Source organism: Lygodium microphyllum, chromosome 20 (assembly GCF_053477565.2).
Source record: "Lygodium microphyllum isolate KBCC chromosome 20, Lygodium_microphyllum_v1.1.10, whole genome shotgun sequence".
Lineage (NCBI taxonomy): Eukaryota > Viridiplantae > Streptophyta > Polypodiopsida > Schizaeales > Lygodiaceae > Lygodium > Lygodium microphyllum.
Window position 1 is genome coordinate 94530480 of NC_141154.1, and position 288358 is coordinate 94818837.

The 288358-nt window shown below is 39.5% G+C and overlaps 1 protein-coding gene across 1 annotated transcript; it reads right to left on the reverse strand.

The window, feature by feature from the left end:
- Positions 1–48012: 48012 nt before the first annotated feature.
- Positions 48013–48982, reverse strand: LOC148019132 (pterocarpan synthase 1-like). Its single transcript, XM_087701163.1, has one exon. The coding sequence runs from the start codon at positions 48869–48871 to the stop codon at positions 48134–48136; it is 738 nt and encodes a 245-aa protein (XP_087557289.1). The 5' UTR covers positions 48872–48982; the 3' UTR covers positions 48013–48133.
- Between the last annotated feature and the right edge of the window lie 239376 nt (positions 48983–288358).

The following is a 288358-nucleotide window of genomic DNA, read 5'->3' on the forward strand; positions in this document are numbered from 1 at the left end:
CGCTTTTGCCTCCTCCATATGTCGCCCTATCCAGTCCATTTAGCTCTCTGCATCCCTACCTTCCGTCATGCCACAACGCCCTTCCACCCACCAGATCTACCACACAATTCCATTCCCTCCTCCATCGACACCTTTGCTTTGCTACTTCCTTCGTCAGCACCATCAACGTCCCCTCAATACTCTCGGATCCTCCATGCAATCTCGAAGCCATGATGACACCTTTTTTCTCACGACGAGATCCAGAGATAGGGACGACCCAAAATGGCACCTTATCTACTCACGTGGAGGGGCGTCAATTCTTCCTGAGATGATTTATAAAAAAACCCTTTTAACCTTTCATCTTAATAGCAAAGATAAAAACTTTTTTTTTATGGTGTGCATTATCCCTTTTCAATGCTTGTTCATATGCTTATCTTCTATCCTTCTTCAACCAAGAATACCCTCCAACACACCAAGATATACTTTTCTTTTTCGTTTGTTATTTTCTTTGATAATAAAACCCATGTCTTTTTTCCTTTCAAAACAATTGGGTGGGTGAACTCCAATGCAATATCCTCTGCTAGGGTGTGCTTTCTTGATTTCTCTTTTTCGGGTTTTCTTATGGGCTTCATGGTGGGTTATTATTTCTTTCCTATCTTGAGTGTGATGTTGACCTTGCATTCAATTTGTTGAAAAACTCTATCCTTTGTGTTTTTCTTGTGATTTTTTGTTTTGGGTGTTTCTAAACCTAGGCAAATACGACCTAGTGGTGTGTTTTTCTTTTGGTGTGTTATTATTTTTTCCCAATCCAATGACAATCCAAAAAATCAAAGAAAGATGATGAAGATGAAGATTTTTGTTCAAGTGCTGATCGTGGTTCTTCTTCAAGTTTGTTCGCGGGGACGCTTCACACTTAAGCGTGGGAGGAATGATAACCAGTAAATCAGTGCAAACATAGGCACAAAAATGTGCTCAACATGGAAACATCCTTTGCAAATTGACACTTTGCTTTTGTACTCTCTTGTAAAAAATCAAATATGAAGCAATGTTAAATGTGTAGTCCAAAAGAGACACACTATAAAATATTGCTAAGGAAAAGGAAAGGTCAAACCCTTTTGTCTCATTCCAAAAATTGAAGGGTCTTTAGACCTTAGCCAATGTATGCAACTTGATTTTATAATGCAAGAAAAGGAAAAGGGTGGTTGCAGCCGTGGGATTTGAGGAGGTGGGAGGTTGAAGTGGTTACACTCTCTCTCTTCCTTTATCTTCTCCTCTCACGGTTCATTTCTCCCTCTCTCATTTTGGCACAACACTTGCCTTCTTGTTCTTGCTTTTCCTCTCTTGTGCTCCTTTGCCAAATCTAATGGAGAGTGAGGAAGAAGAAGAGGGTGAGGATGGTTCAGGTTTTTCAATTTCTTGTGTGCCTTCCTCTTGTGTATTTAGAGAGCACGGTTCTTGGTGAGAAGAAGGAGAGTTTTCTTGCAGGTTTTCATGGCCAGCAATGTATTTGCAGGCTCTACCTAGCCGGTTTGTGGTTCTATTTATGCCATGGCAGGGTGCTCTTCATTCCTCACTCATTGTTCTGTCATTGGATTGTTCTTGCTGGCAAAAAGGTGACCTATGAGGTGTCTCCCCAACTTATTCTTCGCTTCACACATGTCCTATTGCCTCCTAGATTATGGCCATCAATACCCCACCAAATCCTATGGTTGATGCCTTGAAGGATGACTTCTTTCTTGCCTTGGAGGCCAAAGACTCTCCTCCTATTGGTCTTTCACCTATGGCCAGTGCTTTTGTTGAGGTTTTGATCATCCACTTCATCCAGGGATTTGGTTGCTATGATTTCCAGCATAAGTACGTTGATCTGGCTCATTAGTGCATTGTACCTATGATTGGAGAACAATGCATGGACCATCTTCATTTACAATTGCACTTTCGGATCTGGGATGTCAGTGAGGTTGATGCCATCATTAGTGTGGACTAGAATCTTGTCCATTCCCAACATATTATACACATCCTTTTTGGGCCATCTCTAGACCTTGTTGGTCAGGTCCAATGCTCTCTCCACCAACTCAAGGCTTAGCTCAACCTCCACCTAGTGGGTTTCCTCTTGTTGCACCGTTATAGTGCCATGGTTCCCATTGAAGGTTCAAAGGAATTCTATGCACTTTTCATAATCCACAACTTGCCCGACTTTCTCCAAGTATGTTTGTAGATTGCATTGCTTCACTATGTCTTTTACGACCTATTCTTCCATGACTACATCCTCCAAGTTCAAGACATGCATGAACCTGAACTAGTTGAAGGCCCTTGTCTCTACTAATAGGCCATACTTAGCTTGTTCCTCTTCTGAGAACAGAAGTTTGCTGCTTTTCTCTTGACCTAACATTGTGTGTCCCTGTCATAACACCACAACTCACCATTAGTTTTCTTAAGATAATTCCTTACAGAAAGATGAGTAGAGAATGATAGTGTGCTTTAGAAACATGAAATGCTTAAGTACAAGAAGAGAATTTTTCTTCAAGAAATCTACACAATCCATTAAAAATCCATGAAAATTTTCCTAAAGTATGTTTTTCCACCTTACCTGCCCCCCCTTAGAGATGAGAAGAATCCTTTCAAGGGTTGGAGGGTGAAAGGTTAAGGGTAGTCCACATGCATTCATGGTTTATTACTTTTGCATAAGCCAAGTGTAAAATTTTGGGTTGTATTCCAAGTAGACGCGGCAGTCCATGTTGAAAGGTCGAATGTGGACATGTGTTATGTAGGTCACAAAATCCGTTAGAAATTCACCAGAGGCGATTCGGCTAGCAATATGTAATTCCTCCTCAGTTGGGACGCAATCTAGGTAGGGATGGGCGAGTTCATGGTCATCTAAAGTTCGACATCGAGTGATGGCTAAGACTTTGAATGAGGTAGGAGCCTCATAAGTTAGATCATACTTTGATGTTTTAATTACATGTCTTTGCTTTGTGTTGGTCATGATGCGGCAGCCTTGCTATTCCCATTGGAGTTAGAGAGCATACCATTTATGCAACTGATCACGTGTAAAACTAATTCTCGTAAGCTAGCCACATATCACTGTGATGCCCCAAAAAAAAAAACTAATGCATTAGAGAAAGGAAAAGTTAAAATTGATCGTGCATGTAAAGTTCCATTACTACTACATATCAAGTAGTAGCAAATCATGACTTATCTTTTTGCACTTTCAAACATAGTTTAAAATTACTTAAGGTCCTTGATTGTGAATGTGTTCCTACTAAGATGTAAAGAAATAATAAGGCATGTGCCATGTTCATACATTATATTAGTGAATCTATATTTAAGGCTCAAATTGCTAAGATTAAATTATCTTTTTTTTAAGTTTGATATTAGATGAGTCTATATATATAACAAATAGGAAAAATATGATTGTCTATGTTTCTTTTTTGGATAATTATGAACTTATCACCATGTTTTTAGGATTAATAGAGCTAGATAATGGCACTGCATCTTGTTTGTATGATAAATGCATTAATTTCATATTGAAATGTGGGCTAGATATTTCAAAAATGGTTTGTTTTGGCTCTGATGGTGCCTCTGCAATGATAGGTTGTCATCCGGAATTATATACCAGGTTGAAAAGGGATAATCCATTCATGATAAATATTCATTCAATTGCCCATATGACAAGATTATGTTTAGCTAATACATTCAAAATTCTTGAAATTGTACAAAGCATTGATTCATGCATGAATTAAATTGCTTCTATTTTCTCAAAAAGTTCTTGTAGAACTAAATCATTAGAGAATTTACAAGAAGAGTTCAATTGTGCAATTTTACATTCAAGTTTTATTCACAAAGTAAGATGGCTTAGTAGACAAATTGTTGTAAAAAAGGTGTGTGATTTTTATGAGGCAATATTAGCACATAATCAATTAGAAAATATGACTCTTTTTTATAAATTAGAAAACTTAGAGTTCATGTATAATTTACATTTTTTATCCGATGTCTTTGATAGACTAAGCATATTGAGTAGAGTTTTTCAAAGTGATTTTGTGGATGTTACAGCCATAGCTAGTTTTATAAACGCTAAAATAAAAGCATTAGAAATGTTTTTTGTTGATGATCCCATTGTTGATGTAAATACATCAACACATGACAAATGTGACTTTCATGTCATACTTGGTTATGGACCACCAAATGATCAATTGCATGCTCTCAGAGATTCCATTCGATGTAATTATTATAGGAGTATTGAAATTTCAAGAAAATTTGATGGATTTAATTTTAAATGCATACATCACATTTCAAAAGTTATTCGTAAAATCTATTATAGAAAACTTAAAACAACACTTTTGTGATAATGAGATAATAGGATATTTTAAAGCACTTGCACCATACTCTTTTCCATCAAAGAAGGAAGCTTTTAAGGACTTTGGAAATCTTGAAATAGAGAAATTAGTTGAATTTTATGAAGAATAAAATATTAGTTCTACTCTTGAGACATATGACCCATTAGTTAGGAATACAAAACAAAAAGAGAATATCAATACTTTAAGCTTCAAGGCCCATTTGAATGGCATGAATGGAGCTTAAAAGATACATTGGTTGCCATAGCTAGAAATCCCACAACGAGAGAGAAATATCCTATGTTATGGAGATTGGCTAACATTACATTATTATAGTGTTATAGTACAATCTCTTGTGAGAGAGTTTTTAGCAAACAAAATTTGATCAAATCAAAGCTACAAAACCACTTAGATGTAAGGACTATTGAGTCTTTGATGAGAGTATCTATAGAAGGTCATTTGTTACGAGATTTTGATTTCTCAGAGATGCAATAGAGATGTGGAGATGTTGTGCAAAGATAACTAGACATCTATTTGAAGGTACTATAAGATAAATTATATTTTTAACTTGTTTCTTTGATATATGTATTTGTAATATAAATACGTTTTTTTAAAATATTTTCAGAAATATGAATGTAGGTTGAATTATATGGGTAAAGCATTAAGCTATTGACAAGCATAGGTGCTACTTTTTTCTTTTCAAAAAGTTTTTATATACTCAACTTATATCCAAATATGCATTTTCTTTCCAAGAGAAGTTTAAATTTTTAAATCATTTATCACTTTACAAAACATTATTTGATATGGACAATGATGATATTATCTTGATCTTTGCTATATGCTAAAGCGAAGAAGAGAATTGGTAGACTCTAGATAATATCTATATTCTATTAGTTATTCTATCTCTACACTTACTTACACATATAGAGATATCTTTACTATAATTCACTACAAGGGAATGGGATATAGCGATGGTGGTTTCCAACAAAAAATAGCGACACCGCTTTGAGAAAACAAAAGCGTCGAAAACTCGAGTCCGGCATTTTGCCACAGATAATTCGAGAGAGAAAAAAAGAGATCATGGCTTTGGGGGGAGAGAGAAGAGAGAAAGAGAGAGAAGTAGAGCTTCTCACTGCTGTCACACGGCCACCACTGCAGCGTACATGAAGAAGAGGGAGAAGTGCATGAGGGAGAAAGAGGGGAGGTCATGACGAAGAGGAGACAAAGAATCCATCCTCGGGTCTTTGCGGTAGGTACATTACCTCTTCTTGGTTTGTTCTTGTGTTTCTTCTTTTCTTTTTTTGTTTTTCTCGAGAATGATATGCATTGAGAGAGAAAGAGAGAAAAGGAGAGAGGGAGAAGAAGGAAGGAAAAGAAAGAGAGAATGAGAGAGAGAGAGAGAAAATATGAAAGAGAACAAAGAAAGAGAGAAAGAGAGAGAAAGGGAGGGAGAGAGGAGAATGAGTGAGAAAATAGTGAGGGGGCGGAGGAAAACAAAGAGAGAGGCAACAAAGAAAGACAAAGAGAGAAAGAAAGAGAGGGGGAAGAGAACACAAAACAAAGAGTGAAGGGAGAGGTGGATAAAAGGGTGAAGTAAAGAGAAGAAGGATAGTGAAAAAAAAAAGAGAGAGCTAGAAAGAGAAGGGGAGAAAAAGAGACAAAAAGAGGGAGAAAAAAAAAGATAGAGAAAACAACAAATAGAGAGAAAGAGAAAGAGAGAGAAAAACGGAAACAACGAGAGAATTAGAGAGAACGAAATGATAGAAAGAGAATGGTAGAGGGGGAAGAGAGGCATGAAGAGGGGTAGAAAGAGAGAGTCTTTCAATATCTTGTTTTATGAGTTTTTTATTTTTTATCTTTGATTTTGATTTTAATGAGATGCGTTGAGTGCGAGTGAAAAGGAAACGAGAGAAAGACATAGAGAAAAGAAGGGAGGGAAAGGAAAAGAGAGAAGAAGTGACAGTGGGGAGGGAAGATGGGGGGATAAAGAAACATTTATAGAAAGAGAGGGGGAGAGAGAGGCAAAGAAGGATGAAGCGAGGCAAATAAAAAAAGAAAAAGAGAAAAATAACAAAAACATGTTGTTTGTTGTAACATAGATAAAATGGAAAATGATGATGGTCGTGATGTCCAAGATTGCGAGGCATATCTTAATCAGTGTGTCTCATGTCCTTGTTCTCAATGCAAGCTGGCAATCAGACGAAAGTTTCACTTGTCTATAGAACACGTATGATGCTTCTACGAGTTCCAATCACAGATCATTGATTAGACGATCTCAGACTTTGAGCGAACAATAAGAAAAGTGTGTATCAATCATGCCTTACATTCATAAACTAATTGAATATCACATACAAAAACATTAGACGTGCCCCTAAAATTTATACAAGGAGGTAACACCTCATGTCAAGGAGAAATGCACCTATTGCAAACAATTAGAAGAGTTTATGGGCATGCGATGAATGGAGTGCCTGAGCCAATCTGCCACTTGGAAGGCACGACTTAGTCTACTACACCCTTGATACCAGAGGAGACAGTTAGCCTTTCAGACCTTCCTCCAATCTTGGAGCCTAAGATGGAGGGAAGGATCGATACATTGATGCCCATGGATGCCTACTCATCTGATCCGCTAAGAGAGAGAGCCTCCATACCATCATATGATGGGTGTCGAGTATCTCGCCTGAAGACGTTGCTTGCACTCTTAAGTGTGCAGACAAAATACGGGTGGAGCGATGCAAGTGTGACCGAGTTGTTCAGGTATATTCTACATATGCTCTGTTGATCTTTTTGACTTCATTATAAGAAAAACTTGTGTTTTCTCAAGGTATTTAATGATTTTCTTTAAAGATTTCTAAAGTATCATATACCACCACTTGGAAATGCAATTCCTCTATCTCGTGATGATATGTGACATGTTTTATGAAAGCTTGGCATGGAATACAATAAAATCCATGCATGTGTCAACGATTGCATGTTCTTTTGAGGGGACTATGGGACTATGGAGATATGTCCAAAGTGTAGTGCTTACATTTATCGATAGGACTTGCAAGGGTAAACCATCCCTCAGAAAGTTCGTAGATACTTTTCACTTATATCACATATACCTCACATGTTTTATCGACAAGACTTGCAAGGGTAAACCATCCCTCAGAAAGTTCGTAGACACTTTTCACTTATATCACATATACCTCACATGTTTTGTACATCAGGCATGGTGAGCTTGACAACATGGCATGTGCAGAATAGATCCACAGATGGAGTCCAATGAATATTAGTGGATTCAGGCACATGGAGTCACATTAACTCTATCTTTCCAGGCTTTACACAAGAGCCAAGAAATCTTTGGCTCGGTCATGCTATGGATGGCATGAACCCATTTGGTCTCCACTCAACTTCTTACAATGTGTGGCTTGTAGTTCATGTTAACTACAACATCCCGCCATGGTTTTCCATGAAGAAAGGACACCTAATCCTTCGCTTGCTCGTTCCTAGGCGCTACAAAGTCAAGAATATGGACATCTATCTCCGTCTATTAGTTGATGAGCTTAAGATTTTGTGGGGGGAGGGAGTCAACATGGAAGATACGAGCAAGCGCAATGGTCAACAATTTGCCAATATATGAGCCATTCTCATGTGGACCATACATGACTTTTCGCGATTTGAGGAGTGTTCAGGTAAGTAGGCTTCTGTTCTTGTTGTTGACTAAATAGGGGTATTAGAACAGGTCTAGTTACGTTAGGCTATCATGCATATGCATTGTGTGGGCCACAATTAGACTCTTGAAGGTCATGAACCATGAACAAGATGGTATATCAAGGGCACACTGCTTTCTTATCTGAGGGTCATGAACTGAGGGAAGGTTTTCTTGCATGACCTTCAATACAAATGAATGCCCAAAGTTGGTATGAGTTGAAAATGGTCCACAAGGAGTCACATCCAAATGGAATGTGGTGGTTCTTAGTTTTCTATAGGTTGTCGTATTGGACCCACTTATAGATCAACCACTCATTGGATCCCATCCATATTTTTACAAATGTGGGCAGCTCATTATGTGATCACATCATAGAAAAGGGAGACACGAATGGATTTCAAGGAGGTAGGCAAGATGGAGGTTCTTTGGCCATAGTGTCTAGCACTGATGGTCACTTGCGCTCCTTGGGTTCTGTCCACTAAAGAAGAGTGCATTGTGAAGTAAATTATTAGATCTATCTGCACTCTGATAGGTATGATGCGTTCCCTCAGATCCACTTTTCTAAAGATGATCAAATATCAGGGCTGAAATCCCATGATTGGTATAAGATATGTTAGGTTTGTACTGGCCTCAATTGTAAATGACCTGCGTATTTTGCTATTTAGTGTCTAGTCGATGTTCATAATGCTTCTTCATTTGTGGCAATTTGTACTACCGATCACATGATTGTCGGATGCTTCACTCCAAAAATACGTGGGTGATTTAGAGGTTGTTGAATTTGGTGCAATGGATCTCATAGAAGGAGATCAAGATATCCTCTATTGAATTAGTAAGACGGGGAGTGGCAAAGATGGTCTATCTCTTTGAGAAGTACTTGCCTACCAGCATGCTCATGATACAAACCCACTTCCTAGTGCATCTTGTAGATAAAGTATAGATTGTAGGACCCGTCCATACACAATGGATGTTCTTCTTGGAGCGCTTCATGAAAACCTTGAAAGGCTTTGTGCAACAATGAGCTCAGCCAAAATGTAGCATGGCTGAAGATTGGCTGGTGTCACAGGCATTAGTGCATATTTCACACTGGCTTTCAACTGTGGATTTAGACAATAGTATGCTATGGTCACCTGAAGGATGATGATAGACTAACCAGAGATGTGGTGGTTGGAAATGGGGTAGAAAAAAGGATGGCACAAGGAGATTTTGAACAATTCCTACATAGGAAAACTCATAAAATATAGAAAATTCTCTAATTTTTCCTAGGTATACATATATGGATTCCCTATATATAACTAGGGAATTACATTTTTACTACAAGATATAGGTCTTATACCGATGTTAAAAGTGATAAAAATGCAAATAATAAAATTTACCCCCGTCGTCGCAAAAAGTGTCGTTATTGGTGACGCCATAGAACAGTCGGTATCAGCATCTGTATTAGCATCGGTATTAGCGTCAGTATTTGCGACGCTGATACCGACGCCAATACCGACGTTGATAGCGATGGTTTGTGATAAAAATAATGATGCCAATAACGATGCGAGCAGTAAAATTTGCGATGCTAATAGCGACGGTAACAGGGGAAAAAAAAATTGTGGCCCACATGTAGTACTGTGTGCTTTATTAGAGCCATACAAAATAGTTTCTACACTGTTTACAATGCGCTTGCAAACAAAAACAAAGTATAGTGAAATCATAACACTGATACATGAAATAAATACATGATTGCATAATAAGCGATTGGTACAATCATGACAAGATATCACTAATACATAGAAAATGTCTACATAGATCAGGTGACCAAAAAATAAAGGTGTGTGAGCTCCAGGGATCCAAGGCGCTACATATCCTCGCCCTCTGAAAGCTCATCTCGCCATAAAGGAGCATCGAACGGACTCTGCAAAAACAGAAACAACAACACATCAGTCCACCATACAATAATAAATTCTAATTAAACATGGTAACTACGGACAAGAAAAATGAGTGACTTACAGGGCCACCGCGTCTATACAATCGGTCGATCAATGAAGTGAGACCGTGCCTCTCTGCATATCGAGTCTCAAAGGCTGGTCGGATTGCGATTTGTAATGGAGTGCTGCAAAGAAAACAAAATGCTAACTGTTAGAAACATGATTGTCAGTATAAAGGATATTGCAAAAAAATAAACAAGCAAAACAAAAGAAAAACTTACAAAGTTCTCCAAATATGTCCTGTGGTGGCCGGCACTCCCAAGATGATGGACCACTCCGGCCTCGAGTTGTGCCCTCGCCGTCTCGCATTGCTGACTCCAATGTCCTAGAGAATCTGTAGCCTCCTCCCTCAACTCGGTGTCAGTCGTCCGTATCTAACCACTCAGGCTTTGTAGCCCCACTCTTGATTGCCTTGCCTGTGTCGGATCATCTGTGTGACATATATGCACTTATACAATCCATCATCTAGCTCCTAGAAAATCTATCTACTGAGGCTGAAATCGGAAACTCCTCATGCAAGGATGCTACTATGTAGTCCTTGCTCCCCTTTGGTATGTTCTTTCAATGATCTAAGAGTTGTGCCAAAAAACTTGTTGACACAACTCTCTCATACGAGCATCACCCTCCTTCCCTCATCATTCATGATGATGGCTCCTAACCTGTCATGGACTAGATATCCATATACCCTTGGGGTCTGCCTAAGATGGGTCCTCTCCCATCTACGTCCATGCTCCTGGACATATCCAAGAGACCCCTGTGCATCCGGTGTACCGATCGGGGTAATATCTCTTGGAGTGGCATCCATAGGGGTGCCACCTGTGCTGACAACTGAGAAAAAGTTGGAGTAACTGGAGTAGACATCCCCATAGGTGTGACAAATCCTGGAGGTAACGCAACTCCAACTGAACAAAGAGACGGAGACATCACGTCCGTGCCTCCACAGCATCCACCTGAGCCTGAACCACACTCCATGGAAATGCCACGAGAGCAAGGAGTCGCACATGTATCCCATGTCGACCACGGGCTCACTGCAACCATATCTCTGTAGCATCCGCGTGACCCCGAAACACTCCCTCCCTCTGGCCCAAGTCTAGAGTATCGAGCTCATTTGTTCGAAGTTGAAGCATCCAATCGCACTGAAGTAGATCTAACAAAGCGCCCTGACGAAGACCGAGACAGCTCCTGGTTTGCCATATCTCTGAATCTCGTGATCTGGTCTAGAGACATGCGTGTGAAGATATCCTGTAACTCCTCATCGCCCATCCCTCGACTCATCCTGAAAATGTCACCTGCACAGACAAAAAATGTTGTTAGAATAATCAATTTAAATCATACAAACCACACTAATATAAATCCTAAAAAAAAGATCTCACTTAAAATGCATAACTTATGTACCCTTATAAGCGATTGGTCAACGAATTGAGTAAGTGGATGCTCCAAGTATCAAGTATCCTATGGTCCCATGTCAATCTCCTGACACAACTCCGCATACACTGGAAGGTCCATAAACATGTCACCAAAAAAGGATAAGTCCACCTCATTCTCAAAGAATTCTTGGACTCTTGTATTTCCATCATTGTTAATAACCGATGCTAGCTCCAAGCTTTCGATTGCCTCCACCCCTTGCAATATCGGCCCCTCTATTTGCATATTATCTTCATCTATGCTCGAAACATCTCTTTGATCATATACTCTCGCACTTCGGGGAGTTGAAGGTATAACATACCACCATCGAGGTTGTCGGGGGTTTGGATAGAAGATTACATGTTCACAAACACGTACAAGAGAGTTTAAACCATTGTGACATAAACCATGCCGTAATACAATTAATAAACAAATGAATCCATGCTCTTGTTCACAATGGGCCAGCAACACAAAGGTGTCGCATAAGTTTGTCCATTGTTTTTTGGAATCTATTTCGAGAAATCCAGATGGACCTTGTCGAACTGTTGCTCCAACTCTCCAAGTACCACTTTGAACCACTGCACATCGAATAGTATTATGGAGAAGCTACGGTAATCCACCATAACAATAGTTTGCAAGTTTTCAAAATACTCCATCTCATCCACAACCGTGTTTGGATCTGTTGCTCATCACCGGCTCTCTTGCTCAAACCTTGCCATGATACCACAGTCCATTGTGGAGTACATTTTGTCAATACGCTCCACGCGAAAATGCCGTCCGCGCGATCACACTGCACTATATATTTTGTACTTTACATTGAAACACTCAAATTAGATGTCGCATATAAAATTTAGATATGACAAATCCTAAACACCTCATCGCCTTTGGACTACATTCCCTCGAGAAGTCCCACTCCTCCATTGAGACCTCTGTCCCTTTGCGAGACGTTGTGGTCAAAGCTCCATGCAACCATCGCGTTGACATGAACCACGGCATCTCCTCCATGCCCTCAGGATATCGAATCGTTCGATGATGCGTACTACGTCAGAATTCACCTCACGCTTCCTCTCGATCTTGCCTAGCGATCTGGTACTTGGCGAGCCACATCTCCATAGAGACATGGTGCAACATACAAAAGTGATTCACCTTCTCCTCCATTGAGGCATCCATTCTTTTTTCTACCCCATTTCCAACCTCCACATCTCCAGTCAGTCTATCATCGTCCTTCAACGACCATAGCATTTTGTTGTCTGGATCCACCGTTGGTAGCCATTGTGAAATATACACTAGCGCCTTAGACACCAACCAACCTTCAGCCATGCTACCTTCTGGCCGAGCTCATTGTCACACAAAGCCTTTCAGGGCTTTCATGAAGCGCTCCAAGAAGAACATCCATCGCGTATGGACAAGTCCAGCAATCTCCACTTCATCTACAAGACGCACAAAAAGGTGGATTTGTATCGTGAGCATGCTGGTGGGCAGGTATTTCTTAAAGAGACAGACCATCTCCACTGGTCCCCGCCTTGCGGATTCAATAGAGGACATCTCAATCTCCTTCTATGAGATCCATTGCACCAAAGTTGACAACCTGTAAATGGCCCCGTGTATTTTTGGAGTAAGACATCCTGCGATTGCAATCGGTAGTACAAACTGCCACAAATGAGACAGCATTATGAACAATGGCTACACTCCAAAGAGAAAAATGCACACGCCAATTACAATCCATTCGTAGGACAAACCTGACATATCTTATGCCAGTCATGGGATTTTAGCCCTGATAATTGGTCATCTTTTGAAAATGCAGACCTGAGAGAACGCAATATACCCATCGGAGTGCAGATAGACTTGACTACTTGCTTCACAATGCGCTCTTCTTTAGTGGACAAAACCCAAGGAGCGCGAGGTAGCGGCACACGACCATCAGCACCCACTCGACTATGGCCAAAGCACCTTCATCTTACCTACCTGCTTCAAATCCATTCATGCCCCTATAGTGTCTCTCTTTCCTGTGATGTGGTCCCATAGCAAGCTGCCCACATTCTTGAAAATATGCATGGGATCCAACAAGTGGTTGACCTGTAAGTGGGTCTAATATGGCAACTCGTAGAAAACTGAAAACCGCCGCATTCCGTTTGGATGTGATTCTGCATGGACCATTTTCAGCTTGTACCAGCTTGCGGCGTTCATACCTGTTGGAGGTCGTCCAAGAAAACCTTCCCTGAGTTCTTGATCCTCCGGCAAGAAAGCAACGTATCCTTGATATACCATCTTCTTCATGGTTCATGACCTTCGGGAGTCTAACTGTGGCCCGCACAATGGACATGCATGATAATCTGAGGTAACCGGACCTGTTTCAACACCACGACCTAATGAATACAAGCTTGAACAAGATAAAATATAGATATTACCAATGAGAATGAAGGCTAGTTCACCTGAGCACTCTCCGAATCCCGGAAAGTCATGCATCGTCCACATGAGAATGGCTCGAATATTGGCTGACCGCCAACCATTGCGCATGCTCATATCTTGCACGGTGACCCCCTCCTCCCACAAAATCTTAAGCTCATCGACTAATGGATGAAGATGCACGTCCATATTTTTGACTTTATAGCGGCTGGGGACAAGTAAGCTAAGAATGAGATGTCCTTTCTTCATAGAAAGCCATGGAGGGATATTGTAGTTGACAAGGACTATAGACCACACACTGTAAGAAGTTGAGCGCAGACCAAATGGGTTTACGCCATCCATTGCAAGACTGAGCTGAAGATTCCTTGGCTCTCGGGCAAAGCCTGGGAAGATAGAGTCAATGTGGCTCCATGCACGTGAATCTGCTGATATTCATTGAAATACATTCGTGGACCTATTCTGCGCATGCCACCTTGTCAAGCTCACCATGCCGGACGTACGAAACATGTGGTTTATGTAGGAGATAAGCAAAAAATATCTGAGAACTTTTTGAGGGACGGTTTTCCCTTGCAAGTCCTGTCGATACCTGTGAGCATCACACTTTGGACATGTCTCCATAGTCTCGTATTCTCCTCAAAACAGTATGCAATCGTTGATACATGAATGGAGGTTGTTGTAGTCCATGCGAAGCTTTCGTAAAACATGTCGTGCATCATCATGAGACTCAGGCATGGTATTTGGAGGTGGTAATATATGATATTTCAATAACCTTAAAAAAATCATAAACACCTTGAAAAAGCACAAATATTTTTAATAATAGTGCTGAAAAAAATCAACGAAGCGTATGTACAAGGTACCTGAACAACTCGATCACACTCGTATCGTTGCACCCGTATTTTGCTTGCACACTTAAGAGTGCAATCAGTGTCTTCAGGCGAGATACTCGGCACCCATCATATAATGGTATGGATGCTTCCTCTCTAAGCAGATCAGAAGTCTCGACATCCATGGTAATCAATGCATTGATCATTGCCTCCATCTCAGGCTCCACAATTGTAGGTAGGTCTAGAAGGTTGCGTGTCTGCTCTGGCATTGACGGTATATATTCGCCTTGCAAGTGGTGGATTGGCTCATGCATTCCATCCATCGCACGCCCATGAACTCTTCTAATTGGCCACAAAGGGTGAAATCCTTCTTGGGACGAGACATCATCTCCTTGGATAGTTTCCAGTGAGACCCAATCTTATTGTATATGGTATTCAATTAGCTTGGAGTACAATGCATGATTGATATTAACTTTTCTTATCATTTGCTAAAAATCCGCAATCGCCTAATCAATGATCTCAAATTGAAACTCACCAAATCGTCAGACGTGTTCTATAGACAATCGACATTTTTGTCTAATTGCCAGCTTGCATTGCGAGGAAGAACATGGGACACGCCGATTAAGATATGCCTCGCGATGTTGAACAACATGACCTTCATCGTTTTCCATTTTTTCTACGTTACAATAAACAATTTGTTTTTGTTATCATTCTTTTTTTTTCTTAAATTGTTATCCTCTCCTTCCATCTCTCTCTTTTTTTTTTCCTAAATTGTTATCCTCTCCTTCCATCTCTCTCTCTTTTTCTACGTTACGACTATGACTACGACCACGACCACGACCACGACCACGACCATGACCATGACCATGACCATAATGACTATGACCATGACCACGACCACGGCTACAACTACGACGATGACCACCACCACCACCACCATGACCACGACCATGACTACGACTACGGCGACGACTACGACTATGACTATGACAATGACCACGGCCATGACCACAACCACGACTACGACTAGGACAACCACAACCACGACCCACGACCATGACTATGATGACCATGACCACGACCACAACTACGACCATGACCATGACCATGATCATGACCACAACCACAACCACGACTATGAATACGACTATGACTATGACCATGACCACGACCAAGACCACGACTACGACTACGACTATGACTACGACTACGACTACCACGACCATGACCACGACTACAATTACGACCACGACCATGACTACGACCACGACCACGACCACGACCACGACCACGACCACGACCACGACCACGATGACCATGACTATGGGTAGGTTGCACTCACTAAGAATAGGATTGGCGATTCACCTCATCTTCTCTCCATCATCAATAGAATTCTCCTTTACCACTTCTCTCCACACTATTGCACACTACAATCTCTATGAGGGTATGAGATTGGGATCTCCACACACTGACTAACAATGCCAACAGCATAGCTCAAGTCTTGCCTTGTGATAGTCATGTAAATCAAACTCCCTACTATCCTCCTAAACATAGTAGGGTCTTCTATCTCATCCCCAACATCGGCACTCAACTTCACATTTTGCTCCAATGGTACTGAAAGAGGCTTACATGTTGTCATACCATACTTAGATAATATATCCAAGCCATACTGCCTTTGGGATAGCCATATACCATCATCACATCTCATCACCTCAATACCAAGAAAGTATCTTAGCTCACCCAAATCTTTCATCTCAAAATTCTTCTTCAAGAAGTCCTTAACTTCAGTAATCCCATTGTCAGTGTCACATGTAATAATCAAGTCATCCACATAGATGACTATGATGACCAAACTTGCATCTCCCTTTCTCACATAAAGTGAGTGATCAACATCAGAAATACAAAATCCAATATTGACAAGATACTCTCCAATCTTGTCAGACCATGCTCTAGGTGCTTGCTTCAACCCATAGAGCACCTTCTTTAACCTGCACACATATGTGGGATGCTCTCAATCCTCATAACCTGCTAGCTGCTCCATATACAATTCTTCTTGCAATTCACCATGCAAGAAGGCATTCTTAACATCCATTTGCTGTAAACTCCAACCTTTGGCTGTTGCCAAGGCAATCACACACCTAACAGTTGCCATCCTAGCAATTGGACTGAATGTCTCTTCATAATCTATGCCATATGTTTGAGCATAGCCTTTTGTAACCAGCCTAGCCTTATACTTGCTAACTGAGCCGTCTACATTATGCTTGACTTTGTAAACCCACCTACAGTCAATAGCTTTCTTACCCTTAGGTAAGGGTACCAAATCCCAAGTATCATTGGCTTCTAATGCAGCCATCTCCTCATCCATTGCTACATCCCCATGAGCATGATGAACAACATCCTCAAAACAAATGGGCTCAACATCCTCAACTATTTTCACCATATAAGCATAAAGGTGAGCTGCATAACCTTCAAAACCAAATCTTTTAACAGGGTATTTGACCCTCCTAGATTTGTGTACCACCGGATCACTCAATGGAGCCTTTACATTACTATGGGCTCTCTGTACACTTGGTGTCCTGACTGAAGGAATGCCAAGCTCATCATCCAAACTCTCCAAACCACTAGAATCTCCATCAAATCCCAAATGACTAGTAGATGCATCATTACCATCCAGCACTTTCTTCTTTTCTTTGTCCTTCCCTGCAACACTTATAGATTCACCTGAAGATGTGGGGCTACTCCTTAGTCTCCCAAACCAAGGGCTCACTGCAGGTGTAGTACCAGATGATGTTTTTGGTCCACTAAGACTCTGTGATTCTTGTTTATCTTTCTGTACATAACTATCCTGATCATTATCATCATCCAAAACATCACCAGCAAGTGTATACCAACTTCCCATCTCATCAAAGATAACATCCTTGCTCACTCTGAACTCACCTATGACAAGGTTATAATAGCGATATCCTTTCTTCTCTAAAGATTATCCAATAAAAACACATTTTTCTACCTTTGGATCAAGCTTCTTCCGTAGCTCATTTGGCACATGAACGTATGCAGCAAAGCCAAATACCTTCAAGTGTGATACATCAGCCTTCTTGCCAGTAAAGCATTCTTCAAGAGTCATCCCATGAATCCATTCATCCCGGAAAAAATGGTTCATAATGTAGACATCAGTATGGATGGCATTAGACCAAAAATGTTTGGGCATATTCTTTATGCCCGTGCAACTTCTGCAATATGCTCGTTTTTTCTTTTTGCAACACCATTTTGTTGTGGGGTATACCTACAGTAAATTGCCTCTTTATCTCATGAGTCCTCAAGAAGCCACTGAACTCATTAGAGAGGTACTCTCCCCCTCCATCTGATCTCAAGCACTTCACTTTTAAGCGTGTTTCTGTTTCAACAGCTGCCTTAAAAGATTTGAAGTGCTCAAACACATCACTTTTTTCCTTCATGAAGTATATCCATAACTTCCTTGAACAGTCATCAATAAATGTGACAAAGTATTTGCTTCCACCAAGAGATATATTCTGTGTAGGCCCCCAAACATCTGTATGCACTACATCAAGTATTTTTCTACTCACTTCTCTGTCATGTGAGAAGGGTTGTCTTGCCTGCTTACCAAACTGGCATGCTTCACAAACTTTATGCAATTCTACAACTCTAAAAGAAGGCAACCCTATACCTAATCCTCTGGACTGCATTAATTTTAGCCTTTGCACATTTGCATGTCCAATACGTTTATGCCATATTTCAATATCTGCAACTACTCATTTTCCTTTAGCATACACAGCAGCATCCATTGCAAGAATTCCAGCATCTAAAGTGAACATTCGGCCAACTCTACTTCCTTTTGCGACCAACCTGCACTTATCATTAAAGTCTTATACAAAACAACCTTTTGCATTGAATCAGACCTGCAATGCCTACTCTACCATTTTGGCCAACAGACACTAGATTCTTTGTAATTGATGGCACATGTAATACATCTATCAGAATCTTTGTCTGGCCATCATATAAGGACAAGGGAACCTTTCCAATGTGTGAAATTGGGTGGAATAAATCATCATCCATTTGCACATAACTTGGGTTTTGTAAGTCATGCATCTCTCCAAACCATTCAACATGACTGGTCATATGATTAGATGCACCTGAATTGACATACCATACATCATCATGTATCCCATTTTCTGTAACTACATTCATCATATGTTGCATAACAAACAAACGTTCATTTTTATCTTCATTTTGTCATGAAGATGATGCATAGTTTCCTTATTGCAATTTACCAATGCGAATATCATCCTTCTTTGCATAGAAATGGGCTGCAATATGGTCTGTTTTGCCACAATAATGGAAAAAAATAGCAAAATTTCCAGAATCTCTATTCTTCCATCCACCCCTTCCTCTAGAGCTCCCCTGCCTCTAAAGTTTCCTCTGCCTCCAAAAACCTGCATTTCACCAAACTATTGATTGAACCTGTTTTTCTGGTTATTGCTAGCACGTCCCATACCACGGCCTCTCAAAGAGGATCTACCATGTCCCCTTTCTGAACGCGAGTAAAATTCTTAGACATGTTCACCATTTCTTTCAGAAGAATCACCCTGCATATTGATCTCTTCAGTAATCATGAGAGAGATCAGATCATCAAAATTTGGAAATGGCTTCTGTACATATACTGCAGTAATAAATGATTTCCATGCCTTCTCATTGTTAAGGCCACTCAGAGTGGATGAAACCAAATCATCATTATCGGGCATTGCATCAATCGTTGCTAAAGCATCTGCAATGCTCCTTACCTTCAACACATACTCATTAACAAACATTTTTCCTTTCTTCAAGGCATTCAACTCTTGCTTGAGTTGAATCTTTCGTGCCTTTGTATTTACTGAAAACATGTTCTCAAAATTGTCCAAGCTGCATGTGAAGTTTCTGCATTCCTGATATGTCCCAACATTGTGTTATTAATGAATGCAGATAACCAGTACATCACCTTTTTGTCTTTCATATTCCATTATTTCCATGCTTTTAATTCATCTGCAGTCGAAGGAATACCCAGCTCTGGCTCCTTTTCTTCACCTGAAACAAACTCATAAAGGCCCTTTTCAATTAGGAAGTTCGTCACACAGAGCTTCCATGAAGGGTAGTTGTTCTTATCGAGCTTCTCAATAATGGGATCTCCACTATTCTCTACCATTATCACATACAAGGATACAACACAACAAGATAGTCTTCTGCAATCTTTCACAACATGTGCACAACAATACCCAAAGCAACCTTTTCATTGATTGCTCAATAATACATGTAATCTGCAAACTGTTTGTAGATAAACCTTATGTTTGCTTTCTACAAACATCTCAAAAATTATAGATTCGCAATCTGTAATATGTGCACCCACTTTTGGTCAACACAGCTGAAATCATAGTGTACCCTGAAATTGTCGTTCCAACCTTGAGGCTCTAAAACGAGGCCTGAAACGGCCTTAAATGCCCAAAATAACTGTGGGAAAGCCTAATGGGCTAATTTGCAGTAAATACAGTGATCTACTTGCACACCAAATCTCACAGCAATATGAGATTTTTGCTTGACCTTGCTTTCGGTGCCTCCACATGCACTTTTACCCATTTCTTGCTTGCTCGAACCTTGGTTCTTCTCCTTCAATTCAACCTTCAAAATCAACCTCTCTTAGTGGTGCGGCTCTAATACCATGTCAAGAATCGCGTGGTGGGGGACTTGCTTGAGCTGTTACACCAAATACACACTGTATACACAAGAAGAAACTCACTCAAGAACACAAGAAGAGAGATGGAGGCCAGAACGTTTTCTTGCTGGTTTCTTCTTCTTCTTCCACACACTATACAATGTACACAAAGTATAGATAAGATACAACATAAAGGAAAGTGACCTTCTAAGTCAAACAATGCATAACTGACTACACTAATTGACTGGCATTACATATTTGCCAGCCGGTAGGTGTAACAAACCAAATATAATAAGTGATAAGTCAGTGGCCATGTGAGTATCATAATGACCACCAACGTGCTAAGTGTAGACATGCGGACTCATCTAGCAAAGCGGTACATTATCAATGTCCACACATGTTGAGCTTGCCACCTCAACACACATAATGTCAAAGAAGATTCAAGCCTCAAGCTTTTGATTATAGCAACAAATAGACTCACAAATCATCCCTAAGTTGTAACGTTTCCATCTATTATCTTCAGGACACGTCTTAGCAGTCCATCGGAAAGAATGTCTAGAAAGCTTTGCCTGGCACTCCTATGGAATGTTACAGGGTCTGCGACCTAGGACTTTCCGTGTCTGCAACGTAGCGGAAGTATTCTAGCTGTTCCCACTTAGGAACGACCTGAATTAGGGTTTTTCCTATTGGTCATTTCCTAATGGCAACTAGCGTCAAACCCGAGCGAACTACTTTACGCAGAAATGCTAGGTCATAAGCGGATTCACGCTACACTTGATTCAAGGAGAATGGGAAACGAGAGGGATGTGAAGCTCAACCTCTCTGCCATAAAGCATAGTCCCATTCCGTTCCCCTAAAACAACGTAAATTGGGATCAGTTATAACTCTAGGTCAACGCTCTTGTTGTTCGAATTCTTTGAACGACCTTCCTGCTGTCCATCGTGATTGAGAAAAGTTCCCGACCAACCGGGACCACCCATCCGTAGGACAGACCTATGGCCACATCCACCGCACTTTCCTCAAGTTGTTTTAGTTATTTAATTACCTAACACATTTAGTTGGACATGTATCAATCAGCTTCCTTAATTAGCTCGTTAGGCACTGGTTCCTTCACGTAATCATATCACTTGACATAGAAAAGCAATGAAAAACAAGTTTCTTTTTAACAGGTTATCATATTTATCTTTGAAATACATAAGATCCAGCCTATAGGCTTATCCACAATCCGTGCGAAGGCTATCCAGAAATCCATAGGGATCACTAATCCAAGATTTTGTCCATAGGCTAGTATGCAGGCCTCGAGATCCAATCTCGAGTCACGTTAGCCTCTTGTGCAGGGCCCAGAAGGCGAGGGATTTACGGCCAGAGCTCCCCCTGGCACCCAAGCATACTCCTCCTCCATGTAGCGCTTAACGGAGAGACCTCTCGTGGCGAGTTCGGTCCGCTTTTTCGACACGGTTAACAATCCCCTCGGTTAGGGTCAGGCAGGCAGTCGGGGGTAACTGAAGCTACCTCCCCCTTTAGGCCTTCAACCTGAAGCATTAGATATCCATTTATCCTTTAATTCATTGATCAAACAAAGCAAAACAATGCTCTTAAATCTGTAACAAGTACAATCATTTCCATTGGTCGTTATTGTTGGCCAACTGCTAAAGAGTGAATCCTTCCTTTCGAATGCATCTAGCACTCGATTCGGGAGTACTTGTGACTTGGCAAGATCCCTTATATCCTAGGTTAGGGCGGTATCCTATTAACCCGACTTGGTCAATACCTTAAGTTCATATGTTATCCCAATTTATTGATTGGTGGTCTTTTGCTTTCAAGCAATTATCTTTACCCAAGAAAGATACTATGTTAGAATGATTATTCATCCTCTTGCAAGATAACTTGCGTAAGAATCTGCCAACCTCATTCCGAGGAATTTGGCCATTTCCTTGCGATCAATTCATAAGTTGGTGCAACTCTACTACTTGTTGCACAAGTATCGCATCAAGCTATGGGACTATTTACCCTTCGAATGGAGTCACGAAACAATCTGTTCCTGATTACTTTAGGTTGACATTGTCAGTCCTAGGGCTCCAAGTTCCATCTTTTTAGCAAAAGATTCTTAGAGATAAACCCTAGATCACTTCTTAAGTATGTTCCAATGTCCCTACACTTCATGAATGTGGGCAAGTCTTTAGGGCATAGGAGTTCCAGCCTTGGCAATACGAGCAACTAGGTCATGTGTTAACTCCTAGTTAGTTCTTTGGAATTGAATTAATTCTTCCTAAGCGAGTCCCTTCGCGGCTTTTCGGTATTTAGGTTTAAGCCAACTTGTTTAATTCTTGAAGATGATTACACTATCATTTCCATAAACACATGACTCATTGTCTACACGTAAGTTGATTTTCAACCCTAAATTGTCGGTTTAAGATCAAGCATAGGTTAGGTTATAGCCCAATTCCAATTAATCACCCTATAACTTGCGAACAAGATTCATGCTAAAACATGCAGCCTTTTACTAATAAATATGCGGTTTGAAAAATTATATTTATATCAATTTACTACAGTTATGCAACCTAGGAATCATTTCATGCCTTGCAACTTCCTATGGATTATTAGCACTTTCCATAATGACTCATTCCGAAGAAGATATGTCCTAATAATGAGACATGCAATTTATACTTCCATGCCTAAACAGAGTGCACTATCTTAATTCCATTTTGTAAATGTGGACATTAATCTAAGTTCAGTTCATTGCAATGCATAAAACTACTTGCTAGAAATGCATATCAATTTTCTTCTCACTTTATTTTGTTCATTTTATTGAAAATACTAATGACCGAACTTTACTGTCTCGTGAGCTAATTCTTTCAGAGTTAGCCTAAGTATTTAAGGCGAAAAATGCATCCTATCTCCAACAATTATCCTCGCACGATTGAATTATAACAATACCAAATAAAAATTAGAAAGGAAAACCTGGACTTGTGGTGAGATGTCCACGTGGATGCTAGGAGACGATCCTCCTGCAGTTGCGCCTTGGGCTTTCTTAGGAGCCATTTCGAATTCAGCCTTTTCACCTTAGGCGCAAAGCTACGATCTTGTCCGTCTCCTTCTTACATGAACATCCTTAGTGAATTGGGGGAAGGGATTTAGGTGGAGTTCACGTGAAATTGGGTGGAAGAATCCGGAGGGCACGGGATATAAGAACGGTGATAGGGCTTTGGGAAAGGGCCACAAGAAAGGATTTTAAGGGTTTTGGATTGCGGGGGTGGGGAAAACCCATGAGAAGGGTTTTAAAACCCAGGGAGGAGGAAAATTATCAAACCTCTTTGGAAGGCCTTTTGAAGGCCCACAGGAAAAGAGGGGAAAAGGGTATATAAGACCCTTTATGATATAGGGAATCCTTTTGTGGGAAAAAGGGCCTAAAGAGCCCTTAGGAGGATTTAAGGTATGGGGAGAAAAAGGGGCTATAAGCCCTTGGGAGGATCTAAGGTATGGGGAGAAAAAGTGCTATAAGCCCTTGTGAGGATTTAAGGTATGGGGAGAAAAAGGGGCTTATAGAGCCCTTAGGGGGACTTTGGGGTGGGGGGGAAAAAAAGCTTTAATAGTCCATATGGGGGGGGGGGGGGGGGAGGGGCTTCTTAGGAGCTATCGAAGCTTCCTAAGAAGCTTCTGAGCTTCCTGGTGGAGTCGTGAGACCTCCACGTGGCAGAAGAGAAGGTGACGATGATGGCTTCACCAACACTTCCCTTCTCAGCTCTGCTGATGGCGATGTGGGCAGGGGGATCAGACTGCAGCGGCAGTTGAAATTGGTGATTGGCGGCATCTTGTCTGGCTTTACGGCAGCCCTCCCTTGCTCTATGGCAGCAGCGAGTGTCTCGGCTCTTCCTCTCCCTTCAACTACCCATCAGCATCAATCTACTCCTCCTCCTCGAGCTTTCTGGCAGCCACACAGTGTCCTGTCTCTCTCACGGCGGTGCCCACCTATCTCACTCCACAGTAGCCCTCTTTTCTATGGTAGCAGCCGCCCTTCCTCATCGTCCCACCATCCCCAATTTAAATAGGGGAGGGGAGGGGATCCTCCCTCCCCTGCGTGGCTTTACGCATGCACCCGTAGCCTTAGCAAGCTCCAGCAATGAGCTTGCTTATACATGCTATTCCACTCCCCTCCAGCACGACTGTCGGCTAGGGGGTAAGGGGAATTTTAAAAAAAATTGCCATTATCCAAATCAAAAAAATTATCCTTACTACTTAAAAGGGGGTTCACGCATGCTATTATAAGTTCGGTATGTTACATTCTCTCCCCCTTGGAGGAATCGAGATGTCCTCATCTCGAGAGTGCTTTCATCTATCCCCCTTGGAGAAATTGAGATATCCTCATCTCGAGACAAACTGGGGATATTGATGGTTGAGAGTGCTTTCATCTATCCAAGTGGCGTCCTCTTCGGGATAATCTTTTCACTAGATGAGGCATTCTCTCAAGGTTCTGGATCTCAGTTGTCTCTCCCTAACATGTAAGATCCTGTCAGGCCTTAGTTCAAGGACTCCTTGACTAGGCATTACAACTTTTTGGTCATCAAGAACATGGATAGGATTAGGTACATACTTTTTCAATAGGCTGATATGGAATACATTATGAGCCTTTAGGTTCTCCGGGAGTTGTAGTCTATAAGCATTAGGTCCTAGGCACTTGAGAATCTTGTATGGTCCACAATACCTTGGACTTAGCTTCTTGCAATCTCCTAAGAATAGGGAACTCTTCTTTGGGCGTACCTGAATGAAGACCATGTCTCCTTCCTCGAAGATTCTATCTTGATGCTTCAAATCCGCATATGCCTTCTGTCTATCCTTGGCGGCTTGGATGTCCTGTCTTATTGACTTTACTTTGTCATCCATCTCTTCCAACATTTTCCTTGAAGCTTCAACCCTCAAGGTTGGATCTGAGAAGTTTAGGGGACTTCGACATTCATGACCATACAATGCTTGGAAAGGGGTCATCTGAATGCTTTGTTGGTAAGAAGCATTGTAGGCAAATTCAACCAAAGGCAAGTATTGAATCCACCTTTTTGGCTCATGACAGCAGTATGCCCTAAGAATGTCCTCGATGACTTGATTGACTCGCTCTATCTGGCCATCTGTTTGGGGATGGTAAGCTGTGCTAAAGCAGAGTTGAGTTCCAATGGCTTCAAAGATAGCTCTCCAGAAGTGTGATCTGAAGAGAGAATCACGATCACTAACGATTTTTCTAGGTAGCCCATGTATCTTGAATATCTCCTTGATAAATAATCTTGCAATGTTTAATGCTCTATAGTTTGTCTTTACTGGAATAAGGTGTGCAACCTTAGTCATCATGTCAACCACAACCATGATGGAGTTGTATCCTCCCTGAACTTGGGGTAGGCCAACAACAAAGTCCATACTAATGAATTCCCACTTCATTTGGAGAATGTCAAGCGGTTGCAACTTGCATGGCATCTTGACATGTTTGGCTTTGATACGTTGACAAGACAAACACTCGGTGATATATTTGAGAATGTCACTTTTAAGCCTCCCCCAATGGTAACTCTTCCTAACTGCATTGAGAGTCTTGGCATAGCCAGGATGTCCTGAGAAAGGGGAATCATGAGCTTCCCACAATATCTTCAGCTTAAGTGACTGGCTTGCCCGTATGCATAGCCTCGTTCTATAGTAGACAAGTCCACTATTGACAGAGAATTCACGATACTTTACCTGTAGCTTTTGGTCCTGATCCTTGAAAGAGATTTCCTTTAGCATAGTTTGGTAGGTTGGATCATGGCATGCTTCCTCTCTAGCTAACTCAAGTATTGGATTGTTTGGCATAGATACTTTTGTAGCTATAGATCTAGCTGTTGATGGATCTTGCAATATTAGAGAATAAAGGAATGCCTTGCGATCAGGTGCATCGGCAACTACATTCTCTTTTCCTGGTCGGTACTTGATTTCAAAGTCATACTCCTCGAGCACTTCAATCCACCGACATTGCCTCATGTTGAGTTCGTTCTGGATAAAGATCCACTTGAGACTATTATGATCAGTCACTAGAGTAAACTTGTTACCCAACAGGTAGTGTCTCCAAAGTTTTAGAGCATGGATGATAGCTAATAATTTCAGATCATGGGTAGCATAATTCTTCTCATCACTCTTCAGTCTCCTTGAAGAGTAAGCTACTGGGTGACCTTCCTGCATGAGCACACATCCCAAGGCAAGTGTGCTAGCATCGGTTACTACCTCAAATTCCTTATTGAGGTCTAGAAATTTCAAGATAGGTGCTGATACCAAACTCTGCTTCAACTTATCGAAGCTAGTTTTTTCGGGAGTTGACCATGCAATGGAAGTTTGCTTCTTTAGTAAGTTCGTCAGAGGTGCTGCAATCAAAGCATAGTTTTTGATGAAGACCCTATAGCATCTTGTCAATCCCAGAAAGCTTCATATTTCTTTGACAGTTGTTGGTATTGGCCATTTGAGCACATCTCTGACCTTGGATGGGTCCACTGAGATTCCTTCTGCTGATATGATGAATCCCAGATATTCAAATCTGACGTTTGAAGAATGCACACTTCTTCATCTTAGCATATAGCTTATGTGCCCTCATTGTCTCAAGGACAATCCAAAGTTGGGGTTCATGATCTTCTTCCTGTTTAGAGTAGACCAAAGTGTCGTCGAAGAAGACAAGCACAAAATCATCAAGATATGGCCTAAAAATATCCTGCATTAACTTGTTGAAGGTGGTAGGTGCATTCGTAAGCCCGAATGACATAACTAGGAACTCAAAGTATCCATATCTTGTATTGAAGGCCATCTTTGGGATATCTTCTTCCTTGATCCTTATTTGATAGTAACCAGACCCGAGATCAATCTTGGAGAAGATATTCGCACCCTGAAGACGATCAAGAAGCTCATCTATTCTAGGAATAGGGTACTTGTTCTTGATAGTCGATTGATTCAACCCTCTGTAATCAATACATAGTCGAAGTGTTCCATCTTTCCTTTTTCTGGAACAGTACTGGAGCTCCCCATGGTGAACTACTAGGATGGATGTAGCCCTTATCTAGCAGTTCCTTGAATTGTTCCTTCAGCTCAATTGCTTCCAGTATAGACATCTTATAAGGTTTCTTTGCAATTGGTGCAGCTCCTGGTACTAGCTTAATCTCATGATCCACTTCTCTTTGAGGTGGGAGTTCTGTCTCAGGAAATACATCCACGTATTCCTTTAGCCAAGAAGATCCTTCACTAGACTCTTGCTTCTGATCTAACTTGTTGAGCTTAATCAAGTAGATAGGTAATTTTTTTCTGACTCCTTTTATGATCGGAGATGCTTTGGCCAATTGGATTTTTGGCCCTCCAGCCTCACCTTGAGTTGTGACCAAATCCCCTTCAGAGTTTCGAAAGGAAATTTGGCCCTTTCCACAGTGAATGTGGGCGTCATTAGGCTTAAGCCAATCCATTCTGAGTAGACACTCATAAATACCTAAATTCATGATTTTGAATTTGACCGAAGTCATCTTTCCTCCCAGAAAGAATTCCACCTTAGCAGTTTGCTTGGTACAAGTAACCTCACCACCATTTGCCAATTCCACAAGCAAGATAGGTGCTTCTACTGTGGCTATTCCTAGTCTTTTTGCACAAGCTGGTGAGATAAAGAAATGTGTACTGCCACAATCAATCAAAGTCTTGAAGCCTTTACCTTGATAATCCCACTCTATCTGAATCACCGATAACTGGTGATTCGGGCCTTTCTTGTGAAGAGCGGCATGGACTGTCGCCCTTTCAAACTCTAGTTCCATGGTCGGATCTTCTTCTTCTTCGCACATTTGCCTATTGGCAACACAGGCGGTTCTTCCTCTGCCTCACGTAGCGGCTCCCTGACCACGGCCCGTTCCTTGGAAAGGTGCTTGGCGATGTCCTCCTCCATGTTTGGGACATTTCCTCTTGAAGTGGCCGGGCTCCTTGCAGTGGAAACAACAGAGGTTTTGGCCATTGCTTTGAGTGGGAACAAATTTGTTGACGTTATTAGTTCTTGCTTTCTTTCTTTGTCCTCGATTCTGACCTTGAACTCTCTTCATTTGAGGCCTGAATGCTCCTATGTTCGGGTCATTATAAGTCCAAGTTTTGTTATCCCTTGGTTTAGCATGCACCTCCTGAATTGTAGGCGCAGCTTGAATGAGAGCATCCTGAAGATTTGATGGACGCATAGATTCGAGATGGGTATTCACTGGTGGGTTTAAACCAGCACAAAATTTTGACACTTGCTGTGTCATGTCCATCTATGGCGCATACTTAAAAAGTGAGACAAATTTGGAGTAGTAAGTATCAAGAGTGAGTCCTATCTGTTTTAGCTCATAGAACTCATTCATTTTCTGTGTGCGATATGTAGGTGGTAAGTATCTTCCCTGCACGGCTTTTTTCAGCTTCTCCTAGGTAACGAATCCTTTCGTGATCCCTTGATCCCTGCACCATTGCTTCTATCAAAGCCTGGCTTCGCCAGTGAGCTTTAGCTTGGCAAGCATAGCTTGATTGCCGGGTGGAGTACTGGCTGCTTCAAAGTAATCCTCCATGGATTTAATCCAAATTTCAGCATCTGCTTGGATGCATCTGCCTCTCTCATCAAATTCGGGTGGCTTAATCTGCTTGAGAATAAACTTCTTCTCCTAGATTACAACAATACTTGATGTAGGAGGCGAACCGAGATTCTGTACCTGGGGTTGTGCCTGGATATTAATCGATAATCATTACAATTTATATTTCATTTCGATTTCCGCTATCAATCAAGCAATCTAACTACTTAACTTTTATCAATTCTCATGCACAAACAAACATTGATAAAAGGAAGTCTTATTGTATTTATATGGGCATAGCCCTTTCGGAATACAACATGTCTTCGGATGATAAGCCAACTGTTTACATTTAGTTTGGGGAGAATAATGTTGTATTACATTTATCTACAGGAACTATATAATAGTATGGTTTCGGGTCATGGATCTTCAGGAATCAGTAAGTCATTGGAAGTTCAAGGTATCCTTTCCTTTAAAACCCATTCTTCTCATGGCGTCCCAACACTTTAATCCTGTCGGCAGGGATTACACGAGTCACTTCCTCATATACATATGAGTTCAGTTCAACCCTTCGACCTCGAATATGTAAAGTTGAATTTACGCGAGCTTCCACAAAAATGAACAGCTTCACAACTTTTAGGTCTTCCAACCACTTGATCCTCTTTAGGTTGGTCTGTAGGTATGCAAACCAGTGGGCAGCTATATAGTAGATTCCTGAGGCACCTATCCATCTTCGTTCCATGTACAAAGGTGATGGATTATAGATTCGCTCTAGGATGTTCATCATCTCGACCCTTTGTCGATAATCCGGGGAATACACTGCAGTCATAAACATGACTCGGAACACTAAGAACTTGTTCCATGCTTCGTAATTCTGCAAGACAGCATTGAAAGTAAGGAAATGTTTGGAACAACGACATTTGCTTTACTTCATCTTATTAGTATTTCATAAAAATAATTCCATTATTGACGTCGCTCTGATACCAACTGTAACGTGTCCATCTGTTATCTTCTGGACACGTCTTAGCAGTCCATCGGAAAGGATGTCTAGAAAGCTCACGGGGTTTGCGATCTAGGACTTTCCGTGTCTGCTACGTAGCGGAAGTATTCCGGTCGTTCCCACTTAGGACCGACCTGAATTAGGGTTTTCCCTATTGGTCATTTCCTAATGGCAACTAGCGTCGAACCCGAGCAAACTACCTTACGCAGAAACGCCATGTCAGAAGTGGATTCATGCTGCACTTGGTTCAAGGAGAATGGAAAACGAGAGGGATGCGAAGCTCAACCTCTCTGCCATAAAGCATAGTCCCATTCTGTTTTCCTAAAATAGTGTAAATCGGGATCAGTTATAACTCTAGGTCAACGCTCTTGTTGTTCAAATTCTTTGAACGACCTTCTTGCTGTCCATCGTGATTGAGAAAAGTTCCCAGCCAACCCGGACCACCCATCCATAGGACGGACCTATGGCCACATCCACCTCACTTTCCTCAAGTTGTTTTAGTTATTTAATTACCTAACACATTTAGTTGGACATGTATCAATCAGCTTCCTGAATTAGCTCGTTAGGCACTGGTTCCTTCACGTAATCATATCACTTGACATAGAAAAGCAATGTCAAACAAGTTCCTTTTTAATATGTTATCATATTTATCTTTGAAATACATAAATTCCAGCCGATAGGCTTATCCACAATTCGCCCGAAGGCTATCCAGCAATCCACAGGGATCACTAATCCAAGATTCCGCCCGTAGACCAGTATGCGGGCCTTGAGATCCAATCCCGAGTCACGTTAGCCTCTTGTGCAGGGCCCGAAAGGCGAGGGATTTACGGCCAGAGCCCCCTGGCACCCAAGCGTCCTGCTCCAAGTAGCGCTTAATGGAGAGACCTCTTGTAGCGGGTTCGGTCCACTTTCCCAGCGTGGTTAACAACCACCTCGATTAGGGTCAGGCAGGCAGTCGGGGGTAATTGAAGCTGCCTCTTCATGTGTGACATTATGTTTTTGCGAGCTTCTTTGATAGCACTGCATGTCTGTAAGTTACCTATGATGGAGCCAAGATGGCAAAGGGAAAGGAAGAAGTTGCCATAGTTGTAAGCGAAGCTTTGCGGGAGGCAATTGCGTTGGTTGTTCAAGCTCTTCAACTGAACGTAGAGAGGCTCATTGTGGCATTTCATCAATAAGTTAAATATAACATTAAAATAAGTAAGTGGCCTATGAAAGAGTGCTAAGGAATAACTTTACGAAGGGACTATGCTAGAGTAAAACCATGTGTAGCTTTTTCCAATCGCTAGAGAGAGAGAGAGAGAGAGAGAGAGAGAGAGAGAGAGAGAGAGAGATTAAATGCCAAGATAACTAGGTACAAAGTTGACTAAGAACTTGAGAGCCCTAGGAATGTATACTTGGCCTTACAGGTTCGGTTAAGAATATAGCAAACATTCAAAGGGCATTAGGAATGTTCATACACAATGACAAAGAACATCTGATCCATGAAATTCTAGCTTCTAAAATATCCAAGAAAGCCTTCCTTAGATTAAAATTCTCATTTTTACCACCATCGTCTTCATTTCTCAGCGTGATATGCCTTTATCCTATTTCCTTACTCTCGAACCTCCGTCCGAAGGCAGTCTGGTAGAGGACATTGTAAACCATGAGGTTCAGGTTCTCTCATAGCACAACGCCATAAATGAAGGCCTTGGGCTTGCGTGCCAGTCGGCCTATTAGGAGCTTTGTCTCATCGTCCATGGCTGGCAGCCATTGTTGCTCCATGGCTTGGCTCGTGAAAAAAGGCAAGGCGACGATCTGTCTGGCTTGCTACCAGTGGGGGCCACAATCCACAAATGCAAGGCCCTGGTCAGTCCTCCATGAAGATGCAATACTTAGAAGCTCCCCTACTCAGATGTCTAGGTAAATTTCGAGACTTGCATGTAAGTTTATGAAGGCTTGTTGTGCTGCTGATTTTGATTGTGAAAAGGGATGATTTTGATTGTGTTTAAGAAGATGCATAATTTGAAGAGATATCTTTCCTGAAACAAAGTACATAAGAATTAACAGAAGAAAATGCTTCAACCTTTCTTTAAACTCGGATTCTAGGTTTGAATTCAACCTACTTTCGACAAAACTGAGGGATACAGGAGACAATATAGAAACTAGTTGATTAGATAACAACTCAATTAGGACCAATTGAAGTATTGGCAATGCATAAATCTGTGCTTGAAGATGTCTTACATTAGCTAATTCTAAGCTATAATCTGACTTGAGTGCTGATGCCACATCAAATAAGAGCTAATCATAACATGTATATTAGCACAAGATGGAATCTAGTTTGGTACAACAATGGTTAGAATAGCACTTCTATCAACATATAAATACAAACTCATCAAGTTTTAAGACAAAATGATAAGTCCATTGCAGTTAGGAAGGCTAGTTTTAGTACATATAGTTATAATGCCAGGAAATCTAAGAATTTACTTGAAATGGCAAGTGTCAACACACCATCTCCCATGAGTGTGGGTGTACCCAGGAGTAGTGTTTTAGCACATTTACTTCTTTCGATATATTCTTTGATGCTTGCTCCTCTCTTGGAATCATGGTTTAGGATTCTTAGTTTGTATCATGACAATCCTTCATCTTCCACTTGTGCATTCTGTAGATTGCTAATCTTTGCATGACAACACATGAAGACATACTTGATCAAAGGTACGAGAGTGAGTGCATAGATAACCAATGACAGTGCCCCTAGCACATCCTCTCTATCTAGAGTGGAATCTAGAAATGTGCTGCTGTAGATATACAAAGGGAAGATACCCACATCCCCATAAATAACATTGATGCTTTGAAAGGCCAACTTGAGTATGTCTACTATTGAAAGGCCCTGCATTTATTAATAAATGATGATAAAGAACATAATTATGAGTCGCACAATATCTGTAAGTGGTGTAACAACAAGCTAATATTATGTTTTGATATATGTCACAGCCCCCTAATCTAGCAAGGTTAGTATACTTTGCATTCTGTGCTATGTAAGTTCCTTTCACTTCTAACTAGTTTGAAGTTGACTTAATGCTTAGTTTGCTTCTGCTACAAGGGTTGAAGGTGATTGAATCATCAATGGAGAACTTGGCAACAGAAGCATGGCAGGCCTTTGGAACTACTTTGAAAGGTGGGGTGAATTTCATTCAAAAGTGAGCACTTAAAGAGCTTATTTTTTGTTTTGGGTTGGGGTGGGGGTTTGGGTTTTAGTAGTGGCAAGCTATTTTTATAGACTTTTGATGCGAGAGACAGAATTCTGAGAATAAAAAAGAATGATTTTGTGGCTTGTATAATTTAATATTTGTGCAAAATAGAGCAGTCAGTTGAGAACTTTGTTGAGACATTTCAAAAGCAAGAAAGCTTCTCTTACAATGCTGGAACTCTTGCCCCAGGACTACTTGAGGTGCCTTTTTGACACATATTTTACAGCTCTAAGAAGTGCCAGGATAAATTAAAAGTACTCTTAAGGGTTTACTTGTGAGTTGCATGTAAAATGTAATAAATGAGATTGCGTCTTAACACTAGTTTATCCTTATGGGATGTATTGAAGGGTGGGTCTTAGAAAAATAGGGCAAGCTAACAAGTTGCAAGGTCTACTACTCCACATCTCAATATTTTTCCTGCATAATTATTGGTTTCAATCATGTTTAAGTTTGGCTTTACTGATATGATATTGATGCCAGGAGGCATATTTCACGGTGGATTCCATGCCACGGTGGATTCCGTGAGGTTTTACAGTGGATTTCGTAAACTTTGTTGACCGGGGCTCATACACAAAGTGGATTCTTTGTGCGAGAAGTTGATGGGGACGCCTATCCTTTTCAGGCGTTTCATTAATTTAGTGTGTACATGGGTGATTCCATAGCGGGTGATTCTGCAAAATGCATATTAAATTAATAAACGTTAATTAATTTAGAGTGCGCACTCGTAATAAATTAAGGTTAGGATTTATTTCTAACCAGTTGATTTATTTATGTAGCTGAAGACTGCTAGGTATTCACTTTTTTCAGTTTAATTGTATTATTTTACTAACGATTGTGAATGCTTTAGTTGATGTGTAGAGATAGCAGCAGTGGCAGAGGAAAGCATTGGAGGATAGCGAGTATTCGATTTATCATTTATATTTTGATGGGCGCATACCTTAGGCATGGCACCTATATTTTGTCACGCCTATTTATTGAGGCATTGGATATTTGTTTATTATTTTGTATGTGCATGGGCGCATGATTATGTTATTTGTACTTGGACATTGTATTGGGTATGCCTGACTCTTTGGGCACCACCCATTAGCTTTATTTCTATTTTGTGCTAAAGCAAACTCAAAAGCTAAAAGCTTGCTATTTTGTAATTTAGGCTATTATTTGAGCTTGAAGATGATTAATATATAAAATACATGCTTTGTGGAGCGATCACACAAGGCATGGGGGGAGATTGCACCCAATTGGTCTCTTGTTCATGTCGTGTATGTTTTTTACCTTGAGTTTTGTGCAAAAAGTAGAGTTATTTTGTTTTTGAGAACCTTCCCGCATTCACTACCCGAGCGTACAATATCCGATCTATGCACCAGTGGTATCAAAGTGAAGCTGAGATCAAGAGCTTCCAATCGCTACCCATCTTGTGCAAAGGCGGAGCTCCTAGAATGATCGAGCTCTACGATCAATCTCGTCGCGAACGGTTGATACGGGCAGATTCCTGGCGATCAAGAACCTCTGTTTCCATCATCAGATCGCAAAGGACCGGCCCGCAGCAGCGGAGGACCACTCCTACATCCTCACATACAAGTCGTGGAGTTACAAAGATAAGTCTCAATTTCCATAGACTTAAAAGCTTAAAAACTAAAGCTTACAAAGCTTAAAGAAGATTTAAGCTTCGAAAAAATTTCAATTCGGCGTGTCAGAATATGGTCGCGAAAATTCTGCCGGCTGAAAAAACGCCCCCCCTTAAAATTGATGACGTCTGCTGCTCTTTACTCAAGGCTATTACACTAAGTCACAAGTCACACAAAAGCTCCCAAGTTCTGTAAGTCTTCCAAGTCTAAATCCTGCAAGTCTGCTAAATCAACCAAGTTCTGCAAGTTCTGGTACTCTGTAAGTCACATACGTCTGCAACTCTGCAAGTCAGACAAGTCACCTTAAGTCAAAACTGACTTCTGTTCAAAACTCATAGAAAGGCTGTTCCTGCGCAGAAACTCCGAACTGCAAAGTTGTTCATTGGAAGGTACTGTTCACATACGCAAGTTTGCTGAACCAATTTCAGCACATGTAGAAGGTCAAAACACAGATTTTTCAAAGATTACAAATCTCGCAATAGCCAAAGACGAAGATTGTGAAAGCCACAAAAAAAAAAATATAAGCCTTGTACACCCAATCTTGAGCTACGCTCATCCCGCTAATTTGATTTTGAGAGAGTGAGGTTTTTTTTGAGTTTTGCAGGATGACAGAATCACATATGGATGATTTAATGGCAGAAGGCGATCTTCCTGAACCTACGATGGAGCAAAAGCTGGACTTAATCATGATGCAGTTGGATGAAGAACAACGAGCTAGGCAAGCATTACAAGTTCAATTGGCTAATTTACAAAGATCGACTACCGACAAAGAGGAACCACAATCTGAAGACCTTATTCGACGTACTATCGACGCGACTCTCGAAGCTCAATCCATCCACAAGGAAACAAAGATAAGTAAAAGAAATTTCAAATTCCGTACTTTCAATGTCACTCGAGAGGGAAAAGCTGTTCTTGCATTCATTAGTCAGTTTGATGATTACTTTCATGAGGAAACATATGCAGAAAAAGATAAAATCAAGTGTGTCACTAATCATTTAGTGGATAGAGTATCTCTTTGGTGGACCGTGGTTCGTAAAAGTATAGATTGTCCCACTACCTGGGAGAATTTCAAGAAGAAGTTTATGCAGAATTTCCTTCCTCCACAATTTCATGAAAAAGCCATAAAGCAATGGGACCTTCTTCAGCAAAGAGATCGTGAGCCTATTCCTCAGTACACCGAGCACTTTTGGAATGCATTACTCTAGTTACGCATGCTTGAAGACGTACCTGAAACGACACACAAGTGCAAGTATATGTCTGGACTACTTGGGCATTACTACACTGAAGTTAATATGTTCAAGCTTGCAACCCTTGAAGACACAATTTCATTAGCTCACGACACTGAAGACAAGCTTCGAGGAAGAGACAAGCATCCACAGCAATTCCAAGCCAATGGTAACTATGGATCTAAGCAATTCTACTCAAATTTTAGAAGATTTAATCAAGGTCGTTTTCCTTCATCATCTTTTCGTAAAACTTGGGCAAAACCACCTACTTTACCATCCAATACCAACCAAAACCCCAAGCCCATTCCACAGCCAAATCCTAATATCCCTAGACTTCCTGCCATTGCAAACAATGTGACCAAAGCCAAACCTATAGTGTGTTATAAATGCCACCAACCTGGACATCTAGCAGCAAATTGCCATTCGAAGAAGCCACCTGTCCATATCAACCACCTTGGAGCAATGGAAGATGACGAACATGAAGAAATGCCTGATTTCACGGAAGATGAAGATGACATTACCACTCCTTTGGATACTTTACCAGGTATGCCAACTCCACATTCTTTATTGACAATGAAATGTTTAGTACATGGAAAAGAAAAGATTATTTTGCATGATGATGGTAGTACTCATTATTTTATTTCTCCAAAGCCAGTAAAAGAATTGAAATTACAGACTGTACCTACGCATTATCGCATTAAAGCAATATTCTTAGGCACTAGGTATAATGGCACACAGGAAGTGCATGATTTAGAAATTCAAATTGGTGAATATACTGAAAGAAGAAATTTTCTAGTTGTACCATTATAGTCTAGTGATATTATTTTAGGTATGCCTTGGCGTCATCAACATAACCCTGATATAGATTATTCCACACATTCGATTAATATTCAATTTCAAGGAAAACATATTACATTGTATGGTATGCATGCATCTAATGCTTTTCCACTGCTTTCGCATACTCAAGCTAAACGTGCATTACGCAAAAGTAGTAAATCTTATCTTATTTGGGTGAATGAACTGCAAGTTAAAGAAAACCATATGCATCCTAAGCATAAAGAATTTCTTGCACATTTTAAAGACTGTTTTGCAAAAGATCTACCACCTGGTTTACCTCCTTCACGTCCAGAAGACCATAAAATAGATTTGATTCCTGGTACACAACCACCTTGCAAAGCACCATATAGGCATAACCAGATAGAGCAAAAAGAAATTCAAAATCAAGTTGAGGAATTACTAAATAGAGAATTGATTAGACCTAGTAGTTCTCCATTTGGTGCACCTATTTTGTTAGTAAAGAAGAAAAATAATACCTATCGTATGTGCACTAACTATCGTGCTTTAAATAAGATCATAGTAAAGAATAGGTATCAAATTCCTAGAGCCGATGACCTTATGGATAAACTGCAAGGTTCTGCCATATTTAGTAAAATAGACCTTAAATCTGGTTATCATCAGGTGAGACTAGATAAGTCTGACATATTCAAGATTGCATTTAGGACACAATTTGGTCATTATGAATTTTTAGTGATACCTTTCAGATTGACTAATGCACCTGCTACATTTAGTAGAATGATGAACCATATATTTTTGAAATATCAGCATTGTGTTATTGTATTCTTTGATGATATTTTGGTGTTTAGTCAAAATGAGAAAGAACATTATGAACATTTGTCCTTGGTTTTCACATTATTAAAAGATAATCAACTGTATGCCAATCCGGAAAAGAGTGAGTTCTTTAAAACAGAAATTGAGTATTTAGGTCATATTGTATCATCTGATGGTATTAAGGTTGACCCTAAGAAAATAGAAACAATATTGAATTGGCCTATACCTAAAAATGTGCATGAGTTATGATCATTCCTAGGTCTTGCTAGTTTCTACAGAAAGTTTGTGCGTAATTTTTCATTACTTGCTTTGCCTCTAACTAAACTTTTAAAGAAAGGTATTGTTTATCATTGGTTAGATAATCAATAGAAATCATTTGACTTATTGAAACATGCATTAACCCATGCTCCTGTATTACAACTGCCTGATTTTAATAGACCATTCTTTTTAGTAGTGACTGATGCTAGCGGATCTGGAATAGGAGCCGTACTTATGTAGGACAATCATCCTATAGCCTATTCTGGTTGTAAACTGAAACCCTCCAAACTTAAATATTCCACATATGACAAAGAATTATTAGCTGTAGTACAAGCTTTAAGACAATGGAAACACTACTTAATGGGTTCTGAATTTATGATTAAGGCAGATCAACAAAGTATTAGACATTTACTTAGCCAACCTCAAATATCTGACCGACATATCAAATGGGCAGCCTTTATTCAGAGTTTTCATTCTATCATTCAATATCAGCCCGGTAACGAAAATATAGTGGCCGATGCATTAAGTAGAAGACCTACCATTCATAATATTTCTGTTATATCATTTGATTCTTTAACTCCTATGAAAGATATTTATCATCAAGACATTACTTTTCATGCTGATTGGAATAAATTAGTTAGAAATAACTAGATTCCTATTGATTCACTATCTTATAATGATGGATTCATGTTTTATGAAAAGAGATTATGTGTTACAGTTCCATTCAGATCTTTTGTTTTGAATGAGATTCATTGTCCTCCATATCAAGGTCATAGAGGTATCATATCTACTTTACGTACATTAACTGAAGATTTTTATTGGCTGCATATGAACACTGATGTATCTAACTTTGTTCCTGAATGTTTGATTTGTCAAAGAGTTAAGAGACATCATGGTAAACAGTATGGATTACTTATGCCTTTATCTATTCCGTCAAGACCATGGGAACAAGTTTCTATGGATTTTATTACTGGTTTACCTAATACCAAAGCTAACCATGATATGATTTGGACTGTAGTAGATAGGTTTAGTAAATAAGCATATTTCATTCCATGTAAGAAAACTTTAACAGCATCACAGGCAGCACAATTGTTTTTGAAAACTGTTTTCACTAACCATGGATTACCAAAAGTTATTATTTCTGATCGTGATTCTAGTTTTTGTAACAACTTTTGGATCACTTTGTTTGCTAACCTAGGCACAAAAAATTATTTCTCATCTGTATTTCATCCTGAAACTAATGGACAAACAGAAGCCACTAACAGTACTATACTAGATCGTTTACGTGCTTACACTATTTCTAAACCACAGACATGGGACACACACTTACATTTATTACAGTTTGCATATAACAATACACCACACACATCTACAAAGAAAGCACCGTTTGAAGTGATTTACGGTTATAGATTGTCTACACCTGTTGCATCTTTATCAAATAGAATTCAGAGTGCTGATGATATTGCTAGTATGCACGCTACTATTTTTTATGAGGTTAAAGACATGATTGCCAAAGCCCAGCAATCATATACCAAACAAGCCAATAAGAAAAGACAAGCAATGAATTTCAAAGTTGATGATTATGTTTGGTTGAGAATAGAAAAACATAGATTACAAAGTGTAGATAGACACCCAGTTGTGAAATTAGCCCCTAGATTCTATGGACCATTTAAGATCATTTACAAAATTAATAACAATGCATTCAAGTTAGAATTACCACCTCACTGGAAAATTCACAACACATTTCACATTAGTTTATTACAACCCTTTAGAGGCCAATTACATGTACACCCTGTTTATGAAAACCCACCTTTGTTAGAGAAAGAGACTGAAATACTTGAACCTAAAGCTATCATAGATACTGACTTTATAACCACTAGAACTAGCCGAAGATATTCTAGATATCTAGTTAAGTTTAAGAACCATCCTGTAGAAGAAGCCCAATGGATGCACGCTAGAGACTTAAATGCTTTTCCCACTCTGCTAGCTCCACATTGAGCTAATAGAAATTGAGGTCAATTGCTATTCCACCCCGGGAATATGATGCCAGGAGGCATATTTCACAGTGGATTTTGTGCCACGGTGGATTCCTAAGGTTTTACAATGGACTCCGTAAACTTTGTTGATTGGGGCTCATACACAAAGTGGATTCTTTGTGCGAGAAGTTGATGGGGATGCCTATCCTTTTCGGGTGTTTCATTAATTTAGTGTGTACAAGGGTGATTCCATAGCGGGTGATTCCATAAAATGCATATTAAATTAATAAACGTTTATGAGTTTAGAGTGCGCACTCATAATAAATTAAGGTTAGGATTGATTTCTAACCAGTTGATTTATTTATGTAGCTGAAGACTGCTAGGTATTCACTTTTGTCGGTTTAATTGTATTATTTTCCTAACGATTGTGAATGCTTCAATTGATGTGTAGAGATAGCAGCAGTGGCGGAGGAAAGCATTGGAGGATAGTGAGTATTCGATTTATCATTTATATTTTGATGGGCGCATACCTTAGGCATGGCGCCTATATTTTGTCACACCTATTTATTGAGGCATTGGATATTTTTTTATTATTTTGTATGCGCATGGGCGCACGATTATGTTATTTGTACTTGGACATTGTATTGGGTATGCCTGACTCTTTGGGCACCACCCATTAGCTTTATTTCTATTTTGTGCTAAAGCAAACTCAAAAGCTAAAAGCTTGCTATTTTGTAATTTGGGCTATTATTTGAGCTTGAAGATGATTAATACATAAAACACATGCTTTGTGGAGCGCTCACACAAGGCATGGGGGGAGATTGCACCCAATTGGTCTCTTGTTCATGTTGTGCATGTTTTTTACCTTGAGTTTTGTGCAAAAAGTAGAGTTCTTTTGTTCTTGGGGACCTTCCGGTATTCACTACATGAGCGTACAGCATCCGATCTGTGCACCAGATATGGTGTTTTTTGAGTCTCTATTTGTGGATGAAAAACTATAGGTTTACTATAACTCTGGGTGGCTTGGCGACGAGTGAGGTGGTGCAAAAGACAATAGATCATCTTAAGGCTATAAGGGTTGAAGGAGTCCATGTAAGTTACTCTCTCATTAACAAATTTAGCTCTTAAAGGGTGTAGTTAGCCTCATCCTTACGTGTATGGGTACTAGCCAAATATTTATCACTTGTATGGATAAGATTGAAAACCATCTCCTATACAATAGCTATTTATTAAATAAATTGAGGGTTCATGGAACACATAGTTTATAGGCGGTTGCTAGAATGGGATATTGAATGGACAAGGCCTCATGAATGAATAATGCCCAATCAATTATGTCAATTGTTGGTGGGGCTGGGAAGTGAGGACTATATGGCAATTGTGGAGTAGTGTGTTCCTTCTACCTCTAGCCTTGTCATATCTCCCTACCCCTGGTTGTTCCAGAATGCAGTAGTTCACCTTACTGTAGAAAGTCATTTGAATTTGATGACAGTATTCTATCATGTTGTAGAGCCTTGATGTGAGTGATTTGTTATTAGATCATTACCTTATCCCAACTTGAAAAAGATTAGAGATGGCAGCCACTTAAGAGTAAGCCACAAAAAACTCCAAAACTCTAAATTTTGTCATTTCTGAGACTTGGTGGAACTATGGCATACACAAATCATGAGACTTGAATGGCTATAAGCCAATGCTATCCCATGTAAGAGTTTATGGTCATATGGTATATGCTTTAATGCAATAGCCACTTTAACAAAAGCTACAAGATATACATGTTAAATGCACTTTCATTGGATATAACGGAGAAAATAAAGGGCAATGTTTCTTCCAACCCTTCATGAAAAGATCTTTGTGAGTAGAGGTGTGGTCTTTGCTAAAAATGCAGGTTAGCCCTTTATGAACTACAAAAATCATCCAATTGTGACCGCCATGGACATGTTTGATAGTTTGTTACCTTTGTGTCAACAAGGAGTACCTAATTTAGCAGTATTTACATGTTGACTAGGAGCCTAGTTTTCAACCCATTGATCAAGGCACTATCGAGGATGTAGTAGCTAATAAGAAGGCTACTATGTGGGAGGAAAAAAAAGTCCCTAGATGGTTGCTGAATACATTATGGGACAACAAATAGTTGATTGCTCCACTTCTCAATAGAACTAGGGAAGTTACTTGCTACACATACTTTGTTGCGTAGACAATTGTAGCTACTACTTGTAATGAAGAACCTCTCATTGGAGGATGACTCATAGAGTGAGCATTAGGTGGCATCTATGTAGTTGGAGTTGGACTTCACTTATTAGAATGGTAGATGTTAGTCATGTGACTCTCCTCCTCTTAGCAAGTATGCTATAGGCACAATGTAAAACATAGATTTGATGGGCAGATCTTGGTAATTATTATACTTAGTGGGGGCTAGCTATTACAAATACTAGTTCTAATTGCCTATTGTAATACAAGAGGAACACTTACACCATGACATCATCATTGTCATCAGCTTCTTTGCCTATTGCAATCATCGAGGACATAAGTGGAAATATGATACATGCAGTTGTTTGTTATGCTTGAGTACTCCAACATGCAATGGCTAAGCTAGGCTAGGCTAGGCCTTGTTAATCAATGTTAATCATGGTTTTATAATATCCTTATCACATTCTTCTACTTATATATCTCTATGTATTGCAAAGGGATATGCATGCCATAACTGTTGATAGCTATATGAAAGTTTTTGACAACGATTAGCAAGCCCTCTTTTGAGCAATTGCCAAGCAACTTATTACTAACACTAGCATCGATGCAAGTGATAGAAAACCTCCAATTCTACATTGGGGTAATATACACTTCGACGCTTCTATTCACCATTTCATTTTCCATTAGGGATCAACTTGAGTAAGAATATAGTATTAACATATTATGGCATCATATAGATTAATTAAATAATATTTTTAAATAAAACTACATATATACAAGCTTTTTTGCGACATAGAAAAATATGATCTATTTAGAAACTGTTTCTTGACATAGGAAAAAAAAGCTTATCTAGTGAAATTCTTAAACCTAATCTATTAAATATATATTATGTCCTATTTGAAATTAACTAAATAATCTCTATATAAAATTTTAGTTGAAAATTTGCTATATAATTTCCTACTTAGAAATTCATATAAGTAGGAATATGTAAACTAAGAAAAATGTAATATTTTGAAGTTAGTTAAAAATTAGAATCATATATGAAATTTCATATATAGGAAAATCACCATATGTAGGGAAATTTCCCTACGTAGGAAAACATAGGTAAAATATTCTTACATTGGAAAGAAAAAAAAAAGGGAATTCCCTATCAATTCCCTACTTAAAATTATATATTAGAAAAGTAAATAATAGGGAAAATGGAGCATTTCCTAGTTAGAGAAACTAGGGAATCATATAGGAAATTCCCACATTGGAAAAATCCCCTATGTAGGGAATTTTATATAGGAAATTCCCACATAAATTTCTTATGTAGGGAATTTTTCCTATGGAAATTCCATATGCAATTCGCTAGTTTCTCTAACTAGGAAATATTCCGTTTTCTCTATTATTTACTTTCCCTACTTATGTGTATTTTTAACTAGGAAATTGATAGGGAATTTTCTTTTTTTTTCCTATGATGTAGGAAACGATTAAAAGTTCCTTGTGTGGATGCTGCAATGGAGGAGAAAGTAAATTGTCTTTCTATGTTGCATCATACATCCATGGAGATGTCGCTTGCTAGGTGTACGAGCAGACCAGAAAAGATCGGGAAGAAGCATGATTAGAATTTCGACGCAGTACGCGCCACTGACCAATTTGATATCCTAAGGGCATGGAGGAGATGCCGCAGTTTATGTCTATGCAATGGTTACATGAATCTTTGATCTTAGCTTCTTCTGAAGAGGTGGAGGTCTCTACTAAGGACTAATAATTCTCGAGGGAATATAGTCTGAAGGTGACTGCATATTTTATGAGCTATCGTATCTAGATTTTGTATGTGACAACTAATCTAATCGTTTGAATGTACAGTACAAAATATACAATGTGGTGTGGTTGCACATGTGATATTTTCACATCGAGCATATTGACAAAATGCACTCCACAAAAAGATTGTGGTGTCATGGCAAAGTTCGAGCAAAAGAGCCAATGGCGAGCCACAGATCCAAACACTGTTATAGATGAGATGGAGTATTTTGGGAACTTGCAAAGTGTTATCTCAATGGATTACCGTAGCGTCTCCATGATCATATTCGATGCATAATAGTTTAAAGTGGTATTGGAAGGAGCTAGGGCAACCGTTCGGCGAGGTCCACTTGGATTTCTAGAAATAGATTTCAAGAAAAGATAGACGGATTTGCGCGACACATTTATCTTGCTGGTCCATTGTGAACAAGTGCATGGACTTTTTTAAAAAAAAAATTACGATAGAGAATAGTCACAAATATTGAATCACTCTTATTTGTGATTTTGAACATGTAATTTTCTATCCAAGCCCCCGATAACCTCGATGGTGGTATGTTTTGTATTCAGCTCCTCAGAGTGCAAGAGTGTATGATGAAAGCAATATTCCCAGCATAGATGCGGAGAATATATAGGTGGAGGGGTCCATATTGCAAGGGGTGGAGATCGAAAAGGGCTTGGAGCATGTAGAGAAGGAAGATTCGGGTAACAATGACAGAAAGATAAGAGGCTGGGTATTCTTTGAGAATGAAGTGGACTCCTCCTTTTGTGGTGACCTATCTATAAACCTCCCAGTGTATGCGGAGTTGTGCGAGGAGATTGACATGGTTCTATAGGCTAGGTCATACTTCCTACATCATCCGCCTACTCAATTCGTTGATGAATCGCTTTTAAGGATACTTTACAATATGCATTTTAAGAATGAATCACTTTTAAGGACACTTTACAATATGCATTTTAAGTAGCATTTTTTTTCAGAGTTATATTACCATGCTTTACTTGAATCTTTATATTGATTATCCTAACGTCATTTTCTATATGTGCAGGTTACCTTTTACGATATTTGGAGAGCAAGATGAGTTGAGGGATGAGCGAGGAGGATTTGCATGAGATATTCACACATATGTCTCCAGATTAGATGGCCCGATTCAAACATATGATGGCAGACCAGAAGCTATCTCGCACACCATTGGGCCATTCCATGAGATCTTCTTTGGCACACTCTGATGCTTTGGTTTCTAATAGACAAGATCAATGCTCTAGACTAGGCATGAACGGAGGGAGTGGTTCTGGGAGGTGCTGCTGAGATGTGGATGTTGTGAGCCCGCGGTCGACTCCAGATAGGGGTGCTACTCCTCGCTCTCGTAAAGGTTTCAAAGAGGGTGGCTCAGGTGGGTGTTGTGGAGGCATTGATGCAATGTCTCCGTCTCATCGTTTTGGTGAAGATGTGCCACCTATACGATTTGTCACACCTATGGGGACATCTACTCCAGCAACTCTAAGTGAGCCGTCAGCAGGGTGGCACCCCTATGGGTGCTACTCCGAGAGATACTACCCCCGTGAGTACACTAGATGTACAAGGGTCTTTGACTTATGCCCAGGAGCGTGGTGGTAGGTAGGAGAAGACACACCTTAGATGTACCCCAGAGGGAAATGGATACCTTGTAGATGACAGGACATGTGCTGTAATCATGAATGATGAGGGGAAAAGGGTGATGTCTTGCATGAGAGAGTTATGCCAACAAGTTTTTCAGCATAATGTCTTGGACCATTGGAAGAATATACTTGAGGGGAGCAATAACTATATAGTGATATCCTTGTAGGAGGAGTTTCCAGTACCTACCACAACAGAGAGGTTTTCCACTGGGTGGACGATGGAGTGTATGCATGTATATATGTCACATAGAGGATCGGACACACACAAGACACTCAAGAGTAGTGCTTCAAAGCTCAAGTGGCTAGATGCAGATAATTGACAGAGACTCAAGGAGTAGACTATAAATTCTCCACCAAGACATGAACAACACCAGCGGGAGGCAATGAGGGTAGGATTGGAGGTAGGGATTGTGAATCATCTAGGGAGTGGCGGCCACAGGAATTATTTAGAGGACTTTGTAAGTTTTTCTTTTGTTCTTCTCACTTTCTTATTTGCAATATCACTTCTACTAACAATCGTGTTTCTAACAATTATATTGTGTTTTCTTTGTAGCACTCCATTACAAACCTTGATCCCACTGGCTTGGAGACTCAATATGGAGAGAGACGGTCTCATTGTACTAATCGATAGACTGTACATACACGACATCCTAGTAAGTAAATCATTTTTCTTGTCTGTAACTATTTTTAAAAAAATACATTATGTATGGTGGACTGATGTGTGGTTGTTCTTTTTGCAAAGTCTGTTCAATGCTCCTTTGCATCAGGACAATGTTTTTGATGGTGAAGATCTATAGCTTGCACTTGGATTCGGGGAGCGTACACCCTCTTCTTTTTTTATCTTGTGATATGTGCATGCATCTTCCATGTACTATTCCTTAGATGTACTTATCATCCTTTGTATCTTACGATAATTCCATGAGTTTTCATCAATGATCTTGTACTTATTCTATACATCAGTTTTGTGGATTCAAGTACATTTTGCGCTTATCTTGACGACCATTGCGTACCTAATATGTAATTCATTTGTAGAATATTACATAACACATGGTGCTCTATGTGGTAGAGTAGCTTGCTGCCTTGCCACAAAAAAAAAACTCTGTAACCGTCGCTATTAGCATCACAAATTTACTGTGTGCATTGTTATTTGTATCGTAATATACATGGCAAACCATCTCTATATGTGTCACTATTTGCATCACAAAAGTGACAAAAATACCCACCCATATAGCAACTGTTTTATAGAGATGTTGATATCAACACATTTAGTGACAACGTGGGTAATCTTTTTTATGAACATTTGCGTCACTTTGAACGTCGATATGAGGCCTGTATCTTGTAGTGTTTTTTTTCCTTTTGTATAAGCTCGGGGGGTTCACTATATATATATTCTCTATATAATGTGCGTTCATGGCTTATTTATAAATATCCTAATCTGTGAATTTTTCTTGAATAAAACACAACCCTTTTCTATTCAATCTGTAAGTAACCCCTTTATATGACACCCTTTTATATGTAAAAAATATATAAAAATGGTGTTTTAAAAACCCCTTATTTTGAACTAGCATTATATATACTTATATTTATGAGTGACGCCTCCCTCCCCCCCCCCCCCCCCCCCCCCCCCCGAGTGTATAAGGCCTTTTATATATCAATGTATAATTCTATGTTTATATTGCATGTCTTTTTATCTATGGCTTTGCTACGTACTTGAACACTTATATGATTTTATTATATGCTATTCTATATATGGTAATAATAAGCATCATGCACATGTGTTACATCTTATTTTATTTATGTATATGTAACTATAAGTAAACAAATCTATAGATATACACACACACACACACACACACACACACAGTTTTATATATGTGTCATATTAACACTTATCTTTTTTCTTTTTTCTAAATCTTGTGTTATGTAATATAAGGATCATATTATCTATTGCATGTAATCATATATAGAGAACTTTATATTCTTTAACGTTTTCTTTATCCTATTTATAAACAATAGAGTCCCCAATCCATTCTAAAGCCAAAATACTACATATCATGTGAAGTATATATATCTTTGAATTAATTATGTGATGTTTCTATATGATGTTTTTGAAGGTTAAAGTTATGAGTTTCTTGAAAAAGAGGGTTACCATTGGATATTGCCTTGTGAAAAAGGAATGACAAAAGCATTAGTCTTTTAAAACCTGCTCGCTTCAAAAAATTCGGGACAATCTAAAGGTTAGGGGGTTTTTCCATTGGTTCCTATAAATGTTTTTCATGAACACTGGTTCTTACCATCAAAAGAACTAAAAGGAGTTTACACGTCGGGAACTACATTTCTTGTTAAAGATGAGACCTGTGACTTTGCATTGGCATTGTGTATGACGTCCCTGGATATATAGATAGTCTTCTTAGGCTTAATCCAGATAAATGAAAGATATTTCGAAGAAATTTATCGTCACGATAGAACATTTCCAATAAAATTCCAAGCGAACGGTGATGTTCCAGTCAAAGCAGGGGATAGTCCGCCTCCTGATGCGTGATAGCAAAAGCTTATTGGAATGACGAAAGAGCAGTGAGATTAACGTTTGGTCATACAAGGCGATGTGGGATCAGATAGAGGGGATTGGTATCATTAATTAACAGAGCATTTCAGGGGTTTACAGACCGCCGCCGGATGAGTTACCAACTCATTACGGGGGCTAAGAAAGAGATTTAGTGGCGCTAATTACAAACTACTGATCTGATCAAAGCTGGAGGCAGATATGGTGGGGAGATAGAGGTCCAGGTCAATCTGGAAGAGCTGGGAGAACGTGGAGATGTCTATAGGGATGATGGAGGCAGTACCCTGCGCCATGAAGAAGCTGCCGCTGCCGCCCACAACGGCGGCTGGGATGGGAGCCACGGCGGGATCGCCTTGCAGGATCCCGTCCACGGAAAGGGTGCCCGCGAAGGGGAACAGGTCGGACTCGTCGAAGGCGAGGGTGAAGGTGCCGTGGTACGACAGGCCGTCGAACGTGATACAAGTGAAGGTGCCCATGAGGGAGCCCACCACGTCCTTGGTGGATGAGGAAGAGGAGAGGGTGACCGGGTCGTTCACGCAGAAGACGAGGCCGAAGGGCGCCGTGGTGGTGCTGAAGTTGGCGGTGCCGGGCACCCCCGGCACGATTGCGAAGCTCGTCGAGTTGAACGTGTCGTGGAAGTACAGCGTGGTCTGGTAGCGCAGCCCCTTGCCGGCGGGCACTAACGGCGCGTATCGGTCATGCCTGGACGGATCGACACGAACCTTGCCGCTCGGCGCCGATCCCGTATAAGCACTGTGCTTATAGTCCCGGCTGCTGCCTCCGGCCGCCTCCGCAGTGCTGCCTGCCAGCGCATACGCCGCAACTAGCAGCTGCAGCCCTAGTACCATCATCCTCGACATCGTAGACGTGTGAGAAGCCGGCTGCTTTCTGCAATATCTCATCTTGGAAGTCCTGCCACTGTCCTGGTATGATTACTGCCTCTCTAAAATTAAGCTTCACAGAGGAGGAGGGCCAAGGCCCGAGAGCGAAGTAGAGAGGCGTGCTGGATGAGAGCCGCCTCACCCTCTTTATCATGATCTCCGCCTGTGCTGATCTCATGAGTAATGATGTCCAGGTCTTACGACCCTCGGGCCGCGAATTACATGAAAGTCGTCGCCGTACCACATATTTCCTTAAAAGTGCTTTGAATCCTCGCGCGGTTCCGTTTTTGAAAAGACCCTGCCCTGGCCGTCCAAATGAGAGCACGTTTCTAATTTCTCATAGACTTACATAGAACAAGATTCTATGGTAAAAGTCGAGGGCTGGATGGATTGCCCAATGAACTTTAAAAGGAATTCAATGAAATCCTCATTTCTCCCCTCAAAGAATGGAAAGAAGCTGCCAGATTCGGGGCTCTCCCCATTGACATTAATGAAGGGGCTATAAAACTAATACACAAGACGGATGACAAGGGCAATCTTTCCAATTGGAGACCGATCACATGTCTATCTTCAGCCTATATGATCTTTGCCGAAATTGTGTGGAGGAGATTGAGCCCCCATTTGGATGGGTGGTTGAGGAAAGAACAAAAGGGCGTTGTCAAGGGAAGATTCATATTGGACTCCATTAATAGTCTCTAAGAGGGTTTTGAGTTTGCTAGGAAGAAGAATCATGATTACCTATTCTTCAAGCTTGACTCTGACAAAGCTTATGATGGGCTTGATTAGTGCTTTATTCTTCAATCTCTCCAAGATATGGGAATAGAGAAGAGATTTATTAAGTTTGTTAGCACTCTCTTTGGGAATGCTAGTGCCAAGGTGGCCATAAATGGGGAAGTCTCAACCCCCTTCCCTCTATTTAGATCCATAGGATGGGGATGTCCCCCTGCCCCCTTACTATTTTCTATTGCCTTTAATGCCTTGAAATGGCTTGATTGGTGCTTTATTCTTCAGACTCCCCAAGATATGGGAATAGGGAAGAGATTTATTAAGTTTGTTAGCACTCTCTTTGGGAATGCTAGTGCCAAGGTGGCCATAAATGGGAAAGTCTCGCTCCCTTCCCTCTATTCATATCCATAAGATGGGGTCCCCTGGCCCCCTTATTGTTTGCTATTGCCTTTGATGCCTTGGGATGGCTAGTAGAGAAGGAGATAAGAGAGGGAAGATTGAAAGGTATTGTGTTACCTAACAATAAGGACATGGTCCTCAACTTGTTTGCTAATGATACAAATGGCACAGTAAATTGAGCTCAATCAGAGCATTTTGGGAATCTATCCAAACTTTCTGTCTAGCCTCAAGCTCAATGATCAACATTACCAAAACATGGATTAAATTACTAATTAAGCGCCCCCCCCGGAGTGGCTAATAGATGAAGGATGCAAAGAAATAGAATAAGAAAAAGTCTTCAAACTTATAAGGAATTCCCATGGGATTTGGAGTTATGCTAAAACAGACATGGGACTGGGTACTCAATAAAGTAAAAAAGAAGCTGCAATTCCTTAAAAATTATAGTGCTCCTTTATAGGAAGGATAGTAGTCTTGGAACATGTCCTCATTCCTTCAACCATATACTTCTTATCCTATTAGAAACCATCCAACTCAGGTGTTAAAAGGTTAGAAGGGCTTGCTAGCACTACAAGAGAAACGCCCTATAGACACGCACTGTACACGTGATAAAGCGGGTGCGTTTATAAGCGTGTGCATCAGCGCGTCTATTCACGCTAGTATTAAAAACGCATCTATATATCCACGTTGATAAACACGCTTATAGATGCGAAAATAAACACACATATTTTTCATTTCTCATAAAGTCCCTGAATCATGCCAGGAGGCATATTCCACGGTGGATTCCGTGCCACGGTGGATTCCGTGAGGTTTCACGGTGGATTCCGTAAACTTAGATGACCGGGGCTCATACACAAAGAGGATTCTTTGTGCGAGAAGTTGATGGGGACGCCTGTCCTTTTCGGGCGTTTCATTAATTTAGTGTGTACATGAGTGATTCCGTAGCGGGTGATTCCGCAAAATGCATATTAAATTAATAAACGTTTATGAGTTTAGAGTGCGCACTCGTAATAAATTAAGGTTAGGATTTATTTCTAACCAGTTGATTTATTTATGTAGCTGAAGACTGCTAGGTATTCACTTTTGTCGATTTAATTGTATTATTTTACTAACGATTGTGAATGCTTCAGTTGATGTGTAGAGATAGCAGCAGTGGCGGAGGAAAGCATTGGAGTCTAGCGGGTATTCGACATTTGGACTATATTTTGATAGGCGCCACGCCTATATTTTGTTATGTCTATTGAGACATTGATTATCGATTATTATTTTGTATGCGCTTATGCGCCCGGATATGTTATTTCTATTTGGACATTGAGATTGGGCGTGCCAGACTCTATGGGCACCGTCCATTAGCTTTATTTTCCTATTTTTGTAGAAAGCAAACTCAAAAGCTAAAAGCTTGTCATATTTTTGTAAATTGGGCTATTATTGAGCATGAAGATTGGAAATATACATTAAATACATGCTTTGTGAAGCGCTCACACAAGGCATGGGGGAGATTGAACCCAATTTGTCTCTTGTCTCTTGTCGTGCATGCTTTTACATTGTTTTTTGTGCAAAAAGGTAGAGTTCATTGTTCTTGGGGACCTTCAGGGATTCACTACGTGAGCTATCTGCGACCGATCTGCGCACCAGTGGTATCAAAGCAGAGCAGAGATCAAGAGCTTCCAATCGCTACCAATCTCGGGCGAAGGCGGAGCTCCAGGAACAAACGGGCTCTACAGTCAATCTCGTCGCGAACCGTCGATACAGGCAGACTTCTGGCAATCAAGAACCCCTGTTTCCACTGTCAGATTGCGAAGGACCAGGCTGTGTAGGCGGAGGACCACGCATCCATCTCCTTCATCAAGTCGTCAAAAACCAGAGCTAAGTTTCAATTACAAGCTTAAAAGCTTTAAAAAAATCAAAAGTTTTAAAGCTTAGTTAAGCTTTAATAAAGCTTAACCCACGAAAAATCGTTTCGGCGTCGTCAGTATAAACTCGCCACGATTGAATCCGTTGCCAACATACTCGGATACACGAAAATCAAATTTGGCTTGGTAAGCCATAAGTCCCATAAGCTTAAGACTCTAAGCTTCTGCAAGTCACACAGGATAATCAAGTTCAGCAACTCCAGGTCTCGCACTTCTGAAGTCAAGTTCAGCAAGTCAATTGAAATCAAGTTCTGCAAGTTCTGCAAGTCGGCCTAAGTTCAGCAAGTCAACAACTCTGCAAGTCTGCTAAGTCTGCAACTTTGCAAGTCAGACTAAATCAGAACTGACTAGTGCTTAAAACTCATAGAAGACTTGTTCGTATGCAAAAACTCTGAACTGGAAAGTTGTTCGCAGCAAGCTGTTCTACCTATCTACAAGTTCGTTGAAGTACTTTCAGCAAACGGAGACAGAAATATTACAGATTTTCAGAAAATATACAAAGAAATACCCAAAAATACATAGCCTTGTAACCCCAAATTTGAGCTACGCTCATCCCGCTAACCTGATCTTGAGAGAGAAAGGTTTGTTGAGTTTTACAGGATGACTACCCCACATATGGATGATCCTATGACTGAAGACGACCTACCTGAACCTACCATGGAACAAAAGCTGGATCTAATCATGCTACAATTGGAAGAAGAGTGAAGGGCTAGGCAAGCATTGCAAGCGCAATTGACAAAACTTCAAAGAGTGTCCACCGACAAAGAAGAACCTCAAGCTGAAGATTTGATTCGACGTACCATCGACGCCACTCTTGAAGCACAAACCATTCGCAAGGAATCCAAGATAAGTAAACGAAGTTTCAAGTTTCGCACTTTCAATGGCATAACAGAAGGAAAGACTGTTTTATCATTCATTAGCCAGTTTGATGACTATTTCCATGAGGAAACTTATCCCGAAAAAGATAAAATCAAGTGTGTTACTAATCATCTGATAGACAGAGCATCACTTTGGTGGACTGTAGTCCGCAAGAGCATAGAATGTCCTGCTACTTGGGAATATTTCAAGAAGAAGTTCATGCAGAATTTCCTTCCACCGCAATTTCATGAGAAGGCTATCAAACAATGGGATTTACTTCAATAGCGAGATCGTGAGCCTATTCCACAGTATACAGAGCATTTTTGGAATGCACTCCTACAGCTACGCATGCTTGAAGACGTACCAGAGACGACACATAAGCGGAAGTATATGTCTGGACTTCTTGGACATTACTACGCTGAAGTGAACATGTTCAAGCCTGCTACCCTTGAAGATGCCATCTCCTTAGCTCACGACACTGAAGATAAGTTACGCGGAAGAGATAGATGACCACAGCAATTCCAAGCCAACGGTAATTATGGATCTAAACAATTCAATTCCAATTTTAGAAGGTTTAATCCAGGTCGTTTCTCATCACCATCTTTCCGCAAGAATTGGCCTAAACCACCTGCATTACCATCCACTGTCAATCCAAATCCTAAGCCTATTCCACAAGCAAATCCAAATGTACCCAGACTTCCAGCCATTGCAAATAATGTAACCAAAGCTAAACCAATAGTATGCTACAAGTGTCACCAGCCAGGGCATCTCGCAGCAAATTATCATTCAAAGAAGCCACCAGCACATATCAACTACCTTGGAGCCATGGACGAAGACGAGCATGAGGATATGCCAGATTTCACTGAAGATGAGGATGATCCTACTACTACTTCCGACACTTTACCAGGTATGCCTACTCCACATTCATTGTTGACTATGAAATGTATGGTGCATGGAAAAGAAAGAACTATATTGCATGATGACGGTAGTACCCATGACTTTATTTCAGCAAAATTGGTAAAGGAATTAAAATTGCATACTGTACCTACGCATTATCGCATAAAAGCTGCATTTTTAGGCACTAGGTACAATGGTACACAAGAAGTACAAGATTTAGAAATTCAAATTGGTTCATATATTGAAAGAAGAAATTTCTTAGTTGTCCCATTACAGTCAAGCGACATTATTTTAGGAATGCCATGGAGACACCAGCATAATCCAAATATAGATTATTCCACACACACAATGAATATTAATTTTCAAGGAAAATCTATTACATTATATGGTATGCATGCATCTCATATTTTTCCACTGCTTTCGCATACTCAAGCAAAACGTGCATTACGCAAGAATACTAAATCATATCTCGTTTGGGTGAATGAATTGCATGCAAAGGAAAATCATATGCACCCTAGGCATAAGGAATTTCTTGCATATTTTAAGGACTGTTTTGCAGAAGACCTACCACCAGGTTTACCACCATCACGTCCAGAAGACCATAAGATTGATCTAATACCTGGCACACAACCACCTTGCAAGGCACCATATAGGCACAATCAAATAGAGCAAAAAGAAATCCAGAGTCAAGTTGAAGAATTACTAAATAGAGGCTTAATTCGACCTAGCAGTTCCCCATTCGGTGCACCTGTACTCCTAGTCAAGAAAAAGAATAATACCTATCGTATGTGTATTGACTACCGAGCATTAAATAAGATCACTGTAAAGAATAGGTATCCTATACCTAGAGTCGATGACCTTATGGACAAACTGCAAGGATCTTCTATATTTAGTAAAATTGACCTTAAGTCTGGATATCATCAGGTGAGGCTAGATAGATCTGACATATTTAAGACTGCATTCAGGACACAGTTTGGCCATTATGAATTCTTAGTCATGCCATTCGGATTAACTAATGCACCTGCTACTTTCAGTAGAATGATGAACTGTATTTTTCTGAAATATCAATATTGTGTGATTGTTTTCTTTGATGATATTTTGGTGTTTAGTCAAAGTGAAAAAGAGCATTATGAGCATTTATCATTAGTTTTTCAATTACTGAAAGAAAATCAATTGTTTGCAAATCCTGAAAAGAGTGAATTCTTTAAGACGGAAATTGAATATTTAGGACATATTGTATCAAAAGAAGGAATTAAAGTTGATCCTAAGAAAATTGATGCAATATTGCATTGGCCTATTCCTAAAAATGTACATGAACTACGCTCATTCCTTGGTCTTGCTAGTTTCTATAGGAAGTTTGTACGTAATTTCTCATTACTTGCTTTACCATTAACCAAACTTCTTAAGAAAGGAATTGTTTATCAATGGACTGAAACTCAGCAGAAATCCTTTGACTTACTTAAACGTGCATTAACTAATGCCCCTGTTCTACAATTGCCTGACTTTAACCGACCATTCTTTCTAGTTGTGACCGATGCTAGCGGATCAGGAATAGGAGCCGTATTAATGCAAGACAACCATCCAATAGCATATTCTAGTTCTAAGCTGAAACCTTCTGAGCTCAAATATTCCACTTATGACAAGGAACTATTAGCAGTGGTACAAGCATTAAAGCAATGGAAGCATTATTTGATGGGTTCAGAATTCATGATAAAGACTGACCAGCAAAGCATTAGACATCTACTTAGCCAACCCCAAATTTCTGACCGTCATATCAAATGGGCTTCCTTCATTCAAAGTTTTCATCCTATCATTCAATACCAACCTGGAAAAGAAAATGTAGTTGCTGATGCATTGAGTAGAAGACCTGCAATTCATAATATTTCTATCATATCTTTTGATTCTTTGATTGCTATGAAAGACACATATCACCAGGATATTACTTTTCATTCTGATTGGCAAAAATTAGTTCAAAATAATTTCATTCCTGTTGATTCATTGTCATATAATGATGGATTTATGTTCTTTGAAAAGAGACTGTGTGTTACTATTCCATTCCGATCTTTTGTTTTGAATGAAATTCATTGTCCCCCATATCAAGGTCATAGAGGTATCATATCTACATTACGTATGTTAACTGAAGATTTTTATTGGCCGCATATGGATGCAGATGTATCTAATTTCGTTTTTGAATGTTTGATTTGTCAAAGAATAAAGAGACATCATGGTAAACAGTATGGATTATTAATGCCTTTATCTATTCCATCTAAACCTTGGGAACATATTTCTATGGATTTCATTACTGGTTTACCAAATACTAAATCTAACCATGACATGATTTGGACAATTGTAGATAGATTTAGTAAGCAAGCATATTTCATTGCATGTAAGAAAACTTTAACAGCATCACAAGCAGCACAATTATTTTTAAAAACTGTTTTTACTAACCATGGATTGCCAAAAGTGATTATTTCAGATCGAGATTCTAGATTTTGTAACAATTTTTGGATTACACTGTTTGCAAATCTAGGCACAAAGATTGATTTCTCATCTGCATTTCATACAGAAACAAATGGACAAACAGAAGCCACAAATAGCACCATTTTAGATCTTTTACGTGCATACACTATCTCTAAACCTTAGACATGGGATACTCATTTGCATTTATTACAATTTGCATATAACAATACACCGCACACATCTACAAAGAAAGCACCTTTTGAAGTCATTTATGGATATAAATTATCTACACCTTTTGCATCTTTGTCTAATAGAATTCAGAGTGCTGATGATATTGCTACTATGCATAACAGTATTTTTGATGAAGTTAAGGATATGATTGCTAAAGCCCAACAATCATATACCAAACAAGCCAACAAGAAAAGACAAGCCATGAATTTCAAAGTTGATGATTATGTTTGGCTTAGAATAGAAAAGCGTAGACTGCAAAGTGTAGATAGACATCCAGTTTTCAAATTAGCTCCTAGATTCTATGGACCATTTAGAATTATTCATAAGATTAATGATAATGCCTTCAAGTTAGAATTGCCATCTCATTGGAAAATTCATAATACATTTCATATTAGTTTATTGAGACCATTTAGAGGCCAATTACCTATCCACCCTGTTTATGAAAACCCACCTTTATTAGAAGAAGAAACTGAAATACTTGAACCAGAAGCCATCATAGACACTGACTACATGACCACTAGAACTGGCCGAAGGTATTCTAGATATCTAGTAAAATTTAAGAACCATCCTGTAGAGGAAGCACAATGGATGCACGCTAGAGACTTAAATGCTTTCCCCACTCTGTTAGCTCCACATTGAGCTAATAGCAATTGAGGTCAATTGCTATCCCACCCCGAGGGTATGATGCCAGGAGGCATATTCCACGGTGGATTCCGTGCCACGGTGGATTCCGTGAGGTTTTACGGTGGATTCCGTAAACTTAGATGACCGGGGCTCATACACAAAGAGGATTCTTTGTGCGAGAAGTTGATGGGGACGCCTGTCCTTTTCGGGCGTTTCATTAATTTAGTGTGTACATGGGTGATTCCATAGCGGGTGATTCCGCAAAATGCATATTAAATTAATAAACGTTTATGAGTTTAGAGTGCGCACTCGTAATAAATTAAGGTTAGGATTTATTTCTAACCAGTTGATTTATTTATGTAGCTGAAGACTGCTAGGTATTCACTTTTGTCGGTTTAATTGTATTATTTTACTAACGATTGTGAATGCTTCAGTTGATGTGTAGAGATAGCAGCAGTGGCGGAGGAAAGCATTGGAGTCTAGCGGGTATTCGACATTTGGACTATATTTTGATAGGCGCCACGCCTATATTTTGTTATGTCTATTGAGACATTGATTATCGATTATTATTTTGTATGCGCTTATGCGCCCGGATATGTTATTTCTATTTGGACATTGAGATTGGGCGTGCCAGACTCTATGGGCACCGTCCATTAGCTTTATTTTCCTATTTTTGTAGAAAGCAAACTCAAAAGCTAAAAGCTTGTCATATTTTTGTAAATTGGGCTATTATTGAGCATGAAGATTGGAAATATACATTAAATACATGCTTTGTGAAACGCTCACACAAGGCATGGGGGAGATTGAACCCAATTTGTCTCTTGTCTCTTGTCGTGCATGCTTTTACATTGTTTTTTGTGCAAAAAGGTAGAGTTCATTGTTCTTGGGGACCTTCAGGGATTTACTACGTGAGCTATCTGCGACCGATCTGCGCACCACTGAATATGACCAAACCTCTTAACAACTAGTATTTGTTTGAATAGGGCATGATTGGATGTATATACGACATAATTACACCTGGATCATAAGCTAGGACATGATATACATGTATAGGATCATACGGACATGATATACATGTATATATGACATGATATACATGTATAGGGCATATACATGCATAGGACATGATATACATTACCAACTTTACTTCTTTCTGAGTATTACAAATATACATCCAATCATTCAAAGCTAATAATATATATGTGATTTCATGCCCTATATACATCCAATCATGTCTTATACAAATGTGATTGGATAGGGCATGATGATTGGATGTATATATAGATCAAAGGTTGACTTGTGCATTTGCAATATATATATATATATATATATATATATATATATATATAGAGAGAGAGAGAGAGAGAGAGAGAGAACTGATCAATACACTCACATGTCTCATTTGTTGTGCACTTAACCTAGCCATGCATGCCAATTCATAGCATGAGTAGATTGATGTAAATCAGTTGGCTTGTGCATGTGCAAGCTATTCCAATCATGTCAAGGTGCACTTATAGCTCACATATAATTTTAGATAAGGTGGACCACATGTAGCCAATGTGCACATGTCCTCTTTTCATCATCTTTAGCCAGTGTGTCCACTTGTTGGTGACTAAAATAGATCACTGTAAGGATACTTTGCAATACCAACAAGTCAACTACAAATCTCTTATCTATGAAATGTATAAATAAATTAACTTGGTTAATTTGATGAGGCCAAGTTTTCCTTCCATGGACAGTGTGGTTGGTTATATTCTACTTCAAGGTTATAGGAACTTACAGAAGTTAATGGAGCATCCTAAAAATGACGATATTCTAATTACTATATCAAGTCACTTCATGTACATATCTTTGATTGATTGATGGATAATATGCCTTTCTCTATCTCTTTCGTATACACCTTCATTGCATTATCTCTCTCTAGCTAAAAACCATTCGTGCTTTATCCACCTATTGATACTTGCATGCAATTGTAAGTGGGATGGTCTAGTAAGTCACTACATATGTGCCAATTGACTTGCCAATGTGTTATCTCTTATCCTCAAGCTTTGTTATATATGTCACCACATAGGTCAATTGATTCCCTAAATGCATGCATTGATTCCCTAAATTGTTCCTGTGCGTCTGTTAGCGCATATAATAGGCATTATCTGCGCATATACACGCGCTTACAGACGCGCCACGCAGGTATAGAAAATTTTTAAAAAAGTTATGGCTTTCTTTTCAAACCTATGCTTTCCTGCATTTTTTGCGTGTTTTCTGTAGTTCGAGCTCGACATCACTACTCGTGTCTATCTATCACTTCATGAAGATAATGAGGCAAGGAAATAAGAGTAAAAAGAGGACAGGAGGAAAGAAGAGCCAAAGAGTAAAGAACAAGAGCCAAACAGCAAGGAAGAGAAGAAGATTCAAGCAACATACCAAGGGAAGGGAGAAAGAGGCCAAGGAGCTTGCAACCTAGCCGCCACCCATTGGAACAAGCAAAGAAGGTGAGTTCTTCTTCTCTCTCTCAATCTTGTTTGCTTTCTCTGTCTGTTTGTCTCTCTCTTCTCTCTCTTCACATGCTAGATCTTGTCATCTATGGAGGTTTTTTTGCACGTTTTTTAAGCAATTTTGAAAAGAAATGGTAAGACTGTGCGCATCTATCAGCGCGTCCAGATGACAGTGTAGACGCAGGTATAGACGCGGAAATAGACGCGCTAACAGATGCCCACAGAGACGCAGATATAGACGCGCACAGAGACGCAGATATAGACGCAGCATATAATATGTTCTATCTGCACAGGGTAATATGATTTTTCTTGTGTGGATGTGGAATCCTGGATCCTCCAGCACCCCATTCAACAAGGAGCAATTCATGGGGGAGATGACCAATTATCTTAGTCGCCCTCCCACTACAGAGGAGGTTTTCAGTGTGATGTCTGGGACACCTATCACATCTTTGCCTACACAGGGATCAGCTGAGGTACATGGATTCGATCGAAGCATGTGCATCTACAAAAGCACGTGTATCGAGTGAGATAGAGGGCAGTGCACGTCGAGGGAGGAGGGAGAGTCGTGCGGGAGGACAAAGAGGTCTAGGGCTTTGTGGGGGTTGCCTAGGTGGTGGCTCTCGATCACCCTCACCGAAAAATGAGAGAAGTGAGCCTCCACAAATGTACTACTCTGTCAACTAATGTTGGTGGTATCTTGCATGACTTTGAGGGGAGGGAAGTGATAGCCTACTTGAGGAGTGTCATGCATGCCACATACAAAGATTGCATGATTCCCTTCAAGCACCAAAAAAATAGTTTGTAGCAAGAGGTGTTGCGGACAGTACATAGAAGGTACCCTAATCCCAAGAATTCACGATTCTCAGATGATTGGGGACGGTCAAAGGTGAGAGACGCGCTTCATAACAAGAGGTCTCACCTTATGACGCGCGCCAAGGAGTCATTGCAAAGACAAGAGCACGGGCGCTCTGGATATGGCCAACCACCCAATTGCCACCGCAAGGAGTGGAAAGAGGCAAAGAAGAGAGTAGTGGAGAAAATGACAAGTTGCCAGCATGCAGAGGCACGACGTATCTAGATGGCAACCATGGGATCGTCGCATTATGGATCGGATGGCAGGGAGTCATGGGAGGCTGAGTTTGTAAGTATTATTTGATTTTTTTTAAAAAAATAAATTTTGTACTTTGTTTCACTTCATTATGTAGTGTGTTTTAATATGTTGTATGTTCAAATTGTTTTGTAGTATCATATCGTTGGTAGGATGCCTACTCCTAGAGAGGTAGGCTACCATCGAGGTCATAACTGGGCGTCCACTTGGCAGCATTTCTACGAGGAGGGACTCATCACGAAGGAGCAATATAATCGCACCATGAGGATTCCACTACCAGAAGAGGTATGTTTTATTTTTTACATAAAAAGTATAGATAACTCTAATTTATTATTTATAATGGTATTTATATACCTTAATCCTTTATGTAGGCGAACCCTCATGCAATTGAGGATAGCGAAGGGGGGACTAGTAGTAGCGGTGGCGGCAACGGCAGCGACACAGGCAGCGGTGGTGGTAGCGATGATGATGCCTCTTCTAAGGAGATATAGAGGAGCCCCATGCATGCATGCCTCCCCTTGGCTTGTAATTTTCATTTTTGATATGTATTACTTTCAACTAGTGCTTGCGACCATGACGTCACAAGCACTAGAACTCATAATGTAAAAATGTTTCATCTATATATATGAAATTGCGTGTTCTACATACATTGTTTTGTTTTCAATATCCAATCTTTGAAATAATCTTTCTCTGTTTTTCCTAAGCATACAATTTGATGTTGATGGGGGAAAAAAAACCAGAGAGCATGTGGCTTGCAAAGCCACATGCTCTCTGGGTAATTTTTTCATACCTCTGTTTTGCACGTCTATCAGCGCATCTAAATTGCAAGATCAATGCGTGTCTATTCTCGTCGAAAACTTGCAGAGTAAACGCATTTTTAGATGCGTAGATACACGCGTGTATAGACGCACAATATGAATATATCCACTTTTTTATAAATATGATTATATATTTATGTAGCATGTCAATACGCGGGTCTATATGCGTGTCTACATGGGCATGTAATTCTGACTATAAGCGCGCTTTTAGACGCGATACTGTAGATGCAGAAATTGACATAGTAATAAACGCGCCCGACAGTTTTTTTCACAGTTCAAATATTGCATCTACAAGCGCGTCTATGGAGCCTTTTTGTTGTAGTGTAGGAACTTTCTATGGTTTGGAAATAATGAAAAATTTAGACTCCCAAAGGTTGTATGGGGGTTTAGGGCTTCCCAATCTATTGGACCTAGCAAACAAACAAGCACCTAAATGGATAATCCATGCATTTCAAGATGAAATTTATGATTGGGCTACACATTCACAATTGTCATTCTTTCATAGTAGCTAACCTTCCAAGATGGAAAATCCTCCCAACTCATTCAATGGCATTTAGTTCAGCTTATTCTCAATAAAAGGTTGCTCTAATTTGCTAAGAGGGTTATGGGGCACATGGATGCCTCATAGAGCATTTGTTTGCATCTAACCCAATCATAATTTCACCTTGCCCTGAAGCTCATCAAATTCCATATAGCACAATATATTCCATGGACCAACATGCTCAAGGGGGTCACTATGTAGATATATATATATATATATATATATATCATGAGTTTCAAAAAAGTGAATTTAAAAAAATACAAGCTTATAGAAATACATTTACAAAAGGAATTATTTTAAAATGTATAAATTTATTCACGCAAAGGGTTTTTATATTTCATAGCAATTTTTAAAATAAAAGGGTATAGTTAAATCATAAAACGAGCCCAAATTTTTATGACAAAGAGGATATAATGAACCTTAATGAAGATATGATACCATAAGTAGTAAGGTAAATGCATGCTTCAACTTTACTTTGGTAATATATTGGATTTGCATGAGATATGCCATTTAGAGAGCCAGGTTGCAGTTAATGCTAAAAGGAAACCCCACTCCCCCTATTAGGGCCTGCTCACACCCAAGGCTAGTAGTGTCAATAGGGTTTGCCCCCTCCTCCCTCCCCCCCACCAATACCCCTCTAAATCTTTGAAAATAATTGTGCCAATGTCAGGCTTATAGTACTAATAAATTGTGTTTCTCCCTTTTTGGACTACGTAGAGAAACAAGTTGGCCTCCACTAATTAACATTTCTTCTCTCTCCATAATTTTATTCTTGCAACTATAGGTTTCTTTTCTATCACCCTTAGAGTATGATTGGGATATTAGTGGAGGAAGTGAATCCCTTGTTGTTAGTGTTGCATTGCTAAGGATAGTTCTATGCATGGATCCCCCAATATATACTACTTTTCCCTGGAACAGACAAGATGCATGCTTACCAAAATGCACCCCTCGTTAGAGAAAGGCTGCATCCCATAAGTGGGAGGGCTGGCCATATGCTCCCCATGTGTAACCAATGAAAAATCTCTATTTTGGAAACCTAGCATCTTGTTAATGTCAACCAATGAGATCATGTATGCTTTATTTGATTAATTGCTCTTAAGAATGCTTGTGGGACCCTTATTAAGTGAGCTATTTCTACTAAAGTCAACTCCAATGAGCTACATTTTATATTACCACTAGCATATATTGAATTAAAATTTCAACTTAAGCCTTATGTGTTATCTAAGTTTTTTATTTTGGAGTTTCAATAGATGTTTATTAAGAGTAGAGAGCATACTTACAATTAAAAATATCACTACATTGAATTAGACTTTCAATTTAAGCTTTATGTGTTATCTAAAAATAATAATTTAGACATTATGATAACACCCCTTTTAACACTACGATGTCGTATTAATAGAACTCAAAAGTTTTTTGAGATTATTATTTAGAGATAATTACTAAGACATAGGGGTTCCCAATGTGCATTGAGTCTCTCCTTATGCAAAACAAAAAATTGGACCTTTGAAGCATCATATCTAACCTCAAGATCTTTTCCATTTCATTTTAAATTGCAAAAACTATTTCTTAAGAATCAAGCACGCAAAAGTTGTTAAGTGTAGGGGAAAAAACATTAGATGTACAAAATTGATAATTATAATATTGTAAAGATCGAATAACATAAAACACTAAGCCACATAATTATAACATAATTTTGAACGTTGTATCAACAACATTGATAATTATATAATGATAATTTACATTTTGAACACAAGAGTAGAAGTGTTGATAACTATAACACTATCTACTTTCCTATACAACCATTAGAAGCTTCACAATCACATTCTTAAAAGAAAATATTCGAACATATTACATCACCCCTCCCATTTGTGGTTTTTTCCGACAAAGGGGGTGCATGGTCCCCCTTCATTTTGACGAAAAGCAATATACATGGGGTGACCCATACATATGAAATGATTGTGGATGCATGGCTTTAAATAGCGAAAAAATCTTGAATCAAGCTAAATCATCTAAGATATTCAAGGTTTTTTAATTATAATATGCCTCTTCTAATAGTTTAAATTATAGTCGAGATCCATACCAATGCCATGATACTTTGGCCAATCATATACCTCACTCTTTTAACAAGCAATGGTTGCTATCGCATTCATGGTTACATAAGCACAAAAAAGTTACATGATTGATATGATGGTAGTAGTACCTTGTCCCTACAAGTTATAGTATTTGCCATAATGAAAAGAAAATAGTTTCAAGCTACCCATGTGAAGATGATATGTAAAATATAGGTTAAGCAAAGCCTCAAGTTAATAGAACAAAATATTTTCCATTCCTCCTCCTTTTTTTCCTCATTCCCACACAATCATCCTGTATGGACTCATGCAAAACTCAATCCTTATTGGGATTATTAGGTCAGAAGCTCAAGTTACAAGAGTATAGGTTGACTCTCAAGGAACAAAGGGTTGTGCATGCCTCAAAAGGGCCTCAAATCAATGTAAGGGAGCAACAAAGATTCTAATGCATCATGTGCTTTGCATCTTTGAGTTTGCTAGTGTTTGAATCCATTAACTTCATTTGGCATCTATCAAATTACTCAACTTTTCTTAATGCACAACCAAGATGTGGTGTGCTCAACCATTCTCTAAGTTAAGTTGGGTGGGTAGGGAGCATGTCACATGAGCGCAATAGTTGATTATTGTTACATCCTTAGACATTCGGATGGGTGCTAATTACATTGGTCATGGCCAAATCCTTGCATCATGAAGTCATCATGGGTGAATGTACTAAGGATATTTTAGGGTTTGGGTAATCGATTCATGTTTATAGGATTGAAGACCCATTCGTGCACATCATTGTGTAATCACCACTCTTGGAATTTTGGCCCAATCCCTAACACATTCATACATTGGAATGATGTGGGTTGGTGGTGTGGTATGTCAACTCTTGGGATGAAATCCTAGCTAGGTATGTTGCTGGCCCTAGGCTCGAGGATGAGCCCACTTGGCTAAATGGTAGGAATGTGATTTTGATGTTCATTCCCCTTATGGTTATGCCATGGGTAAGACTTATGTTGTCTTGTGTATGCAAGTTGGGTCCTAAGGTAGCCAATTACGACACTTTAGGGCCACAGTAGTAGCGTCCTATTTATAAGATTCACAACCAATTTGTGCAATATTGTGTGATGGTTATGTGCCTCAACCTGTGCATGCCCTCTACAATTTTTCATGTTTGAAGTCCACTATAGACATAAGCTTTTCGGAGCATATATCTTCCACATACTCACTCAGTTTGATACCAAATTAGGTACAACTACTCTTTAGGTGTCTAAGTACATCAAATATTTTGCTTCAAGTGAGGTAAGGAGAAGTACATCAAATGTTAGCTATCTGAGCAAGGTAAGGAAAACTGCATCAAATGTTCTTCTTTGATTAGTGATGGGAAACAACCCACTAGAAACTAGCTGGGGAGATGGATGTTTTGCAAGAAAAATACATCACATGTTGTGCTTTGATTTAGTCATAAGAAAAAAATCAATGTTGCCCACCACTTCAACGATGAAGATGTTATTCCTTGAAAGCTTATTCTTTAATTTATCTACTATCACCTCATTTATGCTAACTATTTTTTAGCTTGTTTCTCTTTATTTTTTATTAGTTCCACCCCTTCTCAGATGGGGCTCTTATGCTTGAGGGCTAACTTTTACTAACATCATTGAGAAAGCTTTCTCTATGACTTTTGAGGGCTATAGAATTCACGATGTGGAAAATGTAAAGGAGTATTATTTTTTAGGGCTATAGAACTCATAATGCAGGAATGGTGAAGGGATATGATGGTTGCATGCATCATGTGGGTGAATAGGGGCTAAGATTTTATAGATGGATCAGTGTTTTTTTTGAAAAATATAGGCTTAGAAAGATCAATTTCTAACTCCACAGTTGGAAGGCTACCTCTTTCTCTCTCTCTCCATGTCTCTCCCTCTCTCTCTCTCTCTCATGAGATCCCACATGCTCACTCTAGCTCTATAAAATGATCACAATCAACCTCCATAGGTGCACAACGAAATTGGACTTGAAACCAGACCCGAAGTTATTTAGCCTTGACGATCTTTTTTACTTTTGTCAGCATTTTCATGCATGAGGATAATGCTTTAGCAATACATTGGCTCCCTCCATTGTTTCATATCCTCCATCAATGCATGAGTGAAAGTGGACTTCTAGGCCCCCCTTCTTTTGACCATTTTTTAGTTTTTTTTGGTTTTTTATGTATGACAATCATCCATAAACAATCCATTAGCTTCATTGTTCAATGTCCTTCTTACATGCATCAAATAGCCTCATATGTGCAATCATTCAACAAATTTTCTAAGTCAAAGTGACATGCTTTTGTTCGCTCTAGTATATGCAAAAAACATGCTCCATATGAGGATTCAAAGTACTTGGAAGTATCGTATAGCAGCAATACCTTACCCTATGGGATTAGGTCAACCACATTACACTTATTACTTGCAAAATGCCACTTGTGGCTTTGGTGCAAACTTCAAGGTCAACCATCCTTCTCCCCTTTAGTAGGTAAGGAGTACACTCCAACATGCACTCTTACAAGAAAAGGCTAGAACATAAGGTGGCTATAGTGGTTATTTTAAGTGTATCAAATAGGAAATGTTGGCATCTACCCCTCAAAAGGAACTGAGGGAACTAAAGGAACTAGGAAGCCAAAAAAGGATCTTCTTGAGAGGCTTGGTGATTCTGAATGCCAAGTATGTGATACTTGATGTTACTGGTCATGAAAGTAGTTGTCTCTTAATTAGAATGGTCATAGTTCTACTAGTTTTTATTTGTAAAGTCTTTTAAATTGGATTCAAATACCTCATTCGAGCGATTAAGATTAGTAGGAGTCTCTTAATTAGAATGGTCATAGTTGTACTAGTTTATCTTTGTATGGTCTTTTAAATTAGATTCAAATACCTCATTCAAGTCAATGAGTTCACAATGTGAGTTGAGCCAACTAGCTCTGGCATATTTATACCTAGTGAGAAGCTCCTCCTAGAGGAAATTGAAGCTATCCATCTCAAGAGTAGATTTTGAATCTTATGTCATAGGCCAAACATGGTTTTCCCCTTCTCTAGTGGAGCTAACCTTGGCAACCAAATTCAGCATGATTTAGATGTAGGTTGTACTCTCTAAGTTAGGGATGGCTTCCTTGGTCATGATTTAGACTACAAGAAGGTCCACCTTAATTGAGCCATGATTCCTAATCATAGGTTGGAAAAAATGAGTATCTAAGAAAAATTAAGAGAGGGTTATGGGATCATAGAGGTGCATTATAATTAGAAAGGGCAATGTGGCAATTAGTTTTGCCAAGTTAGTAGGGCATAAGGAGGTTTCCATCATCATGCATTTAAAGGAACTTTGCAAGGAGTAAGAACTCATTAGCTTGAAGATCTTAAGCGAGTAGGAAGGCTTTGAGATATTCTTACCAATAGCGAAAATGAATTTGGAATGAAGTGCATGTTTGTTCATTTGTTTTGGGAGTCCAATAGTAGAGGAATCCTCTTGGGTATCCATGTTTGACTTTTGCTAGAAGTTGGTCTTTGGAGATGAACTGCACCATTCACAAAATTGTGAGAAATTACAAGAGTAGACACTATGAGTAGAAAATTGCAACAATGCAAGTACATGTATGCTATAGGCAAGGCATTGTAGAAGAGGGAGACCATTGTAAAGTAAGAGGCCTACATTCAAAAGTGAAAAACAAGATACTTGAAATGCAATATTGTTAGTGGGTTGCAATGTGTGGATTGTATTAGTAATCCTCATATGCAAAATACTTTGGTATGAGTAGAAGGCAACTTGTGCTAGAATAAGAGAGCTTGTTTTCTTAGGTGAAAGACAATCTTGTTCAAAAAGTACAAGAGAGGACAATGGATGGAATTGCAAGTCATTAGTAGAAGTTGATCTGGATACATCACCTACTTGTAGGTTTGAGTTTGTAGCCTAAATTTTTTGCTTTACCATTAGTAGACTAGTGCATGGAGTTGTGTTATCAAGAGGACGTAGGAATTTTAATAGATATAGTCTAGTATGAGACTAAAATCCCAATCCATCACAAAGGCATATTGATCATCAACGCCATCATTTGTGCGAGTAGACTCGCATGTTGAAGGAAATAGGCCAAGATAATTGCATGTACAATTGTCTGATGATCAGGATGTTAGACGTGAGTTGTAGCTATATGGTATCTCTGGACCAACAAGAATGATGTCATAATCTAGGTTACATGGTATACCATTGATCTGTGAGAATCTTGGAGATGGTATGATGGGATTTACCAATGTAACAATTAAATAGTTTTATATCCTATTGCAACACTCATAATAGGTTATGCATGTTATGGCACTTACCTACAATAGTTTTGTGATATCAAGAGTTGACGCTACAAAGGGCTAAAATAATATAGAAATACTTGTTGAAAATGATCTAGAATTACAAAAATCTGGATGATATTCTATTGCTATTCTCTTGAATACTTTGAACTATTGTGGAATGCATATACACTCTTTTCCTTTGAATCTTTATGTAGCTAAAAATTAATGGTTGCATCTTTGTCCTGAACAATATAATCTAGAGAATATGGTAGCAGTGTTTCTATTATTTTCAATCAGGATTTAAACTAGTCTCATCAATGTAACAAAGAAAGAGACATAGAAAGTAAGAGAGGCATTTTGTAGCAAAGGAAGAGGTATAGGAAGAACTAAGACCTTATATAGGCTAGCACAAATGAATAGAAAAACTAAGCACTAAGCTACTAGACAAATTAGTATACATTGATGAAAAAACTACTAGAGAGTAATTTGTAGTAAATTCTACTATTATATGAGACTATTTAGTAAATAAGTATGCTAAATGTAGTGCTTTTGCAATTTTTTGTGGGTTTCAACATTGTATCCCTTGTATTCTTAGTAAGTGTTTGCAAAATACATTATCTATAAACTTTTCACTAATGAATATTCATCATTTTATTTAAAAATATATAACTTTTCCAAAATTTTATTTGAAAGCTCCTTTGGTAACTCCATTTTCTAAATTTTAGAAAGTAAATCATCCTCTTATTGATGCCACATTATACATTTATGTAATTTTCTAAGTGTAGAAGTAGAATGAGAAGATCCCTTCTTTATTTGCTATTACTTGATTAACACTAATCATAGGATATCCCAAGCAAGGCCAACCTGAGAAAGTAGTGACTTCATTTAGGAAATAATTTCTCATCCAAAATTCATTGCAGCTCGTAGAGAGATATTTGATATGAAATGTAATCTCCTAGGACATTCTAATCACAAGATTCTACTAATGCAAGTAACCAAATTAGATAGGAGCATGCACATCAATAAATCATTGTTACATATTCATATCAATGAACATTAAGTGAGGACAAATGCACAATTAGGCATTGTATAAGAAAAGAAATACACAATCTAACTTTTTAAGATAACTTGCTATAGGATGATAATCTACTAAATGATACATTGGTAGTTGTATATGTGTGTCAAATCCAATGAGAATGAGTTTCAACTATAGACATAGGTTCTTGTTCTGTCTTCATATGCACAACATGATATCTTCAAGAGACTATGAACATAGTCGCTTGATATGGATACTCATATCTTAATATCTTCAAGAGACTATGGATATAGTCTTTTGGACCACACTCATATCTTAATGTTGGAGGTAAAGGCGTCTGTGCCTAACCACCCATGTATTCATTACATTGACAATACCCACATACTTGTACATTGCAAGTGGTAGACACCCATCACTATCACTTCATTCTTTATTCTTTTAGTAACATTTGAATAAGGAAATGTCGGTCACATAGTATGATTGTTGGAGTTCCCACATATAGCCTCTCTCTCTCTTGCTCTCTTGCTCCATCCGCCATAGCTCTTGCTTGTGGTTATGTGCCTCCAATCAAGCTCTACCCTTTGAATTGTTATCAAAGCCAACCATTCGAGGAGCTTCTTCATCCTTTTCTTTAGCTTGGATTCAAAGCCTCAACTCAAGGATTCATGGCAATCATTGTTTCTTCCTCTCGATGTATATGTTGAGTCTTTTGTTCTTTCGGCTTGTTCTAGTTTGCTTCACACTTGTTGATGAGCTTTCCAAGGCTTAGTTGGTTGACTTATTATTAAGCTAAGGAGCAACCATTTTATCCATTTTGAGTGGATACAAAGCATTCTATAGAAGTCATGGACAATTATTGTATCTTGATGACACTATTCTATTTTGGCCTTAACTTTTGCATACAATCACTACAACGTATCGACCCAATAGCGACGTTTAAAGCGACGGAATTATTCATGGAAAAAATTATCCCCGTCATCGCTATTCGCGTCGCTATTAGCGATGCGATCGATTCATCGCTATATGCGTCGCTATATATGTCGCTATTTGCGTCGCTAACCCAATTAGCGATGCAAATAGCGACGCATATAGCGATGCAAATAGCGATGCATATAGCGACGCAAATAGCGATGCTAATAGCGACGGTTGGAGAGTAACTTTGCGACGCAAATAGCGATAGTTACAGAGGGGGAGAAAAATAGGTGGCAGGGCATACAGCCCTACCACCCTTCTAGCTATATGCACTAAATATTCTTGCATAATTCATTTGCCAATGTCAGCTACGTCTAATGTCTAAAAATTGTGTATCAGATTATTTAAAAAAAACTGAATCCTTTGATTGCAAAAGCAAGATATAATTAATTCGAAAAGGTATTTCGCAAGGAGCTTTTTCATCACTTGCTTAGGCCCGAGAAGAAAAAGAGATTGTGATTACAAAAGTTAGATATAATCAATTCAAAAAAGTATTAATCAAGGAGCTTTTTTATCACTTGTTAGGCCCAAGAAGAAGAGCTTCACTTCAAGCTTTCATTATAGTCAGAACCCTAAGGTATGAATAAGTCCCATTGATCTTCTGCTTACTCCAACTTATTCTCCCCCTTCTCAAACTCCATTTCTTGAGCTCAGATTAGTTACTGTACTCCAAGTAGATCCATGAAACAAACAAATTTCTCTTTACCAAGTGATTTGGTAAAGATATCAGCTACCTGGTCTTGTGTCTTCACATGAAGTAGATCAATCTGTCCTACAAGTATCATTTCTCTGATGAAATCGTAATGAATCTCTATGTGTTTGGATCTAGCATGATAGACAGGGTTGCTAGTTAGTATCCATATACACCTCAGGTTGTATACATAACCCTCATGCTACTCCATATATACCTCTTCAAGCAAGTCACCATTCATGAATGCATTTTTGACATCCACTTTTCATCATTTTCGGCCCTTAGAAGCCACTAATGCAATGACTATTCTCACCATTTCCATCTTAGCAACCGAGCTGAAAGTCTCCTCATAATCTAGGCTGTATTGATGTGCATATCCGTTTGTAACGAGCCGGACTTTATACATTTCCAACGAACCATCTGACTTGCATTTCTCTTTATAAACCCATTTGCTTAAAGACATCGAGTACCTCATCCTTGTACTTTCGAATGTACAGCCATGTATCAGTTGAAATCATCTATCCAACCGACACTAGATTCTTTCAAATTTCGTTCTGCCATCTGTCCAATCGACAATAGATTCTTGGTAATAGAAGGTACACGTAGTACATCATGTAGGCTCTTCTTTCTATCGTCATAGCTGTAGCAGTCTACCTTGCTACTGGTGGGCTGTCTCACACTTGTGCCTGTTTTCCATCTCCTCTTCTTCTCTAGTGGTCATTGTGCTCTATGGGGAGTATCTGTTGCTGCACTAGAGGAGGCTCCACCTTGTACTCCAGGTGGCATGCTTTGGCATGAGGCCTCTCCATGGCCAAGAAACGGGGACATGCTTGCTTGGTGCCTGCCATGCAAGCTCGAGGAGGGCAAGATGGAGAAGAGACAGAGGTTGGCTTCTCCTTTGTAGTTGTCCCCTCTCTTTTAGTGGATGTGGTGGCAATGGTAGTGGCAATGGTAGCTTCTCTCTCTCTCTCTCTCCCTCTCTCTCAATCTCCCTTGTGTTGATTTGTCTCCCTTCTTCTCTCTATACATCTCTTCATCAACAAAAATAAAAAGAGAAGTAAATAAAAGAGAAAAACAATGAGAGAATATATAATACATTTACCTCAAAGCTTGAAGAAGAATCCTTTCGTGCTTCTCTCCTTCTTCTTCTTCTCCTTCATGGGTTCCCTCATTCTTCTTTGCAATTGTCCCCTCTATTTTTGTGGTGGATTGGCGGTGGCAGTGACCTCTCTCTCTCTCTCTCTCTCTTTCTTTCTCTCTCAATCTCCCTTGCGCACGTTGATCTCTCTCACTTTTTCTCTCTATATACTCTTCATCAACAAAAAGAAAGAGAGAAGTAAAGAAAAGAGAAAAACAAAGAGAGAATAGATAATGCACTTACCTCAAGCTTGAAGAAGAATCCCTTCGCGCTACTCTCCTTCATCTTCTTCTCCTTCACGGGTTCCCTCCTTCTTCTTTGCAGTTGTTCCCTCTCTTTTTGTGGTGGATTGGTGGTAGCAGTGACCTCTCTCTCTCTCTCAATCTCCCTTGCGCATGTTGATCTCTCTCACTTCTTCTCTCTATACACTCTTCATCAACAAAAAGAAAGAGAGAAGTAAAGAAAAGAGAAAAACTAAGAGAGAAGAGATAATGCACTTACCTCAAAGCTTGAAGAACAAAGAGAAAAACAAAGAGAGAATAGATAATGTACTTATCTCAAAGAGAAAAACAAAGAGAGAATAGATAATGCACTTACCTCAAAGCTTGAAGAAGAATCCCTTCGCGCTACTCTCCTTCTTCTTCTCCTTCACGGGCTCCCTCCTTCTTCTTTGTAGTTGTCCCCTCTCTTTTTGTGGTGGATTGGCGGTGGCAGCGACCTCTCTCTCTCTCTCTCTCTCTCTCAATCAACTCCCTTGTACATGTTGATCTCTCTCACTTCTTCTCTCAATACACTCATCAACAAAAAGAAAGAGAGAAGTAAAGAAAAGAGAAAAACAAAGAGAGAATAGATAATGCACTTACCTCAAAGCTTGAAGAAGAATCCCTTCATACTTCTCTCTTTTTTTTCTTATTCGGGAGTTCCTTCCTTCTCCTTTACACTTGTCTCCTCCCTCTTCATGGATGGTGGCAGTGGGAACGGCCTCTCTCTCCCTCTCTCTCTTGCTTGTTTACAAACCTGTAAAATGCCATGCTCGGGTTTTGACAAATTTTTATGAAGCCCCTCTCTCTCCTGTTTTTTATTTCTCTCCATCTCTCTCTTCCTTCCCCTCCCTTCTTCTCTCTATTTCTCTCCCTTCTTCCCTCCCCACTCTCACTCAACTCATCTCATTGCAAAGACAATCAAATATAGAAAATAAAAAGCTTAAGAAACAAAGATATTGAAAGAAATGTCACCCCACCTCTCTTTATCTCTCTCTCCCCCCTCTCCCTTTACTTTTCTTTATTAACCTTCTCTCTCATTCTCTCATTGTTTTTCTATTTCTCTCTCCCTCTCTCTCGCTCTCTATTTTTTCTCTCTATCTCTCTTTCTCCCTCTCTCTCTCTCTTCTTTTCACTCTCCTTCCTCTCTTTACCTCACCCTTCTTTTCTACGTCCTCCTCCTCTCTTCCTTCCCTCTCCCTCTCTCTATTTCTCTCCCCCTCCCCTCTCCCTCTCTCTATTTCTCTCCCCCTCTCTCTATTTCCCTTTCTTTGTTTCCTCTCTCTTTGTTTTTTCCCCCTCTCTCTCTCGTTGTTTCTCTCACTCATCCTCTATCCCTCCCTTCATCTCTCATTTCTCTCTTTCTCTCCCTTCTTTCTTCTCCCTTCTTTCCTCCCTCCCTCTCTTTCCATGTATCTCTTTGCAAAGAAAAACAAAATAAGAAAACAAAATAACACAAAAATAAAGCAAGAAGAGGCAATGTACCTACCTCAAAGGCTTGAAGATAAAACCCTTTGTACCTTCTCGTTGCACCTTCCCTCCCTTCTCCATTGCACACTTCTCTTTCTTCTTCATATATAGCGGCGGCGGCATGGTGATGAGCTCCCTCTCTCTCTTTCTCTCTCTCTCTCTCTCTCTCTCTCTCTCTCTCTCTCTCCCTCGCAAAGCTTTAAGCTCTCTCGCTCTCTCTTTCATTCTTTCTCGCAAATGTTCTCTCGACGAATGTTACGCTCGGGTTTTCGAAATTTTTTCCCCAGACCGACGTCGCTATTTGCGTCTCTATTTGCGTCGCTATTTGCGTCTCTATTAGCGTCGTTATTTGCGTCGCTATATGCGTCTCTATTGGCGTCGCTATTTGCGTCGCTAGTATTAGCGACGCAAATAGAGACGCATATAGCGACGCTAATAGAGACGCAAATAGCGACGCTAATAGAGATGTAAATAGCGACGCTTTTAGCGACACCGCCTTTTTGCGTCGCAAATGGCCGTCACTACTGTCCCATTCCCTTGTAATGAATATCAAATTTAGGTATTCTATATCTAGAAATGAAGAGTGCAATGAGAGATAGAGATCTAGATAGTCATAGAGTTGATCATGTGCAATTTTTTGTTCCCTGTTATACATAGAATAGAACTATTCTAGTCTGATCTAGTGGATAGCAAACATGTTGATTTTGCTGAAATGACTTGATTTTTTGGCTATTTTTTATTATTTTTAAGGGTTGAATGGTTGATTTTTTATTGATTTTGTATGAAGTTTTAGTTGGTTTGAAAGTGTTTGAGAGTGTTTTGGATAAGTTTGAATAGTTTTACGAAGCTCATTATATTTTTTTAGTGAAAATATGATGTTCAGACATATTCTATTGATGTCTTGATAGTGTTTGATTGGTTCTGGTCTAGTCTATTGAGCTTTTGTTTTGTTTGATTTTTCTTTTGTATGGGAGGTTGAAAAAATGATTGATGGATTTTGAGAGTATTTGGAAGCTTATTGAATGATTTTTTACGGTTTTAATTTAGCTAAAGACTTTTTTATGACATTCTATATGGAACTGTAGACCCTCTGTTAAAAGCTTCTGTAGAGCCTCTGTCCACGTTTTGTTTATGTTTTGTATGCCTCTGCAAGTGTTATGGGGGATGAATGTGTAGCTTAGGGAAGTTTTCCAACATTGGGGAGAGATGAATACAAGTTAAAAATATCTCAAAGAAGTGGGAGAAGTAGCTGCTAAAGACTCAATTAAAGAAGACTAAAGTGACAGTGATACTGTTGAGCTATGAAAGGAAGCTATAGTGGCTCTGGTGACCTTTCATATCAAATATATCTCTTGGGAGGGGTATCCAAGACCAAAGAGATGTTATGCATAATTATTCTTGATTATTCCAAAGTACTATTAAGAGAGAGCATGTATGAAAAAGAGAGAGTGTGAGAGATAGCCAAATCTATGCAAAACCAATGTGTTGAAGTTTTGTTGTGATAAATATGTGGGAGAATTGTTATATGAATTGTTATGATAAATCTTTAGTGGTATATTGAATTATATAAAATGAATGCTTGCAAAGTTCCTTATACCACTAAAGAATTGAAAATTCTCATTACCAATGCCACTTTCTATAAGAAATTTATCCCACAATGGCAAAAACATATTACCATTGTCAATGTAGGCTCTATGTGGTGGACTATTTCTCCTCCTTGTTGAAGCAACAGAGACGTGCATCTTGATGACATGTTGTTTGGGAGAAAATTGAAGAGTAAAAACAAAGAGAATGACCATCATGGAAGATTTGTCTTTCATTGAAGAGTTTTCAGACATCATCAAGTGGGAAATTGTGAAGAAGCTTCAGGAGTGGTCAATTGAAGTTTACAAGAATAAGAAGGAAAAGAGTTGAAATTTGTTGGTGGATGCTCAACAAGAAGATACATGGGATGCTTGGTATAATGACAACCTTTTGTTTATCCAATTAAAAACCCATGGGAAGCTAGTAGACATAGTGTTCTTCACAACATACATTCTTGAAACCTTCAAAAGCTGGCATTACGATGATGATCGCACCATAATGAGGCTCAAAAGAATGAGTTTTGATACCTTCAGAACTAGATATCTTCCCCTTTATAGTGGAATGAAAGTTAAATTCAAAGATGGTGAAAAGAAGGAAGTAGAAGAAATGTTGGCAAGAGAGTCCTCCAGAGACTGAAGCCCTTCTAATTCTATTCTTTTGAGTACATACAAATTGGGTAGAGCTAACTCCCTGATGAATGACGTGATCAAGGGGCAAGCACTAGAACAAGTCTAGAGGTATGTGAGAAGAAAAAGAAAAAATCAAAGCTGAAAGTAAGCTAGCAGTAGAAGTCTCTTTTGATGCCCTAGCAACACTCTTTACAAAAGTCCCCATGGCGACTCAAGGTCTCCTTCCTAGTTAGATCTATCCTAGAAATATTAATGATAGGCTAGTGAATGTAGTCCCATTTCCCATCTTTAAGGGAGAGTACAATGAAGACCCTGATCTTGATATACCCGAGTTCATGGTAGCATGTGTAGTTAACAATGCAAAAACCCCTGAGCATTGGTTGGTGATATTCCCTTTGACTTTCAAAGGTAGGGTGTTTTAGTGGTATGAGAGACAAGTAGCATGAACTTTTGGTACATGGAACAATGTGAAGTTGGCCTTTCTCACTAAATTCAAGTGTAAATGTTTTGAAGAGCAGATGCAAAAGTTCATGAACTTAAGTCTCCTCTAGTAAACGGATGGAAGCATATGTCTCTAGAATGGAACCCACACTGAAGAGATGGACCAACCATCACTTGGATGAAGGCATCCAAAATGGAGTTTTTCTTAAAGATTTACAACCATAAGTTCATAAGTTTGTGGAATTGAGAAGACCAGTATGTTACAACTATATATATATCATCTCTCACTTAACTTGGGTCTCACCTATATATACTAACTCTATATCAATATGAATCATTATTTGGGAGCATGTCTTGTGTATCTCTCTCGTACTCTCTCTCTCTCTCTCTCAACATGGTATCAGAGCTATGGATGCGTGGTCAAGTCGTGTTTTAAGTGTGGGGACATTAGAGTCTTGTTTGTGGTCAAGTCCTAGGTTCTTGTTGCCTAATACCCCCTCCTCAGTAAGGTCTTAAGTGTGGGGATACGTCCCTACACATCAATTTTACATACCCTTATAGAAATGCCCCTTTGATCATTCATGTATATCATGTCCTGATTTTTCCCTAATGAGGTCCCTTCCCCACTCAATTATCCTCTTCTCACCTAGCCCTTAGGGCCGTTCCTTGTCCATTTGTCTTTATCTCTTGTTTTGTCACTTTTCCATGTGAACGCATCCTACCTTCCCCAAAATTAAAATATGATCCTACAAACATGTTCATCCCTTTGAATTAGCCACTTTTTCTTTCTACATCCCTCACTTCCAAGCCATGGTTTATCTGCTATTAATTTTTTAAGACTTTTCTATAAATTAGATATGTTTCCATGCAAACGTGTCTTTTTTTCTTCCGAATAGTGATCTCATGTGACAACCACAACTTACACATTTCCCTTTACATTTCTCCTTTTTATTGTTTGTCATTCTGGCATATGATTTGTCTATTATTAATTATTGCGTATTTTCGAGTATTCTCGTGTGTGATTTGTGCTATTTTTCCATGTGAACTTACCCTATTCTTCTTATAATTCGACTATGATTAGATAGCCTTATTTGACCTACTCCCTTGTACAATTTTTCTTTTTTCTCCATCATATTCGGTCCACCAATTTTGTGTTATTAGTTTTTCTGTGTTTTTTCATGCTCCTTTTTTTGTATTTTTTTCCATGAGAATATGTATTTCTTACACACTGAAATCGCATTTTGACTTGAGAGCCCTATCATCCACTATTTATTGGACTTTATTTTTGTTGTCCCTTGTTTTGACTTATAGATTGTAAGGAATTTCTTTTTTTTGAATTTTTGAGTGTTTTTACCATTCTTTCCATCTGAATCCCCCATTTGCCATCGGAACCCCATTCAATTGGATACCCCTCTCCCATTTGTTCCTCCACACATTTTTCCTTCTTGTTGCATTCCATTCTGACTTTTTGATCGTTTGTTATTAATTTTCAATTCTATTTTTATTTTTTTTTAAATTTTGTTTTCCATATGAACGGATCCTATTCTCCTCACAACTATGTTCTAACATGATAGGCCTATCAACACCTCCTTAAGGACAACTTTTCTTCTCTCCATATTTCATTTCGATTGACAAATTCTACAATATTAATTTTTGTGTGATATTTTGTAGTCAAATTTTCGTATTTTTCAATGTGAACCCCTCTTTGTTGCCAAATGTGCCAGATACATTGTCCTTGCCATTCCCCCAATGCCCTTCTACTTCTTACGATATCTTCATCCAATGCTTGGATCTCTCTGAATTAATTTTTTTGAACAATTTTTACCATTTCACTCTCATCCGTATATCATGTCCACGATTGGTTTTTGCCTCAATACGGGTGTCCGAGCTTCGCCATGTGGCATTCCATTGCCCGAATTTTTACACGCCCTTAGTCGTGCCCCTAATCGTTCTCATTGGCACAAATTGTTTTATTCTTGGTCAGCATTCGTTGCAGGACGGGGAGACACACTTTATATTTGTTTTTAAATCATAATATTAATAATAATCATATTAATTGAAAATAAAAAACTTCTTCCCCCAACTGATACCCCGACTCTCCTCTCTCTCTCTCTCTCTCCTGCATTCTCCCTCCCTTTTACTACCTCCTCCTCTCGTCCATTCCTCCTGCTCTCCTCTCCTTCCCTCCTCCCTCCCTCCCCTGCCCTCCCACCCCTTTTTATCCTCCCCCACCTTCTCCTTGTCCTCCTCTTCTCCTCCTCTCCCTCCTCCCACTGTTTTTTCCAGCCACCTCGCAACACTGCTACAGGCCACCGCCCCCTCATCTCCAATCACCTGCCCCGCCATCTCCAGTCGGCCACGTCGCCACCGCAGAGCCCTGTCCGCCGTAGCGTACATTGCAAAAGCCACTGCAAAGGTTGATGCTGCCTACTGTTTGGCCCTTGTTGCCACGACGTTGTGGGCCTGATAGCCACCCCACATTGCTAGTCTTCCTCCCCTCCCCTTCCTACCCATCGCTACCCTCCCTACCCTCCACCTCTGCCCACAAAACCTCCCCTACCCCATGATCAGGATAAATTTCTTAGGCTCACGTTTGTCGCTTTCGGAAGGTGACCGATGAATATCACCGGTACCCCTTCTAAAATTTTGGGATTAGCAAATATGAATTGCGGAAAAAAAAAATACTAAAACCAAAAATAGAATGTGTGAACCCCTTCTTGATCCCTGGATTTGAACTTTTAAATTGTTGTATATATGTCAGATAGCATACCAATATGACACGACAAGATGAACAAAGAATTGCTTATTTCTAAAAATACAATGTGTGAACCCCTTCGTGATCCCTGGTTTTGAACCCTCGACTTGTTGCATTTACGTCAGATAGCATACCAATATGACACGACAAGACGAACAAAAAATAATTTATTAAAATCTTACTACTATATTATTTTAGCTATAGGTTCAGAAATCCTCGAACTTCCAGAGGGCTTCCCGAACTTACTCGCTTTTCCAAACCTCCTTTCTTTAATCAAAATCCCCTCCCCTCCTCTTTTTCTCACGTGTAATATCTCATTTTCTCTTCTCCTTCCCTTTTTTCATTAAAGCCTTTCCTCCTCACCTCCTTCTTTTAAATTAAAACTCCATTCTCTTTTTAATTAAATTCCCTCCCCTCTCTCTCATGTGTAGGGCCAAGGTTCTCTCTCTCTCTCTCTCTCTCTCTCTCTCTCTCTCTCTCTCTCTCCTTTAATTGAATCAAAAGTTTTTCTCTCTCTCTCTCTTAGATTAAAATTTTTAATTTAAAATTTTTAATTAAATAATTTAAAAGTTTTTTTTTAATTTAAAAATTTTCGAACATAGTTTTTCACACACTGTGAAAGATAGAATAAAAGAGTGAGAGAAGAAGAAAAAGGATAAAAAGAAGAAGACGGAGAGAGAAGAGGGAGAAAGAGGAAAGATAATAATCTTTTTTAATTAAACATTTTTCTTCTCCCCCTCCCCCCTCTCTCTCATGCGTAGGGCCTAGGTTCTCTCTCTCTCTCTCTCTCTCTCTCTAAACTTTTTAATGCCCCCTCCTCTCTTTCTCACGTGTAATATCTCATTTTCTCTTCTCCTTCCCTTTTTTCATTAAAACCTCTCCTCCTCACCTCTTTTTTTAAATTAAAACTCCATTCCCTTTTTAATTAAATTCCCTCCCTTCTCTCTCATGTGTAGTGCCTAGGTTCTCTTTCTCTCTCTCTTTCTCTCTCTCTCTCTCTCTCCTTTAATTAAATAAAACTTTTTAAATCAAAAGTCTCTCTCTCTCTCTCTCTCTCTCTCTCTCTCTCTTAGATTAAAATTTTTAATTTAAACTTTTTTAATTAAATAATTTAAAACCTTTTTTTAATTTAAAAATTTTCGAACATAGTTTTTCACACACTGTGAGAAAGAGATAGAATAAAAGAGAGAGAGAGAAGAAGAAGAAGAAGGATAAAAAGAAGAAGACGGAGAGAGAAGGGGGAGAAAGAGGAAATATAATAGTCCTTTTTTAATTAAACATTTTTCTTCTCCCCCTCCCCCTCTCTCTCATGCGTAGGGCCTAGGTTCTCTCTCTCTCTCTCTCTCTCTCTCTCTAAATTTTAATGTAGACTTTTAGTTTAATTAAAATAAGGAGAGAGAGAGAGAGAGAGAGAGAGAGAGAGAGAGAGAGATACAAAGAGCAAAAAAGAAAGAAGAGGAGAGGGAGGGAGAGAGAGAGAGGGGTTAAGAGAGAGAAAGAACAAGACAAAAAAAGAAAAAAGGAAAGAGAGGAGAGAGGGGGGAGAGAGACAGAGAGAAGAAAATGAGAGAGAGAAAATAAGAAGAAGAAGAAAAAGAATTGTAGAGAAAGGAAAGATAAAATTTAAAAGAAAAAAAGAAAAAAAACTTTCTTTTTAATTAAAATAAGGAGAGAGAGAGAGAGAGAGAGAAATATACAAAGAGCAAAAAAGAAAGAAGAGGAGAGGGAGAGAATAGAGATAAAGAGAATTATAGAGAGAGGAAATATAAAAGTTAAGAGAGAGAGAGAGAGAGAGGAAAAGAAAAAAGGAAAAAAGAGGAGAGAGGGAGAATAGAGATAGAGAGAGAAAATAAGAAGAAGAAGAGAGAGAATTTGAACACAGAGAGAATTATAGAGAAAGGAAAGATAAAATTTAAAAGAAAGAAAAGAAAAAAATTTAAAGAGAGAAGAAAAAAAAAGAAAAAATCGGAGAGAAAAGGAAATGAGAGGAGAGAGAGAGAGAGAGAGAGAAGAAGAAGAATAAGAATAAGAAGAGAGAGGAAAAGAGGAAGAGAGATGGAGAAAAAGAGAAAAGAGAAAAGTCTTTTAAAATTTTAAATATTTTTTGAGAGAGAGAGGGAGGGAGAGAGAAGGAGAGAAGAGAAAAAGGAAAATTAAGAGAAAGGGCAGAAGAAGAAAATGGGACAGAAAGAGAGAGAGAGAGAGAGAGAGAGGAGAAGAGAGAGAATATAGACATAAAGAGAGAATTATATGTAAGGAAAAGATAAAATTTACATACTTTAAGAGAGACTGAGGGGGAGAGGGGAAGAAAGTGAAAGAAGAAGAAGAAGAGAGAGAGAACATGTAGAGAGAATTATAGAGAGAGAAAAGATAAAATTTAAAAAATAGAGAAGGAAAAGAGAATAGAGAGAGAGAGAGAGAAGAAGAAGAAAAAAAGGAAAAAAGAGGAGAGAGAGAGAGAGAGAAGGAAAAGAGAGGAGAGGGGGGAGAATAAAAGGAGAGAGAGAAAGAGAAGAAAAGCGGGGAGAGAAAAAAAGGAGAGAGAGAGAACTAGGAGAGGAAAAAAACTAAAATAGAAGGCAAAGAGAGAGAGAGAGAGAGAGAGAGAGAGAGAGAATTAGACAGGGAATTTTTGGGGAGGAGAGAGAGAGAGAGAGGAAAAAGAGGAGAGAGAAAGATGAGAAATGGATTGTTGAGTGAAGTTGCCCACTTGCCGCTTCGAGGCAGAGAAGTGGCCTAGCGTTCTGTGCACGCGAAGCGCGCGTAGAACGCTAGTAAATAAATTAACGTAGATGTCCCTCCATCGGCTCCCCCCAGTTCCAAATCACCACCGTGTCAATAAGACAAATTGGAGTGCAAGGTTTTTATCCTCAGCCCCTACCCCCCACCCTTACCACACCACTCGTCCACTTAGCCCTCTTTCCCATTATCCTACCCCTCCCACATTAATCCCATGACCCTTTTCTTCCCCCTTCATCCAATTACCCTTTCCCCACATTAATCCTATCCCCTCCCCCAAAAAACCCACATTAATCCCATAGTAACCCCTCCCAAGAAACACATTAATTTTCTATTAACCCTCCCCACAAACAATTAATCCCCCCCCCAAAACTTTAATCCCCATAAACCTCCTACTTAACCACCCCCAAACCTTACCCCCAACTTATCCCCAAATATTCTTTTTTACCCCCTACCCTCGTATTTGAATTTTTTATCATCTCCTGGTTTATTTTCCATTTATATCCTGTGCACACACTACACTGTATGACGTTTTCTAAAAGATTGGATAATTCTCTATCAATTAAAAAATTACAAATAAAAATTAAAAATTTTGAAATAATTTTAAAAAGTTTCAAATTTCATAAAAATTCAATAAAATCCTTGCAAAATCATAAAAATTAAAAGAAAAGTAAAATTTTTCAAAAACTTCCTCCCATAATTATGGCACATTGAGATGAGCGGAAATCTTTCAAAAAAATTTGAAAAATATTTATTTGAATATAAATTAACTTCTTAAATGAGTGAGTCAATATTTTTCTTATTTAAATAAATGGAAAAAATACCAAAACAACATAAAAAGGAAAAACAATATAAATCAAAACCTTGAAGGAAATTAATTTATTTAAAAAACCTTTAAAAATACCTAAATACATTGAAAATTTTAGACATGGTGTTTTTTTTTCTTATGATATTTATTTCTAGCTAGTTGGATTGCTTTTTAGATTGTGTTGTGGTTGCGGTTTTTCTTGTCACGTCAGTTCTTGAGTGCACATTCAAATTTATTTGCATTCACACCCTCCTCCAAGTATCCTGTTCCTCTCTTTTTTTTTTGCATCAAACATCACAATTAGTTATTTTAACAAACTAGTTAATCACATTTTTCACACGCATTTACGCTAAATACACATTTTAATTAATTAAAATAAACCAATCATTCACGTAGCATATGCTTCGTATGCCAAATACATATTTTTAATTTATAATAAAATGAACACACCATCACCATAAGTGCATACACCAAAACAAAAAAGTGTTATACACACATTAATTTGTAAAAAACGAACTTGCATTTAAAGACCCTGAGTTGGGACCGAGGATGTTAATAAGCACCATAAAACTTAATAAGTTTTTTAAATGGATAAAATGAACCATCATTTTCTTATCAAGGTCTATCACCTAATAAAAAGTTTACTCCTTGTTAATTAATTTGTAAAATGAACATTCAATTTCCCTCACATTACACCATTCCATTTTTCAATGAGGCCCTACGTGAGGTGGGTAACGTGGTTGTCAATCTTAGTCCCTATATTGACTATCTTAGTTAGTTGAGCTTTGATTATCAATTAGTTTTGGTTTGATTTATTCCTATATTTTCATTGGTCATTTGATTACAGTCAGGGAGACAATGTGATTTGATTACATTTTATTTGGATTGCCTGATATGGGGATATTGGATGCCTGTTTGTATGCATAACATGAAGCGTTTCTAAAATGTGGATTTCTTGGGGTGGTTAGTCACTCGATCAGGTGTGTGTGAGTTTTTGTTGATATCTTATCTCTTGTTTTTTTTTTTTTTGCAAGCATTCCTTGTGATTGTGTATTTGTTGAGTGGTGTGTGTGTGAACAATCTGAATGGCGCATCATACTCTTCCCTTGGTCTAGTATGTTCTCATGGTGTCACATGATTATTCATGTTGCTAGATTCCGACCTTATTGTTAAGGTTGGGTTATCTAAATTTGTGACACTTTCATCACCACTTATCCCAAATGATTCATACATATGTGATAAGTTAAATTTTAGAACTTAGGAATGTTGGCCCTAAAATCCCCAAATTTCTTGGCACGAAATGTAAGAAATTGTCATGTTCTCACACTCTACACTATCTACCCCACTCCCAATTGAGCTTAGATCTTTTCTTGCTCTTACATTTGGTATCAGAGTTGGCCCTCAGCTCGGCCTGTGGTGGCCAACTGATCCCCTTGGCATTTAGCCTCACTTCACCTCACAACTTGAGTCACCTGCACTAGAAGTCCGCCAAAGGCCAGCAACTCTACCCACTAGCCTTCAGTATAGCCTACAACACGCCAGTTGCACCACAAGCACTCACCACCAGAGGACCTGACTGTTGGACATAGGCCTACACTGCCTGGCCTACCCACCTCCTGCATCAGGATACTAAAACCACCAATTGCGTCCACTCCTTGCACCTAGATGCCCAAGCCCCTGCCTCGACCTGCTATAGCAGCAACAACTGCAACAACAGTTGTTGCCACTGCAGATGCCAGCTCTGCCTCTACTACAACTCCCACACATCGGCATCCCCTGCCTTGGATCACACATGGTTCCAACTGTGCAGTGGTGCCACTTGTTTTTGTGTGCATCACCTCTGATCTGTTCAGCACAACTCCCTCACCAATGCCTTTTCTGTTGAGATATCGAGCTCCACTCGTGATACGCCAGGGTGACCGTTGTGTATTTATGTCACCGACTTGTCAGTTGCAGATGCGGTTGGTACACCGCCCCTGAATAATAGCTACATGATAGCTATCCTTATCTACTCTAGTTCATGGCTCAGTTAGTATGCCACCTTAGTTAGTTGAGTTTGGTTTGAGACCCATATCTAGGGTTCTTCTATTTCTTTGTACTTGAGTTCTTTTTGGCTTACACAACTAAGAAGAGGAAAATTGTTTTCAGCCTCCACCCTTGTGTGTCTTCCCCCATTGTGCAAGCAAGAAAGCTTCAAGTGAGACTCCTTCCTTCTCTCCCACAATCTTGACATGGTATGAGAGCCTTGTTCGTGGTAAGGAGCTCAAGAAAGCAAGCCAAGCTCGCGGTGTTCTGGTAAGAGGAGCAGTGTTGCTTTCATTTTCTGTTTCGGGAGCAGATCTCTGCAGGTAGCACAGCCGGAAAGTGCAGGAGTGCATTGTCTCAGGTTGAGACGCCCTTCGCGGTGAAGCAAGAGGGCAGTATATGCTCCGGGAGAGGGCTTTACCCCATGGCGACCTTCTTTTTTTGATTTGAGGCCATTTCGGGGCCTGTTTTGGAGGCGGAAGTTTTCTGCACGCACTCAGGAAAAGGCCCAGTTTTATGCTGTGCAGCCACTGTTCTACAGGTCGGTGAATAGTTACTATAAAAATTACATTGTATGCTTGTGCGCAGAGACATTGGGAGTTACAGAATCATCCCTGTTGCCTGTTGATGCAAAATCGTCACTAGGAAGTGACTGTGTGGTCAAATACCACTTTCGCTAGTTTTGCAGATTTTTCCTTGTGAGGGTGAAGCTGTGGTTTTTGCAGTGACAGAATTTTTTGCAGTCTTCTGTAATGGCATCTGATTCTCTTTCACAGATTGTCACTGAAAAGCTTGACAAGAACAACTTCCAAGCATGGAAGTTTAGAATGATGAATTTCCTTATGGGAAAAGGATATTGGGAATTTGTTGCAGGAAATGAAGAAGAACCAGTTCTTCCTGATGTTTCCAATCAACAACAAATGCAGGCATTTAAAGCATGGCATGAGAGAGCCAGGAAAGTTATGTATTGGCTGTCTATCAGCATTTCAGACTCTATGATTGTGCATATTCAGGATGCAAGTACGCCAAAGGAGGCATGGGATACTTTGTCAAAAATGTATAGCACAAATACGCAAGCCAGGAAAATGCAGCTCAAGCAAGAGTTGCACAATGTGCAAAGAGAAAATATGAGCATCAACGACTACCACATGAAGGTGAAGAAGATTGCAGATGCACTTGCTTCCATTGGGTCAGCAGTGGAAGATGATGATTTAGTTTCTGTGACCTTGAATGGTCTAGGAAAGGATTATGCACAGTTTCGGATATCCATTTTAGTTCGTGAAAGATTTCCTGATTTTGAGGAGCTGATTGCTCTTCTAATTTCTGAGGAGCAAAGAAATGGTGGTGCATCTTCTTCAGGAGGAACTTCAAAAGAAGCTGCCTTCTACTCAAATGCTGGAAGAGGTAGAGGTAGAGGAGGCCGATATGGAGGCCGTGGTAGAAATCAGAATATGCAGCAAACTCAAGAAAACCAGTCCTATGGAGGAGGACATGGTAACTCTAGAGGTAGGGGGAGCCAAAGAGGTCGTGGTGGATGGCAAAGAGGCCAAAATGCAAACAGTAATGTTGAATGCTACTATTGTGGTAAAATGGGTCATATGGCTAAAGACTGCTATAAAAAGCAAAATGACATCATGAATGGAAAACTGCAACAAGGAAATTATGCATCCTCTAGTAGACAGGGTGATGACAGAAATGAGCATCTGTTTATGGTGCAGCACATGAACAATTCTGTGACAAGTGCAGAAGAAAGCAACGATGTATGGTATGTTGACTCAGGTGCATCAAACCACATGACAGGTCATGCAGAATGGATGGAGGATGCAAGGAAAATGGAAAAACCAGGATTTGTGGAGACTGGTGATGATACTGCACATCCTATTGTGCAGATTGGAAAAATTCCCTTGTCTATGCAGGATGGGAAAAAGAAATACCTGTCCGATGTATTTCATGTCCCGAATATCACCAAGAATCTGGTTTCTGTTGGTCAAATGGTTGAACAGGGCTTGCAGGTCAGATTTAATCCTCATGGATGCTTTGTTGAGGATATGAAAAATAAAGGTCGCTTGATAGCAAAAGGAAAGAAGAAGGGCAGAATGTTTACATTGGATGCAGACATGTCTGAATTGAGTGCAGCAATGTTTGCACATGGGACCGGTGTAGTTGCAAATATTGATATCTGGCATAAACGCATTGGTCATGTCAATGTACAGCGACTTAAATCAATGCAGGCCCAAAATATTGTTGCAGGATTGCCAAAATTCAAGGTTGCAGAAATGCATAAGGTATGTGAAGCCTGTCAGTTTGGAAAACAGGCAAGGAAACCATTTCCTAGACATGTTCAAGAGAGTGAGAAGCCATTGGAATTAATCCACTCTGATGTGTCGACTACTAAAGCTGCATCTCTTGGAGGCTCTCATTATTTTGTCACTTTTATTGATGACTATAGCAGAAAAGTTTGGGTGTATTTTATGAAAAAGAAAAGTGAAGTTTTTGGGCATTTCAAAACCCTTAAAGCTATGGCTGAAAAAGAAACAGGTCTACAAATAAAATGCCTAAGGTCAGATGGAGGGGGAGAGTACCTCTCAAATGAGTTTGCAAAGTTCTTGCAGGAGCATGGCATAAAGCAGCAATATTCATGCAGTTATACCCCACAACAAAATGGAATTGCAGAAAGGAAAAACAAGCATATTGGAGAGGTATCTCGTGCCATGCTCAATGAAAAAGACTTGCCAGATTTTTATTGGGCTGAAGCAGTTGCTACAGCAGTCTACATATTGAACAGGACTCCCACTGCAGCAATACATGGAATGACTCCAGAGGAGAGGTATACTGGTAGGAAACCAAATATTTCTCATTTGAAAATTTTTTGTTGCATTGCCTATGTACATGTGCCAGATGAGCTGAGATCCAAGTTGGATCCAAAAGCTAAGAAGTGCATCTTTATTGGTTACTCTCTGCAGCAAAAAGGGTATAGATGCTATAACCCTTCTACTCGTAAGTTTACAGTGAGCAGAGATGTTGTTTTTGATGAGATGAGTAGCTAGTATAAACCAGTAAATGTTATTGATGATGTAGATGCACAAAATGGTAATGCTGCACAGAATTCACAGCAGCAGTCACAAAATATTAGTGGACCTGGAGCGTCCTCTAGCAGTGGTTCACATTCTTCGCCATGGACAGGCAGATTGAGATTAGGAGAATCTTCTCAAAGCAATGCAGATAGTGGTATGCAGGTATCACGAAAAGGAAAAGAGAAGGTTGATCAGCCCATGTTTGATGTGAATGCAGGTCACTCTTATGTGGATGGTGAATCCAGTGGCTCAGAACAGAGCATTGATGATGAGTTGGGTATTCCTTCTATTGTTACACCTGGAGTAAGGAAGACCAGGGATGTTTTGAGAGCACCTGGGAGTGAACCTACTTTGCGCAGGTCTACGAGAGCTAGGTATCCTGTGGATAGGTTGAAATATGATGGATTTACAGCCATCCACTATGCATATATGGTCAAAGTGATACAGGAACCAGAACCCACATCTTTTGAGCAAGTCATGGGAAAAGAAAAATGGAAGAAAGCCATGGATGAAGAAATGGATGCCTTGGAAGAAAATGCTACATGGGAGTTAGTACCTTTGCCTAAAGGTAAGAATGCAATTGGCTGTAAGTGGGTTTATAAGGTGAAGCACAATGCAGATGGTTCTGTGAACAGATACAAGGCAAGATTAGTAGTCAAGGGGCATGCACAAACATATGGCATTGACTATGAAGAAACATTCAGTCCAGTTGCAAGGATGGCAACTGTAAGAGCAGTCATTGCTATGGCTGCATCAAAGGGATGGTCTTTACATCAGATGGATGTAAAGAATGCATTCTTGCATGGTGATTTGCAAGAAGAGGTCTATATGGAGCAGCCACGAGGTTATGTGCATGCTGTTCATCCTGAGTTTGTTTGCAGGTTGAAGAAAGCCTTGTATGGCTTGAAGCAAGCACCTAGAGCATGGTCTGACAAGATAGGACAGTATCTTGTCATTATTGGCTTTCAGATTTCCAAGGCAGATTTCTCACTTTATGTGAGAAAAACAAAGAAAGGTATTATGCTACTTGTCATTTATGTTGATGATTTGATTATGACAGGTGACAGTGATGAAGATATCCTTCATGTGAAAATGCTATTGAAGCAGAAGTTTGAGATGAAGGATTTGGGAGAGCTGCGTTATTTCTTGGGCATTGAGGTGATTAGATCACCAACTGGGATACAGCTCTTGCAGAGGCAGTATGGATTGGACATGCTGTCCAAATATGGGATGACAGGCTGTAAGCCTATTTCAGTTCCTTTGGAGCAGAATGTGAAGCTGAGCACAGATGCAGGTGAGCTTCTAGAAGACCCTACTATGTACAGACGCATAGTAGGAAGTTTGATTTATATGACTATTACCAGGCCAGATTTGAGCTATGCTGTTGGATTGGTAAGTCAGTTTATGCAGGCTCCAAGGAAACCACATTTGGATGCGGCTAGACGCATACTCAGGTATGTGAAGTCCACATTGCAGTATGGACTATTTTATAAGACTGGGGTTCATATACAGTTGCATGGATACACTGATGCTGATTGGGCTGGTAGTATTTCTGATAGATGATCTACCAGTGGATATGTGTTCTCTTTTGGGAGTGCTGCAGTCACTTGGAGCAGCAAGAAACAGCCTACAGTTGCCTTGTCGAGCGCAGAGGCTGAGTACAGGGGTGCAGCAATGGATGAGGTAGCTTGGTTGCATAAGCTACTTTATGATATGCATCAGTCTACAGATGGGCCAATTGTCATTTATTGTGACAACATGAGTAGTATACACTTGGCAAATAACCCAGTCTATCATGCCAGAACAAAGCACATTGAGGTGCATTATCACTATGTGTGAGAGAGGGTTTTACTAGGTCTTATTGATCTAGTTTATGTCAGCACAGAGAATCAGGTAGCTGACATATTCACGAAGGCATTGGGCGCAGAGAAGCTGCGCAAGTTCAGAGACCTGCTTGGTGTGCAGGAATTGGGATTGAGCTCGAGGGGGAGTATTGAGATATCGAGCTCCACTCGTGATATGCCAGGGTGACCATTGTGTATTTATGTCACCGACTTGTCAGTTGCAGATGCGGTTGGTACACCGCCCCTGAATAATAGCTACATGATAGCTATCCTTATCTACTCTAGTTTGTGGCTCAGTTAGTATGCCACCTTAGTTAGTTGAGTTTGGTTTGAGACCCATATCTAGGGTTCTTCTATTTCTTTGTACTTGAGTTCTTTTTGGCTTACACAACTAAGAAGAGGAAAACTGTTTTCAGCCTCCACCCTTGTGTGTCTTCCCCCATTGTGCAAGCAAGAAAGCTTCAAGTGAGACTCCTTCCTTCTCTCCCACAATCTTGACATTTTCCAAATCCTCCAAGTGTATCAGAGCTTGTTTTCATGTGCGTCACCTGTGATCTGTCCAGCACAACTCCCTTACCAATGCCTTTTCCAACTCCTCCAAGTGTATCAGAGCTCCACCAAGCCTAAGGTAGTCAACATTTGAGGTAAAGGAGGCATTTGGGATTTTGATAGGCATAAACCTATCTTGAAGGAACTGACACAATTGCTTCTAGAAAGGATTGGAAATCATACACACTAGCTCATGAAGTAGTGATAACCCTCTTAGGATCTAAGACATCCTAGGTCTGCTTCTGTAATAGCTTCAAAATATCCACATTGGAGAACAATTGACTAATAGTAGGAAAAAGTTCCTTAGTAGCCTTTCTATTTCCTTGTTTTGCATTGTTCTCTGCTTTCTTTGCTTTCTCTAGCTCCCTCTTTAACTACTCTTGTAGTTATGCCAATGTGTTTAGTTTCCCTATCATTAATGGAATTTGTGTATCTTCTTTCTAGACACACTTTGTTTTCTCGTCACTTCACATTGCTCTTGTAGCTCTTTATATCATTTTCATGTGTTACCTTTTGAAGGAGTTATTTACAGCTTCCTGCATGGTGCTAAAAGGAACTACCATTTATTGGAGTTCATATCTCTTGGCTAAAATGGATCAACATGTTATCAGAGCCACAAGGGGTAATGTGACTAATCTCACATTTGGTTCCTACCTTTATGTTTTTCTGACTTATGCTACCCCTACAAAGAAAATTCCCACACTACAAGTTGATCCTCCAGAGGTTCTTCCTCCTACGAAAGATGATGATGTTATCATTGAGGATGTTGATCCTTCTTCCTCTCTCCTGTGGTCACTTAGAGAAAGAATCTTAAGTCAGTGGCTGACTTAGTATCAGGTCCCACTCCTCCAATTTCAATTCCTATTCAATCTTGTAGTCAGTTGTTTTCTTTCCTTACAATGGCAAATCTTTTCAAAGCATATAGAGATGGTGCTTTGGATATTTACATTTCCTTTGTGCAACATCTAGTGAGAAGAGATGCAATTCCTTTTTTGTGCAAAGACATTTAGAGCTCTATAAAACTCTTCGTTAGTACTTGTATCCAGCAGCTTTATTCTTCTTGTTATGAAGAGATTCAACAATCCAAGGATGAGTTGAATAAAGCTAACAATGAGCTAGTTGCTGCTGAAGAATTTTTTTTTTACCTCTATACAAAGATGGAGCAACATACTAAGGTCATTGATGCCTAGAAAGAGGAGATCTCTACTTTGCAAGTTTGGTTTGGCAGAGACTAAATCCCAAATTGTTATTGTGATAAAGGAGAGAAACAGGTTGTGGCACGAGGCTCAAGAGCTAAAAACTTTGATAGCTTCCCATATAAAAGAGCTCAAGATAGTTAATACTCTCCCAGATCATAGCAATACTCAGATTCAACAACTTAAGAAACAATTGGCTCAATCTTGTTCTACTTCACAAAGTCCTATGCAACCGGTTACTTCCTTATCCCTTGCAAATTTATTTGTGCTTCAAAGAAATGTCCCATTATGCCCTTTATTCCAAGCCAAGGTGGAAAGGCTAGACTTGTTGTGGTGTTTATTTGAGCATTTATAAGAGTTTGTTCCTCTAGACCACTCCTTTGTGCATTATCAACAACATCAGTTGGCCTTTTATATTAAACTTTCCATGATGGATTTGCCTCTTCCAAAAGATGGTTGGAGTGGAGCTTGGTCTTTTGATTTGTTGATTGAAGTGGTTAGAATGGTTTTTGAGGATTCTATGACTAAATATACCATGCTTATGTATTACATGTACTTGTGAGGTGACTTGATCCCAGATGATGAAGACATGGCTTTGTATATGAGGAATGTAATATTACAAGTTGTTTTGTATGTTAGACATTTGGAGTTGCAGATAGATCAGTTATTCCAGGCATATTTCTTCAAAGTGGCTGATTGTCCTAAGATTTCTTGCCATATAATCATTGATTCTATGATTTTGAATTAGCGTCAAAACAAAGCTTTTTCTCATGCATGAAACACCAACCAACTAAGGGTGGATCTCTTCTCCCACCTTTCCAAACAACCTCCTTTTGATTTATCTTTCTTTGATGCCTATCATTGCAAATCTATCTTACGTCCATCAGTGCCTTGTTTATCTTATTATCAAAAGATGGCCTATAGATATGAAACCTATCTTTCACTATATCAATCTAATCCACAGGTTATTTTATCCCATCTATTTTAATCCCAAGGTGCTCCTCAGATCCCTATTTTTACTCATTGTTCTTTTATTGAGGATCATGTTTTTTCCCCTCCTCATTCTTGTCCTTCCCCATCCACAACTATTCTTTCCACTTTTCTAGCATACTTGTTAATATCTTTTCTAACTGATTTTCCTAAATTCTTAGGTAATCCCTCTTTAGCTCATTCTTAATTTTATGATTTTGCTTACCCATCCCTTCATTCTCTCTTACTATTCCTCTTCCCTCTCCAACCATTTTTATCCCTCATCCCCCTCAGTTGTTGATTAGTGGCTATAGAGGCTTTGATCAGAAGATTCCTAGACCATGAGGATGAAGTTCAACAAATTCTCTTATATAGGACCTCAAATAAATTGGCCCCTGATTCCAGGGGAATGGATGACTACTAGCCAAGCTTTTCAGAACTATCTATATTTTGCTCAACAATATTGTTAGTCTTCAAATCCTTTAGTGAGATTGACTGCTCACTTTGCTTGGTATCTTGCATACATGCATCGGCATTCACATAATGATTAGAAGTCAATCCCGAAGTTGTGCATAAATGCGAATGTGAATATTGATCCTCAACAATTGGATATATTGTACTTTCATACTCTTTGTTTGCCTAGTTAATATCTTGTATTGGTGGAGAGGATGTGTTGCTTGCATTTTTTTTCAAAATCCTCCCAAGACTTTTATAGATGAATCTCTCTCCAAGGATCATTTCCTAATCACAAGCTTTTAAAAAAGGATCATCTTCATTGATATCCATAGCTGTATTTTTTGTGATTCATAATGATATTTTTTATTTGAAGGTGCCATTCAAATGGTTATTTTGTGTTAAGTGTGTGTGTGTGTGTGTGTGTGTGTGTGTGTTGGTTATTTTATTCTCTGATGGGGTTGTGGTTGGTGAATGGATATTCAACTTATTAAAGAATATATATTTTTAAAGATTTGTGGTGGTGATGATGATGGATAGATAGCTCAAGATGCAAAACTCTTATATCCTTTCAAATTTTATCATGCTCTTATGTTTGTAAACTATGTTAATGGATAAAGGTGTTTTTCTTTCGTTGCATTCTTTATTAGATGCAAGTTATGAGACGAGATCGTATTTGGATGGTGTTTCTTGAAGATGCTGTGAAAGATCAAGCTAAGCTATATTTTGAGCTTCTATTATCTTTTTCTAAGGTCACGAGGACACTCCCTAATTAAGTGTGGGGATATGTTGACTACTACAATGACTTGATTTTTTGGTTGATTTTTGTTGTTTTTGAGGGGCTGAATGGTTGATTTTTGATTGCTTTTGTATGAAGTTTTAATTTTTTTGAAAGTTTATGAGAGTATTTTAGATAAGGTTGAATAGGTTTGAGAAGCTCGTGATAGTTTTTTAGTGGAAATATGATGCTTTGACATGTTTTGTTAATGTCTTGATAGTATCTAATTTGTTCTGATCGAATCTGTTAAGCTTCTGTTTTTCTTCAGTATGGGAGTTTAAAATAATGATTGGATATGGTATTGTAGACCCTCTATTAAGCTTCTATAGAGCCTTTATCCATGTTTTATTTCTGCTCTGTGTATGCCTCTGTAAGTGTTATGTGGGATGAATGTGTAGCTTGGGAAAGTTTTCTAACCTTGGGGTGAGAGATGAATAAAAGTTCAAAATATCTCAAAGAAGTGGAAGAAGTAGTTGCTGAAGACTCCAGTAAAGACTAAAGTGACAGTGACACTATTAAGCTATGAAAGGACATTATAGTGGCTCTAATGACCTTTCATATTAGAAAATCCTCTTGGGAGGGGTATCCACAACCAAAGAGGGGTTACGAACAATTATTCTTAATTATTCCAATGTACTATTGAGAGAGAGAATGTATGGAAAAGAGAGAGAGTGAGAGAGTCAAATCTATGCAAAACAATGTATCTATGAGTGAGAGATTATGAGAGAGACTATGAAGGCTATGAAACTATTGAAGATTATGAGAGAGACTATGAAGGCTATGAGAGATTATGCAAAACAATGTATCTATGAGTGAGAGATTATGTGAGAGATTATGTGAGAGATTATGAGAGAGACTATGAAACTATTGAAGATGAATACTATGTGATAATTTCCATTCAAAGTGGAGAATTCTTTTGTGTTCTCTTGTTCTTTTGATGAATAATATGAAGAATGTGTTGAGGCTTTGTTATGATAAATCCGTGGGAAAATTATAATATGAAGTTACATGAAGATTTGAGAAGATTGGTGTTATTTTTCATTTTGTGATTGATTAAATTATGAAGAACATGCTTTTTAATGATATAAGATAGATTTTCTTGCAATAGATTTCTCATTTTCTTGGGGCTCCAAAATAGTAAATGCCATAATACATATTTGATTGATGATTCAAGGATGCTATTTTGGTGTTTGAATGGTATGGTTATAATTTTAGGACCGAATTGAGCTTGAAATAGCTCAAATTTCACTATCATTTCAGTACTGTAATAACAAGGCAAGAAGCATTTATCAGTGAATAGCTTATGCCTAATGCTCATTGATGCTTTATGGGATACTTAGTGGATGTATAACTACTTCAATTGTTATATATACTTTCTGATATGCTATGGCATGCTTTTGAGCTAAGATTTGGGCTCCGTTACATTGACCTTGGATGTGGTTATATGCCTTGGTTACTTTAGTGTTTTACACAGTTATGCGCTTGAGAAATCTATTGGGTTTTATGCTCTTGGATTATGCTTCATGTATCTTGGATACTCAGATGTCATGTACTTGATGTTTTGAGCATGCATTACTCATTTGGCATTCAATTTTGCTCTAGTGGGAGTTGCATACGCTACTTTGGATGCTACATAAAGCTTTGGATTTATGCAGTTGAGCTTGAGATTACTTTCACTGAGACTACGAGACACTTACTTCATGTATATACTCTCTTGATATGTATTGGATACAATTACCCTACAGTGGGCTGATTTGATCACTTACTTTGGACCTATGTTTGTTAGTGAATTGTCAATGATATTTATATGCTTTTGGGTTATATATTGAGCTTTGCTCACAGTAGATTATGCATTTGGCAGCTCTTCTCTCTTTACCCAACGATCTTCTATATACATAATGTCCATTTCTACCACATGTATGGTTACTAACACACTCTAGTTGTGACAACTTTCAATGCCGGTTCTTCCTTGTCTGTCTTTCTTGGTTACTCATAGTTGGTTGCTGACATATTGTTGCATTTTATTACAATAGTATGTCATTTTAGTTTTATGCGTTCTATCATCAGGGGGAGGGGAGGGTGGTCACATTGTAGAAGCCCTCTATATCACGTGCATTCAAAGGATACCTTAAAAACCCATTTTAACACCTTTTGCATCAATTTATGTACCCCTTCTACGAATTTTGGAGGGAATAATTATATCCCTTCTATAAATTTAAAATTCAAATGAAAAAACAGTCAAACAAATTTTAGAGTGGCTTCATCTTGTATTTTGTCTCCACTTGCGCTTCAGCCATGTTGAGTAAGCCAATGTCTTCCTGCTCAACAAATTCTTGAATTGTTTGATAAAAATCCAATGTACATACTTCTATGGACTGATTTTCAGCCTAATTTTTTGTATGAGCAGCTGCATATATTTCAACCAATATGTCAGTAGTAATCAGTCCAAAAAAAAAAGCCCAAAATATCTTCATTTTCAACCATCATGTCATAAGTTTTCAGCTCCCTTTTTACATGACATAAGTATTTTCTTTCAACTTTAGTCATGGCTAGAAGTGACTTATAACAACCCATACTATTGGCTGTCCATACATACAGATTTGCTAGAGACACAGTTTCTGTAGCATAAGGAGGTTCAATCTTTTTACATGACGCACTGCCATAGCCTCCTTTTATAGCAGTGTAGCCCAAAAACCCTTAAATTCTTGAGCATTAGGAGGCACAGGATAATCACACAATCCATCTCTGTTTCGATGATGGTTAACACACACAATAAGAAATTGGACAGCTCGTTCATTATCCTTGCTTCGGATTTGAGCATTGGAAGAAACATCATCAAGAGCTTTTGTTTCCAAGCGGGCTTCAGAAATGTAAGGTTGCCGAAGAGTGATAGGGTAACTACAAGAATCTTGAACAAAAAAGTAAAAATTGGCTTTTAAGTCTATAATATTTACCTGCACATTAGGACATGCAACATATAACTCTCTAGAAGAGTTGTTTGCAGCTCTCATTCACCAATCCGAATCAACATCTATGGGCCATTTGCCACTTTCATAGAGAGTCCTTGCCATGACATTTATCTCTGATCCATGGTCTAAGAGTGCAATACATTGTGTTTCTTTTTCTCCATTTTTGACGACTGTCTCTGTTGTTTTGCCCAATGCGTACAGGAGTAGTGATTGCTTGGAATGAACTGAGCCTCTTCCTCCTCATACATGTGCTGTAGACGACCTTCTTTTTTAGAGGTGAGCTGCCCAACTGGTTTGGACCATCCGACCATTACATTTTCAACTTTCACTTCTTTAAGTTTTGCATTCATGCTTTCTTTATCTTCAGCTTCAATTGCTGCAATTAATTCTTTAACTGCTTCAAGATGAATTCCTTGTGAAGTCAGCTTATCTTCATCCTGCACAAAAGCTCAAAGAACTTGCAAAAAAAAGCACACACTGTTTCTTCAACTTCATCACCAACATATTGTCTTTTCCTTTTGATTACATTAATAATTACATCATGGAATTCGCATTTGGAAATTCCAAGAATTTTGCCTAAGGTAAATTCAATTTTGCTTTCCAGAATTCATTCTTCTAGGACTCGTTTGAGATCGGGCAGATTCTATGTCAAATTGCAATTTGTATCCTGGCTGCTTGTCTTTCTACTTTCCTTCGGTCTTCTTTGTTTGTAGCACATCTTCCATCTCTTGATTTGGGGTTATATTTTCAACAACCTTTGGTTGTTGAGGCATTCTTCTAGTTACTCATTTTGTTTGTAGCGCATCTTCCATCTCTTGATTTGGGGTTATATTTTCAACAACTTTTGGTTATTCAGGCGTTCTTCTAGTTACTCATTTTGTTTGTAGCGCATCTTCCATCTCTTGATATGGGGTTATATTTTCAACAACCTTTGGTTGTTCAGGCATTCTTCTAGTTACTTGTTTCAGAGGGCCAGAAGAGAAAGGCCCTGGTTCATCTTCTCTTATTCTCTTTTCTTCAATCAAGACTTCTTTATGATTAATGTCAGCCAAATGTGCAAAGGCAGAAAAAGAATCTACCGGTTCTTTCCAACAAGTTATTCCTCGAATGCACTGACTGGCATTAGCCAAATCTTCTTTGGCTGCTTTACCATGTTCCATTTGATTTAGTGCATGCATCTATACTTTAGATTGTACATTAGCTTTATATGCTTTTAAACTTGATTTAATTGGCTCAATTTGCAGCCCATATGTAGATGCATCAATTGCTGGATAGGCATTCTTTACAGCTAAATTTTCTAATCTTTTCTTCATTCCACCATTGCCAAAATTTGGCTCCATTTTCAGCTATATTAATTTTTCCATCTTTCCAAAAGAGGAGCTTCTGTGCTCCAACTTCATGAAAGGCAAAACACTCCCTCTTGTCATGTTGTTGGCTATCACACCAAATACAATGCCTCTTAAAGCCTTCTCTCATGGGTCTTTGAGTTGATGAATGTCCTCATTCTTCAACTTTGACATCCAACTTCTCCACCTTGGAACTAATTTCTGTAAGATTCAGATGAAGGTCACACATGCTTTTAATGAGTTCATCCATGACATCATTTTTAGAAGGAATGGAAGAAGAAATATTTGGTTGATTAGTCAAAGGAATAGGGGATTTTGAAGGTGGAAAAAGCTCCACCAATGGAGTTGTTGAAGTTGAAGTAGAGCCCAATCTTAGTCGCACCCGCTCTTTTCGAGCAATCATGTTAACTGCATCAGTAACATCTGTCCAATCAGTCTTGAATCCTGATTCGAAGGTAGCATCTTCTAGGCGATCAACAAGCTTCTCTTGGAGAATGGAATCTATAGCCTTAAGGAATAATTCAATCTTTTGGCCTTCCATACTTTGTTGGTCTTCTACATCAAGTTGTCCAAATTTACTTTCAAATTCATGGTATAAAGCTATTGCAACTAAATCTTTGTTGGGTTTCTCAACCCAATCGGTGAAACTTTTCTTCATCATAAGGCCAAAGTCTTCTAAGAAGAATTCTTTGCATAGGGCTTTTTTGAATGCATCCCAATTTGCATCTTTTTGAAAAAGACCATGGATTCTTCCTTGAAGACCATGCTTGGCTAGTCTGGCAAAATAGTGACTCCATGCATGTTGTGGTACACCAAAGAAGAGAAATTTTCAACAAACAAGTGAATAAAAACAGAGACATTTTGACCATTAAATTGTTTTAATTCCCGCCCAACTTCCTCTAGGGCCTTGGTAGCTGTGGAATCAATATTCTCTTCGTCTTGCCATTGTTGTTGTTGTTGTAACATTTGGATTTGTTGTTGCTGAGTCTACTGCAGTATGCACACCAATTGTTGTAGAGTATCTCCTGAATAATCCCCCATCTTGGAGTTCTCGTACACCGACCTTCACATTGGGTTCACCAATGTCATAGCATGTAGGGTTGAAGGTCACCACAGGGGTTTGGCAAGAGAAGAATGTATGGGGGTTCAAGAGCTTAGACTCCAGAGATGGAAGAGATAAGAGAAGGGTTGAAGGTTTCAAGCCAAGTTCTTGAAGATAAGGGACAACAACGTGAAGGTGGATTTAGGGAGAGAAGTAAACAGAAGAGAAGGGTTCAAAGAAATTGAAGACACAGAAGAATACTTTAAAAAAAAAAGAATTAGGAAATGTAGAAGAATACTAACAAAGATGAAGCATGTCAGTTTCTTTCAGCATTATGAGAAGATATAACTATGATAGACAAGAACGTGTATAAAATAATACCTTCCTCTATGTTGCTCAGATTGTCAATCTAATGCTTCCATTGACTCCAAAAGGGGGGTAAAATACTAGCACACCTGGCCAGAATTCTACCAGATCACTCCTTCTTCATCTTCCCCTTCGGAGTGTTGTTCACTGCCTGAAAACAGCGATCGTACATCGCGCTTTTGTTAATATCTCTTTTTACATAAAATCCTCTCAAATTGACTAAAAGCTACATGCTTTCTTTTACATGTCATCCTAATCTAGAAGTTGTCTATAATTTTATGAATATTTACAATAGATAATATCTAGAATATCAAAAATTTGCTAAAAACTTGTCCAAAGAAATCTAATATTTTGAACCATGGACACTAACACTAATGCCTAAAATGGCATTGGCTCTCTAAATCTAAAAGGAAGCCACACTCTAGATTTTTTTACATGGTGTGCGTGTAGCAGCATGACAGTGGGTAGTTTGAGAATTGGGACTATGACTAAACTTAGCTTGAGCCTATCAAAGCTAGGCTATTCAACTTGGGTCCATTTAATGGTAGCTTACTTCTTGAGTTGTTCTGTGAAACACCATATTGGGGAATATGGGAATTTCCCATAAGTTTGGGACACGTGGTCAAATCTTTGGATTTCTCATAACTTGAACATTGTAACTCCAAATCGAGCGCTCTATAGCTCAATAGATTCCATTTTTCAAGCGCTTTCCAATGATAGGCCACATCATATGGTTTTGAGAAACTTATGGGCATGTTATGCGGGTGCCACCTTTTTCGTATTCAAAAATGGGAATTGGGAGATTCCCAAACTCACTAATATTGTGTTGTGAGGGGTGCATCAATCAAAGCATAATTCTTGATAAAGATTCGATAACATCTTGTTAAACCCAAAAATCTACGAACTTCACTTACGGTAGTTGGAGGTGGCCAGTCTTGTATATCCTTGACCTTGGTCGGATCTATTGAAATTCACTTTGCTGAAACTAAAAACCCTAAATACTTGATTTGCTTCTTGAAGAACACACACATCTTCTTCTTAGCATACAGCTTGTGAGTCGGCATTGTCTCAAGAACTGTCTGTAGTTGTGACTTGTGACTTCCTTCATCCTTGGAATATGTTAAGATGTCGTCAAAGAATACAAGGAAGAAATCATCAAGATAAGGTCTAAATATATCTTGCCTTAATCTATTGAAGGTAGCAGGGGTGTTTTTAAATCCAAATGACATTACGATAAACTCGTATTGATCATACTTTGTGCTAAAAGTGGTTTTTGGGATATCTTCTTGCTTGATTCAGATCTGGTAATACCTTGATCTATATCTTCGCTCCTTGTAGTTGATCCTTGGAATCAAATACTTATTCTTGATTGTTACTTGATTTAGCCCTCGATAATCAATCTAGAGATGGAGAGTCCCATCCTTCTTTTTCTGAAATAACACCAGAGCTCCCCAGGGTGAGTTATTGGATTCAATGTATCCTTGATCTAAGAGTTGTTTGAGTTGTTCCTTTAGTTCTAAGGCTTCTAGAAATTGAAATTTGATATGGTTGCTTTGCAACTGGTGCAACTCCTAATACTAGCTTGATTTTGTGGTGGACTTCTCTCTATAGTGGAAGTTTAGTTAATTCTTCAAGAAATATGTCAACATATTATCTAAGCCACAACTGTTCATCTTTGGCTTCTTTATCCTGTTCAGTCTTATTTAATTTGAATAGGTATACAGGTGACCCTTTTCTTAAACCTTTAGTGATTCGAGAAGCTTTTGCTAGTTGAATCTTTGGTTTCCCTGCTTCTCCCTGTGTGGTCTCTTGTTGTTCTACAAGATTCAAGAATGTGACTTGGCCCTTTCCAAAATGAATATGAGCATCATTGAGAATTAACCACTCCATTCCTAATAGGCACTCATAGGTTCCCAGGATCATCACTCTGAATTGCATGTTGGTCTAATGGCCACCTAGATTAAACTCCACCTTACGTGTCTATTGTGTTGAGGAAACTTCTTTTCCATCAGCTAACTCAACTATCAGCCCAAGTGCATGCATTGTGTCTCTCTTGTGTCTATGCCTAGTTTTCTAGCACACTTTGGTGATATGAATGAATGTGTGCTTCCACAATTAATAAAAATTTTAAAGGGTTTACCATTATAGGTTGATGGTGTTTGAATCACTTGTTGATTTGGTTCCTTCTTGTTGAGAGAGGTGTGAATTCTTTCTCTCTCCATGTCAGTTTCCAAAGTGGGACCTTCATCATCTTCTACTTCCTTAAGGGTTATGTCAGCAACTCTTCCTCTAGCTATGGCTGTCAGCCGACTCTAGTTGTTATGGAACTTGCTTTGCCGCTCATTCTGTCCGAGTTTTTGGCATCACCATTGGATGCGGCTAGGTTCGTTACAATAGTAACACCTGAAAGTATCCTTGTTACCACCAGTAAAGTTTTCCACTGACGACGTCTTAGCCTTCTTGCTATTAATAGATTGGAGTTGACCTTGGGCTATTTTTGCATAGCCCCTAGTAATATTTTTATTTTGCAACTTATTATTCCAAGGCTTATTGTTTCTTGGTTTGGACTGGAGTTCCTATACAATCTGTCTTGCTCTTATCAATGCATCTTGGAGGTCGGATGGACGCATTGCTTCAAGCCGTGTGTTCCAGGGATCATCCAATCCATGGCAAAAATTGGATACCTGCTACTCAATATCCATAGACGGTGCATTTGAGAAGTCTTACAAACTTTGAGTAATAGGCTTTGAGTGTCATTCCAAGTTGCTTTAGACCAAAGAATTCATTCATCTTTTTGTGTGTGGTATGTTGGTAGAAGAATGGAAATGTTATCACATCTATTCTTGCATTGTTTGGAAAAATACAATTGGTTTTGTTGGTTGATCAAACACCATCCTAAATGCTTTTACATTCAACTGATTGTTGGATTGTTGTTTGGATGATTATTCCAAGTAAACATTGCTCGAAAGACTAGGAATTGCTCCCAATCTTTGTCTCTCTTGGTAAGATTAAGAAAAACACATATTAGCAAAAGAAAGGGAAAAGCATCTCACATCTCAAGCTACAATTACCAATTTTTTTAATTTCTTTTTGGCTCTGATACCATTTGTAACGTACTCATATTTATTACGTGACGAGTAATATTTTAGTATTTTCCCAGAGTTTACCTTCTAGCCGTTGCCATCCATACTCTAACCAAAATGATTTGATTTTGTCAAGCTCTATAACACTAGGTCTATCCTGTAGGGGAAGGGTCCTATCATTACCCATAGAGGACTAACCTAAAGGTTCCTAATTGACCTAATAGTCGCCTATCAATAACTAGCTCACATTTGAAGGCATCCTTCGAGAGGCTTCTTGTCCGGAAGGAGCGACTGCCATTACCCTTGATTCATGGAGTACAATGCTTTTCTCCAATAGTAGACTAATGATTTATGAAGTCCCTCGCAGTGCTCTAACACAACCGTCATACCTTTTCCCTAAGATAATTTACAATTCAGGTTCTGAGACCAAACCCTAGGTAAGTGAGTGAATCCGCCCTTCCTAGAGTTTATTCCTAATGTTTGGTTTTGGGGAAACCTCTCAGCTAACCAAGACCACCCTACCACAGGACTGGATTCGTCGGGAATCTATCCACCTGCTTCCCTCTATGAAAGTTCTTAGTTATCTAATTGCCTACCACATTATGTGAAACATATTAAAAAAACTTTATTAATTATGCACAGTTGTTCGTTTGCATAATTTACTCATGAACAGACAATCAAAATAAAACAAATTCATTGATTATGTTCCATAATGTGTCTTCTTCCACCCATAGAGGAGAAACATGACAATTGCACGTGTTGCCTCATCCGACGCATCTGGACGTCACCAAGATCAAATCCACCTATAGATAGCATTTTTAGGTGTCCCAAGTAGAACTTAGGCCATAGAGGGGATCAAGTAGTTCCTACATGTGTAAAGGATTTACTAGCTAGAGCCCCATGGCACCTTAACCACCTCCTACTTAATACGATTCCTATTAGGAGACCTCTCGCCATCGGAGTTGGTCCATGCTTCTGCAGTAGTAAAAACATCCCTTCTTGGTATGGGGATTCAACACCTATCCTTGGGGGAGGTATAGGGATTCTCAATTTTTATCTATTCCAATACTTAATTCAATAAGGATCTAATCTAGAAAATCACAAACAAGATTGAAGTCTTCAAGTAGTTATGACTTCAATCAATCATGGAACTTTCAAGTGATGATTAATCTAGTAGCAATCGATACTTGAATTTCACATAATGAACTCTTACCCTTGGAAATTCCTCATGATTTCTCTTGAGTTCTAGAATTTTGTAGTTTTCCTAATAGTTTCTAGCCTATAAGATGTTCTAATAATTTACAAAGTGAATACTCTAAGATCGCAGTATTTCTTAAGAGACTTATCTTATTTCTATTGCATTCGGATATATTTTTTTAGAAAAACCCGTGGTATCACGATTGATAAAGGGTTGTTATCTGCGCCCATGACTCCATTAGTGACTCCCATGCTCGCAACTCCAATTTTTTCTTCCACGTTAATAGGGTCATTTGCAATTTTTGCTTTCAAATTCTTTTTCTTCGGGGCCATGACGGAAATATGATTCATACAAGAAGAAGAACACAACAATAATGCCGGTTGGCAAGGGAGTAAGACTCTCGATGATGATGATGGTTATTGCGAGATTCAATGATATAGGCCTTGCAAATGGTTCTTCTTGCCTCTTGGAGAGCAATACTACTCTCTCTTCAGTAGATGGAATAGGGACGGGAGTAGAGGTAGGAATTCTTACCAGATTGATAGAATAGCATAAAGTTCTTTAGTGTCTTCTCTTCTCGAATTAGAGTAGAAGAGGATGAGAGACCTTCTATGTATCCCCTTCCTTGGGTTGAATGGAATGATGTCTCTTCATCTCGTGGAATAGAGTCTCCTCCTTCTCGATCAATGTCTCGTCCTTGTGAAGATTTCTCTTGTCCCCTTTCGTCGTCATCCCCAAGCCCTCAATTTATAATTTGTAAGGGGGATAAAAGAGAGGTCCCTTGCTTTTTTAGCATATTTCAATGACATCCTCGATTACAAAGAGAGAACACTTTCTTTTAGCGCTTCTAATGATATCATTGATGACATTAGAGAGGGAGCTCCAGTTTTGTAGCGTGAATATAAAAATTTATGAATCTATGGGCGAGCACCATGTGACACGTTGTCAAGTAGCCATCACTCCAATGCTTACAACTAAGACACCGACCAAGGCATAGAACTTGGCATCTTGGCCTTGCCATACTTGGCAACGGGCTACGAAGGCTTCATTGGCATCATTGAGTACGCATGAAAAGGTCCCATTAGCTTGTAGGAAAATTTCCCGAGAGGTCACCCATCCCAGCACTGTCATTACCCAAGTACGCTTAACTACCAAGTGACTATTCAGTAGGCTAGTTCTTTTTTTTGTTGTTCTATACTACAAAAATAATTTTAATAAGCTAGTCTTGGGAGGGTCTCCCAAGTCTTTCTTCCATGAACTGGCATATAATACCTCATTAATAATAATTATTATCTTTATAATGAGAGTGAGTTTCATAATTAGAGCTATTTTTTTAATAAAATAAATGTGTAACATAAATCAATTTTCTTTGGAATGTATATGCACATTAAAATAAACTAAGTAATGGAAAAATTACATTTGAAGAGTGATACAACCAGTTGAATGCACTAGAGCAAAGAGCTTTGAACTCAGAGAAAGTGGAGTTATTTTTACAAGTGACTGATCTTGCACTTCAAGATGAGTTGGGAGAGCTGTTAGAGAACCATACATAGCCAATGGGTTTAGCAGGATGTTGTCGATGCGATTTCTACACTCACAAAGAGGCAAAGATGGAAGGCTCGCTTGCACAATGGGATGCGGTCACCACTAGCAATGTCTTCTCCTACCACAACTTCTCCTACTTCTCATGTTGCACCATATCCACTACTTCTCCTATTTCTCAGCCTGTGTCTATGCCTATGCCTATTCCTACTATGGTTGTTAAACTAACTGCAAAATCGACTATCGAAGATATGATGGAGAAGATATCAAAGAACTTAAAAAACCTACAAATCAAGATGTCTGGAAGGGAGTAGCAGCCGCTTAGTCCCTCTAGTTTCAACCCCAACTTCTATCTATGCCTATATGGTGAAATCCCAGGGATTCAAAGAACTTATTGATGAGGAGAAGCAAAAAAGAGATGATGATTAGCCTGGAGGTTGGAAGAGGGTGACTAGGAGGAGTGATCAAGTCTCTCAATGTTCTTCTTCAGGACCAGAGTAGAGTATGGCTGATGTTCAGAAGCCAAAAGTACAGGAAAATCAAAAAGCCTCGAAGACAAAAGATCCGAAGACGAAAACGAAACCTAGATTCAAGTTGCTTTTCGACATTGAGATGACTACCAACTTGAAGAAGATTGAGGATAATAATTCTGATGAGTTGATTATTGATGGTCTCTATGACGGAGAATCATGCTCGAATACTATGGAGGATCTTTCAGCATTGCTGAGAATTGAGAATCAAGAGCTGTCATATATCTTATAGGTCCATTCTCTAGCAATGAATTGCGAAATTGCTGATTTTATGCTCCAAGAAAACTTGGGTGCTGAGAATTATCAGCAAAAAGTATTCTTTGCTGAAATCTTTTAGTAAAAATATTTATAGGTTGATGTTTATACACATCAAAATTTGTGTTTACCAGGGTATTTACAACAAAGACTAAATTTTACAAGTTGTAGCAAAGAAGCCAGAGTACAAACAAAATATAAGACTATTGACAACATAAAAGGTCGTACCAGTTTTTCAGAACTGTCATCTTTGGATAGTGATGAGGATTTGCCAATGTTTATGCCATTTATGGAGATGGATATGGATATAATCATCAATATGGTTAAGGCACAAACAAGACTTATTCCATTGAGGGGGGAAAGAGAGTTTGGAGTCATGGGATAACCAACCAAAGAAGATATGGATTCTATTGAGAAGATTTTTAAAGGGGAGAAGTTCAAGCCATTGGATGTTGTGATGATCTAAAAGAACATACCTACTTTGATTCATCCATATGATCCAGAAGGATTCTATGATAACCTATGTCAACTTACCTACTTGTCATATTACCCAAATGATTACCCATATGATCCTTGTGGAAACAATGCTGCAAGTGGTAAACTAGTTGGCACATGCCGGAAGATGTGCAAGTTTGGAGGGGGCGGATGTCATGATACTACACATCCACCACTGCAAACCTGAGGGTGGAGTTTTTTGCCAAGAATTTGAACTCATTAGTTAGCGTCATTATGAATTTTGTTTGCATATTGCATGATGCATGAGCACATGTAGATAGGCTAGGCACAATTTCTTCAGTGCATACATTATTTTTGTGTGGAGCATCATTTGATTGGTTGCATAGCATGGATTTGTTATTACATATTTCTCAAATCTTATGGATGATTGGGCACAAAGTTCTATTTCAAAGCTAGGATACATTGTATAGCATCAAAGCATGTATGTCCAAAGAAAACAAAATGTTTTTGAAAGTACAAATACGATGCAATGTTCTAGCACTAGTGAAACCTCATATTCAAGTAAAGGGGAAAACCCTATATCAATAGTTTTAGATAGTATGGATACATATTCTTTTGGGGTTATTGAAGAGAAGATATATTTGATCTATGCTACAATTGATTTGGCAAAAGAGGCTCAAGATGGAGGCAATGCAGCTAAAAGAAAAGAGCTCTTAGTGAAGGATAAGAGACAAAGAATCCTATATTGGAACTGTTTCTGTAAGTTTGGTATTAGTAAATGAAAATGGAAATCCTATTCCTTGTAGAGGCTTCTTGAATCATAATAAGAGGATCTTGCCATACTCTTCTTCTTAAAAAGTTTATTATATCTTGAGAGGAGAGGAGGAGGGCTTCCATCTCGCAAAACATCCATGGGACCGAGTGACTTTCGCGAACTTCTATATGTATTCCATGTGATATCATGGAATATGAAAAGGAGGGGCTACTTATAGAGGAAGAGTGTTCACAAATTCAACAAAGACTTAGTATTGATGATATGGGGTACTTTAAAACGAAAAAAGCTTACTATGGAGAATTATTCATAGAGGAAAAGGCTTTGAATAATAATTGAAAAGATACTAAAACCTTCACCATTATAGATGTAGCCTTTGTAATTACAAATCCTTTTGTACAAAAATATATTATTACATTTTCTTCTTTTGTAGTAGTCTAAAGCTTTTGTTATACATGCACCGTTTATGAAGTTCCAAATCTTGAAATAAATTTTGATATTATATTTTAAAATAATAAATATAAAATATATCATAATTAATTTAATAATAGATTAGAAAAAATGAGATGTATGAAAAGAGAAATATATAGGAGTGATAAAAAAGGAAATCAAATACATACACCACATGGAAAACTTATGAGAAGGACCATTTGAGTATTTCTTTAAAATACTCAAAATAAGAGTGATGATACCTCTAAATTCGTCTAAGCCTAATGCTAGAATTATTATAAATAAATATTTCTAAAGAGGATTACTTCTAGAAAGAAATTTCTTAAGATAAAAGTAAATCACTCTTATTTGGTAGAAATGTCTAAGCCTTTACAAACATTGGTTCCTATATAAGGCTTAAACTATACATCCCAAAGCTATGTACACCTTATTGGATTCTATGAGGAGGTTTGCATGGAAAAAATAAAAGGTTATGAAATGCACCCATCATATTTAGCCCTTCTCTCAAGCTAGAGATATTCATGCCTCTAACTTTACCTTCATGTTTTTGTCAATGTTGATAGGTTCAAAGATCTTCTTCCCATGAAAACACACCATGGTGGAAGACTACAACAAAATAGTTTTTGTCAATGTTTTTGTCAATGTTCATAGGTTCAAGGATCTTCTTCCCATGAAAACACACCATGGTGGAAGACTACAACAAAATAGTTTTTGTCAATGTTTTTATCAATGTTCATAGGTTCAAGGATCTTCTTCCCATGAAAACACACCATGGTGGATGACTACAACAAAATAATTTCAATATCTAGCCCCTCACTTAGATTTTATGAGGTGCCTCCTCCAACAGACCCAAAGAAGTCCTCTTAGCAGTCCACAGGAATTCATATCCATCCACATCACCATCCCGTCTCCCCATGGGAAACCTTGGACTTAGTTGAACATGAGAATCTCACTTCTACTTCATAGGGGAAGCGTGAACAAGTCACCCCTAACAACAATCTAATTCCCATCGAAGAAAGACCACTTTGTAATCAATAAAAGGCAAGAGTGAGGTTAACACCGCACTTGGTTCAAAGAGAGGGAGAGATTGTGTCGCAGCGTGTAGGGTTGAAGGTCACCACAGGGGTTTCGCAAGAAAACTGGACAAGATAGATAGAGATGTGTCTTCAAGAGATAAGTAGATTAAAGTGAATGTTAAAGGTTCAAGAGGTACTTCACGGTCAATCACAGGGGTTTGAGAGAGAAGAATGTATGGGGGTTCAAGAGCTTAGACTCTGGAGATGGTAGAGATAAGAGAAGGGTTGAAGGTTTCAAGCCAAGTTCTTGAAGATGTTGATAGAGCTTCCAATTGCATATTCTTAGCAAAGATCACAAGAGTATTACCTCATAAGTTCTAACTTAAATCAAGCTTGTTTTCTTGACTGTAAGAGCAATTTAAAAAAAACAAGCACAATATGCTATCATGTATCATAAAGAACTTTGCATCCCATCATTCATATATGATGCCATAGCATGATTCAACTTTGCATGATTACATTCAATGTAGACTGTTAGGGACAAAAGATTATGAGTCAATTACAAGGCTTGTAGGGCAAAGAAACTTGCTTCAAGAGAGCTTCAAATTGAGTTCCTAATAAGGATAAGTTACCACAACCAAGAAATAAGAGAAAAATCTCATGTTAATTCAACTCAAAGCATCTATGAATGATCTTTAAACATTGTCCTGCCATAGGGGCACATAATACTTGCATATTTTGACAAGATGTCTCCTATAGAGTAAGAAATGAATTAAAAGAACAATGTTGTAACTAATTCTTTGAATATGGCTGAAGATATCAGCCCCAAATCAGCCCAAATATCTTTCAAAATTCACCCCTGATGATAGCATAAACTTTCCTTAACACGGTGTTGGTGCATTTCGTATCGAGATTCTGCCACACGAGGATAGGAGACAGCAAGGTGAAGGTAGATTCAGGGAGAGGAGTAGACGGAAGAGAAGGGGTTCGAATAAATTGAAGATGTAGAAGAATACTCCCAAAAAGAATTAGAAAATGTAGAAGAATACTAACAAAGATGAAGCCTTTCAATTTCTTTCAGCATTATAAGAAGATATAACTCTAATAGAAAAAAACGTGTATAAAATAATAACTTTCTCTATGCTTCTCAGATTGCCGATTTGATGGTTCCATTGGCTCCGAAAGGGGGTAAAATATTAGCACACTTGTCTAGGATTTTGCCACATCACTCCTTCTTCTCCCATTTTGGAGTGACGTTCATTGCCTAAAAATAGTTATCGCAAAATTTCATCAATCTCTCTTTTTACATAGAATCCTCTCAAATTGGCTAAAAGATACATGCTTTCTTTTACATGTCATCCTAATCTAGAAGTTGTCTATAGTTTTATGGATTTTTATAAGAGATAATATCTAGAATATCAAAAATTATCTAAAACTTGTCCAAAAATTTAATATTTTTCAACCATGGACACTAACACTAATGTCTAAAATGGTGTTGGCTCTCTAAATCAATAAGAAAGCCACATTCTAGATTTTTTTTACATAGTGTGTGCGTAGTGGCATGACATCCACCCCCTCCCAACCTGCACATCCTCTAGCATATTGTGCCAAAGTCTTATGGATTTGTAGTGTTAGAAGAAGTATCTTCTGCCATGTCAATGTCTTCATCTTCTGCCTCTTCTTCTTCATCTATGTCTTTATGCTCTTGAATTACATCCAAGTCTTCTAACTCATATGTTGGAATTTGTCTTTGTTTGAAGAGCTTGATTCTTTTTCCAGCTACTACAGATATTTTCATGTTTGTCCCATCCAATTCAATCAATGAATATGCGGCATTGTTATGAATGACCTTTACCACATACAGAAACCAACACTTTACCATCTTCCTAGAAGCACTGTATTGATTGTCTAGGTTGTTGTCATAGACAAGCACACAATCATTTTCTTGAATTGCTATTGGCCGAGGTCGATGTCGCTTATCAAATCTTCTTTTGTTCTTTAGTCTTGTTGTCTTTAGCTTCTCAATAGTTGCTTGAACATCCTCAGGTCATCTTTCTAGCTGCCATATGCACAAAGTCAACAACTCGTCTCTACTGATGTCTTCCTCCCAAGGTAGAAGACTCCATGTGAGAATATATTCTTCAATTGGCATAATTGGTTGTTGTCCCTCTATAAGTTTAGCTGGCATTTAGTCAGTCACTGTACTATGAGTAGTCCGGTTAGCCCATAATGCAAAAGGTAGCATTTTAGGCCATTCTTTGATCTTTCCTCTACAAAACTTTGCTAGAGCTTTGAGAATAGGCTAGTGCCCTCTCTCACTTTTCCGATTGCCTTCAGGGCCGTAGACTAATATTAAAGCCAACTTAATACTCAATTGAGTAAAGAAGTTGTGTATAATGTGTCCACATGTTCTCTTCAGGACACATCTTAGCAGTCCATCGGAAAGGACGTCTAGCAAGCTCCGCCCGGCACTCCCATGGAATGTCACGGGGTTTGTGATCTAGGACTTTCCACCTCTGCCATGTAGCAGAAGTATTTTGGCCGTTCCCACTTAGGACCGACCTGAATCATGGTTTTTCACAATGGTCATTTCCTAAATGGCAACTAGCATCGAACCTCGAGCGAACTACTTTACGCAGAAACGCCAGGGTCAAAGCGAAATCATGCTGCACTTGGTTCAAGGAGAATGGGAAACGAGAGGGATGCAAAGCTCAACCTCTCTGCCATAAGGCATAGTCCCATTCCGTTCCCCTAAAATAGCATAAATCAGGATTGTTGTGATTTAGACTTTAGGTCAACGCCCTTGTTGTTCGTGTCCTTTGAAACAATCTTCTTGTTGTCCATCATGATTGAGAAAAGTTCCCGCCCAACCGGGACCACCCATCTGTAGGACGGCGAACCCATGGCCACATCCACTGCACTTTCCTCAAGTTGTTTTAGTTATCTAATTACCTACCACATTTAGTTGGACATGCATCAAACAACTTCCTTAATTAGTCCCTTAGGCACTGGTTCCTTCACGTAATCATAGCACTCGACATAGAAAAGCAATGTCAAACAAGTTCCTTTTCAACAACTTATCATATTTATCTTTGAAATACATTTATAAAATCCAGCCTGTAGGCTTATCCATAATCCGCCCGAAGGCTATCCAGCAATCAACAGGGATTACTAATCCAAGATTCCTCCCGTAGACTATTATGCAGGCCTCGAGATCCAATCCCGAGTCATGTTGGCCTCTTATGCAGGGCTCGAAAGGCGAGGGATTTACGGCGAGAGCCCCCCTGGCACCCAAGCGTCCTCCTACTCCAAGTAGCGCTCAACAGAGAGACCTCTCGTGGCAGGTTTGGTCACGCAGGCAGTCACGGGTAACTGAGGCTGCCTCTTCCTTCAGGCCTTCACCCTGAAGCATTAGATATCTTTTCATCCTTTAATTTCTTGAACAAACAAAGGAAACAGTGCTCTCTAAACTGTTACAAGCACAATCATTTCTAGTGGTTGTTATTTTGGCCAACTGCTAAGGAGTGAATCCTTCTTTCTGAATGCATTCAGCATTCAATCCAGGATCAATTGCGACTTGGCAAGATTCCCTAGGGTTTGTTTGCTAACCCTTATACCCTTGGGTTAGGGCCGTACCCTATTAACCCAACTTAACCAATACCTTAAGTTCTATTAGCAGTAAATATGTTATTCCAATTTACTGATTGGTCTTTTGCTTCCAAGCAATTATCTAATTCCCTTATCTTGGTCACTTTTCCCAAGAAAGGTGCTATGTAAGGATGACTACTCATCCTCTTGCAAGAAAAACTTGCGCAAGAATCTACCAATCTCATTCCAAGGAATTGGCCATTCCCTTGTGATCAAATCACAAGATCATGCAACTCTGCAACTTGTTGCACAAGTGTCACATCAAAAACCATCGGACTATTTTACCCATCAAATGGCGTCTTCTAATCACAAAATCATGATTAGATAGGAAACACAGTTAGGGTGTCTTCATAACAATCCGTTCCTAATTGCATTAGGCCGATATTGTCGGTCCTAGGGTTCCAAATTCAAACCGAGTTTCATCTTTTTAGCGAGCAATCCTTAGAGTAGAAACCCTAGATCATTTCTCGCAAGTATGTCCTATTGTCCCTGCATTCCATGAATGTGGACAAATTTTTAGGGTATGAGAGTTTCAACTTGGCAATAAGTGCGACTAGGTCACTTCCTCAACGTGCTACCCTAGTTAGTAGTTTGGGATGTATTGCATCGATTTAACTATTCCTAAGCGATTCCCTCGCATTTTGGGTGTTTAGGTTAAACCAATTTACTTGTCTATTCTTGAAGATAATTATGATACCATTTTCGTAATCACATAATCAAAGTGTATGTTAAGTTATGGCATAATTCCTAATGATCCTTCTATAACATGCAATCAAGATTCATGCTACTAAGCTTTAGGGCTTTAGGTTTAAAATGAACCATGCATCCCTAGAATCATTTCCATGCCTTGCAAATTCTTACGGTTATTAGCAACTTTCTTAAACGAATCATTGCGAAGAAAAGATGTCTAATAATGCGACATGCGATTTATACTTTCCATGCATAATCGAAGTGTACAACAATAAATTCAACTTTGTAAAGATTATCATTAGTTGATCTAATTCCGTTACTTTGCAATGCCTATAAACAATTTGCTAAGAATGCATAGATGTCTTATGTCCTTCTTTCATTCGTTCCTTTGAAAAATACAAATGACCGATTCTTCGATTTTGAGTTATTTTCCCTAAGATAGCCAATGTTTTTCATTCGTAAAAGTGCATTTTACTTTCGTGAATTAACCATGCATAATTACGATATTCTGACGTAAATCAAAAAAAGGAAGAAAATCTAGACTTGTCGATTCAGTGAAATGTCCATATGGATGTTAGGAGATAATCCTCCTACGGATGCGCATTGTGCCTTTTTAGGAGCCATCGCGTATTCGACCTTCTTTCCTTGGCCGCAGACTTAAGATCTTGGCCTGTCTCCCTCGCACACGAAACTCCCTTTGAGATTTGGCTTTCTTGACCGATATCACTGTCTTTTGAAATCAGGCTTTAGAAGGCCTTATAGGCTACCTCCTGGAAGTAGGGAATAGATTTAAAAGACTTGTAATGGAAGGCTTTAAAAGGAAACGAGGGGTTCTAAATGAACTTGTGTGGGAATGCCATAGGAGCCTTTAAAGAACTTGTGTGGGGAAAATCCATGGAAGGGTTTAAAAATGGCTTTTGTGGAATGCAAGGGGAGGAAAAGGCTTACTTCACGAGGATGCAAGGGGGGGAAAAAAGTTCTTAAAAACCCAGGGGTAATAAAACCCGCTTGATAAAGCCTATGAAAGCCCAAGGAAGGGAGCTTTAAATGGGCTTTGTGGAATGAAAAAGGGGTTTTAATCTTTGGCTATTGCGGATCCACAAGAAGGGTTTAAAATAATGACTTGGATGGAACTCCACGAGAAGGGTTGCTTTAAACCTCAGGGAAAGGTGAGCTTATAGGGCTTTAGTGGAACCCTACGGGAAGGGTTCCTTTAAGTGGACCATGAGAAGGGTCTTTAAAACCCGGCCTAAGGTGGGTTTTTGGGGGCAAGGTGAAAAGGGCTTAAATTCCAAGGGGAAAGGGGTGTAAAGCAAGCTTGGAAAGGGCTTAAATTCCAAGGGGAAAGGGGTGTAAAGCAAGCTTGGAAATGGCTTAAATCTCAGGGGAGGTGGGTATAAAAACCACTAGAGAAGGGATTGAGATAGCTCACAGGAAGGGGGGCTTCCTAAGGGCCCTTAGAAGCTTCCCAAGAAGCTTGTGAGAGCTTCTAGGAATCATGGAGAACCAGGTGGACAAAGAGGGAGGTGGTGGATATGGCAGATGGCGGCGTACTGTTTCAGAGGCGGCAACTGGCGCAGACTTCTAATCAGCAGCAGATGGCAGATTATTAGCGGTGGCAGATCTTAGCTGGCGGTGTCACGACCCTCCTCACGACTCCTCCTCAGACTAGTGGTGTCATGGCTCAGCTTCTTCTCTCCCTCCCTTACCCACCCCATAGAGTGGGTATTTATAGGGTAGGGAGAGGTACCTCCTCTCTCGCACGCGGCCAACTACATGGCCCTTCTCCCCCATGACCTCTAGCAAGGCTTACGTACCCGCACCTTACTCCCCCTCCTCCAGCATAGCCTTGGGCTGGGCGGGAAAAGAAGGATTTTTTTAAAAAAATCCATAAATCTTCTCAATTTCCTCTTGACCTCCTCCCAAGAGGAGGTTCACACAAAAATATGCGGGTTTCATTGACTTTGGTCTTGTTTATGCCAATGGAGATTTTACAATTGCATCGTCCGTATATTCAATGCGAGCATCGTCATTGCATGAGACTCACGCGTGTACGTAATATTTTTCAGCAGGAATATTACATTGTCTCCCCCTTGGAGGAATCGAGATATCCTCATCTCGAGATAAACTGGGGATATTGATGGTGGTTGAGAGTGCCTTCATCTATCCAAGTGGCATCCTCCTCAGGATAATCTTTCCATTGGACGAGGCATTCTCTCAAGGTTCTGGATCTCAGTTGTCTCTCCCTAACATCTAAGATCCTGTTAGGGGTTAGTTCAAGGACTCCTTGACTAGGCATTACAACTTGTTGGTCATCGAGTACATGGTTAGGATCAGGTGCATACTTCTTCAATAGGCTAATATGGAATACATTATGAACCTTTAGGTTCTCGGGGAGTTGCAATCTATAAGCATTAGATCCTAGGCACTTAAGGATCTTGTATGGTCGACAATACCTTGGACTTAGCTTCTTGCAATCTCCTAAGGATAGGAAACTCTTCTTTGGGCATATGCAAATGAAGACAATGTCTCCTTCCTCGAAGATTCTATCTTGACGCTTCAAATCCGCGTATGCTTCTGTCTATCCTTGGCGGCTTGGATGTCCTGTCTTATTGACTTTACTTGGTCATCCATTTCTTCCAACATCCGCCTTGAAGCTTCAATTCTCAAGGTTGGATCTGAGAAGTTTAGGGGACTTCGACAATCATGACCATACAATGCTTGAAAAGGGGTCATCTGAATGCTTTGTTGGTAAGAAGCATTGTAGGTAAATTCAGCCAAAGGCAAGTATTGAATACACCTTTTTGGTTTACGACAGTAGTGTGCCCTTAGCATATGCTCAATGACTTGATTGACTCCCTTCGTTTGGCCATCAGTTTGGGGATGGTAAGCTGTACTAAAATAGAGTTGAGTCCCAATGGCTTCAAAGATAGCTCTCTAGAAGTGTGATGTGAAGAGAGAATCAGGATCACTAATGATTCTTCTGGTGGCTAGCCCATGTAGCTTGAATATCTCCTTGATAAACAACCTTGCAATGTCTGAGGCTTTATAGTTTGTCTTTACTAGAATAAGGTGTGCAACCTTAGTAAGCATGTCAACCACAACCATGATGGAGTTGTATCCTCCCTGAACTTGGGGTAGGCCAACAACAAAGTCCATACTGATGAATTCCTATTTCATTTGGGGAATATCGAGTGGTTTGTAAATTTCCTGGCATTTTGACATGTTCGGCTTTGATACGTTGACAAGACAAACACTCAGTGACGTATTTGAGAATGTCACCTTTAAGCCTCTCCCAATAGTAGCTCTTCATAACTGCATTGAGAGTCTTGGCATAGCCAGGATGTCCTGAGAAAGGGGAATCATGAGCTTCCCACAATGTCTTCTACTTAAGTGACTGGCTTGCAGGTATACATAATCTCATTCTATAGTAGACAAAACAAGTCCACTAATGATAGAGAATTCATGATACTTAGCCTATAGCTTTTAGTCCTAGTCCTTGATAGGGATCTCCCTTAGCATCTTTTGATAGGCTAGATCATGGCATGCTTCCTCTCTAGCTAGCTCAAGTATTGGGTGGTTTGGCATGGACACCTTTATAGCTAGAGATCTAGCTGTTGATGGATTTTGCAAGATTAATGAGTTAAGGAATGCCTTGCGATTGAGTGCATCGGCAACTACATTCTCCTTATCCGGTCGATACTTGATTTCAAAGTCATACTCCTCCAGCACTTCAATCCACTGACGTTGCCTCATGTTGAGCTCGTTCTGGGTAAAGATCCACTTGAGACTTTTATGATCAGTCACTAGAGTAAACTTGTTACCCAACAGGTAGTGTCTTCAAAGCTTTAGAGCATGGATGACAGCTAACAGTTCTAGATCATGGGTAGCATAATTCTTCTCATGGCTCTTTAGTTTCCTTGAAGACTAAGCTACAGGGTGACCTTCCTGCATGAGCACACATCCTGAGGCAAGCGTGCTAGCATTAGGTACAACCTCAAACTCCTTACTGAGGGATGCAAGTTTTAGGATAGGTGCTGATACCAAACTTTGCTTCAATCTATCAAAACTAGATTGTTCGGTAGTTGACCATGCAATGGATGTTTGCTTCTTCAGTAGATCCGTCAGAGGTGCTGCAATCAAAGCATAGTTTTTTATGAAGACCCTATACCATCCTGTCAATCAAAGAAAACTGTGTATTTCCCTGACAGTTGTTGGTGTTAGCCATTCTAGCACATCTCTGACTTTAGCTGGATCCATTGAGATTCCTTCTGCTAATACGATGAATCCCAGATATTCAATCTGCAGCTTGAAGAATGCACATTTCTTCATCTTAGCATACAGCTTGTGTGTCCTCATTGTCTTAAGGACAATACGAAGTTGGGGTTCATGATCTTCTTCCTGTTTGGAATAGATTAAAGTGTCGTCAAAGAAGACAAGCACAAAGTCATCAAGATATAGTCTAAAGATATCCTACATTAACCTGTTGAAGGTGGCAGGCGCATTCGTAAGCCCAAATGACATAACTAGGAACTCAAAGTGTCCATATCTTGTGTTGAAGGCCATCTTTGGAATATCTTCTTTCTTGATCCTTATCTGATAGTAACCAGACCTGAGATCAATCTTGGAAAAGATCTTCACACCTTGAAGATGATCAAGAAGCTCATCTATTCTAGGAATAGGGTACTTGTTCTTGACAGTTGATTGATTCAACCCTCTGTAATCAATACAGAATCAAAGAGTTCCATCTTTCTTTTTTTGGAATAGTGCTAGAGCTCCCCATGGTGAATTGCTAGGACGGATGTAGCCATGATCTAGTAGTTTCTTGAGTTGTTCCTTCAGCTCAATTGCTTCCGCGATGGACATTCTACAAGGTCTCTTTGCAATCGGCGCAGCTCCTGGCACTAGCTTGATCTCATGATCCACTTCTCTTTGAGACGAGAGTTTTGTCAACTCTTCAGGAAATATGTCCGCGTATTCCTTTAGCCATGAAGGCCCTTCACTAGACTCCTGCTTCTGATCTGACTTGTTGAGCTTAATCAAGTAGACAGGTAGTCCCTTTCTAACTCCCTTTATAATCCGAGATGCTTTGGCCAATTGAATTTTTGGCTTTCCAGTCTCTCCTTGAGTTGTGACCAATTTCCCTTCAGAGTTTCGAAAGGAAATTTGACCCTTTCCACAATGAATATGGACGTCATTAGGTTTAAGCTAATCCATTCCGAGTAGACACTCATGGATGCCTAGGTTCATGACTCTGAATTTTACCAAAGTCATCTTTCCTCCCAGAAAGAATTCCACCTTAGCAGTTTGCCTGGTACAAGTGGCCTCAGGACCATTTGTAATTCCACAAGCAAGGTAGGTGCTTCTACTGTGGCTATTCTTGATCTTCTTGCACAAGATGGTGAGATAAAGGAATGTATACTACCACAATCAATCAAGGTCTTGAAACCTTTACCTTGATAGTCTGACGGTATCTGAATCACCGAGAACTAGCAATTGGGCCTTTCTTGTGTAGAGCGGCATGGACTATCGCCCTTTCAAACTCTGCTTCCATGGTCGGATCTTCTTCTTTGCACATTTCCCTGTTGGCAATGCAGGCGGTTCTTCCTCTGCCTCAGGTAGCGACTCCCTAGCCACGACTAGTTCCTTTGAAAGGTGCTTGGTGATGTCCTCCTCCAAGCTTGGGACATTGCCTCTTGAAATGACCGGGCTTGTTGCAGTGGAAACATCGGAAGCTTCAGCCATTGCTTTGAGTAGGGAAAAAGTTGTTGACATTATTAGTCCTTGCTTTCTTTTTTTGTCCCCAATTCTGACCTTAAACTCTCTTAATTTGAGGCCTATATACTCCTCTGTTCGGGTCATTATAAGACCAAGTTTTGTTACTTCTTGGCCTAGCCTGCACCTCTTGAATTATAGGCGCAGCTCGAATGAGTGCATCTTGAAGATCTGATGGGCACATAGATTCGAGACGGGTATTCACTGGTGGGTTTAAACTAGCACAAAATTTTGACACCTGCTATGTCATGTCCATCTGTGGTGCATACTTAAGAAGTGAGATGAATTTAGAGTAGTATGCGTCAAGAGTGAGTCCCAGCTGTTTCAGCTCGTAGAACTCATTCATTTTCTGCGTGCGATATGCAGGTGGTAAGTATCTTCCTTGCACGGCTTTCTTCAGCTTCTCCCAGGTAATAGATCCTTCCGCGATCCCTTGATCTCTGCACCATTGTTTCCACCAAAGTCTAGCTTCGCCAGTGAGCTTCAGCTTGGTGAGCATAGCCTGGTTGGCAGGTGCACTACCGGCTGCTTGAAAGTAATCCTCCATAGACTCTTTCCAAATTTCAACATCCGCTTGGACAGTCCTACCTTTCCCGTCAAATTTAGGCAACTTAATCTGCTTGAGAAGAAACTTTTTCTCCTGGATTATAGCAGTACTTGATGTAGGAGGTGAACTGGGAATCTTTACCTGGGGTTGTGCCTGGATAAAGGTTTCTTAACGTTATAGCTCGCTAATTGTTATGATTTATATTTCATACCCAATTCAGCTATCAACCAAGAATCCTAGCCACGCCACTTAACTTTTTATCAATTCTCATCGACAAAATAGACATTGATAAAAAGAAGTCTTATTGCATTCATATGGGCATAGCCCTTTTGGAGTACAACATTTTCAGAGATGATAGAGCAACTATTTAGATTTAGTTTGGGGAGAATAATGTTGTATTACATTTATCTACGGGAATTGGATAATAGTATGGTTTTGGGTCATGGATCTTCAGGAATCAATAAGTCATCAGAAGATTAGGGTATCCTTTCCTTTGGAACCCATTCTTCTCATAGCCCCCCAACACCTTGATCCTGTCAGCAGGGATTACACGGGTCACTTCCTCATATACATATGAGTTCAGCTCAACCCTCCGACCTCGAATATGTATAGTTGAGTTTACGTCAGCCTCCACAAAAACGAACAGCTTCATGATCTTCAAGTCTTCCAACCACTTGATCCTCTTTAGGTTGGTTTGAAGGTATTCAAATCGGTGGGCAGCTATATAGTAGATTCCTGAGTCACCCGTCCATCTTCGTTCCACGTATAAAGGCGATGGATTATAGATACAATCTAGGATGTTCATCATCTCAACCCTTTGTCCATAATCCAGGGAATGCATTGCGGTCATAAACATGACTTGGAACACTAAGAACCTGTTCCATGCTTCATAATTCTGCAAGACAGCATCGAAAGTAAGGAAATGTTCGGAACAGCAACATTTGTTTTACTTCATCTTATTAAGATTTCTTAAAAACAAATCCTCTGTTGGTTTGCTCTGATATCAATTGTAACGTGTCCACGTGTTCTCTTTAGGACATGTCTTAGTAGTCCATCAGAAAGGACGTCTAGCAAGCTTCGCCCGCCACTCCCATGGAATGTCACGGGTTTTGCGATCTAGGACTTTCCGCATCTGCCATGTAGCGGAAGTATTCTAGCCGTTCCCACTTAGGATCAACCTGAATCAGGGTTTTTTCCTATGGTCATTTCCTAAACGGCAACTAGCATTGAACCTCGAGCGAACTACTTTACACAGAAACGCCAGGGTCGAAGCGAATTCACGCTGCACTTGGTTCAAGGAGAATGGAAAACGAGAGGGATGCAAAGCTCAATCTCTCTGCCATAAGGCATAGTCCCATTCCGTTCCCCTAAAACAGCATAAATCCAGATTGTTATAACTTAGACTCTAGGTCAGCGCCCTTGTTGTTTGTGTTCTTTGAAACGATCTTTTTGTTGTCCATCATGATTGAGAAAAGTTCCCGCCCAACCGGGACCACCCATCCGTAGGATGGACCCATGGCCACATCCATCACACTTTTCTCAAGTTGTTTTAGTTATCTAATTACCTACCACATTTAGTTGGACATGCATCAAACAGCTTCCTTAATTAGTCCGTTAGGCACTTGTTCCTTCATGTAATCATAGTAGTTGACACAGAAAAGCAATGTCAAACAAGTTCCTTTTCAACAGCTTATCATATTTATCTTTGGAATACCTTTATAAAATCCAGCCTGTAGGCCTATCCATAATCCGCCCGAAGGCTATCCAGCAATCCACAGGGATTACTAATCCAAGATTCCGCCCGTAGACTAGTATGCGGGCCTCGAGATCCAATCCCAAGTCACGTTGGCCTCTTGTGTAGGGCCCGAAAGGTGAGGGATGTACGGTCAGAGCCCCCCCTTGCACCCAAGCGTCCTCCTGCTCCAGTAGCACTCAATGGACAGACCTCTTGTGGCAGGTTAGGTCCACCTTCCTGGAGCAGTTAACAACCCCCTTAGTTAGGATCAAGTAGGCAGTCGAGGGTAACTGAGGCTGCCTCTTCCTTCAAGCCTTCAACCTAAAGCATTAGATATCTTTTCATCCTTTAATTCCTTGAACAAACAAAGCAAACAGTGCTCTCTAAACTGTTACAAGCATAATGATTTCCAGTGTCGTTACTTTGGCCAATTGCTAAGAAGTGAATCCTTCTTTTCGAATGCATTCAGCATTCAATCCGGGATCAATTGCAACTTGGCAAGATTCCCAAGGGTTTGTTTGTTAACCCTTATATCCTTGGGTTAGGGCCGTACCCTATTAACCCAACTTAACCAATACCTTAAGTTCTATTAGCAGTAAATATGTTATTCCAATTTATTGATTGGTCTTTTTCTTCCAAGCAATTATCTAATTTCCTTAGCTTGGTCACTTTTTCCAAGAAAGGTGCTATGTCAAGATGACTACTCATCCTCTTACAAGAAAAACTTGCGCAAGAATATGTCAATCTCATTCCGAGGAATTTGCCATTCCCTTGTGATCAAATCAGAAGATCATGCGACTCTGCAACTTGTTGCACAAGTGTCGCATCAAAACCCATGGGACTATTTTACCCATCAAAAGGCATCTTCTAATCACGAAATCATGATTAGATAGGAAAAAGGGTTAGGGTGTCTTCATAACAATCCGTTCCTGATTGCACTAGGCCGACATTGTCGGTCCTAGGGTTCCAAATTCAAATCGAGTTTCATCTTTTTAGCGAGCGATCCTTAGGGTAGAAACCCTAGATCATTTCTCGCAAGTATGTCCTATTGTCCCTGCATTCCATGAATGTGGACAAATTTTTAGGGTATGAGAGTTTCAACTTGGCAATCAGTGCAACTAGGTCACTTCCTCAACGTGCTACCCTAGTTAGCAGTTTGGGATGTATTGCATTGATTTAACCATTCCTAAGCGAGTCCCTCGCGTTTTAGGTGTTTAGGTTAAACCAATTTACTTGTCTATTCTTGAAGATATTTACGATACCATTTTCGTAATCACATGATTCATTGCCTATGTATGAGTAGATCTACAAACCCTAACTTTTTTGGTTAAGATCAAAGCGTATGTTAAGTTATGGCATAATTCCTAATGATCCTTCTATAACATGCAATCAAGATTCTTGCTACTAAGATTTAGGGTTTTAGGTTTAAAACGAACCATGCAGCCCTAGAATCATTTCCATGCCTTGCAAATTCCTACGGTTATTAGCAACTTTCTTGAACAAATCATTGCGAAGAAAAGATGTCTAATAATGCGACATGCGATTTATACTTTCCATGCATAATCGAAGTGTACAACAATAAATTCGACTTTGTAAAGATGATCATTAGTTGATCTATTTTCGTTACTTTGCAATGCCTATAAACAATTTGCTAAGAATGCATAGATGTCTTATGTCCTTCTTTCATTCGTTCCTTTGAAAAATACAAATGACCGATTCTTCGATTGTGAGTTATTTTCCCTAAGATAGCCAATGTTTTTCATTCGTAAAAGTGCATCTTACTTTCGTGAATTAACCATGCATAATTACGATATTCTAACGTAAATCAAAAATAGGAAGAAAACCTAGACTTGTGGATTTGCTGAAATGTCCACATTGATGTTAGGAGATAATCCTCATGCGATTGCGCCTTGTGCCTTTTCAGGAGCCATCGCATATTCGACCTTCTTTCCTTGGCCCGCAGACTTAAGATCTTGGCCCTTCTCCCTCACACACGAAACTCCCTTTGAGATTCGACTTCCTTGACCGATTTCACCTTCTTTCGGAATTAGGCTTTAGAAGGCCTTATAGGCTACCTCCTCGAAGTAGGGAATGGATTTAAAAGACTTGTAATAGAAGGCTTTAAAAGGAAACCAAGGGTTCTAAATGAACTTGTGTGGGAATGCCATAGGAGCCTTTAAAGAACTTGTATGGGCGAAATCCACAGAAGTGTTTAAAAATGGCTTTTGTGGAATGCAAGGGGAGGAAAAGGCTTAATTCACGAGGATGCAAGGGGGAAAAAAAAGTGCTTAAAAACTCGGGGGTAATAAAACCCGCTTGATAAGGCCTATGAAAGCCCAAGGAAGGGAGCTTTAAATGGGCTTTGCGGAATGAAAAAGGGGTTTTAATCTTTGGCTATTGCGGATCCACAAGAAGGGTTTTAAAAAATGACTTGGATAGAACTCCACAGGAAGGGTTGCTTTAAACCTCAGGGCAAGGTGAGCTTATAGGGCTTTAGTGGAACCTCACGGGAAGGGTTGCTTTAAGTGGGCCACGGGAAGGGTCTTTAAGACCCGTGGGTTTTTGGGGGCAAGGGGAAAAGGGCTTAAATTCCAAGGGGAAAGGGGTGTAAAGCAAGCTTGGAAAGGGCTTAAATCCAGGGGGAGGTGGGTATAAAAACCACTAGAGAAGGGCTTGAGAAAGCTCATAGGAAGGGGGGCTTCCTAAGGGCCCTTAGAAGCTTCACAAGAAGCTTCTGAGAGCTTTTGGGAATCGTGGAGAACCACGTGGATGAAGAGGGAGGCAGTGGATATGGCAGCTGGCGGTGTACTGTTTCAGGCGACAGCTGGCACAAACTTCCAATCGGCAGCAGATGGCGGATTATTGGCGGTGGTGGATCTTGGCAGCTGGCAGCGTCACGACCCTCCTCATGACTCCTCCTCAGATTGGCGGCGTCACGGCTCAGCTTCTTCTCTCTCCCTCCACCCCATAGAGGGGGTATTTATAGGGTAGGGAGAGGTACCTCCTCTCTCCCACGCGGCCAATTGCATGGCCCTTCTCCCATCATGACCTCCAGCAAGGCTTACATACCCGCGCCTTACTCCCCCTCCTCTAGCACAGCCTTTGGCTGGGGGAAAAAAGAAGGATTTAAAAAAAATTGCCATAAATCTTCTCAATTTCCTTTTGACCTCCTCCCAAGAGGAGGTTCACACGAAAATATGCGGGTTTCATTCACTTCGGTGTCATACTGCTGCACATTCGAGGTGTGGAATCCACCAAAAAGTTGTGTGTGTGACATTTGTTACTTTGTACATACTTACTTGTTGTGTTTGCATTTTTGTTCTGCGTGGGCAGTATAGGGAGAGAAGGCTCTCCATTAGTATGATATTATGCAACATGAGGGCCCTGTGCCAAACAAGTTTATATTGACATGTGTTCTAAAAGCTTGTAATAGCATTGGGGCCGTAAGGCATGGTAGAATGATTTCTGATTAGATAACCAGGATAGAATCTGATTTTGATGTAGAAGTAGAAAATGCACTCATTAATATGTACTCTAAACATGGAGAACTTGCTGAAACATATGAAGTGTTCAATGAGCTGGAAAATTCAAATGTAGGATCATGGGGTGCAATGATTGTTGGTGTTTTTCTACAATGTCATGATCTAGCCAGTATTGAACTTTATGGATGGATGGAATAGGAAGGTGTGTTTCCCAACAAGGTTGTCTTTTGTTCATCTTGAAAGCTTGTGGGAATGTAGGAGCTCTGCTGAAGGGCAAGCTGACACATGACCAAATAATTAAACATAGATTGCAATCAGATTCCCTTGTGGAAAGTGATCTACTAGACATATATGCAAATTGCAGAAGCTTGGAGGATTTTCAAAAGATGTTTTATCTTATGCCAAAGCAAGATGTTGTATCATTGGATGCATCAACAGTGGGAAGTCAGTTTTCAGAACCTGATGGTATGTTTCCGAATCACATTCTGAACCCAGAAGATAAGGATGCTATGTCTGCGCTTAGAAAAGTTGTTCTTGACAAAGGGGCTAACTCGGGAATCATTTTTTTAATACTGATGTGGATAGAGCAGCAGCGGTAGAATCCAGTGGGAAGGATATGAACCGGAATGGCTTGATTGTTCTTTTATCAACCATTGTCCTTGCAGAGCATCCAGAGACAACTATTGTGACTGATAGTGTTACATCATAGAGAACAATTTGGGTGGGAAACATCATCGTTTTTAAAAGAGGATACAAAAATGTCATTGACGAAGGAATTCGTATGCTTGGCTTCTACGTTAGCAATGTTCTACAGTACAATAACAGAAAGGGAAGATATGTACTACCTTGTAAACGGTTCAATCATGATAACAGCAAGTCATGTGCCATACAATTGGAATGGCTTCAAATTTTTTACATCCAATGGAGGACTAGGAAAAATGGACATTAGTGACATCTTGGTCAGAGTAGCGAAAATATATGACAGTATTACAGATGAGAATGTGGAAGGAGAAATTAGCTGGCTATTTTAGGAAAAAACGCATATGAGAAAGGGGGATCGAATGCCTGGGGAGAAAAAGCAAGGAAAACAAGCTGGTAGGAAACAGGGGATAGAGATTTAGTGCAGTCGTGGGTCCAGGTCACCACACTTGATCGGATTGATGCCATCGTGGAGTGCGCCAACTGCATTGATGGTACTAGAGAGGCCCTTGAGGCTGAGAATTACGAATCTGCAGCCAAGTACGTGGAGACATTCTTGCATCTTGATGCAGAGTATAGTGATTTCCCTAGCATAGCCACAGGGAAAGAAGGAGACAAAGAAGGGAGATGGTCCCCTACAACCAGTCCGCAGAGAAGACGAGCAAGATATCAAAGATATAGACTTTTCAATAGGATGCCTTAACGACATTGGAGCAAGGTGGCAGTATGCCCAGACAGAGAAACATTGATTGTAGCATTTTTGGGCATCAACTAAAGGGAATGTTGAACAAGGATCTCGTACAAATGTATGCTATCAAGAAGGTGGTGATAAGAGCTCAATATTGCAGTCGTAAGAACTACATCTGTGACTAAGGAAGGAAGAGATCAAAGACCAATCCGATTGTCCACTATAGTGGAGAAGACATGAGTACAGCTGTTCAGTCAGATCAAAGAGGGTAGAAGAGAGGCCTGCAAACGAAAACACATCTGGACATGAGATTATTAGAGCCGAAAGGAGAGCTTATCACTCAGCCTGTCATTAGTTATGTCAATCAATGTGAAGCTTCTTTGATCAACCCTGCTCACAAAGGCAAGCTCATCAATGTTGGTGAAACCAGAATAGAAGAGGAATGAATATACAGAGCGTGAGAGAGCCTGTTATTGATAAGGAAGACCATACAACTTGATATCAGATCTCATGTTTTGGGTTGCCACTTAATCCATCCCTAGGATTCTTTGCTCCTTCGTTTGACTTGCTACTCAGAAAGACATGTTAGAAATGCGGGATCTAGAGCATGACATAACCGGAAGCTATGGAGGATGGAAAGAGAAGTGTAGACTCATGATGGAATGGACACTGTTTGTTACACAAGTGAATTAGGTTCCAAGATTGAGACTTGGACTCATAAACACAATCTTGTGTATGTGGACAATGACATTGACACTTTACTGAAATGAAAAGAGTACTATCATTGCATTAAGAAAGGAAGCAAGTACAATGCTTTATAGGAAAGTAGGAAACTGCAGTAGGCACCATTGTGCATATGGGATAAGTTAGCCTGCATATCCTTGACCCTGAGATTCCATACAAAGAGGCTGTTTGAGTGTGATTGCTGATTCTCAACACCCCTCCTCAATCACAACTAGAAAAGGCACAAAGTAAGTAGAGGCTGTAATGAGAACCACCTGCAAAGTGTGGGCATACCACAGACATGGCAAAACACCAGAGGCTGTCGCAGAAAAAGCTAAGTGTGGGTACCATAAACATGGTGGACATCCAGAGGCTGTAACAGGGGCCTCACAAAGTGTACAGGGACTGTAATGCCAAGTTACATAAGGAGTTTACAAAGCTTATGGCAGGAAGCATTAGGGCAAGGAAAATACAAGGCTATTAAAACAGTCTATCAGAATTATGAGAGTACAAGGACTGATGAGTCTTGTCCTTCCGATCCTGGTGGTCTTCATCTTCTTCTTCTTCTTCCTTTGCTCCATTTTCTTCTTCTTCTTTGACTGCGACTAGATAGGCCTTTTGGGATCTCTTTCTTGCGTGGCAGAACTTCTCGGTGTGTCCGGTCCTTTTGCAGAAGTCACAGAAGAGCTGATCTTTCTTGCCTTTGTACCTGTTGCCAACATATAATGCATGCTCATCTCTAGAGGTACTTGGTTCTTCTTTAGTTTTTAGCTTCTTTTCTTCTTCTAACAGTGATGCCTGGATATCAACAAGTTCAGGATTTGGCATGTTGATTAAAGTTGTTGATACATTATTATATTCAGGAGGAAAGCTCTTAAGTAGAACACCGATGCAAACATCTTCATCCATTTTAATGTTTATTCCTGCAAGTTGGGTTAGGAGTCCTTCCATGTAATTAAGATGTGTGGCAAGTGATGTGCTGGACTTCATTTCAAGCCTGAAGAACTCAATCAGGAGACCATACTTTGATGATTTAGATTGTGCACCGAACAGGGTGTCAAGTCTTTTCCATGTATCTTGTGAGGTCTCACAGTTATCCACGTGATGGATATAACTGTCATCTAGCTCCAATTTGATAATGGCCTGGGCTCTGTCATCATTCTTTTGCCAAGTAGTTGCAAGATCCGCGTCCCGAGGTTTCTTCTCTTTGCCATTTGTGATGGCCCAGAGACCCTTCTTCATCAGAATGAGCTTGATGCGGGTTTGGCAAGTGTGGAACCCGACTCCTTTGAATCGAGCATTTGGAGAATCTTTGCCCATGTTAGATTTACGGGAACAGTAGCAAATCAACACCAAAAATTTTGAGATTTTATCAGTAGAAGAGCAGAATGCAGTGTGTCAAGAGACACGGTTAATGACAGTGTGAAAACACACTATGTCAGTGTTGATGTTGAGCTTGATTTTTTTTTTATTCTTCTTGTTTGGGATCATTCGGTCGTTCTTCAATCTTCTCAGGTCCTTCCCCTCCTTGATTTGATGCTGGGTCAATGGATTAGAGTGACAGAGACTTGGGTTGAGTGTCAGGAGAAAGAAAAACTGAGAAAGAAAAGCTTGAGAAATTTTTGGCTATGGTGGAATTAGGGTTTCTGAGACAGGGGCCTGGTTTTTTCAACATTGCAGGAGCTATACTTGATCATTTTAAAAAAATTTTACATATCTAGGAAGCTGACTTCATGGGCTACAAAAGCCCTATGATGATGATCAAAATCGTGGTCAGTATGCAGCACGCAGGAGCCACGAACAGAATCGGCGCAAATCTGGACAGCGAGGTCGAATTTCTGCAATGCTGGAGCCAGGGAGCAGCAATGTCATCGATTATTGTGCCAAGATGAAGCGCCTTGAGCAGAGGAACAACTCTCCAGAAGAAATCATGGGCTGAAATGGCCTGGTTGAAGAGTTATGGAAGCTCCAAGCAAGGTAGGTCCTGTCTGGCTATGGCAGACACAGAGCAGAGATTGGGGATTTTCACAATGCTAAGCTCCAGATGGTCCAATGTCCTGGATTGATGTGATACAGGGAAGCTTTATGAGTTGGGAAATACTTTTCCAGAAGGAAGCTCCAAGAGATTTGACCTGTGGAGTGAGATATAAGCAGTTCAATCTGACAGGGTGCTGCTGGCTATGGCTGCCATGGAAGCTTCAGTGAGAGTAGAGTTTTGAGATGAAGTCATGAGCTGACATTGAGCTAGACTGAGGTTGAAAGGAATCAAGAGAGGCTAGACAAGCAATGCCATGCCCAACTGGGCTCTGATACCATGTTAGAAATGCAGGATCTAGAGCATGACATAACCGGAAGCTATGGAGGATGGAAAGAGAAGTGTAGACTCATGATGGAATGGACACTGTTTGTTACACAAGTGAATTAGGTTCCAAGATTGAGACTTGGACTCATAAACACAATCTTGTGTATGTGGACAATGACATTGACACTTTACTAAAATGAAAAGAGTACTATCATTGCATTAAGAAAGGAAGCAAGTACAATGCTTTATAGGAAAGTAGGAAACTGCAGTAGGCACCATTGTGCATATGGGATAAGTTAGCCTGCATATCCTTGACCCTGAGATTCCATACAAAGAGGCTGTTTGAGTGTGATTGCTGATTCTCAACAAGACAGGGGTTGCTACAATTGAACCTTTCAATTTTCTCGGATAACCACAGAAAAAAAAAGGGCTTCCAGAAGCTTGCTGTTATATTCTGCAAAAAACCATTCATAATTCTTTGTGAGAAACTCTGACACCGTTGATTTATGTCTTGTCAAAAGCTCCTTGAATGTTGTAGTAGCATCTGATTGCACATCAGAATTTGGAAGCTCCATATAGCCAAAAAATTTCCTCAGATTATTTGACTCTAAGATATACTTTGCTGTACTTTGATGTCTTATGCACGATGCTTTTCCCTGGAGCTTGAGCGTACACCCACAACCATAAAACAAAGCCATCCAGAACTTGTTGCTATGTGGGGAATTGGACAATAGGATTATTCACGTGCTGGATCTTCTATCTTGAAATTCGTCAAGGTCCTCTGTGGACGCGACTTTGCTTTCGAAATCCTTCGAGATCGGTCTCGTTTATGCCAATGGAGATTTTACAATTGCACCGTTTGTATATTCAATGTCGGCATTGTCATTGCATGAGACTCACACGTGTACGTAATATTTTTCAGCAGGAATATTACATTGTGTGCCTCATCAGCATCCAACTCTCCTCTATCTGCAATTACTTTATCCACACAATCATATCTACAAAACACTTCTTCAAGCAAAAAACGACAAACAGCTTGAGTGGTCTTGGTTGTTAACGCTTTGCCTTCAACTTGATTGGTTAGATCCTCTCTTGCAAGCACTAAATGTTGCATATTCCATATTCTTGTATGCATGGTTACAAGATCAATAGCCCATCTATAATGTATAGCCAAGGGATAAGTCGGTTGTAACCCATCTCGATGCTTGACCATAGAATACATCTGACACACATAACAAGTTTCAACAAAATGATGTCCCGATACATGTTTTGCCACCAACATTTTTCTTTGACTTTACTAAAGGTTCCCCATATGCCTCTATGGCCAGCCCATAGGCTTTCATGAAATTCCTTCATTACCTGTTGTTGCAATCTTTTGTTATCTAAAACTCGGACAAGTGCTCCTTTCATCTTCTTTGCGTGCTTCCATAGATGCCCTTCTTTAAGAAAAAATCCATAAGCTTTCCTCTTAATATGCTTGAACTCTTCATCATTCCAAGACTCCTCCTTCTTCATAGTGCTCAAATATTGGTCAATCTTCAGCTAATCTTCTTCATAATCTTCTTCAAGGAAATGAACTAGAACTCAAGCAATGCAATGAGCATGCTAGATTCTAGTTGACCACCCTTCTTCCATAGATAAATCGTTGATCTTTGTTGCTGTATGCTGCTTCTTTGACGTTCATTGAAAACCTTTCCTCCAAAACGAATTGCATACTTGTTACCTTCAAGGTCTTCTTGGCCAACAACCCATCCTATCCCAATGGGACTTGTATCCACCGTAAGGATGATGGGTTGACCATTTGAATAATCAGCCCTTTTGAGAGTGGGGACTGAAATTAACAACTTCTTTAGTTTGCGTACAGTGAGAGTATGCTCTTCCCCCCAAGAGAATCTTTGGCCTTTTCTTAATAATTGATAAATATTTTTGGCGACATGAGCAAAATGTGGTATCCATATAAGATAGAATACACATGCGCCAAGAAATCTTCTCACCTCTAAGATATTTGTGCATTTGTCTTGCATTCTGATGATGGTATCTATCTTGATTGGTGAAGGTTTACGTCCGTAGGGGCCACACAAATTTCCAACAAGTAGGACTTCTTCTACTCCAAAAATCGACTTAGCTCCAGAAAGGGTAAGATGTACCTCTTACAGCCTTGTCAAAATCCTGTCACAATCATGAATATGATGAACTACAAATGTCTTGCAACCATCTTCGTCAAGCTTCACATCGTACATCATCAAGAAATGGAAGAGTAAGTTGTGGAATAAAGTTCCTTAAGACTTTATGCATGGCATTCATCATATGGGCTACAAAGTTTATTGCACCTTGTGGTAGAGTGAACATGCGGACCAATCCAAGAGGTGTCTTCATTCTAGTAATGTCTCGGCTTTCTAATGAAAAATGAAATTGGTCATATCCTGAATATAGGTCACCCATAGAATAAATTGCTCTACCTACAAAAGCTTCAGCAAACTCATCAACAATTGGACATGACCAACATTTCAGATTGTGACAGGATTAACAGGTTATAGATCTTGGATGAATCATAAAGATCTATTTTTCTTGGGCACGGTAAACCATCGATTGAAGTAAGGTTCTGAATAAGGTTCTAAAATCTTCATTTTGATCTTTTCATCTAGAATTTCTAGTAATTTGGGCAAATGCGCCCTTGGAACAAGAATAGGATTGAGGTTCCAAGGCACATGTGGGACCGTAAAAATGACCATAGGAGCCACAATATTTGGATCCACGTAGCCTATTTCACTTGGTTGAAATGCAATAGTTTTTCCATGTTTCATTAGCATTTTTATAAAAGAGTGTTTTTCAGCTGGCGAAAGGAATGAATTTTCACCTATTTTCAACTCTTTTATACTTACAGATGTGAACTTGTGACCAATGTTGGAAGGATCACGAAAACTTGGCTGATTTGCTGCCCTATCAGCTAGCCCTTCACTTTTAGGAGGCATGGAACTGCCACATGCTTGAATTTATTATCCACCATCTTGTATTTTGTCTCCACTTGCACTTCAGCCTTGTTGAGTAAACAAAGGTCTTTCTGCTCAACAAATTCTTGAATTGTTTGATAAAAATCCAATGTACATACTTCTATGGATTGATTTTCAACCTGATTTTTGTATGAGCAACTGCATATATTTCAGCCAATGTGTCAGTAGTAATTAGTCCAAAAAAAATCCTGAAATATCTTCATTTTCAGCCATCATGTCATAAGTTTTCAGCTCCCTTTTTACATGACATGAATATTTTCTTTCAGCTTTAGTCATGGATGAAAGAGACTTATAAGAGGCCATACTATTGGATGTACATACATACAGATTTGCTAGAGACACAGTTTCTATAGCATAAGGAGGTTCAATCTTTTTACATGACGCACTGCCATAGCCTCCTTTTATAGTAGTGCAGCCCGAAAACCCTTGAATTCTCGAGCATTAGAAGGCACAAGATAATCATGAAGTCGATCTCTGTTTCGATGATGATTAATACACACACAAAGAATTGGATAGCTCATTCATTATCCTTGCTTTAGATTCGAGCATAGGAAGAACCATCATCAAGAGCTTTTGTTTGCAAGTGGGCTTAAAAAATGTAAGGTTGCCCAAGAATGATAGGGTAACTACAAGAGTCTTAAACAAAAAAAGTGAAAATTGTCTTTTATGTCTCCAAAAGTTACATGCACATTAGGACATGTAGCATATAACTCTCTAGAAGAGTTGTTTGCAGCTCTCATTCACCAACCTGGATCAATATCTATGGGCCATCCACCACTTTCATAGAGACTCCTTGCCATGATATTTATCTGGGAGCCATGGTCTAAGAGTGCAATACATGGTGTTTCTTTTTCTCCAATTTTGACAACGGTCTCCGTTGTTGCTCTTGCCCAATGCATACGGGAGTAGTGACTGCTTGGAATGAACCGAGCCTCTTCCTCCTCATGCATGTGTTGTAGATGGCCGTCTTTTTGAGAGGTGGACTGCCGAACTGGTTTGGACCAGCCACCATTACATTTTCAACTTTCACTTATTTAATTTTTACATTCATGCTTTCTTTGTCTTCAGTTTCAATTCGTGCAATTAATTCTTTAACTGCTTCAAGATGAATTCCTTGGGAAGTCAGCTTCTCTTCATCCTGCACAAAAAATCGAAGAACTTGCAAAAAAGCATGCACTGTTTCTTCAACTTCATCACCAATACATTGTCTTTTCCTTTTGATTACATTAATAATTACATAATGGAATTCATGTTTAGCAATTCCAAGAATTTTATCTAAGGTGAATTCAATTTTTTTTTCCCAGAATTCGTTCTTCTAGGACTCGTTTGAGATCGATTGTAGATTCTATGTCAGACTGCAATTTGTAGCCTCGTTGCTTGCCTTTCTACTTTCCTTTGGTCTTCTTTGTTTGTGGCGCACCTTCCATCTCTTGATGTGGGGTTATATTTCCAGTAAGCTTTGGTTGTTCAAGCATTCTTCTAGTTACCCATTTCGGAGGACCAGAATAGGAAGCCCTAGTTCATCTTCTCTTCTTCTCTTTTCTTCAATCAAGACTTCTTTATGATTAATGTCAGTTAAATGTGCAAAGGCGGAAAAAGAATATACCTATTCTTTCCAACTAGTTATTCCTCGAATGCACTGACTGGCGTTAGCCAAATTTTCTTTGGTTGTTTTAACTCGTTTCATTTGATCTAGTGCATGGATCCATACTTTAGATTCTACATTAGCTTTACATGCTTTCAAACTTGATTTAGTTGGCTCAATTTGTAGCCCATAAGTAGTTGCAACAATTGTTGCATAGGCATTCTTTATAGTGAAATATTCTAATCTTTTCTTCATTCCACCATTGCCAAAATTTGGCTCCAGTGGAAGATCAGTTTCAGCTGCATGAAATTTTCCTTCTTTCCAAAAGATGAGCTTCTGTGCTTCAGCCTCACAGAAGGCAGAACACTCCCTCTTGTCATGTTGTTGGCTGTCACACCAAATACATCGCCTCTTAAAGCCTTCTCTCATGGGTCTTTGAGTTGAAGAATATCCTTGTTCTTCAACTTTTACATCTAGCTTCTCCACCTTGGAACTAATTTCTGTAATATGTAGATGAAGGTCATGCATGTTTTTAATGAGTTCATCCATGACATCATTTTTTCAAGGAGTAGAAGAAGAAAGAGTTGGTTGATTAGCTAAAGGAATAGGGAATTTCGAAGGTTGAACAAGCTCCATCAATGGAGTTATTGAAGTTGAAGTAGAGCCCAATCTTAGTCTGCTCTCTTCAAGCAATCATGTTAACTACATCAGTAACATCTGTCCATGCAGTCTTGACTCCTGATTCGGAGGTAGCATCTTCTAGGTGATCCGCAAGTTTTTCTGGCAGAATGGGATCTACAGCCTTAAGGAATAATTCAATCTTCTGACCTTCCATACTTTGTTGGTCTTCAACATTAAGTTGTCCAAATTTACTTTCAAGCGCATGGTATAAAGCTATTGCAACTAAACCTTTGTTGGGTTTCTCAACCCAATCAGTGAAACTTTTCTTCGTAATTATGCCACAGTCTTCTAAGAAGAATTCTTCACATAGGGCTTTTTTGAATGCAACCCAAGCCGTATCTTTTTGAAAAAGACCACGGATTCTTCCTTGAAGACCATGCTTGGCTAGTTTGGCCAAATAGCGACTCCATGCATGTTCCGGTACACCAAAGAAGAGCATTTTCTCAATATACAAGTGAAAAAAAATAGAGACATTTTGACCATTAAATTATTTTAATTCCCACCTAACTTCCTCTAGGGCCTTGATAGTTGTGGAATCAATCTTCTCTTTGTCTTGCCTTTGTTGTTGTTGTTGTAACATTTGGATTTGTTGTTGTTGAGTCTACTGTAGTATGCGCACCAACTGTTGTAGAGTATCTCCTAAAGAATTCCCCATCTTGGAGTTCTCTTGCACTGACCTTCACGTTGGGTTCACCAATGTCATAGCTTATAGAGTTGAAGGTCACCACCACAGGGGTTTTGCAAGAAAACTGGACAAGATAGATAGAGATGTGTCTTCAAGAGATAAGTAGATTAAAGTGAATATTAAAGGTTCAAGAGGTACTTCACGGTCAATCACAGGGGTTTGAGAGAGAAGAATGTATGGGGGTTCAAGAGCTTAGACTCCGGAGATGGTAGAGGTAAGAGAAGGGTTGAAGATTTCAAGCCAGGTTCTTGAAGATGTTGATAGAGCTTCCAATTGCATGTTCTAACTTAAATCAATCTCATAAGTTCTAACTTAAATCAATCTTGTTTTCTTGACTGTAAGAGCAATTTAAAAAAACAAGTACAATATGCTGTCATGTATCATAAACAACTTTGCATTCCATCATTCATATATGATGCCATAGCATGATTCAACTTTGCATGATTACATTCAATGTAGACTGGTAGGGACAAAATCTTATGAGTCAATTACAAGGCTTGTAGGGCAAAGAGACTTGCTTCAAGAGAGCTTCAAATTTAGTTCCTAATAAGGATAAGTTACCACAACCAAGAAATAAGAGAAAAAGCTCATGTTAATTCAACTCAAAGCATCTATGAATGATCTATAAACATTGCCCTACCATAAAGGCACATAATACTTGCATATTTTGACAAGATGTCTTATGCAGAGTAAGAAATGAATTAAAAGAAAATGTTGTAGCTAATTCTCTGAATATGGCTGAAGACATTAGCCCCAAATTAGCCCAAATATCTTCCAAAATTCACCTCTGATGATAGCATAAACTTCCCTTAACACGATGTCGGTGCGTTTGGTGTCAAGAGTCCACCACCGGGGTAGGAGATAGCAAGGTGAAGGTAGATTCAAGGAGAGGAGTAGACAAAAGAGAACGGGTTTGAAGAAATTGAAGACATAGAAGAATACTCCCAAAAATAATTAGAAAATGTAGAAGAATACTAACAAAGATGAAGCCTGCCAATTTATTTCAGCATTATGAGAAGATATAACTCTAATAGACAAAAATGTGTATAAAATAATACCTTCCTCTATGCTGCTCAGATCGCCAATCTGATGCTTCCATTGCTCCGAAAGGGGGCTAAAATACCAGCATACCTGACCAGAATTCTACTAGATCACTCCTTCATCTCCCACTTTGGAGTGCTGTTCATTGCCTGAAAACAATGATCGCGTGTCGCACGATTTTGTCAATCTCTCTTTTTACATAAAATCCTCTCAAATTGGCTGAAAGCTACATGATTTCTTTTACATGTTATCCTAATCTAGAAGTCTTCTACAGTTTTATGGATTTTTACAAGAGATAAAATCTAGAATATCAAAATTTGACTAAAACTTGTCCAAAAATCTAATATTTTTCAACCATGGACACTAATACTAATGTCTAAAATGGCATTGGCTCTCTAAATCAATAAGAAAGTCACATTCTAGATTTTTTTAACATGGTGTACACGTAGCGGCACGACAACGAGGGAGAGTATAACTCGATCTCCCTATGCATAAGATAAAATCTCAGCTATGGCCTCTTAAAACAGTATAAAACCTGGTAACTAATCCTACCGATATTGGGAGGGTCATGATTTAATCAGCTCTATCTAGTGTTGGAAAGTTACTTGACTTATCGCATCCACCCAGCCATAGGCGTTCGATCATCACGATCAAAGCCTCCCACTTTCCTCAATTGGGTTTGCTTAGTTTTCTAATTAGTAAAGCATACTACCACACTGTTTGGACATATAAAATTAGCTTCCTTTTATTACTTCTTTAAATTTGATTTGTTAAACTCAATATTTAGCACATAACAAATAATTCAAATATCAAATACTTTATTTCATAGTAACATCTAGAACCATCACTCCTCAAAGTATTACAAAATTTTTCTTTCCGCAGAAGAGATATCAATATCTGCAACTACACCGGTCCCATGTGCAAACATTGCTGCACTCAATTCAGGCATGTCTGCATCCAATGTAAACATTCTGTCCTTATTCTTTCCTTTTGCTATCAAACGACCTTTATTTTTCATATCCTCAACAAAGCATTCATGAGGATTAAATCTGACCTGCAAGCCCTGCTCAACCATTTGACCAACAGAAACTAGATTCTTGGTGATATTCGGGACATGAAATACATCGGACAAGTATTTCTTTTTCCCATCCTGCATAGACAAAGGAATTTTTCCAATCTGCACAATAGGATGTGCAGTATCATCACCAGTCTCCACAAATCTTGGTTTTTCCATTTTCCTTGCATCCTCCATCCATTCTGCATGACCTATCATGTGGTTTGATGCACCTGAGTCAACATACCATACATCGTTGCTTTCTTCTGCACTTGTCACAGAATTGTTCATGTGCTGCACCATAAACAAATGCTCATTTCTGTCATCACCCTGTCTACTAGAAGATGCATAATTCCCTTGTTGCAATTTCCCACTCATGATGTCATTCTGCTTTTTATAGCAGTCTTTAGCCATATGACCCATTTTACCACAGTAGTAGCATTCAACATTGTTGTTTGCATTTTGGCCTCTTTGCCATCCACCACGACCTCTTTGGCTCCCCCTACCTCTAGAGTTACCACGTACTCCTCCATAGGACTGGTTTTCTTGAGTTTGCTGCATATTCTGATTTCTACCACGGCCTCCAAATGGGCCTCCTCTACCTCTGCCTCTACCTCTTCCAGCATTTGAGTAGAAGACAGCTTCTTTTGAAGTTCCTCCTGAAGAAGATGCACCACCATTTCTCTGCTCCTCAAAAATCAGAAGAGCAATCAACTCCTCAAAATCAGGAAATCTTTCACAGACAGAAATGGATGTTCGGGACTGTGCATAATCCTTTCCTAGACCATTCAAGGTCACAGAAACTAAATCATCATCTTCCACTGGCAACCCAATGGAAGCAAGTGCATCTGCAATCTTCTTCACCTTCATGTGGTAGTCGTTGATGCTCATATTTTCTCTTTGCACATTGTGCAACTCTTGCTTGAGCTGCATTTTCCTGGCTTGCGTATTTGTGCTATACATTTTTGACAAAGTATCCCATGCCTCCTTTGGCGTACTTGCATCTTGAATATGCACAATCATAGAGTCTGAAATGCTGATAGACAGCCAGTACATAACTTTCCTGGCTCTCTCATGCCATGCTTTAAATGCCTACATTTGCTGTTGACTGGGAATATCAGGAAGAACTGGTTCTTCTTCATTTCCTGCAACAAATTCCCAATATCCTTTTCCCATAAGGAAATTCGTCATTCTAAACTTCCATGCTTGGAAGTTGTTCTTGTCAAGCTTTTCAGTGACAATCTGTGAAAGAGAATCAGATGCCATTACAGAACACTGCAAAAAATTCTATCACTGCAAAGAACATAGCTTCAGCCTCACAAGGGCAAATCTGCAAAACTGGCGAAAGTGGTATTTGACCACACAGTCACTTCCTAGTGACGATTTTGCATATACAGGAACCAAGGATGATTCTGTAACTCCCAATGTCTCTGTACACGAGTGTACGATGCAATATCTGTGGTAACTTTTCACCGACCTGTAGAACAGTGGTCGCACAACATAAAACAGGGCTTTTTCCTGAGTGCGTGCAGAAAACTTTCGCCTCCAAAACAGGCCCCGAAATGGCCTCATTTGGCATATACTACCCTCTTCCTTCACCGCGAAGGGCGTCTCAACCTGAGACAATGCACTCTTGCAATTTTCGGCTGTGCTGCTTGCAGAGATCTGCTCCCAAAATAGAAAATGAAAGCAACACTACTCCTCTTACCAGAACACCGCGAGCTTGGCTTGCTTTCTTGAGCTCCTTACCACGAACAAGGCTCTGATACCATGTCAAGATTGTGGGAGAGAAGGAAGGAGTCTCACTTGAAGCTTTCTTGCTTGTACAATGGGGGAATACACACAGAGGTGGAGGCTGAAAACAGTTTTCCTCTTCTTAGTTATGTAAGCCAAAAAGAACTCACGTACATAGAAATAGAAGAACCCTATATATGGGTCTCAAACCAAACTCAACTAACTAAGGTGGCATACTAACTGAGCCACGAACTAGAGTAGATAAGGATAGCTATCATCTAGCTATTATTCATGGGCGGTGTACCAACCACATTTGCAACTGACAAGTCGGTGACATAAATACACAACGGTCACCCTGGCGTATCACGAGTGGAGCTCGATATCTCAACATCGACATCTCTTGGGAGCCATGGAAGAAGCTTGATGGATTTGAGAAGTGCTTGTGTGTAGGTGTGGAAGGAGATAGAGAGAGAGAGAGAGGCTCCATTGATTGCAACAGAGCTTTGTCACGTCAATAGCAAAGAAACTTCTACACATGTCGTTGTGTATTTTTTATGTGACACTCTACCCCTTTTATATAGTAATGGGGGGAGGAGGGGCTAAAAGAGAGGACACTTGCTAAGTTCTCTTCTTCCTCTCTTCTTCTCTTCTCCTTGCTTGTGTGTGCTCTTCAGAGAGGGAGTGTGAGAGCGTGAGGGAGTGAGTGTGTGGGAGTGAGGGATCGAGAGGGTGAAGCTCTTCACAATCTCTTCTTCTCTTCTCTTCTCTTTTCTCACGCGTGCGGCTATGGTGGATTGAGCTTGAAGATGGAGGAGGATTGAGCTAGCATCTAGGATCGTGGAGCTACTGACGTGTGCAAGAGAGGAGGCAACTGATTTTGGCATCAAGGTAAGCTCACTACACTCGTAGGATCGACGGCGCGTTGGCTAGGTGAGAGATAGCCATTAGAGCTTGCTTTTGAAACACTTGAAACAATAAGCGATCCATGGGTCTTGGCAGTTGAGCGTGAGCTCCCTCTACAACAGCAGTGGTCTCAAACAATTCCTTCAATGGCAACTCAACAATAGTGGAATCCTACCTACTAGAATCAACAACCCCAAGTCTCAACAGGAGCTCTGAATTAGAACCAAAACAGAGGACCTCGTGGATCAACCCAACCCGTATATGCAGTAATTGTAGAAGCTTGCCAAAACCCTACTACAAGTACTTTAGGAGGTGAAAATTTGAAGGACTACATATCCAATTTAGTGGCAAGTATCAAGAAAGAGCTTATTGATGTGATTATAGAGCAGCTACAGATGTTGAAGGTAAATATTGCCAATATATCCACTCCTGTGGGAGGTAGGAGAGATGTGATGCATTCTAATACGTGGTGCAAAAAGTGCCATCAAGTAGGACATTTAGCCATTGAATGTACCCAAAAACCAACCATTCTATGAGCCTTTTGTTCATATTGTTTGAGGAAGAACCATACGTAGGATATTTTCTCTCTGAAAGAGATGTGTGAAAGAAAAAAGAAAGATGAAGACACAAGATTCAACTTGTTGGAATCCAAAATGACAATGTAGGACATTGGACCAAAGCCTAGGGAGTTTAGTCCTAATTTTGGTCCAAGGAGGTTTCCCTCTCAAAGTTACAGAGGACAACAGTTTGCTGGCGGTTGGCTAGAGATTAGAGGTGGAATGTTATAGATGTGGAAAAAAGGGTCACATCTCATCGAATTGTCCAAACCCTAGAAGATCTGTGGATTTCAAGACCTTATGCAATCGATGCAAAGGATAAGGCTACACTGCAAAAGATTGTCCAAGTCCAACCCCTGTGAAATCTACTTCTCATACCCAACAGAAGACCCAAGAACCTGCTTCCAATTTGGTGGAATTGGAAGTGGCTGCAATAATGCGAGCAAAGAAAGGAGAATTGGTAGTCTCAAAAGAGAATGTTCCTCCTGCCAAGACTGTGAAGTTCAACCTTCCACGGGAAAAACAGAATAATGCAGTCTAGAACAATGTAGTATAGAGCACTACAGAGCCACAGAGAGTTACAAAGTCAGTTTTGCAGAGGCAGGGCCAAAGGTCTAGGAAATAGAGGATGCAGAAGTACCTCCTCATGAAGAAGCATAGATGTTGCGAATCCTAGAAGAAAAAGAGAAGATAAAAGTGGGTGTGACCCTATTTCCCAGTTGATTGGAAAAGCCAGTGGATCCTATTAAAGAGTATGGTTTGGTTAAAGGCCTAGACACCTTTAAACCAAACCTAACATTCAGAAAATTGCTCATGTTGTCTCCTAGTTGCCAAAAAAGATTCAAAAGCATCTTAACAAGAAGACACGGCCTAAGGATTGCTCTCCCAACAACAACAAAGTCCAACAGAGCCTGAGAATCCGTGAAGTAGATGTAGCTAACACCTTCCTAGATCCTGGAACCCCAAAGATTGGTGTATGGATAGAAGGATGCTTTATTATAGATGCATTGATTGATGGAGGCTCATCCGTAAATATAATGACAGATGTGATAATGAAGTATCTAGTCTTGCAAGGAATTCAGCCTACGCAATGACTTATAAGATTGGCAAACCAAAGCATAATCAAATCGTTGGGCATTCTCCAATACGTAAAAACAACCCTTGCAGGAAGAGACTATTGGCTGACACATTTGGTGGTCAAAAAAAAATCCTACGGGACCTCATACCCTCTGCTGTTGGGAAGACCTTGGCTTTTTGAAGCAAGAGCAAGGATGGACTGGTTCAAAGGAACCCTACGCCTAGGCAGAGGATCCAATAAAATGGTGTTGAAGTTGTATGGATCGCAAAAAGGCCATGGATCTACATCCATTGAAGTCATAACATACTCCTCCAATGAAGTAACAGATGGTACATCAGGAGAGGAAGAGGTAGTCAAATAGATATTTCCCAAGAAACCAGATGCACAATCCCTAATAGTGGGCACTGTAAGCGCACTACCAAAGGAAGCAAAGCCTTTGTCCATGGGAGAATACCTCCTGCCTAAACCTGAATTGACTTTTGAAATCACCTTTGATAGTGAAATAGAAGCATGGATGTATTGTTCTCCCTGTTACATGGCAGTCATAGAGGTAGAGACAAAAGTAGAGACTGAGACACAAGAAAATACAGAGACATAGTTTGAGGCAGAGGTAGAAGCAGAAAACATAAGAGAGAGCTTGTTCTTCTCTTACAGAACACCCACAAATGTAGAAACAGAACCTAAAGAGGACGAAAGTGATAATGCAGAAAAAGATTATGAAAGCAAGCTAGAAGGATCTATCCTACTCATAGAAGGCAGAGATGAGGAAGATGTTCTCGACATTCCTCCTGAGGCCTTAGAAGTAGAAGACCCCTTTTTTTTTATAGAATGATTGTCGTACCCTTTGGACCTGATCCATGAATCATGTCATATGCAAAGCCTTTATAAGAAATGGATTAAGAAGAATAAGCCTTCCTTTAGCAGTGGCTCTTGTCATCCAAAGTTTCCCTTCCTTAAAGAAGATGATGATGATGCACCTTGCCAACAATCCCCAGACCTGCAGTTCAAACAAAATGTAAGAAGTTCATGTTATGTGACATTCTTGGATGCATCTTCAGAAGACGAACTCTTGAGGCAAGAAGTAACTCATCCCCAACCCAAACTCAAAACCTCAATGATACCCTTTTAGCCTCCCAAAGAGCGAGTTAAGCCTCTATTAAAAGACAATAGTAGTTCTAGTACATCATCAGAAGATGATACTACTCCCTTGAAGGAGTGGGATCTCTACCTAGAACCAATCCGTGGAACATTTATCTGTGAAGTGGAAGGTGAAAGGAAATTGATGTTCTTGGATGTTGACAGTACTGAACATCACCTGAAAGTGGGTCTAAATCTTCCAGAAGAAGAACTAATGGTCATGTGAGACCTACTAAAGCAGAACTTAGATGTGTTTGCATGGTCATATAAAGATCTAAAGGGGATTGATCCTACAGTATGCCAACACCACATCGATCTAGAGCCTAGTGCCAAACCTGTGAGGCAAAGACAAAGGTGCATAAATTCTAATTATCTACTCTAGTGAAGGCTAAATTATTGAAGCTCCTTGAAGCTGAGCTCATTTATCTTGTGGCTAACAGTAAATGGGTTTCGCCCATTGTGGTAGTACCTAAGAAGAACAGGAAACTTCGAGTATGTGTGGAATTTTGAAAGCTGAATTCCAAGACGAAGAATGATCATTTCCCTAGCCCATATTCACAAACCAATTTTTGGACACAGTGGTAGGCCATGAGCTCTATTCCCTCCTGGATGGATTCAATGCATACAACCAAGTCCAAATCATAGAAGACTATCGACGCATTTCAAATTCTACGTGGACCATGAAGCCCTTTCCTTTGTGATGAACAAGGCTAATGAGAAGGGAAGAATGATGAGATGGCTCCTTCTGTTTCAAGAGTTTGACTTTGAAGTGGTTACCAAACCCGGTCGCTCTTATGTCTTGGCTGATCACCTTTTGCAAATTCCTCAAAGTGATGATGAAGAAGAACAAGATGATCCAAACCTTTTTTATGCTTCCTTGTTTCTACTTGACATAGCTACCCCATGGCATGCAGACATAGCTAACCTCCTAGCAACCCAACAGTATCCCCCTGGCATCTCAAGCCATGCGAAGAAGAAGCTTTTGTTGGAATCATCCCCCTACACCTTGTTTGGTGGAACTCTATACAATAAAGCCAAGGACAAAGTCTTGCAAAGATGTGTTGTAGAAGAAGAAATCGGAAAAGTATTGAAAGCATGCCATGACGAGCCATGTGGTGGACGCTTTGTAGGAGAAGCGATAGCTAGAAAGGCCTTACTTGTAGGATATTGGTGGCCAACCCTCCATAAGGATGCTTATAATTAATACAAACAGTGTGATGCTTGTCAGCAATGGAAAAGCCTACCAAATCCAATGTCATTCCCTTGCAATCCATTCTTCCCCTAAAGCCATTCGAGAAGCAGGGGATTGAATTGTGGGCCCCATTGATCCGCTAACTAGAAGGAAGCAAAATAGATACATCTTGGTTTGTACAGACTATGTAACAAAGAAGTGTGAAGATAAAGCTCTGAAGAGAGGCGATGGTAATAGAGTAGCCTTGTTCTTGTATGAGAACATCATCACCCGTTTTGGCAGTCCCCTAGAGCTTGTAAGTGACCCATGTACGCACTTACTTAACAAGATTATGGAAGATTTGATAGAACTATATAAGATCCACCATTACAAGTCCATCCCCTATTACCCCAGAGCCAATAGCCAAGTTGAAGTCACCAATCGTATCCTCTGCTCGATCCTGACAAGGACAATTGTTGCACATCACTGTGATTGTGATGATCGACTTACAGAGGCCCTCTGGGCATACAGAACCTCCCATAAGGTAGCTACAATACAAACTTCTTTCTAGTTGGTGTATGGAAAAAAAGCCGTATTTCTATTGAGCTCGAACTACCCTCTCTGTACGTGGCTATCAACAAACGCTTGGGAGATACCGAGTCCTTGCAACGCCATCTCTTACACTTGGAGTATCTTGATGAGATCCGCAAGATGGACCCATTAGGGCCAAAAAATGTTAAAAATGGTACTTTTGTTAATCTGTAGATTAAGGAAAGGGCCAAAGAGATTTTTCCACGTGGACAATAATATGGTATCCTTGTATCCTCTGCTTTTGAGATAGTAGAGTTCATTTTGTGATTCTCCCCTTCTATTTAGCCAAAATCTTCAAACCTTGACAAGTTTTGGTAGTCCCAATGGCCTCTTCTATTAACTAATAAAAGCTGTCAAAACCTCTAACAAAGGCATGACAAAGTTAAGTTAATTAAGACCATTTTGAAAATCGAGAGAATTTTCAAAGTTCTTGGTACTCATAGTATTTTTAATTTGTCTCCTTGACCTCTCTCTTTAGGTTTCTTTCTCTGCACATTGTCTGCATACTCGTTGTCTTTTACATGGCATCCACAAGGTGTCCTTTCCATTCCATAAACTCTTGCACCATGTATAGCAAGAGCGCAAATGGAGACCAGGAGCCCAAAATATTTACTATAAATGATTGGGGTACAATGCTACCATCTTGTAGGGGCTCTCACAGAGTGAAAAAAACAAAATAAGGGGATATCAAATATCATTGGAAGGGACGTATCTTTGCCTTCAAAACCATGCCTCAAGGCTAGTTTGCGTTACTGCAACATGTTTACATGGCTAGAGATATGCACTTAGCTCCACGGGAATGTTTTTCCTAGCAAGCACACTGTAAGTTTGAGTTAGGTTTATGTGAGTATATGGTTTTGTTTGAAGCATATGCTAAATAATGGATTGTTGGTTGTAGATATCTTTCCATCAATAAGTTTCGAGTGGCAACCTATGGAGAGCCTCAGTGGAACATCCATTACATTCATAAAGAATTTGCAAACATTATTTATGCTAATCAGACCACAAGTTTTTTTCATGAAAGTGGAATTTTTTTGTATTATCCACAATATGTGGTTCCTTCAAGAGCAGGTGTGTATGGATACCTTGAAGATCTGCAATTACCAAACCTCTCATCTTTGGATTGGGAGATGCCTGATGAAGCAACAATGGAGAGTTTTAAACTCAAGATTGCTCAAGATTTTCAAAAGGCTATGACTCGTGGAAGGATCTCAAGAAGAGTACGCTTATCCTGGTTTTTACCTTTGCATGTTTTTGTAGCTTGCTTTAAAACAACATGTTTACAACGAACGAAGGTTTCATGGTTAAATAGAAAATTTTCAATGGAAGATTTGGATAAAATTTTAGGTCTATGTTGGAAAGTCAAGGAATCTAACTACAAAGGTGACTTCATAAGGTGCAATGTGTGCCCTCAATCATTGGGTTTATCCTATAATATATCTCGACAATCTCTTATCATAGGTTTTGATTACAAAATATGCAAACTTAGATTAGGTAGTTGGGTTCCTTTAGATTCGGATATTGATTGTAAGACATTGAAACTTACAGTACAAGTTACCACACAAGAAGTAAAGAAGGTGAACATTACTTCAAAGTGGAGTCTTAAGGATGTAAGAGAAACCTTGGAGTTTCTAGAGAATGTTACTCCTGGATATAAGTTCAAGGTAAATGGTGCTGTAATTGGAAAAAGACCTGAGAGCTTTGTATCATGTATGAGTTGTTTGCCTCCTAGTGTTGTGAGTTTTGGACCACAAATATGCATGTATAAATAATTTTGAATCTTTCTTTTGCTCACAAATATTGCTGCCACAAACATGGAATTATACACATTGATAAGTACTATTTAAAAAAATCTTAGTATAAGCTTTGTAGTGATTCTATGAATAATAAATCGTCGTTTGTGGACCAAAATGATTTCATTATATCATGAGTTACAAAATTGCAGTACAATTTAATAGGAAAGACTTGATACAAGCTTTATAATTCTCTATGATTCTATGAGCAAAAAATTCTCTTTCATGGGTAAAATCAAAATGACATATCATTACATTTTGGGTTAGAATATTACACTACATATGTATACACAAGGGGAATGTTACTTCAGTACAAATAGATAAACTCGTAATTATAAGGCTATTTTTTAGCTTCTCATTGATCTTTGGATTTTCCATCCTCGGGCTGTTCTTTAGCTTCTCCATCCTTAAGACTTCTCTCTTTCTTTGGAAAAGTTGCTTCATCTTCCATACTTTCATCCGTCATCACTAGTTTCCTCTTAGTAGGTGTTTTCCTTGGTCGCTCGAAGAACTTAATTACCTCATGCACTCTTTTCTCCTTGGGCTTTAGAGGGGATGGACTAAATTTCAATGGAGAAAGCTTAGGCATGCCCTTCATTTTGGGCCCCTTTTGTTTGGACCTTGGAGACTTCTTTTTCTTAATGGTTGCCATTTGCTTGCCTTTGTCCTTCATTGTTGCCTATCCGTTGGAATTTTTAGCTGGGAGAGGGGAATCTGGGTCCACTGGTTTAATTTCCCTATCTAACACTAGTTCAATACACCTCTCCTGTATCCACCACATGTATGACTCAGGATATAGTCTCTACATGTAAAAAAGCACACAAGTTATTTGAAGTAGCAAGAGACTTTCACTACAAAAAGGATAAAGCATAGGAAACTTACATTCATCCCCTCTACATTCAATAAATTTGAATCTATTATCCTCGAAGCATTTGAAACCACTCTCCAGCCACAACTATGTATGTCATTTTGCAATGGGACCTCTTGAAGCAGAAACTTGAAAGGTCTTTGAGGATCAACAATGCTTTGAAAGCTCGTGTCCAAGTGAGTAGTAACAAGTCTAGCAGCACTACACATATTAACTTACTAGCGAATACTATAAACTTTATCCAATAAAAGATAAAATAAAGAGTGTTTAGTGACAATACATCTTTGATTGGCCATGGATTATTGAAAGAGAATTCATAAAAATGACCTCTCTTACAGGAATGTCAATATAGATTAGGCTCCAGTGTCCTCTACAAACCAAAACACAAGTGAGAAATAACCTTAAAGACAAATCATCAAGAGATAGAATTTTGAAGAAAGTACCTTTCAATATATGGAAAAAAAATATGATGGTTTGCGACACTATCGAAGTCCTTAAGAAACCTTGCAATATTTGAATTAGATTTTTAACACAAATTCACAGACAAAAGTGGATCAATAACAAATATACCCTTAGCAATATCAATGCTAAGAGAAGCAACATATGCCCTGTATACAAAGTAGAGAATGAATAAGAGAATGATGGAAATATAAGGACCCTTGGAAAAAATCATTATAAATAAAGAGAAGCAAAAGACCTTACCTCAAACAACAATAAACTACTGAATTTGTTAGTTGAGCATCCTTTTTCTCAAATAGGATCTTATCCTCTGGAGAAATGCTTAGGTAGTCTTTTTTCTCAAGACTAATAGAAACATTCATGACCATTTGGCCGTACACTTTTCCCATCCTCTCGTAGTTTACTTGTCACAAAATCTTTCTCTGACAGATCAAATCCTCATTTTCTAATACCTCTTTCCTTTTCTCCTCCAAGACAACCTCCTACTCACTTGCAACCCTTGTAGGATAAAAATGGGTAACCTCTTCAATCTTGGGTGCTAGTGGCTCTTTCTTCTTTCTCCTGGTTGGAACATTGAGGATTTCAAATGCCTTTTGATCAGTTGATGGAAGAGGCTTCAAAACTTTGTCAAACCTATATCTGTGTCTGCTACACTAAAGTCTTTATTCATTAATGTAATTCGATGTGCACGGGCAGCTGCAATATAAGCATCGTTCATAAAATCTATAAGAAAATCATCTGCTGCCTCTTGCAAGCATAGTAGGGCAGATAGCTGCCATCTCTTATTGAGGTCATCCACAGAAGCAATAGAGGACAATCTATCAGATATCTCCTTGACCCGTCTAAAAAATGCAGCCTTAGGAATGAGGTGACTAGTGAACTTTTGATCTTTCCTTATCTCTGCAAAACATCTCTACATGTAAAACCATCTTGACTTTCTATTTTTCCTCACAGGGGCTTCCTTGGAAACCTGAGAGTGAGGAGAGGTTGAGGGCTCAAACTCACCAGATAACTTGTTCTCTGAGGATTCACCTGAACAAACTTTACCAATTGGTGTAACATGGACAACAACTTCTTCAATTGTCTCCTCAACAGTTAGCTCAGGACCTTCTTCATATTCCTTTCCCTTGTTTTGGTTTTTCTAAACCAACCATATTCATAGCATGACCTTCTAGCAAGAAGCAATTATAGGTGGTGATTGGGGTGTTGCTAAAGGTGTCCTTTTCACTACAATTATAGAAAAAATAATCTCTTACTCTCCCGCTTGGAGCTCGTCTATTTCCACCATTAGCTATACTATCAGAGGTTGTTATTGTGAAACCCTAACACCCTGCACCAAATTTATTTAAATATTATCTACCTGATATTGAAGAAAAAATACATTCTTGAAGGCTTTACATGTGGCTTTAGTTTCATCACCCAGGCCACAATACCAAACCCTCGGGGGGGGGGGGGGGGGGGGGGGGGGGGGGGGGGGGGGGGGTCACCTTATAGAACATGTAATATACCACGTGATTTTAAAATAAATGGTATTTTTATTATGTTGACTTACAGTTTTCCAAAAATAGAAGGGGTTTATAAATGCACCTCATGTAAAATTTACATTAGGGGTGTTTTTATTCAAAAATTTTCAGAAGCACACTTTTTAAGGGAGGCAGGGGGGAGGGGGTGTGTGTGGGGTGGGAGGGGGATGGGAATGGGTGGGGGAAAGATGGGGGGAGGGGATCAATACTTAAAGGCATATATGTTCTCATGAGACAAATATTTACAACTAGCATGGGGGAGGGGGAGTGGATTCTATCATAGCTTTTCATTAATATGAATTTACCTTGTGTTCACATTAAAATCCAAACAACTTCCAAGTTTGAGGATTATAGGCAACACACCAGGTGCTTTTGTCGGGTGAGGCAAAGCATCCATAGTTTTTTCCTCTCCTTGTAATTTTATTAGCCTTTCCCTTTAGGGCATATGCTAGTAAAATGGTGCATGGTAAGGTGGTGCATGGCTCCAAAAAATTAGCCACACTTTACTCAAGTTAAGTGGCTCACTATCTTGAAGAAAGTGGCCCATTTTATGAGTTAAGAGTTGTGGATCTTGGAAAACAAGGAGTCCTTAAAATTAGGCATTGGTTACATCAAGGCAGATTAGAAGTGTTGGAGGAGGGCAATCAAGAGGTTTCTCAACTCGCTCAACCTTGTAAACTATCATGGATAGTGGTGAAAATAGAAGTGGTACAATGGTATAGTGGTAAATTGCATCTTAGTATGGATAGCACCCCCCTCTCTGCATAGAAGGCAAGAAGATAAGCCAATCATTTTCTTCCACTCATATTAGGAAGCTATTGTTAAGGTGCAAACTTGACTTTAGCCACCTTCCTAACAAAAGCTCCTTATGGATCGAGTGTCATTGGCAAGCAATCTACTTACTCGTGTCTTTCTAATTTCATGAGAACCCATATATTGGAAGGTCAAGCACATCAAATAAGATATTTGACAAATCAAGGGTTGAAGATGGGAGCAACATCTAGCTCAAAAGACGTAGAAGAAAGCAATGAAGATAATGTGGTTGCGGTTTTAGCTGCAGGTAGAGGAGATGGATACTTTTAATAACACTCATGATGGTAAGTGACATCTTTTTAACCATTGAAACCTCTAGTAAAATGTTATTTTCATATACGATATTTACTGGTTTATGAAAGAGTTGAGCTTTAGTAAGGTTTGGGTTTGTTTTAAAATCACTTTCGTATATATATCTTAGGGCTAGTTTCTAATCATTTTGGAGATTAATTTGTGAGAGTCTTGACTTGAAATTATACAGGATGTATTGAATGACTACAAAGATAAAGGGAGAGTAAGATTTGTATGCAAAAGTATGACAAGAAACGATTGCATTTGTGCCCTTCAAGATCAGACTTGCACACGATTTTCACAGAGCATATCAAGTCAAAGTCTCACATCATGGCTGTAACCAAAAAAACATCTACCAACCATGTAGTTAGGTTTTCTTAAAATGCAACAATTGAAAAAAAACTTCTATATAAATGAATCACAAAGATCAACTTACAAAAATGGGAGTGCACATTGGGTCCTCTTTAATACAACATTTTGAGCTAGTTGTCCTGTTGAAATGTCTTGTGTGATGTCTAAAACACAAAATTAATTTTTGGGGCTAATATAAAAACCATGGTACTTTGAAAGGAAATTTAAGGTAGCCTAACACTCCTTCTCATGCTCAAAAAGGGTGATCAAAGAGAGTGAAAGGAAGGCTCTAGTCTGGACCCAAAGAGTCCCACCCCAACGAGATTAAGGCATTTTGCCAAGGGTGTCACTCCGGACTACTCAAGGACCTAGGAGAATCACGAAGGTGATGGATATTTTCTTTGAGTTGCCCAAGAGGTCACCCCAATGATATCAAGACATCAAACCAAGGGTGTTGCAACGGATTACTCACAAGATTGCAATGATTGTGAAGGTAATGATTTTTTTTTTGTGGATGTTTGTTTGTTTGACTTGGCCCAATAGTTCATACAAAAGTGAGACTCAAAGTACAAAACCACAATTGAAGCCCCAAGAGAAACACCAAGGAAAAGGGGATTCTACTACAAGAAAACCTATCTTGTAACATCAACAAGCTTTTATTTCATTCTTTTGATGACCAAAACAAAGAAAACAGCAAATCTTCACGCAGCATCATAGTAGACATCTCCCATGGATTTGATAGAATCAACCATAATCTTCAACATCTTCATAGAATCCATCAATAGAACAAGGAACATAAAAGAATACACCATTTTTGAATGGAAATCAATCACATAGTATTCATCTTCAATGTCTTCATAGTTTTCTCTCAATCTCTCATATGCAGTTACACTATTTTGATATAATTTGACTCTCTCTCTCTCTCTCTCAATAGTACATCGTCTCCTCACTACAATACTCTAATAATGACTCTCAATAATTCTTCTTAGGTCGTGGATACACCTCCCAAGAGGTATGTCTGATGTGAAGAGGCACTAGAGCCACTACAGTGTCTCTTCATAGCTCACTACTATCACTGTCACTCCAATCTTCTCTTTAGTCTTCAGCAGTTGCTTCTTCCACTTGTTTTAGCTCTTTTGAACTTAGATTCATCCTTTCCAAAATTTAGAAAACTTTCCCAATGTCACACATACATTCTACAGAACACTTACAGAAGATCTACAGAATAGTACAGTATCGGATCAGAGTAGATACAGAACAGATACAGAGGCTCTACAGAAGTTTTACAGAGGGTTACAAAAGGTCATCAGAGAGCATCAAATCCTCATAACTCATACTAAAACCATTCCAAATTATCAAAAACTATTCAATAAACCTTCAAAAGATTTCAATCTTCATCAATCATCAATCCATGCTTCATATAGAAGAAAATCAGAACAAAATAGAAGCTATACAGAACCAATCAGAACCTTAAGAGAACCTATCAGAACATCACAGAGCTTCATATCTCCACTAAAAATCATCATGAACTTCCAAAACATAATCAATATCATCCAAAACACTCTCAAACACTTCTTTTAATAACCATACATCACTCTAAATCCATCAAAAATCAATCATCCAGACCTCAAAAACAATAAAAATCAATAAAAATTTCAATCTTTTTCCACTCTCAACATATCCCCACACTTAGAAAGGAAAGGTCCTCGCGACCTAAGGAAAAGAAGAATATAAGTTTAGTAAAGAGCTCATTTTTATCTTCTTTAGTATCTTCAATAATCTCTTCAAACCATGATCCCAACTTATCACCTGTATTTCTAGAAAATAATACTTCTAAAGGAAAACTTCGTTATTCATTAACTCATCTGATAATCAATTAAAAGTCATAACAAATTTGTAAACTATATAAGAGGTTCTTCATCATCATCTCGAACTATCCAACCAGCATCACCATCACTGCAATTCTCCAAAAATGTATCTCTCGAAAGCAAATCGAATAGGCAACCACCACAATCTCATCACATGAAATTAACCCACAACACAAATACTAAACACAAAACAAACATCTGAATGACACCTCCAAAAATTATATCATTAAGAATCATCCAAATTACATTGCAAAGGCATCAATGAAGGTGATCCCTTTTGAAGGCTTGGTGATTACGAAAATGATCCATGGAGAAGGACTCATCCACAAATGTCTTTGAAGGATTTTGAAAGAACTGAAGGCAACACATCCTTTCTAGCAAAACAAGGTATCTGCTAGGTAGACATAGGGCATGAAAATATAGGACATCCAACTGTTGGGAATCAGTGTTCACATTGACATTCATACAAAGCTTTGGAATGGCCTTTTGATCATTATGGGAATTCCTATGCATATATGCTAGATACTAAGCAAAATGAGCTGTCAATCTCACTGAAGGATCTAGAGATTGTGAATATTGGTGAGCAAAATGGAGGTAATTCGGGTATGCTTGGCTAGCAGTTGTCCAGTCCCCTGCAATTAATGGCCAGTTAATCTGTGGTCTCGTGAGAGAATCAGTTGAGCTCCATCCTCTTTTTCTCGGAATCTGCTAATCAAATCCTTTGTACCCACTAACCCACTAAGGGGGTTGAGAAATAGAAGTGGCAAGAGATAAAGTGAAATAAGTAAAAGAGGATGAAGAGATGAGTAGGCAAAATCATAAAAGGAGGAATAAGTTAAAGAAGGAGTGGCTGAAATTTTAAGTAAATCAGTTAGGAAAGGTATCAATTGATAAGAAAGAAAAGTAGAAGGTATATGGATAGATGGAGAAGGGCATGGTAGAGAAGGGGATAAACTCGATCTTCAATGAAAGAACAATAGGTAAATATAGGAATTTGAAGGGAAAGATAAGCATCATAGTGATAGGCCATTTGTTGATAGTACAATAGGCTAGAAATAGAGGGACCTAAAATAGATCGTCTATGGTAGGTATCAAAGAAGGATGAATCAAATGGATGGCTCTAGGAAAGATAAGCTAAGAGATCTACCCTCAGTTGGTTAGTGCTTTGCACATAAGTAGAAGTTGTATTCTGACGTTGATTCAGGACCACAAAATCGATAATTGAATGCCATGAAGTGTCAGGACAAGTAGCCACTTTAGAAGAATAACACTGAAACATGTCATCTATCCTCAACTCCAAATAGTTGACATATAAGACAGCTTGCAAAACCACATCTCCCACACACCAAGCCAAATCTACATCATCTGAAATCAACATATCACCTCATAGATACATGTAAGACAGCAACATGATATCCGTCATCACAGAATCTTCAAAGACCATATAGACAACTTCTGTCAGCAAATCAGAAGACCAAGCCCCACTCCAACCATCCTCTAGAAGAGGAAGATCCATTTTTGAAAGCTTCATATAGAAGGCCAACTTCTATAACTGATAGTGGACAAAGAAAGAATGGTCCGAAGGAACATACTCTTGAAAGTGCTCAAATGTAGACCATAACAAATCCATCCTGGACTGCAATTTTTCCACTTTATCTTGAAACAACGGACATAATGTGGCTTGTCTTTGGAGAACTGACAGGTCCTGCTAAGATATACAAGGAATAATAGGAACATTGGGGCTTGGAGGAATGGACCGTGACTGTGTCAGTTGGTCCTGCAACTGCTTAATCTGGGAAGATTGGGATTCCAATGTATGGTGAGCAGTCTGCAAAGCTGACAGTTTTGCATCTAAAAGAGTCTGAAACTCTTGAGCTTCTTTGGACATTTTCTCTTTCTCTTCCAAGACTCTAGTGATCTCTAATTGAGCTTTTGCTAACTAAATCTTCAAATAAGATATTTTTTCTCTCTGGGTCTCAATCATTTAGATCTGCTGCTCCATCTGCTTAAACAAATCAGCAAGAGTGTCTTTAGCAGAGGCTAATTCTGTGGTTGCCTTATGCAACTATCTTTGGACTGCATCAATTCTTCATAGAAAGAAGCATATAACTGTTGAACACCAGATGTCACTGAGAGTTCAATAGAACTCTGGATGTCATTACCTAGGAATGGAATAGCATCTCGTGACACTTAACTGTTCATTGAATGAATTGATATTTCCAAAGAATCCTCTCTATGTGCCCTGAATAAATTGTTGCATGTGAGGTAGGCAGGGAGGTCACTGCCAGAGATAGCAGGAACTATGACTGAGGGAGTTTTATCTGCCATACGCTTCAAGCGCTTCCGTTGAATGACCAATGGAGGAGGGGAATCAAGATCCTCTATTTCAATAGGTTATGACTCCTCTAAAGGTGGAGGGGGAGGTACTGGATCAAATGGAGGAGGTGGTAGCACACCCTTCTTAAGGCATGAGTATGTCAAGAAAGCATATAAATAGGAACCATAAGTGACATTTGTGACATTCCCTCTAGTCACTTTGACAAAATGTTGGTCCATCTTCGTAAGCAAGGAACTACTCCAATCAATGGCCACCCCTTTTAACACCATCCTGGAAGCTGTGAAGAGTTCTTTGGACAAATAATGAGATGGTATTTTGGCAGGCATAAACTTGTCTTGGAGGAATTGGCAAACTAATTTCCAAAGAGGATCAGTGATCATGGAAAAAGACACTACTGAAGTGTTAATCACATTCTTGACATCCAGAACCTCTTTGGTCTGCTTCTGTAACAGCTTGAGAATCTCATCATTGGAGAATAATTGTCTGGGTGTAACAAAGGATTCTCCTTTGTAGGGAAGAGACAAAGCCTTCCCTAACCCTTTAGGTGTCAATACCATGGAAGTTCCACGAACCAGGCCCCATTTCTTACTATATGATGCAAGAAACTCATCACACAGGGATGGATCATCTGGAATCAATGGGAGTGAAGCAGCCATGAAAGTTGCAAGTTCTGCTTTCGCTATAGGCTCAAAAGCCAGTGGGGAAGAATAATCCCTACTGATCAACGGGACATACTGGATAGGAGGAGGAGCGTGAGGTGCCATTCAAATGGAAAACACATACACACCATAAACACAGACAATCACAAAGAATGCCTGCAAAACAACCAAAGAGCTATAAAAAAGAAATCGATCAAAAGAAGTATACACATAGACATAACTAACCAATTTACCACCCTAAACAACCCACATCCTAGAAAAAATTCGGTATGACCTCTACACATATGCGACTGAAAACTTCATGCGATGCAACAACATGCACCCAAGACCCCATATCAGGCAAAAAAGAAAAAAAACTACAAACCGCACCCGTAATCATATCACACAAATAAACCATTATACCATAAAAACCTAATCAGGACCTAACCATAACTTTGACCAATAATTTCAGCTAAAAGGACTTTATATGCCCATCCCATGAAGCGTGTTTATTAAAAGGGGAAAAAAAAGTACAGTGAGGGGAAATGATTTTAATAAAGGATTTATTTTAAGAAATTATTATTAATGGGTGAAATTTTATTAAGTTATAAACCTTAATAAGCCAGCGCATGATGATTCATTTTTATTAAAAATTAAGGTGCATTTGAAGTGCACATAGCACGTGTAAAGTGAACGGCTCGTTCATTTTTAAATTATTAGAAAAATGTGTGTTTAGCGCGAGCGCACATGAAAAAGTGGGTGAATATAGTTCATTTTAACAATTTACTATGGTTAAGGGATGATCAAAATGAATAAAGCACAAAAAATAAATACATGGTAGAGGTGTGTATGTAAAAGACTAAAGCCAGTCAAAAAAGTAGAAACCACTGACTGAAAAAAAATAAAGGACCTTAGTGTTTTTTTTAATTTTTTAATTTCTTTTTTTTGCTAAATAAATATCAAAGCAAGATTAAGGGAATCACATGTGGTACAATTAATGTTGATTAGTGTTTAGGTGAAATTATTATTTTATTTTTGTTTGGTTTTCTTTTTTTTTGTTTAATTGTAATTTAGGTGTATTGGTATTTTGTATTTTTTCTTTCTTTTTTTAAATGATAAAAATGAGAAATATGACACATGAATATGTTGTGAAGTGTAAGGGTGGAATTTCAACAATCCAACAAGTGTCAACAATGTATTTGAATTTATTCATGATTTTTCAGCTGATTTTTGGAATTTAAAATGAATTTTCATGAGGTGAACTATTAAATTTAGGATTTTCTCTTCAAATAATACTTTAGCCATTTATGGAAGCATTTCCAATTGAGAAATTATTGGAAAAAGGGGCAAGGGATTTGTGAAATTTTTTGAAAATTTTCTAGAAATAGTTTTGAATTTTTACTAATTTTTAATGAATTTTGCTAATTTTGCGTGTAGTTTTGAAAGAATTTTGAATTTTTTAATTTTTTGCAATTTATTTTCTTGAATTTTCACTTTATAAAATAGTGCAAATGATTTCGACAATGTTGAAAATTTTTAAAGAAGTTTTTTTGTAAATTTTTTGGATTTTAAATTAATGATAATGATTTTTTGAAGTTTTTTGGTGTTTTATGTTTATTTTTATGTGTTTTTATATGTTTTTCAGGTTTTGAAATTAAAAATCGGTACCCGAGCTGCATGTGAACAACTGAGGATGACTATGTGTGAACGGTTGACTGCAACACACCACCGCACGGATAAGTTGAAGGCGCGTCCTTGCGCATGAACGCCCGCTAGTAGCTCATGAACACGTGCACGCGCGACGTGTGAACAAGGGAAGAAGAGGGGAAAAGGGCATGAACAGGGCTAAAATGGGGGAAACTGTGGTTAGTAGAGGGGAGGGAAGGAAGGGATCTAAGTTAGGATAGGTAACTTAGGGGATTAAGTGAATTAAGGTGAGTAAGTGAATGAAGGTAGGGTAAGCTAAGTTACTTAAGTAACCTAAGTTAATTAGGTTAAAGTAAGTTAGTTTGGTAACCTAAGTTAATTAGGTTAGTGTGAGTTAGTTGGGTAACTGACCAGGACGAGGAGGGGAGTGGTGGACGGCGGGGTGGCGACGGAATGGGAGGAGAGGAAGAGGCGATGCAGGCTGAGAAGAAGGAGGAGGGTGGCGTTGAGGAGGGTGGCCGCGGTGGCGCTGTGGAGCTAGGAGGGAGGAGAAGGAAGATGAGGAGGAGGGGGGCATTGTGGAGGGTAGCCGCGGTGGCGCTGTGGAGCCAGGAGGGAGGAGAAGGAAGACGAGGAGAAGAAATGGCGGACGCGGCATCGCCCAGTGAGGAGGGGTGGGCGAGGGTGGAGGGCGGAGGAGGACGAGGCAGGCGCAGGGAGGGAGAGTCGTAGGGAGGAGGCGCAGGGAGGGAGAGTCCGTGGGCGCGCGAGGAGAAGCAGGTAAGATGTTTTTTTTTGTATTTTTCTTTTATTAGGTGAAGAATATCCGGTTTTTTTTTACCGTTTTTCTTTTTCTTCTTTTTGTTTTTTTTTTGTGTATTTTTTTGTTTTTCTTGTTTAAATTTTTTAAGTTTCTTTTTGTTTTGGTTGTGTTTTTATTTTTCTTATTTTTTTAAAAAAAGTTTTTGTGAGTTACTTTTTGTTTTTGTGGTTTTTTTAATAAATTGTTTGTTGCTATTGTTTTTTTTTTGTGAAAATGTTTGTTGGTTTTTTGTTTTTTTTTTGTTTTTTTTTTAATAACAAAAAATTATTATGATGGGTAAAAAGGAGCACACCCTTGTCTTGCATGCAGGTGGGCGGGGGCAAAAAAATTTGCAGCGGGCAGGATCAGACAGGGCGGGGAGAGCGACACGCGAGGCACTAAGGTCACGGGGGTGTCCCGAGGTGCTGAAAACCAAAAATAGGCGCATTCACGTGCGACACGACAGACGTGGTCATACGATGAAAATGAAGAAAAATTAATAAAACTCAAACCGCACATCGGATCGAAAAACCGCAAGAAGGAAAAAGGTGTCGAAATACGAGAGGAAAATGATGGAAAAATGTGACACTGGTTCCGGGGCAATTTCAGGGTGTTCACATGGAAAAAACTCAAAAAACAGACCGAAAAACACATACGTGTGTTAATATCGGAAAATCCGCGTGTCAGAATGAAGTGTGGAAAGAAGGAAAAATGTGCAAAATATTGTTTCCACCAATCCTATCATGGCAAAACACAGTTCCGATCAAGATAGGATGCGTTCACATGGAAAAATCCAAAAAAATGACCCAAAAATGGACTCGAAAATTAATACAAGAAGAACCAATTGCCAGAATAAAGTACGATGAACAGGAAAAATGTCGGGTTAAAGGGATTCACAAGGGTGGTGCATCAAAACTCAGTTTGGGAGAAATTGGGAGGGGTTCATATGGAAAAAACACAAAAAACACACCCGAAAATACTCGAAAATTTTAATAACTAAAAATTCGACAGTCGGAAGAGGGGGAAGGAAAAAGGAAAAAGTGGGGGAAAGGCTGGCAGGACACAGCTGTCAAATTAAACTGGAATTCTAGTGAAAATAGGACATATTCACATGGAAAAATGTGAAAAATAAGCACGCAAAGGGCTCAAAAACTTACAAAAATTAATAGTAGACCAACCGTGCATCAAAATGATAGGGAGTAAAAGGAAGAATATCATAAGGAATGGGATGGACAAGGCTGGCACATCAGATAAGGGTTCCAAAGCAATAAATACGCGTTCACATGGAAAACCGTCCAATTTACGGGAATTGCTTCAAAAATTAATAACTCAAGAACCGTCTGTCAGAACAGGGGTTGGTAAAAAGGAAAAATGGGCAGTTTGAAGGAATAAACATGATTGTAAGGTTGGATGTGAGTCTTAGTGAACGTAGGTTGCGTTCACATGGAAAAATCGCAAAACAAAGGATAAAGGCAAACGGTCAAGAAACAACCCTGAGGATAGGGTGAAATAGAACAGAGGAGTGGGAAAGGGACCCCATCAGGGTAAAAGGAAGTCATGGCATAGATGCATGATCATAGCAAGGTATATGTATGGGGGTATGCAACATAGACGCGCAGGGACGCGTCCCCACACTTAAACCTTAACAGGAAGGGTAAACCGAACATCAAGGACCTATTACCACACATTGGACCAACCATGAATGTCCCCACACTTAAGACATAACCGTCACTGAGAAACAGAAGGTGTAGGGTTAGAAAATTTAGCCCATATTGCCGAGGGGTAATGTCGATTATCAAGGTTGCGTCTTGTATCATTGTCGGCTGTAGGAGGTACAAGGTGTCTTCACATCACATGTTCTTCGTGGCAAGGACCACGCGGCAGCACCTAGGGAGGTAGCTGGTTGAAGGAATTGCAGGAAATTCGTCGATGACAAGGGATATGCACTCAACTCACGATCACTCAAATGGAATGAAAGAGTAGTCACTTGTCCCATTACTAACATCACTCGAGGTAATATTGATGAAACCCAAAGCTCACACTCAGTTTAGGAATCGACAAGGAAATGGTGCAAAGGGAATATGCCAGGGTGCACAATTGATGGTGCATCAGTGCATCCAACCCCGTCTAGCATAGGTACAAGCAGGAAGGCCAAGGAGCCTTGCAGTGCAGTGTACAGAACAGAGTGATGTGTCCTGTGATCATGGTAGAGACCCATCCCGTGGGTACATATGAAAACATGAGCGTACCTGACTCTAATGGTCATAACATCCCTCAATCCTCACCTCTCAATAATTGATTGAAGAAACACCAGTCATAGTAATGTACCTGACTCCAATGGTTGTAACGTCCCTCAATCCTCACCTCTCAATAATTGATTGAAGAAACACCTAGAACTTCTCCCTCTGAATTAAGCCAGTTCCTAATTTTGCAAATCCCTTTTTAACCAATGATTGACCTCTTATCTTTAGTAGTAATGCAAAGGGTGGCCCTATGCTCCAAAACTGGAAGACATTGTAGTTTGTGATTCTTCTTGCATATGTGCTCATCTTGAAACTACTCTTTTAGTAACAAATTTTTCCATGATATCTGAGTAGGTAGAGCATTATACTTTGGGCATGAGCACGGTCTTAAGCTCGGGTGAAGACCAAGTCTTGCTCACTTAGAACCCAACTAGCACGTTGTTTCTTGTTCTTGTGAAACATAACATCAATTAGTAAGTTTGCCCAAGGGGTTCTTTGCTCCTAAAAATTTACAAACAGCTAGCTCTTAGGATGTTTGTATCCTGTAAGTCCAAGTCTTTCTCGCTTAGAACCCAACTGGCACATTGTTTCTTATTCTTGTGAAACATAACATCAATCAGTAAGTTTGCCCAAGGGGTTCTTTGCTCCTAAAACTTTACAAACAGCTAGCTCTGCTCACTTAGAACCCAACTCGCACGTTGTTTCTTGTTCTTGTGAAACATAACATCAATCAGTAAGTTTGCCCAAGGGGTTCTTTGGTCCTAAAACTTACAAACAACTAGCTCTTAGGATGTTTGTATCCTGTAAGTCCATTAGTTGCAAACCTCCTTCTAGCACCCTAAGTCTTAAATGATCTAGCCCAATAGGGGACAAGTATTTGGTCATACCATACTTTCCCCATAAGAAACACCCTTTCATTGCATCCCAAGTTTTCTCAACTTTCAAGTAAGGGGACAATATTTGATCATGTGGCCAAATATTATCTATATTGGGAATTCCCAAACTATACGAGAACTCCTAAATTCATTAATATAGTGTTTCATACCATCTCAAGACTTCCATTGCATTATTGAAGTTCTATTTGCTAGCCTGTAACATCATCAGCAAACCTTTCCCTACCAAATGCTTAGCTAATCCCTAAGAGATTTCCTCCATGCACCATATTGTCCACATTAAGTGAAAAATTGGACAGGTGGTTATGGTGAACAAGTCATATAACTAGAGCATAGTAAGAAACTTTAGGCCACACAATTAGGGAATTTGGTTCCCCACATTTCATACCAAGGAATTACAACTATATCAAGAATATATACTTTGTGAAACATTACTAATGGTTTGTTTTAAAAAATTTGTCAAACAAATTAGGGTTAATTTAAGTATTCAATCAATAGTAAAACACTACTCATCACACTTTTTTCCAAACTTTGGCAAAATTCTTTTCCTTACTCCTCTAGTTATTCTTTGATGATGTAGCAATCCCTATAAAGGTAACTATATTGATCAATTATCTCATATTGAGCACCATATTGTAACATGGCTCAATGCTTATGAAAATTAGAAACCAATTATATCATGCTATTTGTACGTCTTCTTCCACAGATTTCTAAGGCATGTACATCGCAAACAAAGATGAAAAGTATCCTCTTTCTCATTAGGGCAATGTCCTAAAATAAGTATCAACATACTAAGCCTATCTTTATGGAAAACCTCAACATAACTAGCCTCCAAAGAAACATATTAAACTTACAGAAAGGTGTGGCACTACATGTTGATAATGTTAGAGTTTTGCATTTTCTCCCATATGTAAGTTTGTTGCACTCTCTCATTATCCCAAATTAGGTTGGAGTTTAAGGGCACATTACCCATGTCACCTATAATCAGGCCTAATTGAGGTTGAAAATACCAAGGTACTGTAATGAAAATTTGATAGAGATCGAATCCCTAAGTCAAATGGGTTGGTATATCAAGGCATATGTGTTTTAGTTTAGTTTCTTTTACATCATGGAGTATTGAAAAAGAATCAGGTACAAAGATACCTAGTTAATTTCTTATAATTCCATAATTTTTAAAAATATGATCTCATTTTTAGAATTGATAGCCTAATTTAGATTTTCTTTAGTAACAAATGTATTCCATATTCCAAGCCCAAAGCATTCAATCAAATAGACAATCTAGGTGGTGAATGTATTCTTACAATCTCACCTAGCCAATCTAGAGTATTTCAAGCTATAGCCATTGTTTTTCATGGAAAATATACTCTAAAGAGGAGGTTCCACTTTGGATCATAAAAAAATTTATCGAAAAGAGCTTTGTTCATGCTCAATTGGGAACAATACACATTATAGAGTGGTATACATATTTCTAACACTTCCTCTTGATAGTCTACATAAATTCTATAGTAAGGAGTTATTACAATTATACAAAGAAACCAACAAGATTCTAGAACCATGAATGTTGGAGTCTCACACATAGGTTGGATATGCCTTGAAGACAAAGCAAAGAAGACTTGTCAACTATGATCAAGAATGGGATAAGAAAACAACTCCCTACAGTGGAGCTCACCAATGTCCAAGATGGTCTTAGTAAGAGATTCCTAAAACTCCAAGAAGACATAGTTCTGAGCCATATGTAGCATTTAGAAGGCCACATAATATCAAAGAAGGTATGAGCCCCAAGCTATTGATCATAGAAAGGACAAGACTCACGAATCATCTCAAGAACATGAAATTAAGTGAAACAAATATTTCATGTGAAGGCACTAATTTGACTACTCAATTACCACTCTCCATGCCAAATCTCACATGATTTTTTATCTTATGTGTGTGCAAGTGCATGGGTATGTGTGTTTGAGTGTGATGAATGTATACCTTGGTAAGTTTATCCTCCTTTGCACATTCTTGCTCTAATGGTTGTAAGAGAAAAGCCTTGATGGATCAACAAGCACAATCCCAAATGGCTCAAATGAAAACGACCTATGTCCTTGATCCATATTTGATCAAATTGTTTTACATAATTTCCATGCTCATTGCACAAATACACAATATCTAGTCTTCGAAAAACAATGTCATGCATGCTACACATTTTAAAATGAATTTCTTGTCCATATTATCATATCTCTTTCCCTAAATCCTCCTCTTAGGATGCTCTCCTCTTTGATCTACACTTTGTATTTGTTGTGACTGATTCTTGGTAGGATATAATGCAACCCTTTTGTAAAACTAAAGCAACTAGCTTATAAAAACCTCCATAGCCCTTTTAATATGGTATCCTGAGCCTCCACTAGCCTTTTAATATGGTATCGTCACATAGGTTTCCTACATGATAAAACCTTGAGAAATTATATGATGATGTTTTATTTTATGTATCACACTTGATGATAGCAGAGGATAGCATTTTAACATTAATCAAGCCCATCTAGCAAGATTATCTCCCTCCCCTCTCCTCTCTCTCTCTCTCTCTCTCTCTCTCTCTCTCTCTCTCTCTCTCTCTCTCTCTCTCTCTCTCTCTCTCTCTCTCTCTCTCTCTCTCTCTCTCTCTCTCTCTCTCTCTCTCTCTCTCTCTCTCTCTCCCCCCTCCCTCCCTCCCTCCCTCCCTCCCTCCCTCTATATATATATATATATATATATATATATATCATTCTTTTACCTCCGTCTTGCATGTAAATACTTCTTGCTTCATGGTGTAAAAGCGGCAAATCTAGAGGGTGATGATGATCTATGAGATGTAGAGAGCATGTCTAGATCTATCCAAGAAAAGCTAAGCAGACATCTTGTATACTTGAAGGTACTTACTAAACCTAAATTACCAAAATCCCTATAAAATAATTCTAGAAATAGCTTCATGAAAATTATTATCTAGACAACTTGGTCTATTATAGGCAATCTATAGTTTTTCCTTTCATTGTGTATAAATAGTCTCAAGTTCTTTGAAAATATGCAAATTGAAAATGTGAGTACTTCCCTAATAGAGATATCCAACAATGTAGGCTATGGAACCATTTAATTCATTTTTATATTATCAATTATGTTCACAATAACAAGTAAGCGTGTTGGTATCAAAACTTGTCATTTTAGGAAAGATTAGATAAACTCTTCCCTACTTGATAATATTCACACATGGCAATGTTTTGATTTAAAAAAGCCTTATAGATTGTCACACACATCTTTGCATGAATTGATATACAATTTGTGGATTAATTTAAGAAAATTAGTACTCACAATCATAAGGTTGGACATGCAAATGTAAAAATTACCTTGCTCCAACACCTTATGAGCTATGGGTGAGAAATCATCAAGCTTCCATTTTGGAAGTATCATGAGCTTGTTTGCCAACATTAAGTACATTCTCAATATGTGCATCCTTACTATCTTCCTTGAAAAATTCTGAAGCAACCTGCTTGGCATATGCCTCATCATACCCCACTTGCCTCAAATCACAATAAATAGCCTATTTCTCAAGATTACTGTCAAATGCATCATAAACATTATGAACATTTTTACCATCATGAGAAGCATCAATTTAAACCTCTATTTACATTGCATTATCTGTCGAATATGTAATATCCAACTTCAGCAAATATTTAGCAATAAGTTCAGGATAGAACACCCATGCATACTCATATAGACCTACTAGGAAATAGCCCATTCGATATTTTTGAAAGACCTTCTTGGTTTTTGAGAGATCTTAATGTCAGCCATTTACCTCTCATACATAAGACCTACCCAACTCGACATCCCCAAATTTTTAGCATAATAAAAAATGCCATAAGTGTCTCTAGCAATGTTGTCGGTTTTAATGAACAACATAAACCAATCCATAAACAATTGTAGTTGCAATTTTTGGACCCCATCAACATGTTTCAGCACATACACATTCTTGGGTCTAGCAAGGTCCCCCAAAGAATAATGCATTTGATCTTCAATACATCGATATGCAATTGCATTATCATTCATAGGAAGAAAAAAATCCTGGCTCACAATTGTAGTAGTCAACTTGACACGGCCTGCAATCTTGCCATTGGAGTACCTTAAAATATCCATTTGTACTGAAGCATGTACATTTGAGGCCCACCAATCCCATGGCAATTGGGCATACTCATACAACCCTATCTTTTGCAACCATAACCGATGCACCTCTGCCTCAACACTAAGATACAAATTAGAATCCACAAAGGGAGTACCTACAACACTTGGACTTGAAAGATATGCAGCATTCATTGGTATAACCTCATCATCTCCCTACTGTACCGATTTGTCATCATCACTGCCCTCATACAACTCATCACTGTCTTCTTCTTGCCGGCCATGCTTGGGCATTGAAAGCTTACGAGCTGAATAAGAGTGGGTATGCATCATGGAGACGATGGCTGCAGGTTGACAATGAGTCGAGAATGGCAAAAGGGATGAAGCCCCAAAGGAATGCATAGTCTCTTCCATATGCATACCAAAGTCCAATTTGTGACTTAGTCCACCCTCCTTCTGCCAAATGTCACTTCAAAATCATGGGATTTAGACGATTTACGCACATAATTGCCACAAATTGATTCTCTTGCCCCACTTGAAAGAATTACATGAACATTGGAATAATAGGGTTGTACTAGCCTCTTTATCCTAAATCCATTCACTGCAAGGTGTAAAACTTTTCCTTGCAAGTCCAGTAATAAAAATGTGTCCTAACCCATATCCTTGAAAATCACAAAAGGACCTGCATACTTGATTTTTAATTTACCGGGAAATTTTCCAAGTCGGGAGATATAAACTACAACCCAATCTCCTTCCTAAAAATTTTTCTTTTTTATATGTCTATTAACCCAAGCCTGTCTTTGTTGTTCTGTGACACCTAAAATGTAAGCAGCCAATACACTCGGGGGGGGGGGGGGGGGGGGGGGGGAGGGTGTGTTGGGGGGGTTTCACCTTATAGAAGCACACTATATAACATGCATTCAAAGGATACTTTAAAAACCCCTTTTTTTTTTAAATCACCATTTTATATAACCCCTTTTGTGAATTTTGAAGTTAATCATTTTATCCCCTCTGTAAATCTACAATTTGAATCAAATGTGCATTTTCATGGCCCCTTCTGTACAATTCAAATTAAAACATAATACTACCATAGTGACTACTTCTCCAACTCAGCTCTTCCAAATGGAAAACCATGCATTGAGCATCATGTTTCCTTTTACCTCATCAAGTGGAGCATTATGAGCATTCATTGCTCATACAAGATCCGAAGCAACTACCATACTAGTTAGGCAATTACCCTCATCTACTCTTTACATCCACACCCTTGATTGTGGTTTTGTACTTTGAGTCTCACTTTTGTATGAATTATTGGGCCAAGTCAAACAAACAAACATCCACCAAACAAAAATCATAGCCTTCACAATCATTGCAAGCTTGTGAGCAATCTGTTGCAACACCCTTGGTCTGATGTCTTGATATCATTGGGGTTACCTCTTGGGCAACTCAAAGAAAATATCCATCACCTCCGTGATCCTCCTAGATCCTTTAGTCCAGAGTGACACCCTTGGCACAATGCCTTAATCTTGTTGGGGTGGGACTCTTTGGGTCAAGACTAGAGCCTTCCTTTCACTCTCTTTGATCACCCTTTTTGAGCATGAGAAGGAGTGTTAGGCTAACTTAAATTTCCTTTCAAAGTACCATGGTTTTTATATCAGCCCCAAAAAGTAATTTTGTGTTTTAGACATCACACAAGACATTTCAATAGGACAACTAGCTCAAAATGTTGTATTAAAGAAGACCCAATCTGCACTCCCATTTTCGTAAGTTGATCTTTGTGATTCATTTATATAGAAGGTTTTTTTCAATTGTTGCATTTTAAGAAAACCTAACTACATGGTTGGTAGATGTTTTTTTGGATACAACCATAATGTGAGACTTTGACTTGATATGCTCTGTGAAAATCGTGTGCAAGTATGATCTTGAAGGGCACAAATGCAATCATTTCTTATCATACTTTTGCATACAACTCTTACTCTCCCTTTATCTTTGTAGTCATTCAATGTTGCCTCAATAAGCTCAAAATCAGATCCTATATAATTTCAAGTCAAGACTCTCTCAAATTGATCTCCAAAATGATTAGAAACTAGGCCTAAGATACATGTACAAAAGTGATTTTAAAACAAACCCAAACCTTACTAAAGCTCAACTCTTTCATAAACCAATAAATATCGTATGTGAAAATAACATTTTACTAGAGGTTTCAATGGTTAAAAAGATGTCACTTACCATCATGAGCGTTATTAAAAATATCCATATCCTCTACCTGCAACTAAAACCGCAACCACATTATCTTCATTGCCTTCTTCTACGTCTTTTGAGCTAGATGTCGCTCCCATCTTGAACCTGTGATTTGTCAAATATCTTATTTGATGCGCTTGACTTTCCAATATATGGGTTCTCATGAAATTAGAAAGACACGAGTAAGCAGATTGCTTGCCAATGACTCTCGATCCATAAGGAGCTTTTGTTAGGAAGGTGGCTAAAGTTAGGTTTGCACCTTAACAATAGCTTCCTAATATGAGTGAAAGACAATGATTGGCTTATTTTCTTTCCTTTTATGTAGAGAGGCGGGTTGCTATCCATACTAAGATGCAATTTGCTACTACACCATTGTACCACTTTTACTTTCACCACTATCCATGATAGTTTACAAGGTTGAGCGAGTTGAGAAGCCTCTTGATTGCCCTCCTCCAACACTTCTAATCTGCCTTGATGTAACCAATGCCTAATTTTAAGGACTCATTTTTTTCCAAGATCCACAACTCTTAACTCATAAAATGGGCCACTTTCTTCAAGATAGTGAGCCACTTAACTTGAGTAAAGTGTGGCTAATTTTTTGGAGCCATGCACCACCTTGCCATGCACCATTTTACTAGCATATGCCTTAAAGGGAAAGGCTAATAAATTTGCAAGGAGATGAAACAACTATGGATGCTTTGCCTCACCCGACAAAAGCACCTAGTGTGTTGCCTATAATCCTCAAACTTGGAAGCTGTTTGGATTTTAATGTGAACACAAGGTAAATTCATATTAATGAAAAGCTATGATAGAATCCACTCCCCCTCCCCCATGCTAGTTGTAAATATTTGTCTCATGAGAACATATATGCCTTTAAGTATTGATCGCCTCCCCCCATCTTCCCCCCACCCATCCCCCACCCACTGCACACACCCCCCTTCCCCCCCCCCCCCCCCCCCCGCCTCCCTTAAAAAGTGTGCTTCTGAAAATTTTTGAATAAAAACACCCCTAATGTAAATTTTACATGAGATGCATTTATAAACCCCTTCTGTTTTTGGAAAACTGTATGTCAATATAATAAAAATACCCTTTCTTTTGAACTCACATGGTATATTACATGTTCTATAAGGTGACATGCCCTCCTCCAATTTCAGGAGTTTTTCTAGTCTATGCTGCACTGACTCTTCAGGATCTAGGTTATGTATAATAGCAATTCTCAAACTTGGTACCACAAATTCCATGGGAACCATAGCTTCTAAACCATAGACAAGTTTGAAGGGTATAAGCCCTGTTGCAACTTTGTATGCTGCCCTGAAAGCCCACAGTGGTGAATCAAGTTTAGCATCCCAATCGTCCCTATTATCCTCAACAATTTTCTTCATGTTGAGGAGTAAAATCATGTTGGAACTTTCAGCTTGACCATTAGCTTGAGGGTAATATGGGATAGATTTCTTGTGCAGAGTCATATGCTTGATATTCAATTCTTTGATCACTTGATTCAAGAAATGCTTTCCCTGATCACTAATCAGCTTAATAGGACACCCAAATCTGGTCATAATGTTAAAGTATAAAAACTTGGCCACACTTGCTGCTTTATTATCTTTTAATGCTTAAGCTTCTACCCACTTTGTAGCATAGCTAGTGCAAACCAAAATGTATCTATTATTGTTTGTTTAGCTTCTTTTTTGATGGGCTCGACAAAGTCAATCCTCCATTTTTGAAATGGCTCAAGTGGTAATATAGGATTATTTTCATCCTATCCCTATCAAGTGGTTGACCTTCCTTCAAACATTGCAAACACTCTTTGGCATATTGATGAGCATCTTTCAACACAGTAGGCCACCAAATACTTGCATGCAATATTTTCCTACCTATAATTTTTCCTAAGAAATGACCTCCTGATAATCCGAAATGATCTTCATTCAACACTGCAGGTTGCTTGAACTCATGAATACACCTTCTCAATACATTATCAACTTCCCTTCTATACAGTGTATTCAAAATGACCTGAAATAATCTACTCTTTAATGCCAACCTTCTTCTTTGATCTGATGAAATGTGTGCAGGCATAATTCCTGACTTCAAGAAATGTAGCATCTAGTCATAATATGAATCAGGGTCAAGCACCTAAACCTCAAAAAGTTCAACATCAGGTAACTAATCATAAATTCCTACTTCAGACTCATCGGTTTGCAATCTACTTAGGTAATCAACAATGGTATGCTCTTTCTCGGGGGTGTGAATAAACTTAAAATCAAACTCTTGTAGTAGTAGCATCCATCTAGCCTGACAATTGGGGCTTGTTAATAAAAAACAACAATGCTTGATGATCCACATGGAAAACAACCTGATTTTCCAATAAATAGTGTTTGAATTTCTGCACTGAGAAGACCATTCCAAGTGCTTCTCTTTTAGTGACAAAATAGTTCCTTTCAGTAGCACTCAATCTCCTATGTTTGCAAAATAAATTGGTCTATATCAACCCAATACTTTATCCTGCACAAGAACAACTTCCATAGCCAAATCAGATGCATCAACAAAAATATGGAAAGGTAGAATCCCATGCTAGAGGTTGTAAAATTGGAGCTACCACCAACATCATTTTCAAAACACTAAAAGTTCTCTCCTGATCCTCCCTCCACACAAACTGCATCCCTTTCTTTGTGAGAGTTGTAAGAAGAGAACAGATATTTGATAGGTACCTTCAGTATCTGCTATGCCACTTAATTTGACCCACAAAGCTCATAATTTCTTGAACATTACTTGGAGCCTTAGCCTTCTGAACAACTACAATATTCCTGGGGTCTATACTCATACTCTCTTCAGATATTATATGACCTAAAAACACACCACTTTTGGTTGCAAACATTGACTTGAAAGGATTTAATGACATGTCAAACATTCTACATATCTGAAAGCATAGTCTCAGGTGTTTTAAGTGTTTGCTTTTGCTGCCAAAAACACAAAAAGCATCAATGAATACTCTCATAAAAGTTGTTAAATATGGTTCAAATGTTTTGTGAGCAACTCCTTGAAACTCAGGCGATTTGTTTTTCAACCCAAAGTTCATATTTGTGCTAACATAAGCTCCGCACTTTGTAATGAAAGCTATCTTATCCATATCTTCCAGATGCATCTTGATCTGATTATATCCTGAAAAACCATCTCGGAAATTGTACATCTCATGACCTGCTACATCATCTAGAAGATAATAAAATTAGTAAAAGGAATGGGGAAGGGATCATTGATAGTAGCTGCATTTAATCTCCTGTAATCCACACAAACTCTAAACTTCCCATTCTTCTTTGGCACTACAACAATAGGAGATAGCCTAGTAACTGTTTGATAAACCCAACTCTCAAAAGCTTCAAGCCAGCCACTCGAATTTCAGGCCTGAAACTCTAAGACCACAAAATTAACCCTAAACTTCAAGCCAGCCACTTGAATTTGTTGATTTCTAAGAATACCCAAAGGTTGTAATCGCCTTTGATCTGCCACACAGACCTCAAATGGAGCTGGTAATAGCACCTTTTGCTTAGTTACCAAATATGTATGTTCAAGAAGTTTATTAACTCCTGAACCTCCATTCAATAGAACATTGTTATACTTATTACCTACATACTCACTGAGGGAAGTTACTATATGTATATCCTCTACATCACGTGCATTCAAGGCCTATTTATAAATATCCTTATTTATGAAATCTGAATAAAACGTAACCCTTTTCTATTCAATTTGTAAATAATCCCTTTATATTACACCCTTCTGTATGTAAAAAATGTATAAAAAATGTATTTTAAAAATACCTTATTTTGAACTCATGTGATGGACACACATATTTATGAGTAACTTATCCGAGCATACTCAACTTGAATGGTAGGTGTCAAGATTGTGGGAGAGAAGGAAGGAGTCTTGCTTGAAGCTTTCTTGCTTGCACAATGGGGGAAGACACACAAGGGTGGAGGCTGAAAACAGTTTTTTTTTCTTCTTAGTTGTGTAAGCCAAAAGAACTCAAGTACAAAGAAATAGAAGAACCCTATATATGGGTCTCAAACCAAACTCAACTAACTAAGGTGGCATACTAACTGAGCCACGAACTAGAGTAGATAAGGATAGCTATCATGTAGCTATTATTCATGGGCGGTGTACCAACCGCGTCTGCAACTGACAAGTCGGTGACATAAATACACAACGGTCACCCTGGCGTATCACGAGTGGAGCTCGATATCTCAACACTCCCCCTCGAGCTCAATCCCAATTCCTGCACACCAAGCAGGTCTCTGAACTTGCGCAGCTTCTCTGCGCCCAATGCCTTCGTGAATATGTCAGCTACCTGATCCTCTGTGCTAACATAAACTAGATCAATAAGACCTAGTAAAACCCTCTCTCGCACATAGTGATAATGCACCTCAATGTGCTTTGTTCTAGCATGATAGACTGGGTTATTTGCCAAGTGAATACTACTCATGTTGTCACAATAAATGACAACTGGTCCATCTGTAGACTGATGCATATCATAAAGTAGCTTATGCAACCAAGCTACCTCACATGCAGCCATTGCTGCACCCCTGTACTCAGCCTCTGTGCTCGACAAGGCAACTGTAGGCTGTTTCTTGCTGCTCCAAGTGACTGCAGCACTCCCAAAATAGAACACATATCCACTGGTCGATCGTCTATCAGAAATACTACCAGCCCAATCAGCATCAGTGTATCCATGCAACTGTATCTGAACCCCAGTCTCATAAAATAGTCCATACTGCAATGTGGACTTCACATACCTGAGTATGCGTCTAGTCGCATCCAAATGTGGTTTCCTTGGAGCCTACATAAACTGACTTACCAATCCAACAACATAGCTCAAATCTGGCCTGGTAATAGTCATATAAATCAAACTTCCTACTATGCGTCTGTACATAGTAGGGTCTTCTAGAAGCTCACCTGCATCTGTGCTCAGCTTCACATTCTGCTCCAAAGGAACTGAAATAGGCTTACAGCCTGTCATCCCATATTTGGACAGCATGTCCAATCCATACTGCCTCTGCAAGAGCTGTATCCCACTTGGTGATCTAATCACCTCAATGCCCAAGAAATAACGCATCTCTCCCAAATCCTTCATCTCAAACTTCTGCTTCAATAGCATTTTCACATGAAGGATATCTTCATCACTATCACCTGTCATAATCAAATCATCAACGTAAATGACAAGTAGCATAATACCTTTCTCTGTTTTTCTCACATAAAGTGAGAAATCTGCCTTGGAAATCTGAAAGCCAATAGTGACAAGATACTGTCCTATCTTGTCAGACCATGCTCTAGGTGCTTGCTTCAAGCCATACAAGGCTTTCTTCAACCTGCAAACAAACTCAGGATGAACAGCATGCACATAACCTGGTGGCTGCTCCATATAGAAATCTTCTTGCAAATCACCATGCAAGAAGGCATTCTTTACATCCATCTGATGTAAAGACCATCCCTTTGATGCAGCCATAGCAATGACTGCTCTTACGGTTGCCATCCTTGCAACCGGACTGAATGTTTCTTCATAGTCAATGCCATATGTTTGTGCATACCCCTTGACTACTAATCTTGCCTTGTATCTATTCACAGAACCATCTTCATTGTGCTTCACCTTATAAACCCACTTACAGCCAATTGCATTTTTACCTTTAGGCAAAGGTACCAATTCCCATGTAGCATTTGCTTCCAAGGCATCCATTTCTTCATCCATGGCTTTCTCCCATTTTTCTTTTCCCATGGCTTCCTCAAAAGAAGTGGGTTCTGATTCCTGTATCACTTTAACCATATATGCATAGTGAATGGCTGTAAATCCATCATATTTCAGCCTATCCACAGGATACGTAGCTCTCCTAGACCTGCGCAAAGTAGGTTCACTCCCAGGTGCTCTCAAAACATCCTTGGTCTTCCTTACTCCAGGTGTAACAATAGAAGGAATACCCAACTCATCATCAATGCTCTGTTCTGAGCCACTGGATTCACCATCCACATAAGAGTGACCTGCATTCACATCAAACATGGGCTGATCAACCTTCTCTTTTCCTTTTCGTGATACCTGCATACCACTATCTGCATTACTTTGAGAAGATTCTCCTGATCTCAATCTGCCTGTCCATGGCGAAGAATGTGAACCACTACTAGAGGACGCTCCAGGTCCACTAATATTTTGTGATTGCTGCTGTGAATTTTGTGCAGCATTACCATTTTGTGCATCTACATCATCAATCACATTTACTGGTTTATACCAGCTACTCATCTCATCAAAAACAACATCTCTGCTCACTGTAAACTTACGAGTAGAAGGGTTATAGCATCTATACCCTTTTTGCTGCAGAGAGTAACCAATAAAGATGCACTTCTCAGCTTTTGGATCCAACTTGGATCTCAACTCATCTGGCACATGTACATAGGCAATGCAACCAAAAATTTTCAAATGAGAAATATCTGGTTTCCTACCAGTATACCTCTCCTCTGGAGTCATTCCATGTATTGCTGCAGTGGGAGTCCTGTTCATTATGTAGACTGCTGTAGCAACTGCTTCAGCCCAATAAAAATCTGGCAAGTCTTTTTCATTGAGCATGGCACGAGATACCTCTCCAATATGCATGTTTTTTCTTTCTGCAATTCCATTTTATTGTGGGGTATGACTGCATGAATATTGCTGCTTTATGCCATGCTCCTGCAGGAACCTTGCAAACTCATTTGAGAGGTACTCTCCCCCTCATCTGACCTTAGGCATTTTATCTGCAAGCCTGTTTCTTTTTCAACCATAGCTTTAAGAGTTTTGAAATGCCCAAAAACTTCACTTTTCTTTTTCATAAAATACACCCAAACTTTTCTGCTATAGTCATCAATAAAACTGACAAAATAATGACAGCCTCCAAGAGATGCAGCTTTAGTTGTCCACACATCAGAGTGGATTAATTCCAATGGCTTCTTACTCTCTTGAGCATGTCTAGGAAATGGTTTCCTTGCCTGTTTTCCAAAGTGACAGGCTTCACATACCTTATACATTTCTGCAACTTTGAATTTCGGCAAACCTGCAACAATATTTTGGGCCTGCATTGATTTAAGTCGCTGTACATTAACATGACCAATGCGTTTATGCCAGATATCAATATCTGCAACTACACCGGTCCCATGTGCAAACATTGCTGCACTCAATTCAGACATGTCTGCATCCAATGTAAACATTCTGCCCTTCTTCTTTCCTTTTGCTATCAAGCGACCTTTATTTTTCATATCATCAACAAAGCATCCATGAGGATTAAATCTGACCTGCAAGCCCTGCTCAACCATTTGACCAACAGAAACCAGATTCTTGGTGATATTTGGGACATGAAATACATCGGACAGGTATTTCTTTTTCCCATCCTGCATAGACAAAGGAATTTTTCCAATCTGCACAATAGGATGTGCAGTATCATCTCCAGTCTCCACAAATCCTTGTTTTTCCATTTTCCTTGCATCCTCCATCCATTCTGCATGACCTGTCATATGGTTTGATGCACCTGAGTCAACGTACCATACATCGTTGCTTTCTTCTGCACTTGTCACAGAATTGTTCATGTGCTGCACCATAAACAGATGCTCATTTCTGTCATCACCCTGTCTACTAGAGGATGCATAATTTCCTTGTTGCAGTTTTCCATTCATGATGTCATTCTGCTTTTTATAGCAGTCTTTAGCCATATGACCCATTTTACCACAATAGTAGCATTCAACATTACTGTTTGCATTTTGGCCTCTTTGCCATCCACCACGACCTCTTTGGCTCCCCCTGCCTCTAGAGTTACCACGTCCTCCTCCATAGGACTGGTTTTCTTGAGTTTGCTGCATATTCTGATTTCTACCACGGCCTCCATATCGGCCTCCTCTACCTCTGCCTCTACCTCTTCCAGCATTTGAGTAGAAGACAGCTTCTTTTGAAGTTCCTCCTGAAGAAGATGCACCACCATTTCTTCGCTCCTCAGAAATTAGAAGAGCAATGAGCTCCTCAAAATCAGGAAATCTTTCACGAACTAAAATGGATGTCCGAAACTGTGCATAATCCTTTCCTAGACCATTCAAGGTCACAGAAACTAAATCGTCATCTTCCACTGGTGACCCAATGGAAGCAAGTGCATCTGCAATCTTCTTCACCTTCATGTGGTAGTCGTTGATGCTCATATTTTCTCTTTGCACATTGTGCAACTCTTGCTTGAGCTGCATTTTCCTGGCTTGCGTATTTGTGCTATACATTTTTGACAAAGTATCCCATGACTCCTTTGGCGTACTTGCATCCTGAATATGCACAATCATAGAGTTTGAAATGCTGATAGACAGCCAATACATAACTTTCCTGGCTCTCTCATGCCATGCTTTAAATGCCTGCATTTGCTGTTGATTGGGAACATCAGGAAGAACTGGTTCTTCTTCATTTCCTGCAACAAATTCCCAATATCCTTTTCCCATAAGGAAATTCGTCATTCTAAACTTCCATGCTTGGAAGTTGTTCTTGTCAAGCTTTTCAGTGACAATCTGTGAAAGAGAATCAGATGCCATTACAGAAGACTGCAAAAAATTCTGTCACTACAAAAACCACAGCTTCACCCTCACAAGGGAAAATCTGCAAAACTGGCGAAAGTGGTATTTGACCACACAGTCACTTCCTAGTGACGATTTTGCATCAACAGGCAACAGGGATGATTCTGTAACTCCCAATGTCTCTGCGCACAAGCATACAATGCAATTTTTACAGTAACTACTCACCGACCTGTAGAACAGTGGCTGCACAGCATAAAACTGGGCCTTTTCCTGAGTGCGTGCAGAAAACTTCCGCCTCCAAAACAGGCCCCGAAATGGCCTCAAATCAAAAAACAAGGTCGCCGAGGGCTAAAGCCCGCACCCGTAGCATATACTGCCCTCTTGCTTCACCGCGAAGGGCGTCTCAACCTGAGACAATGCACTCCTGCACTTTCCGGCTGTGCTACCTACAGAGATCTGCTCCCAAAACAGAAAATGAAAGCAACACTGCTCCTCTTACCAGAACACCGCGAGCTTGGCTTGCTTTCTTGAGCTCCTTACCACGAACAAGGCTCTGATACCATATCAAGATTGTGGGAGAGAAGGAAGGAGTCTCGCTTGAAGCTTTCTTGCTTGCACAATGGGGGAAGACACACAAGGGTGGAGGCTGAAAACAGTTTTTTTTTCTTCTTAGTTGTGTAAGCCAAAAGAACTCAAGTACAAAGAAATAGAAGACCCTATATATGGGTCTCAAACCAAACTCAACTAACTAAGGTGGCATACTAACTGAGCCACGAACTAGAGTAGATAAGGATAGCTATCATGTAGCTATTATTCATGGGCGGTGTACCAACCGCGTCTGCAACTGACAAGTCGGTGACATAAATACACAACGGTCACCCTGGCGTATCACGAGTGGAGCTCGATATCTCAACAGTAGGTACTTGAAAATCCACCACTTCTTGTTGGGTCAGTATCACTACATGATAGTCAGGAACTATTTGATCTTGAACTACTATACTTTCAAGAACTTCTTGTTGCTTCTATCTAATCTTCAGGAGTAACTTCTCCTTAAATCCAAGTATTAGATCCAAAATTTTCTCCAAGTTTAAATGCAAAGAACACTTTGCTAAAGTCCATAATAGCTATTTTGAGCCTCCTTGCTGTAAATTTTTAGCAACTATTCTATCAGGAAACTACTCCTGATCATCAAGAGACTGATTCTAGTGTTCAAGAACATACTCCTAGTATTCAGAATACTGCTCCTGCTGTTCAGGTTTCTGCAAACCTAAATCCCCTACATCATCAACTTGATCAACTTCACATTTTTCAACAAGTTTTTGAACCTTTGTCACCTGCTTTGTTGCCTTTTTCTTTATCTTCTCTTGTTCCTACCAATCAAGCTTCATACCAGCTTGGCTTCTAGTTACTGCTAAGACCATTGGTTCCTCTTGGCATTCCTCTATTTCAAGACAATTAGAAAAATCAGAATGAACATGCATACTTGCAGCATTAATGTTGCCTGACATCTCCTTTGCCTCTTCTTGAACCTTCACTTGTTGAATTGTCTTACAACCAGCACTTCTTGTACGATTAGGTACTTGCCTTTTCTCATCTTGATTAGGTAACTCTATAAGGACGGCTGCAACTGTAGCAAGTGGATGTTGTTGATGAGATGCTCCTGTGCAGGTCTTCCATCATTGTGGAACCTTGCTAGCGGCATTCCTCTCTTAGTCCTATGCCTTGCCCAAACTTCACAGTTTGGTCCAACAAAGTGTCCTTGATCTTCATAATAGTGGCATGCTCCTGTTTGGGTAGTTCGCTACTATGCCTAAAAATTTTCCCAAGGTTTTCTAGCCTGCATTCTTTGAGGTCCTCTAAAGGGTCCCTCTAGTATGGTGTCAGGAATAATCTGATTTACTGCAGTTGGTTGACTAGTTTTCATCACTAGCATCTGTTGTGTCATCCTGACATTAAGATTACACCAGGAAGTCCTAGTTTCATGGTCCTTTCTATGACATATCTCACAATGCTTTTCCTTCTTCTTACTTTCAGAAATACCCAAATCTTTTAGCTTTTGTTTTATCATTTTATCTAACTTGCTATCCTCTAACTTCTTCTCTTTATCCTTTGATTTATTCTTTTTGGTCTTGGTTGATCCTGATTTCTTCTATTTCTTCTTATGCCTCCTCCTGCTAGAGTTCTCCTCATTAGAGTCACTTGAATCATCATATGAATCTGAGCTGTAATCACTATCCTCATCATCAATATCAATGTTTGAATCTGATTCTAAATCTACATCAGAATTTGAGTTTGAAGAGTCCAAATCTTTACTATTCTTACATCTAGAGGTACCAAGTCTTTTTTCCACTCTCATAGCTACCCTAATCAATGTATCCAGTGTATCATTCTGACCCATCCCAACATTAGCAATGGGATTTCAAATCTTACCTCTTTAGCCCTTCATAAAGTAGGTGATATTGATTTCCACTGAAGGTGTATCATTAGCATCCAGTCTATACAACAAGTTCTTGAATTTCTAGGCATAGTCCTCCACTAACATAGTCTTTTGTTTGATCTTCTTGATCTTCCTTAAAATATCTCCTAGAGTTTTGTCCTTATAGAATTTGCCTAAAAATGTTGTTTTTAAAGCATCATATGAATTGAAGGCTGCCATACCATAACTAGAAAACCAATCCATAGCCTTTCCTTGGAAGGTGGCAGCAAATTGTTGCTTTTTTACCTAATCCATGTACATTTGGTTGAATCCACTTGATGTCCACCTAGTCTCAAACTAGGCCACATGACAATTAGGGTCTTTTCTTTTTGGAAAACTTAGAGGCTCTAACCTTTGGGTTAACAATTTTATTTGGATTCATTATGTTCGGCTTATGAGGCCTCCACAATGGTGGTAGAGGATTAAATTTTAAAAACTTCTTAGATTGAAGGGATGTACCTCTCAGTAAAATTGATCTCCCAAGCACTATATGTTGGAGTCTTTCGAGTGCCTACTTAGGAGGAGATTTTTTTATCTTTAGGTGGTAATGATGGTTCCTCATCTTTCGAAACATTAGGTGAAACTTCAAGAGTTGAAGGAGTTGGAAAAGTTCCTTCAGAGCTAGCAAGAGAATTATAAATGATTGTTGTACCCCCAGAGGGACCCACATCCTGATCACCCTGACAATTAGGTACAACCTGTTCTTCATCCAACCTACCCAATGCTACAACAACCTCTGCATCATTAAGAAAAACTTACTGCCATTTTTGCCTTGCCAATGCCTCCCTTAATTCTCATGATCTACTCTCTTGGTAAGACTAGGGTTGGAATAATAAGGGTGATTGCCTGACATAAATGCTTCCCATAAAAGGTGCCTAATACATCATCAATGCCATCAGCATTCTTGTCACCTAAATCTCTTAGGAATTGATTCTAGAGCTACACCTAAATCAAGAAATTATTTTCTTGAGACTGGTAGGGATCACCAAAGTGTTATGGCTTCTTCAAATGCCATAACAATCAAGACACATTATTTTTCCTATCAAATTCAACAACATAAAATTGTTGTCCATCAAATATTATACTATTTACTATCACCATAGCCATCATTAGTTAAATAACTCAAAAGTGAGCAATGTTAATACTTAGGCAACAACCAAATAACAATATGATCAAACATCAGCCGCCATTTCAAGGTGCTATTTTTCATCGTATTTCATTCTTGATCACACAACCACTACTCGAATACAACTACCTGACTTTTTTTTACCTGCGACCTGACTTTCGGGTGAAACATCATATGAAATAAAAAGACTAATTCATACATGTTGATCCAAAAGACTACATGCACACTAATTCTAAGGTATAAAATAGTGCTAAATATATGGTGGAATTCAAGTCCTAACAAAGAGTATGTTCTTGATAACAATGAGTTGCCCTAAGTTGGGAGTCTTACACCTTATATACCCTGGTCAGTGTGATTGGGTGTCTAACCCCTAGTTTGTATGTATCCTGCTCGTTACAATCCATCCCCACCCTGAAGGTTTTTGCCCTAAAAAATGAAGAGAACTAGGGGAAGTGATGGATGGGCTTAGGGAGTGGGGTGTAGTACTACTCTAAGCCACATTACAATGAAAATGTATGGGTAAAGACTAGGGACAACATGCTATCCATGATACACCTGTTGAGGTAAAATTGTCATAATTTTTGATAGGCTGCTCCAAATGGGCATGCCACATGTCAAAACAGATCATATGATACACCTGTTGAGGTAAAATTGTCATAACTTTTGATAGGCTGCTCCAAATGGGGCATGCCACATGTCAAAACAGATCATATGACAAGCACTTTCAACCCAATTAGGATGCACGTTCCCAATATTTGGGCAAGTACAAAAATGTTCTAAAATAGTGTGCAATCTTGAGTAGGGGATGGTCAAACAGGGGCATAACTAGCTAGTCTTTAGCCCATTAGGCCTCATGGAGGTGAGAAAATTCATTGATAATGGTGGCTAGGTGCCAAGAGGCTTCTTCCAAGGGTAGACCTTTCCATTTGATGAGGTACTCCTTGATGGATCAAGATCTTAAGTGCTTATCTCATTGCCCAATGATTGCCTCAGGGATATACTGAATAATACCTTCTTCATCTATGGGGGGAAGTTCTTCCACATGGTCCATTGAGGTGCCAATGAAGGGTTTCACCTGGTTAACATGAAATACATTGTGGATTTTGGTGGTTTGGGGAAGCTGTAATCGGTAGGCCAAGTCACCAACTCTCTTCAAGATCTGGTAGGGGCCATAGAAGTGATGGGCCAGCTTGTTACTACTACCCTCTTTGAGAGTGGAGTAGTGAGACTTAGGCACTTCAAGAGGACTAGCTCCCCTTCCTAGAATTCCAAATTCCTTATTTTCTTATCAACATAGAGTTTCATGTTAGTTTGTGCCTTTTGAAGGTTCACTTTGCATTGCTAACGTAGGGCCTGCATGAAATCCAACTTGTTTTGACTCTAAGGGTTGATCTTATCATTGAATAAGACTATAGGGAGGGGAACCTTATACCCATATAATGCCTCAAAAGGGGAAAATCCAACACTAGAGTGGGTGGAGTTACTATAGGTAAACTCAGCATGTATCCCAACTCTGTTATACATCATGGAAAAAGTTAAGCAAATATGTCTCAAGCCATTTGTTTACTCTTTCATTTTGGCCATGAATCTGAGGGTGGTATGCAATGGATGGAGCAAGCTTGGTACCCATAGATGTGAACATTGTCTGCCAAAAGTTACTCATAAACTTAGCATCCCAATCATGTACTATGAATTGTGGTAAGCCATGCAACTTGAAGACATATTCCATAAACTTTGTGGCCACCTGAGAGGCAGTGTATTGGGTCTTAGTGAGAATATAGTGGGTAGCTTTTGTGAGGCAATCAACACATATATACTATTCCAAGTTTTCTTGGTCATTGGGAGGTGAGTGAGATGAAGTCCATTGTGATATGAGTCCATTTCCCTTCAGGAATAGGGAGAGGATAGAAGAGGCCAGCGGGCTTGAGTGTGCTATCCTTGTTCTATTGGAATGTGACACATTTGGTCACAAAGTCCTTGACATCCCTTCCTAAGCCTTTCCAATGAAAGCTCTTGGCAATCCTATCATATGTTTTGAAAACACCCAAATTACTAGTAGTGGGGCAAGAATGAATCTCTTCCATGATCTTTTATGTGAAGGGAGAAGTGTGTGGGATGACAATCTTGCTATGGGATCAAATAAGGCCATGCTTGAGTGCATATTGAGAGTTTTCAACCATGAACTCATGCTATAATTTTTGGAATATGTAGCTAAAGTTATCATCTAACAAATAAGCTTCTTGAAGCTCTTCAATCCAACCACTACGCAACTCTGAAATAGATGATACTCTGCATGCCCACATCTAAGAGAGTGAATCAGCCACTATATTATCTTTACCCCGCGTAGGAGAAATACTAAAGTCATACTTTTGTAATATGACCACCCATCACCTTTTCTTAGGTGTCAAAGTGGAGTGAGTCAGGAAGTATGGAAGGACCTGATGGTCACTCTTTACTTGGAAGTGACTGCCATACAAATAGTGGTGGCATTTCTTGATAGCATGGAGGATGGCCAACATCTCCTGGTCATATACATTCATCTATATCTCCTTGTCATAAAGATTATAGCTCTCAAAGTCAATCACACCATGCTCTTGTAGCAATATTGCACAGATACCCCTACCATTGGAATCACAATGAATGGTAAAATCTTAGAGAAGTCAAGGAAGACAAGGATGGGGGTGGAAGCAAGCATTTCCTTCAACTACTTGAAGCTATGATTAGCAGTGGCATCCAAAAAAAATGATTACTTATTTAATCGATCAGTCAAAGGTATTGCAATGGTGGCATAGTGCTTAATGTAGAATTATTTGCTTTTATCCATTAACGTCAGATAAACATCAATGGGGTGGGCCAGTCCCTAACGCATTGCACCTTCAATAAGCCTGTATGCCATTTTTGCTCACAATGTGTCCCAAGTATTCCACAGATGTCTACATGAAGATACATTTTCTCTCCTTAGCAAAGAGTTGATTCTGTCTCAATATGTCAAACACCCTTCTCACACGTGTCAAGTGATCCTCTTGTGACGATGTAAATGAGGATGTTCTCAAAGAAAACGAGCATAAACTTGAAAAAAAAGGGTTGAAGCTTTTTATTCATGATGCTCTAAAATGCGAATCTGATGGTATCCAGAGCACAAATCAATCTTAATGAAAAAGCATGCCTCTTTCAACTCATCCAACAAGCCATCAATCCGTGGGATGGAGTAGTTGTTCTTCATTATGATTTTTTTCAAGTCTCTATAGTGGATGCACATGCAAAAAGAGCCATCTTTCTTCTTGACTAATAGGACAAGGGATGAATAAGGGGAAGAACTCGGTTCAATGAAACCCATCTCCAGCAGCTCATTGACTTGCTTTGCAACCTCTTCATGTTCACACTTGGAGAGTCTGTAAGGTGGCTTGTTTACTGGCATGGAATGGGGCTCTAAATCAAGTGGGTGGTCCACTTGCCTCTTAGGGGGAAGGGTTGTTAGACATCTAAAATAGACCATTGTACTCTTCAACTAGAACTAGGGCCTACAAGGTTGAATCCTTAGATACTTCAGAGGGCTGACCTGAATTAATACTATATTAGAAAATTTGGGAATCTCCCAAGTTTCACTTTCAAATAAGGAGTAAAGATTGGATCAAGTGGTTAGATCTTAACCCCATATTGGAGAGTGGGAATTGGGGTGATTGCTTATATAGTATCTAGTTGAAAATTTCACCTTCAAGTAAGGGGATAATATTTGATCATGTGTCCAAATATTAATCACATTAGGAATTACCAAACTTTATGAAAATTCCTAAATTCTTGAATATGTGGTTAATTGTCCTTATTCAATTGCAAGACAAAGATATGTGAGCATTTCTTAAAGTCCCACTTGAGTTGCTTTGTTGTAATGAGCTAAAAATCAGCATGATCTTGAATTCCCTCTAAGAGGATGACTTGTCCATGCATCACAAACTCCATGTAAAGTTGAGAAAAGTCCATAGCAAATTTTCCCAATTGTTTTGGTCAATCACAATCCAAGACAACATTAATGGGGACCATATATAAGCTAATTAGGTAAACCAATGCCACATATTTTTAAGCCAAGCATAAGGTAATTGCGGGGCATACATGTGTGTTGGATGATGTAATTCTGTAGGGGTGCATTTCAACCATTGTCAACAAGGATGAAGACATGCTTTCCATAGATACTATTGTGAATGCACAAGGTTCTGGGGCTCCGAGAACCTATCCAAGCATCCAAGGAGATGGAGCAAAGGGATGTGGTAGTCAGGTGAGATGTTAGATCAAGTATCTAGGATGGACAATTTCCCAAGTCAAAAGTAAACCCATCCTTCAGGTCATAGAACTACTTGTGATCCACATCCTCAACTGTTGAGAATCAGCAATCACACTCACTAAACAGTCTCTTTGTATGGAGCTTTAGGGTCAAGGACATGCAGCCTAACCTATCCCATATGCACAATGGTGCCTACTTCAGTTTCCTAATTTCCTATAAAGCATTGTACTTGCTTCCTTTTCTTAATGCAATGATAGTACTCTTTTCTTTTCAATGAAGTGTCAATGTCGTTGTCTACATACACAAGATTGTGTTTATGAGTCCAAGTCTCAATATTGGAACCTAATTCACTTGTGTAACAAATAGTGTCTTTGTCTTCTCCATCATGAGTCCACACTTCTCCTTTCATCCACCATAACTCACTGCCATGCTCTAGATCCCGCATTTCTCACATGGTATCAGAGCCCAGTCGGGCATGGCTCAGCTCGGGTTAGCTCTCCTCTGCTCTCTCTCAGCTCATGTTAATCTCTGGTCAGCTTAGTTCCATCTCATGACTTCATCTCCCAACTCTATCCTCACTGAAGCTTCCATGGCAGCCATAGCCAGTAGCACCCTATCAGATTGAGCTGCTTATATCTCACTCCACAGGTCAAATCTCTTGGAGCTTCCTTCTGGAAAAGTATTCCTCAACTCACAAAGCTTCCCTGTATCACATCAATCCATGACATTTGGCTATCTGAAGCTCAGCATTGTGAAAATTCTCAATCTCTTCTCTGTGTCTGCCATAGCCAGACAGGACCTACCTCACTTGGAGCTTCCATAACTCCTCAACCACGCCACTTCAGCTCCTCCTGATTTCTTCTAGGGGATTGTTCTCCTACTCAAGGCGCTTCACCCTGGCACATCAATTGACCACATTGTTGCGCCCTGACCCTGGCATTACGGAAATTCATCATCGATGTCCTGAATTGCACCATGGTTGTTCACGCCCTCTGCCTGCATCGTGCTGTCCACGATCTGGACGATTTCCATAGGGTTTTGATAGCCCTTGACATAAGCTTCCTAGAAATGTAAAAATTTTTGAAAATGATCAAGTATAGCCCGTGCAATCTGAGAAAAACCAGGCCCCTGTCTCAGAAACCCTAATTCCACCATAGCCAAAATCTCTCAAGCTTTTTTTTTTCCTCAGTTTTTCTCACTCCTGACACTAAACCAAGCTAAAGCCCACTCTAATCCATTGACCCAGCATCAAATCAAGGAGGGGAAGGCCCTGAGAAGATTGAAGAACGACCGAACAATCCCAACAAGAAGAATCAAGCTCAACATCAACACTGACATAGTGTGTTTTCACACCGTCACTAACTGTGTCTCTTGACACACTGCACTCTGCTCTTCTACTGATAAAATCTCAGAATTCTGGTGTTGATTTGCTGCTGATCTTGCAACGTCAACATGGGAAAAGACTCTCCAAATGATCGATTCAAAGGAGTCGGGTTTCACACCTGGCAAACTCGCATCAAGCTCATCTTGATGAAAAAGGGTCTCTAGGCCATCAAAAATGGCAAAGTAAAGAAACCTCAGGACGTGGACCTTGCAACTACTTGGCAAAAGAATGATGACAGAGCCCAGGCCATTATCAAACTGGAGCTAGACGACAGTTATATCCACCATGTGGATAACTATGAGACCTCACAGGATACATGGAAGAGACTTGACACCCTGTTCGGTGCACAATCTAAATCATCAAAGTATGGTCTCCTGATTGAGTTCTTCAGGCTTGAAATGAAGTCCAGCACATCACTTGCCACACATCTCAATTACATGGAAGGACTCCTAACCCAACTTGCAGGAATCAACATTAAAATGGATGAAGATGTTTGCATTGGTGTTCTACTTAAGAGTTTGCCTCCTGAATATAATAATGTATCAACAACTTTAATCAACATGCCAAATCCTGAACTTGTTGATATCCAGGCATCACTATTAGAAGAGGAAAAGAAGCTAAAAACTAAGGAAGAACCAAGTACCTCTAGAGATGAGCATGCATTATATGTTGGCAACAGGTACAAAGGCAAGAAGGATCAGCTCTTCTGTGACTTCTGCAAAAGGACCGGACACACCAAGAAGTTCTGCCACGCAAGAAAGAGATCCCAAAAGGCCTATCTAGTCGCAGTCAAAGAAGAAGAAGAAAATGGAGCAAAGGAAGAAGAAGATGAAGATGAAGACCACCAGGATCGGAAGGACAAGACTCATCAGTCCTTCTACTCTCATAATTCTGATAGACTATTTTAAAAGCCTTGTATTTCCTTGCCCTAATGCTTCCTACCATAAGCTTTGTAAACTCCTTATGTAACTTGGCATTACAGTCCCTGTACACTTTGTGAGGCCCCTGTTACAGCCTCTGGATGTCCATCATGTTTTGGTGCCCACACTTAGCCTTTTCTGCAACAGCCTCTGGTGTCTACCATGTTTGTGGTGTGCCCACACTTTTCAGGTGGTTCTCATTACAGCCTCTACACACTTTGTGCCTTTTTAGTTGTGATTGAGGAGGGGTGTTGAGAATCAGCAATCACACTTACTAAACAGTCTCTTTGTATGGAGCTTCAGGGTCAAGGACATGCAGGCTAACCTATCCCATATGCACAATGGTGCCTACTGCAGTTTCCTACTTTCCTATAAAGCATTGTACTTGCTTCCTTTTCTTAATGCAATGATAGTACTCTTTTCTTTTTAGTGAAGTGTCAATGTCATTGTCTACATACACAAGATTGTGTTTATGAGTCCAAGTCTCAATCTTGGAACCTAATTCACTTGTGTAACAAACAGTGTCTTTGTCTTCTCCATCATGAGTCCACACTTCTCCTTTCATCCACCATAACTCATTGCCATGCTCTAGATCCCGCATTTCTCACATCAACATGCTCCATATGGTGAGTGAGTAAGTTATCCACATCATTGTGCCAATCTTTTAATGACATACATGCTATGAACCTTGACCTTAGCTGTCTTGTAAGGGCACTTGGAGGCATGGTTGACCATATACTTATCCCCACATTTAAAGCATAGGCCTTTTTCATTCCGTTCCTTCACAACATCTGGTAAAATGAGACATTGGCCACTAGAGCCAAGGGAAGGTGATGCAGTGGATTGTTTATTTTTAGCATCCTTACTCTTTGATTAGAGCCAAATGTTGTCTCAAAAGTTGCCGGAAGGTGGGTAAATGGGTATTTTGGGACTATTATTAAGTATAGAATTGTCGTGAAAACCACCTCCATATAGGGCTGATCTTGAAGGGGTACGAGGCTGCCCATAACCTTGTTGAAAATTTTCATTCTTACGGTACTTCCTTGTATATCTTTTAGCCAATTCAATTGCTTCAAATAGTGTAGTAGTCTTTTGGGCCATGAGGTCCGCCGATAGGCTCGATTCCAACCCATAGATATACTTATGCAATTTGGCATTATCGCTAATGCTCTCCACATACATGGTCAAGTTCATAAACTAATTTGTGTACTCACGCATAGTGAGATTACGCTGGTGGTCAAGAGTGTACCATCGTCTTGCCAATTACTCTTTTTCCAGAGGGCATTGAACCATATGTATTTTAAAGTCTTCCCAATCAATGAACTGATGACTCTCTCAATTGATATAGTGCCACCATGTGTGGGTAAATCCTCCAAGTGGAGAGAGACAAATATAATTTTCTGATCATCCATGCGGGTGTAGATATTGAAGTAGGACTCCAAATTGGATGTCCATTCCTCCAAATCTCATGATGAGGGAGATTTCCCTTTGTACTTAGTAAGGAGAATCTTATCACGTAAATTATGAGGGCCTTGCTGCCCATGAAACCCTTGCTATCCATACATCCTATGATTTCCATACATACCTTATTGTCCATACATATCATGTGGTGCATTTATCCCATGTTTCCCATTATAGTTGTGCTACCCATTATTGCCATGTTGCCCATGATTGCCATGTTGTTCATTAGTACCATAGTGTCCATGATGGGGCTGATTCATAAAGGTTCCATTCGGGCTCCTAGGGAGAGTGGGGGAGCTTCTACCAAAGGTAGGAGAGGGCCTCAGTGGTGCGGGGTTGGCTACATGGTTGATGGGAAAGCTCAACAAGGGCTTGTCATGCACATGAGAGGGTTCACCAACCTCATATTAGGTAGAAGGGGGAATCCCTTAAATCCAAGGATGCCCTATCAGCCATGTAGTGGTTCGCGCGTCTACACTCATGCTTAGCTCATCCAAGTTTTTTGAGTTCTAGAGTTTAAGAATGCCATTTTCTCAATTGCTTCATTAAATTTGGACATCATTTGGTAGTGGTTGGTGACCATGTCACTATGCCTTTCCATGTGACGAAGCTCATGCTAACATAAGGTGTGGTTGAGGAGGCTGTAGGGATTCGTATCATGCATTTCCTCCATCATATCACCATGGTAATCTTATGTGGAGATGGGTTCATCATTCATGGAGGTCTCGGAGTCTCTAATCTCCCTCTAGATTCCTTCATGGACCTTACTTTTGCCTTTCTGGCTAGCCATCTGGATGAAGTCCACAGGACTTGATGTCAATAAATGAGGTGTAACTTTTGGTAGAAAACTCCAGTTGGTGAGATTTTTTATTCAAATTGGAGGGGGAAATCCCTCTTTGAGATGAGATATTAAGCTTTGTGACAGAAAATGATCAAAACATTTTGCAATGGGATATCTATGTCTGTACTAGAGTGATGTGCACCATGTCCACAGTGACCCTAGTGCACAAAAATGGGCATAGCTTTCAGACGGTAGCTCTAATTGGGGATATTTTTTTATTTAAACTAGAGAGGATGAAGCCCTCTTTGAGAGGATTTAGAGGGTTTATTGCAAGGTGTAGTACCAAATTTTCTATAATTGGATCTTTATGACTATTGTGCTTGACTGTGACCAAAAGCACTGGTTGTCCCTTAAATGCAAAAGCATTATATGAATGACTCATATACTGAGGGGCCTAAGCAACAGCATGAATAATATCCTGAGCATATTGATCACTATTCCAAGCATAATTGCATATCCATTTGCTTTGTCATCACTGCATAAGTGAAGCTTACTACCATACATCTCTTCTCATTGCATACTCTTCAAGTGTCATACATAGGTACCATCAGCACTGAAAGGGTGTCCAAGGGTGATCATTACATCAAGAGAGGTGGTGATGATAGGAGAGTACCTACACCTTCATACAAGTATCAGGCTCCAGATCACTAGGAGGTGGGAAAAGTTCCCCACGGGCCGGGTTGTGCACCCTTCATGGTCTTAAGTGGTAAGGGAGGGTCACCTCTCTTTTGTCTTGCCACCTCACTTGGCATCGGCTTTTTTCCTCAACCGGAGTATACATGGAAAAATTTTTAATTAACCAAGTTGGCTTGAAAACTATAATTTCAAATAATTAGTTAGGCATTCACAAATAGCAAATAGGTGGGAAAAAATATTAATGAAATAGCTAGCATTGGTAGAAACATTCATATTTGAGGCAAAATAGAATGTGGGAGAGAGAGAGAGAGAGAGAGAGAGAGAGAGAGAGAGAGAAGGCATCCATTGCTACCTATGCACACTAGTACAAATAGCTACGATCAACATCGACAATATGATAGGCACTATTTGAGGTTAGTAGACCACGATTGCTAGCTTATATCTATCCCTTCGGACATATATTTTTCATAGATCAATTAATATCTCTACTATTCCACATTCTATTGTTTTCTTGGAAAAAAGTTTGAATGTAGGATGTATTAGTCATCCCAGCCATAAATCAACCTTGTTTTTTGTGGAGATCCTAGTTTGCTATACCCTATGCAAGTAAACAACCATGACTGCACATACATGTATAATGTGTGTGCATTGTATATACCGTACTATTGATATTGTTGACCATAGATATTGTTTATGTCATAGGATTTAGTGTACCATTGTGGTTCTTTGAAATTTGCATTTATCAATGCCTTAAGAGCGACCTATGGTTGTCCCTTCCTTTACTAAATATCTTTGGGGGATTTATAGTGTAGACTATTGAGTATTCCAAGTTTCTTGTACCTTCATTTCCTAACCAAACTACTACAACACCTAATGTAGTAGTGCGAGGTGACCTAAGTACCCAAATGATATCTATATTGTAAACCTTTTTGAGACACATGGTTTCAAACTACATATTGTATAGCACATAAAGGTGTCACCTCCTTCCAATCTACCTTTGATGATATCAAATGAGATCCATGGCCATTCTCTAGAGATGCCACTAGAGTTATAACCTCTGACCAATGCTACTCTTACTAGATCCAACTCTATTGGTTTATGATTGGAGTCCATGTGAGTGAGCTCTTGATGCAAAAACAACCTACAAAACATAGTTAGAGGTGAGCTTCTACACAAGAAGTAAGATTATATTGAACTTTTCTCTCGGCAGTGTGGGTGTCCACCTCTTGCTATGTTTCTAGTTGTGGAGAGGGAGGTTGCGGTACTAGTTCCTGATTTGGCTGTCCCATTTCAAATTCTAGTCTTGCTTCTAGATGTGGCCTCTGCATTTCAGCTTCACTCTTGGGATCTTGTGGTTCTCCTTCCTTGAAGCCTAGTAGGTCCACCTCTTCAACTGTTAGCCCTGCCCTTAGCAAATAATCTCTTTGATCTTGTCGGCTTAGGCTGGTCCCTTCTCCTTGCGATTGAGCACACATCCCATACCTTATGGCTCTATGGGCGATCTCCGACTTTTTATTTATTGATTCAATGGCCTCCTCCTCCTTTAACTGTGTGACATCCAATATAGTGCTAAGGAAGGCACGTTGGGATTCTAGTCTTGTCTATTTGATCTCTGCCCTGCTCTTTGCTAACACTCGATTTCCCTTTGCAAGGGCCAAGTGGCTCACTAGGTCTTTCACTCTTCGTCACCCATTCATCGGCTTTCTGTTTTATCTCCTCGAGGCTCTTATTCTCTCTTTGTGCTAGGTCACTATGGTGGGTTCTTACTCTTTCCGCTTTTTTGATATTGTATCCTTCTCGTTCCTCAAGTATTGGATCTCTTTCTCTAATCTCCCTTGCTCTTCCATTTCCATCATTAGCCTACTTGTCATTTCATCTATTTGTTTTTTATGCTCCTCTTCAGAGCTTATGTTGCTTCTTCTATGTTGGCGAGCTAATCCATGGCTTCTTAGATTTTTTCCATTCACCTTGTGAATTCTTCATTTTTCACTATGAGGATTTTATATTACCTTTGCAGCAGGCCGGAATCAGCTCATGATCTTGGGTAAGTTATTCATGAATATATGTGTGCATCACATGGGTTCAAAATAAGGTATTTTTAAAATACTATTTCTATACATTTTTTACATACTGAAGGGTGTGATATAAATGAATTATTTACAGATTGAATAGAAAAGGGTCATGTTTTAATTAGAAAAAATTCACATATAAGGATATTTATAGATAGGCCTTGAACGCACATCATGTAGAGGATATGCATATAGTAACTTTCCCGAGCTTCTGATGCTCTTCCTTAGCCCTCTCTACCACTTACCTTCCTCCCCTTCTTTAGCCTTGAGCTCTACTTTTAGCTCACTTATTTCTTTCTGGTAGCTTGTCACTTGGTGTGTTTTCTCGAGTTGATAGGCTGTTAGTGTCTCCTTCTTAGCCTCCAACTCGACTACTACTATCTTCTTATCCTCCTTTTCTTTCTCTAGTTGTGAGAGAAGCTCTTTGATGTATTTGCCATAGCCCATAGAAGGTGGCATGGAAATGGATATGGAAGTGGTGGAGGCCTCTATCTTTTGCCTCTTGGGGTCCTGTCTCAACTTGTCGTCTGTAGCCACTCATCTCTTAGTTCTAGCCACTAGGATTCATGCGCTTACGACTCATACTATCTACTATGCCCTCTCCACTAGGAACTGCACTCAAGCCATGAGGTTGTTGGCATCTACCTTGGGAGTAGTGCTTTGGCTGGTTGTGATAGCTAGGGTAGCCCGCACAAAGGCAGGAGAGATTGGATGAAGTAATCCCTTACCCTTGCCTTCTACCAAGGAATGGTATGTTATTTGGCACTTGGGCACTAGTTCCTAGGCCTTCTTCTCTAAGAGGGATCATGGTAGCCAACTCTTCCTCCCTAGAGGGCTACTGTACTGACATGAAAATGGCCCTAGTTATGTCCTCATCTTCTCTCCTTCCAAGCTCCTTAGCCTCTTAATCTGCCTTTCTCTTTCTCTCCTCTTCGGCCTTCTTGGACTCCTTTTGCACCTTGAGGAAGTTGACTTTTTCTTTCTTCCTTCTCTCTTCTTTTGCCTTCTTTTGGGGAGTTTTCTCCTTCTTCTTCATAGCCTCTCCTTGGCTGGATTGTGCCTTGTGCTCTCCTCCTCACTCATCATTATTTTTCTCTATTGTTCTTGCTTGCAAAAAGGTGACCTATTGGGTGTCTCCCCTACTTGTTCTTCACTTCACACATGTCCTACTACCTCTTAAATTATGGCCGTCAATGCCCCACCAAATCCTATGGTTGAGATCTTGGAGGATGACTTCTTCCTTGCCTTGGAGGCCAAAGACTGTCCTCCTCCTGCTCTTCCACCTATGGCAAATCCTTTTGTCAAGGTTTTGATCATCCACTTTGTCCAAGGATTTGGTTGCAATGCTTTCCAACATAGGTACGTTGATCTGGCTCATTAGTGCATCGTACCTATGACTGGAGAATAAGGCATGCTTCATCTTTGCTTGCAATTGCACTTCCAGATCTGGGATGTCGGTGAGGTTGATGCCATCATTAGTGTGGAATAGAATCTTGTCCATTCCTAGCATATTATACACATCCCTTCTGGGCCATCTCTAGACCTTGTTGGTTAGGCCCAATGCTCTCTCCACCAACTCAGGGCTTAGCTCGATCTCCACCTAGCGGGTTTCCTCTTGTCACACCGTTATAGTGCCATGGTTCCTATTGAAGGTTCAAAGGAATTCTGTGCACTTTTCATACTCCACGACTTGCTTGACTTTCTCTAGGTACGTTTGTAGATTGCATTGCTGCACTATGTCTTTTACGACCTGTTCTTCCATGGCTACATCCTCCAAGTTCAAGACATGCCTGAACCTGAACTAGTTGAAGGCCCTTGTCTCTACTAATAGGCCATACTTAGCTTGTTCCTCTTTTGAGAACAGAAGTTTGTTGCTTTTCTCTTGACCTACCATTGTGTGTCCTTGTCATAACGTCACAGCTCACCATTAGTTTTCTTAAGATATTCCTTACAGAAAGATGAGTAAAGAATGATAGTGTGCTTATAGAAGCATGAAATGCTTAAGTGCATGAAGATAATTTTCTTCAAGCAATTTTCACAATCCAATAAAAATCCATGAGAATTTTCTTAAAGTATGTTTTCCACCTCCCCCCCCCCCCCTTAGAGATGAGAAGAATCTGTGTTGGTCATGATGCGACAGCCTTGCTATTCCCATTCGAGTCAGAGAGCATACCATTTATGCAACTGATCACATGTAAAACTAATTCTCATAAGCTAGCCACATATCACTATGATGCCAAAAAAATATTAATAACTAATACATTAGAGAAAGGAAAATTAAAAATTGATCGTGCATGTAAAGTTCCATTACTGCTACACATCAAGTAGTAGCAAAGCATGACTTATCTTTTTGCACTTTCAAACATAGTTTAGAATTACTTAAGGTCCTTAATTGTGAATGTGTTCCTACTAAGATGTAAACAAATAATAAGGCATGTGCCATGTTCATACAATATATTAGTGAATCTATATTTAAGGCTCAATTTGCCAGGATTAAATTGATTCATTTTTTTAGTTTGATATTAGATGAGTCTATATATATAACAAATAGGCAAAATATGATTGTCTACATTTCTTTTTTGGATAATTATGAACCTATCACCATGTTTCTAGGGTTAATAGAGCTAGATAATGGCACTACATCTTGCTTGTATGATACATGCATTAATTTCATATCAAAATGTGGGACAGATATTTCAAAAATTGTTTGGTTTGGCTCTGATGGTGCCTCTGCAATGATAGGTTGTCATCCTGAATTATCTACTAGGTTGAAAAGGGATAATCCATTCATGGCAAATATTCATTGCATTGCCCATAGGACAAGCTTATGTTTAGCTGATACATTAAAAAATTTTGAAATTACACAAAGCATTGATTCATGCATGAATTCAATTGCTTCTATTTTCTCAAAAAGTGCTTGTAGAACTAAAGTATTAGAGAATTTACAAGAAGAGTTCAATTGTGCAATTTTACATTCAAGTTGTATTCACAACGTAAGATGGCTTAGTAGAATTTTTTTTGTAAAAAAGGTGTGTGATTCTTATGAGGCAATATTAGCACATAATCAATTAGAAAATATGACTCTTTTTTATAAATTAGCAAACTTAGAGTTCATGTATAATTTACATTTTTTATCTGATGTCTTTGATAGACTAGGCACATTGAGTAGAGTTTTTCAAAGTGATTTTGTGGATGTTACGACCATAGCTAGTTTTATAAATACTAAAATAAAAGAATTAAAAAAAAATTTGTTGATGATCTCATTGTTGATGTAAACACATCAACACATGAAAAATGTGATTTTCACATCATACCTGGCTATGGACCACTAAACGATCAATTGCATGCTCTCAGAGCTTCCATTCAAGGTAATTATTATAGGAGTATTAAAACTTCAAGAAAATTTGATGGATCTAATTTAGATGCATGCATCACATTTCAAAAGTTATTTGTAAAATCCATTATAGAAAACTTAAAACAACATTTTTATGACAATGAGATCATAGGACATTTTAAAGCACTTGCACCATGCTCTTTTCCATCAAAGAAGGAAGCTTTTAGGGACTTTGGAAATCCAAAAATAGAGCAATTAATTGAATTTGATGGAGAAAAGATTAGTTCTACTGGTGAGACATATGACCCATTAGTTAGGAAATACAAAACAAAAAGAGAATATCAATACTTTAAGCTTCAAGCCCCACTTGAATGGCATGAATGGAGCTTAAAACATACATTGGCTGCCATAGTTAGAAATCCCACAACGAGAGAGAAATATTCTATGTTATTGAGGTTGGCTAACATTGCATTATTATAGTGTTATAGTACAGTCTCTTGTGAGAGATGTTTTAGCAAACAAAATTTGATCAAATCAAAGCTACAAAATCACTTGGATGTAAGGATTGTTGAGTCTTTGATGGGAATATATATAGAAGGTCCTTTATTATTTTATTTTGATTTCTCAGAGATGCAATAGAGATGTGGAGACAATGTGTAAAGATAAGTAGATATCTTTTTGGAGATACTATAAGGTAAATTATGTTTTTAACTTGTTTCTTTCATATATATATTTGTCATCTAAATAAGTTTTTTTAATATTTTCAGAATTATGAATGTAGGTTGAATTATATGGGTAAAGCATTAAGCTATTGACAAGCATATGTACTACTTTTTTCTTTTCAAAAAGTTTTTATATACTCAACTTATATCTAGGTATGCCTTTTTTTCCAAGAGAAGTTTAAATTTTTAAATCATTTATCACTTTACAAAACATTATTTGATATGGACAATGATGATATTATCTTGATCTTTGCTAAATACTAAAGGAAAGAAGAAAATGGGTAGACTCTAGATAATATCTATATTGTATTAGTTATTCTTTCTCTAGGCTTACTTACACATATAGAGATATCTTTACTATATTTCACTACAAGGGAAATGGGGTATAGTGATGGTGGTTTCCAACAAAAATAGCGACGCCGCTTTGAGAAAAAAAAAGTGTCAAAAACTCGAGCACGACATTTTTCCACAAACAGTTCGAGAGAGAGCGAAATAGATCATGGCTTTAGGAGGGAGAGAGAGAGGAACAAAGAAAGAGAGAACGAGAGCTTCTCACTACTGTCGTGGCCACCACTACTACGTATGTGAAGAAGAGGGAGAAGTACACAAGGGAGAAAGAGGGGACGTCATGATGAAGAGGAGACAAAGTATCCATCCTCGGGCCTTTATGGTAGGTACATTGCCTCTTCTTGGTTTGTTCTTGTGTTTCTTCTTTTCTTTTGTTTGGTTTTCTTGAGAATGAGATGATTGAGAGAGAAAGAGAGAAAAAGAGAGAGGGAGAAGAAGGAAGGAAAAGGAAGAGAGAACGAGAGAGAGAGAGAGAGAGAGAGAGAGAGAGAGAGAGAGAGAGAGAGAGAGAGAGAGAGAGAGAGAGAGAGAGAGAGAGAGAGAGAGAGAGAAGATGAAAGATAACAAAGAAAGAGAGAGAGAAAGGGAGGGAGAGAGGAGAATGAGTGAGAAAATAGCGCGAGGAGGTGGAGGGAAACAAAGAGAGAGGCAACAAAGAAAGACAAAGAGAGAAAGAAAGAGAGGGGGGAGAGAATACAAAACGGAGAGTGAAGGGAGAGGTGGATAAAAGGGTGAAGTAAAGAAAAGGATAGTGAAAAAAAAGAGAGAGCTAGAAAGAGAAGGGGAGAAAAAGAGATAAAAGAGGGAGAAAAAGAAAGATAGAGAAAAAAACAAATAGAGAGCGAGAGAAAGAGAGAGAAAAATGGAAACAATGAGAGAATTAGAGAGAACAAAATGATAGAAAGAGAATGGTAGAGGGGGAAGAGAGGCACAAAGAGGGGTGGGGAGAGAGTCTTTAGATTTCTTATTTTATGAGTTTTTAATTTTTTATCTTTGATTTTGATTTTAATGAGATGCGTCGAGTGCGAGTGAAAAGGAAACGAGAGAAAGACAGAGAAAAGAAGGGAGGGAAAGAAAAAGAGAGAAGAAGTGACAGTGGGGAGGAAAGATAGGGGGATAAAGAAACATTTATAGAAAGAGAGGGAGAGAGAGAAGCAAAGAAGGATGAAGGGAGACAAATAAAAAAAGAACAAAAACCTGTTGTTTGTTGCAACATAGACAAAATGGAAAATGATGATGGTCATGATGTCCAAGATCGCAAGGCATATCTTAATCAGTGTGTCTCATGTCCTTGCTCTCAGTGCAAGCTAGCAATCAAATGAAAGTGTCACTTGTCTATAGAACACATATGATGCTTCGACGAGTTCCTATCGAAGATCATTGATCAAGCGATCTTAGACTTTGAGCGAATGGTAAGAAAAGTGTGTATCAATCATGCCTTACATTCTAAAACTAATTGAATATCATATACAAAAACATTAGACATGCCCATAAAATTTATACAAGGAGATGACACCTCATCTAAAGGAGAAATGCACCCTCGATACTAGAGGAGAAGGTATTATTCAGTCTACTACACCCTCAATACCAGAGGAGACAGTTAGCCTTTTAGACCTTCCTCCAATCTTGGAGCCTAAGATGGAGGCAAGGATTGATGCATTGATGCCCATGGATGCCGAGTCATTTGATCCACTAAGAGAGGAAGCCTCCTTACTAGCATATGATGGGTGCTGAGTATCTCATCTGAAGAGGCTGCTTGCGCTCCTAATAAGTGTGCAGGAAAAATACGGGTGGAGCGATGCAAGAGTGACTGAGTTGTTCATGTATATTCTACATATACTTTGTTGATCTTTTTGACTCCATTATAAAAAAAACTTATTCTTTTTTAAGGTATTTTATGATTTTTTTTAAAAGGTTGCTAAAGTATCATATATTACTACTTGGAAATGCAATGCCTCTATCTCTTAATGATGTGTGACATGTTTTACGAAAGCTTGGCATGGACTACAACAGCATCCATGCATGTGTCAACGATTGCGTGTTGTTATGAGGAGACTACGGAACTATGGAAACATGTCCAAAGTGTGCTGCTTACATGTATCGATAGGACTTGCAATGGTAAACCATCCCTAAGAAAGTTCGTAGACACTTTTCACTTATACCATGTATACCTCACATGTTTTGTACATCAGGTATGGCAAGCTTGACAACGTGGCATGTGCAAAATAGATCCACAGATGGAGCCCAACAAATATCAGTGGATTCACGCACATGGGGTCACATTGACTCTACCTTTTCAGGATTTTCACGAGAGCCTAGAAATATTTGGCTTAGTCTTGCTATGGATGGCGTGAACCCATTTGATCTCCACTCAACTTCTTATAATGTGTGGCTTGTAGTCCTTGTTAACCACAACATTCCGCCATGACTTTCTATGAAGAAAGGACACCTGATCCTTAGCTTGCTCGTTCCTAGGCACTACAAAGTCAAGAATATGGACATCTATCTCTATCTATTAGTTGATGAACTTAAGATTTTGTTGGGGGAGGGAGTCACGGTGGAAGATATGAACAAGCACAATGGTTGACGGTCCGCCAATATTTCACCCATTCTCATGTTGACCATGAATGACTTTTCAAGATTCGGGGAGTGCTCAGGTAAGTAGGCTTCTGTTGTTGTTGGTGATATCTAACATAGCTCATTCAAGTTTGTGTTGACTAAATAGGGATATTAGAACAGGTCTGGTTACCTTAGGTTATCATGCATATCCATTGTGTGGGCCACAATTAGGCTCCTGAAGGTCACAAACCATAAAGAAGATGGTATATCAAGGATACACCGCTTTCTTGCTAGAGGTTCATGAACTAAGAGAAGGTTTTCCTAGACAACCTCCAATACAAATGAACATCCAAAGGTTGTATGAGTTGAAAATGGTCCACAGGGAATCACATCCAAACGAAATGCGGTGGTTCTCGGTTTCCTACAAGTTGTCATATTGGACCCACTTACAAATCGACCACTCGTTGGATCCCATCCATATTTTTAAAAATGTGGGCAGCTTATTATGGGACCCCATCATAGAAAAGAGAGACACTCTAGGGGCACGAATGGATTTAAAGGAGGTAGGAAAGATGGAGGTGCTTTGGCTACAGTGTCTAGCAGTGATGGTCGCTTGCAACTACCTCATACTCCTTAGGTTTTTCCCACTAAAGAAGAGTACATTGTGAAGCAAATTATTAGGTCTATCTGCACTATGGCAGGGGTGATGAGTTCCCTCATATCCACTTTTTCTAAAGACGATCAACTATTTGGGCTGAAATCCCATGATTGGCATAAGGTATGTTAGGTTTGTACTGGCCTCAATTGTAAGTGGCCTGCCTATTTTGCTATTTAGTGTCTAGTTAATGTTCAAAATGCTTCTTCATTTGTGGCAGTTTATACTACCGATCACGCGATCGTGGGATGCGTCACTCCAAAAATATGTGGGGTACAGAAGGAGATCAAGATATCCTCTATTGAATCAGTGAGGTGGGGAGTGGCAAAGATGGTCTGTCTCTTTGAGAAGTACTTGTCTACTAGCATGCTCATGATACAAACCCACCTCCTAGTGCATCTTGTAGATGAAGTGGAGATTGCATGATCTGTCCATACACAATGGATGTTCTTCTTGGAGCATTTCATGAAAACCCTGAAAGGCTTTGTGCAATAACGATCTCGGCCAAAATGTAGCATGGCTAAAGGTTGGCTAGTGTCAGAGGCATTAGTGCATATTTCACACTGGCTACCAACAGTGGATTTAGACAACAATATGCTATGGTCACTTGAAGGATGATGATAGACTAACCAAAGATGTGGTGGTTGGAAATGGGGTAGAAAAAAGGATGGCACAAGGAGCTTTTGAACAATTCCTACATAAGAAACCTTATGAAATATAGGAAGTTCTCAAATTTTTCCTAGGTATGTATATATGGATTCCCTATATATAGCTAGGGAATTACATTTCCCACATCTCATGGTAGGGAATTTTAGGCATGCATATATGATTTCCTTATATATAACTAGGGAATTTTATTCCCCACATTTTAAACCAGGGATTTATAGGCCATATAACTAGGGAAACCCATTTCCCACCTAGCATGGTAGGGAATTGTAGGCTACATAACTTCCCCACATTTCAGACTGGGGAATTACGAATATCTATATCAATAAATACCAAGATATAATTTGTGGAAAGTGGTCACCAAACAAATTAGGCTTAAATTAGGTGGTTTAATAATACGACATTTCGTCTCATCCCTTTTTACAAAATTTGTCCAAACTCTTATATTTCTCTAAAGATTATTTGATGGTGCACCAAGCCCTATGAAGGTAACTATATTGATCAACAATTTAATATTGAGCACTGTGTGACCTAGCTCAATATTTATGGAAATTAGGATTCTATTGTATGTTCCATTTGTGCATCTTCTTCCACACATTTCTAGTGCATGTGCATTGCTAAAAGAGATGAAAAGGGTCCTCTTTTCCATAAGGGTAATGTCCTAAAATAAGCATCAACATAACTAACCTCCAAAGAAACATAGAAAACTTACAGAGAATGATGTGGCATTCCATCTTGGTAAGGTTAGGGTTTTTTCATTTTCTCACATACATAAGTTTGTTGCTCTTACTTCAATTATCCCAAATCGTGTTAGAGTTTAAGGACACATTGCCCATCTTACCTATGATCAAGCATAGTTGAGGTTAAAAGTCTTGTAATAGAAAATGTGATAGATATCAAAACCCCAAGGCAAATGGGTTAGCTTCTCAACACACGTGTTAAGGAGTACCATGAAAAATTTAGATACAAAGGTACCTTGCTAATTTCTTGTAATTGTACAAGTTTTTCAAAAATTGTTATCATTTCGAGAATTAATAGGCCAGTTTAAGATTTTCATTAATAACAAATATATCCACTTTGAAGCCCAAAGCATTCAATCAAATAGAGAATTTAGGTGACGAATCAATTCTCACGACAACACCTAGCAAATCTTGAAAATTTCAAGCTATGGCTATTGTTTTTCATGTTTCTCATGGTCAAACACCCTCTAAGAAGGAGGTTCCACAATGGGTCAAATACAAATTTATTGGAAAGGGCATTGTTCATGCTTACTTGGCTTTAGAGAGAGCTGCTCCACTATCTTCCATAGTTAATAACCTCTTCTCTTGAGGAAGATAGTGTGTGCTTAAAATATAACAAGATCATGCACTTAGTTGGTATCAACACAGGGTAAAGTATAAATAATAAAAATGAGGACCCTAATGAGAAAAACCACAAAACACTTTATAGAGTGGCATTGCCATTTCTAGCTCCCCCTCTTGATACTTAATAAATGCTACAGTAACAAGTGATTGATGCTATAACCATGAATACTCAAGTCTCACACATAGACTAGATGTGCCTCAAAGACAATACAAAGAAGATTCAACAATTATGAAGCGTGGGATAAGAAAACATCTTTCCACATGTGGTAGCTCATTTGAATGTCCAACAGTTTCCCAAAGCTCCAAGAAGACCATTCAATAGTTGTAGCATTTGGAAGGCCACATAATATCAAAGGAAGACTCAAACCTCGAGCTATTGATCATAGCAATGACTAGACTCACAAATCATATTGATTCTACCAAGATGTGTGCTGCCAAAGTGTCTAATAGTTTTTTTACCTCGGCCTGTTACATATTTTTAATCGTTCACCCTAAGAACATGAAGACCATTGAATAGTTGTAGCATTTGGATGGCACAAAATGTCAAAGAAGATTCAAGCCTCAAGCTATTGATCATAGCAATGACTAGACTCACAAATAATCCCTAAGCACATGCACTTGACTTCATGAAATCAATAGTTGTAGCATTTGGAAGGCCACATAATGTCACAGAAGATTTAAGCCTTGAGCTATTGATTGTAGCACCATTAGACCCACAAATCATCCTTAAGAAAAAATTTATTGGAAAGGGCATTGTTCATGCTTAGTTGGGTTTAGAGAGAGCTAATCCATTATCTTCCTTAGCTAATAAGCTATTCACTTGAGGAAGATAGTGCACTTAGTTGGTACCAACACAAGGTAAAGTATAAATAATATAAATGAGGACACTAATGAGCAAAACTGTAATACACTTTATAGAGTGGCATGGACGTTTTTAGCACCCCCTCTTGATACTTAATAAATGCTATAGTAACAAGAGATTGATGCTAGAACCATGAATACTCAAGTCTCACACATAGACTAGATGTGCCTCAAAGACAACACAAAGAAGATTCAACAATTGTGAAGTGTGGGATACAAAAATAACATCCCACATGTGGTAGCTCATCAATGTCCAACAATTTCTCAAAGTTCCAAGAAGAGCATTCAATAGTTGTATCTTTTGGAAGGCCACATAATGTCAAAGAAGATTCAAGCCTCAAGCTTTTGATCATAGCAACAAATAGACTCACAAATCATCCCTAAGAACATACACTTGACTTCATGAAATCAACTACAACAAATATATACTTGAGGAGTACTAATCAACAAATAACATCAAGTGGGAAATTAAGTTGACTATATGAAATTAAGTTGTAGCATGTTTCATCTACACAAACTCTCATTTTTCCATATTGGATCATATTGGGCAATCAGGTTTTACTCTTGTGCTCACTTAAAGCCAAGTCATATTTGGGTTTCTCTAGAGAGGAGGTTGTTTTCTCTCACGAGGGCTCTATTTATAGTGACTTATAGTGAGTTTTCCCCATCCTTTTACATGTGTGGGTTGCTTTTTTGAATGCCCCATTTCATGGTATTGGCTTAAGATGGTTCAACTGGAACTTGATATGGAAGCCATATTTGTAGGTGATTCTAATATGGTAACTAATGTCTTAGTTGCATGAAGAATAGATATCACATGTTGTTCTTTTTTTTAATTTCTAAACAAAATGAAAAAATACCCTAAATAAGCTCTAAACCCACTATTTGTGATTATGATAATAAGAATGAGAATATAGATAAGTAAGCTATACATTGCTTCTCTTAGAGTGCATGTGCTCATATGTTTGTTTTGCAAATTTAGAAACTGCTTGATGGATAAATTGTCCAAGAAAGCAAGATTAAACAAATCACTAATATATCTCCTTTATCCTACTCATCAATCACGATTTACACGAAGTTCACATCATACTATGTCTTTTATGTAATGACAACCATGGCAATGTTTATTCATGAAAGCATCATTTACCTACATGAGACCTGTCTAAAAAAGAATTTCAACAAATGGTTCACATTGGCATTAGAATATTTGCTTCTTGAATAGATTAACTTAGCAAGGTTTGACATGGTTTTCATATAGGGCATGTAGTTGACTTGTCATATGGAGGTTTTTCTAAAAATGTGTATGTGGGTGGGAAAACTGACCATATTGATTTGTGTGCCCAAAAATCATTCGTCTCCTACTTTCAAGCACAAGGGCTTTGAACTCTTGACATGGCCCTTCCTAAGGGATGCCCAAAGTGATTCCATGGTTGGGCTTCAATTGACAAAATGAAAAATATAGGTGCTCAAAAATATGTGTGGGTTGTCTAAGTACTACATCTAAGTAGGGGAATATTTGGTTTGAATCTCCCATAATGTTTGAGTGAGCTTCATTCTCTTTTGGTTCTTGAGTCTTGATACTTGAGAGCTCTTGATATACCTTTTCTTGTATGCTTGGATTATTCACCAACTCAGTGATCGCCCAATCAAGTGTGATTAGGATTGTATCAAGTCCTATGCAAAATAAAAAGGAAGATAATTGATTAGATCACTTTGAAAATCATTAGTGTTGTATAAAGGTGTGAGCACTTGCAAAATCTCTCCTATGAAGTTAATGAGCTATATGCTTTTCCATACCTCAAGAAGATAACTTCCAAAAAATAACTAGATTCAATCTTTCTTTACTTTTGAAATATATACTCCAACCTTTGTAATCTGCACACTTATGTGTTGGTTGTTAATACATCAATTACCTGGTGCATTTAAGTTTTCTACAAAGTATAACATGTTTTCTTCTTGGATTTCATTGTCCTCCAAGCTACAAGGATGTGATCAATGCCTAATGTCCTCTTCTCTTCTTCTGGAAGGTCTTTTAGCCCATTTAGCTGCCTAATGAATCAATCAAACAAGAGTGTTAAGGCAAAAAATTAGTTGACATCTTTGGTACTAGAGTTGATTGCCTTGCTAAATTAGTATGAGAGGCACAGAGAAGAGGGCAAACTATGGGCATGTGTGACATTACCTGAGTCAGCTTAAGAGGAAGTATTTGAACATGTTTTTGCAAGCTTCTTTGATAGCATTGCATGTTTGCAAGTATCCTATGATGGAGCCAAGATGGCAAAGGGTAGGGAAGAAGTGGCCATAGTTGTAAGCGAAGCTTTGCAAGAGGCGACTACATTGGTTGTTAAGGATCTTCAGCTATATGTAGAGAGGCTCATCATGGCATCTCATCAATAAGGTAATGATAGCATTAAAATAAGTAAATGGCCTATGAAAGAATGCTAAGAAATAGCTTTACGATGGGACTATGCTACAGTAAAACCATGTCTATTGTTGTCCAATCACTACACAAAGAGAGAGAGAGAGAGAGAGAGAGAGAGAGAGAGAGAGAGAGGGAGAGAGATTGAATGCCAAGAGAACTAGGTAGAAAGTTGACTAAGAACTTGAGAGCCCTAGGAATGTATACTTGGCCTTACAAGTCCGGTTAAGAATATACTTGGCCCTACAGGTTCGGTTAAGAATATAGCAAACATTCAAAGCGCATTATGCATGTTCATACACAATGACAAAATAGATATGATCCATGAAATTCTAGCTTTTAAAATGTCCAAAAAAACCTTTCTTAGATTAAAAATTCTCATTTTTACCACCATCATCTGCATTTCTCAGCATGATATGCCTTTATCCTATTTCCTCGCTCTCGAACCTCCTTTCAAAGGCCACTTGGTAGAGGACATTGTAAACCATGAGGTTCAGGTTCTCTCACAGCATGATGCCATGAATGAAGGCCTTGGGCGTGTGTGTGAGTCAGCATATCAGGAGCTCTGTCTCATCATCCATGGCAGGTAGCCATTGCTGCTGCACGGTTGGCTCATGAAGAAAGGCAGGGTGAGGATCTGTCTAGCTCGCTACCAGTGGGGGAAACAATCCACGAATGCGAGGTCCTGGTCAGTCCTTCGTGAAGATGCAGTACTTAGAATCTTCCCTACTCAGATGTCTAGGTAAGTTTTGAGACTCGCATGTAAGTTTATGAAGGCCTATTGTGCTGTTGATTTTGATTGTGAAAAGGGATGATTTTGATTGTGTTTAAGAAGATGCATAATTTGAAGAGATGTCTTTCCTGTAACAAAGTACATAAGAATTGACAAAATAAAATGCTTCAACCTTTCTTTAAACTCAGATTCTAGGTTTGAATTCTACCTACTTTCGACAGAACTTAGGGATATAAGAGACAATATAGGAATTAGTTGATCAGATAACAACTCAATTAGGACCAATTGAAGTATTGGAAATGCATAAATGTGTGCTTAAAGATGTCTTAAATTAGCTAATTCTAAGCTATAATCTAACTTGAGTGCTGATGCCACATCAAATAAGAGCTAATCATAACATGTATATTAGCACAAGATGGAAATCTAATTTGGTACAACAACGGTCAGAACAACACTTCTATCACCATATAAATGCAGATTGATCAAGTTTTAAGACAAAACGATAAGTCCGGTGCAGTTAGGAAGGCTGGTTTTAGTACATATAGTTATAATGCCAAGAAATCTAAGAACTCGCCTGAAATGGCAGGTGTCAAGACCATCTCCCATGACTGCGGGTGTACCCAAGAGAGTGATAATTAGGAGCAGTGTTTTAGCACATTTACTTCTTTCGAGATATTCTTTGATGCTTTCTCCTCTCTTGGAATCACGGTTTAGGATTCTCAGTTTGTATCCTGACAATCCTTCATCTTCCACTTGTGCATTTTGCAGACTGCTAGTCTTTGCATGATGGCACATGAAGACATACTTGATCAAAGGTAGGAGAGTGATTGCATAGATAATCAATGATAGTGCCCCAAGCACATCCTCTCTGTCTAGAGTGGAATCTGGAAATGTGCTGCTATAGACCTCGGGGGGTTCACTATATATATATTCTCTATATAACGTGCGTTCATGGCTTATTTATAAACATCCTAATCTGTGAAATTTTCTTGAATAAAACACAACCCTTTTCTATTCAATCTATAAGTAACCCCTTTATATGACACCCTTCTGTATAAAAAAATATATAAAAATGGTATTTAAAAAACCCCTTATTTTGAACTCATGTTATATATACATATATTCATGAGTGATCCCCCCCCCCCCCCGCCCCCCCGAGCTATAGACATACAAAGGGGAGGTACCCACATCCCCATAAATAACACCGATGCTTTGAAAGGCCAACTTGAGTATGTCTTCTATTGAAAGGGCCTATATTTTTCAATAAATGATGATAAAGAACTAAATTATGAGTTGCACAATATATGTAAGTGGTGTAATAGCAAGCTAATATCATGTTTCGATATATGTCACATCCTCCTAATCTAGCAAGGTTAGTATACTTTGCATTCTGTGCTATGTAAGTTCCTTTCACTTCTAACTAGTTTGAAGTTGACTTGATGGTTAGTTTGCTTTTGCTACAAGGGTTGAAGGTGATTGAGTCATCAATGGAGAACTTGGCAATAGGAGCATGGCAGGCCTTTGGAATTTCTTTGAAAGGCCAGGTGAATTTCATTCAAAAGTGAGCACTTAAAGAGCCTTTCTTTGTTTTGGGTTGGGGTGGGGGGTTGGGTTTTGGTAGTAGCAAGCTATTTTTATAGACTTTTGATGCAAGAGACAGAATTCTGAGAATAAAAAAGAATGTTTTTGTGGCTTGGATAATTTAATCTTTGTGCAAAATAGAGTAGTCAGTTGAGAACTTTATTGAGACATTTCAAAAGCAAGAAAGCTTCTCTTACAATGCTGGAACTCTTGCCTTAGGACTACTTGAGGTGCCTTTTTGACACATATTTTACAGCTCTAAGCAATGCCAAGATAAATTAAAAGTACTCTTAAGGGTTTACTTGTGAGTTGCATGTAAAATGTAATAATTCAGATTGGGTCTTAACACTAGTTTATCCTTATGGGATGTATTGAAGGGTGGGTCTCAACAAAATAGGGTAGTCTAATAGGTTGCAAGGTCTGCTAGTCAACATCTCAATCTTTTTCCTACATAATTATTGGTTTCAATCATGTTTAAGTTTGGCTTACCGATATGATATGGCTTTTTTTTTGTCTCTATTTGTTGATGAAAAACTGTAGGTTTACTATAACTTTGGGTGGCTTGGCGACGAGTGAGGTGGTGCAAAAGACAATAGATCTGCTTAAGGCTATAAGGGTTGAAGGATTCCATGTAAGTTACTCTCTCATTAACAACTTTAACTCTTAAAGGGTGTAGTTAACCTCATCCTTGTGTGTATAGGTACTGGCCAAATATTTATCACTTGTATGGATAAGATTGAAAACCATCTCCTGTACAATAGCTATTTATTAAATAAATTGAGGGTTCATGGAACACATAGTTTATAGGTGGTTGTTAGAATGGGATATTGAATGGACAAGGCCTCATGAATGAATAATTCCCAATCAATTATGTCAATTGTTGGTGGGGCTGGGAAGTGAGGACTATATGGCAATTGTGGAGTAGTGTGTTCCTTCTACCTCTAGCCTTGTCATATCTTCTTACCCCTCGTTGTTCCAGAATGCAACAGTTCTCCTTACTGCAGAAAGTCATTTGAATTTGATGACAGTATTCTACCATGTTGTAGAGCCTTGATGTGAGTGATTTGTTATTAGATCATTACCTTATCCCAACTTGAAAAAGATTAGAGATAGTAGCCACTTAAGAGTAAACCACAAAAAACTCCAAAACTCTACCTTTTGTCATTTCTGAAACCTGGTGGAACTATGGCATACACAAATTATGAGACTTGGAATGGCTATATGCCAATGCTATCCCATGTAAGAGTTTATGGCCGTATGGTATATGCTTCAATGCAATATCCACATTGATAAAAGCTACAAGATATACATGTTAAATGCACTTCATTGGATATAGTGTAGAAAATAAAGGGTAATGTTTCGTCCAACCCTTCATGAAAAGATCTTTGTGAGTAGAGATGTGGTCTTTGCTGAAAATGCAAGTTAGTCCTTTATGAACTACAAAAATCAACCAATTGTGACCGCCATGGACATGTTTGATAGTTTGTTACCTTTGTGTCAACAAGGAGTACCTGATTTAGCGGCACTTACATGTTGACTAGGAGCTTGGTTTTCAACCCATTGATCAAGGCACTACTGAGGATGTAGTAACCAATAAAAAGGCTACTATGTGGGAGGAAAAAACAGCCCCTAGATGGTTGTTGAATACATTATGGGACAACAAATAGTCGATTGCTCCACTTCTCGATAGAACTAGGGAAGTTACTTGCCAAACATACTTTGTTGTGTAGAAAATTTGTCACTACTACTTGTAATGAAGAACTTCTCCTTGGAGGATGACTCATAGAGCAAGCATTGGGTGGCATCTTTGTAGTTGGAGTTGGACTCCATTGATTAGAATGGTAGATGTTAGTCATGTGACTCCCCTCTTAGCAAGTATTCTATAGGCACAATGTAAAACACAGATTTGATGGCAGATCTTGGTAATTATTATACTTAGTGGGGGCTAGCTATTACAAAGACTAGTTCTAATTGCCTATTGTAATACAAGAGGAACACTTACACCATGACATCATCAGCTTCTTTGTCTATTGCAATCATCGGGGACGTAAGTGGAAATGTGAAACGTGCAGTTGTTTGTTATGCTTGAGTACTCCAACATGCAATAGCTAGGCTAGGCTAGGCTAGGCCTTGTTAATCATGGTTTTATAATATCCTTATCACATTCTTGTACTTATATATCTTTGTGTATTGCAAAGGGATATGCATGCCATAATTGTTGATAGCTATATGGAAGTTCTTGACAACAATGAGCAAGCCCTCTTTCGAGCAATTGCCAAGTAACTCGCTACTAGCACTGGCATCGATGCAAGTGATAGAAAATCTCCAATCCTACATTGGGGTAATGTACAATTCGACACTTCTATTCACCATTTCATTAACCATTAGGGATCAACTTGAGTAAGAATATAGTATTAATATATTATGGCATCATATAGATTAATTAAATAATATTTTTAAATAAAATTACATATATACAAGCTTTTTTGCAACATAGAAAAAAAATCCTATATAGAAAAATATGATCTATTTAGAAATTGTTTCTTGACATATCTAGTGAAAATTTTTAACCTAATCTATTAGATATGTATTATGTCCTATTTGAAATTAACAAAATAATCTCTATATAATTTTCTAGTTGATAAATTGCTATATAATTTCCTACTTAGAAATTCTTATAAGTAGGAATATGTAAACTAAGGAAAATGCAATATTTTGATGCTAGATAAAAATTAGAATCATATAGGAAATTTCACATATAGGAAAATCACCATATGTAGGAAAATTTCCCTATGTAGGGAAACATAGGAAAAATGTTCTTACATTGGAAAGAAAAAAAAAAAGGAATTCCCTAGTTAAAATTATACATAAGTAGGAAAAGTAAACAATAGGGAAAATGAAACATTTCCTAGCTAGAGAATTTAGGGAATTGCATATGGAATTTCCATAGGGAAAACTCCCTACATAGGGGATTTTTCCTATGTGGGAATTTCCTATATGATTCCCTAGTTTCTCTAACTTGAAAATGTTTCATTTTTCCTATTATTTACTTTTCCTACTTATGTGTATTTTTAACTAGGAAATTGATAGGGAATTTCCTTTGTTGTCCTATGATGTAGGAAACGATTAAAAGTTCCTTGTGTGGATATTGCAATGGAGGAGAAAGTCAAAAATTTTAAATATGTTGCATCATGCATCCATGGAGATGTAGCTCACTAGGTGTACAAGGAGACGAAAAAAGATCAGGAAGAAGCACAATCAAAATTTCAACACAGTACGCACCATCGACCAATTCGATATCCTAAGGGCATGGAGGAAATGCCGTGGTTTATGTCTATGCGATGGTTACATGAATCTTTGATTGTAGCTTCTCGTGAAGAGATGGAGGTCTCTACTAAGGACTGGGAATTCTCGAGGGGATGTAGTCCGAAGGTGACCGCATGTTTTAAGAGCTATCGTATCTAGATTTTGTATGTGACAACTAATCTAACTTTTTGAATGTACAATACAAAATATACAGTGCGGTGTGGTTGCACATGCGATATTTCCACGTCGAGCACATCGACAAAATGCGCTCCACAAATGGATTTTGGTGTCATGCCAAAGTTTGAGCAAAAGATCCAATGCTGAGCCACGGATCCAAACACCGTTATAGATGAGATGGAGTATTTTGGAAACTTGTAAAGTGTTATCTCAGTGGATTACCGTAGCTTCTCCATGATCATATTCGATGTATAGTAGTTTAAAGTGGTATTGGAAGGAGTTGGGGCAATCGTTCGGCGAGGTCCACCTAGATTTCTAGAAATAGATTCTGAGAAAAGATAGACGGATCTATGTGATAAGTTTTTCTTGCCAGCCCATAAAAAAAATTAGGACACAGAACCGTTACAAATGTTGAATTACTCTTATATGTGATTTTGAACATGTAATTTTCTATCCAAACCCCCAGCAACCTCGATGGTGGTATGTTTTGTCTTCAACTCCTCAAAGTGCAAGAGTGTATGCTGAAAGCAATGTTCCCAGCGTATATAGGTGGAGGGGTCGATATTGCAAGGGGTGGAGGTCGAAAAGGGCTTGGAGCCTGTAGTGGAGGCACATTCGGGTAACAATGACAGAAAGAGAAGAGGCTGGGAATTCTTTGAGAACGAAGTGGACTCCTCCTTCTGTGGTGACCTATCTATAGACCTTCTAGTATATGCAGAGTTGTGTGAGGAGATTGACATGGGACCATAGGCTAGGTTATACTTGTTGCAACCGCCTACTCAATTCATTGATGAATCACTTTTAAGGGTACTTTAGAATATACATTTTAAGTAGCATCATTTTTTTAGAGTTATATTACCGTGCTTTACTTGAATCTTTATATTGATTATGCTAACATCATTTTCTGTATGTGTAGGTTACCTTTCACGAGTCAAGGGATGAGCGACAAGAAGTTGCAAGAGATATTCACACATATATCTCCAGATCAGATGGCCTGATTCAAGACCAGGAGCTATCTCGGACACCATTGGGCCGTTCTGTGAGATCTACTCTGGCATACTTTGATGCTTCAGTTTCTAGTAGACAAGATCCATGCTTTAGATTGGGCCCGGACCGAGGGAGTGGTTTTCGGAGGTGCTACCGAGATGTGGATACTGTGAGTCTGTGGTCGACTCCAAATAGAGGTGCTACTCCTCGCTCTCATAAAGGTTCCAAAGAGGGTGGCTCAGGTGGGTATTGTGGAGGCATTCATGCAGTGTCTCCGTCGTCTCATCATTTTGGTGAAGATGTATCACCTGTAGGATGTCACACCTATGGGGATATCTACTCCAATGACTCCAAGTGAGTTGTCAACAAGGTGGCACTCCTATGGGTGCTACTTCGAGAGATACTACCCTTGTGAGTACACTAGATATACAAGGGTCTCCTTCTTATGCCGAGGAGCGCGGTCGTAGGTAGGAGAAGACACACCTTAGAGGTACCCTAGAGGGGTATGGATACCTTGTAGATGACACGACAGGTGCTATAATCATGAATGATGAGGGAAAAAGGGTGATGTCTTGCATAAGAGAGTTATGCCAACAAGTTTTTTGGCATAACGTCTTGGACCATTGGAAGAATATACTTAAGGGGAGCAAGGACTATATAGTGATATCCTTGTATGAGGGGTTTCTCAATACCTACCATGGTAGAGGGGTTTTCCATTGGGTGAATGATGGAGTGTATGCATGCATATATGTCACATAGAGGATCGGACACACGTAAGAAACTCAAGAGTGGTGCCTCAAAGCTCAAGTGGCTAGATGCAAATAATTGGCGAAGACTCAAGGAGGAGACTATAGATTCTTGACCATGAAATTAACGACACCAGTGGGAGGCAGCAAGGGCATGATTGGAGGTAGGGGTTGTGCATCATCTAGGGAGTGGTGGCCACAAGACTTATTTGGAGGACTTTGTAAGTTTTTCTTTTGTTCTTCTCACTTTCTTATTTACAATATCACTTGTACTAACAATCATGTTTCTAATAGTTATATTCTGTTTTCTTTGTAGCACTCCATTACAAACCATGATCCCATCGGCTTGGAGACTCGATATGTAGAGAGACACAGTCTCATTGCACTGATCGATAGACTGTACATACACAACATCCTAGTAAGTTAATCATATGTCTTGTCCGTAGTAACCATTTTTTCAAAAATGCATTATGTATGGTGGACTGATGTGTAGTTGTTCTTTTCACAGAGTCCATTCAATGCTTGTTTGCATCGGGACGAGGCTTTTTTATGGTGAGGATCTATAGCTTGCACTTGGATTCGTAGAGCATACACCCTCTTCTTTTTTGGTCTTGTGATCTGTGCATGCATTTTCCATGTATTATTCCTTAGATGTATTTATCATCCTTTGTATCTTACCATAATTCCATGAGTTTTCATCAATGATTTTGTACCTATTCTATATATCAGCTTTGTGGGTTTAAGTACATTTTGCGCTCATCTTGATGACCATTGCGTACCTAACATGTAATTCATTTGTAGAATATTACACAACACATGGTATTATATATGGTAGGGTAGCTTGCTGCCTTGCCACAAAAAAAAAACTCTGTAACAGTTGCTATTAGCATCACAAATTTACTACATGCATTGTTATTGGTGTCGTAATATACATGGCAAACCATCTCTATATGCGTCACTATTTGCATCACAAAAACGACAAAAATAGTCACGCATATAGCAACTGTTTTGTAGAGACGCTGATACCAACGCGTTTAACGACGATGTGGGTAATCTTTTTTATGAACATCTACATCGCTTTGAACGTCGATATGAGGCATGTATCTTGTAGTGTTTTTTTTCTTTTTATATAAGGCCTTTTATATATCAATGTATAATTCTATGTTTATATTGCATGTCTTTTTATCTATGGTTTTGCTATGTACTTGAACACTTATATAATTTTATTATATGCTATTTTATATAAGGTAATAATAAGTATCATGCACATGTGTTACATCTTATTTTATTTATGTAAATGTAACTATAAGTAAACAAATCTATAGATGCATACACACACACACACACACATCTTTATATATGTGTCAATATTAACACTTATATTTTTTCCTTTTTCTAATTCTTGTGTTATGTATTGTAAGGATCATATTATCTATTGCATGTAATCATATATATAGAACTTTGTATTCTTTAATGTTTTCTTTATCCTATTTATAACAATAGAGTCCCCAATCCATTCTGAAGCCAAAATACTACATATCATGTGAAGCATATATATCTTTGAATTAATTATTTGATGTCTTTATATGATGTTTTTGAAGGTTAAAGTTATGAGTTTCTTGAGAAAGAGGGTTACCATTGGATATTGCCTAGTGAAAAAAAACGACATAAGCATTAATCTTTTAAAACCACCTATATCCAAGAAATTCGAGACAATCTAAAAATTAAGGGATTTTTCCATTGGTTCCTATAAATGTTTTTAGTGAACATTGGTTCTTACCATCAAAAAAACTAAAAGGAGTTTACACGTCGGGAACTACATGTCTTGTTAAAGATGAGACCTGTTATTTTGCATTGGCATTGTGTATGACGTCCCTAGATATCTAGATAGTCTTCTTAGGTTTAATCCAGATAAATTAAAGATATTTCGAAGAAATTTATCGTCACGATAGAACATTTCCAATGAAATTCCAAGCGAACGGTGATGTTCCAGTCAAAGCAGGGGATAGTCCGCGTCCTGATGCGTGATAGCGAAAGCTTATTGGTATGACGAAAGAGCAGTGAGATTAACGTCTGGTCATACAAGGCGATGTGGGATCAGAAAGAGGGTATTGGTATCATTAATTAACCGAGCATTTCAGGGGTTAACAGACCGCCGCCGGATGAGTTACCAACTCATTACGGGGGCTAAGAAAGAGAATTACTGGCGCTAATTACAAACTACTGATCTGATCAAAGCTGGAGGCAGATATGGTGGGGAGATAGAGGTCCAGGTCAATCTGGAAGAGCTGGGAGAAGGTGGAGATGTCTATAGGGATGATGGAGGCAGTACCCTGCGCCATGAAGAAGCTGCCGCTGCCGCCCACAACGGCGGCTGGGATGGGAGCCACGGCAGGATCGCCTTGCAGGATTCCGTCCACGGAAAGGGTGCCCGCGAAGGGGAACAGGTCGGACTCGTCGAAGGCGAGGGTGAAGGTGCCGTGGTACGACAGGCCGTCGAACGTGATACAAGTGAAGGTGCCCATGAGGGAGCCCACCACGTCCTCGGTGGACGAGGAAGAGGAGAGGGTGACCGGGTCGTTCACGCAGAAAACGAGGCCGAAGGGCGCCGTGGTGGTGCTGAAGTTGGCGGTGCCGGGCACCCCCGGCACGATCGCGAAGCTCGTCGAGTTGAACGTGTCGTGGAAGTACAGCGTGGTCTGGTAGCGCAGCCCCTTGCCGGCGGGCACTAACGGCGCGTATCGGTCATGCCTGGACGCATCGACACGATCCTTGCCGCTCGGCGCCGATCCCGTATAAGCACTGTGCTTATAGCCCCGGCTGCTGCCTCCGGCCGCCTCCGCGGTGCTGCCCGCCAGCGCATACGCCGCAACCAGCAGCTGCAGCCCTAGTACCATCATCCTCGACATCGTAGACGTGTGAGAAGCCGGCTGCTTTCTGCAATATCTCATCTTGGAAGTCCTGGTATGATTACAGGCTCTCTAAAATTAAGCTTCACAGAAGAGGAGGGCCAAGGCCCGAGAGCGAAGTAGAGAGGCGTGCTTGATGAGAGCCGCCTCACCCTCTTTATCATGATCTCCGCCTGTGCTGATCTCATGAGTTATGATGTCCTCCCAGGTCTTACGACTCTCGGGTTACATGAAAGTCGTCGCCGTCCCGCATATTTCCTTAAAAGTGCTTTGAATCCTCGCGCGGCTCCGTTTTAAAAAGACCCTGCCGTGGCCGTCCAAATGGGAGCACGTTTCTAATTTCTCATGGACTTACAGAGAACGAGATTCTATGATAAAAGTCGAGGGCTGGATGGATTGCCCAATGAACTTTATAAGGAATTCAATGAAATCCTCATTTCTCCCCTCAAAGAATGGAAAGAAGCTGCCAGATTCGGGGCTCTCCCCATTGACATTAATGAAGGGGTTATAAAACTGATACACAAGAGGGATGACAAGAGCAATCTTTCCAATTGGAGACCTATCACATGCCTATCTTCAGCGTATAAGATCTTTGCCGAAATTGTGTGGAGGAGATTGAGCCCCCATTTGGATGAGTAGTTGAGGAAAGAACAAAAGGGCGTTGTCAAGGGAAGATTCATATTGGACTCCATTATTAGTCTCTAAGAGGGTTTTGAGTTTGCTAGGAACAAGAATCATGATTACCTATTCTTCAAGATTGACTCTGACAAAGCTTATGATGGGCTTGATTAGTGCTTTATTCTTCAATCTCTCTAGGACATGGGAATAGGGAAGAGTTTTATTAAGTTTGTCAGCACTCACTCTCTTTGGGAATGCTAGTGCCAAGGTATCCATAAATGGGGAAGTCTCAACCCCCTTCCCTCTATTTAGATCCATAGGATGGGGATGTCCCCCTGCCCCCTTACTATTTGCTATTGCCTTTAATGCCTTGAATGGCTTGATTGGTGCTTTATTCTCTAAACTCCCCAGGATATGGGAATAGGGAAGAGATTCATTAAGTTTGTTAGCACTCTCTTTGGGAATGCTAGTGTCAAGGTTGCCATAAATGGGAAAGTCTCACTCCCTTCCCTCTATTCATATCCATAAGACGGGGATGTCCCCTTGCCCCATTACTATTCGCTATTGCCTTTGATGCCTTGGGATGGCTAGTAGAGGCGATAAGAGAAGGCACATTGAAAGGTATTGTGTTACCTAACAATAAGGACATGGTCCTCAACTTGTTTGCTAATTGTACAAATGGCACAATAAATTGAGCTCAATCACAGCATTTTGGGAATCTATCCAAACCTTCTATCTAGCCTCAAGCTCAATGGTCAACACTACCAAAATATGGATTAAAATACTAATTAAGTGCCCCTCCCCCTGCGCCCCCCCCCCCCCCCCCCCCCCCCCCCCCCCGGACTGGCTAATAGATGAAGGATGCAAAGAAATGGAAGAAGAAAAAGTCTTCAAACTTATAAGGAATTCCCATGGGATTTGGAGTTATGCTAAAACAGACATGGGGCTGGGTACTCAATAAAGTAAAAAAGAATCTGCAATACCTGAAAAATTACAGTGCTCCTTTATAGGAAGGATAGTAGTCTTGGAACATGTCCTCATTCCTTCAACCATATACTTCTTATCCTACTAGAAACCATCCAACTCATGTGTTAAAAGGTTAGAAGGGCTTGCTAGGAACTTTCTATGGTTTGGAAATAGTGAAAATTTTAGACTCCCAAAGGTTGTATGGGGGTTTAGGGCTTCCCAATCTGTTGGACCTAGTAAACAAACAAGCAGCTAAATGAATAATCCATGCATTTCAAGATGAAATTTATGATTGGGCTACACTAATCCTTCACAACTGTCACTTTTTCATAGTAGCTAACCTTCCAAGATGGAAAATCCTCCCAGCTCATTCAATGGCATTTAGTTTGGCTTATTCTCAATAAAAGGTTGCTCTAATTTGCTAAAAGGGTTATGGGGCACATGGATGCCTCATAGAGCATTTATTGTCATCTAATCCAACCATAATTTAATGTTGCCCTGAGGCTCACCAAATTCCATATAGAACAATATATTCCATGGACCAAGATGCTCAAGGGGGTCACTATGTAGAAATATATATATATATCACGTGAGTTTTAAAAAAGTGAATTTAAAAAAATACAAGCTTATAGAAATGCATTTACAAAAGAAATTATTTTCAAATGTGTAAATTTATTCACAGAAGGGGTTTTTATATTTCATAGCAATTTTTTAAAATAAAAGGGTATAGTTAAATCATAAAACGGCCCAAATTTTTATGACAAAGAGGATATAATGAACCTTAATGAAGATATGATACCATAAGTAGTAAGGTAAATACATGCTTCAACTTTACTTTGGTAATATATTGAACTTGCATGAGATGTGCCATTTAGAGAACTAGACTGCACTTAATGCTAAAAGGGAAACCCCACTCCCCTTATTAGGGCCTATTCACACCCAAGGCTAGTAGTGTCAATAGGGCTTGCCTCCTCCTCCCTCCCCCCCATCGATACCCCTCTAAATCTTTGAAAATAATTGTGCCAATGTCAAGCTTGTAGTACTAATAAATTGTGTTTCTTCCTTTTTGGACTACATAGAGAAACAACTTGGCCTCCACTATTTAACATTTCTTCTCTCTCCATAATTTTATTCTTGCTACTATAGGTTTCTTTTTTGTCACCCTTAGAGCATGATTGTGATATTCGTGGAGGTAGTTGTTATAAGATCCGAGATACATGCTCGAATTTTTTATATACTTAAAATATATATGACGAATATTATGTTGGCACAGCGGGAGAATATATGAGAGAAAAGAAAGATGTAGAGAGAGAGAGGTACAGAAATTGGCAACACACTAGGGACTAGAAGATGGGCCAGTCCCCCCCTTGTAGAGTTATATTATTAACAAGGAGCAAGCTCCTCCGTTACACATAAGCTTAAGAGGTTCACCTTATATATATTCTCTATATAACGTGCGTTCATGGCCTATTTATAAATATCCTAATCTGTGAATTTCTCTTGAATAAAACACAACCCTTTTCTATTCAATCTATAAGTAACCCCTTTATATGACACCCTTCTGTATGTAAAAAAGTATAAAAATGGTGTTTAAAAAACCCCTTATTTTGAACTCACGTTATATATACATATATTCATGAGTGACCCCCCCGAGCACATAAGCCAATTCTTACTTGTAGATCTTGGAAACAAGATCACGGTTCCTTACACAGTATCCAACCGGCTAACACTTGCACAACTTGGAAGTTGGTACCTTCTAATCCTTCTTAAGTCTCCTTCTCTCCTACACAATATGTGTTGGGCTCTCCTCTTGGCGCTTGATTTCAGCAGAGCTTCTGCAGCACTTGCACCTTCTCTTCTCCTCTTTGAACTTGATTTCAACAGAGCTTCCGTGGCACTTGCACCTTCTCTTCTCCTCTTGGAACTTGATTTCACCGGAGCTTCCGCAACACTTGATTTCAACATAGCTTCCGCAGCACTTGCACCTTGTCTTCTCCTCTTGGATGCATGCAAAGTGATGCTTCCTTTTACCTCTCCCACACCCAAGAAGAGCCTCCTCTTTAATAGTCTTTCAAGAGCTTCTCTTCTTAGAGAGAGACTTGAGTTGATCTTCATGCAAGATGTGGTTGTTCCAAGACCTACTCTAGAGCACTAATTTTGAGATATCTCTATGTGCATTGTTCGGATGAAAAAACGTCCAACACAAAAGTTGTAGATCTCGTTTTTTTCGATAACCCACGTGGCCCGTCTTTAGAGATTGTCTTTTTATCGCAAGATATTTTAAAAATGGATTCACCATGTCTTTTTTAAAAAGAACGGCTTCTCAAACTGTACTCTTAACTTGTGGTCCATGCAACCACCTTAAGGAGAGTTCATTAAATTGCCTCGGGCCTCAACCTTAAGATTGACTTTCACACAAAAGCTTGTGTCTTTTTAGACCTTAGAAAGAGAAAATCACTTCTCTCCTCACTTCTAGAGGATCACGTCTCTTGTCTTTCGTAGTGAGAGAATTACCTCTCTTGTCTTTCTTAATGAAAGAAAAGACCTTAAACCTTGACTTGTAAGGGAGAGGATGACCCCAAATGAATGCAATGCTCATTACATACAAGTAAATGTTCCCAGGCGTCCTCGCATCCACACATAAATACATATACACAATGCTTATGCACTTCCTCTTCTTAGAACTTAATCCATCTTCATTTATGTGTACTCCTTGGTTCTTGTGTACACTTACACTTGGCAGACAATTCTTTTCCCCTTCATAACTTATACTGCATGTACCAGATATCCTCGTCATAGTACTCTCATCGCCTCATAACGTGATGCACTAGGAATATTGGTCTCTAAATGGTCTGATGGCCATGCTAGATCCTCATCAACACTTTAAAGAAAAGTGAGTCATTAATTTATTGACATGAATTTATTAAATAGAGAATACATAATAAGCAATCAATTTAGTGACAATAGTGAATCCCTTGTTGTTAGTGTTGCATTGTTAAGGATAGTTCTATGCATGGATCCCCCAATATATACTACTTTTCATTGTAATGGATGGGATCCATGCTTACCAAAATGCACCCCTCGTTAGAGAAAGGCTACATCCCATAAGTGGGAGGGCTGGCCATATGCTCCCCATGTGTACCCATTGAAAACTCTCTATTTTGGAAACCTAGCATCTTGTTAATGTCAACCAATGAGATCATGTATGCTTTATTTGATTAATTGCTCTTAAGAATGCTTGTGGGACCCTTATTAAGTGAGCTATTTCTACTAAAGTCAACTCCAATGAGCTACATTTTATATTACCACTATCATATATTGAATTAAAATTTCAACCTAAGCCTTATGTGTTATCTAAGTTTTTAATTTTGGAGTTTCAATAGATGTTTATTAAGAGTAGAGTGCATACTTACAATTAAAAATATCACTACATTGACTTAGACTTTCAATTTAAGCTTTATGTGTTATCTAGAATTTTTAATTTAGACTTTATGATAACACCCCTTTTAACATTATGATGTCTTATTAATAGAACTCAAAAGTGAGATTATTATTTAGAGGTAAATACTAAGACATAGGGGTTCCCAATGTGCATTGAGTATCTCCTTATGCAAAACAAAAAATTGGACTTTTGAGGCATCATATCTAACCTCAATATATTTTCCATTTCATTTTAAATTGCAAAAACTATTTCTTAAGAATCAAACATGCAAAAGTTGCTAAGTGTAGGGAAAAAATATTAGATGTACAAAATTGATCATTATAATATTGTAAAAAGTTGAATAACATAAAACATTGAGTCACATAATTATAACATGATTTTAAACATTGTATCAACAACATTGATAATTATATAATGATAATTTACATTTGAACACAAGAGTAGAAGTGTTGATAACTATAACACGATCTACTTTGCTATACAACCATTAGAAGCTTCACAATCACATTCTTAAAAGAAAATATTCGAACATATCACATCACCCCTCCCATTTGTGGCTTTTTCCGACAATGGGGTGCATGGTCCCCCTTCATTCTGATGAAAAGCAATATACATGGGGTGACCCATACATATGAAATGATTGTGGATGCATGCTTTAAATAGCCAAAAATTTTTGAATCAAGCTAAATAATCTAAGATATTCAAGGTGTTTTAATTATAATATGCCTCTTCTAATAGTTAAAATTATAGTCGAGATCCATTCCAATGCCATGATACTTTGGCCAATCATATACCTCACTCTTTTAACAAGCAATGGTTGCCATCACATTCATGGTTACATAAGCACAAAGAAGTTACATGATTGATATGATGGTAGTAGTACCTAGTCCCTACAAGTTATAGTATTTGCCATAATGAAAAGAAAAGAGTTGCAAGTTGCCCATGTGAAGTTGATATGTAAAATATAGGTTAAGCAAAGCCTCAAGTTAATAGAACAAAATATTTTACATTCCTCCTCCTTTTTTTCCTCATCCTCACAGTTAATCATCCTCTATGGACTCATGCAAAACTCAATCCTTATTGGGATCATTAGGTCAGAAGCTCAAGTTATAAGAGTATAGGTTGATTCTCAAGGAAGAAAGGGTTGTGCATGCCTTAAAAGGGCCTTTGATCAATGTAAGGGAGCAAAAAAGATTCTATTGCATCATGTGCTTTGCATCTTTGAGTTTGCAAGTAGTGTTTGCATCCATTAACTTCATTTGGCATCTATCAAATTACTCAACTTGTCTTAATGCAGAGTCAAGATGTTGTGTGCTCGACCATTCTCTAAGTTAAGTTGGGTGGATAGGGCGCATGTCACATGAGCACAATAGTTGAGTATTGTTACATCTGTGTGAATGTACTTAGGATACTTTAGGGTTTGGGTAATTGATTCATGTTTACAGGATTCAAGACCCATTCCTACACATCATTGTGTGATCACCACTCTTGGACTTTTGGCCCAATGCCTAACACATTCATACATTGGAATGGTGTGGGTTGGTGGTGTGGTATGCCAACTCTTGGGATGAAATCATAGCTAGGTATGTTTCTTGCCCTAGGCTCAAGGATGAGCCCACTTGGCTATATGGTAGGAAGGTGAGTTTGATGTTCATTCCCCTTATGGTTGTGTCGTGGGTAAGACTTATGTTGTGTTGTGTATGCAAGTTGAGTCCTAAGGTAGCCAATTAGGACACTTTAGGGCTAGGGTAGTTGCGTCCTATTTATAAGATTCACAACCAATTTATGCAGTGTTGTGTGATCACCACTCTTGGAAAATGGACATCATGCCCAATGACCGGTAACATCCATACACTAGCATGGTGTGGGTTGGTGGCATGGAATGCAAGCTCCTAGGATGCAATTGTGGGTTGGTATGTTGATGACCCCACACTTGGGGGCTTGTCTCCCCTACAACTATTGTTGAGATATCGAGCTCCACTCGTGATACGCCAGGGTGACCGTTGTGCATTTATGTCACCGACGTGTTAGTTGCAGATGCGGTTGGTACACCGCCCATGAATAATAGCTACATGATAGCTATCCTTATCTACTCTAGTTCGTGGCTCAGTTAGTATGCCACCTTAGTTAGTTGAGTTTGGTTTGAGACCCATATAGAGGGTTCTTCTATTTCTTTGTACTTGAGTTCTTTTGGCTTACACAACTAAGAAGAGGAAAACTGTTTTCAGCCTCCACCCTTGTGTGTCTTCCCCCATTGTGCAAGCAAGAAAGCTTCAAGCGAGACTCCTTCCTTCTCTCCCACAATCTTGACATGGTATCAGAGCCTTGTTCGTGGTAAGGAGCTCAAGAAAGCAAGCCAAGCTCGCGGTGTTCTGGTAAGAGGAGCAGTGTTGCTTTCATTTTCTGTTTTGGGAGCAGATCTCTGCAGGTAGCACAGCCGGAAATTGCAGGAGTACATTGTCTCAGGTTGAGACGCCCTTCGCGCTGAAGCAAGAGGGCAATATATGCTGCGGGAGAGAGCTTTAGCTCTAGGCGACCCTGTTTTTTTGATTTGAGGCCATTTCGGGGCCTGTTTTGGAGGCGGAAGTTTTCTGCACGCACTCAGGAAAAAGCCCTGTTTTATGCTGTGCGACCACTGTTCTACAGGTCGGTGAAAAGTTACCACAGAAATTGCATCGTATGCTTGTGCGCAGAGACATTGGGAGTTACAGAATCATCCTTGGCTTCTGTTTATGCAAAATCGTCACTAGGAAGTGACTGTGTGGTCAAATACCACTTTCGCCAGTTTTGCAGATTTGCCCTTGTGAGGCTGAAGCTGTGTTTTTTGCAGTGACAGAATTTTTTGCAGTCTTCTGTAATGGCATCTGATTCTCTTTCACAGATTGTCACTGAAAAGCTTGACAAGAACAACTTCCAAGCATGGAAGTTTAGAATGACAAATTTCCTTATGGGAAAAGGATATTGGGAATTTGTTGCAGGAAATGAAGAAGAACCAGTTCTTCCTGATGTTCCCAATCAACAGCAAATGCAGGCATTTAAAGCATGGCATGAGAGAGCCAGGAAAGTTATGTATTGGCTGTCTATCAGCATTTCAGACTCTATGATTGTGCATATTCAGGATGCAAGTACGCCAAAGGAGGCATGGGATACTTTGTCAAAAATGTATAGCACAAATACGCAAGCCAGGAAAATGCAGCTCAAGCAAGAGTTGCACAATGTGCAAAGAGAAAATATGAGCATCAACGACTACCATATGAAGGTGAAGAAGATTGCAGATGCACTTGCTTCCATTGGGTCACCAGTGGAAGATGATGATTTAGTTTCTGTGACCTTGAATGGTCTAGGAAAGGATTATGCGCAGTTTCGGACATCCATTTCAGTTCGTGAAAGATTTCCTGATTTTGAGGAGTTGATTGCTCTTCTAATTTCTGAGGAGCAGAGAAATGGTGGTGCATCTTCTTCAGGAGGAACTTCAAAAGAAGCTGTCTTCTACTCAAATACTGGAAGAGGTAGAGGCAGAGGTAGAGGAGGCCGATTTGGAGGCCGTGGTAGAAATCAGAATATGCAGCAAACTCAAGAAAACCAGTCCTATGGAGGAGGACGTGGTAACTCCAGAGGCAGGGGGAGCCAAAGAGGTCATGGTGGATGGCAGAGAGGCCAAAATGCAAACAGTAATGTTGAATGCTACTACTGTGGTAAAATGGGTCATATGGCTAAAGACTGCTATAAAAAGCAGAATGACATCATGAATGGAAAACTGCAACAAGGGAATTATGCATCTTCTAGTAGACAGGGTGATGACAGAAATGAGCATTTGTTCATGGTGCAGCACATGAACAATTCTGTGACAAGTGCAGAAGAAAGCAACGATGTATGGTATGTTGACTCAGGTGCATCAAACCACATGACAGGTCATGCAGAATGGATGGAGGATGCAAGGAAAATGGAAAAACCAGGATTTGTGGAGACTGGTGATGATACTGCACATCCTATTGTGCAGATTGGAAAAATTCCCTTGTCTATGCAGGATGGGAAAAAGAAATACCTGTCCGATGTATTTCATGTCCCGAATATCACCAAGAATCTGGTTTCTGTTGGTCAAATGGTTGAACAGGGCTTGCAGGTCAGATTTAATCCTCATGGATGCTTTGTTGAGGATATGAAAAATAAAGGTCGCTTGATAGCAAAAGGAAAGAAGAAGGGTAGAATGTTTACATTGGATGCAGACATGTCTGAGTTGAGTGCAGCAATGTTTGCACATGGGACCGGTGTAGTTGCAGATATTGATATCTGGCATAAACGCATTGGTCATGTTAATGTACAGCGACTTAAATCAATGCAGGCCCAAAATATTGTTGCAGGATTGCCCAAATTCAAGGTTGCAGAAATGCATAAGGTATGTGAAGCCTGTCAGTTTGGAAAACAGGCAAGGAAACCATTTCCTAGACATGTTCAAGAGAGTAAGAAGCCATTGGAATTAATCCACTCTGATGTGTGGACAACTAAAGCTGCATCTCTTGGAGGCTGTCATTATTTTGTCAGTTTTATTGATGACTATAGCAGAAAAGTTTGGGTGTATTTTATGAAAAAGAAAAGTGAAGTTTTTGGGCATTTCAAAACTCTTAAAGCTATGGTTGAAAAAGAAACAGGCTTGCAGATAAAATGCCTAAGGTCAGATGGAGGGGGAGAGTACCTCTCAAATGAGTTTGCAAGGTTCCTGCAGGAGCATGGCATAAAGCAGCAATATTCATGCAGTCATACCCCACAACAAAATGGAATTGCAGAAAGAAAAAATAGGCATATTGGAGAGGTATCTCGTGCCATGCTCAATGAAAAAGACTTGCCAGATTTTTATTGGGCTGAAGCAGTTGCTACAGCAGTCTACATAATGAACAGGACTCCCACTGCAGCAATACATGGAATGACTCCAGAGGAGAGGTATACTGGTAGGAAACCAGATATTTCTCATTTGAAAATTTTTTGTTGCATTTCCTATGTACATGTGCCAGATGAGTTGAGATCCAAGTTGGATCCAAAAGCTGAGAAGTGCATCTTTATTGGTTACTCTCTGCAGCAAAAAGGGTATAGATGCTATAACCCTTCTACTCGTAAGTTTACAGTGAGCAGAGATGTTGTTTTTTATGAGATGAGTAGCTGGTATAAACCAGTAAATGTGATTGATGATGTAGATGCACAAAATGGTAATGCTGCACAGAATTCACAGCAGCAGTCACAAAACATTAGTGGACCTGGAGCGTCCTCTAGCACTGGTTCACATTCTTCGCCATGGACAGGCAGATTGAGATCAGGAGATTCTTCTCAAAGCAATGCAGATAGTGGTATGCAGGTATCACGAAAAGGAAAAGAGAAGGTTGATCAGCCCATGTTTGATGTGAATGCAGGTCACTCTTATGTGGATGGTGAATCCAGTGGCTCAGAGCAGAGCATTGATGATGAGTTGGGTATTCCTTCTATTGTTACACCTGGAGTAAGGAAGACCAGGGATGTTTTGAGAGCACCTGGGAGTGAACCTACTTTGCGCAGGTCTACGAGAGCTAGGTATCCTGTGGATAGGCTGAAATATGATGGATTTACAGCCATTCACTATGCATATATGGTCAAGGTGATACAGGAACTAGAACCCACTTCTTTTGAGCAAGCCATGGGAAAAGAAAAATGGGAGAAAGCCATGGATGAAGAAATGGATGCCTTGGAAGCAAATGCTACATGGGAATTGGTACCTTTGCCTAAAGGTAAGAATGCAATTGGCTGTAAGTGGGTTTATAAGGTGAAGCACAATGCAGATGGTTCTGTGAACAGATACAAGGCAAGATTAGTAGTCAAGGGGTATGCACAAACATATGGCATTGACTATGAAGAAACATTCAGTCGGGTTGCAAGGATGGCAACCGTAAGAGCAGTCATTGCTATGGCTGCATCAAAGGGATGGTCTTTACATCAGATGGATGTAAAGAATGCCTTCTTGCATGGTGATTTGCAAGAAGAGGTCTATATGGAGCAGCCACCAGGTTATGTGCATGCTGTTCATCTTGAGTTTGTTTGCAGGTTGAAGAAAGCCTTGTATGGCTTGAAGCAAGCACCTAGAGCATGGTCTGACAAGATAGGACAGTATCTTGTCACTATTGGCTTTCAGATTTCCAAGGCAGATTTCTCACTTTATGTGAGAAAAACAGAGAAAGGTATTATGCTACTTGTCATTTATGTTGATGATTTGATTATGACAGGTGACAGTGATGAAGATATCCTTCATGTGAAAATGCTATTGAAGCAGAAGTTTGAGATGAAGGATTTGGGAGAGCTGCGTTATTTCTTGGGCATTGAGGTGATTAGATCACCAAGTGGGATACAGCTCTTGCAGAGGCAGTATGGATTGGACATGCTGTCCAAATATGGGATGACAGGCTGTAAGCCTATTTCAGTTCCTTTGGAGCAGAATGTGAAGCTGAGCACAGATACAGGTGAGCTTCTAGAAGACCCTACTATGTACAGACGCATAGTAGGAAGTTTGATTTATATGACTATTACCAGGCCAGATTTGAGCTATGCTGTTGGATTGGTAAGTCAGTTTATGCAGGCTCCAAGGAAACCACATTTGGATGCAGCTAGACGCATACTCAGGTATGTGAAGTCCACATTGCAGTATGGACTATTTTATGAGACTGGGATTCAGATACAGCTGCATGGATACACTGATGCTGATTGGGCTGGTAGTATTTCTGATAGACGATCTACCAGTGGATATGTGTTCTCTTTTGGGAGTGCTGCAGTCACTTGGAGCAGCAAGAAACAGCCTACAGTTGCCTTGTCGAGCACAGAGGCTGAGTACAGGGGTGCAGCAATGGCTGCATGTGAGGTAGCTTGGTTACATAAGCTACTTTATGATATGCATCAGTCTACAGATGGGCCAGTTGTCATTTATTGTGACAACATGAGTAGTATACACTTGGCAAATAACCCAGTCTATCATGCTAGAACAAAGCACATTGAGGTGCATTATCACTATGTGCGAGAGAGGGTTTTACTAGGTCTTATTGATCTAGTTTATGTCAGCACAGAGGATCAGGTAGCTGACATATTCACGAAGGCATTGGGCGCAGAGAAGTTGCGCAAGTTCAGAGACCTGCTTGGTGTGCAGGAATTGGGATTGAGCTCGAGGGGGAGTGTTGAGATATCGAGCTCCACTCGTGATACGCCAGGGTGACCGTTGTGCATTTATGTCACCGACGTGTTAGTTGCAGATGCGGTTGGTACACCGCCCATGAATAATAGCTACATGATAGCTATCCTTATCTACTCTAGTTCGTGGCTCAGTTAGTATGCCACCTTAGTTAGTTGAGTTTGGTTTGAGACCCATATAGAGGGTTCTTCTATTTCTTTGTACTTGAGTTCTTTTGGCTTACACAACTAAGAAGAGGAAAACTGTTTTCAGCCTCCACCCTTGTGTGTCTTCCCCCATTGTGCAAGCAAGAAAGCTTCAAGCGAGGCTCCTTCCTTCTCTCCCACAATCTTGACAACTATAAGAGGTTAGTTTCATTTCCATTCCCTTTATGGTTATGTGCCTCAACTTGTGCGTGCCCAATACACTTTTATACGTGAAGTCCACTATAGACATCGGCTTTTCGGAGCATATATCTTCCACATACTCGCTCATTTTGGTACCAAACTAGGTACAACTACTCTTTAGGTGTCAAAGTACATCAAATATTTTGCTTCAAGTGAGGTAAGGAGAACTACATCAAATGTTAGCTATCTGAGTGAGGCAAGGAAAACTGCATCAAATGCTTTGCTTTGATTAGTGATGGGAAACAACCCACAAGAAACTAGCTGGGGAGATGGATGTTTTGCAAGGAAAAATACATCACATGTTCTACTTTGATTTAGTGATAGGAAAAAAATCTATGTTGCCCACCACTTCAACAATGAAGATGTTAGTCCTTGAAAGCTTATTCTTTAATTTATCTACTATCACCTCATTTATGTTAACTATTTTTTAGCTTGTTTCTATTTATTTTCTGTTAGTTCCACCCCTTCTTGGATGGGGCTCTTATGCTTAAGTGTCAACTTTTACTAACATAATTGAGAAAGATTTCTCTATGACGTTTGAGGGCTATAGAATTCATGATGTGGAAAATGTAACGGAGTATGATTTTCGAGGGCTATAGAACTCATAATGAAGGAATGGTGAAGGGATATGATGGATGCATGCATCATGTGGGTGAATAGGGGCTAAGATTTTATAGATGGATCAATATTTTTTTTTCAATATAGGCTTAGAAAGATCAATTTCTAGCTCCACCTTGGCAAGGTTGGAAGGCTACCTCTCTCTCTCTCTCTCTCTCTCTCTCTCTCTCTCTCTCTCTCTCTCTCTCTCTCTCTCTCTCTCTCTCTCTCTCTCTCTCTCTCTCTCTCTCTCTCTCTCTCTCTCTCTCTCTCTCTCTCTCTCTCTCTCTCTCTCTCTCTCTCTCTCTCTCTCTCTCTCTCTCTCTCATGAGATCCCACATGCTCACTCTAGCTCTATAGAACAATCACGATCAACCTCCATAGGTGCACAACAAAATTGGACTTGAAACCAAACTTGAAGTTATTTAGAATTGACGATCTTTTTTACTTTTGTTTGCATTTTCATGCATGAGGGTAATGCTTTAGCAATGCATTGGCTCCCTCCATTGTTTCATATCCTCCATTGATGCATGAGTGAAAGTGGACTTCTAGGCCCCCCTTCTTGTGATCATTTTTTATTTTTGTTTGGTTTTTTATGTATGAAAATCATCCACAAACAATCCATTAGCTTCATTGTTCAATGTCCTTCTTACATGCATCAAATAGCCTTGTATGTGCAATCATTCAACAAATTTTCTAAGTCAAAGTGGCATGCTTTTGTTTGCACTATTATATGCAAAAAAAAAGCTCTGTATGAGGATTCAAAGTACTTGGAAGTATGGTGTAGCAGCAATACCTTACCCTATGGGATCAGGTCAACCACATTACACTTATTACTTGCAAAATGCCACTTGTGGCTTTGGTGCAAACTTCCAACTCGACCATACTTCTCCCCTTTAGTAAGTAAGGAGTTAACTCCAACATGTACTCTTGCAAGAAAAGGCTAGAACATAAGGTGGCTATAGCGGTTCTTTTAAGTGTATCAAATAGGAAATGTTGGCATCTGCCCCTCAAAAGGTTGCTTCCATAATGACCCTATTTTTCCTTTCAGCCGCTTCATTTTGCTGAGAAGTATAGCTACATGTCAATTTTCTTTCGATCCCATGCTTAGTCAAGTACCTCTCAAACTCCTTTGACACATATTCATTGCCATCATTAGATTGTAGGCATGAGACCTAGTAGTTGAACTCTTTCTTTGCATGACATTTAAAATCCATAAAGTTGTCAAGAACTTCATCTTTGTGTTTCAAAATGTATACCCAAGTATACCTACTAAAATCATCTACAAAGATCACATGATATCTAGACCCTTTGAGGGATACATTATGAGTAGGTCCCCATATATACGAGTGAAGAAGTTGTAAAGGTCTACTATTGTTCTATGTATGTCAAGCAAATGGAAACCAAGCTTGTTTCCCAAATTGATAGGCTAAACATACCTATCTCAAATCAATATATTTGAACTTTAGAAATCCCAAAACAATATCCTTTTGCTGCATTATTTTCAGTCTTTGTACATTTATATGTCCAATGAGCTTATGCCAGATATTTATGTCTTTAACACTTGTGTCATCATGAGCAAACATTGTAGCTTTTAGCTCAAGAATATTTGCACCCAAAGTAAACATTCTTCCATTCCTTGGTCATGATTTAGACTACAAGAAGGTCCACCTTAATCGAGCCAGGATTCCTAATCACAGGTTGGGAAAAATGAGTATCTAAGAAAAATTAAGAGAGGGTTATGGGATCATAGAGGTGCATTATAATGAGAAAGGACAGTGTGTCAATTCAATGAGTTTTGCCAGGTTAGTAGGGCATAAGGAGGTTTCCATCATTGTGCATTTAAAGGAACTTTGCAGGGAGTAAGAATTCATTAGCTTGAAGATCTAAAGCGAGTAGGAAAGCTTCAAGATATTCTTACCAATAGCGAAAATGAATTTTGAATGAAGTACATGTTTGTTCATTTGTTTTGGGAGTCCAATAATAGAGAAATCCTTTTGGGTATCCATGTATTACTTTTGCTAGAAGCAAGTCTTTGGAGATGAACTGCACCATTCACAAAATTGTAAGAAATTACAAGAATAAACACTATGAGTATAAAATTGCAACATTGAAATAATAGGTTTGCTATGGGCAAGGCAAAGACCATTGTAAAGAAAGAGGCCTATATTCAAAAGTGAGAAACAAGAAACTTGAAATGCAACATTGTTAGTGGTTGCAATGTGTGGATCGTATTGGTAATCCTCATTGCAAAAGGCTTTGGCATGAGTAGAAGGCAACTTGTGCTAGAATAAGAGAGCTTTTTTTCTTAGGTGAAAGACAATCTTGTTCAAATAGTACATGAGAGGACAATGGATGAAATTTCAAGTCATTAGTAAAAGCTGATCTGGATACATCACCTACTTATAGGTTTGAGTTTGTAGCCTAAATTTTTTGTTTTACCATTAGTAGACTAGTGCATGGAGTTGTGTTATCAACAAGACTTTTAATAGATATAGTCTGGTATGAGACTAAAATCCCAATCCATCACAAAGACATATTGATCATCAATGCCATCATTTGTGTGAGTAGACTAGCATTTTGAAGGCAATAGGCTAAGATAATTGCGTGTACAATTGTCTCATGATTAGGATGTTAGACCTAAACTGTAGCTATATGGTATCTCTGGACCAGCAAGAATGACGTCATAATCTAGGTTACAAGGTATACCATTGATCTATGAGAATCTTGGAGATGGTATGACGAGATTTACCAATGTAATAATTAAATAGTTTTATTCCGTATTGCATTACTCATAATGGGTTATGCATGTTATGACACTAAGCTACAATAGTTTTGTGATATCAAGCGTTGAAGGTGCAAAGGGCTAAAATAATATAGAAATACTTGTTGAAAATGATCTAGAATTACAAAAACCCGGATGATATTCTATTGCTATTCTCTTGAATACTTTGAACTATTGTGGAATGCATATACACTCTTTTCCTTTGAATCTTTATGTAGCTAAAAAATTAATGGTTGCATCTTTGTCCTGAACAATATAATCTAGAGAATATGGCAGCAGTGTTTCTATTATTTTCTATCAGGTTTTAAACTAGTCTTATCAAAGTAAAAAAGAAAGAGACATAGAAAGTAAGAGAAGTATTTTGTAGCAAAGGAAGAGGTATAGGAAGACTAAGACCTCATATAGGCTAGCACAAATGAATAGAAAAACTAAGCACTAAGCTACTAGACAAATTAGTATTCATTGATGAAAAAACTACTAGAGAGTAATTTGTAGTAAATTCTACTACTATATGCAACTATTTAGTAAATAAGTATGCTAAATGTAGTGCTTTTGCAAATTTTTGTGGGTTTCAACATTGTATCCCTTGTATGTTTAGTAAGTGATTGCAAAATACCTTATCTATAAACTTTTCACTAATAAAAGTTCATCATTTTATTTAAAAATATATAAATTGTCCAAAAATTGATTTGAAAGCTCCTTTGGTAACTCCATTTTAGAAAGTAAAGCATCCTCTTATTGATGTCACATTATACATTTATGTAATTTTATGAGTGTAGAAGTAGAATGAGAAGATCCCTTCTTTAGTTACTACAACTTGATTAACACTAATCATAGGATATCCCAAGCAAGGCCAACGTGAGAAAGTACTGACTTGGTTTAGGAAATAATTTCTCATCCAAAAGTCATTGCAACTCTTAGAGAGATATTTGATATGGAATGCAATCTCCTAGGACATTCTAATCACAAGATTCTACTAATGCAAGTAACCAAATTAGATAGGAGCATGCACATCAAATAAATTATTGTTACATGTTCACATCAATGAACATTAAGTGAGGAAAAAAGCACAATTAGGCAATGTATAAGAAAAGAAATACACGATCTAAATTTTTAATATAACTTGCTATAGGACTAAATGATACATGGGTAGTTGTATATGTGTGTCAAATCCAATGAGAATGAATAGACATAGGTTCTTGAATTGTCTTCATATGCACAACATGATATCTTCAAGAGACTATGAACATAGTCGCTTGATATGGATCCTCATATCTTAATATCTTCAAGAGACTATGGATATAGTCTCTTGGTCCTCACTCATATCTTAATGTTGGAGGTAAAGGCGTTTGTACCTAACCACCCATGTATTCATTACATTGACAATACCCGCATACCTGTACATTGCAAGTGGTATATGCCCATCACTATCACTTCATTATTTATTCTTTTGATAGCATTTGAATAAGGAAAGGCCACTCACATAGTATGACTATTAGAGTTCCCATATATAGTCTCTCTCTCTCTTGCTCTCTTGCTCCATCTGCCATAGCTCTTACTTGTGCTTATGTGCTTCCACTCAAGCTCTACCCTTAATTCAATTGCTATCAAAGCCAACCATTCGAGGAGCTTCTTCATCCTTTGCTTTAGCTTGGATTCAAAGCCTCAACTCAAGGATTCATGGCAGTCATTTTTTCTTCCTCTCCATGTATGCATTGAGTCTTTTGTTCTTTCAACTTGTTCTAGTTTGCATCACACTTGTTGATGAGCTTTCCAAGGCTTAGTTAGTTGACTTATTATTAATCTAAGGAGTAGCCATTTTATCGATTTTGAGTGGATACAAAGCATGCTATAGAAGTCATGGACAATTATGGTAGCTTGATGACACTATCCTATTTTGGACTTAAATTTTGCATACAATATCAAATTTAGGTATTCTATATCTAGAAATGAAGAGCGCAATGAGAGCTAGAGATCTAGATAGTCATAGTGTTGATCCTATGAAATTTTTGGTTCTCTATTATACACAGAATAGAACTATTCTAGACTGATCTACTGGATAGCAAACATGTTGATTGCCGAAATGACTTGATCTTTTGGCTAATTTTTGTTCTTTTTAAGGGTTGAATGATTGATTTTTCATTGATTTTGTATGAAGTTTTAGTTGGTTTGAAAGTGTTTGAGAGTGTTTTGGATAATGTTGAATAGGTTTAAGAAGCTCATTATAGTTTTTTAGTGAAAATATGATGGTTTGACATGTTTTATTGATGTCTTGATAGTGTTTGATTGGTTCTGATCGAGTCTATTGAGCTTTTGTTTTGTTTTATGTTTCTTTTGTATGAGAGGTTGAAATAATGATTGATGGAATTTGAGAGTATTTGGAAGCTTATTTTTTATGGTTTTTAATGGTTTCAATTGAGCTAAAGACTTTTTGCTGACCTTCTATATGGAACTGTAGACCCTCTGTTAAATGCTTCTGTAGAGCCTCTATCCATGTTTTGTTTATGTTTTGTATGCCTCTGCAAGTGTTATGGGGGATGAATGTGTAGCTTTGGGAAGTTTTCCAACATCGGGGAGAGATGACTACAAGTTCAAAATATCTCAAAGAAGTGGGAGAAGTAGCTGCTAAAGACTCAATTAAACAAGACTAAAGTGACAATGACATTGTTGAGCTATGAAAGGAAACTATAGTGGCTCTGGTGACCTTTCATATCAGATATATCTCTTGGGAGGGGTATCTAAGACCAAAGAGAGGTTATGCATGATTATTCCAAAGTACTATTAAGAGAAAGTATGTATGGAAAAGAGAGAGTGTGAGAGATAGTCAAATCTGTGCAAAGCAATGTATCTATGAGTGAGAGATTATGAGAGAGACTATGAAGACTATGAAACTATTGAAGATGAATACTATGTGATGATTTTCATTCAAAGTGGAGAATTATTTTATGTTCTCTTATTTTTTTGATAAAGAATATGAAGAATGTGTTGAGGTTTTGTTGTGATTAATCCATGGGAGAATTGTTATATGAAGCTATGTGAAGATTTGAGAAGATTGGTGTTGTTTTTATTGTTGTAGTTGATTAAAATATGAAGAATATGCTTGTTTATGATACAAGATAGATTTTCTTATAGTAGACTCTCCTTTTTCTTGGTGTTCCTCTTCGGGCTCCATATTTTGGGTGCACAACCAAAGAAAAGTGCCATCAACATGCATCAGAAGGGGCTGAAAATGAAGGAAATGGCATTGGTGAGAGAAAAAAATTTCAATGGATGCTTGAAAAGTTCCTTATACCAATGAAGAATTGAAATTTCTCATTACCAAATCCACTTTCTATAAGATATTTATCCCACAATGGCAGAAACGTATTACCATTGTCGATGTAGGCTCTATGTGGTGGACTATTTCTCCTCCTTGTTGAAGCAACAGAGATGTGCATCTTGGTGGCATGTTGTTTGGGAGAAAATTTAAGAGAAAAAATAAAGAGAGTGACCATCATGGAAGATTTGGCTTTCATTGAAGAGTTTCCAGACATCATCAAGTGGAAATTTGTGAAGAACCTTCAAGAGTTGTGGTCAATTGAAGTTCACAAGAATAAGAAGGAAAAGAGTTGAAATCTGTTGGTGGATGCTCAACAACAAGATACGTGGAATGCTTGGTATAATGAAAACCTTTTATTTTTCCAATTAGAATCCCATATGAAGTTAGTAGACATAGTGTTCTGCACAACATACACTGTTGAAACCATCAGAAACTGGCATTACGATGTGATGGCACCACAATGAGACTTAAAAGAATGAGTTTTGATACCTTAAGAACTAGATAGCTTCCCCTTTGTAGTGGAATGAAAGTTAAATTCAGAGATATTGAAAAGAAGGAAGTAGAAGAAATTGTTGGCAAGAGAGTCCCCCAGAGACTGAAGCCCTTCTAATTGTATTACGTTGAGTATAAACAAATTGGGTAGAGCTAACTCCTTGATGAATGATGCGATCAAGAGGTAAGCAGTAGAACAAGTCTAGAGGTATTTGAGAAGAGAAAAAAAATCAAAGCTGAGAAAAAGCTAGTACCAGAAGTCTCTTTTGATGTCCTAGCAACACTCTTTGCAAAATTCCCCATGGTGATTCAAGGTCTCCTTCATAGTCAAATCCGTCCTAGAAATATTAATGATAGCCTAGCAAATGTAGTCCCATTTCCCATCTTTAAGGGAGAGTACAATGAAGACCCTAATCTTCATATAGTTGAGTTCATGGTAGCGTGTGTAGCTAACAATGCCAAAACCCTCGAGCATTGGTTGGTGATATTCCCTACCACTTTCAAAGGCGGAGCGTTTCAGTGGTATGAGAGACAAGTAGCAGGAACTTTTGGCACATGGAACAACCTAAAGTTGGCCTTTCTCACTAAATTCAGGCATAAATGTTTTAAAGAACAAATGCAAGAGGAGTTCAAGAACTTAAGTCTCCTTTGGTAAATGGGTGGAAGCATATGTCTCTAGAATGGAATCCATATTGAAGAGATGAACCAGCCATCACTTGGATGAAGGCATCCAAAATGGAGTTTCTCTTAAATATTTACAACCAGAAGTTCATAAGTTTGTGGAATTGAGAAAACCAGTTAACTTGAAAGCTCTAGTGAAAGGTGCAAGATTGTATGATGAAGTTGAAGTAAGGTTGTCGATGACCTTAGGAAGAAGAGTTTTACTTCCTCCCATGCCAAGAATAGTACACCCACCAAATGGAGTCCCAAGGATTGTTGCTTACTCCTATCCTTAGATGCAAATAGTGTTGCAATACAGTGTACTAAATCCACAGTAGTCTAATAAGCCACTGCATAGGCTACATACCTTGTAAGCCTAGATCCTTCATTGTCACATCCATCATTATGTTCACTAATGAACCTCGATCAATCAATGTGTCTGTAATAAAGTATTCTTCAATCAACATGCCAATCTCTGGGATACTAGGGTCTAGGAAGGCGTTAGCCAAATCCACTTCTTTCATAAGTTTGGGGGACTTTTTTAGACTTAGGGATGATTGTAGGAGCAATCCTTAGGTCTCTTCTTCTTATCAGTATCCTTTTGAATTTCTTTCAACAGCTAGGAGACAACATCAATAATTTCAAAATGTTAGGTTTGGTTTGAAGGTATATAGGTCTTTGGCTAAGTCATATTCTTTAATAGGATCCACAAGCTTCTCTAATCGATTAAAAAATGGGGCGATGTCATGGAGTTCGTACAAGAGCTACTGAACACGGGGTTCAAGATGCTGCAAGGAAAGAGGCTAACAAGAAGATCTCAATTTCTGATGCCAAAGATCACTATATTGCTTGTCAAGTGAATTACAACAAAGAAATTTCCAACTGCTCTTGACAAGAAGCTGTAGTTATACTGCCTTAGAAAAATAAGAAGACTGGCAATTTCAGCTCCTTCCCTTCTAAAACTTGTCGCCTTCCCATGGACTTCGATTCACAGATTCCAAAAAAAATATCATTGACCAGCACTCACACAGAAGTTCAACCTCCTGAGATCCATACTTGAGAATGTAAATAGCCTCGTCAAGCTTCATGCCACTGTGATAAGCTGCATTCCCTTTTCTTTATTCTCCAATATGAGTACAAATCCTGCATCAGCAAACAAAAAGTAGGTGTTGCCAGAGAAGTGGTCTGCTCTTTACGTACTGTAAACCAGTAAGATAATGGACTATACTTTCCCTTGTATATCTACAAACATGCCTCGCTTGCATTACATTAGTGGCTTCTCCTTCTCTTGCATAACATGGAACCTAAGGGAAAATATATGGCCCTGGATCATGTAAGATTAAATTGAAAAAAAAATTTCCTCCTAGTGTCAATTTTCTTCAGTGCATCAATTAGAAGTTCCAACACTATAACTTCAATTGGCATGCCATTCATAACCCTTCCTCCTGCTTGCAACAGCAATCAACCCACGGCCTCAGTTCCATGCTGCAAAGGCCGCTTACGAGAGTGAAAAGTGTTCAGAAGATGGAGCAATCAAGAAGAACAGAATCAGCAGGTTCTTCTGTTGGAAGCATCAATGGCACTTCAAATGACCCGGCGAGGATGAACTAGATGACCATCTTCTTTCCAAGGTGGTAATTGTGGTAGCGTCTTGTGCAAACTCGGATTATCACGAAGACGTTCTGTGCTCCAGCACCTCCATCGTCACTTGAAGAAAGCAAGCAAAATTCCCAATAGTCGAGTGATGATTAACAAACCACCTTCATCGATTCAATATGCTGATGAAGATGCCAATATTTTGCGGCATGTAGATTTCTTGCACAATTCTTCAGTCACAAGCAAAGGAGCAAGACAAAATTTTTACTTTGCTATGAGCTTCTTTATCCGACTTCATCCTTCTTCACGATCATGTTGTTTCGTCACTGTAGCTCTTCGTCATTTCACTTCTTGTCATGTTTCTCTACTGCATCCTCGATAGCTCACGGAATGGTAATCATGAATGGGAGCATCAGGAACTCAACCAGGTCTTCTTCCCCATCACTATCATCTGTATGACTATAGGCTGATAGGTCTTCTGCTTCCTTTGCCTTCATCACCTATAGTAGCTCCATCGATGTTGTCTCTACCTCTTCATCTTCCAAAAAAGCTCCCTTGTTCCTTCAGCACTGACACCTCCGTATTCTTTGCAGTTAAGTTTTGTGTTATAGCCCTGTTATTCTGTAAAACACCTAATTTTTAGCATGTTTCTTCAAAAGCTACATGGCGGAGCAAAAAGATCATGTCCCCTCCAGGAAAAGCTCCTCCACTCCCATATTAGCGCGTCCTTTTTCTCCTTCGACAAGTGTTGTTTTTACATTCCCTTCCCCCTCAAATAGTAGGCATGAGTGACTACACGCATTCAGCATGCAGACAAAAGAACTTGGGTTTGGGGACACACCCTCATCTTGCATCTGCTCAAAACAGTCCAACACATTTCCAATCTGCCCATGTAAAGCATAACCTGTGATAAGGGCATTCCAAGTTATTGCATTTCGGACAGGAAGCTCATCCAACACTCCCTGTGCTTTGCCAAATGCACCACACTTGGCATACATATCCACCACAGCACTCCCAAGCAGAATATCACTTTGCAACCAACCTAGTCTGACAATTTCATCATGAACTTGTTGGCCCTTGGCAAGTGCTCCTATGTCAGCACATGCTTTCAAGGCACAGATAAATGAGACTGGAGAGTGACCCTCAGATTGCATCTTATCAAAGAACTTTAGCGCTTCTTCACCTAGTCCATGCTGTGCATACCCAGCAATAAGTGCATTCCAAGAGACTACATCTCAACAAGGAAACCCGTCCAGCACTCCTTGAGCTTTTCCCATTGCACATGATATTCCTGAATTTACACCTTTGTCTTCATAGCTTAAATGTCGGCTTTTACAAAGCTTCCTTTGATTCCACGATATCCTGCACTTTTCTTGGAGTTCATCATTGAAATTAACAGCTTGATAATATGCTTTAGCATCAATTTTTCATATTTTTCTGACACACACACAACATGCACACAAATAGAAACACACACAAACACAAACACACAAGTGGAGTATGTACATTGGATGCGGGTACTGAAAATGACGGAAAGATAATGTAGCAATCAAACACAATGAAGCACGCGTGAACAGATAACACAGATGCACAACAAAAATGGAGGTGTTTACGGCTCAGATGCGCAGCAGCACGATAGCGATGCCCACTTTTATATTTCCTCTTTTATCTAGAAGTGGCAACATCTACACTTCTTTTACTATTGGAGGTACTTCGATATCCTCTATCTCTTGAACCTCTAGTCTTGTCTTTGTAATTGTCTCTATAACAGTGTCTCTAGCTCTTTGAGGCACTGCAATGCTTTGTCCTACATTGTTCTGCTCTATATTTTTTTGTTTCTTTGTTGGGAGATTGAACTTCATAGTCTTGATAGAGGGATTACTGTCTTTAAGGATGAGTGATTTCTTCTTCTTGGCAAGTGTGATGGCGATCACTTCCAACTACTAAATTGGAGGTAGGCTCCTATGCTTTCTGCTGGCTATCAGTGGGGCTAGCCTTGATAGGGGATGGATTGGGATAGTCCTTTGCAAAGCAGAATTAAGCCTTTGGTCATTCTTCCATATGCGAAGACAACTCTCGTAGGAAGAGACTATTGGCTGACTTATCTAGTGGTAAAACCAAATTCCTACAGGACCTCATATCCTGTGCTACTGTTGTTGGGAAGACCATGGCTTCTTGAAGCAAGAGCAAATACAAATTGGTTCAAAGCAACCCTAACCCTAAGTAGAGGACCCAAGAAAGTAGTTTTGAAGTTGTATGGATAGTAAAAAGATAATGGATCAACTTCCATTGAAGTCTTAATAGATTCTTCCAATGAGATAACATATGGCACATTAGGAGACGAAGAAGCTATCAAACAGATCTTAAGCATAGCCTCTGATAGTGGATATTGTAAGCCAACTCCCAAAAGAAGAAAATTCTTTGTTAATGGGTGAATACCTCCTACCTAAACCTGAAATGACTTTGAAAATCACTACTGACAGTGAGATAGAGGCATGGATGTATCGTTCTCCCTACTGCATGGCCGTAACAAAGACAAAGACATAAATAAAGACAAAAGAAGAGCCAGAGATAGAAGTAGAGATAGTTGCAAAAGCGGAGGTAGAGGATACAACAGAGAATCTATTCTTCTCTTATAGAGCCCCTACAAAGATGGATAGAGAATCTGAAGAGGACAACGATGATGATAGTGTACAGGAAGATTATAAAAGCACATTGGAAGAATCCATCCAGGTTTAAAAGGATACAAATAAGGAAAATTTTTCAAAGGCTACAAAAGCTAAAGATCCCATGTTAGACAGAATGACTATGGTATCCTTTGGACTAGCTAATGGGTCATGTCATATGCAAAATATCCATAAGAAATGGATTAAGCAAAATAAGCCTCCCTTCAACAGTGGCTATTATCACCCGAAGTTACCCTTATCAAGAGAGGATAATGACGATGTATCTTGCCAACAACCACTAGTCTAGCAACCCAAACAGAACTTCATGTTGCATAATGTTCCCGGATGCATCCTCAGAAGATGAGTTCTCAAGCAAGGAAGTAACTAATTCCCAAACCAAACCTGAAAAAACAATTATATCATTTCAACATCCCAAGGAGCAAGCATAATCCTCATTGATAGAGGAATTCGGTTCCAGTTGGAGCATCAGAAGAGGACACCACTCCCTTGAAGGAGTCTATGGATCTGTACCCACACGCAATACATGGGACCGTCATTCATGAAGTGGAAGGTGAAAAGCAATTCACATTCATGGATGCTAATGGTACTAAATGTCACCTGAAGGTGGGTATGAGTCTTCTAGAAGAAGATCTATCGGTCTTGTATGACCTTCTGAAGGAGAACTTGGATGTGTTTGTATGGTCATACAAAGATCCGAAGGGAATTGATCCTACTGTGTGTCGACATCACATCGTGTTAGAGCCTGATGCCAAGCATGTGAGGCAACGATATTGATGAATGAATCTAAATTACTTTGCCCTTGTAAGAGCCGAATTGATGAAGCTCCTTGAAGCCAAGTTTATCTATTCAGTGGCCAATAGTAAATGGGTTTCACTAATCATTGTAGTACCCAAGAAGAATGAAAAGCTATGAATATATGTGGACTTTTGAAAGGTGAACTCAAAGACTAAGAAGGATCGTTTCCCTATCTATTTCAACGACCAACTGTTGGACATAGTGGTGGGAGATGAGCTTTATTCCCTCTTGGATGGATTCATGGATACAACCAAGTCCAAATCACAAAAAAAAATCAATCCAAAATAACTTTTATCACAGAATGGGGAACCTATGCTTATAGAGTGATGCCATTTTTCAGCTCTGTAACACTCCTACTACCTTCCAACAAGTGATGATGACTACATTCCGAAACCATTTGCATAATTTCATTGAGGTATACCTCGATGACTTCTGTATTTATAGCCTAATTCGTGAGCATCGGGGACATTTGGAGTAGTGCTTTGAAAAATGTTGAGAGTATGGGATCTCTCTTAACCTTGACAAATGCATCTTCAAAATCTCTTCAAGAGTTCTTTTGGGCTACATTTTCTTTGCACAAGGGATAGCAATAGATCTTGTCAAGATTGAGAAGATTGCAACTTTAATAGCACAAATTAACCTTAAAGAATTGAGAGGATTCCTCGGCCATGTGGGCTATTATAGAAGGTTCATTTCCCACTTTGCAAAAAAGGCAATCCCCTTGCATAAGCTCCCGAGGAAAGATGCATAGTTTACGTGGACCACCAATTGTGATGAAGCATTAAACACCCTCAAGCAATGTTTGATTAAAGTACATTGCTACATGCACACCATGTAAAAAAATCTAGAGCATGACTTTCTTTTAGATTTATAGAGCCAATGCCACTTTAGGCATTAGTGTTAGTGTCCATGATTCAAAATATTAGACTTTTTTTGGTGAAGTTTTTAGTCAATTTTTGCTATTCTAGATATTATCTCTTGTAAAAAAAAATCCATAAAACTATAGACAACTTCTAGATTAGGATGACATGTAAAATAAAGCATGTAGCTTTCAACCAATTTGAGAGGATTTTATGTAAAAAGAGAGATTGATGAAAGCGTGCAATGCGCAATTGTTGTTTTCAGGCAGTGAACAACACTCCCAAAGTGGGAGATGAAGAAGGAGTGATCTGGCTAAATTTTGGTCAGGTGTCCTGGTATTTAACCCCCCTTTTGAAGCTAATGGAGACATCAGATTGGCGATCTCAGCAACATAGAGGAAGGTATTATTTTGTACATGTTTTTATCTATTAGAGTTATATTTTCTCATAATGCTGAAAGAAACTGACAAGCTTCATCTCTGTTAGTATTCTTCTATATTTTCTAATTCTTTTTGGGAGTATTCTTCTACATCTTCAATCTCTTCGAACCCCTTCTCTTATGTCTACTCCTCTCCCTAAATCTACCTTCACCCTGTTGTCTCTTATCTTCAAGAACTTGGCTCGAAACCTTCAACCCTTCTCTTATCTCTACCATCTTTGGAGTAAAAGCTCTTGAATCCCCATACATTCTTCTCTTTGCCAAACCCCTGTGGTGACCTTCAACCCTACGCACTACAACATTGGTGAACCCGACGTGAAGGTCGGTGTAAGAGAACTCCAAGATGGGGGATTCTTCAGGAGATACTCTACAACAATTGGTCTGTATACTGCAACAGACTCAGCAATTTGATATTGCCAGGTTTTTTCTCTTTTTCCCTCTCTCACGTTGTTGAGTGTTGAAATGACTTGTTTTTTGGTTGATTTTTGTCGTTTTTGAGAGCTGAATGGTTGATTTTATGAGATGATTGATTGGTTTGGAAGTTTTTTTAGAGTGTTTTGGATGATATTGATTTTTTTTTGGAAGTTTATGATGTTTATTAGTGGAGATACGAGGTTCTGTGATGTTTTGATAGGTTTTGATTGGTTCTGTATACCTTCTGTTTTGTTCTGTTTTGTTCTGATTGTCTTCTATAAGGAGGGATGGATTGATGATTGATGAAGATTGAGATTTTCTTAAAGTTTATTGAATGGTTTGTGAGAGTTTGGAATGGTTTGAGTATGAGTTATGAGGTTTTGATGACCTTCTGTAACCTTCTGTAGATCTTCTGTAGAGCTTCTGTCTCTGTTCTGTTCTGTAATGTAGCTGTTCTGGTACTGTACTGTGACTGTTTTGTATGCTTCTGTATGTGTTCTGATGGATGAGAGTGTAGCTTGGGAAATTTTTCTAGCCTTGGAAAGAGGTGAATACAAGTGTAAAAGAGCTAAAAAAAGTGAAAGAAGTAGCTGCTGAAGACTCAAGTGAAGACTCAAGTGAAGTGACAGTAGTGAGCTATGAAAGGACACTGTAGTGACTCTGCTGACTCTTCATATCAGACATACCTCTTGGGAGGGGTATCCACGACCTAAGAAGGATTATTGAGAGTGATTATGAGAGATTTTAGTGAGGAGATGATGTATTATGGATGGAGAGAGAGAGAGAGAGTCAGAGATAGCCAATTCTACTAAAACAGAGTGATTGTATGTGAGAGATTGAGAGAGAAAACTATGAAGATATTGAAGATGAATACTATGTGATGTATTTCCATTCAAAGATGGTGTATTCCTTTGATTTCTTTGTTATATTGATGGATTTTGTGAAGATATTGAAGAATATGGTTGATTCTATCAAATCCGTGGGAGATCTACATGATGCTGCATGAAGATTTGTTGTGCCTGGTATTCTTTTCTTCATTGTGATCATATAAAACCTAATAAACAAGCTTGTTGGTGTTAGAAGATAGATTTTCTTGCAAGAGAATTCCCTTTTCCTTGGTGTTCCTCTTGGGGCTCCATGTTTTTGGTGCGCAGCCGGGGAATCTTGCCATCAACAAGCACCAGAAGAGGCTGAAAATGAAGGAAATTGCATTGCCAAGAAGAGAAGAATTCAATGGATGTTTGTAAAGTTCCTTCTTCCACTAAAGAGTTGGAATTTCTCATAATCAGAGCCACTTTCCACAAGAAGTTCATCCCACAATGGCGGAAACACATCACCATCATGATGCATGCTCTATGTGGTGGATAGTTTCCTCTTCCTGTTGAAGTAGCAGAAACTTGCATCTTGGTAGCAAACTGTTTGGGAACAAACTGAAGAGCAGAAACAGAGAGAATGACCATACATGGAAGATTTGGCATTCATTGAGAAGTTTCCAGACATCTTCAGGAGTCTTGGTCTGTAGAGGTTCACAAAGATAAGAAGGAAAAGAGTTGGAATTTGTTCGTGGATGCTCAACAGCAAGATACGTGGGATGCTTGGTGCACTAATAATCTTCTGTTTGTTCAATTAGCAACCCAATGGAAGTTGGTAGACAGAGTGTTCTTTACAACATACACTGTTGAAACCATCAGAAGCTGGCATTACTATGATGATAGCACCACCACAATGCTCAGACGTATGCATTTTGACACCTTCAGAACCGAATACCTTCCTCTGTGCAGTGGCATGAAAGCAGAATTCAGAGACGTTGAAAAGGAAGAAGTAGAAGAAATGTTGGCAAGAGAGTCCTCCAGAGACTGAAGCCTTCTGTTAACCCTATGTGGAGCACTAACAACATAGTGGAGCCAACCCCCTGATGAATGATGCAATAAAGAGGCAAGCATTAGAACGAGTCCAGAGGTACGTGAGAAGAGAGAAAGCAAAAATCAAGGTTGAGGACGAGCTCGCAGCAGAAGCCGCCTTTGACGCCCTTGCGGAACTCTTTACAGAAGTCCCAATGGCACATCAAGCCCTTCCTCCTCCTACTGGAGGTCCACTTCCAAGCCAGATCCCCATCTTGGAAATATTGATGACAGGCCAGCGAATGTAGTTCCATTGCCAATTTTTAAGGGAGAGTACAATGAAGACCCTGATCTTCATGTAGCAGATTTTATGGTAGCATGTGTGGCTAACAATGCCAGAACTCCTAAGCATTGGTTAGCAATATTCCTCGCCACTTTCAAGGGCGCAGCATTTCAGTGGTATGAGAGACAAGCAGCAGGAACTTTTGGCACATGGGACGACCTGAAGTTGGCCTTCCTCACTAAATTCAGGCGTGAAGGTTTTGAAGAGCGGATGCAAGAGGAATTTATGAATTTAAGTCAGTCCTCTAGAGAAAGAGTAGAAGCTTATGTCTCACGAATGGAATCCATCCTGAAGAGATGGACTAACCATAATCTAGATTATGGCATTCAGAAGGGGGTGTTTCTCAGAGGATTACAACCAAAAGTCTGTAAGTTTGTGGAGCTGCAAAGACCAGCCACACTGCAAGCTGCAAACAGAAGGAGCAAGACTGTACGACGAAGTGAAAGCTAGATTGGCAATGAATCCAGGAAGAGGAGTCCTACCTCCTCTGATGCCAGGAATGATGTACTCACCAAATGCAGTCCCAGGGACAGTCCCCTACCCCTACCAACAGAAGGCCCCAGTATCACAGTATAGTGTACGAAATCCACAGTGGCCACAATCAATGCCTCAAATGATGGTTCAACCACAACACCAATGGTCCCAACCAATTTTCCCAATGCCAAATCAGCAGCAACAGTGGAACCCTACTAACTGGAGCCAACAGCCACCAACAGTTCAAACAGGAGCTCTGAATCAGAATCAGAACAGAGACCCTTCTGCACCAGCCCAACCTGTTTATGCAATGATTACAAAGACTCCTCAAAACTCTACTGCCAGTATCTCAGGAGGAGAAAGCTTGAAGGATTATTTATCCAACACAGTTGCAAATATAAAAAAGGAGTTGATGGATGTGATTATAGAACAGCTACAGATGCTGAAAGTGAATACCGCAAGCATATCTAACGTTGCAGGAGCAGGAAGAGATGTGATGCGATCAAATACTTGGTGTGGTAAGTGTCATCAAGCAGGCCATTTAGCCACTGAATGTACACGAAAACCAACCATTCCTGGAGCCTTCTGTTCCTACTATTTGTGGAAGAACCATACAGAGGACATTTGCTCTCTGAAAGAGATGCATGATAGGAGAAGGAAGAAGACGCACGATTCAACTTGTTGGAATCCAAAATGACAACACAGGATATTGGACCCAAGCCTAGAGAGTTTGGTCCTAATTTCGGACCCAGAAGATTTCCTTCTCAAAGTTACAGAGGAAGACTGTCTCTGGCGGTGGTCAGAGATCAGAAGTGGAGTGTTATAGATGTGGAGAAAAGGGACACATCTCACCAAATTGTCCAAATCCCAAAAGGTCAGTGGATTATAAGCCCTTATGCAGCCGATGCAAAGGAGAAGGCCACACTGCAAAAGACTGTCCAAGCCCAACCCCAGTGAAAAACAGTGCTACTGATAGTCGGGCTAAGGCCCAAGAGCCTACCTCCAATTTAGTAGAATTGGAAGTTGTTGCCATCACGCATGCAAAGAAGAAGGAACCACCTATCTAGAAAGAAAATAATCCTCTTGCCAGAACAGTGAAGTTCAATCTTCCACCAGAAGAACAGAACAGAACAGAGCCTGACAGTGCCGTACAGAGCACTACAGTGCCACAGAGAGTTACAGAGACAGTTCCAGAGACAGGACCAGAGGTCCAGGAGATAGAAGAGGAGGAGGTGCCACAAGTGACAAAAAGAAGTTCCCATGATGCCTCTGTTGAAAGAAATAAGGAAAATGAAAATGGCTGTTGCCCCATTCCCTAACCAGTTAGAGAAGCCAGTGGATCCTATTAAGGAATACGATCTGGTCAGAGATCTAGATACCTTTAAATCAAATCTCACGTTTTGACAATTATTGGTGTTGATTGGCATAAGATATGTCAGGTTTGTGAATAGAATGGATTTTAATTAGCGTGGACATTTTGAAATTTCAAAAGTGACCATTATTCTTAATGCTTTCTCATTTGTGGCAGTTTGTCCTACCGATCGCGATCGCGGGATGCCTAACTCCAGAAATTCGCAGGGCCATTTACAAGCTGTCGACTTTGGTGCAATGGATCTCACAGAAAGAGATTAAGACGTTCCACCATTAAGTTTGCGAGGCTTGGGAGAGGTTTATATTTTCTCTAGCTCTTAAAGTAGGGAGGCTTGAAGATTTTGGATTTATACCCAAGATATTGCATAACTATTATACTCCCATTGCCGAAAAAGATTCAAAAGTATACTGACAAGAAGACATGGATTAAGGATTGTTCCCTCAACAGCAACAAAATCCAATAAAGCTCCAGAGCCTGTAAAAGAAGTGGATGTAGCTAACGCCTTCCTAGATCCGGGTACCCCAGAGACTAGCATGTGGATAGAAGGCTGCTTCATTGCAAATGCACTGATTGATAGTGGTTCATCAGTGAACATTATGACGGATGTGACAATGAAGGATCTAGGCCTACAAGGGGTGCAACCCACCCAATGGCTCATCAGACTGGCAGATCAGAGCAGAATCAAGCCTTTGGGTATTCTCCCATATGTGAAGACTATAGTGGTGGCTGGAAAAGATTATTGGCTAACCTATCTGGTGGTGAAGCCAAACTCTTATGGTACATCCTATCCTCTATTACTGGGTAGACCATGGCTTTTTGAAGCCCGAGCAAGGACGGATTGGTTCAAAGGAACCTTGACCTTGGGTAGAGGACCCAACAAAGTGGTGGTGAAGCTATATGGTGCTCAAAAAGGACATGGATCCACCTCCTTGGAATTATCTTCTGACTCGCCTAATGAGGCTACAAATGGAACATCGGCAGATGAATATGCTATCAAACAAATCCTTCCCAAGAAAACAGTGGCATGTTCCTTAACAGTGGATACTGTAAGCCAACTTCCAAAAGATGCAAAGCCATTGTCAATGGGTGAATACTTCCTGCCTGAACCAGGAACGATTTCCAAAATCACTTCTGACAGTGAGATAGAAGCATGGATGTACTGCTCTCCCTGTTACATGGCTAAAGCAGAACGAGAGACAGAGGCAGAAGATAAAACAGAGAACCTATTCTTCTCTTACAGAGCTCCCACAGAGACAAAGACAGAAGCAAAGACAAAAGCAAAGACAGAAGCAGAGACAGAGACAGAAGAGGAGGGAGATGATATTGAAGAAGAAGGTTATGAAAGCGAGACGAAAGAGTCTATCCCACCCGAAGAGGTTATATATGAAGAAGAAGTTCCAGAAGCATCAGAAGCAAACGAGCTCATGCTGTGGGACAGAATGGCGATGGTACCATTTGGTCTGGTAAATGGATCTTCTCATATGCAAAATCTTTATAAGAAATGGATTAAGAAAAATAAGCCATCTTTCAGCAGTGGCTCATGTCGTCCTCAACCATCCTTGCCAAAGAAAGATGATGATGATGCATCGTGCCAACAAGCACCAGTCCCACAAACCCAACAGGCATTAGAGGGTCCATGTTATGTGACGTTCCTAGACATATCATCAGAAGATGAGTCTTCAATCCAAGAGGTAACTGATTGTGAAACCAAACCCGAAACGGCTCTAATCCCATTTCAACATCTTAGGGAACAACCTAAGTCTCCACCAAAAGAAGAAGTTGAGTCTAGTGGGACATCAGAAGAGGACATCACTTGCTTGAAGGAGTCGAATCTGTACCCAGAAGCAGTCCGTGGGACCTTCATCCGTGAAGTAGAAGGTGAAAGGCAGTTAACTTTTGTGGATACCGATGGCACTGAACGCCACTTGAAGGTGGGTAGCATCCTACCAGAAGAGGAGTTGTCAACCTTGTACAACTTGTTGAAAGAAAATTTGGACGTGTTTGCGTGGTCCTACAAATACCTAAAGGGGATTGATCCCATAATATGTCAGCATCATATTGACTTGGAGCCTAATGCCAAGCCAGTACGGCAACGACAGAGACGAATGAACCCGAATTATTCCACATTGGTAAAAGCAGAGCTGCTGAAGCTTCTGGAAGCTGAGTTCATCTATCCAGTGGCAAATAGTGAATGGGTTTCACCCATCGTGGTGATACCCCAGAAGAATGGCAAGCTTCGAATATGTGTTGACTTCCGAAAGCTCAATTCCAAGAAGAAGAAGGATTACTTTCCTATCCCTTTCATAGACCAACTATTGGACACAGTTGGCAGGACATGAGCTTTATTCCCTTCTAGATGGATTCAGCGGATATAACCAAGTCCAAATCGTAGAAGAGGACCAGTCCAAAATAACCTTCACCACAGAATGGGGGACCTACGCTTACCGAGTGATCCCGTTTGGGCTCTGCAACGCCCCTGCTACTTTCCAGCAAGTCATGATGGCCGCATTCCAAAATCATCTGCATGATTTTATTGAGGTATATTTGGATGACTTCTGTGTCTATAGTTTGATCCGTGAACACTAGGGACACCTGGAACAATGCTTTGATCGATGTCAGGAGTATGGGATTTCCCTCAACCCTGACAAATGTATATTTGGGGTCTCTTCTGGAGTTCTGTTGGGCCACATTGTCTCTGCACAAGGGATATCAACAGACCCTGCAAAGATCGAAAAGATTGCAACTTTGACAGCACCCACCAACCTCAAACAGTTGAGGGGATTCCTAGGCCATGTGAGTTACTACAGAAGATTCATAGCCCATTTTGCAACAAAGGCAACCTCCTTGCACAAGCTTCTGAGGAAAGATGCAGAGTTTTTTTGGACAGAAGAATGTGACAAAGCCTTCACCACTCTGAAGTAGTGTCTGATCGAGGCACCCATTCTTTAACCTCCTGATTGGACGAAGGAGTTCCATGTACATAATGATGCATCTATTGAAGGCTTAGGCGCTGTCCTATGCCAAAAGGGCTCCTCGAAGCTGGATCAAGCGATCTATTATGCAAGCCGAAAAGTCACTGATAGAGAACGGAACTATACAGTGACAGAGCTGGAGTGCTTGGCAATGGTGTTTGCCCTAGAGAAGTTTCGCCATTACCTCCTATCCACCCACTTTAAATTTTATGTGGATCACGAGGCCCTGTCCTTCTTGATGAACAAAGCAGACGTGAAAGGACAAATGATGAGATGGCTCCTTCAATTTTAGGAATTCGACTTTGAGGTGATTACCAAACCTGGTCGTTCCCATGTTCTGGCAGATCATCTGTCGCATATCCCACAAACTAAAGACGAGGAGCAGGATGATCCAGACCTCCCTGATGCTTCCCTATTCCTGGTAGAAACTGTAACCCCCTGGTATGCAGACATTGCAAATCTGCTAGCAACCCAGCAGTATCCTCCTGGCATTTCTAGTCGAGAGAGGAAGAAGCTTATGTTAGAATCAGCCCCCTACACCCTGCTAGGTGGTGCATTGTACAAGAAAGGCAAAGATGAAGTGCTTAGAATATGTGTTGCAGGAGATGAGATTGGGATTTTTCTGAAGGCTTGCCATGACGAGCCATGTGGAGGCCACTTTGCAGGAGAAGCTACAGCCAGGAAGGCTCTGCTATAGCAGGATACTGGTGGCCTACCCTTCATAAGGATGCCTATGATTATTGTAAAAGATGTGATGCTTGTCAGCAAATGGGAAAACCCACGAAGACAAGTGCCATGCCACTGCAGCTTATTCTTCCCTTAAAGCCGTTTAAGAAGTGGGGCATCAACTTCGTAGGTCCAATCGATCCTCCTACCAGAAGGAAACAGAACCGATACATCCTGGTATGTACGGATTATGTCACAAAGTGGTGTGAAGCTAAAGCCCTAAAGCGAGACGATGGTAACAGCGTGGCCTTGTTCATGTACGAGAATATCATCACCCGTTTTGGCAGTCCCTTAGAGCTGGTAAGTGGCAGAGGCACTCATTTCATTAATAAAGTCATGGAAGAGTTGACAGAGTTGTATAAGATCCGCCATCGCAAGTCCACTCCTTATTACCCCAGAGCCAACGGCCAAGTCGAAGTCACGAATCGCATCCTCTGCTCGATTCTGACAAGAACGATTGCCGCACATCGTCATGATTGGGATGATCGACTTACAGGGGCCTCCCATAAAGCAGCAACAGGACAGACACCCTTCCAGCTGGTGTATGGTACAGAAGCTATTTTCCCTGTTGAACTGGAATTACCCTCTTTGAGAGTGGCTATCAAAGAGCGTTTGGGGGACGATGATTCACTACAACACCATCTCCTGCACCTGGAATGTTTGGACGAAACTCGCAGGATGGCTCTATAGGCATGGAAGCCATGCAAGCTCGACGCAAGGCTTACCATGATAGCTTCATCAAGCACAAGGAGTTCAAAGATGGTGATTTGGTCTTAGCCTATGATTCATGATTTGGCAAGTTTCCTGGCAAGCTTCAACAGTGGTGGATGGGCCCATATAAGGTACTTGCTGTCAACCCTAATGGCTCTGACTGTTGATGCCTCTGATGATCCCTTTCTGATCAATGGATATCGCTTGAAGAAGTACTTCCCTCCTTGGGGATCTTGACAATCACGGTCACCTGATCCTTTATCTCGTTGGCGTGGCACTGTACTTCTTATGATACTACTTCTGATAGCCATTCTTCAGCCACTCCTGATGAGGTGGACGCAACCCTCTATCCCCTCAACCCCATCTTCCAGCCTTGATCTCTTATCCTCTATTTTCCACCAGCGACAGTGGCGAGGTTGGTTCTGATACATGGTCCTTCTACCATTCCCTTGCTTAATTCGAAGAGAAAAAAAAAGAAAAAATATATATACATATCGGTCATGGGAGAAAAGGACTTAGGTCCCTGTCATGCTGACCTATTCTTCGAGAAAAGGTGGAAACACCCTCGGGAATAGGGGAAAACAAAGAAAAAAAAAGAAAAAAAAAAGATAAGAAAAACAAATCTGTTATGGGAGAAAAGGAAGCAATTCCCTGTCATAGCAGGCCTCATTCCAAGAAAAGGTGGCAAACACCCTTGGGCGAGAAGCTGGCTGTGGAAAAGGTGGCAACACCCAGCAATCCAGCAAGTGGAATCATCAACTGATATTTCCAGGATCCATTTCCGAAGCTACCTCCCTTGGTACGTTATATCTTGGGTCTCTCTGCAGAGCGTCTAACTGTCCTCTAGCAGATGCCATGTTCCTATCCAACACAACGTTCGATTTGATGGCTACCTCCCTAGGTACGTCTCTTCAACAACTGATGACGTGATCTTCATCGACAAACAATCGAGTGATGTGAGCTTTCATCCTAACTGGATGGGAAAGTGAGTATGGTTTCCTTTTGTAACTATCAACAACGAGTGAGACAGCGGGTGGAGTGAGTGACCAGTCTTTTCCCTTCAAATCAAATGAGAGGTGCGAAGTGTGAATGAAGTGTTGCACGCACGGGATGGGCCTCTCAATGCACAAAGCACAATTTGTTTTTGTGCACTGCACTATAAGGCTCCCTGGCCTTCCTTCTCGCACTGTATGCCGGCACAGGGTGGGATTGGTGCGCAGATCGGTCGCAGATAGCTCACGTAGTGAATCCCGGAAGGTCCCCAAGAACAAAGTACTCTACCTTTTTGCACAAAAACCCATGTAAAAGCATGCACGACAAGAGGCAAGAGACAAATTGGGTTCAATCTCCCCCATGCCTTGTGTGAACGCTTCACAAAGCATGTATTTTATGTATATTTCCAATCTTCATGCTCAATAATAGCCCAATTACAAAAATATGACAAGCTTTTTAGCTTTTGAGTTTGCTTTCTACAAAAATAGGAAAATAAAGCTAATGGACGGTGCCCATAGAGTCTGCCACGCCCAATCTCAATGTCCAAATAGAAATAACATATCCAGGCGCATAAGCGCATACAAAATAATAATAAATAATCGATGTCTCAATAGACATAACAAAATATAGGTGTGGCGCCTATCAAAATCTAGTCCAAGAGTCGAAAATCCGCTAGACTCCAATGCTTTCCTCCGCCACTCCTGCTATCTCTACACATCAACTGAAGCATTCACAATCGTTAGTAAAATAATACAATTAAACCGACAAAAGTGAATACCTAGCAGTCTTCAGCTACATAAATAAATCAACTGGTTAGAAATAAATCCTAACCTTAATTTATTACGAGTGCGCACTCTAAACTCATAAACGTTTATTAATTTAATATGCATTTTGCAGAATCACCCGCTATGGAATCACCCATGTACACACTAAATTAATGAAACGCCCGAAAAGGACAGGCGTCCCCATCAACTTCTCGCACAAAGAATCCTCTTTGTGTATGAGCCCCGGTCATCTAAGTTTACGGAATCCACCGTAAAAGCTCACGGAATCCACCGTAGAATATGCCTCCTGGCATCATACCCCCGGGGTGGGATAGCAATTGACCTCAATTGCTATTAGCTCAATGTGGAGCTAACAGAGTGGGGAAAGCATTTAAGTCTCTAGCGTGCATCCATTGTGCTTCCTCTACAAGATGGTTCTTGAATTTTACTAAATATCTAGAATACCTTCGGCCAGTTCTAGTGGTCATGTAGTCAGTGTCTATGATGGCTTCGGGTTCAAGTATTTCAGTCTCTTCTTCTAGTAAAGGTGGGTTTTCATAGACAGGGTGGATAGGTAATTGGCCTCTAAATGGTCTCAATAAACTAATATGAAATGTATTATGAATTTTCCAATGAGATGGCAGTTCTAACTTGAAAGCATTGTCATTAATCTTATGAATGATTCTAAATGGTCCATAGAATCTAGGAGCTAATTTGACAACTGGATGTCTATCTACACTTTGCAGTCTACGTTTTTCTATTCTAAGCCAAACATAATCATCAACTTTGAAATTCATAGCTTGTCTTTTCTTGTTGGCTTGTTTGGTATATGATTGTTGGGCTTTAGCAATCATATCCTTAACCTCATCAAAAATAGTATTATGCATAACAGCAATATCATCAGCACTCTGAATTCTATTAGACAAAGATGCAACAGGTGTAGATAATCTATATCCATAAATAACTTCAAAAGGTGCTTTCTTTGTAGATGTGTGCGGTGTATTGTTATATGCAAACTGTAATAAATGTAAATGAGTATCCCAAGTCTGAGGTTTAGAGATAGTGTATGCACGTAAAAGATCTAAAATGGTGCTATTTGTGGGTTCTGTTTGTCCATTTGTTTCTGGATGAAATGCAGATGAAAAATCAATCTTTGTGCCTAGATTTGCAAACAGTGTAATCCAAAAATTATTACAAAATCTAGAATCTCGATCTGAAATAATCACTTTTGGCAATCCATGGTTAGTAAAAATAGTTTTCAAAAATAACTGTGCTGCTTGTGATGCTGTTAAAGTTTTCTTACATGCAATGAAATATGCTTGCTTACTAAATCTATCTACAATTGTCCAAATCATGTCATGGTTAGATTTAGTATTTGGTAAACCAGTAATGAAATCCATAGATATATGTTCCCAAGGTTTAGATGGAATAGACAAAGGCGTTAATAATCCATACTGTTTACCATGATGTCTCTTTATTCTTTGACAAATCAAACATTCAGAAACGAAATTAGATACATCTGCATCCATATGCGGCCAATAAAAATTTTCAGTTAACATGCGTAATGTAGAAATGATACCTCTATGACCTTGATATGGGGGACAATGAATTTCATTCAAAACAAAAGATCGGAATGGAATAGTAACACACAGTCTCTTTTCAAAGAACATGAATCCATCATTATATGACAATGAATCAACAGGAATGAAATTATTTTGAATTAATTTTTGCCAATCAGAATGAAAAGTAATATCCTGGTGATATGTGTCTTTCATAGCAATCAAAGAATCAAAAGATATGATAGAAATGTTATGAATTGGAGGTCTTCTACTCAATGCATCGGCAACTACATTTTCTTTTCCAGGTTGGTATTGAATGATAGGATGGAAACTTTGAATGAATGAAGCCCATTTGATATGACGGTCAGAAATTTGGGGTTGGCTAAGTAGATGTCTAATGCTTTGCTGGTCGGTCTTTATCATGAATTCTGAACCCATTAAATAATGCTTCCATTGTTTTAATGCTTGTACAACTGCTAAGAGTTCCTTGTCATAAGTGGAATATTTAAGCTCAGAGGGTTTCAGCTTAGAACTAGAATATGCTATTGGATGGTTGTCTTGCATTAATACGGCTCCTATTCCTGATCCGCTAGCATCGGTCACAACTAGAAAGAATGGTCTATTAAAGTCAGGCAATTGTAGAACAGGGGCATTAGTTAATGCACGTTTCAGTAAATCAAAGGATTTCTGCTGAGTTTCAGTCCATTGATAAACAATTCCTTTCTTAAGAAGTTTTGTTAATGGTAAAGCAAGTAATGAGAAGTTACGTACAAACTTCCTATAGAAACTAGCAAGACCAAGGAATGAGCGTAGTTCAGGTACATTTTTAGGAACAGGCCAATGCAATATTGCATCAATTTTCTTAGGATCAACTTTAATTCCTTCTTTTGATACAATATGGCCTAGATATTCTATTTCTGTCTTAAAGAATTCACTCTTTTCAGGATTTGCAAACAATTGATTTTCTTTCAGTAATTGAAAAACTAATGATAAATGCTTATAATGCTCTTTTTCACTTTGACTGAACACCAAAATATCATCAAAGAAAACAATCACACAATACTGATATTTTAGAAAAATACAGTTCATCATTCTACTGAAAGTGGCAGGTGCATTAGTTAATCCAAATGGCATGACTAAGAATTCGTAATGGCCAAACTATATCCTGAATGCAGTCTTAAATATGTCGGATCTATCTAGCCTCACCTGATGATATCCAGACTTAAGGTCAATTTTACTAAATATAGAAGATCCTTGCATTTTGTCCATAAGGTCATCAACTCTAGGTATAGGATACCTATTCTTTACAGTGATCTTATTTAATGCTCGGTAGTCAATACACATACGATAAGTATTATTCTTTTTCTTGACTAAGAGCACAGGTGCACCGAATGGAGAACTGCTAGGTCGAATTAAGCCTCTATTTAGTAATTCTTCAACTTGACTCTGGATTTCTTTTTGCTCTATTTGATTGTGCCTATATGGGGCTTTGCAAGGTGGTTGTGTGCCAGGTATTAGGTCAATCTTATGGTCTTCTGGACGTGATGGAGGTAAACCTGGTGGTAGGTCTTCTGCAAAACAGTCCTTAAAATATGCGAGAAATTCCTTATGCCTAGGGTGCATATGATTTTCCTTTGCATGCAATTCATTCACCCAAATGAGATATGATTTAGTATTCTTGCGTAGTGCACGTTTTGCTTGAATATGCGAAAGCAGTGGAAAAATATGAGATGCATGCATACCAAATAATGTAATAGATTTTCCTTGAAAATTAATATTCATTGTGTGTGTGGAATAATCTATATTGGGATTATGTTGGTGTCTCCATGGCATTCCTAGAATAATGTCGCTTGACTGTAATGGGACAACTAAGAAATTTCTTCTTTCAATGTATGGACCAATTTGAATTTCTAAATCTTGAACTTCTTGTGTGCCATTGTACCTAGTGCCTAAAAATGCAGCTTTTATGCGATAATGCGTAGGTACAGTATGCAATTTTAATTCCTTTACCAATTTTGCTGAAATAAAGTCATGGGTACTACCGTCATCATGCAATATAGTTCTTTCTTTTCCATGCACCATACATTTCATAGTCAACAATGAATGTGAAGTAGGCATACCTGGTAAAGTGTCGGAAGTAGTAGTAATATCATCCTCTTCCTCAGTGAAATCTGGCATATCCTCATGCTCTTCTTCGTCCATGGCTCCAAGGTAGTTGATATGTGCTGATGGCTTCTTTGAATGACAATTTGCTGCGAGATGCCCTGGCTGGTGACACTTGTAGCATACTATTGGCTTAGCTTTGGTCACATTATTTGCAATGGCTGGGAGTCTGGGTATATTTGGATTTGCTTGTGGAATAGGTTTAGAATTTGAATTGACAGTGGATGGTAATGTAGGTGGTTTAGGCCAATTCTTGCGGAAAGATGGTGATGAGAAACGACCTGGATTAAACCTTCTGAAATTGGAATTGAATTGTTTAGATCCATAATTACTGTTTGCTTGGAATGGCTGTGGTCGTTGATCTCTTCCGCGTAACTTATCTTCAGTATCGTGAGCTAAGGAGATGGCGTCTTCAAGGATAGCAGGCTTGAACATGTTCACTTCAGCGTAGTAATGTCCAAGAAGTCCAGACATATACTTTCGCTTATGTGTCGTCTCTGGTACGTCTTCAAGCATGCGTAGCTGTAGGAGTGCATTCCAAAAACGCTCTGTATACTGTGTAATAGGCTCACGATCTCGCTGTTGAAGTAAATCCCATTGTTTGATAGCCTTCTCATGAAATTGCGGTGGAAGGAAATTTTGCATGAACTTCTTCTTGAAATCTTCCCAAGTAGCATGACATTCTATACTCTTGCGGACTACAGTCCACCAAAGTGATGCTCTGTCTATCAGATGATTAGTAACACACTTGATTTTATCTTTTTCGGGATAAGTTTCCTCATGGAAATAGTCATCAAACTGGCTAATGAATGATAAAACAGTCTTTCCTTCTCTTATGCCATTGAAAGTGCGGAACTTGAAACTTTGTTTACTTATCTTGGATTCCTTGCGAATGGTTTGTGCTTCAAGGGTGGCGTCGATGGTACGGCGAATCAAATCTTCAGCTTGAGGTTCTTCTTTATCGGTGGACGCTCTTTGTAGCTTTGTCAATTGCGCTTGCAAGGTTTGCCTAGCCCTTCGCTCTTCTTCCAATTGCAGCATGATAAGATCCAGCTTTTGTTCCATGGTAGGCTCGGGTAGGTCGTCTTCAGCCATAGGATCATCCATATGTGGGGTAGTCATCCTGTAAAACTCAACAAACCTTTCTCACTCAAAATCAGTTAGCGGGATGAGCGTAGCTCAAATTTGGGGTTACAAGGCTATGTGTTTTTTTGGATATTTCTTCTTTAATTTTCAGAAATTCTGCAATATTTCTGTCTCCGTTTGCTGAAAGTACTTCAAGGAACTTGTAGATAGGTAGAACAGCTTGCTGCGAACAACTTTCCAGTTCAGAGTTTTTGCATACGAACAAGTCTTCTATGAGTTTTAAGCACTAGTCAGTTCTGATTTAGTCTGACTTGCAGAGTTGCAGACTTAGCAGACTTGCAGAGTTGTTGACTTGCTGGACTTAGGCCGACTTGCAGAACTTGCAGAACTTGATTACCGTCGACTTGCGGAACTTGACTTCAGAAGTGCGAGACCCAGAGTTTAAGAACTTGTCGGACCTGTGTAACTTGCAGAGAGTTGTGTGATTTAGCTTAAGGAATTAAGCTTAAGCTTAATGGTGGACTAAACAGGCCGCCGTTTTTTTTCGTGAGGGGGGGGGCCGTTTTTTGGCCGCGCGAGATTTTCGGGAAGGTCTTCTGATACCTCGAGATGATTTTGAGAAGCTTAAGCTTCTTTTAAGCTCTTAAAGCTTTGTAATTAAGCTTTTAGTGAAGAGGATTAAGAGCTTTCTCACTGGTTTTCAACGACTTGTTGATGGAGATGATTGCATGGTCCTCCGCCTGCAGAGCCTGGTCCTTCGCGATCTGACAGTGGAAATAGGGGTTCTTGATCGCCAGAAGTCTGCCTGTATCGACGGTTCGCGACGAGATTGACTGTAGAGGCCGTTTGTTCCTGGAGCTCCGCCTTCGCCCGAGATTGGTAGCGATTGGAAGCTCTTGATCTCTGCTCCGCTCTGATACCACTGGTGCGCGGATCGGTCGCAGATAGCTCACGTGGTGAATCCCGGAAGGTCCCCAAGAACAAAGTACTCTACCTTTTTGCACAAAAACCCATGTAAAAGCATGCACGACAAGAGGCAAGAGACAAATTGGGTTCAATCTCCCCCATGCCTTGTGTGAGCGCTTCACAAAGCATGTATTTTATGTATATTTCCAATCTTCATGCTCAATAATAGCCCAATTACAAAAATATGACAAGCTTTTTAGCTTTTGAGTTTGCTTTCTACAAAAATAGGAAAATAAAGCTAATGGACGGTGCCCATAGAGTCTGTCACGCCCAATCTCAATGTCCAAATAGAAATAACATATCCAGGCGCATAAGCGCATACAAAATAATAATAAATAATCGATGTCTCAATAGACATAACAAAATATAGGCGTGGCGCCTATCAAAATCTAGTCCAAGAGTCGAAAATCCGCTAGACTCCAATGCTTTCCTCCGCCACTCCTGCTATCTCTACACATCAACTGAAGCATTCACAATCGTTAGTAAAATAATACAATTAAACCGACAAAAGTGAATACCTAGCAGTCTTCAGCTACATAAATAAATCAACTGGTTAGAAATAAATCCTAACCTTAATTTATTACGAGTGCGCACTCTAAACTCATAAACGTTTATTAATTTAATATGCATTTTGCGGAATCACCCACTATGGAATCACCCATGTACACACTAAATTAATGAAACGCCCGAAAAGGACAGGCGTCCCCATCAACTTCTCGCACAAAGAATCCTCTTTGTGTATGAGCCCCGGTCATCTAAGTTTACGGAATCTACTGTAAAACCTCACGGAATCCACCGTGGAATATGCCTCCTGGCATCATGGATGCACAGTTGCATCATCCAATGCACAAAAGGCATACAACCTTTGCACAAGTGATCGTGAGGATTACATCAATGGGTTTTAGGAAAGGGCTACCCTCCTGTATTTATCAACAGAGCGGAGACAGAGGGTGGGCTGAGTGTGACTAGAGTTTTTTCAATCAATTACCGAGAGGTGTGATTGAGGGACGTTACGATATTTGGAGTCAGGTATGTTCAATATTCCCTATGCACCCACGGGATGGGTCTTTACTGTCATCACAAGACACATCACCATGTTCTGTACACTGCACTGTAAGGCTCCCTTGCCTTCCTCCTTGCACTTATGCCAGACGGGTTCGACGCACTAATGCACCATCAACTGTGCACCATGGCATACTTCTTCTACACCATTCCCCCTTGTCAATTCCTAAACCAGGTATGCGATATGGGTTTCAATCCTTATTCCTCGAGTGATATTAGTCATGGGGCGAGTGGCAGTTCTTTCATTCCATTTGAGTAATTGTAAGTTGAGTGCAATATTTCTTATCATTGACGAATTTTCTACGATTCCTTCAACTAGCTACCTCCCTAGTGCTGCCGCATGGTCCCTGCCATGAAGGACGTGTGCTGTAAAGATGCCTTGGTACCTCCAGCAGGTTGACAATAATACAGGACGTGCCATCGACAATCAACCTTGATTCCCGACAACATAGGCCAAGTTTTTCTAACCCTACACCTTGTGTTTCTCAGTGACATTCATGTTTTAAGTGTGGGGACATTAGTAGATGGTCTGTGATGTGGTTCTAGGTCCCTGTTGCTCGATTAACCCTATCCATTAAGGTCTTAAGTGTTGTGACGTGTCCCTGCGCGTCTCCATTGCATACCCTTCTGCATATGCCTCAACCTGCTAATGCCTCTAAGCCATGACTTGCTTTTATCCTAATGGGGTCCCTTCCCAGCCACCCATTCATTTTCCATCCACCCATGGGGCTGTTCCCTTGCAGTTCTCCTTAATTCCCTGATTTTGCGGTCCTGCCATGTGAATGCACCCTACGTTCACCGCAGTCCACATCCAACCTTATAGCTATGTTCCTCCCTCTGAATTGACCATTTTTTCTTTTTACCTACCCCTATTCCGGTGCACGGTTTTCGAGTTATTAATTTTTGAAGCATTTTGTACAAATTAGCAAGATTTCCATGTGAACGCACTTTTCTTGCTTCAGAACCGTGATCTGATGTCATAGCTCTGACAACCACTTTCTCCCTGACATTTTTCCTTTTTACTCCGTGTCATTTTGATGCACGGTTTATCCAATATTAATTTTCCAATTTTTTAAGACTTTTTCGTGCGTCTTTTTAACATTTTTCCATGTGAACCTACCTTGTTTGCATCGGAATTCCAATTTGATTTGACAACCGTGTCCCCCTGCCTTCCCCCACCTTTTTCCTTTTTCCTTCACCCTCTTTCGACTTCTGGATTTTTTATTATTAATTTTTAAATGTGTTTTCGGGCGTATTTTTGGTGTTTTTCGCATGTGAAACCCTCCTACTTCCATCGGAACTGTGTTTTAACATGACAACCCTGTGGCGGCTAGCGGTTCGTCCAATATTAATTTTTGATTCCATTTTCGGGTCTGTTTTTTGGGTTTTTTCCACGTGAATGAATCTTATCTTAGACAGAACTATGTTTTGATGTGATAGGATTGTCGGGCACGTCTTTCTACACATTTTTCCTTTTTCCTGCACCTCGTTCCGATGCACGGATCTTCCGATATTAATTTTTAATTGTGTTTTTTGATCCGTTTTTTGTGTTTTTGCATGTGAACGCCCTGTCTTTCCCCCGGAACCCCCGTTACACATTTTCCCTGTCGTCCTGCCCACTTTTTGTTTTTACGCCATTTCGTTTTGACGATCGGATTGGGAGTTATTAATTTTTCTTTATTTTTATGTGTTGTTGCGCGCCCGTCCCGCACGTGAACGCGCCCGTTTTCGATTTTCCGCGTCTTAACGCGCTCGGGTCGCATCTGCATGCTCCGTCCCGACGTTTTGGCGCCCTTTCAATCCCGTCACGGCAAATTTTTTTACCCCACCCCGCGCACGCGCGCGAGACAGGCCTACCCCTACCCTTCCCCGAGCACCCCTAACCCCTACCCCTCCCGCCCATTGCCCCTTCCCACCCCCACCTTTCCCTATCCCCCTTCCCCTCTCCCGACCCCTTCCCCATCCTAACTGCCTCCCCTTCTCTTTCCCTCTCCTTCTTTGCGTATCCCCTCCCTTCCCTCCATCTCCTGCTCTCCTCCACCTCCTTCCTCTCCTACTTCCCCCTCCTTCTCTTCTCCCCTCCTTCCCTTCCCTCTTCCTCCATGTCACCTGATGGCCACCGTGGCCGCCGCCTGCGCCCGTCCGTGCTCCGCTGCCCTGTACCTGACAGCACCGTGCAGCCGCCTGCGTCGCCCTCCCTCAGTCGACATCCCTGCCGCCGCGCGACGCCGCCGACAGCCTCCTCGACGTCCTCCCCGCCTTCGTCTACGCCCACTCACGCCGCCTCCAGCCCCATGCAAGCCGCCCTCGGCGCTGTTGCGCGCACGCCACGGTCGCCCCCTCCTCGTCCTGCCCTCCAGCCCCGTCGCCTCGACGCCGCCTACCACCCGCCCTCTGCCCGCCATACCCGCCACTGGCCACTGTACTGCCGCCGACAGTGCCCGCTCCACCCGCCCTCTGCCACGTGCAGCCCCACCCCCAACCAAGCCCCCCTTCCCCCCCCCCCAGCAAACCAACACCACAAACCCCCCCCCCCCCCCTTCCCACCATTACATAAACCTACCTTCCCCCCACAAACACACACCTGCACACACCCTACCCTCTGCTCACCCACCTTCCCCCCCATTAACACACCCCCCCACACAAGCCCCCTTTCCCACCACAAACAACCCATCCCTCTGTCAGCCCCCAATCACACCACTAAAACACACACACCAACCTAACCCCCACCTAAGCCTCCCTTCACACTAAACCCACCCTACCCCGCTGTCAGCCCCCTATTCCCCCGCAGCAGCTCACCCCACCCCTTCCATAAACCCCCGTCCCACCCGCCGACACCCTCGCGGCATCGACACACGCGTCGGTATGTACGCACACGTGGGAGCTTGAGATTGTTCACGATTGATCGTGCGCGGGTGCGGGAGTTTGTTCGTCCATTGCTGCCACGCAGCTGCCACACAGCTTCTTTCTGGGTATTTTCCCAACTTTTTTAATTCAAACACCGGCAACCTTTAAAAAAACAAAAAAAAAACAAACCCATTGAATTTTTAATTTTTTTAACAAACATTAAACAACCCTTAAAATTCTGAAACAATTCCCAAAAACTCTAGCAAATTCCTACTATTTCTGCAACACATTGCCTTTTTTTTTAACCCTGTAAATTTCAAGAAAACAAATTCAAACCATTTTAAAATTCAAAATTCTTTTAAACATACTCACAAAAATGCAAAAAATTCATTAAAAAATGCTAAAATTTTTCAAATTCATTTCCGAAAAATTCCTAACCCTTCCATTAACATTTTTACTTATTTTTTGCATCTTTTTCTAAGCTGTCACAATACTTCATAAAACACCTAAATTCATCAAAAATACAAAAAACAAACCTTTTTCATCCAAACACCAACTAAACATCTAGAAAAAAAATCCAGATATTTTTGGATTGAGGAGAGCGCATTCTTTGCATTTACATACACCCACTTCCAGGTATTTTTCTTTTATTTTTATTATTTTTTCCCAACTACCCCAAACATCACGTTTAATTTCTTTAACAAAAAACAAAAAAAAAATGATGAACCCTACCCACCACCATGGCACGCGCATTCGCGCTAAACACACCATTTTTAAAAAAAATAAAAATAACCCCGCCATTCACTTAGCACGCGCTAAGTACGCTAAAGAGACACTTTAATATTTTTAATTAAAATAAACTAGCCATCACAAGAGCACGCGCTGGCAAAAAAGCGCTCCACATCACCTTAATTTGTAATCAATGAACTTGCATTTAGAGACCCAGTCTGGGTATCGAAGTCCGAGATTCGAATTAAAGCACTGCTTTAACCTAAGAATTGGTAATTAAATTTTTAAGAAGGAACCGCCGTTTTCTTGCTAAGGTTTATCACTTAATAAAACTTCGCACGTTCTTAATAATTTATCAAAATGAACCTTTCATTAAATTACTTTCCCCCTCATTGCACTTAATTCCCCTTTTTAATGAACCCGGTTTCGTGGGATGGGTATGCACAGTCTTCGGAGTTCTCTCCATGGTCACACCCTGATTCTCAAAAGTTGTGGTCTTGATATGTGTAGGTTGTTGTGATGTTTTGGTTCAGTTTTTTTGTTACGGTTAAGGGTCCGGTGTGTAGTTTTTTTCTTTATTGCATGATACAGGGATTTGGGTGTTTGTATGATGCATAACATGAAGCTTTCGGTCGCATATGTCTCAAGGTCATGTCGAATTTTTTCTAGGCTATGGTTTGCTTGGGGATAGTTGGTCGAGTCACGTTTTATTGTTTTAGTTGATCTCTTATCCTTGGTTTTTTGTTTGTTGCTTTGCAGGCATTCTCCTTAATTGTTTGTGTTTGTGGTGTGTGTGTCACCATCTGAATGGCGCCTTCTCACACTCCTCCCCCTTTCCAGTATGTCCCACTAGTCAGTAGGGATTACTCTTGATGCCAGGAGTCATATTTCGCGGTGGATTCCGTGCCACAGTGGATTCCGTGAGGTTTTACGGTGGATTTCGTAAACTTTGATGACCGGGGCTCATACACAAAGTGGATTCTTTATGCGAGAAGTTGATGGGGACGCCTGTCCTTTTCGGGCGTTTCATTAATTTAGTGTGTACATGGGTGATTCCATAGCGGGTGATTCCACAAAATGCATATTAAATTAATAAACGTTTATGAGTTTAGAGTGCGCACTCGTAATAAATTAAGGTTAGGATTTATTTCTAACCAGTTGATTTATTTATGTAGCTGACGACTGCTAGGTATTCACTTTTGTCGGTTTAATTGTATTATTTTACTAACGATTGTGAATGCTTCAGTTGATGTATAGAGATAGCAGCAGTGGCGGAGGAAAGCATTGGAGGATAGCGAGTATTCGATTTTTGGATTATATTCTGATAGGTGCCACGCCTATATTTTGTCATGCCTATTTATTGAGGCATCGATTATTTATTATTATTTTGTATGCACATGGGCGCACGGTTATGTTATTTCTATTTGGACATTGTATTGGGCGTGCCAGACTCTTTGGGCACCGTCCATTAGCTTTATTCCTATTTTTGTGTAAAAGCAAACTCAAAAGCTAAAAGCTTGATATATTTTTGTAAATTGGGCAATTATTGAGCATGAAGATGAAATATACATAAAATACATGCTTTGTGAAGCGCTCACACAAGGCATGGGGGGAGATTGCACCCAATTGGTCTTTTGCTCTTGTCGTTCATGCTTTTTACCTTGTAACTTGTGCAAAAAGTAGAGTTCATTGTTCTTGGGGACCTTCCGGCATTCACTACGCGAGCATACAGCGTCCGATCTGCGCACCATTGGTATCAGAGCGGAGCTAAGATCAAGAGCTTCCAATCGCTACCCATCTCGTGTGAAGGCGGAGCTCCTGGAATGATCGGGCTCTACGGTCAATCTCGTCGTAAACCGTCGATACAGGCAGACTTCTGGCGATCAAGAACCCCTGTTTCTGTCATTAGATCGTGAAGGACCGGGCTACAAAGGCGGAGGACCACTCCTTCATCTCCTTCATCAAGTCGTGGCTACACAGAGTGATAAGTCATCAATTCTATAATTTTCAAGCTTTAAGCTTTAAAGCTTAGAGACCTTAAGTGAAGCTCTAAGCTTCAAATTTGATTCGTGACGCCTCAGAGGATCTCCGTTTTTTTCGTGACGGCTCAAAAACGCCCCCCTCTACAATCTGTGCCGATTATGCTCCATTAAGCTTAATCTTAATCCATCAAGTTAAGCCACCTAAGTTTTCAACCCTGCAAGTCACAAACTCCAGATCACACCCAACAAAATCAAGTTCAGCAAGTATTTTCTAATCAAGTTCTGCAAGTTCCATAAATCAAATAAGTTCTGCAAGTCTGCAACTCTGCAAGTCACATAAGTCTGCAACTCTGCAAGTCAGACTAGTCCACTAGAGTCAGAACTGACTTGTGCTCAAAACTCCTAGAAGGACAGTTCCTGCGCAGAAACTCCGAACTGCAAAGTTGTTTGTTGGAAGGTACTCTACCCATACGCAGGCTTGCTGAACCATTTTCAGCATACGCAGAAGGATAAATCGCAGATTTTCCGAAGATTGAGAAAGCTATACCCAAAAACACATAAGCCTTGTATTCCCGAACTTGAGCTACGCTCATCCCGCTAACCTAATTTTGAGTGAGAAAGGTCTTTTGAGTTTTGCAGGATGACGGAACCACATATGGATGATCTTATGGTGGCTGAAGGTGACTTACCTGAACCTACAATGGAGCAAAAGCTGGACTTAATCATGATGCAATTGGAAGAAGAACAAAGGGCTAGGCAAGCATTGCAAGCTCAACTGGCAAATTTACAAAGAGCGTCTACCGACAAAGAAGAACCTCAAGCTGAAGATCTGATTCGACGTACCATCGACGCAACTCTCGAAGCTCAAACCATCTGCAAGGAATCAAATATATAAGTAAAAGAAGTTTCAAATTCCGTACTTTCAATGGCATAGGAGAAGAAAAAATTGTTCTAGCATTCATTAGTCAGTTTGATGACTATTTCCATGAAGAAACATATGTAGAAAAAGATAAAATCAAGTGTGTTACTAATCATTTAGTAGACAGAGCATCTCTTTGGTGGACTGTAGTACGCAAGAGCATAGATTGTCCTGCTACTTGGGAAGATTTCAAGAAGAAGTTCATGCAGAATTTCCTTCCACCGCAATTTCATGAGAAAGCTATTAAGCAATGGGATCTTCTCCAGCAACGGGATTGTGAGCCTATACCTCAGTATACAGAGCGTTTTTGGAATGCATTACTCTAGCTACGCATGCTTGAAGACGTACCAGAAGCGACACACAAGCGCAAGTATATGTCTGGACTCCTTGGGCATTACTACGCTGAAGTTAACATGTTCAAGCCTGCTACCCTTGAAGACGCCATTTCACTAGCTCACGACACTGAAGATAAGCTACGAGGTAGAGACAGACGTCCACAGCAATTCCAAGCCAATGGTAACTATGGATCAAAACAATTCAATTCCAATTTTAGAAGATTTAATCCAGGTCGTTTCTCTTCATCATCTTTCCGCAAAAATTGGGCAAAACCACCTGCATTACCATCCAATGTCAATCAAAACCCTAAGCCTATTCCACAGCCAAATCCTAATGTACCTAGACTTCCCGCCATTGCAAACAATGTAACCAAAGCCAAGCCAATAGTATGCTATAAATGCCACCAGCCTGGACATCTAGCAGCAAATTGTCATTCAAAGAAGCCACCTGCCCATATCAACTACCTTGGAGCAATGGACAAAGACGAACATGAAGATATGCTTGATTTCACTGAAGATGAGGACGACACTACTACTACTTCCGATACTTTACCAGGTATGCCTACTCCACATTCATTATTGACTATGAAATGTTTGGTGCATGGAAAGGAAAAGACTATTTTGCATGATGACGGTAGTACTCATGATTTTATTTCAGCAAAATTAGTAAAAGAATTGAAATTACAGACTGTACCTACGCATTATCACATAAAAGCTGCATTTTTAGGAACTAGGTATAATGGTACACAGGAAGTGCAAGACTTAGAGATTCAAATTGGTCAATACATTGAAAGAAGAAATTTCTTAGTTGTTCCATTACAGTCGAGTGACATTATTCTAGGTATACCTTGGCGTCACCAGCATAACCCAGATATAGATTATTCCACACACTCAATGAATATTAATTTTTAAGGAAAATCTATTACATTATATGGTATGCATGCATCTAATGTTTTTCCACTGCTTTCGCATACTCAAGCTAAACGTGCATTACGCAAGAGTAGTAAATCTTATCTTATTTGGGTGAATGAATTGCAAGTAAAAGAAAATCATATGCACCCTAGGCATAAAGAATTTCTTGCATATTTTAAGGACTGTTTTGCAGAAGACCTACCACCTGGTTTACCTCCTTCACGTCCAGAAGACCATAAGATAGATTTGATCCCTGGTACACAACCACCTTGTAAAGCACCATATAGGCATAACCAGATAGAGCAAAAAGAAATCCAAAGTCAAGTTGAGGAATTACTAAATAGAGAATTGATTCGACCTAGCAGTTCTCCATTCGGTGCACCTGTTCTGTTAGTCAAGAAAAAGAATAATACCTATCGTATGTGCATTGACTATCGAGCTTTAAATAAGATCACTGTAAAGAATAGGTATCCCATTCCTAGAGTTGATGACCTTATGGACAAACTGCAAGGATATGCTATATTTAGTAAAATAGACCTAAAGTCTGGTTATCATCCGGTGAGACTAGATAAGTCTGACATATTCAAGACTGCATTTAGAACACAGTTTGGTCATTACGAATTTTTAGTCATGCCATTTGGATTGACTAATGCACCTGCTACGTTTAGTAGAATGATGAACCATATATTTCTGAAATATCAGTATTGTGTAATTGTCTTCTTTGATGATATTTTGGTGTTTAGTCAAAATGAGAAAGAACATTATGAGCATTTGTCATTGGTTTTTCAGTTATTGAAAGAAAATCAACTGTATGCAAATCTTGAAAAGAGTGAATTCTTTAAAACAGAAATTGAGTATTTAGGTCATATTGTATCATCTGATGGAATTAAAGTTGATCCTAAGAAAAATGATGCAATATTGAATTGGCCTGTACCTAAAAACGTGCATGAGTTACGCTCATTCCTTGGTCTTGCTAGTTTCTATAGGAAGTTTGTACGTAATTTTTCATTACTTGCTTTACCATTAACCAAACTTCTGAAGAAAGAAATTGTTTATCATTGGACCGAAAATCAGCAGAAATCCTTTGACTTACTGAAACATGCATTAACCCATGCCCCTGTTTTACAGTTGCCTGATTTTAATAGACCATTCTTTCTAGTAGTGACCGATGCTAGTGGATCAGGAATAGGAGCTGTACTTATGCAAGACAACCATCCCATAGCCTATTCTAGTTGTAAGTTGAAACCCTCTGAGCTGAAATATTCCACATATGACAAAGAACTATTAGCAGTTGTACAAGCATTATGACAGTGGAAACACTACTTAATGGGTTCAGAATTTATGATTAATACCGATCAGCAAAGTATTAGACATTTACTTAGCCAACCCCAAATCTCTGACCGTCATATCAAATGGGCCTCCTTTATTCAAAGTTTTCATCCTATCATTCAATACCAACCCGAAAAAGAAAATGTAGTGGCTGATGCATTGAGTAGAAGACCTGCCATTCATAATATTTCTATCATATCTTTTGATTCTTTGATTGCTATGAAAGATACATATCATCAAGATATTACTTTTCATACTGATTGGAATAAATTAGTTCAAAATAATTTCATTCCTGTTGATTCATTGTCATATAATGATGGATTTATGTTTTATGAAAAGAGATTGTGTATTACAATTCCATTCCGCTCTTTTGTTTTGAATGAAATTCATTGTCCCCCATATCAAGGTCATAGAGGTATCATATCTACCTTACGTACATTAACGGAAGATTTTTATTGGCCGCATATGGATACTAATGTATCTAACTTTGTTTCTGAATGTTTGATTTGTCAAAGAGTTAAGAGACATCATGGTAAACAGTATGGATTACTTATGCCTTTGTCTATTCCATCTAAACCTTGGGAACAAATTTCTATGGATTTCATTACTGGTTTACCTAATACTAAATCTAACCATGATATGATTTGGACAGTTGTAGATAGATTTAGTAAACAAGCATATTTCATTCCATGTAAGAAAACTTTAACAGCATCACAAGCAGCACAGTTATTTTTGAAAACTGTTTTTACTAACCATGGATTGCCAAAAGTTATTATTTCAGATCTTGATTCTAGATTTTGTAACAACTTTTGGATTACTTTGTTTGCTAACCTAGGCACAAAGATTGATTTCTCATCTGCATTTCATCCAAAAACTAATGGACAAACAGAAGCCACTAACAGCACAATTCTAGATCTTTTACGTGCATATACTATCTCTAAACCTCAGACATGGGACACACATTTGCATTTATTACAGTATGCATATAACAATACACCACACACATCTACAAAGAAAGCACCGTTTGAAGTGATTTATGGATATAGATTATCTACACCTGTTGCATCTTTGTCAAATAGAATTCAAAGTGCTGATGATATTGCTAGTATGCATAACACTATTTTTTATGAGGTTAAAGATATGATTGCCAAAGCCCAGCAATCATATACCAAACAAGCCAACAAGAAAAGACAAGCAATGAATTTCAAAGTTGATGATTATGTTTGGTTGAGAATAGAAAAACATAGACTGCAAAGTGTAGATAGACATCCAGTTGTCAAATTAGCCCCCAGATTCTATGGACCATTTAGGATCGTTCATAAAATTAATGATAATGCATTCAAGTTAGAATTACCATCTCATTGGAAAATTCACAACACATTTCACATTAGTTTATTCAGACCATTTAGAGGCCAATTACCTGTACACCCTGTTTATGAAAACCCACCTTTATTAGAGGAAGAAACTGAAATACTTGAACCAGAAGCTATCATAGACACTGACTTTATGACTACTAGAACTGGCCGAAGGTATTCTAGATATCTAGTTAAATTTAAGAACCATCTTGTAGAGGAAGCACAATGGATGCACGCTAGAGACTTAAATGCTTTCCCCACTCTGTTAGCTCCACATTGAGCTAATAGCAATTGAGGTCAATTGATATCCCACCCCGGGGGTATGATGCCAGGAGGCATATTTCACGGTGGATTCCATGCCACGGTGGATTCTGTGAGGTTTTACGGTGGATTCTGTAAACTTTAATGACTGGGGCTCATACACAAAGTGGATTCTTTGTGGAGAAGTTGATGGGGACGCCTATCCTTTTCGGGTGTTTCATTAATTTAGTGTGTACATAGGTGATTCCATAGCAGGTGATTCCGCAAAATGCATATTAAATTAATAAACGTTTATGATTTTAGAGTGCACACTCGTAATAAATTAAGGTTAGGATTTATTTCTAACCAGTTGATTTATTTATGTAGCTGAAGACTGCTAGGTATTCACTTTTGTCGGTTTAATTGTATTATTTTACTAACGATTGTGAATGCTTCAGTTGATGTGTAGAGATAGCAGCAGTGGCGGAGGAAAGCATTGGAGGATAGCGAGTATTCGATTTTTGGATTATATTCTGATAGGCGCCATGCCTATATTTTGTCATGCATATTTATTGAGGCATCGATTATTTATTATTATTTTGTATGCGCATGGGCGCACGGTTATGTTATTTCTATTTGGACATTGTATTGGGCGTGCCAGACTCTTTGGGCACCGTCCATTAGCTTTATTTCTATTTTTGTGTAAAAGCAAACTCAAAAGCTAAAAGCTTGATATATTTTTGTAAATTGGGCAATTATTGAGCATGAAGATGAAATATACATAAAGTACATGCTTTGTGAAGCGCTCACACAAGGCATGGGGGGAGATTGCACCCAATTGGTCTTTTGCTCTTGTCGTTCATGCTTTTTACCTTGTAACTTGTGCAAAAAGTAGAGTTCATTGTTCTTGGGGACCTTCCGGCATTCATTACGCGAGCATACAGCGTCCGATCTGTGCACCAACTCTTCCCTACTCACTTTTGAGCCTCTCACGAAGGCGGGACTCGCTGCTTTTGTAGCTACCTCCTTTCCATTGCTTCCAGAGGATCCATCGATGTGTGATGAGTTTCTGGCCTCGTACAGCAAGAAGTCGGGACTGGTCCAGGGTATTTCTATGACTTTGACACCTCATGGCCTAGGGAAGGCTCTGTCTCTTCCCTCCAAAGGTGAACCCTTTGTTACCACTCGCCAGCTTTTCTCTAATGAAGAGATTTTGAAGATGTTACAAAAGCAGACAAGGGAAATGTTGGATGTTAAGAAGGTGATCAACTCTTCAGGAGTTTCCTTTTCCATGATCACCGATCTTATGTGGAAGATGCTCTGTCAGTTTCTCCAGGACAGGTTTATGCCTGCCAAAACGCCATCCCAGTACTTGGCCAAAGAGCTTTTCACAGCTTCAAGGATGGTGTTGAAAGGAGTCGCTATTGATTGGAGCACTTACCTACTCACTAAGATGGATCACTTACCTACTCATCTGTATTGATTGGAGCCTTCTTGACCTACTCAGGTTTACAGAAGAGTGTGCCTCCATCTCCTCCATCAGATTCAGTACCTCCTCCTCCACCTTCAGATGAGTCAGAACCCATTGATATAGAGGATGATGATTCTCCGCCTCCCCTGGTCATACAGCGCAAACGCTTGAAGCGGGTAGCGGATAAAGCTCCTTCAGTTCTTCCTTCAATGCCCATTCCTGGTACCTCTGGCAGTGATCTCCCTGGGTATCTCACATGTAATAACCTGTTCAGAGCATATCGAGAAGGTTCGTTGGACATATCAGTTCCTTCACTGAACAGTCTAGTCTCGGGAGATGCAATTCCTTTCCTCTGTAAAGACATTCAGAGTTCCATTGAATTGTCAGTGACCGCCTATGTTCAATAGCTGTACGCTTCCTTTTATGAAGAACTCATGCAGTCTAAGGACCAGTTGCATAAGGCAACATCCGAGTTAGCTTCTGCTAAGGATACCCTAGCAGATTTGTTTAAGCAGATGGAGCAACAAACCCAACTGGTTGCAACCCAAAGAGATTAGATATCTTCTTTGAAGATCCAGTTAATAGAGGCTCAATCAGAGGTTACTAGCCTTTCAGAGGAGAAGGAGAGGATGTCCAGAGAAGCGCAAGAGTTCCAAACTCTCTTAGATGCCAAACTTTCAGCCTTACAGATTGCTAATGACACAGTGGAATCACAAGCTTCCCAAATCAAGCAGTTGCAAGATCAACTGGCACAGTCCCGGTCTGTTCCTCCAAGCCCTCATGTTCCCTTGATCCCTTCTCTTTCACAGCAGGACTTGGCTGCTCTTCAGAGACAGGCTACCTTGTGTCCTCTATTCCAAGATAAAGTGGAAAGATTGCAGTCCAGGATGGACTTTCTATAGTCTACATTTGAGCAGTTTCAGGAATATGTTCCTCCAGACCATTCTTTCTTTGTCCACTACCAATTACAGAAGTTGGCCTTCTACATGAAGCTTTCCACGATGGATTTACCTCTTCCAGAGGATGGCTGGAGTGGGGCTTGGTCTGCTGAGTTGCTGACAGAGGTGGTAAGGATGGTGTTTGAAGATTTCATCACACCAGATACCATATTGATGTCATACATGTATCTACGAGGAGACTTGTTGATTCCAGATGAAGTGGATATGGCTTGGTATGTGGGACACATGGTTCTACAAGCTGTTTTGTATGTCAACCATTTGGAGTTGCACATAGCTGACATGTTCCAGAGTTACTCCTCCAAAGTGGCTAATTGTCTTGATAATTCCTGGCATACCATGATTGATTCTGTGGTCCTGAATCACAGATAGAACACAGCCCCTACCTATGCCCAGAGTACTAATCAACTGAGGGTGGATCTCTTAGCTTATCTTTCAAAACGTAATCCGTTTGATTCTACCTTCTTTGATGCCTATCATAGAAGATCTCTCTTAGGACCTTATGTTCCTACCCTCTTGTATTACCAACAAATGGCTCACCGATATCATATATATATTTCCCTTTGTCAATCCAATTCCACAACTATTTTACCCCTTCTTTTCCAACCTTCCTCTTTTCCTCAAATTCCCATCTTTACATACTGCTCTTTTATTGAGGATAGAGTATTTTCCCCTTCTCCACCGTGTCCTTCTCCATCCATTCATGTACCTTCTACCTTTCCTATTTATGAGTTAAACACCCTTTTTAACTGATTCCCTATAAATTTCAGCCACTCCTTCTTTAAATCATTCTTCCTTTTATGATTTTGCCTACCCCTCTCTTCATCCACTTTTCCTTATTCCACTTCCCTCTCCTAGCACTTCTATATCTCAACCACCTCAGTTGGTTAGTGACTATGACGGGTTTGATCATCAGATTTCCAGAAGAAGGGGATGGAGCTCGAATGATTCCCTTACAGGACCTCAGATAAACTGGCCAGTAATTCCAGGAGAATGGACAACTGCCAGTCAAGCATACCAGAACTATATTCATTTTGCTCAGCAGTATTCACAGTCTGCAAATCCTTCAGTGAGATTAACTGCTCACTTTGCTTGGTATCTGGCGTATATGCATAGGCACTCTCATAATGATTCAAAGCCTATTCCAAATTTGTGCATGAATATCAATCTGAGCATTGATTCCCAACAGTTGGATATATTGTATTTTCATGCCCTTTGTTTGCCTAGCAGATACCTTGTCCTGTTGGAAAGGATGTGTTGTCTTCAGTTTTTTCAGAATCCTCCCAAAACATTTGTTGATGAATCCTTGTCTATGGATCGTTTTCGAAATCACCAATCTTTCAAGAGGGATCATCTTCATTGATACCTTTTCCAATGTATGGTGGATGGTTTTTAATGAAAATCTCTTTTTGGAGGAGTCATTCAGATGGTTGTGTTGTGTGTAGTGTTTGTGTTGTGAGTTCATTTATGTAAAAAGATCGTGGTGGTTTCCTATTGGATTGGATTTCGTGCGAGCTACAATTTTGGAAAATTGTGGTGATGGGGTCGTGGTTGGAGAGTTGAAGATGCTAATGAGGAAGAAGAAGCAGAAACCTCTTATATCCTTTACAAATTTGTTGTGATTTTCAATTTGATAAGCAGTGTTAATGTATAAAGGGTTTTCCTTTCGTTGTATTTTTATATCAGATACAGGTGATAAGTTGGGGTCGTGGTTGGATGGATTGTTTTTGAAGAGATATTGAAGATCAAAGTTGAGTTTTTGAATGAACTTGTATTCCCTTTTTCCTGGGTCGCAAGGACGCTTCCTTATTAAGTGTGGGGATATGTTGAGTGTTGAAATGACTTGTTTTTTGGTTGATTTTTGCTGTTTTTGAGAGCTGAATGGTTGATTTTATGAGATGATTGATTGGTTTGGAAGTGTTTTGAGAGTGTTTTGGATGATATTGATTGTGTTTTGGAAGTTCATGATGTTTATTAGTGGAGATATGAGGTTCTGTGATATTTTGATAGGTTTTAATTGGTTTTGTATACCTTCTGTTTTGTTCTGTTTTGTTCTGATTGTCTTCTGTAAGGAGGGATGGATTGATTATTGATGAAGATTGAGATCTTGTGAAAGTTTATTGAATGGTTTGTGAGAGTTTGGAATGGTTTGAGTATGAGTTATGAGGTTTTGATGACCTTCTGTAGGTCTTCTGTAGAGCTTCTGTATCTGTTCTGTTCTATAGTGTAGCTGTTCTGGTACTGTACTGTGACTGTTCTGTATGCTTCTGTATGTGTTCTGATGGATGAGAGTTTAGCTTGGGAAATTTTTCTAACCTTGGAAAGAGGTGAATACAAGTGTAAAAGAGCTTAAAAAAGTGAAAGAAGTAGCTGCTGAAGACTCAAGTGAAGACTGAAGTGAAGTGACAGTAGTGAGCTATGAAAGGACACTGTAGTGGCTCTAGTGACTCTTCATATCAGACATACCTCTTGGGAGGGGTATCCACGACCTAAAAAGGATTATTGAGAGTGATTATGAGAGATTGTAGTGAGGAGATTATGTATTATGAATGGAGAGAGAGAGAGAGAGAGAGTCAGAGATAGCCAATTCTACTAAAACAGAGTGATTGTATGTGAGAGATTGAGAGAGAAAACTATGAAGATATTGAAGATGAATACTATGTGATGTATTTCCATTCAAAGATGGTGTATTCCTTTGATTTCTTTGTTGTATTGATGGATTTTGTGAAGATATTGAAGAATATGGTTGATTCTATCAAATCCGTGGGAGATCTACATGATGCTGCATGAAGATTTGTTATGCCTGGTGTTCTTTTCTTCATTGTGATCATATAAAACCTAATAAACAAGCTTGTTGGTGTTACAAGATAGATTTTCTTACAAGAGAATTCCCTTTTCCTTGGTGTTCCTCTTGGGGCTCCACACGTTGCACTGTAACACACATGTAATTATAATAAAATCAACCGACTATTGCATCCACCAAATAAATAGAATGCACTTCATTAATTTTTAATTTAAAAGAAACCCCACCATTGCACGAGCACATAGCACAATAGCCCACATAATTTTCTAAAATAAATCCACAATGTGCGCGCACACGCTGTCGTGCCGTTATACGCACGCCGTGTAAAAAAATCTAGAGTGTGGCTTCCTTTTAGATTTAGAGAGTCAATACCATTTTAGACATTAGTGTTAGTGTCCATGGTTCAAAAATATTAGATTTGAGTCAATTTTTAATATTCTAGATATTATCTCTTGTAAAAAAATCTACAAAACTATAGACAACTTCTAGATTAGGATGACATGTAAAAGAAAGCATATAGCTTTCAACTAATTTGAGAGGATTTTATGTGAAAAGAGAGATTAGCAAAATTGCGTGATACACAATCGCTGTTTTCAGGCAGTGAACAGCACTCCGAAAGTGGGAGATGAAGGAGTGATCTGGCCATATATCATGGTATTTAACCCCCCTTTCAGAGCCATTGGAAGGATCAGATTGGCGATATGAGCAGCATAGAGGGAGATATTATTTTGTACACATTTTTGTCTATTAGAGTTATATTTTCTCATAATGCTAAAAGAAATTGACAGGCTTCATCTCTGTTAGTATTCTTTTATATTTTCTAGTTTTTTTTTAAGTATTCTTCTACATCTTCAATCTCTTTGAACCCCTTCTCTTTTATCTACTCCTCTCCTTGAATCTACCTTCACCTTACTATCACTTATTCTCAAGAACTTGGCTTGAAACCTTCAACCCTTCTCTTATCTCTACCATCTCTAGAGTCTAAGCTCTTGAACCCCCATACATTCTTCTCTTGCCAAACCCCTATGGTGACCTTCAACCCTACGTGCTGCGACATTGGTGAACCCGACGTGAAGGTCGGTATAAGAGAACTCCAAGATGGGGGATTCTTCAGGAGATACTCTACAATAATTGGTGCACATACTGCAGCAGACTCAACAACAACAAATCCAAATGTTACAACAACAACAACAAAGAAAAGAAGAAGAGAATATTGATTCCACAACTATCAAGGCCCTAGAAGAAGTTGGGCATGAATTAAAACAATTTAATGGTCAAAATGTCTTTGTTTTCATTTTTTTTGTATGTTGAGAAAATGCTCTTCTTTGGTGTACCATAACATGCATGTAGACGTTATTCTGCCAGACTAGCCAAGCATGGTCTTCATCAAAGAATCCATGGTCTTTTCCGACAAGATGCGGATTCGGTTGCATTCAAAAAAGCCCTACGCGAAGATTTCTTCTTAGAAGACTCTGGCCTTATGACGAAGAAAAGTTTCATTGAATGGGTTTGAAAAACTCAACAAAGGTTTAGCTGCAACAGCTCTATACCATGAATTTGAAAGTAAATTTGGAAAACTTGATGTTGAAGACCAACAAAGTATGGAAGGTCAGAAGATTGAATTATTTTTTAAGGCTGCAGATCCCATTCTGCAAGAAAAGCTTGCTGATCGCCTAGAAGATGCTACCTCCAAATCAGGAGTTAAGATTGCATGGACAGATGTTATTGATGCAGTTAACATGATTGCTCGAAGAGAGCAGATGCGGCTCTTTCCACCTTCAAAATCCCCTATTCCTTTGATTAATCAACCAACTCTTTCTTCTTATGTTCCTTCTAATTAAAATATTGTCATGGATGAACTTATTAAAAGCATACGCGACCTTCATTTGAATCTTACAAAAATTAGTTCCAAAGTAGAGAAGCTGGATGTCAAAGTTGAAGAATGAGGACGATCATCAACTCAGAGACCCATGAGAGAAGGCTTTAAGAGGTGAGGACGATCATCAACTCAGAGACCCATGAGAGAAGGCTTTAAGAGGTGATGTATTTGGTGCGATAGCCAACAACATGATAAGAGGGAGTGTTCTGCCTTCCGTGAGGCTGAAGTACAAAAGCTCATCTTTTGGAAAGACGGAAAAATCCATGCAGCTGAAATTGGCCTTTCACTGGAGCCAAATTTGACAATGGTGGAATGAAGAAAAGATTAGAAGATTTAGCTGTAAAGAATGCCTATGCAGCAATTCATGCAGCTACCTATGGGCTACAAATTGAGCCAACTAAATCAAGTTTGAAAACATGTAAAGCTAATGTGCAATCTAAAGTATGGATGGAGGCACTAGATCAAATGGAATGTGGTAAAGCAGCCAAAGAAGATTTGGCTAATGCCAGCCAGTGCATTTGAGGAATAACTGGTTGGAAAGGACCGGTAGATTGTTTTTTTGCCTTTGCACATTTGACTGACGTTAATCATAAGAAAGTTATGATTGAAGAAAAGAGAAGAAGAGAAGATGATGAACCAGGGCTATCCTCTTCTGGCCCTCCAAAACGGGTAACTAGAAGAATGCCTGAACATCCAAAGCTTGCTGAAAATAAAATCCCAGATCAAGAGATGGAAGATGCGCCACAAACAAAGAAGACCAAAGGAAAGAAGAAAGGCCAGCAGTCAGGCTACAAATTGCAATCTGACATAGAATCTGCAACTAATCTCAAACGAGTCCTAGAAGAACGAAATCTAGGAAGCAAAATTGAATTCACCTTAGGCGAAATTCTTGGAATTTTCAAATGTGAAATCCATGATGTAATTATTAATTTAATTAAAAGGAAAAGACAATATGTTGGTGATGAAGCTGAAGAGATAGTGCATGCTTTTTTGCAAGCTCTTCGAGTTTTTGTGCAAGATGAAGAGAAGCTGACTTCACAAGGAATTCATCTTGAAGCAGTTAAAGAATTAATTGCAACAATTAAAGCTGAAGAAAAAGAAAACATGAATGCAAAAATTAAGTGAAAGTTGAAAATGTAATGGTTGGCTAGTCCAAACCAGTTGGGCAGCCCACCTCTCAAAAAGAAGGCTGTCTACAACACATGCATGAGGAGGAAGATGCTCGGTTCATTCAAAGCAGTCACTACTCCCATATGCATTGGGCAAGAGCAACAATGGAGACAATCGTCAAAATTGGAGAAAAAGAAACACCATGTATTGCACTCTTAGACCATGGCTCGAAGATAAACATCATGGCAAGGAGTCTTTATGAAAGTGGTAGATGGCCCATAGATGTTGATCCAGGATGGTGAATGAGAGCTGTAAACAACTCTTCTGGAGAGTTGTACACTACATGTCCTAATGTGCAGGTAACTATTGGAGACATAAAAGATAAATTTCACTTTTTTGTTCAAGATTCTTGTAGTTAACCTATCATTCTTGGGAAACCTTACATTTCTGAAGCCCGCTTGAAAACAAAATCTCTTTATGATAGTTCTTCTTATGCTCGAATCCAAAGCAAGGATAATGAATGAGCTGTCCAATTTCTTACTGTATATGTTAACCATCATCGAAACATAGATCGACTGCGTGATTATCCTGTGCCTCCTAATGCCCAATAATTCAAGGCTTTTTGGGCTGCACTATTATAAAAGGAGGCTATGGTAGTACATCATGTAAAAAGATTGAACCTCCTTATGCTACAAAAATTGTGTCTATGGCAAATTTGTATGTATGTACAGCCAATAGTGTGGGTTGTTATAAGTCTCTTCTGGCCATGACTAAGGCTAAAAGAAAATATTTATGCCATGTAAAAATGGAGCTAAAAACTTATGACATGATGGATGAAAATGAATATATTTCGGGTTTTTTTTTGGACTAATTACTATTGATATATTGGATGAAATATATGCAGCTGATAATGCAGAAAATCAATCCATAGAAGTATGTACATTGGATTTTTATCAAATAATTCAAGAATTTGTTGAGCCGGAAGACATTGGTTTTCTCAAGAAGGTTGAAGCGCAAGTGAAGACAAAATACAAGACGGTGGATAAGAAAGCCAAACCTGTGGCAGTCCCACTGCCTCTTGAAAGTGAAGGGCTGGCTAATAGGGTAGCAAATTAGCCAAGTCTTTGTGATCCTTCCAACATTGGTCACCAGTTCACATCTGAAACTATAAAAGAGCTCAAAATAGATGAAAATTCTTTTCTTTTGCTGGCTGAAAAACACTCTTTTATGCAAATGCTAATGAAACATGGAAAATCTTTTGCTTTTTAAACAAGTGAAATAGATTGTGCGGATCCAAATATTGTGGCTCCTATGGTCATTTTTACGGTCCCACATGTACCTTGGAACCTCAAACCTGTTCCTGTTACAAGGGCACATTTGCCCAAATTACTGGAACTTCTAAATGAAAAGATCAGAATGAAGATTTTGGAACCTTCTTCAGCACCTTACTCAAACCAATGTTTTACTGTGCCTAAGAATAATGGATCTTTACGATTCATTCAAGATCTATAGCCTGTCAATTGTGTCCTAATCCGAAATGTTGGTTTGGATCCAATTGTTGACGAGTTTGCTAAAGCTTTTGCAAGTAGAGCAATTTATTGTATGGGTGATCTATATTCAGGATATGACCAATTTCAGCTTTCATTAGAAAGCCGAGACATTACCACAATGAAGACACCTCTTAGATTGGCCCACACGTGCACTCCACCACAAGGTGCAACAAACTTCGTAGCCCGTATGATGAATGTCATGCATAAAGTCTGAAGGGACTTTATTCCACAACTTACTCTTCCATTTCTTGATGATGTACCTATCAAGGGATGTGAAGTCAATGAAAAGAATGAGGGGCTTGATGAAGATGGCTGCAGGACATTTGTAGTTAACCATATTCATGATTATGATAGGAGTTTGACAAGGCTAGAAGAGGTACATCTTACCCTTTCTGGAGCTAAACCGATTTTTGGAGTAGAAGTCCTAGTGGTCGGTCATCTATGTGTCCCCTATGGATGCAAACCTTTGCCAATCAAGATAGATACCATCAGCAGAATGCAAGAAAAATGCACAATGCTTCAAAAGTAAGAAGATTTCTTGGCGCATGCGTATTTTACCTCATTATGGATACCATATTTTGCTCATGTAGCCGAAAATCTTTATCAATTATTAAGAAAAGGCCAAAGATTCTCTTGGGGTAATGAGCATACTCTCCCTATGCATAAATTAAAGAAGATGTTAATTTCAGCTCCCACTCTCAAAAGGGCTGATTGTTCAAATGGTCAACCCATCAACCTTACTATGGATACAGGTCCCATTGGGATAGGATGGGGCTGTTGGCCAAGAGGATCTCTAAGGTAATAGGTATGCAATTTGTTTTGGAGCAAAAGTTTTCAATGAACGTCAAAGAAGGTATGCACAAGTAAAAAGGGAATTGTGGGGAGTTGTAATAGCATTAAAATGTGATCGTGAATACTTTATAGGTGCTTCCGTAGTGGTAGAAATTGATTGCCTTCCACTCTTGGGCATGATTTCCAACTGCTCTACACTTGACATTGCTATGCTAAGATGGATTGCATATATTAAATCTCTCAACTTTGAATTAAAGCATATTGTAGGAAAGGCGAATCCAGTTGCTAACATGCTATCATGTGCAAGATATGACAATGAAGAAGAGCTGATGGAAGAAGATGAAGTTGAAGAATCTATACTTGCTAAATTTCATTCCATGGCTGCTAAAAATACATTTTCAGTTATAGCATATACTGGTCCAAAGCTGAAAGCAATAGGGTGGTCAACTAGAAGCCAACATGCTCATTGCATTGCTCGAGTTCTAGTTCATTTCCTTGAAGAAGATTGGCTGAACATCGGCCAATATTTGAGCACAATGAAGAAGAAGGAGACTTGGACTGATGAGGAGTTCAAGCATATCAAGAGGAAAGCTTATGGTTTTTTTCTTAAAGAAGGACATCTATGGAAGCATGCAAAGAAGAAGAAATGAGCACTTGTTTGAGTTGTAGGTAACAAAAGGTTGCAACAATAGATAATGAAGGAATTTCATGAAAGCTTGTGGGCAGGACGTAGAGGCATATGGGGAACCTTTATTAAAGTCAAAGAAAAATATTGGTGGCAAAACATCTATCGAGACATAACACATTTTGTTGAAACATGTTATGTGTGTTAGATGCATTCTATAGTCAAGCATCGAGATGGGTTACAACCGACTTATCCCTTGTCCATATATTATAGATGGGTTATTAATCTTGTAACCATGCCTACATGAATATGGAATATGCAAAATTTAGTGCTTGCAAGAGAGGATCTAACACCTTAACAACCAAATCCACTCAAGCTGTTTGTCATTTTTTTCTTGAAGAAGTATTTTGTAGATATGGTTGTGTGGATAAAGTAGATGCAGATAGAGGAGAGTTGGATGTTAATGAGGCACACAACTTCTTTTCTCAATTGGGTATTAAGTTGGCTTTAACATCAGCCCACAACCCTGAAGGCAATGGGAAAAGTGAGAGAGGGCACCAGCCTATTCTCAAAGCTCTAGCAAAGTCTTGTAGAGGAAAGATCAAAGAATGACCTAAAATGCTACCTTTTGCATTATGGGTTGACCGGACTACTCACAGTATAGTGAGTGGCTATATGCCAGCTGAACTTATGCATGGACAATAACCAATTATGCCAATTGGAGAATCTATTCTCACATGGAGTCTTCTACCTTGGGAGGAAGGCATCAGTAGAGAAGAGTTGCTAACTTTGCACATATGGCAGCTAGAAAGAAGGCTTGAAGATGTTCAAGTAGCTATTGAGAAGCTAAAGACAGCAAGACTAAAGAATGAAAGAAGATTTGATAAGCGACATCGACTTCGGCCAAGAGCAATTCAAGAAGATGACTGGGTGCTTGTCTATGACAGCAACCTAGACAATCAATACAATGCTTATAGGAATATGGTAAAGCGTTGGTTTGGCCCATATGTGGTAAAGGTCATTCATGACAGTGCCACATATTCATTGGTTGAATTGCATGGAACAAGCATGAAGATACCCATAGCTAGAAAAAGAATCAAGTGCTTCAAACGAAGAGAAAGTTCAACATATGAGCTAGAAGATTTGAATATGACATGGCAGAAGATACTTCTTCTGACACTGCAAATCCATAAGACTTTGGCACATGCCAGAGGATGTGCAAGTTAGGAGGGGGTGGATGTCGTGCCGCTACGCACACACTGTGTAAAAAAATCTAGAGTGTGGCTTCCTTTTAGATTTAGAGAGCCAATGCCAATTTAGGCATTAGTGTTAGTGTCCATGGTTCAAAATATTAGTTTTTTTTTTGACAAGTTTTTAGTTAATTTTTTATATTCTAGATATTATCTCTTGTTTCAAAAAATCCATAAAACTATAGACAACTTCTAGATTAGGATGACATGTAAAAGAAAGCTTATAGTTTTCAGCCAATTTGAGAGGATTTTATATAAAAAGAGAGATTGACGAAATTGCACGATGTGCAATTGTTGTTTTCAAGCACTGTATGAATAGCAGTCCGAAGTGGAAGATGAAGAAGGGGTGATCTGGCTGAAATTTGGGCAGGTGTTCTGGTATTTAACCCCCTTTTTGGAGCTAATGGAGGCATCAAATTGGTGATTTTAGTAGCATAGAGGAAGATATTATTTTGTACATGTTTTTGTCTATTAGAGTTATATTTTCTCATAATGTTGAAAGAAACTAATAGGCTGCATTTCTGTTAGTATTCTTCTATATTTTCTAATTCTTTTTGGGAGTATTCTTCTACATCTTCAATCTCTTCAAACCCTTTCTCTTCGGTCTACTCCCCTCCCTAAATCTACATTCACCTTGTTGTCTCTTATCTTCAAGAACTTGGCTTGAAACCTTCAACCCTTCTCTTATCTCTACCATCTCAAGAGTAAAAGCTCTTGAACCCCCATACATTCTTCTCTTGCCAAACCCCTGTGGTGACCTTCAACCCTACGCGTTGCAACAATGCATCTTGCAATCTCTTGATTGGATGAAGGAGTTTCATGTGCACATTGATGCATCAATCGAAGGCCTAGTCACAGTCTTATGCCAAAAGAGCTCCTCAAAGTTAGATCAACCTATCTATTATGCAAGCCAAAAAGTAACTAATCAATAAAGAAATTATACAGTGATAGAGCTTGAATGCTTGGTAATGATGTTTGTCTTGGAAAAGTTCCAACACTACCTACTATCAACACACTTCAAATTCTATGTGGATCAAGGCCGTGTCCTTCTTGATCAACAAAGAAAACATGAAGGGAAGAATGATGAGATGTCTTTGTTTCAAGTCTTCATTGACTTTGAAGTGGTTATTAAACCCAGTTGCTCCCATGTCTTGGCTGATCATTTATCATGAATCCCTTAGAACGATGAAGAGGAGCATGATGACCATGACATCCCTGATGCTTCCCTTTTTCTAATCAAAATTGTAATCCCATGGTATGCACACATAACCAACCTCTTAGTAACACAACACTATCCTCTTGGTACCTTTAAGCATGAGAAGAAGAAGCTTCTATTGGAATCAGCCCCTACACCCTATTAGGTGGCACTCTGTACAAGAAAGGAAAAGCATGCCATGACAAGCCCTATGTGGATGAAAATTTACAAGAGAGAGGCAACAACCAAAAAGACCTTGCTCATAGGATACTGGTGGCCGACCCTCCATAAGGATGCCTATGACCACTGCAAACATTGTGATGTATGTCAGTGGATGGGAAAGCCTACCAAAACTAGCACTATAACACTACATCCCATCCTTTTCCTAAAGTCATTCAAGAAGTGGAAATGTAACTTTGTGGATTCTATCAATCTGCCAACCACAAAGAAACAGAACAAATACATCTTGGTATGTATTGATTATGTTACAAAGTGGTGTGAAGCCAAAGCTCTTAAGTGGGATGATGGAAACAACGTAGCCGTATTCCTATCTCATTCCTATGTAAGAACATAATCACCCATTTTGGCAGTCCCCTAAAGCTAGTATGTGACAAAGGTACTCAATTTCTCAACAAGATTATGGAAGAATTGACAGAGCTATATAATATTTGCCATCGTAAGTCCATGCCTTACTACCCTACACACTACAAGATATAGGCCTTATACCGACGTTAAAAGCGATGAAAATGTTCATAAAGAAATTTGCTCCCATCATCGTAAAAAGTGTCGTTATTGGTGATGCCATAGAACAGTCGGTATCAGCGTCGCTATTTGCGTCGGTATCAGCATCGCAAAACTAACGCTAATACCGATGCTTTGTGATTCTAATAGCGACATGTGCAGTAAATTTGCAACGCTAATAGCCACGACAATAGGGAAAAAAACTTGTGGCAGGGCAGGGCAGCTTACAAAATAGTTTCAGTAATGTGTACAATGCTCATGTAAATAAAGAAACGGTGTACTTAAATCATAACACTGATACATGAAATAAATACATAATCACATAATGAAAGTGACCGGTACAATCATGGCAAGATATTACTACTACATAGAAAATGTCTATACAGATCACGTGACCAAAAAAGAAGGGTATGTGAGCTCCATGGATCCAAGGGCGAGCTATAGATCCTCGCCATCCGAGACCTCATCCCATTGCAAAGGAGCATCCAATGGACTCTGCAAAAAAAGAAACAACTACACATCAGTCCACCATACAATAATGCATTCTAATTAAACATAGTAACTACAGACAAGAAAGATGAGTGACTTACAGGGCCGTCGCATCCATACAATCGGTCAATCAATGCAGTGAGATCGTGCCTCTCTATATATCGAGTCTCAAGGCTGGTGGGATCGTGATTTGTAATGGAGTGCTGCAAAGAAAAAAAAATACAACTGTTAAAAACATGATTGTCAGTACAAAGGATATTGCAAAAAAATAAGCAAGCAAAACAAAAGAAAAACTTACAAAGTCCTCTATATATGTCCTGTGGCCGCCAGTCCCAAGATGATGGACCACTCCAATCTCTAGTCGTGCCCTCGCTGCCTCGCGCTGCTGTCTCCAACGTTCTGGAGAATTTGTAGCCTCCTCCCTGAGTCAGCGTCAGTCATCTACGTCTAGCCACTCAGGCTTTGAAGCCCCACTCTTGAGTGCCTTGCGTGCATCTGATCGTCTATGTGACATATATGCACGCATGCACTCCATCATCCAGCCCATAGAAAACCTATCTACTGCATTGATACCAGAAACTCCTCATGCGAGGATGCTACTATGTAGTCCTTGCTCCCCTCCGGTATGTTCTTCCAAGGATCCAAGACGTTGTGCCAAAAAACTTATTGGTACAACTATCTCATGTGAGCCATCATCCTCCTCCCCTCATCATTCATGACGATGGCTCCTGACCTATCATCTACAAGGTAGGCATGCCCCTCTGGGATATGCCTAAGATTGGTCCTCTCCCACCTATGACCATGCTCCTAGGTATATCCAGGAGACCCCTGTACATCTGGTGTACCTTTAATTAGGGTAGTATCTATTAGAGTAGCACCCATAGGGATGCCACCTACGAACGAGTGTGTGAGCAAAAGCCCGAGTGATTGGAGTAGACATCCCCAGAGGTGTGACAAATCCCAGAGGTGACGTAACTCTTGCAAAATGATGAGGAGACACTACGTCCGTACCTCCACAGCCAACCACCTGAGCCATGCTCTCTCAAACTACAATGAGAGCGAGGAGTAGCACCTGTATCCTGAGCCGACCACGGGCTTACTACATCCAGATCTTTGCAGCATCCCCCTGAACCACTCCCTCTGTCTGGCCCAAGTCTGGAGCGTTGACCTCATCTGCTAGAAACTGAAGCATCAAAGCGCGCCGAAGTAGATCTAATAGAGTGGCTTAACGGTGTTCAAGATAGCTCTTGGTCCGCCATGTCTCTGAATCTCGCCAATCTAATCTGGAGACATACGTGTGAAGATCTCCTGTAGCCCCTTGTCGCTCATCCCTCAACTCATCTTGATGATCTAAATATCCATGAACGTCACCTGCACTGACAAAAAATAATGTTAGCATAATCAATATAAATCATACAAAGCACAGTAATATAAATCTTTTAAAAATGATATTACTTAAAATGCATATCTTATGTATCCTTATAAGTGATTCATCAACGAATAAAGTAGGTGGATGCTCCAAGTATGAAGTATCCTATGGTCCCATGTCAATCTCCTGACACAACTCTGCATACACTGGAAGGTCAATAGACATGTCATCACAAAAGAATGAGTCCACCTCATTCTTAAAGAATTCTTGGACTCCTGTATTTCCATCATTGCTACCCAATACTGGCTCCTCTACATGCTCGAAGCTTTCGGTGGCCTCCACCCGTTGCAATATCGACCCCTCTATTTACATATTATCCTCATCTATGCTCGGAACATCGCTTTGATCATATACTCTCGCACTTTGGGGAGCTAAAGGTATAACATATCACCATCGATATTATTGGGGGTTTGGATAGAAAATTACATCTTCACAATCACGTACAAGAGAGATTTAACTATTGTGACATGTACCATGTCGTAATACAATTAAAAAACACATGAGTTCATGCACCTGTTCACAATGGGATGGCAACACAAACGTGTCGCGCAAATTCGTTCATTTTTTTTCGGAATCTATTTCAAGAAATCCAGCTGGACCTCATCGAATTGTTGCTCGAGCTCCTTCAAGTACCACTTTGAACCACTACACATCGAATAGGATCATGGAGAAGCTACGGTAATCCATCATGTAACAATACTTTGCAAGTTTCCAAAATACTCCATCTCATCTATAACTATGTTTGGATCCGTTGCTCGTCATCGACTCTCTTACTCGAACCTTACCATGATACTACAATCTATTGTGAAGCGCATTTTGTCAATATGCTCCATGCGAAAATGCCATCCGCGTGACCACAATGCACTATATATTTTGTACTATACATTGAAACACTCAATTAGTTGTCGCATATAAAATATAGATGCGACAAACCCTACACACATCATCACCTTTGGACTATATCCCCTTGAGAATTCCCACTCCTCGGTTGAGACCTCCGTCCCTTTGTGAGATGCTGCGGTCAAAGCTCTATGCAACCATCGCGTTGTTGACATAAACCACAGCATCTCCTACATGTCCTCGGGATATCGAATCGATAGATGGCAGGTACTATGTCAAAATTCAGATCCCGCTTCCTCTCGATCTTTTCTAGCTTGCTGGTACCTAGCAAGACACATCTCCATAGAGGCATGGTGCAATATACAAAAGCGATTCACTTTCTCCTCCATTGCAGTATCCATTCTTTTTTCTATCCCATTTTCAACCACCACATCTCCGGTCATTCTATCATCATCCTTCAGCAATCATAGCATACTGTTGTCTGAATCCACCATTGATAGCCATTGTGAAATATGCACTAGCGCCTCAGACACCAACCAACCTTCAGCCATGCTACCTTCTGTCCGAGCTCATTATGGCACAAAGCCTTTCAAGGTTTTCATGAAGCACTCTAAGAAGAACATCCATCGCATATGGACATGTCCAACAATCTCCATTTCATCTACAAGATGCACAATAAGGTGGATTTGCATCATGAGCATGCTGGTAGGCAGATATTTCTCAAAGAGACAGACTGTCTCCACTGCTTCCTACCTCACGGATTCAATAGAGGACACCTTAATCTCCTTCTATGAGATCCATTGCACTAAAATCGACAACCTATAAATCACCTAGCGTATTTTTAGAGTAAGGCATCTTGCGATTGCGATCAGTAGTACAAACTGCCACAAACAAGAAAGCATTATGAACAATGACTACACTCCAAATAGCAAAATACGCAGTCCACTTACAATCCATTCGTAGTATAAACCTGATATATCTTATGCCAATCATGGGATTTTAGCCCTGATAATTGATTCTCTTTAGAAAAAATAGACTTGAGAGAATGTATCATGCCCATTGGAGTGCGGATAGACTTGGCTATTTGCTTCACAATGTGCTCTTCTTTAGTGGACAAAACCCAAGGAGCGCGAGGTAGCTGCAAGCGACCATCAGTACTTGACTGCGGGCCAAAGTGCCTCCATCTTGCCTACCTCCTTCAAATCCATTCCTGCCCCTACAGTGTCTCTCTTTCCTGTGATGTGGTCCCATAGCAAGCTGCCCACGTTCTTGAAAATATGCATGGGATCCAACAAGTGGTTGATCTGTAAGTGGATCCAATATGGCAACTCGTAGAAAACTGAGAAGCGTCCTGTTCCATTTGGATGTGACTTTGTGTGGACCATTTTTAGCTCATACCAGCTTTGGGCATTCATACATGCTGGAGGTCGTCCAAGAAAACCTTCCCTGAGTTCATGACCCTCTGGAAAGAAAGTGGTGTATCCTTGATATACATGCTAGAGGTCGTCCAAGAAAACCTTCCCTGAGTTCATGACCCTCTGGCAAGAAAGTGCCGTGTCCTTGATATACCATCTTCTTCATGGTTTGTGACCTTCGGGATGTTGAGATGGCAAGCTCAACACATGTGGACATTGATGATGGACCGCTTGGCTAGATGAGCCTGTATGTCTACACTTAGCACGTTGGTGGTCATTATGATACTCACATGGCCATTGACTTATCACTTATTATATTTAGTTTGTTGCACCTACCTACAGCTGGCAAATATATAACACGAGTCGATTAGTGTAGTCGGTTATGCCCTGTTTGAATTAGAAGGCCACTTTCCTTTATGTTGTATCTTATCTATACTTTGTGTACAATGTATAGTGTGTGGAAGAAGAAGAAGAAACCATCAAGAAAACGTTTTGGCCTCCATCCCTCTTCTTGTGTTCTTGAGTGAGCTTTCTCTTGTATATGCAGTGTCCAGCTATGGATCAAGAGAAGAAATTCTTTCTCAAACAAATTAAGCCACCCGAGTTTGATGGCAAGGGAAGGATTATTCATTGGAAAGGGCCTTTATGAGTTTGTCTCAGA

What these genes read in the sequence shown, in the direction of transcription:
- LOC148019132 (XM_087701163.1), bottom strand. Translation starts at nt 48,871, where the DNA reads ATGAGATATTGCAGAAAGCAGCCGGCTTCTCACACGTCTACGATGTCG.